The sequence below is a fragment of the Pseudophryne corroboree genome, chromosome 8 (genome assembly GCF_028390025.1).
Source record: "Pseudophryne corroboree isolate aPseCor3 chromosome 8, aPseCor3.hap2, whole genome shotgun sequence".
Lineage (NCBI taxonomy): Eukaryota > Metazoa > Chordata > Amphibia > Anura > Myobatrachidae > Pseudophryne > Pseudophryne corroboree.
The window spans coordinates 453,290,075-453,578,432 of NC_086451.1; the positions used below are offsets into that span (position 1 = coordinate 453,290,075).

The 288,358-nt window shown below is 48.6% G+C and overlaps 2 protein-coding genes across 4 annotated transcripts; one reads left to right on the plus strand and one right to left on the minus strand.

Annotated features, from left to right (window-relative positions):
• The first annotated feature begins 2,860 nt into the window (after positions 1-2,860).
• Positions 2,861-239,254, plus strand: GABBR1 (gamma-aminobutyric acid type B receptor subunit 1). 3 transcript variants are annotated; one of them, XM_063938299.1, is made up of 24 exons: positions 2,861-3,130; positions 52,444-52,555; positions 55,983-56,058; positions 79,601-79,804; positions 123,956-124,144; positions 135,275-135,295; positions 162,392-162,552; positions 163,502-163,636; positions 167,741-167,911; positions 169,311-169,412; positions 169,775-169,840; positions 170,260-170,451; positions 170,702-170,944; positions 171,703-171,766; positions 172,374-172,451; positions 172,788-172,938; positions 175,322-175,454; positions 176,734-176,850; positions 202,881-202,997; positions 219,608-219,701; positions 220,683-220,810; positions 221,276-221,404; positions 237,308-237,451; positions 238,633-239,254. In XM_063938299.1, the coding sequence occupies exons 3-24, from the start codon at positions 55,983-55,985 to the stop codon at positions 238,858-238,860; spliced, it is 2,943 nt and encodes a 980-aa protein (XP_063794369.1). In that variant the 5' UTR covers positions 2,861-3,130; positions 52,444-52,555; the 3' UTR covers positions 238,861-239,254. The 3 variants fall into 3 exon arrangements, with proteins under 3 accessions (XP_063794369.1, XP_063794370.1, XP_063794371.1); XM_063938300.1 differs by having other exon boundaries at positions 202,884-202,997; XM_063938301.1 differs by lacking the exon at positions 123,956-124,144.
• A 21,995-nt stretch (positions 239,255-261,249) lies between these two features.
• LOC134949610 (RING finger protein 225-like) lies at positions 261,250-267,181 on the minus strand. Its single transcript, XM_063938303.1, has 2 exons — positions 266,749-267,181; positions 261,250-262,583 (listed from the first exon to the last, which is right to left on the minus strand). The coding sequence occupies exon 2, from the start codon at positions 262,558-262,560 to the stop codon at positions 261,928-261,930; it is 633 nt and encodes a 210-aa protein (XP_063794373.1). The 5' UTR covers positions 262,561-262,583; positions 266,749-267,181; the 3' UTR covers positions 261,250-261,927.
• Positions 267,182-288,358: the final 21,177 nt, after the last annotated feature.

Genomic DNA, 288,358 nt, shown 5'->3' on the forward strand with positions numbered 1-288,358 from the left:
GTCCATCTCTCTGCCATCTCCATTCTCAGCCGCCACACACACGCCTATCTCTACCTCTCTGACTGTCACGTCTCCGTCCAACTCTCTGCCATCTCCACTCTCATCCGGCACACACCCGCCTATCTCTACCTCTCTAACTGTCTCTCTGTCACGTCTCCGTCCATCTCTCTGCCATCTCCATTCTCAGCCGCCACACACGCGCCTATCTCTACCTCTCTGACTGTCACGTCTCCGTCCAACTCTCTGCCATCTCCACTCTCAGCCGGCACACACCCGCCTATCTCTACCTCTCTGTCTTTCCGACTGTCACGTCTCCGTCCATCTCTCTGCCATCTCCACTCTCAGCCGGCACACACCCGCCTATCTCTACCTCTCTGACTGTCTCTCTGTCACGTCTCCGTCCATCTCTCTGCCATCTCCATTCTCAGCCGACACACACCCGCCTATCTCTACCTCTCTGTCTTTCCGACTGTCACGTCTCCGTCCATCTCTCTGCCATCTCCACTCTCAGCCGGCACACACCCGCCTATCTCTACCTCTCTGACTGTCTCTCTGACTGTCACGTCTCCGTCCATCTCTCTGCCATCTCCACTCTCAGCCGGCACACACCGCCTATCTCTTCCTCTCTGACTGTCACGTCTCCGTCCATCTCTCTGCCATCTCCACTCTCAGCCGGCACACACCCGCCTATCTCTTCCTCTCTGACTGTCCCGTCTCCGTCCATCTCTCTGCCATCTCCACTCTCAGCCGGCACACACCCGCTTGTCTCTTGTACTAACAAATCAGCTCCCGATTACATTATTCAAACACAGCCTATAACATGGCAGATAGGAGCTGATTGGTTGGTACTTTATCTCTCTCCAATCTTTGATCCATCTACCTCTGAGTGTCTGCCTGACCATATCTGCCAGTCTCTCCCTCTCTGCCTGTCTGAGTGCTTACCTCTACCTCTCTGCCTGTCTCCCTGAGTGTCTGTCTCTCTCTCTGACTGTCCCCCTGAGTGTGTCTCTACCCCTCTCTGCCTGTCTCTCCTCTCTGCCTCTCTCTCTCTCTGCCTCCCTCTCTCTCTGCCTCTCTCTCTGCCTGCCTCTCCCTTTCTCCCTGAGTGACTGCTTCTTCCTTTCTGTCTGTCTCTCTGAGTGCCTGCCTCTCTCTCTCTGCCTATCTCTCTAAGGGTATGGGTTGTTGGGTCGACAGAACTTAGGTCGACAGTCAGTAGGACCACTGAAGGTCGACGTGTGCATTAGGTTGACATGTACTAGGTCTACAGGTGAAAAGGTCGAAATGAGTTTTTGGACTTTTTTTTGGTGTTGTTTTCTTTGTAAATTCGTGCACTGTGTCCCCTTGCCATACTTCGGGCCAGGTTACCGTTCCCAGTTGTAGTCCACGTGGATCGTAAAGTATGAAAAAGTCCCAAAAATTAAGAAAAAAAAAGTGAAAAACTCATGTCGACCTTTTGACCTGTCGACCTAATGCCTATGTAGCCCTTCGGTGGTCGACCTAATGACTGTCGACCTAAGCTGTATTGACCTATCAACCGTATCCCCTCTCTGAGTTCCTGCCTCTCGCTCTGCCTGTCTCTCTGAGTGCCTGCCTCTCTCTCTCTCTGCCTGTCTCTCTGAGTGCCTGCCTCTCTCTCTCTCTGCCTGTCTCTACTTCTCTCTCTGCCTGTCTCCCTGAGTGCCTGCCTCTCTCTCTGCCTGTCTCCCTGAGTGCCTGCTTCTCTCTCTCTCTGCCTGTCTCCCTGAGTGCCTGCCTCTGCTTCTCTGTCTGTCTCTGAGTGCCCATCTCTCTCTCTCTCTCTGCCCCTCTCTCTTCCTGTCTCCCTAAGTGCCTGCCTCTCCCTCTCTGTCTGTCTCCCTGAGTGCCTGTTTCTCTCTGCCTGTCTCCCTGAGTGCCTGTCTCTCTGAATGCCTACCTCTCCACCTCTCTCTGCCTGTCTCTCCCCCTCTCTCTGTCTGTCTCTCAGAGTGCCTGCCTCTCCCTCTGTCTCTGCCTGTCTCTCTGAATGCCTGCCTCTCTGTCTCTCAGAGTGCCTGCCTCTCCCTCTCTCTCCCTCTGTCTCTTTGAGTGCCTTCCTCTCCCTCTGTCTCTGCCTGTCTCTCTGAGTGCCTGCCTCCCTCTCTCTGCCAGTCTGAGTGCTGCCTGCCTGTCCCTCTGCCTCTCTGAGTGCATGCAACTCTCTCTTTGCCTGTCTCTCTGAGTGCATGCAACTCTCTCTCTCTCAGAGTGCCTGCCTCTCCCTCTGTCTCTGCCTGTCTCTCAGAGTGCCTGCCTCTCCCTCTGTCTCTGAGTGTTGCCTGCCTCTCCCTCTGCCTATCTCTCAGAGTGCCTGTCTCTCTCTCCCTCAGTCTCTGCCTGTCTTTCTGAGTGCCTGCCTCTCCCTCTGTCTGTCTCTGAGTGCCTGCCTCCCTCTCTCTGCCAGTCTATCTGAGTGCTGCCTGCCTGTTCCTCTGTCTCTGCCTATCTCCCTGCGTGCCTGTAGCTCTCTCTCTCTCTCTCTGTCTGTCTATCACAGTGCCTGCCTCTCCGAGTGTTGCCTACCTCTCTCTTTGCCTGTCTCTCAGAGTGCCTGCCTCTCCCTCTCTCTCCCTCTGTCTCTGCCTGTCTTTCTGAGTGCCTGCCTCTCCCTCTCTCTCCCTCTGTCTGTGCCTGTCTTTCTGAGTGCCTGCCTCTCCCTCTGTCTCTGCCTGTCTCTGAGTGCCTATCTCCCTCTCTCTGCCAGTCTATCTGAGTGTTGCCTGTCCCTCTGTCTCTGCCTATCTCCCTGGGTGCCTGCATCTCTCGCTCTCTGTCTCTCAGAGAGGGGAGGGGGAGAGGGAGGAGAGAAGGGAGGAGAGAGACAGACAGCTATAGAGAAAGGGGAGGAGGGGGAAACATGAGACAGCTGGGAAGCGTGAGACAGCCTGTCTGCTGCTGCTGAGCCATTGCATGGAGGCCTGAGACACGGGCTGCAGAGGACAGTCACCGGGTGAGCCCTCGCCTGACGTGAGACACTCTCACAGGGTGTTTGCATAGAGAGGCTGTGAGAGAGAGCGGGTGCCCGGCCCGGGAGCTGAGACTGCAACTTCCCCAGGCCAAGCAGCAGAGACAGCATCCTCCGGAGAGAGAGCATCCACACCCAGAGCAGGTATCTATATCATTACCTATATCCTCTATATACATTACACACCCAGAGCAGGTATCTATATCATTACCTATATCCTCTATATACATTACACACCCAGAGCAGGTATCTATATCATTACCTATATCCTCTATATACATCACACACCCAGAGCAGGTACCTATATCCTCTATATACATTACACACCCAGAGCAGGTATCTATATCATTGCCTATATCCTCTATATACATCACACACCCAGAGCAGGTATCTATATCATTACCTATATCCTCTATATACATTACACACCCAGAGCAGGTATCTATATCATTACCTATATCCTCTATATACATCACACACCCAGAGCAGGTATCTATATCATTACCTATATCCTCTATATACATCACACACCCAGAGCAGGTATCTATATCATTGCCTATATCCTCTATATACATCACACACCCAGAGCAGGTATCTATATCATTACCTATATCCTCTATATACATCACACACCCAGAGCAGGTATCTATATCATTACCTATATCCTCTATATACATTACACACCCAGAGCAGGTATCTATATCATTACCTATATCCTCTATATACATTACACACCCAGAGCAGGTATCTATATCATTACCTATATCCTCTATATACATCCACTGTATGCTCCCTATATGCATTACACACCCGGAGCAGGTATCTATATCATTACCTATATCCTTTATATACATCCACTGTATGCTCCCTATATACATTACACACCCGGAGCAGGTATCTATATCATTACCTATATCCTTTATATACATCCACTGTATGCTCCCTATATGCATTACACACCCGGAGCAGGTATCTATATCATTACCTATATCCTTTATATACATCCACTGTATGCTCCCTATATACATTACACACCCAGAGCAGGTATCTATATCAATACCTATATCCTCTATATACATCACACACCCAGAGCAGGTATCTATATCACTACCTATATCCTCTATATACATTACACACCCAGAGCAGGTACCTATATCATTACCTATATCCTCTATATATATCACACACCCAGAGCAGGTATCTATATCATTACCTATATCCTCTATATACATCACACACCCAGAGCAGGTATCTCTATTATTACCTATATCCTCTATATACATTACACACCCAGAGCAGGTACCTATATCATTACCTATATCCTCTATATACATCACACACCCAGAGCAGGTACCTATATCATTACCTATATCCTCTATATACATCCACTGTATGCTCCCTATATACATCACACACCCAGAGCAGGTATCCATATCATTACCTATATCCTCTATATACATCCACTGTATGCTCCCTATATACATCACACACCCAGAGCAGGTACCTATATCCTCTATATACATCCACTGTATGCTCCCTATATACATCACACACCCGGAGCAGGTATCTATATCATTACCTATATCCTCTATATACATCCACTGTATGCTCCCTATATACATTACACACCCGGAGCAGGTATCTATATCATTACCTATATCCTCTATATACATTACACACCCAGAGCAGGTATCTATATCATTACCTATATCCTCTATATACATCCACTGTATGCTGCCTATATACATTACACACCCGGAGCAGGTATCTATATCATTACCTATATCCTTTATATACATCCACTGTATGCTCCCTATATGCATTACACACCCAGAGCAGGTATCTATATCATTACCTATATCCTCTATATACATTACACACCCAGAGCAGGTATCTATATCATTACCTATATCCTCTATATACATCCACTGTATGCTGCCTATATACATTACACACCCGGAGCAGGTATCTATATCATTACCTATATCCTTTATATACATCCACTGTATGCTCCCTATATGCATTACACACCCAGAGCAGGTATCTATATCATTACCTATATCCTCTATATACATTACACACCCAGAGCAGGTATCTATATCATTACCTATATCCTCTATATACATCCACTGTATGCTGCCTATATACATTACACACCCGGAGCAGGTATCTATATCATTACCTATATCCTCTATATACATTACACACCCAGAGCAGGTATCTATATCCTCTATAGACATCCACTGTGTGCACCCTATATACATTACACACCAAGAGCAGGTATCTATATCATATATTATATATCTATATTATATATATTTTATATATATATATATATATATATATATATATATATATATATATATATACCGGTAATCTATCTATCTCCACTGTGTGCGCCCTATATACATCACACACCCAGAGCAGGTATCTGTATCATTACCTATATCCTCTATATACATCCACTGTGTGCTCCCTATATACATCACACACCCGGAGCAGGTGCATTGTGTATCTATACTATTATTACCTATGTCCTCTATAAACACACTACACAGTATACATTACACACCCAGAGCAGGTATCTATATCCTCTGTATACATCCACTGTATGCTCCGTATATACATTAAACACCCAGAGCAGGTGTCTATATAATTTCCTATATCCTCTATATACATCCACTGTATGCACCCTATATACATTACACACCCAGAGCAGGTACCTAAATCCTCTATATACATCCACTGTATGCTCCCTATATACATTACACACCCGGAGCAGGTATCTATATCATTACCTATATCCTCTATATACATCCACTGTATGCTCCCTATATGCATTACACACCCAGAGCAGGTATCTATATCATTACCTATATCCTCTATTTATGTACATCCTCTATATACATCCACTGTGTGCACCATATATATATATATATATATATATATATATATATATATATATATATATATATTACACACCCAGAGCAGGTAATCATTACCTATATCCTCTATATGCATCCACTGTATGCTCCCTATATACATTACACACCCAGAGCAGGTACATATATATATATATATATATATATATTACTTATATCCTCTATGTACATCCACTGTATGCTCCTTATATACATCACACACCCATAGCAGGTACCTATATCCTCTATAGACATCCACTGTGTGCACCCTATATACATTACACACCAAGAGCAGGTATCTATATCATATATATATATATATATATATATATATATATATATATATATATATATATATATATATATATATATACCGGTAATCTATCTATCTCCACTGTGTGCGCCCTATATACATCACACACCCAGAGCAGGTATCTGTATCATTACCTATATCCTCTATATACATCCACTGTGTGCTCCCTATATACATCACACACCCGGAGCAGGTACAGTGTGTATCTATACTATTATTGCCCATGTCCTCTATATACATAGACTAGACTATATCCTCTATATACATCCACTGTATGCTCCCTATATACATCACACACCCAGAGCAGGTGCATTGTGTATCTATACTATTATTACCTATGTCCTCTATAAACACACTACACAGTATACATTACACACCCAGAGCAGGTATCTATATCCTCTGTATACATCCACTGTATGCTCCCTATATACATTAAACACCCAGAGCAGGTGTCTATATAATTTCCTATATCCTCTATATACATCCACTGTATGCACCCTATATACATTACACACCCAGAGCAGGTAATAATTACCTATATCCTCTATATACATCCACTGTGTGCACCCTATATACATTACACACCAAGAGCAGATATCTATATCATTACCTATATCCTCTATATACATACACTGTGTGCACCCTATATACATTACACACCCAGAGCAGGTATCTATATCATTACCTATATCCGCTATATACATCCACTGTATGCTCCCTATATACATTACACACCCAGAGCAGGTATCTATATCATTACCTATATCCTCTATATACATTACACACCCAGAGCAGGTATCTATATCCTCTATAGACATCCACTGTGTGCACCCTATATACATTACACACCAAGAGCAGGTATCTATATCATATATTATATATCTATATTATATATATTTTATATATATATATATATATATATATATATATATATATATATATATATATATATACCGGTAATCTATCTATCTCCACTGTGTGCGCCCTATATACATCACACACCCAGAGCAGGTATCTGTATCATTACCTATATCCTCTATATACATCCACTGTGTGCTCCCTATATACATCACACACCCGGAGCAGGTGCATTGTGTATCTATACTATTATTACCTATGTCCTCTATAAACACACTACACAGTATACATTACACACCCAGAGCAGGTATCTATATCCTCTGTATACATCCACTGTATGCTCCGTATATACATTAAACACCCAGAGCAGGTGTCTATATAATTTCCTATATCCTCTATATACATCCACTGTATGCACCCTATATACATTACACACCCAGAGCAGGTACCTAAATCCTCTATATACATCCACTGTATGCTCCCTATATACATTACACACCCGGAGCAGGTATCTATATCATTACCTATATCCTCTATATACATCCACTGTATGCTCCCTATATGCATTACACACCCAGAGCAGGTATCTATATCATTACCTATATCCTCTATCTATGTACATCCTCTATATACATCCACTGTGTGCACCATATATATATATATATATATATATATATATTACACACCCAGAGCAGGTAATCATTACCTATATCCTCTATATGCATCCACTGTATGCTCCCTATATACATTACACACCCAGAGCAGGTACATATATATATATATATATATATATATATATATATATATATATATATATATATATATATATATATATTACTTATATCCTCTATGTACATCCACTGTATGCTCCTTATATACATCACACACCCATAGCAGGTACCTATATCCTCTATAGACATCCACTGTGTGCACCCTATATACATTACACACCAAGAGCAGGTATCTATATCATATATTATATATATATTATATATATATATATATATATATATATATATATATACCGGTAATCTATCTATCTCCACTGTGTGCGCCCTATATACATCACACACCCAGAGCAGGTATCTGTATCATTACCTATATCCTCTATATACATCCACTGTGTGCTCCCTATATACATCACACACCCGGAGCAGGTACAGTGTGTATCTATACTATTATTGCCCATGTCCTCTATATACATAGACTAGACTATATCCTCTATATACATCCACTGTATGCTCCCTATATACATCACACACCCAGAGCAGGTGCATTGTGTATCTATACTATTATTACCTATGTCCTCTATAAACACACTACACAGTATACATTACACACCCAGAGCAGGTATCTATATCCTCTGTATACATCCACTGTATGCTCCCTATATACATTAAACACCCAGAGCAGGTGTCTATATAATTTCCTATATCCTCTATATACATCCACTGTATGCACCCTATATACATTACACACCCAGAGCAGGTAATAATTACCTATATCCTCTATATACATCCACTGTGTGCACCCTATATACATTACACACCAAGAGCAGATATCTATATCATTACCTATATCCTCTATATACATCCACTGTGTGCTCCCTATATACATCACACACCCAGAGCAGGTATCTGTATCATTACCTATATCCTCTATATACATCCACTGTGTGCTCCCTATATACATCACACACCCGGAGCAGGTACAGTGTGTATCTATACTATTATTGCCCATGTCCTCTATATACATAGACTAGACTATATCCTCTATATACATCCACTGTATGCTCCCTATATACATCACACACCCAGAGCAGGTGCATTGTGTATCTATACTATTATTACCTATGTCCTCTATAAACACACTACACAGTATACATTACACACCCAGAGCAGGTATCTATATCCTCTGTATACATCCACTGTATGCTCCCTATATACATTAAACACCCAGAGCAGGTGTCTATATAATTTCCTATATCCTCTATATACATCCACTGTATGCACCCTATATACATTACACACCCAGAGCAGGTAATAATTACCTATATCCTCTATATACATCCACTGTGTGCACCCTATATACATTACACACCAAGAGCAGATATCTATATCATTACCTATATCCTCTATATACATACACTGTGTGCACCCTATATACATTACACACCCAGAGCAGGTATCTATATCATTACCTATATCCGCTATATACATCCACTGTATGCTCCCTATATACATTACACACCCAGAGCAGGCATCTATATCATTACCTATATCCTCTATATACATTACACACCCAGAGCAGGTATCTCTATCATTACCTATATCCTCTATATACATCCACTGTATGCTGCCTATATACATTACACACCCAGAGCAGGTATCTATATCATTACCTATATCCTCTATATACATCACACACCCAGAGCAGGTATCTCTATTATTACCTATATCCTCTATATACATCCACTGTATGCTCCCTATATACATCACACACCCAGAGCAGGTACCTAAATCCTCTATATACATCCACTGTATGCTCCCTATATACATTACACACCCGGAGCAGGTATCTATATCATTACCTATATCCTCTATATACATCCACTGTATGCTCCCTATATGCATTACACACCCAGAGCAGGTATCTATATCATTACCTATATCCTCTATCTATGTACATCCTCTATATACATCCACTGTGTGCACTATATATATATATATATATATATATATATATATATATATATATATATATATATTACACACCCAGAGCAGGTAATCATTACCTATATCCTCTATATGCATCCACTGTATGCTCCCTATATACATTACACACCCAGAGCAGGTACCTATATATATATATATATATTTCTCTAACGTCCTAGTGGATGCTGGGGACTCCGTCAGGACCATGGGGAATAGCGGCTCCGCAGGAGACAGGGCACAAAAGCAAGCTTTTAGGATCACATGGTGTGTACTGGCTCCTCCCCCTATGACCCTCCTCCAAGCCTCAGTTAGGTTTTTGTGCCCGGCCGAGAAGGGTGCAATCTAGGTGGCTCTCTTAAAGAGTTACTTAGAAAAAGTTTTTAGGTTCTTTATTTTCAGTGAGTCCTGCTGGCAACAGGCTCACTGCATCGAGGGACTTAGGGGAGAGATTTTCAACTCACCTGCGTGCAGGATGGATTGGATTCTTAGGCTACTGGACATAGCTGCAGAGGGAGTCGGAACACAGGGCTCGCCCTGGGGTTCGTCCCGGAGCCGCGCCGCCGACCCCCCTTGCAGACGCTGAAGATGAAGAGGTCCGGAACCAGGCGGCAGAAGACTCTCAGTCTTCATCAGGTAGCGCACAGCACTGCAGCTGTGCGCCATTGTTGTCAGCACACTTCACACAGCGGTCACGGAGGGTGCAGGGCGCTGGAGGGGGGCGCCCTGGGCAGCAATGTATAATACCTGTATGGCGAAAAATACATCACATATAGCCCTTGAGGCTATATGGATGTATTTAACCCCTGCCAGATATCTAAAACTCCGGAGAAGAAGCCCGCCGAAAAGGGGGCGGGGCCTATTCTCCTCAGCACACAGCGCCATTTTCCCTCACAGAAAGGCTGGTGGGAAGGCTCCCATGCTCTCCCCTGCACTGCACTACAGAAACAGGGTTAAAACAGAGAGGGGGGGCACTGATTTGGCGATATGTATATATATATTAAAATGCTATAAGGGAGGAACACTTATATAAAGGTTGTCCCTGGATAATTATAGCGTTTTGGTGTGTGCTGGCAAACTCTCCCTCTGTCTCCCCAAAGGGCTAGTGGGTCCTGTCCTCTATCAGAGCATTCCCTATGTGTGTGCTGTATGTCGGTACGTGTGTGTCGACATGTATGAGGAAAATATTGGTGAGGAGGCGGAGCAAATTGCCTGTAATGGTGATGTCACTCTCTAGGGAGTCGACACCGGAATGGATGGCTTATTTATGGAAATTACGTGACAATGTCAACACGCTGCAAGCCGGTTGACGACATGAGAGGGCCGGCGAACAAATTAGTATCTGTCCAGGCGTCTCAAACACCGTCAGGGGCTGTAAAATGCCCATTTACCTCAGTCGGTCGACACAGACCCAGACACGGACACTGATTTCAGTGTCGACGGTGAAGAAACAAACGTATTTTCTTTTAGGGCCACACGTTAAGGGCAATGAAGGAGGTGTTACATATTTCTGATACTCCAAGTACCACAAAAAAGGGTATTATGTGTGAGGTGAAAAAACTACCTGTAGTTTTTCCTGAATCAGATAAATTAATGAAGTGTGTGATGATGCGTGGGTTTCCCCCGATAGAAAATTATTGGCGGTATACCCTTTCCCGCCAGAAGTTAAGGCGCGGTGGGAAACACCCCTCAGGGTGGATAAGGCGCTCACGCGCTTATCAGAACAAGTGGCGGTACCATCTACGGATAGGGCCGTACTTAAGGAACCAGCTGATAGGAGGCTGAAAAATATCCTAAAAAGTATACACACACATGCTGGTGTTATACTGCGACCAGCGATCGCCTCAGCCTGGATGTGCAGAGCTGAGGTGGCTTGGTCGGATTCCCTGACTAAAAATATTGATACCTTTGACAGGGACAGTATTTTATTGACTATAGAGCATTTAAAGGATGCATTTCTATATATGCGAGATGCGCAGAGGGATATTTGCACTCTGGCATCAAGAGTAAATGCGATGTCCATATCTGCAAGAAGATGTTTATGGACACGACAGTGGTCAGGTGATGCAGATTCCAAACGGCACAAAGATGTATTGCCGTATAAAGGGGAGGAGTTATTTGGGGTCGGTCCATGGGACCTGGTGGCCAGGGCAACTGCTGGAAAATCCACCGTTTTTTACCCTAAGTCACATCTCTGCAGAAAAAGACACCGTCTTTTCAGCCTCAGTCCTTTCGTCCCTATAAGAGTCATATCTGCCCAGGGATAGAGGAAAGGGAAGAAGACTGCAGCAGGCAGCCCATTCCCAGGAACAGAAGCCCTCCACCGCTTCTACCAAGTTCTCAGCATGACGCTGGGACCGTACAGGACCCCTGGATCCTACAAGTAGTATCCAAGGGGTACAGATTGGAATGTCGAGAGGTTTCCCCCCTCGCAGGTTCCTGTAGTCTGCTGTACCAATGTCTCCCTCCGACAGGGAGGCAGTATTGAAAACAATTCACAAGCTGTATTCCCAGCAGGTGATAATAAAATTACCCCTCCGACAACAAGGAAAGGGGTATTACTCCACACTATATGGTGGTACTGAAGGCTAGGTGAGACCTATTCTAAATCTGAAAAATTTGAACACTTACAAGGGTTCAAATCCAGATGGAGTCACTCAGAGCAGTGATAGCAAAGAACAAGGGGACTATATGGTGTCCCGGGACATCAGGGATGTTTACCTCCATGTCCCAAAATTTGTTTTTTTCTCACCAAGGGTACCTCAGGTTCGTGGTACAGAACTGTCACTATCAGTTTCAAGACGATGCCGTTGGATTGTCCAAGGCACCCCGGGTCCTTACCAAGGTAATGACCGAAAGGAGGATTCGTCTTCAAAGAAAATGGACGACCTCCTGATAAGAACAAGGTCCAGAGAACAGTTGGAGGTCGGAGTAGCACTATCTCAAGTAGTTCTACGACAGCACGGGTGGATTCTAAATATTCCAAAACCGCAGTTGTTCCGACGACACGTCTGCTGGTCCTAGGGATGATTCTGGACACAGTCCAGGAAAAGGTGTTTCTCCCAGAGGAGAAAGCCAGGGAGTTATCCGAGCTAATCGGGATCCTCCTAAAACCAGGAAAAGTGTCAGTGCATCATTGCACAAGAGTCCTGGTAAAAATGGTGGCTTATTACGAAGCGCTTCCATTCGACAGATTTCACGCAAGAACTCTTCAGTGGGATCTGCTGGACAAATGGTCCGGATCGCATCTTCAGATGCATCAGCGGATAACCCTATATCCAAGGACAAGGGTGTCTCTCCTGTGGTGATTACAGAGTGCTCATCTTCTAGAGGGCCGCAGATTCGGCATTCAGGATTGGATGCTCGTGACCACGGAGGCCAGCCTGAGAGGCTGGGGAGCAGTCACACAAGGAGTGTGATCAAGTCTGGAGAATTCTCTCCACATAAATATACTGGAGCTAAGAGCAAATTTATAATGCTCTAAGCTTAGCAAGACCTCTGCTTCAAGGTCAGCCGGTATTGATCCAGTGGGATAACATCACGGCAGTCGCCCACGTAAACAGAAAGGGCGGCACAAGAAGCAGGAGGGCAGTGGCAAAACTGCAAGGATTTTTCGCTAGGCGGAAAATCATGTGATAGCACTGTCAGCAGTGTTCATTCCGGGAGTGGACGACTGGGAAGCAGACTTCCTCAGCAGGCACGACCTCCACCCGGGAGAGTGGGAACTTCATCGGGAAGTTTTCCGCATGATTGTGAACCGTTGGGAAAGACCAAAGGTGGACATGATGGCGTCCCGCCCGAACAAAAAATGGGACAGGTATTGCGCCAGGTCACGAGACCTTCAGGCGATAGCTGTGGACGTCCTGGTAACACCGTGGGTGTAACAGTCGGTGTATGTGTTCCCTCCTCTGCTTCTCATAACCAAGGTATTGAGAATTATAAGACATAGAGGAGTAAGAACTATACTCGTGGCTCCGGATTGGCCAAGAGGGACTTGGTAACCGGAACTTCAAGAGATGCTCACAGAGGACTAATGGCCTCGGGAGCAAAGAAGGGATTTGCTTTCAGCAAGTACCATGTCTGTTCCAAGAGGAACCGTGGCATCGGCCTTTAAGAAAGGACCTGCTCCAGCAGGGACCTTGTCTGTTCCAAGACTTACCGCGACTGCGTTTGACGGCATGGCGGTTTGAACGCCGGATCCTAAGGGAAAAGGCATTCCGGAAGAGGTCATACCTACCCTGGTCAAAGCCAGGAAGGAGGTGACCGCACAACGTTATCACCACATGTGGTAAAAATATGTTGCGTGGGTGAGGCCAGGAAGGCCCCACGAAAAAATGTCAACTAGGTCGATTTCTGCACTTCCTGCAAACAGGAGTGTCTATGAGCCTCAAATTGGGGTCCATTAAGGTTCAAGTTTCGGCCCTATAGATTTTCTTCCAGAAAGAATTGGCTTCAGTTCCTGAAGTCCAGACGTTTGTCAAGGGAGTATTGCATATACAGCCCTTGTGTGCCTCCAGTGGCACCGTGGGATCTCGACGTAGTGTTGGGATTCCTCAAATCATATTGGTTTGAACCACTCAAATCTGTGGATTTGAAATATCTCACATGGAAAGTGACCATGCTGTTGGCCCTGGCCTCGGCCAGGCGATTGTCAAAATTGGCGGCTTTGTCTTACAAAAGCCCATATTTGATTTTCCATTCGGACAGGGCAGAACTGCGGACTCGTCCCCAGTTTCTTCCTAAGGTGGTGTCAGCGTTTCACCTGAAACAACCTATTGTGGTGCCTGCGGCTACTAGGGACTTGGAGGACTCCAAGTTGCTAGACGTTGTCAGGGCCCTGAAAATATATATATATATATATATATATATATATATATATATATATATATATATATATATATATATATATATATATATATATATATATATATATATATAATTCCAGGACGGCTGGAGTCAGAAAGTCTGACTTGCTGTTTATATTGTAAGCACCCAAAAAGCTGGGTGCTCCTGCTTCTAAGCAGACTATTGCTCGTTGGATTTGTAGTACAATTCAGCTTGCACATTCTGTGGCAGGCCTGCCACAGCCAAAATCTGTAAATGCCCATTCCACAAGGAAGGTGGGCTCATCTTGGGCGGCTGCCCGAGGGGTCTCGGCTTTACAACTTTGCCGAGCAGCTACTTGGTCAGGAGCAAACACGTTTGCTAAATTCTACAAATTTGATACCCTGGCTGAGGAGGACCTGGAGTTCTCTCATTCGGTGCTGCAGAGTCATCCGCACTCTCCCGCCCGTTTGGGAGCTTTGGTATAATCCCCATGGTCCTGACGGAGTCCCAAGCATCCACTAGGACGTTAGAGAAAATAAGATTTTACTTACCGATAAATCTATTTCTCATAGTCCGTAGTGGATGCTGGGCGCCCATCCCAAGTGCGGATTGTCTGCATTACTTGTACATAGTTATTGTTACAAAAAAATCGGGTTATTATTGTTGTGAGCCATCTTTTTTAGAGGCTACTTCATTGTTATCATACTGTTAACTGGGTTCAAATCACAAGTTGTACGGTGTGATTGGTGTGGCTGGTATGAGTCTTACCCGGGATTCAAGATCCTTCCTTATTGTGTACGCTCGTCCGGGCACAGTACCTAACTGAGGCTTGGAGGAGGGTCATAGGGGGAGGAGCCAGTACACACCATGTGATCCTAAAAGCTTGCTTTTGTGCCCTGTCTCCTGCGGAGCCGCTATTCCCCATGGTCCTGACGGAGTCCCCAGCATCCACTACGGACTATGAGAAATAGATTTATCGGTAAGTAAAATCTTATTATATATATATATATATATATATATATATATATATATATATATATATATATATATATATTACTTATATCCTCTATGTACATCCACTGTATGCTCCTTATATACATCACACACCCATAGCAGGTACCTATATCCTCTATAGACATCCACTGTGTGCACCCTATATACATTACACACCAAGAGCAGGTATCTATATCATATATTATATATCTATTTTATATATATATATATATATACCGGTAATCTATCTATCTCCACTGTGTGCGCCCTATATACATCACACACCCAGAGCAGGTATCTGTATCATTACCTATATCCTCTATATACATCCACTGTGTGCTCCCTATATACATCACACACCCGGAGCAGGTACAGTGTGTATCTATACTATTATTGCCCATGTCCTCTATATACATAGACTAGACTATATCCTCTATATACATCCACTGTATGCTCCCTATATACATCACACACCCAGAGCAGGTGCATTGTGTATCTATACTATTATTACCTATGTCCTCTATAAACACACTACACAGTATACATTACACACCCAGAGCAGGTATCTATATCCTCTGTATACATCCACTGTATGCTCCCTATATACATTAAACACCCAGAGCAGGTGTCTATATAATTTCCTATATCCTCTATATACATCCACTGTATGCACCCTATATACATTACACACCCAGAGCAGGTAATAATTACCTATATCCTCTATATACATCCACTGTGTGCACCCTATATACATTACACACCCAGAGCAGGTATCTATATCATTACCTATATCCGCTATATACATCCACGTTATGCACCCTATATACATTACACACCCAGAGCAGGTATCTATATAATCACCTATATCCTCTATATACATCCTCTATACATATACACTGTATGCACCCTATATACATTACACATTCAGAGCAGGTATCTATATCATTACCTATATCCTTCATATACATCTTATATATACATCCACTGTATGCACCCTATATATATTACACACCCAGAGCAGGTATCTATATCATTACCTATATCCTCTATATACAGCCTCTGTATGCACCCTATATACATTACACACCCAGAGCAGGTATCTACATCATTACCTATATCCGCTATATACATCCACGTTATGCACCCTATATACATTACACACCCAGAGCAGGTATCTATATAATCACCTATATCCTCTATATACATCCTCTATACATATACACTGTATGCACCCTATATACATTACACATTCAGAGCAGGTATCTATATCATTACCTATATCCTTCATATACATCTTATATATACATCCACTGTATGCACCCTATATATATTACACACCCAGAGCAGGTATCTATATCATTACCTATATCCTCTATATACAGCCTCTGTATGCACCCTATATACATTACACACCCAGAGCAGGTATCTACATCATTACCTATATCCTGTATATACTTCCTCTATATACATCCACTGTATGCTCCCTATATACATCACACACCTAGAAAAAGGTATCTATATCATTACCTATATCCTCTATATACATCCACTGTGTGGACCCTATGTACATTACACACCCAGAGCAGGTATCTATATCTTTACCTATATCCTGTATATACACAGTATGCCTGGAGCAGGTGCAGTGTATAGTTTTACTATTTTCTCTGACGTCCTAGTGGATGCTGGGGACTCCGTCAGGACCATGGGGAATAGCGGCTCCGCAGGAGACAGGGCACAAAATTTAAAAGTTTGACCACTAGGTGGTGTGTACTGGCTCCTCCCCCTATGACCCTCCTCCAAGCCTCAGTTAGGTTTTTGTGCCCGTCCGAGCAGGGTGCAATCTAGGTGGCTCTCATAAAGAGCTGCTTAGAGTAAAAGTTTTGATAGTTTTATTATTTTCAGTGAGTCCTGCTGGCAACAGGCTCACTGCAACGTGGGACCTAGGGGAGAAGAAGTGAACTCACCTGCGTGCAGGATGGATTTGCTTCTTAGGCTACTGGACACTAGCTCCAGAGGGACGATCACAGGTACAGCCTGGATGGGTCACCGGAGCCGCGCCGCCGACCCCCTTGCAGATGCCGAAGTAAGAAGAGGTCCAGAAACCGGCGGCTGAAGGCTTTTCAGTCTTCATGAGGTAGCGCACAGCACTGCAGCTGTGCGCCATTGCGCTCAGGCACACTTCACACCGGCGGTCACTGAGGGTGCAGGGCGCTGGGGGGGGCGCCCTGGGCAGCAATGTTAATACCTTTCTGGCTAAAAAGAATACATCACATATAGTCCATGAGGCTATATGGATGTATTTCACCCCTGCCAGGTCTCAGAAAAACCGGGAGAAGAGCCCGCCGGAATAGGGGGCGGGGCCTATCTCCTCAGCACACAGCGCCATTTTCCTACACAGCTCCGCTGCTAGGAAGGCTCCCAGGCTCTCCCCTGCACTGCACTACAGAAACAGGGTAAAAAACAGAGAGGGGGGGCATTTTTTGGCGATATTATATATATTTAAGCAGCTATAAGGAAACAACACTTATATAAGGTTGTTCCTATATAATTATAGCGCTTTGGTGTGTGCTGGCAAACTCTCCCTCTGTCTCCCCAAAGGGCTAGTGGGGTCCTGTCTTCTATCAGAGCATTCCCTGTGTGTCTGCTGTGTGTCGGTACGTGTGTGTCGACATGTATGAGGACGATGTTGGTGTGGAGGCGGAGCAATTGCCGGTAATGGTGATGTCACCCCCTAGGGAGTCGACACCGGAATGGATGGCTTTGTTTATGGAATTACGTGATAATGTCAGCACACTGCAAAAGTCGGTTGACGACATGAGACGACCGGCAAACCAGTTAGTACCTGTACAGGCGTCTCAAACACCGTCAGGGGCTGTAAAACGCCCTTTGCCTCAGTCGGTCGACACAGACCCAGACACGGACACCGAATCTAGTGTCGACGGTGAAGAAACGAACGTATTTTCCAGTAGGGCCACACGTTATATGATCACGGCAATGAAGGAGGCTTTGCATATCTCTGATACTGCAAGTACCACAAAAAGGGGTATTATGTGGGGTCTGAAAAAACTACCTGTAGTTTTTCCTGAATCAGAGGAATTGAATGACGTGTGTGATGAAGTGTGGGTTACCCCTGATAAAAAACTGCTAATTTCAAAGAAGTTATTGGCGTTATACCCTTTCCCGCCAGAGGTTAGGGCGCGCTGGGAAACACCCCCTAGGGTGGACAAGGCGCTCACACGTTTATCCAAACAAGTGGCGTTACCGTCTCCTGATACGGCCGCCCTCAAGGATCCAGCTGATAGGAGGCTGGAAAATACTCTAAAAAGTATATACACACATACTGGTGTTATACTGCGACCAGCAATCGCCTCAGCCTGGATGTGCAGTGCTGGGGTGGCTTGGTCGGATTCCCTGACTGAAAATATTGATACCCTGGATAGGGACAGTATTTTATTGACTATAGAGCAATTAAAGGATGCATTCCTTTATATGCGAGATGCACAGAGGGATATCTGCACTCTGGCATCAAGAGTAAGTGCGATGTCCATATCTGCCAGAAGAAGTCTATGGACACGACAGTGGTCAGGCGATGCGGATTCCAAACGGCATATGGAAGTATTGCCGTATAAAGGGGAGGAATTATTTGGGGTCGGTCTATCGGATTTGGTAGCCACGGCAACAGCCGGGAAGTCCACCTTTTTACCTCAAGTCCCCTCCCAGCAGAAAAAGACGCAGTCTTTTCAGCCGCAGTCCTTTCGTTCCTATAAGAACAAGCGAGCAAAAGGACATTCATATTTGCCCCGAGGCAAAGGAAAGGGTAAGAGACTGCAGCAAGCAGCCCCTTCCCAGGAGCAGAAGTCCTCCCCGGCTTCTGCAAAGGCCTCAGCATGACGCTGGGACCTTACAAGCGGACTCAGGGGCGGTGGGGGGTCGCCTCAAGAATTTCAGCGCACAGTGGGCTCACTCGCAGGTGGACCCCTGGATCCTGCAGGTAGTATCTCAGGGTTACAGGTTGGAATTCGAGAAGTCTCCCCCTCGCCGGTTCCTAAAATCTGCTTTGCCAACGTCTCCCTCAGACAGGGCGACGGTATTGGAAGCCATTCACAAGCTGTATTCTCAGCAGGTGATAATCAAGGTACCCCTTCTACAACAGGGAAAGGGGTATTACTCCACGCTATTTGTGGTACCGAAGCCGGACGGCTCGGTAAGACCTATTCTAAATCTGAAATCTCTGAACCTGTACATACAAAAATTCAAGTTCAAGATGGAGTCACTCAGAGCAGTGATAGCGAATCTGGAAGAAGGGGATTTTATGGTGTCCTTGGACATCAAGGATGCTTACCTTCATGTCCCAATTTGCCCTTCACACCAAGGGTACCTCAGGTTCGTGGTACAAAACTGTCATTATCAGTTTCAGACGCTGCCGTTTGGATTGTCCACGGCACCCAGGGTCTTTACCAAGGTAATGGCCGAAATGATGATCCTTCTTCGAAGAGAAGGCGTATTAATTATCCCTTACTTGGACGATCTCCTGATAAGGGCAAGATCCAGAGAACAGCTGGAGGTCGGAGTAGCACTAACTCAAGTAGTGCTCCAACAGCACGGGTGGATTCTGAATTTTCCAAAATCCCAACTGATCCCGACGACACGTCTGCTGTTCCTAGGGATGATTCTGGACACTGTTCAGAAAAAGGTATTTCTTCCGGAGGAGAAAGCCAGGGAGTTATCCGAACTCGTCAGGAACCTCCTAAAACCAGGAACAGTGTCTGTGCATCAATGCACAAGAGTCCTGGAAAAAAGGGTCTCTCTGCTATGGTGGTTGCAGAGTGCTCATCTGTTAGAGGGCCGCAGATTCGGCATACAGAACTGGGTCCTAGTGACCACGGATGCCAGCCTGAGAGGCTGGGGAGCGGTCACACAAGGAAGAAACTTCCAGGGCGTGTGGTCAAGCCTGGAAACGTCTCTTCACATAAATATACTGGAACTAAGAGCAATCTACAATGCTCTAAGCCTGGCAAACCCTCTGCTTCAGGGTCAGCCGGTGTTGATCCAGTCGGACAACATCACGGCAGTCGCCCACGTAAACAGACAGGGCGGCACAAGAAGCAGGAGGGCAATGGCAGAGGCTGCAAGGATTCTTCGCTGGGCGGAAAATCATGTGATAGCACTGTCAGCAGTGTTCATCCCGGGAGTGGACAACTGGGAAGCAGACTTCCTCAGCAGACACGATCTTCACCCGGGAGAGTGGGGACTTCATCCAGAAGTCTTCCACATGATTGTAGTCCATTGGGAAAGACCAATGGTGGACATGATGGCGTCCCGCCTCAACAAAAAACTGGACAGGTATTGCGCCAGGTCAAGAGACCCTCAGGCAATAGCTGTGGACGCTCTGGTAACACCATGGGTGTACCAGTCAGTGTATGTGTTTCCTCCTCTGCCTCTCATACCCAAGGTACTGAGAATTATACGGCAAAGGGGAGTAAGAACGATACTAGTGGCTCCGGACTGGCCAAGAAGGACTTGGTACCCGGAACTTCGGGAGATGCTCACGGAAGATCCGTGGCCTCTACCTCTAAGAAGGGATCTGCTTCAGCAGGGACCGTGTCTATTCCAAGACTTACCGCGGCTGCGTTTGACGGCATGGCGGTTGAACGCCGGATCCTAAGGGAAAAAAGCATTCCGGAAGAGGTCATCCCTACCCTGGTCAAAGCCAGGAAGGAGGTGACTGCACAACATTATCACCGCATTTGGAGAAAATATGTTGCATGGTGTGAGGCCAGGAAGGCCCCGACAGAGGAATTTCAACTGGGTCGATTCCTACATTTCCTGCAAACAGGATTATCTATGGGCCTCAAATTAGGGTCCATTAAGGTTCAAATTTCGGCCCTGTCGATTTTCTTCCAGAAAGAATTGGCTTCAGTTCCTGAAGTCCAGACTTTTGTAAAAGGAGTACTACATATACAGCCCCCGGTTGTGCCCCCAGTGGCACCGTGGGATCTCAATGTAGTTTTGGATTTTCTCAAATCCCATTGGTTTGAGCCACTCAAATCGGTAGATTTGAAATATCTTACATGGAAAGTAACCATGCTACTGGCCCTGGCTTCAGCCAGGAGAGTGTCGGAATTGGCGGCTTTATCGTATAAAAGCCCATATCTGATTTTCCATTCGGACAGGGCAGAATTGAGGACGCGTCCTCATTTTCTGCCTAAGGTGGTATCAGCGTTTCACCTGAACCAGCCTATTGTGGTGCCTGCGGCTACTAGCGATTTGGAGGATTCCAAGTTGCTGGACGTTGTCAGAGCATTGAAAATATATATTTCAAGGACGGCTGGAGTCAGAAAATCTGACTCGCTGTTTATACTGTATGCACCCAACAAGCTGGGTGCTCCTGCTTCTAAGCAGACGATTGCTCGTTGGATTTGTAGCACAATTCAACTGGCACATTCTGTGGCAGGCCTGCCACAGCCTAAATCTGTCAATGCCCACTCCACAAGGAAGGTGGGCTCATCTTGGGCGGCTGCCCGAGGGGTCTCGGCATTACAACTCTGCCGAGCAGCTACGTGGTCAGGGGAGAACACGTTTGTAAAATTCTACAAATTTGATACCCTGGCTAAGGAGGACCTGGAGTTCTCTCATTCGGTGCTGCAGAGTCATCCGCACTCTCCCGCCCGTTTGGGAGCTTTGGTATAATCCCCATGGTCCTGACGGAGTCCCCAGCATCCACTAGGACGTCAGAGAAAATAAGAATTTACTCACCGGTAATTCTATTTCTCGTAGTCCGTAGTGGATGCTGGGCGCCCATCCCAAGTGCGGATTGTCTGCAATACTTGTACATAGTTATTGTTACAAAAAAATCGGGTTGTTTATTGTTGTGAGCCATCTTTTCAGAGGCTCCTGCGTTATCATGCTGTTAACTGGGTTCAGATCACAAGTTGTACGGTGTGATTGGTGTGGCTGGTATGAGTCTTACCCGGGATTCAAAATCCTTCCTTATTGTGTACGCTTGTCCGGGCACAGTATCCTAACTGAGGCTTGGAGGAGGGTCATAGGGGGAGGAGCCAGTACACACCACCTAGTGGTCAAACTTTTAAATTTTGTGCCCTGTCTCCTGCGGAGCCGCTATTCCCCATGGTCCTGACGGAGTCCCCAGCATCCACTACGGACTACGAGAAATAGAATTACCGGTGAGTAAATTCTTATTATTACCTATATCCTCTATATACATACACTGTATACACACTATATACATTACACAGCCGGAGCAGATGCAGTGTGTATCTATACTATTATTACCTATAGCCTCTATACAGTGGCGTAAGTTCGCCCCAGTCGCCCGGAGGCATGATAAATGTTGGTGCCCCCCTACATGCTGTATACACACACACCCTTCATATGTAGCTATCCGGCACTCATGTTGAACAGTAGTAGCGTGCTCATGTGCCTTTCCCAATAGTAATATAGCTACACATACAAAGTGGACGACACTCCAAGTCAGTCATCACAATTAAATAGACACCAGCATACCTTTATAGCACACCTACAGTACTCCCTCACCCACCAGTGTGTCACAATGTAGATGCTTTGGTGCAGTGGTGTGCCGATATACAGTATATATATAAAAAAACACACAAACGCCTCTTTCACTTAAACACACACACGCCTCTCACTTACACTCACGCCTCTTACTTACACACGCCTCCTTAGCTTAAACACACACATGCCTCCTTCACTTAAACACACATGCCTCTCACTTACACATGCTTCCTTCACTTAAATTCACACACACACACACACACACACACACACACACACACACACACACACACACACACACACACGCCTCCCTCATTTAAACTCACAAACATGCCTCTTTCACTTACACACACACACACACACACACACACACACACGTCTCCCTTACATGCACACACGCCTCTTTCACTTAAAAACACACACACACAAAAAAAAACATGCTTCCTTCACTTACACACACACACACTTCACTTAAACATGCACACATAAAACGCAGTGCTGCCAACATTTATTAAAGACCCCCCCAGCACCCCTCCCCTTTCCAACTACACCCCCCCCCCCCCCCTCCCCACAGTGCAGCTTGAGGCAAGTGCTGCCAGTGCCTACCTGCTGCTATCAGCCCAACGGAAGAACAGAGAGCATCACTTGGCCAGCTCATCTGGAAGGGCCTGGCAGGAGCTGCGTTCTGGAGCTCTCCCTAGCTGTAGCCACAGCCAGCTCTCTGTATATATTAGGAGGCAGCTTCCGTGTCACTGACACGTAAGCTCCTCGCAGCGAACAATCTTCAGGGTCAGGCAGCGGGAGACAGTGGAGGAGATGTGCCCCCTTGAGGTCAGGAGCCCGGGTCAGCCGACTCCACTGCCTCCCAGAGTTCCGCCTCTGCCTCTATATACACACTATACATTACACACCTGGAGCAGGTGCAGTGTATATCTATACTATTATTACCTATATCCTCTATATACATACACTGTATACACCCTATATACATTACCCTGAGGAGGTAGAGTGTGTATCTATACTATTATTACCTATATCCTCTATATACACACTATACAGTATACATTACACACCCGGAGGAGGTACAGTGTGTATCTATACTATTATTACCTATATCCCCTATATACACACTATACAGTATACATTACACACCCGGAGCAGGTGTAGTGTGTATCTATACTATTATTACCTATATCCTCTATTTCTCCGGCAGGGTCCACAGGTTATCCACAGGATAACATTGGGATATGATGAAGCGACTGCGGATTTGCACCAGTCATGCTAATTTTTTTGGCCTCCAAGCATGCAATGGGCCCGTCCATATATCCCCGCCTCCTGGCTCAGGCATATCAGTTTTTTGTTTGGTGCGGCAGGAGCTGGACCATGGTCAGAGGGCGGCTGGTTTTTAGCAGCCCTAAACTTTCTTATTATATTTTTATAGTCTTACTATTTTTTCTTGAGTGATGTTTCTAAACAGCGTCTTATACGTACCTTAGAAAGAGTCGCTCCAACAACTCTCCACCGAGTCGCGACAACGCTTACCCACGAGTACAGTGCTGTTTCGGCGGGCGTCTGTGTCGGATATACTAGCAGGTCCAGCAGACGTTACCATGCTGTGGCCGGAGCACAGGGAGAAGGTAAGGCATTGGTTCCGCTTAGAAGGGGAATACAGACACAGCCGCACTGTTTTGGGAGGAGACTACCAAACAGTCGCTGACGCGGCTGCCACTTCGGGTGCATCAGCGCTAGGCCTTGGGGATCATAGGCTCCAGGAATAGTATGAGGCTGCAATCCCTAGGGTTGATGTCAGCAGTGGGGAGTCATACACCCTCCTGGTCACCGCTCCCCCCGGTTCATGACCAGTGTCCTCTGAGTCTCCAGCCATGAACTGTTTTCCTGCTTCCGTCTGAGACGCTGTATACGAAGGGGACCCAGTCGCAGCATAGGCGGCTGTGTGACTGGTGCGGCTGTGTTCACTATAGGTTCATGGAGCGGCAGTGTACACTAGTAGCGTCTGGATCCACTCAGCGTTCGCAAACGTTTTGATTGGTCCTGGAAGCAGGGTGAGTCTCCCTGTATCCCACTCTACTGAGTTTGGGTTATACAGCACTAAGTCTCTACCTAACTTTTGATTACAAATAGTTAAATAAGTGCCTATTGCATATGAGTCTGTATACTATTACTGTTCTTTATTTCGCTATATGTCTGAATACGGTAGATCTTTTTAAACATGATTCATTCATATGTTTTGCTGCATACTTGAAATATATAACATGTGACTGACTGCTAGTGTGATTGCTGACTTTACTATATATTCTGTCAGGTTTTTTTCTATTACGATCCTCAATGCTGGTGCATAGCAGGGTAGGGTCAGATTGTATGTCACTTTGAAAACCTTAAAGTGATTACAGTCACAAATTGTGTAGTACACTGTGTAAGGTGTTGATTATTTATCATGTCTAAGAGCGGCAAAGGTGAGGAAGATACACTCACAGCAACACCAACACTCATCATGTTTGTCTTGCAAAGCTGTGTTAACCGCTCAGGATCTGGTTCAGGATACTTTGTGTGCAAATTGTTTTAGCTTTCACCAGGGTCTCTTGAAAAATACAAGGCAGATTCAGGTGCAGGTTAATCCCCCTTGGGCTATGTTTGCACAAACATTATCCAGTATAGCTGAGCGGATAATTCCAACTCCTGTACCAGGGATAGGTTATGCGATTAACCCTTACATGCAGCTTCACACCTGCGGTTTATCATTTCCAGCAGCAGCCTCTCAAAAGAAACAGGCTGATAAGCCAGTGGTAAGTAAATCTTCATCCTCACAGGCTACATGTTTCAGATGAGGATTCATAGGAGGATGAAAGCTCAATAAACTCTGGTTCGGCATACGAAGAGGAGGAGGAAGGTCTCAGCTCAGTGAATATAGCTGAGTTAATTAAGGCAATAAAAGCCGTTCTGTCCTTAGAGGAATCAGCAGAGCCTGTGTTAAAAACCAAGGCACCTGTGTTTAAACGTCCCAAAACAGTTAAGACTGAGTTTCCAGGGTCAGATCAGCTGACGGAAATCATGGAAGAGGCTTGGGCTACGCCCAGAAAGAAGTTTAGAATTCCTAGGAAATGGAATTCCAATTATCCTCTTCCAGCTTGGGATTGTTTGGGGGCCAACTCCCTTTTTAAAGTAGATACGCATGTCATTCGATTAGTGTGAAAATCCACATTACCTCTGCCTTCAACATCATTAAATGATGTCACAGATAGGAGAGTGAATGGTTTTTAAAAAACAAACAAACATTTTTTCCCTGTCTGGGGCAGTCATTAGACCAGCCATGGCTTCAGCTTGGATGGCAAAGGCAGTGGCTGCCTGGGCTGATGCATTGGAAGGGGATCTTTCAATGGCATCTAGAGAGCAAAAATCCCATATAGCACATATAAAACAGGCTGCGATGTTCTTGGAAGAAGCAGCATTCGATATGGGTACTATTGCCCCCAGGGCATCAGCTCCAACAATAGCTGCTCGCAGAGTAGTTTGGCTACGTACATGGAAAGCGGATTCAGAATCTAAGAAGGTTTTGGAATCTCTGCCTTTTTCTGGAGGTATTCTTTTTGGTAAAGAATTGACAGATATTTTGGAGTCAGAAGCAGACTCCAAGAAGGTAAAGTTTCCTTCCACATACAAATTCAAACCTAAAGTTCCAGCTTGTTGGCCCTTTCGGTCTCAAGGAAAAGCTAAAGGAAAAAGTGATGGCAAGCAGTCCCCAAAACAACAAGTCTCGTAAGACTAACAAGCAGTGGGGTACCAGAGGACTGGTTGGTAAAACAGAAAATAAGCCATCAGCCTGATGGTGCGGGCCTCCACCTGGGGGATCTGACTTCTTCAGTTTGCACAGATCTGGCAGCAGTCTACAACGGATGCCTGGGTGCAGGAAGCGGTATCTCTAGGTTATGCTTTTGCCTTCAAGAAGCACCCTCCTCAAAGGTGTTTTTTTTTTTTTTTTTGTACCAGCCCATCTCAGGTAGAGATGAAGACCAGGGCTTTGCAAGAGGCAGTTCAGAAATTTCTTCAGCCAGGAGTAATCATTCCAGTTCCTCCTGCACAACGAGGACAGGGTTTTTACTCCAACCTGTTTCTAGTTCAGAAGGCAAATGGGTCATTCCGGCCCATTCTCAATCTCATGGTGCTGAACAAGTACATTTGGGTACCTCGTTTTCATATGGAGACTTTACGTTCCATAATTTTGGCCATAGAGCCAGGGGATTATATGATATCCAGGATGCTTACCTACATGTTCCTATAGCTCGGTCCCATTAGTGCCATCTCAGGTTCGCTATCCTCCAACAGCATTTTCAGTTCCAGGCCCTACCTTTTGGATTAGCCACAGCCCCCAGAGTATTTACCAAAATTATGGTGGTAATGGCCGCTTACCTCCGCCAGCAGGAGATAAGAATTTTTCCATACTTCAACAATCTTTTAATCCTGGCACAGTCGCAGGAATCGCTCCTGTGTCATCTGCAACAGATAATAATATGTCAGCAGAAGCACGGGTGGCTCATAAATTGGGCAAAATCGTCTCTGGTTCCGTCACAGCGGATGACTTACTTGGGGGCTGTACTGGATTCAAGTCTTCATAGAGTAATTTTACCTCTGAACAATGATATCCAAAGTTCAGTCAAGGATTCAGGAGTTGCTACAGTCAAAAGGTATCAATTCACGCAGCAATGCGTGTGATGGGATTGATGGTGTCGACATTCGACATGGAGTATGCACAGTTCCACTCGAGGCCTCTGCAGCATCTGTTCCTTGCCAAACGAAATGGGTTGCATCAGATGATAAAAACGCAGACTATAGTCCTTACTATGGAAGTAAGAAGGTCATTAGCCTGGTGGCTACAGACATCCCATCTAGACAAGGGGAGACCCTTTGGATATCAGATTGGGAAATTCTGACAACGGATGCCAGTCTCCAGGGCTGGGGAGCAGTGTCGGGAAGGTTTTGTTTCCAGGGGCAATGTACAAAGGAAGAAGGTTGCCTGCCAATAAATATATTGGAACTTTGGGCCATATACATGGCACTGATTCAGGCAAAGGACATCCTTCGGGGAAAACCATTTCAGATCCGCTCGGACAATGCGACGGCAGTAGCGTACCTCAACCATCAAGGAGGAACTCGCAGCCAAAAAGCTATGAAGGAGGTAAGTCACACACTAAGGTGGGCAGAACTTCATCATCCAGCCTTGTCCGCAGTTTTTGTTCCGGGAGTCCTAAACTGGGAAGTGGATTTTCTCAGTCAACATGCTATTCAGGCAAGCGAATGGGCTCTACATCCGGAGGTCTTCCAGACCCTAGTTGACAGGTGGGGGTTGCCATAGATAGATCTTATGGCATCCCATCAGAACAACAAAGTTCTCGCATACGGGTCAAGAACAAAGGGAACCCAGAGCGATCTTTGTGGATGCCCTGTCAGTGATATGCAATTTTCATCTGGCCTATGTGTTTCCTCCAATCACCTTATTACCAAGGGTGGTGAGAAAGATAAAGCAAGGAAAGGGTGCTGTGATACTAATAGCTCCGGCTTGGCCCAGAAGACATTGCTACACAGATCTGCAGAGCATGTCGATGGATGCTCAATTTCTGCTCCCTCAACGTCCAGATCTACTGACGCAGGGTCCTTGTTATCACAGACATCTGTATCGACTGTCTTTGACGGCGTGGCTTTTGAGACCTCTATCCTGAAGTCAAGAGGATTCTCACAACAGGTAATTCAAACAATGCTCAGAGCAAGGAAACCTTCCTCAGCTCGAATTTATCACAGAATATGTCAAACCTATATTCATTGGTGCAGTGAACGGAAAATGGACCCTAGGTCTTTCAGAATTTCCAGAGTCCTTCAGGCAGGAATGAATAAAGGTGAAGGTGAAGGTGGCTTCCTTGAGAGTGCAAGTGTCAGCATTGACTGTATGGTTCCAAAAGAATATTGCCAATTTACAGGATGTGCGTACTTTTTTCTTGGAAATGCTGCGCATTCAACCTCCTTTTGTTCCGCCTACAGTGCCTTGGGACTTAAATTTAGTCCTAAAAGCCCTGCAAATTGCCCCATTTGAACCACTTAATAAAGTGGATCTTAAATGGTTGACATCTAAAGTTCTTTCTACTAGCCATGGCGTCAGCTAGAAGAGTGTCAGATTTAGGGGCATTATCATCTCGTTCCCCATTTCTGATTTTTTTTCTTTCTTTTTTTTTTTAATCCAGATAAAGCAGTTCTCAGAACTAGTTCTGGGTATATTGCTAAGGTGGTGTCTAAATTCCACCTTAACGAAGAAATTGTAGTCCCGGCTTTCTAGGAACTGGGCCTTTCTGCGGGAGATGCATCGATGGATGTGGTCCGTGCCTTAAGGCTCTACGTGGATCATACCAGTGCCATCAGAAAGACAGATTCTCTCTTCATTCTCTACGGATTTCACAAGAGAGGATGGCCTGCTACTAAACAGACGCTGGCAAGGTGGCTTCGGATGACGATTTCAGAAGCATATTCTCAAGCTGATCTCCCTGTTCCGGCTAATGTCTCTGCTCACTCTACTGGTAAGGTAGGTCCCTCATGGGCAGCACAGCGTGGTGCTTCAGCAGAACAGATATGTAAGGCAGCCACATGGTCTTCTATTAACACATTCATTAGACATTATGTCATGGATACCTTTGCCTCAGGACGCTGAATTCGGGCAAAGGATTCTCCTGTCCAATCAGGAGCGTCCCCACCACTAAATTGCTTGGGGAAATCCCAATGTTATCTTGTGGATAACCTGTGGACCCTTCCGGAGAAATATACATTATGGTAAGAATTTACCTTTGGTATCGGTGTTTCTCCTAAGTCCACAGGATCCACAGGGATCCCACCCTGACGCACCTGATTTGAGGATCCTTTTACTCACTAACCTCTTTCTTCTTGTACGGAAGGGTGTGCATGTGTGTTCTTCTCGCCTGATTAGCGCTATCTATGGGGCTCCTGCCTTGAGCTTTGGGTATACAACTGATTTGCCTGAGCCAGGAAACGGGGGTATATGGACGGGCCCGTTGCATGCTGGGAGGCCAAAAAGCTTTGACCGACTGGTGCAAATCCGCTGTCGTGTCATCATATCCCAATTTTATCCTGTGGATCCTGTGGATTAAGGAGAAATACCACTATCAACTGTAAGTTCTTACCATAACGTGTATGTATGTGTGTGTATATGTGTGTGTGTGTGTGTGTGTGTGTGTGTATATATATATATATATATATATATATATATATATATATATATATATATATATATATATACACATACAGGCACGTGGAGTCCACACACACTACTGAGCCTCATTTTGACTTGTTTTAAATTACATCAAAGTTGGATCAGCCTGTAGTGTGTTTTTCCACTTTAATTTTGAGGGTGACTCCAAATCCAGACCTCCATGGGTTAATAAATTTGATTTCCATTGATAATTTTTGTGTGATTTTGGTTGTCAGCACATTCAACTATGTAAAGAACAAAGTATTTGATAAGAATATTTCATTCATTCAGATCTAGGATGTGTTATTTTAGTGTTCCCTTTATTTTTTTGAGCAGTGTGTGTGTGTGTGTGTGTGTATATATATATATATATATATATATATATATATATATATATATATATATATATATATATAAAAAAAATTTAATACTGTACATGCATAAATATACATTACACACACAGGACAGGTACATTGTATTTCTATATATACTATTATTACCTCTATATCCTGTGTACACACTATGGCCCTCATTCCGAGTTGTTCGCTCGTTAGCAGATTTTAGCAGCATTGCACACGCTAAGCCGCCGCACTCTGGGAGTGTATCTTAGCTTAGCAGAATAGCGAACGAAAGATAAGCAGAATTGCGAACAGAAATTTCTTAGCAGTTTCTGAGTAGCTCGAGACTTACTCCTACACTGCGATCAGTTCAGTCAGTTTCGTTCCTGGTTTGACGTCACAAACACACCCAGTGTTCGGCCAAACACTCCCCCGTTTCTCCAGCCACTCCCGCGTTTTTCCCTGAAACGCCTGCGTTTTTCCGCACACTCCCAGAAAATGTCCAGTTTCCGCCCAGAAACACCCACTTCCTGTCAATCACACTACGATCAGCAGAACGATGAAAAAAACGTTGTTACGCCGTGAGTAAAAAAACAAACTTTTTTGCTAATTTACTTGGCGCAGGCGCACTGCGTACATTGCGCAGTTTGCGACTAATCGCTCCGTAGCGGAAAAAAATAACGAGCGAACAACTCGGAATGACCCCCTATGTACATTACACACATATGACATGCACAGTGTATATCTACATAAACTATAATATACTATTATTAACTTATCTGCCATAGGGGGTCATTCCGAGTTGTTCGCTCACTAGCAGATTTTAGCAGCATTGCACACGCTAGGCCGCCGCCCTCTGGGAGTGTATCTTAGTTTAGCAGAATAGCGAACGAAAGATTAGCAGAATTGCGAATAGAAATTTCTTAGCAGTTTCTGAGTAGCTCCAGACCTACTCACAAATAGCGATCAGTTCAGTCAGTTTCGTTCCTGGTTTGACGTCACAAACACGCCCAGCGTTCGGCCAGCCACTCCCCCGTTTCTCCAGACACTCCCGCGTTTTTCCCTGACACGCCTGCTTTTTTCCGCACACTCCCAGAAAACGGCCAGTTTCCGCCCAGAAACACCCACTTCCTGTCAATCACACTCTGATCACTTCAACGATGAAAAATCTTCGTTCGGGCGTGAGTAATCTACTAAGTTTTGTGTTAAAATACTAACCGCATGCGCACTGCGAACCATGCGCATGCGCATTTTTGCCTCAAATCGCTCCGTTGCGGCAACGAGCGAACAACTCGGAATGACCCCCATTGTGTATAGACGCAATGTAAAATAGAAGTTAAAGGACTCATTTATCAATGAGTGATAAATCTCGTTGCGTTTGATAAATGGTGCCCCAGCCAATCATCTCCCAACTGTAGTGTTCAGCTTCTAACTGTCATGTGTTTGAAAAATGACAGTTGGGGGGGGCGTGGCCTAGCTGGCAATGGGAGAGGAGGCATTTTCTATGGGCTCCTGCTAACTGGCCGATATAAACCCTAAATATATCCCTTTTGGTGCCCTGGTGTCCCCTGCACTTACCCCACTGCCTCTGTTCATATCAACCCGGCCAGGGGAAACGTGCTGCGGAGTCGGAGGGTGGCCTTGGCTGCCCTTGCGGATTGCGGCCTTCCCCTTCCCGTGAAGCCGGGGCCTCGATTTCGGCACGTCGCGGGCCTGGGCTCCGGAGCCGTCCGCGGGACTTGGGACGCTCATCTCCCCCCTTCCGGACCGTTGGTAACGGCCTACGGTGGCCATATCCCCTCTGTGGATCCTCCGGTGGAGCCGTCCGGCAGCTGAAACGGGCCTGCGGCCCCCCTGCTATCTCCGGCCGCCGCGGCCTACCACGCGTCCTACAGCCGGGGCCTAGAGTTCGGGGACGACCCGGCCGTGAGCTCCGGGAGCGGAGCGCGGCCGCGACGGGCTCCCAGAGACCTCGGATCTTCACAATATGTGTGGCTGGACGCCCCACAACACCCTCTGTGCCACAGGCAGCCCCACAAGGGGTGAAAGTGAGGAGGGAAGCTGCTCTATAAATGCTGCGGCGGCCATCTTGGAATCCTGGAGCTTTAACTGGAAAAGGCTGTGCACACCTGCCGTCCTAGAAGTCTCTGCAGCACAGCCAAAAAGAAAAAGAAAAAAAAAGAAAAAGGGCCTGCAGCATCCAGCCAACCTGCAATATTGTGAGTACCCGCTGTCTCCACAGCACCTATTTCTTATCTGCACCCCTGCTCCATAGAAACCCACGACAGGAACCCAGAGTCGCCATTTTACTTTCTGGCCCCCAGCCAGAGTAAAGAAAAGCCGCACTATACCACACACTCCTCACCTCTGTAAGAGTCCAGATTCTGTTTACACCACCGCCGGCTCCGGCGACGGCTATGGAAGTGCTTTAATACCAACCATGAGTGACCGGGCCACTGAATAGGGGGTTGGACTGCGACCTGCCCCGACAGCGGAGCTGGCGCCTGGAAAAGACGCGGTCTCAGCGTTATGACACTCGGATCCATACATCCCAGACCTATCCTTAAGACGACTCGCAAGATGATTTAACGCAAAATAATAATATACTACATGTGCCATAGCTAAATGGTTGGACTCCATATATAACACTCTGGCACCCTACCCCCAGCCCCGCGGTTGGAGGATCAGACCTGACCAGATTACTTGCTCATTAAACGGACTCTGACCTGTGTCCTCCTATCAATAATTTTTCTTCCCTTTTTCATTTTTTACCACCACTCCTATCCTCCCTTTTTTTGATATATACCACTATGTCCAAAAACAAAAAAGCAACGCAAGCTCCGACTAACTTCTTTGGCTCAAAGACTAAAGGCCCACAGAACCCCACCATGGCCGCAAGCTCCCCCCCCTCCCCGTGTTTCTCAGAAGCGGGTATCGATCCCCAGATACAGGCGGTCATGTCGAGCCTACTGGAGGGAGTGCAGTCCGCGTTCAAACAGGAACTCTCGAACGCTATAGCTGAATTTAAATCGGATCTTACAGATCTCGGTAACCGGACGGACGCATTGGAAACAAAGACAGACGATCTCTGCCGCTCCCAACACCGCATTGACAGTGAACTCGCTAGATTGCACGAGGAAATGGAGACCCTCAAGGAGCGACAAGAGGACCAAGAAAATCGCTCGCGTAGAAATAATCTTCGCATACGCGGCGTTCCAGAATCGGTCCTCGGCCCATCGCTACCAACATTCTTGAGAGAATTCTTCACACACTTGGTACCGGACCTTACGGTCGAAGAATGTCTCTGCGACAGGGCACATAGAGCACTCCGGGCAAAACCGTCTCCCGCCCAACCACCCAGGGATGTTATTGTCCGTTTCCATTACTTCCGCTCGAAGGAAAAAATTTTGTCCTCAGTTCGAGATTCATCGGAGATCCTGTTCAAAGGCACGCAGTTGCAGATTTTTCAGGACCTGGCACCCTCCACCATCCAAAAACGGCGAGACCTCCAACCGGTCACCCGGATCCTACGACAACACCAGATCAGATATAGATGGGGATTCCCCTTCCATTTACACGTTTCGGTTAATAACTCTGTCCACTCGGTCAAGACCCTAACCCAAGGACAGGAATTGCTGGCAAAGCTAGATCTCCTCCCAACATCAGCTGAAGATGACATGGCGGCCTCAGCATCTAAACCGCCACACCCTCAGCCCCCTCTTCCTGACTGGACACGGGTGACCCGACAGCGCAATGTGGACAAGGATCCTCCCTGAACTGGGGAAACCCCCGCGACGTGTATAGTGCACGAACTGACGATGCAACGCCTCCACGACTCGAAACGAGTGGGAGCAGTGGAGAACTCGACCTCAGCTCAAATACCAGTATCGTAACTATCCTCGGTTAATGCTGTTATAATTAAGTTATGATTGTTTGCACCCCTGTGGTATTCCCCCCCCCCTCTCCTTCACCCCCCCTCCCCCTTTCCCTCCCCCCCCCTCTTTTTCTCTCTTTCTTCCCCCTTCCCTCTTGCCCAATCCCCCCCCCCTCCCCTCCCCCTCCCTATTTTTGTTTTTATGTTTGCATTTTTGTTGCTAGGACACAGTTCTCAGAGTCCTATATTATATTATGTCTGCCATAAATGTAAAATGGTTATAGCCACCCTCAGCCCTTGTGGCCCGGGAGACTCATTTCCTCCCACATGGTAGCTCAGTTACCCCCCCATAATCCCTTACTGTTGTTAATAATGTTACTTATTCGATGCTTTTCCCGTGCGGCCCCTGAATGGGACCCACAAACACAGGGATGTTTCCCCATTTGGGGTACTTCTTCTTCTTCTCTATGTTCTTCTTTCTCTCTCTTTTCTTGTGGCCTCTGCTCGACCTTCCCGCTCCTTCTCTCGCTTGGCCTGGAGGGGTGGCCTTCGCCTGGCATAAATTGTACCTTGCTGGACTATACCCGGCAAAACGCCATACTCCCCCACGTAAATAAACATGTCTCTTAAAATATTTTCGGTCAATGTAAATGGCCTGAACTCCCCTAGGAAGCGCACCGTGTTCCTGAGTGCTTGCAGACGTGAGAAAGTTGACGTAGCATTCCTACAGGAAACACACCTCACCGGTCCCCACACCCGGCTTCTGGGCAAATGGTTCTCCCAGTCCTATTTTGCCTCAGCAGACTGTAAAAAACGGGGTGTAGCCATCTTAGTTCATCGTAATATCCCGTTTATCCATTCCAGGACAGTGATAGACCCAGATGGACGGTTCCTTATGGTAATGGGTACCCTCCGTTCTAAGGCTCTCACGTTGGTCTCCGTCTACGCCCCCAATCAAGACCAATCTTTGTTTTTTGACTCTCTCTCTAAACGCCTATCACGAGAAGCACAGGGAAGCATTATCATGGGTGGCGACTTTAATACCATAATTGACCCCTTGCTAGATAGATCCAGTCCTCCGCCCCACGCTTCTATAACGACTCTCCCCCGGGCTTCCCGCACACTCACCGCCACCATGAAACTCCACGGCCTCTGTGACACTTGGCGTTCCCAAAACCCCCACATCAAAGATTTTACGCACTTCTCTGCTCCACATCAACACTACTCCAGGATTGACATGATCCACATATCCTCTGCCCTAGTGCCATTGATCTCGGATACGGGCATCACACCACTGACTTGGACGGACCACGCTGGGGTCTACCTCCTCATAGATATACACCGAGCGCCTCATAGGAAATACAAATGGCGCCTTAACGACTCGCTTCTACAACACCCTTCTGCACTAGAGGAAACTAGACTAGCGATCACATACTATTTCACCGAAAATATGTCCCCTGACATCCCACTTAATATCCTTTGGGAAGCTCACAAAGCCACGATCCGCGGCACCTTGTTAGCAAAATCGTCGGCAATTAGGAAAAAAGCTGCACAGGAGATAGCCTCCCTCGAATCAGAAATAGCCACCTTACTATCCAAACATAAAGTATCCCCCGATCCCTCTTTACTCACTCAGATAGACTCCCTCCGGGGACAGCTAAACACCCTCCTATCCAACCGTGCGGCACTAATACTACGGAAACTGCAACAACGCTTCTACGACAAAATGGATAAAATAGATACCCTACTAGCCAACAAACTCCGTCGTAAGCAGGCGCTGGGCGCAATAGATAAATTGTACTCGTCACAAAGGGGAACCTATACATATGACCCTGAACTGATGGCTGAAGATTTTCGCCTGTTTTATAGCTCCCTTTATAACCTACCTGACCCGCCCCTGCTGTCTCCTGACGGATCTGGGGGAGTGCGCTCATACTTATCTGATACCCCCCTCCCAACCCTATCTGACAATCAATTGGAAGCCCTTAACAGTCGAATCTCGGAGGAGGAGACAATAGCCGCCATACGATCTATGCGCTCGTCGGCTGCTCCAGGGCCGGACGGTTTCACAGCCCAATATTATAAACTCTTCGCGAAGGAACTGGCACCACACCTAGCCTCCTTATTTAACGGTATCCTCGAGGGAGCCTCCTTCCTGCCGGAGACAACCCGGGCCAACATAGTGGTAATCCCAAAGCCTGACAAAGACCCGACTAGTTGCTTAAACTACAGACCAATCTCATTACTGAATGTTGACTTGAAGATATACGCGAAAATACTAGCTAACCGTCTGGGTCCCTTGATGCCCGGCCTGGTCCACCCGGACCAGGTCGGCTTCATCCCTGGACGCCAGGCGTCTGACAACACCAGAAGGGCAATAGATCTAATATACTCAATCCAAAAACGGAAACTTCCCTCTCTCATTTTGGCTCTCGACGCGGAGAAGGCCTTTGACCGCATATCGTGGTCTTTTGCCTTTGCAGTCCTTGACAAAATGGGATTCTCCGGAAACTTTCTGGAGGGAATCAAAGCACTCTACCGCTCCCCGTCAGCCCAGGTCATGGTTAACGGTGTCTCCTCCTCCAGTTTCGGAATCACCAATGGTACCAGGCAGGGATGCCCCCTTTCCCCCTTAATTTTTGCACTAGTCATGGAGCCCCTAGCAGCAAGGATCCGTAATAACAGTGCAATCCATGGAATACCCACAGGCCTTTCCGAACACAAGATAGCGCTATATGCCGACGACGTCCTGATCTCTCTCACTGACCCAGCCCAATCTCTCCCTGCTCTTCTATCCGAGATCAATTCATACTCACAGCTCTCTGGCTATAAAATAAATGTGAACAAAACAGAGGCCCTCAACTTTTATATCCCGGCAGCTCTTAAACAGGACCTTCAAACTACCCTCCCCTGTAACTGGCATACCAAGAAAATTAAATACCTTGGTGTGTACTTGACTCACCATCACCACCAACTTTTCCAAGCAAATTATCCCCGTTTATTACAGATAATTAAGGAGGACTTGGTGGATTGGTCCAGTTATTTTATATCGTGGATAGGCAGAATCAACTCCGTTAAGATGAGCGTGCTCCCCCGACTCCTGTACTTATTTCAGACCCTCCCGATTTACGTCCCTACCTACGTCTTCAAGACCCTACAACGCCAATCCTCCCTTTTTATTTGGAACCACAAACGCCCACGAGTCAGACTTAAACTGCTCCAACGCCCCTCCAGAGGCGGCGGCCTGGGTATCCCGGACTTTAAGAAATACTTTTACGCCGCGCAACTCGCTCAATGTGCACAATGGTGCAACGAGGGCGGGACAAGGAAGGTCTGGGTGGGGATTGAGGCGGAGGAGACGGGCCTAGCCACGCTATCTTCTCTATTGTGGCTCCACCGGAACCGGCGTCCCCGTGCGGCCCTATCGCACCCTGTAGTAAGTCGCTCCCTAGCGACTTGGGACCTGACAAACAGACGGTTCAGCTTGGCCCCATACCCGTCCCCGCTAATCCCGTTGTTTCACAACCCAGCCTTTCCGCCAGGTATGAGTGGAGCCACGCATACATCTTGGCGCTCGAGTGGTATACTATATGTTAATGATATCACCTCCACAGCTACTTTCCCACAATTCACAGATATCCGTGAAGGAACAGTAATCCCCTCATCGGACTTCTTTCGCTATCTGCAAATTAGACATTTCCACTCCACCACCACCACTACTCTTCTCCACAGACATCTATCCCCCTTCGAATACATTAGCTGGAAACGCACCAACACTAAAGGCCTCATATCAGATATCTACGCCCTCCTGGACGACCTCCCCACAACATCCCGGGCCCCTCACGAATCAGCATGGGAAAAGGAACTGGGACTTACTATAGACAATGAAGACTGGGTAGATATATGGGACAATGCCGCTTCCAGCTCCATATGTGTGAGAATTAAAGAAAATATCTATAAATTACTCTACCGATGGTACTATGTCCCGTCCCGTCTGCATACTATGTTCCCCGGCACCCCAGATGGATGCTGGAGGGGCTGTACGGACAGTGGTTCATTCTTACACATATGGTGGGCTTGCCCCAAAATCTATAAAATATGGGGTGAACTCATCACTTTGCTTTCACGCCTATTTGACACCTCCATCTCCCCTGATCCCCAATACTTCTTGCTCCCCATGACCCTTCCCACCCTCAATAGACACCAAAACAAACTATTCCGACACATAGTTTCGGCAATGACTTGCCAAATTGCCACAGACTGGAAGAACCCGACCCCCTCACCAATGCCGGTGATAATTTCCCGGATATGGTATGTCCACAAAATGGAATACATGACCGCAGTCATTCGTAACACTTCGAAGCGATTTGATAAAGTATGGTCCCCGTGGCTAATCCTGCAACAGGCTCCGTCTCCATTTATAACCTGACACGACATGCCAAGGCCCTATTCACCTCCTGCCCCTGAAGGCTACCCCTCCACCCCATCACCCTTTCTCTACTCCCCCACCTCTTCTCTTCAACCGGAGGTGCCCAGCCTCCTATGCTTTCCTGTTCCCTCCTGCTCGCTATCTGAGCACTTTCCTCCTCTCATCTCTTCTGCTGACTCTCTATGACGGAAGGCCACTCCGTTGCCGAGAGTTCCCCATCTCTTATGCTCTGACTTGAATCTCTAAACATGGGAAAACACAAAAACAAAAATCGGATCTACTCTGTTGTTGTAACAATTCACCCTAATTATGTCTGTTCTTTAAGCACCCAAGATGTTCGGGTGTTCTGTTATGTTATCATTGTACTTATCTTATGATCCATCCAATAAAATGTGTTTAAAAAAAAAAAAAAAAAAAAATGACAGTTGGGAGCTGATTGGCTGAAGCACCATTCATCATACGGCGGTCAGCATGAGATCACAAGGATTGTACATTCTTTATTATTATTATCCTTTATTTATATGGCGCCACAAGGGTTCCGCAGCGCCCAATTACATAGTACATAAACAAATAATCAAACAGGAAAACAGCAACTTACAGTTGATGACAGTATAGGACAAGTACAGGGTAAATAAACATAGTTACATCAGCAGATGACACTGGAATAAGTATCAGGTGGCAGAAGACTGCTGGATGTGGTACAGTTGAAGATTATTAAAGTAAGAAAGGATAAGCACATGAGGGAAGAGGGCCCTGCTCGTGAGAGCTTACATTCTGCTACTTTGCAGACTGTGCAATCCTTACTGAATTAGCAATGGGGTACCAGCGCTAGGAGTTGTATCGCCAATTATTCAATAAGTCAATTACCACTGGATCAGTTGTAAATTTTAATAAACATAATTATCACATGAAGAAGCTGAGCGACCTGGCTCAGGGAAACGCGTTAAGGCACTGCTGTGGAATCCCAACCTTTGTCCAGTTTGATCCAGATAAGGACTCTTTTGCACACTTGGATTTCCAAGGACTTTACCTGCAAACCACTCCTTTTCAGCACAACCAGCAAGATTATGGAAACCCCTTGAATATCTGCACAGACGAGCAATCATCACCATCTTTACATGGAACTGTGTGAGAGGTACTATTAAGGGTATTACCAGCTGACTGCACAAATAATTCTAAGGAGGAGGAAATCTGCACTTTATTAAGTCCGGGATCACTAAAATACTGGTTGGGTCCTTTCCAGCAATTTGAATCAATATTACCTCAGAGCCAATTCTTACTTTTGATTTTATCTTATTTTATTTTATATTTTAATTGTATGGTTAATTCCTAAATACCTTTATCTTCACGTTTTTAATTCATGTGATAATTATGTTTATTAAAATTTACAACTGATCCAGTGGTAATTGACTTATTGAATAATTGGCGATAACTCCTAGCGCTGGTACCCCATTGCTTATTGTTTACTTTTTAGCGGGGTCTGACAAACCCCTTCCAGCTGCTGTTGTATTTCCAGTGGGTAATACAGGGTATCCCTTATCCAAAATGCTTGGGACCAGAGGAATTTTGGATATGAGATTTTTCCGTACTTTGGAATAATTGCATCCCATAATGAGATATCATGGTGATGGGACCTAAGTCTAAGCACAGAATGCATTTATGTTACATATACACCTTATACACACAGCCTGAAGGTCATTTAATATAATACTTTTAATAACTGTGTGTATTAAACAAAGTTTGTGTACATTGAGCCATCAAAAAACAAAGGTTTCACTATCTCACTCTCACTCAAAAAGTCCGTATTTCGGAATATTCCGTATTTCGGATGTTTGGATATGGGATACTCAACCTGTATATCTATTTCTTTTGTTTCCCTTACTGAATTAGGCCCGATATACTGGTCTCTGTTTATACATTATACATAGGCTTGCCATAATAGCCCTTTCATCCAGGACATCATTGATTTACACAGGTTCTGTGGCTGCTTAAAATCAGGTGAAATGCAGGCTTGAATGTAGCCAGCCACAGAACCTGTGTAAATGATAGGTGTCCCGGATGAAAGGAATATTATGGCAAGCCTAATTATACAGCTTACACTGTACGTTTGCACAAAATAAATGATGTAGGAGAAAAAAAACAATTAAGTGAATAGATCAAGGAGCACTTAGTGCACTTTCCAAGTGCAATCAACCTGAGCAGAGTACAGTAACACAATACATCATCAGTTCATCTCTCCCTTAGGGCGACCTGTATCAAGCCTTGCAAAGTGGAGAGAGATAAAGTACCAACCAATCAGCTCCTAACTGTCATGTTACATGCTGTGTATGAAAAATGACAGGAACTGATTCATTGGTAGTAATATGATGAATAATAGAGACGATATACAGTAAGTGACGATATATTAGGTTTTCTGATTTTATGAGGCTCAGATTCAGAAAATCCTCTACTGCAGTGATTCTCATATCCGGTCCTTAAGTACCACCAACAGGTCATGTTTTCTGGATTTTTTTAATCATGCACAGGTGAGTCCATCTATTTTGCTGGGTCAGTAATTATCGGGGGTCAATCAATGGATCGACCAGAATTAGGTCGATTAGTCAATAAGTTGACCCCATATTGTCGACATGCTATAGGTCAACATGTAAAAGGTAGACACTTGAAAAGCTCAGCAGTCAAAAGGTTGACGTGGAAATGGCCGACACAGAAAATGTCGACACAACTTTTTTTTTGGGGTGGCATTTTCTATGTTCAGACAATTGCGGCGAGCGAGGCGAGACAACGAGGGGACGCGGTACACACCAATTGGGGTCACACACCCCAATTGGTGTGTACCGCGTCCCCTCATGGGTCTCGTCTCGCTCGCCGCAATTCGGCAAGGTTACTCTTCCCAATAGTACTCCACGTGGATGAAAAAGTTGACCCCCCCCCCCAAAAAAAACAACAACTTGTGTTGACCATATGTGTGTCGACCATTGTCATGTCGACCATTGCACCTGTTGACCTTTTACATGTTGACCCTTTGCCTATGTTGACCTTTTGTTCCGGTTGACGTAATGCATGTCAACCACAAGGGCTTGACCTATTGACTGTCGACCTCTCACCTGGAAGCTGTAATTGTCCCACCTTCTTCCACAGGAAGATATACTGAGCACATGACCTGTGGGGAGAACGTGAGGGTGTGAACCCCCTGTTTTGTGGCGATTGTGTCTTTTTACAGGAAATATTCCAAGCACAATGGCGAGGACCCAGTTACCGCCTATATGCACATATACCATGGGTCTTCAACCTGCGGCCCTCCAGCTGCTGTGGAACTGCACATCCCAGCATGCCCTGCCACAGTTTTGCTATTAAGGCATGCAAAACCTGAGCAGGGCATGCTGGGATGTGTAGTTCTACAGCAGCTGGAGGGCCGCAGGTTGAAGACCCATGACAGATACCATAGTGTAATGCAGTGTGAAACAATCCTTTAGTAAAATAATAGTATGCATCGCACAAACATGTTTAGGCCCAGATTTATCAAGCCTGAATAGCACGGTGATAACGCACCAACCAACCGGCTCCTACCTGCCATGTTACAGGCTGTGTTTGAAATATGACAGTAATGGTGTATACACGGTGAGGTTTTGGCTATCTTCGATATTGACTGTGTGCTTGCAATATTGGCTATGGGGGTAATTCAGATCTAATCGCTGCTGTGCGTTTTCGCGCAACGGGCGATCAGATCAGAACTGCGTATGCACCGCAATGCGCAGACGCGTCGGACGGCTACGACGGGCATTGCCGGTCAGCAACGGGATGGTGCGAAGGATCCATTCGCACGGGCGTTTTCAAGGAGAGTGACAGGAGGAAGCTGTTTGTGGGTGGCAACTGACCATTTATTGGGAGTGTCCGGAAAAACACAGGCGTGCTGAAGCGTTTTTAGGGTGGGTGTCTGACGTCGGCTCCGATCAGCAGGATTCCATCGCAGCGGCAGAGTAAGTCCTGGGCTGCGCAGAGACTGCACAAACTGATTTTGTGCAGCTCTGCTACACATGCGTTCGCACACTTACACGGCGAAAATACATTCCCCCTGTAGGCGGCGACTTTCTGATCGCAGGGTAGCAAAAAAACGCAATCCAGCGAACAGATCTGAATTAGGCCCTGTGTGCGATTTTGACTATAGTACTAGATAGTCAAAATTTACTTGCCTGCATAGTTTATCTAGCCTTGCGAGACCGACCCCACGCGCATCGGGATCGCATTGGTTATCACAAGATGGCTAACACCTTGCGATTTGCACTAAATTTCCTTGCGGATTTGACTATATAGTCAAAATCTCCAGGACAAATGTCACTGTGTGTATTCACCTGTAGGAGCTGATTGGATGGTACTCTGTCACCGTGCAATGTATCACGATCCAGGGTTTGATAAATCTGGGCCTTAGTTAAAAAAAAAAAAAAAAACTTATCTGGATGAAGGGGAAACAGCTGGTTTAGGTGGATGTAGTCCAGATATCTCTCCTGCCTCACATGATGGCATTAGAACGTATATCTTTATTGTTACACAAAAGATAGAATAAATGATGAATAGTAATAAAAACAAAATGGCATAGACATACTTATTATTATACAGTTATATTACACTCTATACAGACATAGGACACTACACCCCCAACATGACCTGACCACTGGACATGACCATAATACATCTATTACACCCTATACAGACATAGGACACTGCACCCCCAACATGACCTGACCACTGGACATGACCATAATACATCTATTACACCCTATACAGACATAGGACACTACACCCCCAACATGACCTGACCACCGGACATGAACATAATACATCTATTACACCCTATACAGACATAGGACACTGCACCCCCAACATGACCTGACCACTGGACATGACCATAATACATCTATTACACCCTATACAGACATAGGACACTACACCCCCAACATGACCTGACCACTGGCCATGACCGTAATACATCTATTACACACTATACAGACACAGGACACTACACCCCCAACATGACCTGACCACTGGCCGTGACCATAATACATCTATTACACCCTATACAGACATAGGACACTACACCCCCACCATGACCTGACCACTGGCCGTGACCATAATATATCTATTACACCCTATACTGACATAGGACACTACACCCCCAACATGACCTGACCACTGGCCGTGACCATAATATATCTATTACACCCTATACTGACATAGGACACTACACCCCCAACATGACCTGACCACTAGCCATGACCATAATACATCTATTACACCCTATACAGACATAGGACACTACACCCCCAACATGACCTGACCACTGGACATGACCATAATACATCTATTATACCCTATACAGACATAGGACACTACACCCCCAACATGACCTGACCACTGGCCGTGACCATAATACATCTATTACACCCTATACTGACATAGGACACTACACCCCAACATGACCTGACCACTGGCCATGACCATAATACATCTATTACACCCTGTACAGACACAGGACGCTACACCCCCAACATGACCTGACCACTGGACATGACCATAATACATCTATTACATCCTATACAGACATAGGACACTACACCCCCAACATGACCTGACCACTGGACATGACCATAATACATCTATTACACCCTATACAGACATAGGACACTGCACCCCCAACATGACCTGACCACTGGACATGACCATAATACATCTATTACACCCTATACAGACATAGGACACTACACCCCCAACATGACCTGACCATGACCATAATACATCTATTACACCCTATACAGACATAGGACAGTACATCCCCCAACATGACCTGACCATGACCATAATACATCTATTACACCCTATACAGACATAGGACACTACACCCCCAACATGACCTGACCACTGGCCGTGACCATAATATATCTATTACACCCTATACTGACATAGGACACTACACCCCCAACATGACCTGACCACTAGCCATGACCATAATACATCTATTACACCCTATACAGACATAGGACACTACACCCCCAACATGACCTGACCATGACCATAATACATCTATTACACCCTATACAGACATAGGACAGTACATCCCCCAACATGACCTGACCATGACCATAATACATCTATTACACCCTATACAGACATAGGACACTACACCCCCAACATGACCTGACCACTGGCCGTGACCATAATATATCTATTACACCCTATACTGACATAGGACACTACACCCCCAACATGACCTGACCACTAGCCATGACCATAATACATCTATTACACCCTATACAGACATAGGACACTACACCCCCAACATGACCTGACCACTGGACATGACCATAATACATCTATTATACCCTATACTGACATAGGACACTACACCCCAACATGACCTGACCACTGGCCGTGACCATCATACATCTATTACACCCTATACTGACATAGGACACTACACCCCAACATGACCTGACCACTGGCCATGACCATAATACATCTATTACACCCTGTACAGACACAGGACGCTACACCCCCAACATGACCTGACCACTGGACATGACCATAATACATCTATTACACCCTATACAGACATAGGACACTACACCCCTAACATGACCTGACCACTGGACATGACCATAATACATCTATTACACCCTATACAGACATAGGACACTGCACCCCCAACATGACCTGACCACTGGACATGACCATAATACATCTATTACACCCTATACAGACATAGGACACTACACCCCCAACATGACCTGACCATGACCATAATACATCTATTACACCCTATACAGACATAGGACAGTACATCCCCCAACATGACCTGACCATGACCATAATACATCTATTACACCCTATACAGACATAGGACACTACACCCCCAACATGACCTGACCACTGGCCGTGACCATAATATATCTATTACACCCTATACTGACATAGGACACTACACCCCCAACATGACCTGACCACTAGCCATGACCATAATACATCTATTACACCATATACAGACATAGGACACTACACCCCCAACATGACCTGACCATGACCATAATACATCTATTACACCCTATACAGACATAGGACAGTACATCCCCCAACATGACCTGACCATGACCATAATACATCTATTACACCCTATACAGACATTGGACACTACACCCCCAACATGACCTGACCACTGGCCGTGACCATAATATATCTATTACACCCTATACTGACATAGGACACTACACCCCCAACATGACCTGACCACTAGCCATGACCATAATACATCTATTACACCCTATACAGACATAGGACACTACACCCCCAACATGACCTGACCACTGGCCATGACCATAATACATCTATTATACCCTATACAGACATAGGACACTACACCCCCAACATGACCTGACCACTTGCCGTGACCATAATACATCTATTACACCCTATACTGACATAGGACACTACACCCCCAACATGACCTGACCACTAGCCATGACCATAATACATCTATTACACCCTATACAGACATAGGACACTACACCCCCAACATGACCTGACCACTGGACATGACCATAATACATCTATTACACCCTATACAGACATAGGACACTACACCCCCAACATGACCTGACCACTGGACATGACCATAATACATCTATTACACCCTATACAGACATAGGACACTACACCCCCAACATGACCTGACCATGACCATAATACATCTATTACACCCTATACAGACATAGGACAGTACATCCCCCAACATGACCTGACCATGACCATAATACATCTATTACACCCTATACAGACATAGGACACTACACCCCCAACATGACCTGACCACTGGCCGTGACCATAATATATCTATTACACCCTATACTGACATAGGACACTACACCCCCAACATGACCTGACCACTAGCCATGACCATAATACATCTATTACACCCTATACAGACATAGGACACTACACCCCCAACATGACCTGACCACTGGACATGACCATAATACATCTATTACACCCTATACAGACATAGGACACTACACCCCCAACATGACCTGACCATGACCATAATATATCTATTACACCCTATACAGACATAGGACACTACACCCCCAACATGACCTGACCACTGGCCGTGACCATAATACATCTATTACACCCTATACTGACATAGGACACTACACCCCAACATGACCTGACCACTGTCCGTGACCATAATACATCTATTACACCCTATACTGACATAGGACACTACACCCCCAACATGACCTGACCACTGGCCATGACCATAATACAGGTTGAGTATCCCATATCCAAATATTCCGAAATACGGACTTTTTTGAGTGAGACTGAGATAGTGAAACCTTTGTTTTTTGATGGCCCAATGTACACAAACTTTGTTTAATACTCAAAGTTATTAAAAATATTGTATTAAATGACCTTCAGGCTGTGTGCATAAGGTGTATATGAAACATAAATGAATTGTGTGAATGTAGACACACTTTGTTTAATGCACAAAGTTATAAAAAATATTGGCTAACATTATCTTTAGGCTGTGTGTATAATGTGTATATGTAACATAAATGCATTCTGTGCTTAGATTTAGGTCCCATCACCATGATATCTCATTATGGTATGCAATTATTCCAAAATACGGAAAAATCCCATATCCAAAATACCTCTGGTCCCAAGCATTTTGGATAAGGGATACTCAACCTGTACATCTATTACACCCTATACAGACACAGGACGCTACACCCCAACATGACCTGACCACTGGCCATGACCATAATACATCTATCACACCCTATACAGAGATAGGACACTACACCCCAACATGACCTGACCACTGGTAATGACCATAATACACCCTATACAGACATAGGACACCACACCCCCAACATGACCTGACCACTGGTAATGACCATAATACACCCTATACAGACATAGGACACTGCACCCCCAACAAGACCTGACCACTGGCCGTGACCATAATACATCTATTACACCCTATACAGACACTACACCCCCAACATGACCTGACCACTGGCCATGACCATAATACATCTATTACACCCTATACAGACATAGGACACTACACCCCCAACATGACCTGAACACTGGTAATGACCATAATACTCCCGATACAGACATAGGACACTACACCCCCAACATGACCTGACCACTTGCCATGACCATAATACAATTCTATTACACCCTATACAGACATAAACCCCAAACACTATACCCCCAACATGACCTGACCACTGGTCATGACCATAATACACCTATTACACCCTATACAGACAGGACACTGCACCCCCAACATGACCTGACCACTGGCCATGACCATAATACATCTATTACACCCTATACAGACATAGGACACTACACCCCCAACATGACCTGACCACTGGCCGTGACCATAATACATCTATTACACCCTATACAGACACTACACCCCCAACATGACCTGACCACTGGCCATGACCATAATACATCTATTACACCCTATACAGAGATAGGACACTACACCCCCAACATGACCTGACCACTGGTCAACCTTGATTTGGACCAACTATTGAGGATTTAACAAATTCCCCCGACTTGCAAAAGGGTTTAAATTGGACAAAAAAATGAAATTGAATGCATTTGCTGATGATGTCTCCTTTATGTAGTCAGTACAGAAACTTCTTCTCTTGCATCTATACTTAATAAAATGAAACTATTATGGGGTATATTCAATTAGGGTCGGATCCATTCTGACATGCATTTGTCGGAATGGATCCGACAACCCCTATTCAATCCCATCTCAATTCGACTTTAAAAAGTCGAATTGAGATGAGGGACCGGAGAGGGGGGAAAGGGGGGAGACCAGCGGGGACAGCTGCGGGCAGACGGAGGAGAGCAGCGCTACAGCAGCGCTACAGAAGGATGTCTCACAGCCGCCAGACCTCACGGCAGTGTCCATCCGGCTCCAGCAAGCGTGACCTCACTTGCTGGAGCTGGGTGGACGCTGCCGTGAGCGGCGCGGCTGTGAGACATCCTGCTGCAGCGCTGTGCTGTAACGCTGCTCTCCCCTGTCTGTCCACGGCTCTCCCCGGTCTCCCCGCGGCCCCCCCCCCTCCTCCTCTGGGTCCCACATCTCAGTCCGACATTTTTTTATGTCGGACTGAGATGGTCGGAAACGGGGCTAAATCCTGTCGAATTTGGCCCCGTTTCACTCAATTTTAGGCCTGTTTCCCTCAAAAATACGTGAATCGGCAGCTATACCGTCAATTCACGTACTATTTGACAAGTCGAATTCCCCGACTTGTCGAATAAAAACTGCAGGGATTGAATAGGTCGAATCACGATTCGACCTTAAAAAGTCGAAAACTGCCGTCTTTTCGACAGACGGCAATTTTCGACCCTAATTGAATACCCCTATATGACTCCACTTTGGGTCTTCATTATTTATAACTGACAAATCAACAGCCATGCTGGACAATGGACAACACTGACCCATAGCATCCAACGTGGGGGAGGTCTGTATGCTTAGTATGAGCTAAGATTAGCTTTACTCATTTAGCCATTCATTGCATTCATCTGCCCTCCAAATCCCGCAGATGTATACGGATTTAGTATTACCACTGTAATCAAATACTTGGCTGTGGACCTGAAAGGTTGGCAATAACTTCTCTCTTACCTGGGTTAGAACTTTTTGGAGCACCTACATGTCCTCAGTCTCCACCGCCAGATCTCTGTTGACTAATTCAAATCTCAAAGGGCCACTAACCTGTGCGAGAGCCTTGGACACATTTGAAGCGGTGAGACCGTACCGTGTGTCATCAATCAGGTTGATCTGATGGTTCTTCATTGTCTCCGGTGTGGTTGGGGGTTACCGGTCATTTCATTAGGAGCTGCTGAAAATAATGGGGTGAATTATGTCCCACTTGGTCCTGAACGCGCAGTGTTTGGAGCCTTCTCTGACGGGGAGATGTAGCAAACCATTGAGAGAGCTAAAGTAGAGAGGTTGCCCATAGCAACCAATCTTCTGACATTTTATGGACTGTGCTAGATGAATGATAGCTAGAAGCTGGTTGCTATGGGCGTCTTCTCCACTTTATCTCTCTCATAGGTTTGTTCCGTCTCCCCCGTAATTAAGGAAGTAGGAGATTTGTTGTTGGCAAGCAGTGCAGCAGGGCGGAAAATATTAGGGGCTCATTTATCAACAAGTGATAACCACTGTCATGTGTTTGAAAAATGACAGTTGGGAGCTGATTGGCTGGAGCACCATTTATCATACACAATGAGTTTTATCACTCATTGATAAATGGGCCCCCTAGGTATCATCCCAGGATGTTATATGTTCTTCCACCTACTGTATGTAACCAGGGGGGCGATTTGTCAAAGCTTTGAGAGAGAGAGAGAGAAAGTGATAACCAATCAGCTCCCAACTGCCATGTTACAGTCTGTGTTTGAAAAATGACAGTTGAGAGCTGATTAACTGGCAGTCTGACCCTAACCCTCTACCCCCGCAGTCTGACCCTAACCCTCCCTGGTGGTGCCCAACCCTAATGCTTCTCCCTCCCTACAACTTAACTCTAACCCTCTCTGGGGGTGCCTAACGCTAATGCCCCTTCTTCACCGCAACCTAACCCTGTCCCTCCCCGGTGGTGCCGAACGCTAATGCCCCTCCCTCCCCGCAACCTAACCCTCCACCCACAGCTTAGACCTAACCCCCCTAGTGTCCTAGTGTTCGGGTTTCCAGGTCCGGCATTTGATCCCGGCATTGGTGTTCCAGTGTTGGGTCTCCAGCAATTGGTATTTTCCGACTACAGGGATCCCGGATGATGGGACCCTGACCGGATCCCGCTTGGTTGCTTGCGCCCCCTCCTGGGCAGGCATTATGATGGTATTGGCATGGGCGTTGTCACTTGTTGTATACCACTTGATTGTAGTTGCCTCGTACTGGTCGCTCTGGGGTATCTATGTTATAGTGCCCCCCTGTGATTATACACGTTGAGTTGTTACTTGTACTTTCATGATGGTTTGGACTTCAAAAAATAAATATATTTAAAAAGGGAAAAAAAAAACTACCTGGCATTTGCTGCATGATCCGCAGACATATGCACATACTAGTGTCTATATAAACCGTATATCGGCCTATGAAATGATGTGGTGCAAAGATCAGTGATGTGGATGTAACTTGCAGCAACTGGATATAAACTATAAGCAGTCTAGTGCAGGCGTGTGTTGCTATGGGTTACAGTGCGTCTTTACCTTGCACCATTGTATGAAATACGCCTTATAGCGTCCTGACGTACAGTGAGTAGATTCCTTGTTTGTTTGTCTGTACATGAAATGTCATTCGTCTTTGGATGGGTCACCTTAGGCATTTAATACTGCAGCTTCAGGTTGAAATACCTATTTATGCAGCTCTGAAGATCGAACGCACAATGGACCTGATTCGTGTTAGTAAGTAAAGCAAAAAACGCAAGTCACTTTGTGGGTCATTCTGAGTTGATCGCACGTAGCAACGTTTTGCTGCTGGTGCGATCAACTAGACGCCACCTATGGGGGAGTGTATTTCTGCATAGCAGGGCTGCGATCACTTGTGCAGCCCTGCTATGCTAAAAAAAGTTTCCTGCAAAACAAGACCAGGGTCAGACCTACTTACCCTGTGCGACGGATCCAGCGACGAAGGTCCCGGGATTGACATCAGACATCCGCCCTCCAAACGCCTGGACACGCCTGCGTTCGGATCTCCATGCCCGGAAAACAGTGAGTATCCGCCCCGGAACGCCTCCCCGGTGTCAATCTTCTTGCGATCGCGCTAGCGATCACTTTCTTCTGGTCGTTGCCCGGCAACAGCTGTCGCTGGCCAACGACGCGCGTGCGCATTGCGGCCGCCACGCATGCGCAGTTCTGACCCGTTTGCACCGCAGCAAAGAACCGCTGCGTGCGAACGGGTCGGGATGGCCCCCTTTGTGTCTGGAACAAATCATGTTGCCGTGCAAGAGGAGCAAATACCTTTTATATTGTTTCTGTGCAGGGTAAATACCGGCTGCTTTATTTTTACACTGCAATTTAGATTTCAGTTTGAACACACCCCACCCAAATCTAACTCTCGCTATATACAGATGCGTCCTCGTACATCCAGCCTCAATACACCACGCTGTGCACCAGGAGACTGCGCTGAGTAATATGATATATGACCCTTGTATATCTCACCTTGAGTTACGTTCTATAAGACCTGACATTACTGTAGACACTGAGACTGCTGACCTGTACGTCTCTTTACTGTCACAATTTCTATTCATCTGCCAATATTTTGCAGTTTCATTTTTTACAATACATTATGAGTTTGTGACGCTGTTTCTGTCCTTGTTGCCAGGTTATGTGGTGTCTCCTCTGCAGCAAGATTGGGTGACACTCCTTATGTGACGCCGACGAGCTGAGTATGTGGTAAAGGCTGAGAACAGCGTCCTTACAGAAAAAGATAAAAGGTGAGTGAGACACGAGTAATAATCACAGGAGGGAACTTCTGACCTGGAGAGTTTTCAGTGTATTGCCTTGGCGGAACCGGGTCTGGGGCTTCCACCTTGCTAAGCTGAGGGAGACGCACAGATTGGTCCAGAGTTAGTCCCGCAGAACTGTCACTGACGCGTTTCGTTGTGGAATAATGTCATTTGATGAAGTTGTGGGTTATTACACAACAAAATGCGTCTATTATGCTACTGTAGGACCAGGGCCGGATCTGGGGGGGAGGACAAGGGGGCGACCGCCGCCCTAACACAGTCATAGCCACGCCCACTTTTGAGCAGAAGAGAGCTCTCCAGGGGAAGAACGATGTGCTGCTGCTTATACCACAGCAGCACAGAGGAGCCAGGAGAGCAAGGGTTACAGAGCATTTGCCCCTCACTTGCTAGGGCTAATAAATACAATTACCCCATAGCACAGTCACATGTACATAGAACAATCACAAAGCTCTATCTTAGTCTCACTCAAAAAGTTCAGTCAGAATTGAGATGGAGGAGTTAGGATTGCAGATGGGAGGAGTTGGGACTGTAGAGGGAGGAGTCAAGATTAAACAGTAAACCGAGTTGTTCGCTCGCTAGCTGCTTTTCGCAGCATTGCACACGCTAAGCCGCCGCCTACTGGGAGTGAATCTTAGCATAGCAGAATTGCGAACGAAAGATTAGCAGAATTGCGAATAGAAATTTCTTAGCAGTTTCTGAGTAGCTCCAGACTTACTCCTACACTGCGATCACTTCAGTCAGTTTCGTTCCTGGTTTGACGTTACAAACACGCCCAGCGTTCGCCCAGACACTCCCCCGTTTCTCCAGCCACTCCCGCGTTTTTCCCTGAAACGCCTGCGTTTTTCCGCACACTCCCATAAAACGGCCATTTTCCTCCCAGAAACACCCACTTCCTGTCAATCTCACTACGATCACCAGAACGATGAAAAATCTCCGTTAGGCCGTGAGTAAAAAACCAAACTTTTGTGCTAATTTACTTGGCGCAGGCGCACTGCGTACATTGCGCATGCGCAGTTTGCGACTAATCGCTCCGTAGCGGAAAAAAATAACGAGCGAACAACTCGGAATGACCCCCTATATCCGCTGCTTAGTAATTGTGCAGCCCTACAAGTGTTTTCATTTAGTTTAATATTAATCTGCATTCAGCAAGTGTAATGCAGAGATCACGTCCTGTACCGGAAATTCTGGAACTCCCTTGTTATTGGGCTCCTTGTGCTATATGTGTAAGCTGGAGGATCCAGGATGTGCCCAAACCTCCCAACACTTTACACAATCATAGGGGTCTATTTACTAAGCCTTGGATGGAGATAAAGTACCAGCCAATCGGCTCCTTTCTGCCATGTTACAGGCTGGGTTTGAAAAATGACAGTTAGGAGCTGATTGGCTGGTAGTTTATTTCCGTCCACTTTATCTCCACCTGAGGTTTAGTAAATAGACCCCTAAATCTGGATACAGTTATACCTTCTCCAAAAGGGGTGTAACCATCTCACACAAGGGGGTGTGACCATAGGTCAGAGGGCGTAACCACACCACGGGGGCTTCCCTATTTCCTAAGTGCTAGGACTACCCTAATATGCCTTCCCTAAAACCACCCAATAATTGCCTTGGTCACCAGAGACTCCTCCTAACTTCCTGCATTGCCGACTTTAGGACAGTGCCTTCAACTTGCAATTGTCCCAGCGACATTGGGGAGATATGATACGGCGGAACCCTACGTTTTTTTTTTTTTTATAGGAACATTTAATGCACCCAAACTGCGAGGATGCTACAAAACCAAATCCTGATTCCTCGTGATTATGTTGCACGTGGCAGAGCACTATTGCTTCATGCACTAATACTGCAGATTCAGTTTAAGCCCATTTTCTTCATTTTTATAAGCAAATTGCAGTTCAGATATTTCTGTATAAATCCTTTATATAATGGTTCATTAGAATCCTACAATACGGTTCCGATGCATCTGAATATTGTAGTTTCCCTAGTGTATGTGTGATTTATCGCTCACCCCGGCCTATTAGACTCTCCCTGTTTCCAATACTGGAAATATATATTGCAGATGGACATATGGTCACTGTATTACTCGGCGCCGTACAGGGTATATACAGTAATACGTGGCAGATTAATGGCACAGTGAATGTACCGTGACAATATATATATATCATGGGACAATACAGGGCAATCAAATTGACATACTAGGTAGGATGTGGATTGGGGAATGAAGGTTGTGGACTCGTTGTTTCCAGGCAAGTGGAGGCGAGTCGTTGGGAGCGGGGAGTAGATCAGCATTCACTGAGCCTGTATCCAGCAAAGGGTAAGCACACAGGGGGAGATGAACCTTTGAGATAATGAGAAGTTGCCATGAGCAGTGTCTCTACTTTATCTCACTCCAAGGTTCGATAAATCTCCTCCAGAGTCACTGGAAGCAAGGCTAGTGCTGATGGGGGAGGAAGGCCCTGCTCGTTATAACGTACATGCTAAGGGGAGAACATTTGGAGGGTGAACTGGGGAGGAGCAAAGGACAGGGAGGAGAGAAGAGTGACCGTCTAGGAGGAGGGGTGGTAGGCTTTGATGACAAGGTGAGTTGAGTGAAGCTGGCAGGATTAGGGGAAGTCTGACTAGACAAGGGACGGAGTGAGTTCCAGAGGAGGAGTGAAACCGGAAAAATCTTGGAGGTGAGTGTGAGAGGAGGTAATCAGGGTGGAGCAGCGGAGGCAGTCGTAGGAAGAATGGAGGAATCGGGAGTGTGAACAGAGATGAGGTTGGAGCTGTAGGAGATGGCAGAGCAGTTGTGGGGGGAAGCCGACGTGTTGTATTGTAGTGGGGAAAGGGGAGGTCTTGGTAGAAGGTAAGGTCCGCGCCACGCCTCTGGACAGAGGTACTCAAGTACATTTTGCCGTCGCTGCAGTGGTGTATTTATAATGGGTTTTTCACGGTGTTTTGCGCACACACAGAACAGAAATCACCAGGAACATGGTGCGGCCGCCATGTTCCCGGAGACCTGCACATGCGCAATAGAGTCTAATTGCATCTGTGCCACGGAGAGAGGAGGGGGGTGGCATGGAGGCTGCACACGGGTTCCCTTCTTTGGGCCTAATGCCGATAAATAGGGAATGTGCCGTATACTATGTGGCTTAGACAGCGGACCTACAGTAGGGGAAGGGAAGAAATACAGGAGGGAGGGTCCTGCTCACCAGAGCTTACATTCTAAAAGGAAGGGAAAGAATGGCCGGTAATGGATGCGGGATAGTGGATATAGGTGGGTAATGGGTAAAATACATTTATGTCTGAATAGGTCATAGACGTCTCATAGAAGAACATTCTTCTGGATGTTATATGTTACAGGCTCCGTAGTCTTCCTTTCTTCTTTCCCTCCTAATGTCTGTCTCTTTGTTTCCAGATGTCTCACAGTGTGACTCTTCTGTGCGCTCTCTGGCTGTCTCGTGTCCATGGATCTGTGGATAACAGCACAACAGGTGAGAGGGGAGGATACCGGAGGGTCTACCAGTGTTCTGTGGGGTTCTGTACTCGCCTCTCACGCCAGATTTCCGCACGGCGTGCAGGGATGTTATCACAGTGATTGCAGCTCTGGCAGCGCAGGACGCATGGCAGCTACTGTATATTGCAGAACCTCTCCCAGTAAGAGAGCCGGGGGGTCAGTAATGGGATATGATAGCAGTGTGTGTACAGGATGGGACAAGCTATGGACAGTGTAAAGCATGGCTAAGATATGATAAACGTGTCTGGAAACCGAGCATATGATAACGGTGTAGAGATATGGGATTGGGATGTGATAGTGGTGTCAGGAGACGGGCTGGGATGTGACAGCGGTGTCAGGAGACGGGCTGGGATGCGATAGCGGTGTCAGGAGATGGGCTGGGATGTGATAGTGGTGTCAGGAGACGGGCTGGGATGTGATAGCGGTGTCAGGAGACGGGCTGGGATGTGAGAGCGGTGTCAGGAGACGGGCTGGGATGTGATAGAGGTGTCAGGAGACGGGCTGGGATGTGACAACGGTGTCAGGAGACGGGCTGGGATGTGATAGCGGTGTCAGGGCTGCGATGTGATAGCGGTGTCAGGAGACGGGCTGGGATGTGATAGCGGTGTCAGGAGACGGGCTGGGATGTGATAAAGGTGTCAGGAGACAGGCTGGGATGTGATAGAGGTGTCAGGAGACGGGCTGGGATGTGAGAGCGGTGTCAGGAGACGGGCTGGGATGTGATAGAGGTGTCAGGAGACGGGCTGGGATGTGACAACGGTGTCAGGAGACGGGCTGGGATGTGATAGCGGTGTCAGGAGACGGGCTGGGATGTGATAGCGGTGTCAGGAGACGGGCTGGGATGTGAGAGCGGTGTCAGGAGACGGGCTGGGATGTGATAGCGGTGTCAGGGCTGCGATGTGATAGCGGTGTCAGGAGACGGGCTGGGATGTGATAGCGGTGTCAGGAGACGGGCTGGGATGTGACAGCAGTGTCAGGAGACGGGCTGGGATGTGACAGCGGTGTCAGGAGACGGGCTGGGATGTGATAGCGGTGTCAGGAGACGGGCTGGGATGTGATAGCGGTGTCAGGAGACGGGCTGGGATGTGATAGCGGTGTCAGGAGACGGGCTGGGATGTGAGAGCGGTGTCAGGAGACGGGCTGGGATGTGATAGAGGTGTCAGGAGACGGGCTGGGATGTGACAACGGTGTCAGGAGACGGGCTGGGATGTGATAGCGGTGTCAGGAGACGGGCTGGGATGTGACAGCGGTGTCAGGAGACGGGCTGGGATGTGACAGCGGTGTCAGGAGACGGGCTGGGATGTGATAGAGGTGTCAGGAGACGGGCTGGGATGTGACGGCGGTGTCAGGAGACGGGCTGGGATGTGACGGCGGTGTCAGGAGACGGGCTGGGATGTGACAGTGGTGTCAGGAGACGGGCTGGGATGTGACAGTGGTGTCAGGAGACGGGCTGGGATGTGACAGCGGTGTCAGGAGACGGGCTGGGATGTGGATGTGACAGCAGTGTCAGGAGACGGGCTGGGATGTGACAGCGGTGTCAGGGCTGGGATGTGACGGCGGTGTCAGGAGACGGGCTGGGATGTGATAGAGGTGTCAGGGCTGGGATGTGATAGAGGTGTCAGGAGACGGGCTGGAATGTGACAGCGGTGTCAGGAGACGGTTTGGGATGTGACAGCAGAGTTAGGAGACTGGCTGGGATGTGACAGCGGTGTCAGGAGACGGTTTGGGATGTGATAGCGGTGTCAGGAGACGGGCTGGGATGTGACAGAGGTGTCAGGAGACGGTTTGGGATGTGACAGCGGTGTCAGGAGACGGGCTGGGATGTGATAGCGGTGTCAGGAGACGGGCTGGGATGTGACAGCGGTGTCAGGAGTCGGGCTGGGATGTGACAGCGGTGTCAGGAGACAGGCTGGGATGTGATAGCGGTGTCAGGGCTGGGATGTGATAGAGGTGTCAGGAGACGGGCTGGAATGTGATAGAGGTGTCGGGAGACGGGCTGGGATGTGACGGCAGTGTCAGGAGACGGGCTGGGATGTGATAGATGTGTCAGGAGATGGGCTGGGATGTGACAGCAGTGTCAGGAGACGGGCTGGGATGTGACAGAGGTGTCAGGAGACGATTTGGGATGTGACAGCGGTGTCAGGAGACGGGCTGGGATGTGACAGCGGTGTCAGGAGACGGTCTGGGATGTGATAGCGGTGTCAGGAGACGGGCTGGGATGTGACAGCGGTGTCAGGAGTCGGGCTGGGATGTGACAGCGGTGTCAGGAGACGGGCTGGGATGTGATAGCGGTGTCAGGAGACGGGCTGGGATGTGACAGCGGTGTCATGGCTGGGATGTGACGGCGGTGTCAGGAGACGGGCTGGGATGTGATAGAGGTGTCAGGGCTGGGATGTGATAGAGGTGTCAGGAGACGGGCTGGGATGTGACAGCGGTGTCAGGAGACGGGCTGGGATGTGACAGCGGTGTCAGGAGACGGGCTGGGATGTGACAACGGTGTCAGGAGACGGGCTGGGATGTGATAGCGGTGTCAGGGCTGGGATGTGATAGAGGTGTCAGGAGACGGGCTGGGATGTGACAGCGGTGTCAGGAGACGGGCTGGGATGTGATAGCGGTGTCAGGAGACGGGCTGGGATGTGACAGCGGTGTCAGGCGTTGGGCTGGGATGTGACAGCGGTGTCAGGAGACAGGCTGGGATGTGATAGCGGTGTCAGGGCTGGGATGTGATAGAGGTGTCAGGAGACGGGCTGGAATGTGATAGAGGTGTCAGGAGACGGGCTGGGATGTGACGGCAGTGTCAGGAGACGGGCTGGGATGTGATAGAGGTGTCAGGAGACAGGCTGGGATGTGACAGCAGTGTCAGGAGACGGGCTGGGATGTGACAGAGGTGTCAGGAGACGATTTGGGATGTGACAGCGGTGTCAGGAGACGGGCTGGGATGTGACAGCGGTGTCAGGAGACGGACTGGGATGTGATAGCGGTGTCAGGGCTGGGATGTGATAGAGGTGTCAGGAGACGGGCTGGGATGTGACAGCGGTGTCAGGAGACTGGCTGGGATGTGACAGCAGTGTCAGGAGACGGGCTGCGATGTGATAGCGGTGTCAGGAGACGGGCTGGGATGTGACAGCGGTGTCAGGAGACGGGCTGGGATGTGACAGCGGTGTCAGGAGACGGGCTGGGATGTGATAGCGGTGTCAGGGCTGGGATGTGATAGAGGTGTCAGGAGACGGGCTGGGATGTGACAGCGGTGTCAGGAGACTGGCTGGGATGTGACAGCAGTGTCAGGGCTGGGATGTGACGGCGGTGTCAGGAGACGGGCTGGGATGTGATAGAGGTGTTTGGAGACGGGCTGGGATGTGACGGCAGTGTCAGGAGACGGGCTGGGATGTGATAGAGGTATCAGGAGACGGGCTGGTATGTGACAGCGGTGTCAGGAGACGGGCTGGGATGTGATGGCGGTGTCAGGAGACAGGCTGGGATGTGACAGCGGTGTCAGGAGACGGGCTGGGATGTGATAGCGGTGTCAGGAGACGGGCTGGGATGTGATAGCGGTGTCAGGAGACGGGCTGGGATGTGATAGCGGTGTTAGGAGACGGGCTGGGATGTGAGAGCGGTGTCAGGAGACGGGCTGGGATGTGATAGAGGTGTCAGGAGACAGGCTGGGATGTGATAGAGGTGTCAGGAGACGGGCTGGGATGTGACAACGGTGTCAGGAGATGGGCTGCGATGTGATAGCGGTGTCAGGAGACGGGCTGGGATGTGATAGCGGTGTCAGGAGACGGGCTGGGATGTGACAGCGGTGTCAGGAGACGGGCTGGGATGTGACAGCGGTGTCAGGAGACGGGCTGGGATGTGATAGAGGTGTCAGGAGACAGGCTGGGATGTGACGGCGGTGTCAGGAGACGGGCTGGGATGTGACGGCGGTGTCAGGAGACGGGCTGGGATGTGACAGTGGTGTCAGGAGACGGGCTGGGATGTGACAGTGGTGTCAGGAGACGGGCTGGGATGTGATAGCGGTGTCAGGAGACGGGCTGGGATGTGACAGCGGTGTCAGGAGACGGGCTGGGATGTGACAGATGTGTCAGGGCTGGGATGTGACAGCAGTGTCAGGAGACGGGCTGGGATGTGACAGCGGTGTCAGGGCTGGGATGTGACGGCGGTGTCAGGAGACGGGCTGGGATGTGATAGAGGTGTCAGGGCTGGGATGTGATAGAGGTGTCAGGAGACGGGCTGGAATGTGACAGCGGTGTCAGGAGACGGTTTGGGATGTGACAGCAGAGTTAGGAGACTGGCTGGGATGTGACAGCGGTGTCAGGAGACGGTTTGGGATGTGACAGAGGTGTCAGGAGACGGGCTGGGATGTGACAGAGGTGTCAGGAGACGGTTTGGGATGTGACAGCGGTGTCAGGAGACGGGCTGGGATGTGATAGCGGTGTCAGGAGACGGGCTGGGATGTGACAGCGGTGTCAGGAGTCGGGCTGGGATGTGACAGCGGTGTCAGGAGACAGGCTGGGATGTGATAGCGGTGTCAGGGCTGGGATGTGATAGAGGTGTCAGGAGACGGGCTGGAATGTGATAGAGGTGTCGGGAGACGGGCTGGGATGTGACGGCAGTGTCAGGAGACGGGCTGGGATGTGATAGATGTGTCAGGAGATGGGCTGGGATGTGACAGCAGTGTCAGGAGACGGGCTGGGATGTGACAGAGGTGTCAGGAGACGATTTGGGATGTGACAGCGGTGTCAGGAGACGGGCTGGGATGTGACAGCGGTGTCAGGAGACGGTCTGGGATGTGATAGCGGTGTCAGGAGACGGGCTGGGATGTGACAGCGGTGTCAGGAGTCGGGCTGGGATGTGACAGCGGTGTCAGGAGACGGGCTGGGATGTGATAGCGGTGTCAGGAGACGGGCTGGGATGTGATAGCGGTGTCAGGAGACGGGCTGGGATGTGAGAGCGGTGTCAGGAGACGGGCTGGGATGTGATAGAGGTGTCAGGAGACAGGCTGGGATGTGATAGAGGTGTCAGGAGACGGGCTGGGATGTGACAGCGGTGTCAGGAGACGGGCTGGGATGTGACAGCGGTGTCAGGAGACGGGCTGGGATGTGACAACGGTGTCAGGAGACGGGCTGGGATGTGATAGCGGTGTCAGGGCTGGGATGTGATAGAGGTGTCAGGAGACGGGCTGGGATGTGACAGCGGTGTCAGGAGACTGGCTGGGATGTGACAGCGGTGTCAGGAGACGGGCTGGGATGTGATAGCGGTGTCAGGAGACGGGCTGGGATGTGACAGCGGTGTCAGGCGTTGGGCTGGGATGTGACAGCGGTGTCAGGAGACAGGCTGGGATGTGATAGCGGTGTCAGGGCTGGGATGTGATAGAGGTGTCAGGAGACGGGCTGGAATGTGATAGAGGTGTCAGGAGACGGGCTGGGATGTGACGGCAGTGTCAGGAGACGGGCTGGGATGTGATAGAGGTGTCAGGAGACGGGCTGGGATGTGACAGCAGTGTCAGGAGACGGGCTGGGATGTGACAGAGGTGTCAGGAGACGATTTGGGATGTGACAGCGGTGTCAGGAGACGGGCTGGGATGTGACAGCGGTGTCAGGAGACGGACTGGGATGTGATAGCGGTGTCAGGGCTGGGATGTGATAGAGGTGTCAGGAGACGGGCTGGGATGTGACAGCGGTGTCAGGAGACTGGCTGGGATGTGATAGAGGTGTCAGGAGACGGGATGGGATGTGATAGTGGTGTCAGGAGACGGGCTGGGATGTGACAGCGGTGTCAGGAGACGGGCTGGGATGTGATAGCGGTGTCAGGAGATGGGCTGGGATGTGATAGTGGTGTCAGGAGACGGGCTGGGATGTGATAGCGGTGTCAGGAGACGGGCTGGGATGTGATAGCGGTGTCAGGAGACGGGCTGGGATGTGAGAGCGGTGTCAGGAGACGGGCTGGGATGTGATAGAGGTGTCAGGAGACGGGCTGGGATGTGACAACGGTGTCAGGAGACGGGCTGGGATGTGATAGCGGTGTCAGGGCTGCGATGTGATAGCGGTGTCAGGAGACGGGCTGGGATGTGATAGCGGTGTCAGGAGACGGGCTGGGATGTGATAGAGGTGTCAGGAGACAGGCTGGGATGTGATAGAGGTGTCAGGAGACGGGCTGGGATGTGAGAGCGGTGTCAGGAGACGGGCTGGGATGTGATAGAGGTGTCAGGAGACGGGCTGGGATGTGACAACGGTGTCAGGAGACGGGCTGGGATGTGATAGCGGTGTCAGGGCTGCGATGTGATAGCGGTGTCAGGAGACGGGCTGGGATGTGATAGCGGTGTCAGGAGACGGGCTGGGATGTGAGAGCGGTGTCAGGAGACGGGCTGGGATGTGATAGAGGTGTCAGGAGACAGGCTGGGATGTGATAGAGGTGTCAGGAGACGGGCTGGGATGTGACAACGGTGTCAGGAGACGGGCTGGGATGTGATAGAGGTGTCAGGAGACGGGCTGGGATGTGACGGCGGTGTCAGGAGACGGGCTGGGATGTGATAGCGGTGTCAGGAGACGGGCTGGGATGTGACAGCGGTGTCAGGAGACGGGCTGGGATGTGACAGCGGTGTCAGGAGACGGGCTGGGATGTGATAGAGGTGTCAAGAGACGGGCTGGGATGTGACGGCGGTGTCAGGAGACGGGCTGGGATGTGACGGCGGTGTCAGGAGACGGGCTGGGATGTGACAGTGGTGTCAGGAGACGGGCTGGGATGTGACAGTGGTGTCAGGAGACGGGCTGGGATGTGACAGTGGTGTCAGGAGACGGGCTGGGATGTGACAGCGGTGTCAGGAGACGGGCTGGGATGTGACAGCAGTGTCAGGAGACGGGCTGGGATGTGACAGCGGTGTCAGGGCTGGGATGTGACGGCGGTGTCAGGAGACGGGCTGGGATGTGATAGAGGTGTCAGGGCTGGGATGTGATAGAGGTGTCAGGAGACGGGCTGGAATGTGACAGCGGTGTCAGGAGACGGTTTGGGATGTGACAGCAGAGTTAGGAGACTGGCTGGGATGTGACAGCGGTGTCAGGAGACGGTTTGGGATGTGATAGCGGTGTCAGGAGACGGGCTGGGATGTGACAGAGGTGTCAGGAGACGGTTTGGGATGTGACAGCGGTGTCAGGAGACGGGCTGGGATGTGATAGCGGTGTCAGGAGACGGGCTGGGATGTGACAGCGGTGTCAGGAGTCGGGCTGGGATGTGACAGCGGTGTCAGGAGACAGGCTGGGATGTGATAGCGGTGTCAGGGCTGGGATGTGATAGAGGTGTCAGGAGACGGGCTGGAATGTGATAGAGGTGTCGGGAGACGGGCTGGGATGTGACGGCAGTGTCAGGAGACGGGCTGGGATGTGATAGATGTGTCAGGAGATGGGCTGGGATGTGACAGCAGTGTCAGGAGACGGGCTGGGATGTGACAGAGGTGTCAGGAGACGATTTGGGATGTGACAGCGGTGTCAGGAGACGGGCTGGGATGTGACAGCGGTGTCAGGAGACGGTCTGGGATGTGATAGCGGTGTCAGGAGACGGGCTGGGATGTGACAGCGGTGTCAGGAGTCGGGCTGGGATGTGACAGCGGTGTCAGGAGACGGGCTGGGATGTGATAGCGGTGTCAGGAGACGGGCTGGGATGTGACAGCGGTGTCATGGCTGGGATGTGACGGCGGTGTCAGGAGACGGGCTGGGATGTGATAGAGGTGTCAGGGCTGGGATGTGATAGAGGTGTCAGGAGACGGGCTGGGATGTGACAGCGGTGTCAGGAGACGGGCTGGGATGTGACAGCGGTGTCAGGAGACGGGCTGGGATGTGACAACGGTGTCAGGAGACGGGCTGGGATGTGATAGAGGTGTCAGGAGACGGGCTTGGATGTGACAGCGGTGTCAGGAGACGGGCTGGGATGTGACAGCGGTGTCAGGAGACGGGCTGGGATGTGATAGCGGTGTCAGGAGACGGGCTGGGATGTGACAGCGGTGTCAGGCGTTGGGCTGGGATGTGACAGCGGTGTCAGGAGACAGGCTGGGATGTGATAGCGGTGTCAGGGCTGGGATGTGATAGAGGTGTCAGGAGACGGGCTGGAATGTGATAGAGGTGTCAGGAGACGGGCTGGGATGTGACGGCAGTGTCAGGAGACGGGCTGGGATGTGATAGAGGTGTCAGGAGACAGGCTGGGATGTGACAGCAGTGTCAGGAGACGGGCTGGGATGTGACAGAGGTGTCAGGAGACGATTTGGGATGTGACAGCGGTGTCAGGAGACGGGCTGGGATGTGACAGCGGTGTCAGGAGACGGACTGGGATGTGATAGCGGTGTCAGGGCTGGGATGTGATAGAGGTGTCAGGAGACGGGCTGGGATGTGACAGCGGTGTCAGGAGACTGGCTGGGATGTGACAGCAGTGTCAGGAGACGGGCTGCGATGTGATAGCGGTGTCAGGAGACGGGCTGGGATGTGACAGCGGTGTCAGGAGACGGGCTGGGATGTGACAGCGGTGTCAGGAGACGGGCTGGGATGTGACAACGGTGTCAGGAGACGGGCTGGGATGTGATAGCGGTGTCAGGGCTGGGATGTGATAGAGGTGTCAGGAGACGGGCTGGGATGTGACAGCGGTGTCAGGAGACTGGCTGGGATGTGACAGCAGTGTCAGGGCTGGGATGTGACGGCGGTGTCAGGAGACGGGCTGGGATGTGATAGAGGTGTCAGGAGACGGGCTGGGATGTGACGGCAGTGTCAGGAGACGGGCTGGGATGTGATAGAGGTATCAGGAGACGGGCTGGTATGTGACAGCGGTGTCAGGAGACGGGCTGGGATGTGATGGCGGTGTCAGGAGACAGGCTGGGATGTGACAGCGGTGTCAGGAGACGGGCTGGGATGTGATAGAGGTGTCAGGAGACAGGCTGGGATGAGATAGAGGTGTCAGGAGACGGGCTGGGATGTGACAACGGTGTCAGGAGATGGGCTGCGATGTGATAGCGGTGTCAGGAGACGGGCTGGGATGTGATAGCGGTGTCAGGAGACGGGCTGGGATGTGACAGCGGTGTCAGGAGACGGGCTGGGATGTGACAGCGGTGTCAGGAGACGGGCTGGGATGTGATAGAGGTGTCAGGAGACAGGCTGGGATGTGACGGCGGTGTCAGGAGACGGGCTGGGATGTGACGGCGGTGTCAGGAGACGGGCTGGGATGTGACAGTGGTGTCAGGAGACGGGCTGGGATGTGACAGTGGTGTCAGGAGACGGGCTGGGATGTGACAGCGGTGTCAGGAGACGGGCTGGGATGTGACAGCGGTGTCAGGAGACGGGCTGGGATGTGACAGATGTGTCAGGGCTGGGATGTGACAGCAGTGTCAGAAGACGGGCTGGGATGTGACAGCGGTGTCAGGGCTGGGATGTGACGGCGGTGTCAGGAGACGGGCTGGGATGTGATAGAGGTGTCAGGGCTGGGATGTGATAGAGGTGTCAGGAGACGGGCTGGAATGTGACAGCGGTGTCAGGAGACGGTTTGGGATGTGACAGCAGAGTTAGGAGACTGGCTGGGATGTGACAGCGGTGTCAGGAGACGGTTTGGGATGTGATAGCGGTGTCAGGAGACGGGCTGGGATGTGACAGAGGTGTCAGGAGACGGTTTGAGATGTGACAGCGGTGTCAGGAGACGGGCTGGGATGTGATAGCGGTGTCAGGAGACGGGCTGGGATGTGACAGCGGTGTCAGGAGTCGGGCTGGGATGTGACAGCGGTGTCAGGAGACAGGCTGGGATGTGATAGCGGTGTCAGGGCTGGGATGTGATAGAGGTGTCAGGAGACGGGCTGGAATGTGATAGAGGTGTCGGGAGACGGGCTGGGATGTGACGGCAGTGTCAGGAGACGGGCTGGGATGTGATAGATGTGTCAGGAGATGGGCTGGGATGTGACAGCAGTGTCAGGAGACGGGCTGGGATGTGACAGAGGTGTCAGGAGACGATTTGGGATGTGACAGCGGTGTCAGGAGACGGGCTGGGATGTGACAGCGGTGTCAGGAGACGGTCTGGGATGTGATAGCGGTGTCAGGAGACGGGCTGGGATGTGACAGCGGTGTCAGGAGTCGGGCTGGGATGTGATAGCGGTGTCAGGAGACGGGCTGGGATGTGACAGCGGTGTCATGGCTGGGATGTGACGGCGGTGTCAGGAGACGGGCTGGGATGTGATAGAGGTGTCAGGGCTGGGATGTGATAGAGGTGTCAGGAGACGGGCTGGGATGTGACAGCGGTGTCAGGAGATGGGCTGGGATGTGACAGCGGTGTCAGGAGACGGGCTGGGATGTGACAACGGTGTCAGGAGACGGGCTGGGATGTGATAGCGGTGTCAGGGCTGGGATGTGATAGAGGTGTCGGGAGACGGACTGGGATGTGACAGCGGTGTCAGGAGACTGGCTGGGATGTGACAGCGGTGTCAGGAGACGGGCTGGGATGTGATAGCGGTGTCAGGAGACGGGCTGGGATGTGACAGCGGTGTCAGGCGTTGGGCTGGGATGTGACAGCGGTGTCAGGAGACAGGCTGGGATGTGATAGCGGTGTCAGGGCTGGGATGTGATAGAGGTGTCAGGAGACGGGCTGGAATGTGATAGAGGTGTCAGGAGACGGGCTGGGATGTGACGGCAGTGTCAGGAGACGGGCTGGGATGTGATAGAGGTGTCAGGAGACGGGCTGGGATGTGACAGCAGTGTCAGGAGACGGGCTGGGATGTGACAGAGGTGTCAGGAGACGATTTGGGATGTGACAGCGGTGTCAGGAGACGGGCTGGGATGTGACAGCGGTGTCAGGGCTGGGATGTGATAGAGGTGTCAGGAGACGGGCTGGGATGTGACAGCGGTGTCAGGAGACGGGCTGGGATGTGACAGCGGTGTCAGGAGACGGGCTGGGATGTGACAACTGTGTCAGGAGACGGGCTGGGATGTGATAGCGGTGTCAGGGCTGGGATGTGATAGAGGTGTCAGGAGACGGGCTGGGATGTGACAGCGGTGTCAGGAGACTGGCTGGGATGTGACAGCAGTGTCAGGGCTGGGATGTGACGGCGGTGTCAGGAGACGGGCTGGGATGTGATAGAGGTGTCAGGAGACGGGCTGGGATGTGACGGCAGTGTCAGGAGACGGGCTGGGATGTGATAGAGGTATCAGGAGACGGGCTGGTATGTGACAGCGGTGTCAGGAGACGGGCTGGGATGTGACAGAGGTGTCAGGAGACGGTTTGGGATGTGACAGCGGTGTCAGGAGACGGTTTGGGATGTGACAGCGGTGTCAGGAGACGGGCTGGGATGTGACAGCGGTGTCAGGAGACGGGCTGGGATGTGATCGCGGTGTCAGGAGACGGGCTGGGATGTGACAGCGGTGTCAGGAGTCGGGCTGGGATGTGATAGTGGTGTCAGGAGACAGGCTGGTATGTGACAGCGGTGTCAGGAGACGGGCTGGGATGTGACAGCGGTGTCAGGAGACGGGCTGGGATGTGATTGCGGTGTCAGGAGACGGGCTGGGATGTGACAGCGGTGTCAGGAGTCGGGCTGGGATGTGATAGTGGTGTCAGGACTGGGATGTGATAGAGGTGTCAGGAGACGGGCTGAAATGTGATAGAGGTTGTGACAGGACGATACCGTACGGAAGCACTCGCAGTTTCCGCGTCCCGTTGACTGTGCACAGAATGGAAGGTCAAGCCGCACGAGGCCTGACCACATAGGGGATTCCCGCTTACCGTCAGTAACCGCCTGTTACTGACTCCACCCACTGCGCTGTGGGCGGGTTCTCGCTGCCACCACCAAACTCCTAACCTGCCGTGGCGTTTGGAACCACGGTTCTGCTCTGTATGTGCCGACGCACTGCTTTACCACAGCTGTGTGGTGCTGACGAATCCCCACTAGCCACTTGCTAGGCCTCTACCGGTAGCTGGCGGAAGGCGGAGCTTGGAGACGTCAGGTGCTTCCCTGGACAGCCGGAGAACGGGGCTAGGTTTGGCCTAACCCTGTTGGTCACAAGATGAAGCAGTCTTCTTGAGGCAAAGGTGTTTATTGCTCAAATAACCTTTAAAAAGGCTCCTCCCTATTGCTAGGGGCAACAGCATACAATCAAGATCTTTTCAGCAGAAGAAGATGTTACAATACACAATCCTATGGGCCAACTGCCCTTCTTTTATCCCTCTCCAAGACCCCTTACCACAGGGGGTAAGCCCGCCCTGTGGTGCACAACCAATCAATGTTTACCCATGAGCTGTGCATGCTCTGGTCTCATGCACACCCAACATTGGTCCCTATGGACAGTGGGGAGTGGTCGGTCTCCTTGGACTCTCCCATCTGGGAGAGCAGGGTACTCCCACGGTGCCGTTCAGTCTGGCTGGGGGGAGGTTTTCCCTCCTAAACTGACTTCCAGAAACCTGCCCGGGACCCCTCTCACTGCCTGCAGCCTGGATTTGGGCTCCAGAGCTGGGCAGCCTGGCTCCCCGGTCCAGGTTTCCTGGCCACTACGGCTGATCTCCATGGAGCTCCAAGAAACCACTCAGCTTGTTTTATAGCTAAGCTGCTTCTCTTTCTCCCTGTGCCCATTGGAACTGTGAGGCTGGATGGGAAAGCATTCCGTTTTTAGGGAAAAGGTCTGGGAGAATCCATCAGCCTGCACAGCCATGGATTCCCCCCTCCTGGGACACACAATCAAGTAAGTGCAATTTCTCTTTAAATACATTACATTTTAAATCACACTGTACATTTCCCTGTAACTATACACTGAGCCTGTGCCCTGCACAGACTCTACATACTCAGGCACTGCAGTGCCTTCCCTAGCCCTGCAGCCTGGCTGCTAGGGCTCTCTGTGTGCTGGAGGTATGGGGCTGGCTTCCCCCACCCTCCAGCCTGTCTGCCTGCCACTGGGGTCCAGGGAGCTGGCTTTCCCTGTCCCCCCAGTGTGGCACTACCTTTGTGGCCTCGCCGCACGCAGCGGCGCACCCCCCTGTACCTAAGCCCGGCGGCCCGGGACACTTGTCCCGGCCGCCGTGACTCTGGCTTTGTTTCAGCGCTGAGGCGCCGGGAGCGTAGCTCCCGGACCCCAGCGCTCACCATCCTGCTGGACAGCCTAATTTCAGCCACGCCGCTAGGGAGCCGGCTAGCCCGGTCCCCCATGCGCGGCGCTGACTGGTGGCCTCGCCGCACAGGAAGCCGGCTAACTCGGTCCTCGTGTGCGGCGCACCCCCCTTGCTGCCCGGCAGCCCGGGACGTCCGTCCCGGCTGCCGCGGCTGGCCACCTCCGACGGGCTGAGGCGCTGGGAGCAGAGCTCCCGGCCCCCAGCGGCGGCTCTCACATAGAGCACTACAGCGGGAGCCGAGCTCCCAGCCGCAGCGCTCACCCTTCTCCCCGGCGCGCACACTCCAGTGCGCCCGGGGCTACACTGACCGCTGCCGGGAGCGGAGCTCCCGGACTCCGGCGGTCAGCGGCTGCCTCCTCTCCCCCGGCGTGCACACTCTGCTGAGCGCGCCGGGGGCTGTCCTCCCTGCCGTGGTCTCCGGAGGGGTCCGGGACCACGGCACAGTTAAAAATACATTTTTTACACACTTTATACATCACGGCGCCTAGCGCCCAACATAATTCAAATATGGCGCCAAGCGCCCATTGTCCTTGCAAATGGCGCCGGGCACTAGGGATTAACCCCTTCAGTGCCAGGGCGGCCATTTGCCTCGTGGCTGGGGCTCTCCGGCCACACTCCTCCCCCCCCATTCAAGCGGGTCAACCAGGGACCCATGTCCCAACGATTTGGGTCCTGGTCCCGCAGTCCGTTGGGGTGAAGGGGACGCTACCTGGGGGGTGTAGGCTCTGGCCTAGACAGTTCATCCATAGTGTAGTGGGCCTCTCTTCGTGGGTGCACAATGTTCAAATAGTCCACCCGAAGTCCAAGTTCAAGGCTCCACCACAAAAGTCTGTCCAATTCCCCCAAGGTCGGTTGCAGCCACCTAACAGGTAGGTGGTAAGTCACCACGGTGGGGGGCCGGTTACAAACAAGTGCCACCCACGGTGTCCCAACTGTGGCATACCCCACCTCCCACAATAGCAGTTTTCTGCTTAAACAGGCCACAGGGTGCTCCTGCCCATATGGCTCTTTCTGGCTTGGTACTGCTCCCAGTCCGTGCAGTGGCGCAATAGTTCGTAACACACAGTCCTGGTCAAGAATGTGCGCCATCAGCACTGGAGCGGGTACCCGAGCCTCCTTCAATGACTGGAATGCCAACTCGCAAGCGGGTGCAAAGTCCACTGACTTGGGAATGCCCTTCCTAGCCATCTCTGTCAAGGGGTTCACTACAGGACTAAAGTTAATGACAACATGTCCGTAGGGCCTTACAGGTTCTAAGGTCAGTACCGGTCTGGGTGATGTGGGTCGGGGACAGCCTCTGGTTGCCTCCACCCCCTCTGGGTTGGGCCTACCCCTGTCTCCTCCCACATGGTGCCCCAGGCACTGCACCTCCGTCATACCTAACTGGCAACTGTCTGCCCTAACTGTCAGACTTGCCCTCCAATCCTCTTCTGTCGACCTATGACTCGGGAAACCTACCCTGTCACCTAGGCCTACTCCTTCCTCCTCATCCGCTACCTGTGCCACAGTGATGGCGGCCAGACCACCAGCCTCTGGATCCTGTGTGGCATCCACTACAGGGAGGCTGCGTGTCTTCCCCGATCTACTGCGCACAGGCAGGGGACCTGCTATGTCCACAGCAACTTGCTGCAACGGTTCTCCTATGGGCAGAGGCCCAGAGACAACACAAACGCTGGAGTGCCCCGGCTGCCAACGCATGGCACCAGCCTTACATGTGGTCTGGGCGTCATCCGACATTCCAGACCAGGGTAAGCTCTGTGTCAGGCACTTCAGGGTACGGCCTGTCTCCGGGTTGCTGTCCAAAGGGGTTTCGCTGGCAACCGACACCGGTTGCGCAGGAACGTTCCCTGAGGGGACCAGTTGGACACATTCCCTATCTGGTCTAACCCCTCCCACTTTCCTGGCTACCCTGTACCTTATCCCTTCCCGCCAGGTCAAACTTCCTGCCCCAACCCTGTCAAGGCCGCTGCCAGAGTGGCGCCTCATGCCTTTTGGGGATGGGTCAGAGAGTTGAGCCTCCCTAAACTCCTGCCTGTGGCCCTCAATCTCTCCTAAATTGGGACACTCTACAGGGGGATCTAGGTGGGGACTACTAGGGTCAGTCTGGTAGGGGTCAGTCATGGAAAAGTCAGTGTGGTTTCTCATACTCACCGCCGGAGTTGGCAAACCACTTGGGTCAGGAGCATCATTGGGCACCCCCACAGGATCAAACGAGCTGGAACCGACATCCTCTGCGTTGCTAGGGGACGTAGGCATACCAGAGGCAAAAGGCATGCGGGGTAAATGTGCTGATCTAGCCGCTGTAATCTTTTCCTCTGGGCTGGTTGATGCTGTGGTTGGCTGTGCTGGCAGTTGTCTAGCAGCTGTAGTCTTTTCCTCTGGGCTGGGCGGTGCTGGAGTAGCTGATGTCAATGGTGGTTTTGGAACTTGACTCCGGGGAATGGCGCCAACAAACATAGTGACGATCCCACCACCCAGATCATTTCCTAGGACCACATCAGTTGGGAGACCATCCATGACGGCAACTTCTCGCAACTCGGGTCCAGCTCCCCAGTCCAGGTAGACTCTTGCCATGGGAACCGCTTTTTCTGTTCCTTCTGCCAGGGTGATCGTGGCAGTGCGACCCTGCAATACTGCAGCAGGATCTATAAGGTGGGGGCTCACCACAGTGATTGAGGCCCCAGAGTCTCTTAGGCCTTCCCCCTGCAGGGGTCCCACGTGGACCGGCTGCAGGTGCCTCCACATGTTGTGTAGGGGCTGTTTGGCCATGCAGGTGACTCTCTCCGCAGAGTGCACCTGTCTCTCGCCACACTCCATCGGACTGACTGGAGGGGGAACAGTCTCTGTAGGCTCATCTCCTCTCGTCAAACAAGCGATCCGGGCTCCAGCACTCGGATTTGGGGCACGAGTCTGGGGTGCTTGGGATGCAGGACAGTTCATCCTCAGATGTCCGATTTTCCCACAGCCGTAGCACTTCTTCTCCAGTCGTGGCACCGATGATCTCTGATCAGTTGCAGGGACGCTGCGGTGCGGTTGCTGGCCAAGAGCACCCGGGTTGGAAGATGCTTGTCTTTGGGGGTGATGAGCTGAAGAGGGGGGTCCCCTTGGTGGTACAGTCTTTTGGAGCTGGCTGCTGGCTGGGCGCTTCTGCCCCTGTGGCCGAATTGCCACATACTTGTCGGCTAATTGGGCAGCCATCTTTAAGCTGGGTGGCTCCCGATCTAGCACCCACTCCTTCACTTCTTGGGCGCACCGGCGGTAGAACTGCTCCCTGCAGATCAGGTCGATCAGTGCGTCCCATGTAGTGGCTTCTGAATCCTTCACCCACTTCACCACGTACTGCCGCAGCTGGGTGGCGAACTGCTCATGGGTGCTGCTAGGATTCTTGGGCAAGTCTCTGAACTTCTTCCTGTAAGACTCTGGAGTGATGAAGAATCGCTGGAGGAGGGCCTTCGCGACTTCGTCGTAGTTCCCACAGTCCTCCGTCGCCACTCCTCGATAGGCCTCCAAGGCCTCTCCATGCAGAGTGGGCACAAGGTGTCTCACCCACTCCGACTTGGGTAGATCGTGTAGTTTGCAAGTCCTTTCAAAAACTTGTAAATGTCCATCAATGTCCCCATCACTGTCTGCAAACTTGGCAAACTGAATACGTCCTGATCTGTGTACAACAGCTGACAACTGCTCCCGGGGTACCACAGCCTGTGGTGCCCGCTCATCACGCCACATCTGGATGATGATCAAGCGCTCTTGCTCCGTTGCCCTTTCCCCCAATTCCGCTAGCCGATCTGCTAGGCTATCCGTACTGCCCCCCCTGGGACGTTGGGATCCTGGCCCTGCTAGGGATTGCTGGGAAACATTGCTGCTGTGAGAGAGGGCGGGGCTTGTGGTTCTCACCGGTTCTGTACGAAGGTCCACTGGTGGGCCGTCCTCTGCGATGCTGACGCCGTCAGTGCTTTCCACCTCCGCCCGATGAGACTCCTCCCAGCTCCTGAGCGCCGCCTTCATGACGCTTCTGGACGCGTTGGAAGGGATATCCACACCCTTCCCCTGGCATACGATCTCCAGATCCTCCTTGGACATTCCGCTGAATTCCGCCATCTTGTGCGTTCTCCTGCGCTGCAGTTACTCCTCTCCTGAGTAACTCGGCTTCTCCAATCGGGTGATGAAAAGCCGCCTGGGATTATCCCACCACTATGCCACCAATTTCTGTGACAGGACGATACCGTACGGAAGCACTCGCAGTTTCCGCGTCCCGTTGACTGTGCACAGAATGGAAGGTCAAGCCGCACGAGGCCTGACCACATAGGGGATTCCCGCTTACCGTCAGTAACCGCCTGTTACTGACTCCACCCACTGCGCTGTGGGCGGGTTCTCGCTGCCACCACCAAACTCCTAACCTGCCGTGGCGTTTGGAACCACGGTTCTGCTCTGTATGTGCCGACGCACTGCTTTACCACAGCTGTGTGGTGCTGACGAATCCCCACTAGCCACTTGCTAGGCCTCTACCGGTAGCTGGCGGAAGGCGGAGCTTGGAGACGTCAGGTGCTTCCCTGGACAGCCGGAGAACGGGGCTAGGTTTGGCCTAACCCTGTTGGTCACAAGATGAAGCAGTCTTCTTGAGGCAAAGGTGTTTATTGCTCAAATAACCTTTAAAAAGGCTCCTCCCTATTGCTAGGGGCAACAGCATACAATCAAGATCTTTTCAGCAGAAGAAGATGTTACAATACACAATCCTATGGGCCAACTGCCCTTCTTTTATCCCTCTCCAAGACCCCTTACCACAGGGGGTAAGCCCGCCCTGTGGTGCACAACCAATCAATGTTTACCCATGAGCTGTGCATGCTCTGGTCTCATGCACACCCAACATTGGTCCCTATGGACAGTGGGGAGTGGTCGGTCTCCTTGGACTCTCCCATCTGGGAGAGCAGGGTACTCCCACGGTGCCGTTCAGTCTGGCTGGGGGGAGGTTTTCCCTCCTAAACTGACTTCCAGAAACCTGCCCGGGACCCCTCTCACTGCCTGCAGCCTGGATTTGGGCTCCAGAGCTGGGCAGCCTGGCTCCCCGGTCCAGGTTTCCTGGCCACTACGGCTGATCTCCATGGAGCTCCAAGAAACCACTCAGCTTGTTTTATAGCTAAGCTGCTTCTCTTTCTCCCTGTGCCCATTGGAACTGTGAGGCTGGATGGGAAAGCATTCCGTTTTTAGGGAAAAGGTCTGGGAGAATCCATCAGCCTGCACAGCCATGGATTCCCCCCTCCTGGGACACACAATCAAGTAAGTGCAATTTCTCTTTAAATACATTACATTTTAAATCACACTGTACATTTCCCTGTAACTATACACTGAGCCTGTGCCCTGCACAGACTCTACATACTCAGGCACTGCAGTGCCTTCCCTAGCCCTGCAGCCTGGCTGCTAGGGCTCTCTGTGTGCTGGAGGTATGGGGCTGGCTTCCCCCACCCTCCAGCCTGTCTGCCTGCCACTGGGGTCCAGGGAGCTGGCTTTCCCTGTCCCCCCAGTGTGGCACTACCTTTGTGGCCTCGCCGCACGCAGCGGCGCACCCCCCTGTACCTAAGCCCGGCGGCCCGGGACACTTGTCCCGGCCGCCGTGACTCTGGCTTTGTTTCAGCGCTGAGGCGCCGGGAGCGTAGCTCCCGGACCCCAGCGCTCACCATCCTGCTGGACAGCCTAATTTCAGCCACGCCGCTAGGGAGCCGGCTAGCCCGGTCCCCCATGCGCGGCGCTGACTGGTGGCCTCGCCGCACAGGAAGCCGGCTAACTCGGTCCTCGTGTGCGGCGCACCCCCCTTGCTGCCCGGCAGCCCGGGACGTCCGTCCCGGCTGCCGCGGCTGGCCACCTCCGACGGGCTGAGGCGCTGGGAGCAGAGCTCCCGGCCCCCAGCGGCGGCTCTCACATAGAGCACTACAGCGGGAGCCGAGCTCCCAGCCGCAGCGCTCACCCTTCTCCCCGGCGCGCACACTCCAGTGCGCCCGGGGCTACACTGACCGCTGCCGGGAGCGGAGCTCCCGGACTCCGGCGGTCAGCGGCTGCCTCCTCTCCCCCGGCGTGCACACTCTGCTGAGCGCGCCGGGGGCTGTCCTCCCTGCCGTGGTCTCCGGAGGGGTCCGGGACCACGGCACAGTTAAAAATACATTTTTTACACACTTTATACATCACGGCGCCTAGCGCCCAACATAATTCAAATATGGCGCCAAGCGCCCATTGTCCTTGCAAATGGCGCCGGGCACTAGGGATTAACCCCTTCAGTGCCAGGGCGGCCATTTGCCTCGTGGCTGGGGCTCTCCGGCCACAGAGGTGTCAGGAGACGGGCTGGGATGTGATAGAGGTGTCAGGGCTGGGATGTGATAGAGGTGTCAGGAGACGGGCTGGGATGTGACAGATGTGTCAGGGCTGGGATGTGACAGCGGTGTCAGGAGACGGGCTGGGATGTGACAGCGGTGTCAGGGCTGGGATGTGAGAGCGGTGTCAGGAGACGGGCTGGGATGTGATAGAGGTGTCAGGAGACGGGCTGGGATGTGACAGATGTGTCAGGGCTGGGATGTGACGGCAGTGTCAGGAGACGGGATGGGATGTGATAGCGGTGTCAGGGCTGGGATGTCACGGCGGTGTCAGGAGACGGGCTGGGATGTGACAGCGGTGTCAGGAGACGGGCTGGGATGTGACAGCGGTGTCAGGAGACGGGCTGGGATGTGACAGCGGTGTCAGGAGACGGGCTGGGATGTGACAGCGGTGTCAGGAGACGGGCTGGGATGTGACAGCGGTGTCAGGAGACGGGCTGGGATGTGACAGCGGTGTCAGGAGGCGGGCTGGGATGTGACAGCGGTGTCAGGAGACGGGCTGGGATGTGACGGCGGTGTCAGGAGACGGGCTGGGATGTGACGGCGGTGTCAGGAGACGGGCTGGGATGTGACGGCGGTGTCAGGAGACGGGCTGGGATGTGACGGCGGTGTCAGGAGACGGGCTGGGATGTGACGGCGGTGTCAGGAGACGGGCTGGGATGTGACGGCGGTGTCAGGAGACGGGCTGGGATGGCGGTGTCAGGAGATGGGCTGGGATGTTACAGCGGTGTCAGGAGATGGGCTGGGATGTGATATCGGTGTCAGGAGACGGACTGGGATGTGACAGATGTGTCAGGAGACGGGCTGGGATGTGATATTGGTGTCAGGAAACGGGCTGGGATGTGATATCGGTGTCAGGAGACGGTCTGGGATGTGACAGCGGTGTCAGGAGACGGGCTGGGATGTGACAGCGGTGTCAGGAGACGGGCTGGGATGTGACAGATGTGTCAGGAGACGGGCTGGGATGTGATATCGGTGTCAGGAAACGGGCTGGGATGTGATAGTGGTGTCAGGAGACGGGCTGGGATGTGACAGCGGTGTCAGGAGACGGGCTGGGATGTGATAGTGGTGTCAGGAGACAGGCTGGGATGTGATAGCGGTGTCGGGAGACGGGCTGGGATATAATAGCGGTGTCAGGAGACGAGCTGGGATGTGACAGATGTGTCAGGAGATGGGCTGGGATGTGATATCGGTGTCAGGAAACGGGCTGGGATGTGATATCGGTGTCAGGAGACGGTCTGGGATGTGACGGCAGTGTCAGGAGACGGGCTGGGATGTGACAGCGGTGTCAGGAGACGGGCTGGGATGTGATAGCGGTGTCAGGAGACGGGCTGGGATGTGACGCGGTGTCAGGAGACGGGCTGGGATGTGATAGCGGTGTCAGGAGACGGGCTGGGATGCGATAGAGGTGTCAGGGCTGGGATGTGACAGTGGTGTCGGGAGACGGGCTGGGATGTGACAGCGTTGTCAGGAGACGGGCTGGGATGTGACGGCGGTGTCAGGAGACGGGCTGGGATGTGAGAGCGCTGTCAGGAGGCGGGCTGGGATTATGTGAGGATACCTGGAAAACATGAACTGTTTGGTGTCCTGAGGACAGAGTTTGACAACCACTGGATTATAATAACTATTATATATAGCAGGCGTTCCCAACCTCTGTCCTCAAGGCACTTCTACCCCTTTCACACTGCAGAGCCGGGTCACACCCGCTATTCGGTACACTGGTCCAACGCAGGTGCAACCCTGCAAAGAACTGTTCCATACTGGTGGCCTGACCCGACTTATTGTTAGCTATATAACTGTGTCGTCATCATCTCCAAGCGCCGGGTCTTCCTGTGCTGTGAATGGTTCCCGGATCGCATCGCCCCAGATCACCTGATCACAATACACCGGAAGCCAGGTTGAACCCATATTGAAATTCCAGGTCGCAGGACCCATGTTATTTCAAATTGCCCCTTTCACACTGAGCAATGTGGGTCATTCCGAGTTGATCGCTCGCTAGCACTTTTTAGCAGCCGTGCAAACGCATTGTCGCCGCCCACCGGGGAGTGTAATTTTGCTTTGCAGAAGTGCGAACGCCTGTGCGGCAGAGCGCCTGCAAAATCATTTGTGCAAAACAAGACCAGCCCTGTAGTTACTCTTCGTGTGCGTTGATTCTAACGTTGGAGGGACGGCTTTTGACGTCATACACCCGCCCAGCGTTCACCCAGCCACGCCTGCTCTTTCCCTGGCACGCCTGCGTTTTTCTAAGCACTCCCTGCAAACGGTCAGTTGACACCCACAAACGCCCCTTTCCTGACAATCTTCTTGCAGCCGCCAGTGCAAATGAAAACGTTGCTAGAACCTGTGCAAAACCACAAAGCTCTTTGTACCCGTACGTCGCGCGTGCGCATTGCGGTGCATACGCATTCGCAGATTAGCCGTTTTTTACACTGATCGCAGCGCTGCGAACAACGGCAGCTAGCGATCAACTCGGAATGACCCCCAATATCCCAGGTTGCTGCACATTCACGTGCAATAACCTGGCATATTGCTAGCCGTCTGACAGGGGTATAACTGTGCAGGTTTTAGGGATATCCAGGCTTCAGCAGAGATGGTTAAATCAAAATAACTGAGGTACTAATTAAGTCACATGGACAGCACTAAATCCTGGACTGGTGGACTGAGTTTGGGAATGCCTGATGTATAGCATCGGTTCTCAAACTCGGTCCTCAGGACCTCAAACAGCAGTTCATGTTTTCCAGGTCTCCTCACAGAATAACAAAGTGAAATAATGAGCTCCACCTGTTGATCTTTTAAAATGTGTCTGAGTAATGAGTACACCTGTGCAGCTGCTGGGTGACCTGGAAAACATGAACTGCGTGGGGTCCTGAGGACCCTATAAAGGGTCTTAACAAAGTTCAGGAGGGAAACATTCTTCAAAGGAAAAGAAGCATTAGAACTCGAGGGCATACATTGAGACTGGAGGGGGGGAGGTTCAGGGGAAATTTAAGGAAAAATTACTTCACAGAAAGGGTAGTGGATAAGTGGAATAGCCTCCCATCAGAGGTGGTAGAGGCTAAGACTGTAGGGCAATTTAAACATGCTTGGGACAGGCATATGAATATCCTTACAAAGAATCAAGGTTAAAAAAGGGTTGAGATTGCCTAAAGGATAAAATAAAAAAGGGGCAGACTAGATGGGCCAAGTGGTTCTTATCTGCCGTCAAATTCTATGTTTCTATGTTTCTATGACTGAGTTTGAGAACCACTGATGTATAGGATGCTGCCTGGGAGACGTGCGGGTTCCTGTAAATACTTTCCTGTGCCTGATTGTGCCTAGCACAGGGGACTGTGCATGGTAGACTACACACCACATCCGTGACGCACTGCATGACTGAACTTTCGAAGCATCCGATGAATTATTAATGCCAGCATCACGGTAGAATTACAGACCTGATGTGCGTGATTGAGCGTCTAGGAACAACTGAGGATTTCCCAATTAAATTCAGCAATAATCCGATTTTTATTATTTGTTGCAGTTCATTCTTTGTTTATACTTATATTAACAATATTGGACCTCCTGTGCAAGGCAGGAGCTCCGTCCTGATTTAGAGTTGCAGTCATATGACCTGAGGATGCGTCTCGGTGAAAGTGAATGCACTCTAAATAAAGACGTGTTGTGCTATTATGCTTTATATTGGCAGGGGGTTTCACCCACCATGCGGAGGTGGGGGTGCACAGCTGAGCAGTGTATGGAGACATCACTGAGGCATGAGGCACTGGGCCTGATTGGGAGGTGGGCACAGTGCGGATGTTTGTGCAGTTGAGCATATATTTTGGTGTCCCCCCTGCGTACACCCGGTGATTGCAGGGTTGTATTTGCAGAGTTTGTGGGAGGTGGTGGTGGGTGGCTTCAGAAATGCAGGGGACATTTCCAGGAACACAAATCTGGGACTGTCTGTAGCAATGTTGGGTAGTTAGTAAGCCTGGCTAGGTACACTGGTGGAGGGTTTCCTGTGCCAGGACACTTTCTTCCAATAGGTAACACATTTCCTCTCTCCTTTCTTTGCAGGCTGTCGGATCATACACCCACCACGGGACGGGGGAATACGTTACCGGGGTCTGACCCTCTCTCAGGTGAAGGCCGTGGAGACGCTCCCTGTGGATTATGAGATTGAATTTGTATGCAGAGGAGAGAGGGAGATTTCTGGCCCAAAAGTGCGCAAATGCCAGCGAGACGGGACCTGGACCGATATGGACAAGCCCAGCCGTTGTCGTGAGTGTCACCTGCCTTTTACTGCACTCTGATAACGCCACTTACCTGTTACTGCTTTCTATTATAACCACTCACTTGATAGTTACCGCACTCTATCGTGACAACCTGCACTCTGTTGCCACCACTCACCTTTAAATTATTGCACTCTATTCTTATCTTGCTATGTGACTGACTGCAATCATCTCCTTTTCTCTATCGTCCTAGTGGATGCTGGGGTTCCTGAAAGGACCATGGGGAATAGCGGCTCCGCAGGAGACAGGGCACAAAAAGTAAAGCTTTAGGATCAGGTGGTGTGCACTGGCTCCTCCCCCTATGACCCTCCTCCAAGCCAGTTAGATTTTTGTGCCCGGCCGAGAAGGGTGCAATCTAGGTGGCTCTCCTAAAGAGCTGCTTAGGAAAGTTTAGCTTAGGTTTTTTATTTTACAGTGAGTCCTGCTGGCAACAGGATCACTGCAACGAGGGACTTAGGGGAGAAGAAGTGAACTCACCTGCGTGCAGGATGGATTGGCTTCTTGGCTACTGGACATCAGCTCCAGAGGGACGATCACAGGTACAGCCTGGATGGTCACCGGAGCCTTGCCGCCGGCCCCCTTGCAGATGCTGAAGTAAGAAGAGGTCCAGAATCGGCGGCAGAAGACTCCTCAGTCTTCTAAAGGTAGCGCACAGCACTGCAGCTGTGCGCCATTTTCCTCTCAGCACACTTCACACGGCAGTCACTGAGGGTGCAGGGCGCTGGGAGGGGGGCGCCCTGGGAGGCAAATGAATACCTATTTTGGCTAAAAATACCTCACATATAGCCTCCGGAGGCTATATGGAGATATTTAACCCCTGCCAGAATCCGTTAAGAGCGGGAGACGAGGCCGCCGAAAAAGGGGCGGGGCCTATCTCCTCAGCACACAGCGCCATTTTCCCTCACAGAAAGGCTGGAGGGAAGGCTCCCAGGCTCTCCCCTGCACTGCACTACAGAAACAGGGTTAAAACAGAGAGGGGGGGCACTAATTTGGCGATATGCTTATATATATATTAAGATGCTATAAGGGAAAACACTTATATAAGGTTGTCCCTATATAATTATAGCGTTTTTGGTGTGTGCTGGCAAACTCTCCCTCTGTCTCTCCAAAGGGCTAGTGGGTCCTGTCCTCTATCAGAGCATTCCCTGTGTGTGTGCTGTGTGTCGGTACGTGTGTGTCGACAGGTAGGAGGACGATGTTGGTGAGGAGGCGGAGCAATTGCCTGTAATGGTGATGTCACTCTCTAGGGAGTCGACACCGGAATGGATGGCTTATTTAGGAAATTACGTGATAATGTCAACACGCTGCAAGGTCGGTTGACGACATGAGACGGCCGACAAACAATTAGTACGGTCCAGACGTCTCAAAAACACCGTCAAGGGTTTTAAAACGCCCGTTTACTTTAGTCGGTCGACACAGACACAGACAGGGACACTGAATCCAGTGTCGACGGTGAATAAACAAACGTATTCCTTATTAGGGCCACACGTTAAAGGCAATGAAGGAGGTGTTACGTATTTCTGATACTACAAGTACCACAAAGGAGGGTATTATGTGGGATGTGAAAAAACTACCATAGTTTTTCCTGAATCAGATAAATTAAATAAAGTGTGTGATGATGCGTGGGTTCCCCCCGATAGAAAATTATGGGCGGTATACCCTTTCCCGCCAGAAGTTAGGGCGCGTTGGGAAACACCCTTTAAGGTGGATAAGGCGCTCACACGCTTATCAAAACAAGTGGCGGTACCGTCTATAGATAGGGCCGTCCTCAAGGACCAGCTGACAAGGCTGGAAAATATAATAAAAAGTATATACACACATACTGGTGTTATACTGCGGCCAGCGATCGCCTCAGCCTGGATGTGCAGAGCTAGGGTGGCTTGGTCGGATTCCCTGACTAAAAATATTGATACCCTTGACAGGGACAGTATTTTATTGACTATAGAGCATTTCTATATATGCGAGATGCACAGAGGGATATTTGCACTCTGGCATCATGAATAAACGCGATGTCCATAACTGCCAGAAGATGTTATGGACACGACAGTGGTCAGGTGATGCAGATTCCAAACGGCACAGTATGGCCGTATACAGGAAGAGGACTTGTTTGGGGTCGGTCCATCGGACCTGGTGGTCACGGCAACTGCTGGAAAATCCACCGTTTTTTACCCTAAGTCACATCTCTGCAGAAAAAGACACCGTCTTTTCAGCCTCAGTCCTCTCGTCCCTATAAGATCATATCTGCCCAGGGATAGAGGAAAGGGAAGAAGACTGCAGCAGGCAGCCCATTCCCAGGAACAGAAGCGTTCCACCGCGTCTGACAAGTTCTCAGCATGGCGCTGAGACCGTACAGGACCCCTGGATCCTACAAGTAGTATCCCGGGGGTACAGAGGGGAATGTCGAGACGTTTCCCCTTCGCAGGCTCCTGAAGTCTGCTTTACCAAGTCTCCCTCCGACAAGGAGGTAGTATGGGAAAAAATTCACAAGCTGTATTCCCAGCAGGTGATAATTAAATTACCCCTCCTACTACAGAAAAGGGGTATTATTCCACACTATATTGTGGTACTGAAGCCAGAAGGCTAGGTGAGACTTATTCTAAAAATTTGTTTTTGAACACTTACAAAGGTTCAAATTAAGATGAAGTCACTCAGAGCAGTGATAACGAACCAGGAATAAGGGGACTATATAGTGTCCCGGGACATCAGGGATGCTTACCTCTATGTCCCAAATTTGCCCTTCTCACTAAGGGTACCTCAGGTTCGTGGTGCAGAACTGTCACTATCAGTTTCAGACGCTGCCGTTTGGATTGTCCACGGCACCCTGGGGTCTTTACCAAGGTAATGGCCGAATTGATGATTCTTCTTCGAAGAAAAGGCGTCTTAATTATCCCTTACTTGGACGATCTCCTGATAGGGGCATAGTCCAGGGAACAGTTGGAGGTCGGAGTAGCACTATCTCGGATACTGCTACAATCAGCACGGGTGGATTCTAAATATTCCAAAATCGCAGCTGATCCCGACGACACGTCTGCTGTGCCTAGGGATGATTCTGGACACAGTCCAGAAAAAGGTGTTTCTCCCGGAAGAGAAAGCCAGGGAGTTATCCGAGCAAGTCAGGAACCTCCTAAAAACAGTGCATCATTGCACAAGGGTCCTGGTAAAAATGGTGGCTTCCTACGAAGCAATTCCATTCGGCAGATTTCACGTAAGAACTTTTCAGTGGGATCTGCTGGACAAATGGTCCGGATCGCATCTTCAGATGCATCAGCGGATAACCCAATATCCAAGGACAAGGGTGTCTCTCCTGTGGTGGTTATAGAGTGCTCATCTTCTAGAGGGCAGCAGATTCGGCATTCAGGATTGGATGCTGGTAACCACGGAGCCCAGCCTGAGAGGCTGGGGAGCAGTCACACAAGGAAAAAATTTCCAGGGAGTGTGATCAAGTATGGAGACTTTTCTCCACATAAATATACTGGAGCTAAGGGTAAATTTATAATGCTCTAAGCTTAGCAAGACCTCTGCTTCAAGGTCAGCCGGTATTGATCCAGTGGGAAAAACATCACGGCAGTCGCCCACGTAAACAGACAGGGCGACACAAGAAGCAGGAGGGCAATGGCAGAAACTGCAAGGACTTTTCGCTGGGCGGAAAATCATGTGATAACACTGTCAGCAGTTTTTCATCCCGGGAATGGAAACTGGGAAGCAGACTTCCTCAGCACGACCTCCACCCGGGAGAGTGGAAACTTCATTGAGAAGTTTTTTCCACATGATTGTAAACCGTTGGGAAATACCAAAGGTGGACATGATGGCGTCCCGTCTGAACAAAAAACGGGACAGGTATTGCGCCAGGTCAAGAGACCCTCAGGCAATAGATGTGGACGTTCTGGTAACACCGTGGGTGTACCAGTCGGTGTATGTGTTCCCTCCTCTGCTTCTCATACCTAAGGTGCTGAGAATTATAAGACGTAGAGGAGTAAGAACTATACTCATGGCTCCGGATTGGCCAAGAAGGACTTGGTACCCGGAACTTCAAGAGATGCTTACAGAGGTCTTATGGCCTCTGCCGCTAAGAAGGGACTTGCTTCAGCAAGTACCATGTCTGTTCCAAGACTTACCGCAGCTGCGTTTGTCGGCATGGCGATGGAAAGCCGGATCCTAAGGGAAAAAAGGCATTCCGGAAGAGGTCATTCCTACCCTGGTCAAAGCCAGAAAGGAGGTGACCGCACAACATTATCACCACGTGTGGCGAAAATATGTTGCGTGGTGTGAGGCCAGGAAGGCCCCACAAAGAAATTTCAACTCGGTCGTTTCCTGCATTTCCTGCAAACAGGAGTGTCTATGGGCCTCAAATTGGGGTCCATTAAGGTTCAAATTCGGCCCTGTAAATTTTCTTCCAGAAAGAATTGGCTTCAGTTCCTGAAGTCCAGAAGTTTGTCAAGGGAGTATTGCATATACAAACCCCTTTTTTGTGCCTCCAGTGGCACTGTGGGATCTCAACGTAGTTCTGGGATTCCTCAAATCACATTGGTTTAAAACCAGTCAAATATGTGGATTTGAAGCATCTCACATAAAAAGTGACCATGCTCTTGGCCCTGGCCTGGACCAGGCGAGTGTCAAATTGGTGGTTTTTTCTCAAAAAAGCCCATATCTGTTTGTCCATTCGGACAGGGCAGAGCTGCGGACTCGTCCCCAGTTCTCTCCCTAAGGTGGTGTCAGTGTTTCACCTGAACCAGCTTATTGTGGTGCCTTGCACCTACTAGGGACTTGGAGGACTCCAAGTTGCTAGGAGTTGTCAGGGCCCTGAAAATATGTTCCAGGACAGCTGGAGTCAGAAAATCTGACTCGCTGTTTATACTGTATGCACCCAACAAGTTGGGTGCGCCTGCTTCTAAGCAGGCGATTGCTCGTTGGATTTGTAACACAATTCAACTTGCACATTCTGAGGCAGGCCTGCCACAGTCTAAATCGGTTAAGGCCCATTCCACAAGGAAGGTGGGCTCATCTTGGGCGGCTGCCCGAGAGGTCTCGGCATTACAACTCTGCCGAGCAGCTACGTGGTCAGGGGAGAACACGTTTGTAAAATTCTACAAATTTGATATCCTGGCAAAAGAGGACCTGGAGTTCTCTCATTCGGTGCTGCAGAGTCATCCGCACTCTCCCGCCCGTTTGGGAGCTTTGGTATAATCCCCATGGTCCTTTCAGGAACCCCAGCATCCACTAGGACGATAGAGAAAATAAGAATTTACTTACCGATAATTCTATTTCTCGGAGTCCGTAGTGGATGCTGGGCGCCCATCCCAAGTGCGGATTATCTGCAATACTTGTACATAGTTACAAAAATCGGGTTATTATTGTTGTGAGCCATCTTTTCAGAGGCTCCGCTGTTATCATACTGTTAACTGGGTTTAGATCACAAGTTGTACGGTGTGATTGGTGTGGCTGGTATGAGTCTTACCCGGGATTCATAATTCCTCCCTTATTGTGTACGCTCGTCCGGGCACAGTACCTAACTGGCTTGGAGGAGGGTCATAGGGGGAGGAGCCAGTGCACACCACCTGATCCTAAAGCTTTACTTTTTGTGCCCTGTCTCCTGCGGAGCCGCTATTCCCCATGGTCCTTTCAGGAACCCCAGCATCCACTACGGACTCCGAGAAATAGAATTATCGGTAAGTAAATTCTTATTTTTACTGCACTCTATTGTTACCCCATTGTAGTGTCACTGACTGTACACACCCAGCTGTTACTGCACTCTATTGTGACCTCATTGTAGTGTGACTGACAGAGGCGTAACTAGGGTAGGGCGAGTGGGGCACGTGCCCTGGGCGCCTTGCCAGGCCCAGCAGAGGGAGGCGCCAGCGGCGGCCAGGGCATCATGCCCCACTTGCCCCCTTCACGCCGCAATGTGAGGGGAGGAGAGCGCAGCGTCTCTCCCTCCCCTCACCGCCGCTGCCAGCACCTGAACACCAGCAGCGCTGCGTGTGTCCGGTCTCCGGCGGTGTTAGCCAATCAGAGCTTGCGGACCGGCTCCTGATTGGCTGCCGGTCCGCGAGCTCTGATTAGCTAGCGAACCGGTGCCACTTAGCCGCCGCCGGAGACCTGGAGCGGTGAGGGGAGGGGAGGCGCTGCGCTCTCCTCCCCTCACATAGCACAGCCACAATGAAGCGGTTAGTGACCGGGGGGAGCACAGTGGGGCATGTATCTGGCACGGCATAGTAACTGGCACTGTGGGGCATGTATCTGGCACTGTAGGGCATTTTCAGTGGCCACGCCCATTTTTCTCCCTTTCGTGGTTTTTTTTTTTTTGAGGGGGCGCGCGCCACTCTTTATTTTGCCCTTGGCTCCGAAAACCCTAGTTACGCCTCTGGTGACTGACTGCATTCACCCAACTGTTACTGCACTCTATTGTGACCTCATTATAGTGTGACTGACTGCACTCACCTACCTGTTACTGCACTCTATTGTGACCTCATTATAGTGTGACTGGCTGCACTCACCTGGCTGTTACTGCACTCTATTGTGATCTCATAGTAGTGTCACTAACTGCACTCACCCAGCTGTTACTGCGCTCTATTGTGACCTCATTGTATTGTGACTGACTGCACTCACCCAGCTGTTACTGCACTCTATTGTGACCTCATTGTATTGCGACTGACTGCACCCTATTGTACTGTTACTGCACTCTACCTCTTACTGCACTCTATTGTGACTTCATTGTAGTGTGACTGGCTGCACTCACCCAGCTGTTACTGCACTTTATTGTGAACTCATTGTGGTCTTGACTGACTGCACTCACCTACCTGTTACTGCATTCTATGGCGGCCTCGTTGTAATGTCACTGACTGCACTCACCCAGCTATTTCTGTACTCTTTTTTGTGATCTCACTGTAGAGTGACTAACAGCACTCTACAGTACTGTTACTGCACTCTATTGTGACCTCATTGTAGTGTGACTGACTGCACTCACCTACCTGTTACTGCACTCTATTGTGACCTCATTGTAGTGTGACTGACTGCACTCTATTGTGACCTCATTGTAGTGGGACTGACTGCACTCTATTGTACTGTTACTGAACTCTACGTGTTACTGCACTCTATTGTGAACTCATTGTAGTGTGAGTGACTGCGCTCGTCCAACTGTTACTGCATTCTAGTGTGACCTCATAGTAGTGTGACTGACTGCACTCACCCAGCTGTTACTGCACTCTATTGTGACCTCATAATAGTGTCACTGACTGCACTCACCCAGCTGTTACTGCACTCTATTGTGACCTCATTGTATTGTGACTGACTGCACTCACCCAGCTGTTACTGCACTCTATTGTGACCTCATTGTATTGCGACTGACTGCACCCTATTGTACTGTTACTGCACTCTACCTCTTACTTCACTCTATTGTGACTTCATTGTAGTGTGACTGGCTGCACTCACCCAGCTGTTACTGCACTCTATTGTGACCACATTGTAGTGTGACTGACTGCACTCACCTACTTGTTACTGCACTCTATTGTGACCTCATTGTAGTGTCACTGACTGCACTCGCCTACCTGTTACTGCATTTTATTGTGACCTCATTGTAGTGTGACTGACTGCACTCTCTTACCTATTACTGCACTCTATTGAAACATCATTTTAGTGTCACTGCACTCACCCAGCTGTTTCTGCACTCTTTTGTGATCTCATTGTAGAGTGACTGACTGCACTCACCCAGCTGTTACTGCGCTCTATAGTGACCTCATTGTAGTGTCACTGACTGCACTCACCTACCTGTTACTGCACTCTATTGTGACCTCATTGTATTGTGACTGACTGCACCCTATTGTACTGTTACTACACTCTTCCTTTTACTGCACTCTATTGTGACTTCATTGTAGTGTGACTGACAGCATTCACCTACCTGTTACTGCACTCTATTGTGACCTCATTGTAGTGTCACTGACTGCACTCGCCCAACTGTTACTTCACTCTATTGTGTCCTCATTGTAATGTGACTGACTGCACTCACCCGGCTATTACTGCACTTTATTGTGACCTCATTGTAGTGTGACTGACTGCACTCTCTTACCTATTACTGTACTCTATTGAAACATCATTTTAGTGTCACTGCACTCACCCAGATGTTTCTGCACTCTTTTGTGATCTCACTGTAGAGTGACTGACTGCACTCACCTACCTGATACTGCGCTCTATTGTGACCTCTTTGTAGTGTGACTGACTGCACTCACCAAGTGGTACTGCACTCTATTGTGACCTCATTGTAGTGGGACTGACTACACTCACCCAGCTGTTACTGCACTCTATTGTGACCTCATGGTAGTGTGACTGGCTGCACTCACCCAGCTGTTTCTGCACTCTATTGTGACATCATTGTAGTGTGACTTAATGCACTCTATTGTACGTGTTACTGCACTCTTTTGTGACCTCATTGTAGTGTGACTGACTGCACTCACCCAGCTGTTACTGCGCTCTATAGTGACCTCATTGTAGTGTCACTGACTGCACTCACCCAGCTGTTACTGCGCTCTGTTGTGACCTCGTTATAGTGTGACTGACTGCACTCACCTATCTGTTTCTGCACTCTTTTGTGATCTCACTGTAGAGTGACTGACTGCACTCGCCTACCTGATACTGCGCTCTATTGTGACCTCATTGTATTATCACTGACTGCACTCACCCAGCTGTGTTACTGCACTCTATTGTGATCTCATGGTACTATGACTGACTGCACTCACCCAGCTGTTACTGCACTCTATAGTGACCTCATTGTAGTGTGACTGACTGCTCTTACCCAGCTGTTACTGCACTCTGCTGTGGACCCCATTGTAGTTTTACTGACTGCACTCACCTACCTGTTACTGCACTCTATTGTTACCTCATGGTACTGTCAGTGACTGCACTCACCCAGCTGTTACTGCACTCTATTGTGGACCCCATTTTAGTTTTACTGACTGCACTTACCACGCTCGATTGTGACCTCATTGTAGTGTGACTGACTGCACTCATCCTGCTGTTACTGCACTCTATTGTGACCTCATTGTAGTGTGACTGACTACACTCACTTACCTGTTACTGCGCTCTATTGTGACCTGATTGTAGTGGGACTGACTGCACTCACCAAGTGGTACTGCACTCTATTGTGACCTCATTGTAGTGTGACTGACTGCACTCTATTGTGACCTCATTGTAGTGGGAGTGACTGCACTCTATTGTACTGTTACTGAACTCTACGTGTTACTGCACTCTATTGTGAACTCATTGTAGTGTGAGTGACTGCACTCGTCCAACTGTTACTGCACTCTATTGTGACCTCATGGTAGTGTCACTGACTGCACTCACCGAGCTGTTACTGCACTCGTTTGTGACCTCCTTGTAGTGTGACTGACTGCACTCACCTACTTGTTACTGCACTCTGTTGTGACCTCATTGTACTGTGAGTGACTGCACTCACCTACCTGTTACTGCTCTCTATTGTGACATCATTGTATTGTGACTGACTGCACTCACCCAGCTGGTACGGCACTCTATTGTGACCTCATTGTAGTGTCACTGACTGCACTCACCTACCTGTTACTGCACTCTATTGTGACCTCATTGTAGTGTCACTGACTGCACTCACCTACCTGTTACTGCACTCTATTGTGACCTCATTGTAGTGTGACTGGCTGCACTCACCCAGCTGTTACTGCACTCTATTGTGACCACATTGTAGTGTGACTGACTGCACTCACCTACCTGTTACTGCACTCTATTGTGACCTCATTGTAGTGTCACTGACTGCACTCACCTACCTGTTACTGCACTCTATTGTGACCTCATTGTAGTGTGACTGGCTGCACTCACCCAGCTGTTACTGCACTCTATTGTGACCACATTGTAGTGTGACTGACTGCACTCACCCAGCTGTTACTGCACTCTATTGTGACCTCATTGTAGTGTCACTGACTGCACTCACCTACCTATTACAGCACTCTATTGTGACCTCATTGTAGTGTGACTGCCTGCACTCTCTTACCTTTTACTGCACTCTTTTGAAACATCATTTTAGTGTCACTGCACTCACCCAGCTGTTTCTGCACTCTTTTGTGATCTCATTGTAGAGTGACTGACTGCACTCACCTACCTGATACTGCGCTCTATTGTGACCTCTTTGTAGTGTCACTGACTGTACTCACCCAGCTGTTACTGCACTCTGTTGTGATTTCATGATAGTATTGCTGACTGCACTATCTAGCTGTTACTGCACTCTATTGTAACCTCATTGTAGTGGGACTGACTGCACTCATCCAGCTGTTACTGCACTCTATTGTGACCTCATTGTAGTGGGACTGACTGCACTCATCCAGCTGTTACTGCACTCTATTGTGACCTCATTGTAGTGTGACTGGCTGCACTCACTCAGCTGTTACTGCACTCTATTATGACCTCATTATAGTGTGACTGACTGCACTCTATTGTGACCTCATTGTAGTGGTACTGACTGTCCTCACCCAGCTGTTACTGCACTCTATTGTGACCTCATTGTAATGTGACTGACTGCACTCACCCAGCTGTTACTGCACTCTATTGTGACCTCATTGTAGTGTGACTGACTGAAATCACCCAGCTGTTACTGCACTCTATTGTGACCTCATTGTAGTTTGACCGACTGAACTCACCCAGCTGTTACTGCACTCTATAGTGACCTCATTGTAGTGTGACTGACTGCACTCACCCAGCTGTTACTGCACTCTATTGTGACCTCATTGTAGTGTCACTGACTGCACTCAACTAGCTGTTACTGCGCTCTATTGTGACCCCATTGTGGTCTTGAGTGACTGCACTCACCCAGCTGTTACTGCACTCTGTTGTGATTTCATGATAGTATTGCTGACTGCACTCATCTAGCTGTTACTGCACTCTATTGTAACCTCATTGTAGTGTGAGTGACTGCACTCACCAAGTGGTACTGCACTCTGTTGTGACCTCATTGTAGTAGGACTGACTGCACTCACCCAGCTGTTACTGCACTCTATTGTGACCTCATTGTAGTGTGACTTGCTGCACTTACTCAGCTGTTACTGCACTCTATAGTGACCTCATTGTAGTGTGACTGACTGCACTCTATTGTGACCTCATTGTAGTGTCACTGACTGCACTCAACTAGCTGTTACTGCGCTCTATTGTGACCCCATTGTGGTCTTGAGTGACTGCACTCACCCAGCTGTTACTGCACTCTGTTGTGATTTCATGATAGTATTGCTGACTGCACTCATCTAGCTGTTACTGCACTCTATTGTGACCTCATTGTAGTGTGACTTGCTGCACTTACTCAGCTGTTACTGCACTCTATTATGACCTCATTATAGTGTGACTGACTGCACTCTATTGTGACCTCATTGTAGTGGTACTGACTGTCCTCACCCAGCTGTTACTGCACTCTATTGTGACCTCATTGTAATGTGACTGACTGCACTCACCCAGCTGTTACTGCACTCTATTGTGACCTCATTGTAGTGTGACTGACTGAAATCACCCAGCTGTTACTGCACTCTATTGTGACCTCATTGTAGTTTGACCGACTGAACTCACCCAGCTGTTACTGCACTCTATAGTGACCTCATTGTAGTGTGACTGACTGCACTCACCCAGCTGTTACTGCACTCTATTGTGACCTCATTGTAGTGTCACTGACTGCACTCAACTAGCTGTTACTGCGCTCTATTGTGACCCCATTGTGGTCTTGAGTGACTGCACTCACCCAGCTGTTACTGCACTCTGTTGTGATTTCATGATAGTATTGCTGACTGCACTCATCTAGCTGTTACTGCACTCTATTGTAACCTCATTGTAGTGTGAGTGACTGCACTCACCAAGTGGTACTGCACTCTGTTGTGACCTCATTTTAGTAGGACTGACTGCACTCACCCAGCTGTTACTGCACTCTATTGTGACCTCATTGTAGTGTGACTTGCTGCACTTACTCAGCTGTTACTGCACTCTATAGTGACCTCATTGTAGTGTGACTGACTGCACTCTATTGTGACCTCATTGTAGTGTCACTGACTGCACTCAACTAGCTGTTACTGCGCTCTATTGTGACCCCATTGTGGTCTTGAGTGACTGCACTCACCCAGCTGTTACTGCACTCTGTTGTGATTTCATGATAGTATTGCTGACTGCACTCATCTAGCTGTTACTGCACTCTATTGTAACCTCATTGTAGTGTGAGTGACTGCACTCACCAAGTGGTACTGCACTCTATTGTAACCTCATTGTAGTGTGAGTGACTGCACTCACCAAGTGGTACTGCACTCTGTTGTGACCTCATTGTAGTGGGACTGACTGCACTCACCCAGCTGTTACTGCACTCTATTGTGACCTCATTGTAGTGTGACTTGCTGCACTTACTCAGCTGTTACTGCACTCTATTATGACCTCATTATAGTGTGACTGACTGCACTCTATTGTGACCTCATTGTAGTGGGACTGACTGCACTCACCCTGCTGTTACTGCACTCTATTTTGCCCTCATTGTAGTGTGACTGGCTGCACTCACCCAGCTGTTACTGCGCTCTATAGTGACCTCATTGTAGTATGACTGACTGCACTCACCCAGCTGTTACTGCACTCTATTTTGCCCTCATTGTAGTCTGACTGGCTGCACTCACCCAGCTGTTACTGCGCTCTATAGTGACCTCATTGTAGTATGACTGACTGCACTCACCCAGATGTTACTGCACTCTATTGTGACCTCATTGTAGTGTGACTTAATGCACTCTATTGTACTGTTACTGCACTCTATTGTGACCGCATTGTAGTGTGACTTACTGCACTCTATTGTGACCTCATTGTAGTGGGACTGACTGCACTCACCCAGCCGTTACTGCACTCTATTGTGACCTCATTGTAGTGTGACTTAATGCACTCACCCAGTTGTTACTGCACTCTATTGTGACCTCATTGTAGTGTGACTGACTGCACTCACCTACCTGTTTCTGCACTCTTTTGTGATCTCACTGTAGAGTGACTGACTGCACTCGCCTACCTGATACTGCGCTCTATTGTGACATCATTGTATTGTCACTGACTGCTCTTACCCAGCTGTTACTGTACTCTATTGTGATCTCATGGTAGTTTGACTGACTGCACTCACCCAGCTGTGTTACTGCACTCTATAGTGACCTTATTGTAGTGTGACTGACTGCTCTTACCCAGCTGTTACTGCACTCTGTTGTGGACCCCATTGTAGTTTTTCTGACTGCACTCACCTAACTCTTGCTGCACTCTTTTTTTACCTCATTGTTGTGTGACTGACTGCACTCACCTACCTGTTACTGCACTCTATTGTGATCTTATGGTAGTGTGACTGACTGCACTCACTCAGCTGTTACTCCACTCTATTGTTACCTCATGGTACTGTCAGTGACTGCACTCACCTACCTGTTACTGCACTCTATTGTGATCTCATGGTAGTGTGACTGACTGCACTCACCCAGCTGTTACTTCACTCTATTGTGGACCCCTTTTTAGTTTTATTGACTGCACTTACCACGCTCGATTGTGACCACATTGTAGTGTGACTGACTGCACTCATCCTGCTGTTACTGCACTCTACTGTGACCTCATTGTAGTGTGACTGACAGCACTCACCTACCTGTTACTGCACTCTATTGTGACCTCATTGTAGTGTTACTGACTACACTCACCTACCTGTTACTGCACTCTATTGTGACCTCATTGTAGTGGGACTGACTGCACTCACCAAGTGGTACTGCACTCTATTGTGACCTCATTGTAGTGTGACTGACTGCACTCTATTGTGACCTCATTGTAGTGGAACTGACTGCACTCTATTGTACTGTTACTGAACTCTACGTGTTACTGCACTCTATTGTGAACTCATTGTAGTGTGAGTAACTGCACTCGTCCAACTGTTACTGTATTCTATTGTGACCTCATAGTAGTGTGACTGGCTGCACTCACCCAGCTGTTACTGCACTCTATTGTGACCTCATAGTAGTGTCACTGACTGCACTCACCGAGCTGTTACTGCACTCGTTTGTGACCTCCTTGTAGTGTGACTGACTGCACTCACCTACTTGTTACTGCACTCTGTTGTGACCTTATTGTACTGTGAGTGACTGCACTCACCTAGCTCTTACTGCACTCTATTGTGACCTCGTAGTGTGAATGACTGCACTCACCTACCTGTTACTGCTCTCTATTGTGACATCATTGTATTGTGACTGACTGCACTCACCCAGCTGGTACGGCACTCTATTGTGACCTCATTGTAGTGTCACTGACTGCGCTCACCTACCTGTTACTGCACTCTATTGTGACCTCATTGTAGTGTGACTGGCTGCACTCACCCAGCTGTTACTGCACTCTATTGTGACCACATTGTAGTGTGACTGACTGCACTCACCCAGCTGTTACTGCACTCTATTGTGACCTCATTGTAGTGTCACTGACTGCACTCTCTTACCTTTTACTGCACTCTATTGAAACATCATTTTAGTGTCACTGCACTCACCCAGCTGTTTCTGCACTCTTTTGTGAACTCATTGTAGAGTGACTGACTGCACTCACCTACCTGATACTGCGCTCTATTGTGACCTCTTTGTAGTGTCACTGACTGTACTCACCCAGCTGTTACTGCACTCTGTTGTGATTTCATGATAGTATTGCTGACTGCACTCATCTAGCTGTTACTGCACTCTATTGTAACCTCATTGTAGTGGGACTGACTGCACTCATCCAGCTGTTACTGCACTCTATTGTGACCTCATTGTAGTGTGACTGGCTGCACTCACTCAGCTGTTACTGCACTCTATTATGACCTCATTATAGTGTAACTGACTGCACTCTATTGTGACCTCATTGTAGTGGTACTGACTGTCCTCACTCAGCTGTTACTGCACTCTATTGTGACCTCATTGTAATGTGACTGACTGCACTCACCCAGCTGTTACTTCACTCTATTGTGACCTCATTGTAGTGTGACTGACTGTCCTCACCCAGCTGTTACTGCACTCTATTGTGACCTCATTGTAGTGGTACTGACTGTCCTCACCCAGCTGTTACTGCACTCTATTGTGACCTCATTGTAGTGTGACTGACTGCACTCACCCAGCTGTTACTGCACTCTATTGTGACCTCATTGTAGTGTCACTGACTGCACTCAACTAGCTGTTACTGCGCTCTATTGTGACCCCATTGTGGTCTTGAGTGACTGCACTCACCCAGCTGTTACTGCACTCTGTTGTGATTTCATGATAGTATTGCTGACTGCACTCATCTAGCTGTTACTGCACTCTATTGTAACCTCATTGTAGTGTAAGTGACTGCACTCACCAAGTGGTACTGCACTCTGTTGTGACCTCATTGTAGTGGGACTGACTGCACTCTATTGTACTGTTACTGAACTCTACGTGTTACTGCACTCTATTGTGAACTCATTGTAGTGTGAGTGACTGCACTCGTCCAACTGTTACTGCACTCTATTGTGACCTCATGGTAGTGTCACTGACTGCACTCACGAGCTGTTACTGCACTCGTTTGTGACCTCCTTGTAGTGTGACTGACTGCACTCACCTACTTGTTACTGCACTCTGTTGTGACCTTATTGTACTGTGAGTGACTGCACTCACCTAGCTCTTACTGCACTCTATTGTGACCTCGTTGTAATGTGACTGGCTGCACTTACTCAGCTGTTACTGCGCTCTATAGTGACCTCATTGTAGTATGACTGACTGCACTCACCCAGATGTTACTGCACTCTATTGTGACCTCATTGTAGTGTGACTTAATGCACTCTATTGTACTGTTACTGCACTCTATTGTGACCTCATTGTAGTGTGACTTACTGCACTCTATTGTGACCTCATTGTAGTGGGACTGACTGCACTCACCCAGCCATTACTGTACTCTATTTTGCCCTCATTGTAGTGTGACTGGCTGCACTCACCCAGCTGTTACTGCGCTCTATAGTGACCTCATTGTAGTATGACTGACTGCACTCACCCAGATGTTACTGCACTCTATTGTGACCTCATTGTAGTGTGACTTAATGCACTCTATTGTACTGTTACTGCACTCTATTGTGACCTCATTGTAGTGTGACTTACTGCACTCTATTGTGACCTCATTGTAGTGGGACTGACTGCACTCACCCAGCCGTTACTGCACTCTATTGTGACCTCATTGTAGTGTGACTTAATGCACTCACCCAGTTGTTACTGCACTCTATTGTGACCTCATTGTAGTGTGACTGACTACACTCACCTACCTGTTACTGCACTCTATTGTGACCTCAATGTAGTGTGACTGACAGCACTCACCTACCTGTTACTGCACTCTATTGTGACCTCATTGTAGTGTCACTGACTGCACTCACCTACCTATTACAGCACTCTATTGTGACCTCATTGTAGTGTGACTGCCTGCACTCTTACCTTTTACTGCACTCTATTGAAACATCATTTTAGTGTCACTGCACTCACCCAGCTGTTTCTGCACTCTTTTGTGATCTCATTGTAGAGTGACTGACTGCAATCACCTACCTGATACTGCGCTCTATTGTGACCTCATTGTAGTGTGACTGGCTGCACTTACTCAGCTGTTACTGCGCTCTATAGTGACCTCATTGTAGTATGACTGACTGCACTCACCCAGATGTTACTGCACTCTATTGTGACCTCATTGTAGTGTGACTTACTGCACTCTATTGTGACCTCATTGTAGTGGGACTGACTGCACTCACCCAGCCGTTACTGCACTCTATTTTGCCCTCATTGTAGTGTGACTGGCTGCACTCACCTACCTGTTACTGCACTCTATTGTGACCTCAATGTAGTGTGACTGACAGCACTCACCTACCTGTTACTGCACTCTATTGTGACCTCAATGTAGTGTGACTGACAGCACTCACCTACCTGTTACTGCACTCTATTGTGACCTCTTTGTAGTTTGACTGACTGCACTCACCCAGTTGTTACTGCACTCTATTGTGACCTCATTGTAGTGTGACTGACTACACTCACCTAAATTTTACTGCACTCTATTGGGAAATCATTGTAGTCTGGCTGACTGCACTCACCCAGCTGTTACTGCACTCTATTGTAATCTCATTGTAGTGTGACTGGCTGCACTCACCCAGCTGTTACTGCACTCTATTGTGACCTCATAGTAGTGTCACTGACTGCACTCACCGAGCTGTTACTGCACTCGTTTGTGACCTCCTTGTAGTGTGACTGACTGCACTCACCTACTTGTTACTGCACTCTGTTGTGACCTCATTGTACTGTGAGTGACTGCACTCACCTAGCTCTTACTGCACTCTATTGTGACCTCGTTGTAATGTGACTGACTGCACTCACCCAGCTGGTACGGCACTCTATTGTGACCTCATTGTAGTGTCACTGACTGAACTCACCTACCTGTTACTGCACTCTATTGTGACCTCATTGTAGTGTGACTGGCTGCACTCACCCAGCTGTTACTGCACTCTATTGTGACCACATTGTAGTGTGACTGACTGCACTCACCCAGCTGTTACTGCACTCTATTGTGACCTCATTGTAGTGTCACTGACTGCACTCACCTACCTATTACAGCACTCTATTGTGACCTCATTGTAGTGTGACTGCCTGCACTCTCTTACCTTTTACTGCACTCTATTGAAACATCATTTTAGTGTCACTGCACTCACCCAGCTGTTTCTGCACTCTTTTGTGATCTCATTGTAGAGTGACTGACTGCACTCACCTACCTGATACTGCGCTCTATTGTGACCTCTTTGTAGTGTCACTGACTGTACTCACCCAGCTGTTACTGCACTCTGTTGTGATTTCATGATAGTATTGCTGACTGCACTCATCTAGCTGTTACTGCACTCTATTGTAACCTCATTGTTGTGTGACTGACTGCACTCACCTACCTGTTACTGAACTCTATTGTGATCTCATGGTAGTGTGACTGACTGCACTCACTCAGCTGTTACTCCACTCTATTGTTACTGTGGCCGGAGAGACCAACCAGCCACACGTGTAATGGCGGCTGCGGCACTGAAGGTGTTAACCCTCGTGCCCGGCGCCATATTAAGGGACAATGGGCGCTGGGCGTCACTGTTAAACGTACTTACGGCGCTGGGCACGGACTGTTTAAAAGTTTGTTTAAAGATGTGATTTAACATGTCATATGTAGTGCTCTATGCACAATTGCAGGAATGCATGTTTAACTGTATTTATTTTATATTCAAGATGTGGTCATCTGTATATTTAAAGAGGAATATGCACTTACTCTTATAGATGTCTGAATCTTATCCTCTGGGAATAGGACAGGGCCCTTAGCATGCCACTTCCTATCAGAGAGGTGTGAAGGACAATACCTTTTGATGTGTAAGTTCCTTAGAGAGAGATGCTAATCACTGGGTCTATGGGCTTGGAACTTGTTTCATGTACCTGATTTAATTGACATACGAACGACCTATGCAGGAAGGAAGACTGTTTGTTTGTATTGTAGCCATTCCTGTTGTAATCTCACACACTGGGTTTGCCTGGAGATGTGACTGAGACAGAAACATTGTATTTTGAAGCTATGTGATAAATTTATCAATAGTGAATGTTAATCTGATTTAAAACGTTGTCTGGGTGACAGGAAGGAGGATATTGTTTTATTGCACTTATATCCTTGTAAAATGTGATTTATTGGTATTTTGTAAGATAACCTGATTGGTTGGAGAAGACAGGGAGGGCTTACCCCCCTGTGATACTGTGTGGAAAACTGACATAAAAAGGAGACCTGCGTGCCTCCAGAGAGTGTAGTTGTACCATCTTTATTCTGCTGAAACATCTGATTGTATGCTGTTGCCCCTAGCAATAGGGAAGGGTTCTCTTTAGAACTATTGAGCAAATAAACATCTTTGCCTCAAGACTGCTTCATCTTGTGACCAACAGGGTTAGGCCAAACCTAGCCCCGTCCTCCGGCTGTCCAGGGAAGCACCTAGCGTCTCCAAGCTCCGCCTTCCGCCAGCTACCGGTAGAGGCCTAGCAAGTGGCTAGTGGGATTCGTCAGCACCACACAGCTGTGGTAAGGCAGTGCGTCAGCACATACAGAGCAGAACCGTGGTTCCAAACGCCACGGCAGGTTAGGAGTTTGGTGGTGGCAGCAAGAACCCGCCCACAACGCAGTGGGTGGAGTCAGTAACAGGCGGTTACTGACGGTAAGCGGGAATCCCCTATGTGGTCAGGCCTCGTGCGGCTTGACTTTCCATTCTGTGCGCAGTCGACGGGACGCGGCAAGCGGCGAGTGCTTCCGTACGGTACCGTCCTGTCACAGAAATTGGTGGCATAGTGGTGGGATATTCCCAGGCGGCTTTTCATCACCCGATTGGAGAAGCCGAGTTACTCAGGAGAGGAGTAACTGCAGCGCAGGAGGACGCACAAGATGGCGGAATTCGGCGGAATGTCCAAGGAGGATCTGGAGATCGTATGCCAGGGGAAGGGTGTGGATATCCCTTTCAACGCGTCCAGGAGCGTCATGCAGGCGGCGCTCAGAAGCGTGGAGGAGTCTCATCGGGCGGAGGTGGAGAGCACTGACGGCGTCAGCATCGCAGAGGACGGCCCAACAGTGGACCTTCGTAAGGAACCGGTGAGAACCATAAGCCCCGCCCTCTCTCACAGCAGCAATGTTTCCCAGCAATCCCTGGCAGGGCCAGGATCCCAACGTCCCAGGGGGGGCGACCCGGATACCCTAGCAGATCGGCTAGCGGAATTGGGGGAAAGGGCAACGGAGCAAGAACGCATGCTTGTCATCCGGATGTGGCATGCGGAGCGGGCACCACAGGCCGTGGTACCCCGGGAGCCGTTGTCAGCTGTTGTACACAGATCGGGACGCATTCAGTTTGCCAAGTTTGCAGACAGTGATGGGGACATTGATGGACATTTACAAGTTTTTGAAAGGACTTGCAAACTACACGATCTACCCAAGTCGGAGTGGGTGAGACACCTTGTGCCCACTCTGCATGGAGAGGCCTTGGAGGCCTATCGAGGAGTGGCGACGGAGGACTGTGGGAACTACGACGAAGTCGCGAAGGCCCTCCTCCAGCGATTCTTCATCACTCCTGAGTCTTACAGGAAGAAGTTCAGAGACTTGCCCAAGAATCCTAGCAGCACCCATGAGCAGTTCGCCAACCAGCTGCGGCAGTACGTGGTGAAGTGGGTGAAGGATTCGGAAGCCACTACATGGGACGCACTGATCGACCTGATCTGCAGGGAGCAGTTCTACCGCAGGTGCGCCCAAGAAGTGAAGGAGTGGGTGCTAGATCGGGAGCCACCCAGCTTAAAAATGGCTGCCCAATTAGCCGCCAAATATGTGGCAATTCGGCCACGGGGGCAGAAGCGCCCCGCCAGCAGCCAGCTCCAACAGACTGTACCACCAAGGGGACCCCCCTCTTCAGCTCATCACCCCCAAAGACAAGCATCTTCCAACCCGGGTGCTCTTGGCCAGCAACCGCACCGCAGTGTCCCTGCAACTGATCAGAGATCATCGGTGCCACGACTGGGGAAGAAGTGCTACGGCTGTGGGAAAATCGGACATCTGAGGATGAACTGTCCTGCATCCCAAGCACCCCAGACTCGTGCCCCAAATCCGAGTGCTGGAGCCCGGCTCGCTTGTTTGACGAGAGGAGATGAGCCTACAGAGACTGTTCCCCCTCCAGTCAGTCCGATGGAGTGTGGCGAGAGACAGGTGCACTCTGCAGAGAGAGTCACCTGCATGGCCAAACAGCCCCTACACAACATGTGGAGGCACCTGCAGCCAGTCCACGTGGGACCCCTGCAGGGAGAAGGCCTAAGAGACTCTGGGGCCTCAATCACTGTGGTGAGCCCCCACCTTATAGATCCTGCTGCAGTATTGCAGGGTCGCACTGCCACGGTCACCCTGGCAGAAGGAACAGAAAAAGCGGTTCCCATGGCAAGAGTCTACCTGGACTGGGGAGCTGGACCAGAGTTGCGAGAAGTTGCCGTCATGGATGGTCTCCCAACTGATGTGGTCCTAGGAAATGATCTGGGTGGTGGGATCGTCACTATGTTTGTTGGCGCCATTCCCCGGAGTCAAGTTCCAAAACCACCGTTGACATCAGCTACTCCAGCACAGCCCAGCCCAGAGGAAAAGACTACAGCTGCTAGACAACTGCCAGCACAGCCAACCACAGCATCAACCAGCCCAGAGGAAAAGATCACAGCGGCTAGATCAGTACATCGACCCCGCATGCCTTTTGCCTCTGGTATGCCTACGTCCCCTAGCAACGCAGAGGATGTCGGTTCCAGCTTGTGTGATCCTGTGGGGGTGCCCAATGATGCTCCTGACCCAAGTGGTTTGCCAACTCCGGCGGTGAGTATGAGAAACCACACTGACTTTTCCATGACTGACCCCTACCAGACTGACCCTAGTAGTCCCCACCTAGATCCCCCTGTAGAGTGTCCCAATTTAGGAGAGATTGAGGGCCACAGGCAGGAGTTTAGGGAGGCTCAACTCTCTGACCCATCCCCAAAAGGCATGAGGCGCCACTCTGGCAGTGGCCTTGACAGGGTTGGGGCAGGAAGTTTGACCTGGCGGGAAGGGTTAAGGTACAGGGTAGCCAGAAAAGTGGGAGGGGATAGACCAGATAGGGAATGTGTCCAACTGGTCCCCTCAGGGAACGTTCCTGCGCAACCGGTGTCGGTTGCCAGCGAAACCCCTTTGGACAGCAACCCGGAGACAGACCGTACCCTGAAGTGCCTGACACAGAGCTTACCCTGGTCTGGAATGTCAGATGACGCCCAGACCAAATGTAAGGCTGGTGCCATGCGTTGGCAGCCGGGGCACTCCAGCGGTTGAGTTGTCTCTGGGCCTCTGCCCATAGGAGAACCCTTGCAGCAAGTTGCTGTGGACATAGCAGGTCCCCTGCCTGTGCACAGTAGATCGGGGAAGACACGCAGCCTCCCTGTAGTGGTTGCCACACAGGATCCAGAGGCTGGTGGTCTGGCCGCCATCACTGTGGCACAGGTAGCGGACGAGGAGGAAGGAGTAGGCCTAGGTGACAGGGTAGGTTTCCCGAGTCATAGGTCGACGGAGGAGGATTGGAGGGCAGGTCTGACAGTTAAGGCAGACAGTTGCCAGATAGGTATGACGGAGGTGCAGTGCCTGGGGCACCATGTGGGAGGAGACAGGGGTAGGCCCAACCCAGAGGGGGTGGAGGCAACCAGAGGCTGTCCCCGACCCACATCACCCAGACAGGTACTGACCTTAGAACCTGTAAGGCCCTACGGACATGTTGTCATTGACTTTAGTCCTGTAGTGAACCCCTTGACAGAGATGGCTAGGAAGGGCATTCCCAAGTCAGTGGACTTTGCACCCGCTTGCGAGTTGGCATTCCAGTCATTGAAGAAGACTCGGGTACCCGCTCCAGTGCTGATGGCGCACATTCTTGACCAGGACTGTGTGTTACGAACTATTGCGCCACTGCACGGACTGGGAGCAGTACCGAGACGGAAAGAGCCATATGGGCAGGAGCACCCTGTGGCCTGTTTGAGCCGGAAACTGCTATGGTGGGAGGTGGGGTATGCCACAATTGGGACACCTTGGGTGGCACTTGTTTGTAACCAGCCCCCCGCCGTGGTGAATTACCACCCACCTGTTAGGTGGCTGCAACCTACCTTGGGGAAATTTGACAGACTTTTGTGGTGGAGCCTTGAACTTGGACTTCAGGTGGCCTATTTGAACATTGTGCACCCACGAAGAGAGGCCCATTACACTATGGATGAACTGTCTAGGCCAGAGCCTACACATCCCAGGTAGCGTCCCCTTCACCCCAACGGACTGCGGGACCAGGACCCAAATCGTTGGGACATGGGTCCCTGGTTGACCCGCTTGAATGGGGGGGGGGGGGGGGGGGAGTGTGGCCGGAGAGACCAACCAGCCACACGTGTAATGGCGGCTGCGGCACTGAAGGTGTTAACCCTCGTGCCCGGCGCCATATTAAGGGACAATGGGCGCTGGGCGTCACTGTTAAACGTACTTACGGCGCTGGGCACGGACTGTTTAAAAGTTTGTTTAATGATGTGATTTAACATGTCATATGTAGTGCTCTATGCACAATTGCAGGAATGCATGTTTAACTGTATTTATTTTATATTCAAGATGTGGTCATCTGTATATTTAAAGAGGAAAATGCACTTACTCTTATAGATGTCTGAATCTTATCCTCTGGGAATAGGACAGGTCCCTTAGCATGCCACTTCCTATCAGAGAGGTGTGAAGGACAATACCTTTTGATGTGTAAGTTCCTTAGAGAGAGATGCTAATCACTGGGTCTATGGGCTTGGAACTTGTTTCATGTACCTGATTTAATTGACATACGAACGACCTATGCAGGAAGGAAGACTGTTTGTTTGTATTGTAGCCATTCCTGTTGTAATCTCACACACTGGGTTTGCCTGGAGATGTGACTGAGACAGAAACATTGTATTTTGAAGCTATGTGATAAATTTATCAATAGTGAATGTTAATCTGATTTAAAACGTTGTCTGGGTGACAGGAAGGAGGATATTGTTTTATTGCACTTATATCCTTGTAAAATGTGATTTATTGGTATTTTGTAAGATAACCTGATTGGTTGGAGAAGACAGGGAGGGCTTACCCCCCTGTGATACTGTGTGGAAAACTGACATAAAAAGGAGACCTGCGTGCCTCCAGAGAGTGTAGTTGTACCATCTTTATTCTGCTGAAACATCTGATTGTATGCTGTTGCCCCTAGCAATAGGGAAGGGTTCTCTTTAGAACTATTGAGCAAATAAACATCTTTGCCTCAAGACTGCTTCATCTTGTGACCAACAGGGTTAGGCCAAACCTAGCCCCGTCCTCCGGCTGTCCAGGGAAGCACCTAGCGTCTCCAAGCTCCGCCTTCCGCCAGCTACCGGTAGAGGCCTAGCAAGTGGCTAGTGGGGATTCGTCAGCACCACACAGCTGTGGCAAGGCAGTGCGTCAGCACATACAGAGCAGAACCGTGGTTCCAAACGCCACGGCAGGTTAGGAGTTTGGTGGTGGCAGCAAGAACCCGCCCACAACGCAGTGGGTGGAGTCAGTAACAGGCGGTTACTGACGGTAAGCGGGAATCCCCTATGTGGTCAGGCCTCGTGCGGCTTGACTTTCCATTCTGTGCGCAGTCGACGGGACGCGGCATGCGGCGAGTGCTTCCGTACGGTACCGTCCTGTCACAGTTACCTCATGGTACTGTCAGTGACTGCACTCACCTACCTGTTACTGCACTCTATTGTGATCTCATGGTAGTGTGACTGACTGCACTCACCCAGCTGTTACTGCACTCTATTGTGACCTCATTGTAGTGTGACTGACAGCACTCACCTACCTGTTACTGCACTCTATTGTGACCTCATTGTAGTGGGACTGACTGCACTCACCAAGTGGTACTGCACTCTATTGTGACCTCATTGTAGTGTGACTGACTGCACTCTATTGTGACCTCATTGTAGTGGGACTGACTGCACTCTATTGTACTGTTACTGAACTCTACGTGTTACTGCACTCTATTGTGAACTCATTGTAGTGTGAGTGACTGCACTCGTCCAACTGTTACTGCACTCTATTGTGACCTCATAGTAGTGTCACTGACTGCACTCACCGAGCTGTTACTGCACTCGTTCGTGACCTCCTTGTAGTGTGACTGACTGCACTCACCTACTTGTTACTGCACTCTGTTGTGACCTCATTGTACTGTGAGTGACTGCACTCACCTAGCTCTTACTGCACTCTATTGTGACCTCGTTGTAATGTGACTGACAGCACTCACCCAGCTGTTACTGCACTCTATTGTGACCACATTGTAGTGTGACTGACTGCACTCACCCAGCTGTTACTGCACTCTATTGTGACCTCATTGCAGTGTCACTGACTGCACTCACCTACCTATTACAGCACTCTATTGTGACCTCATTGTAGTGTGACTGCCTGCACTCTCTTACCTTTTACTGCACTCTATTGAAACATCATTTTAGTGTCACTGCACTCACCCAGCTGTTTCTGCACTCTATTGTGATCTCATTGTAGAGTGACTGACTGCACTCACCTACCTGATACTGCGCTCTATAGTGACCTCATTGTAGTATGACTGACTGCACTCACCCAGCTGTTACTGCACTCTATTGTGACCTCATTGTAGTGTGACTTAATGCACTCTATTGTACTGTTACTGCACTCTATTGTGACCTCATTGTAGTGTGACTTACTGCACTCTATTGTGACCTCATTGTAGTGGGACTGACTGCACTCACCCAGCCGTTACTGCACTCTATTGTGACCTCATTGTAGTGTGACTTAATGCACTCACCCAGTTGTTACTGCACTCTATTGTGACCTCATTTTAGAGTGACTGACTGCACTCACCTACCTGTTACTGCACTCTATTGTGACCTCTTTGTAGTGTCACTGACTGTACTCACCCAGCTGTTACTGCACTCTGTTGTGATTTCATGATAGTATTGCTGACTGCACTCATCTAGCTGTTACTGCACTCTATTGTAACCTCATTGTTGTGTGACTGACTGCACTCACCTACCTGTTACTGAACTCTATTGTGATCTCATGGTAGTGTGACTGACTGCACTCACTCAGCTGTTACTCCACTCTATTGTTACCTCATGGTACTGTCAGTGACTGCACTCACCTACCTGTTACTGCACTCTATTGTGATCTCATGGTAGTGTGACTGACTGCACTCACCCAGCTGTTACTGCACTCTATTGTGGACCCCTTTTTAGTTTTACTGACTGCACTTACCACGCTCGATTGTGACCTCATTGTAGTGTGACTGACTGCACTCATCCTGCTGTTACTGCACTCTATTGTGACCTCATTGTAGTGTGACTGACAGCACTCACCTACCTGTTACTGCACTCTATTGTGACCTCATTGTAGTGTTACTGACTACACTCACCTACCTGTTACTGCACTCTATTGTGACCTCATTGTAGTGGGACTGACTGCACTCACCAAGTGGTACTGCACTCTATTGTGACCTCATTGTAGTGTGACTGACTGCACTCTATTGTGACCTCATTGTAGTGGGACTGACTGCACTCTATTGTACTGTTACTGAACTCTACGTGTTACTGCACTCTATTGTGAACTCATTGTAGTGTGAGTGACTGCACTCGTCCAACTGTTACTGCACTCTATTGTGACCTCATTGTAGTGTCACTGACTGCACTCACCTACCTATTACAGCACTCTATTGTGACCTCATTGTAGTGTGACTGCCTGCACTCTCTTACCTTTTACTGCACTCTATTGAAACATCATTTTAGTGTCACTGCACTCACCCAGCTGTTTCTGCACTCTTTTGTGATCTCATTGTAGAGTGACTGACTGCACTCACCTACCTGATACTGCGCTCTATTGTGACCTCATTGTAGTATGACTGACTGCACTCACCCAGATGTTACTGCACTCTATTGTGACCTCATTGTAGTGTGACTTAATGCACTCTATTGTACTGTTACTGCACTCTATTGTGACCTCATTGTAGTGTGACTTACTGCACTCTATTGTGACCTCATTGTAGTGGAACTGACTGCACTCACCCAGCCGTTACTGCACTCTATTTTGCCCTCATTGTAGTGTGACTGGCTGCACTCACCCAGCTGTTACTGCGCTCTATAGTGACCTCATTGTAGTATGACTGACTGCACTCACCCAGATGTTACTGCACTCTATTGTGACCTCATTGTAGTGTGACTTAATGCACTCTATTGTACTGTTACTGCACTCTATTGTGACCTCATTGTAGTGTGACTTACTGCACTCTATTGTGACCTCATTGTAGTGGGACTGACTGCACTCACCCAGCCGTTACTGCACTCTATTGTGACCTCATTGTAGTGTGACTTAATGCACTCACCCAGTTGTTACTGCACTCTATTGTGACCTCATTGTAGTGTGACTGACTACACTCACCTACCTGTTACTGCACTCTATTGTGACCTCAATGTAGTGTGACTGACAGCACTCACCTACCTGTTACTGCACTCTATTGTGACCTCTTTGTAGTTTGACTGACTACACTCACCTAAATTTTACTGCACTCTATTGGGACATCATTGTAGTCTGGCTGACTGCACTCACCCAGTTGTTACTGCACTCTATTGTGACCTCATTGTAGTGTGACTGACTACACTCACCTAAATTTTACTGCACTCTATTGGGACATCATTGTAGTCTGGCTGACTGCACTCACCCAGCTGTTACTGCACTCTATTGTAATCTCATTGTAGTGTGACTGGCTGCACTCACCCAGCTGTTACTGCACTCTATTGTGACCTCATAGTAGTGTCACTGACTGCACTCACCGAGCTGTTACTGCACTCGTTTGTGACCTCCTTGTAGTGTGACTGACTGCACTCACCTACTTGTTACTGCACTCTGTTGTGACCTCATTGTACTGTGAGTGACTGCACTCACCTAGCTCTTACTGCACTCTATTGTGACCTCATTGTAGTGTCACTGACTGAACTCACCTACCTGTTACTGCACTCTATTGTGACCTCATTGTAGTGTGACTGGCTGCACTCACCCAGCTGTTACTGCACTCTATTGTGACCACATTGTAGTGTGACTGACTGCACTCACCCAGCTGTTACTGCACTCTATTGTGACCTCATTGTAGTGTCACTGACTGCACTCACCTACCTATTACAGCACTCTATTGTGACCTAATTGTAGTGTGACTGCCTGCACTCTCTTACCTTTTACTGCACTCTATTGAAACATCATTTTAGTGTCACTGCACTCACCCAGCTGTTTCTGCACTCTTTTGTGATCTCATTTTAGAGTGACTGACTGCACTCACCCAGCTGTTACTGCACTCTGTTGTGATTTCATGATAGTATTGCTGACTGCACTCATCTAGCTGTTACTGCACTCTATTGTGACCTCATTGTAGTGTGACTGGCTGCACTCACTCAGCTGTTACTGCACTCTATTATGACCTCATTATAGTGTGACTGACTGCACTCTATTGTGACCTCATTGTAGTGGTACTGACTGTCCTCACTCAGCTGTTACTGCACTCTATTGTGACCTCATTGTAATGTGACTGACTGCACTCACCCAGCTGTTACTTCACTCTATTGTGACCTCATTGTAGTGTGACTGACTGTACACACCCAGCTGTTACTGCACTCTATTGTGACCTCATTGTAGTGGTACTGACTGTCCTCACCCAGCTGTTACTGCACTCTATTGTGACCTCATTGTAGTGGTACTGACTGTCCTCACCCAGCTGTTACTGCACTCTATTGTGACCTCATTGTAGTGTGACTGACTGCACTCACCCAGCTGTTACTGCACTCTATTGTGACCTCATTGTAGTGTGACTGACTGCACTCACCCAGCTGTTACTGCACTCTATTGTGACCTCATTGTAGTGTCACTGACTGCACTCACCCAGCTGTTACTGCGCTCTATTGTGACCCCATTGTGGTCTTGAGTGACTGCACTCACCCAGCTGTTACTGCACTCTGTTGTGATTTCATGATAGTATTGCTGACTGCACTCATCTAGCTGTTACTGCACTCTATTGTAACCTCATTGTAGTGTAAGTGACTGCACTCACCAAGTGGTACTGCACTCTGTTGTGACCTCATTGTAGTGGGACTGACTGCACTCACCCAGCTGTTACTGCACTCTATTGTGACCTCATTGTAGTGTGACTTAATGCACTCACCGAGCTGTTACTGCACTCGTTTGTGACCTCCTTGTAGTATGACTAACTGCACTCACCCAGATGTTACTGCACTCTATTGTGACCTCATTGTAGTGTGACTTAATGCACTCTATTGTACTGTTACTGCACTCTACCTGTTACTACACTTTATTGTGACCTCATTATAGTGTGACTGACTGAACTCACCCAGCTTTTACTGCACTCTATAGTGACCTCATTGTAGTGTGACTGACTGCACTCACCTAGCTTTTACTGCACTCTATTGTGACCTCATTGTAGTGTCACTGACTGCGCTCACCCAGCTGTTACTCCACTCTATTGTGACCTCATTATAGTGTCACTGACTGCACTCAACTAGCTTTTACTGCACTCTATTGTGACCTCATTGTAGTGTGACTGACTACACTCACCTACCTGTTACTGCACTCTATTGTGACCTCATTGTAGTGTGACTGACTGCACTCACCCAGCTGTTACTGCACTCTATTGTGACCTCATTGTAGTGTGACTGACTGCACTCATCCAGCTGTTACTGCACTCTATTATGACCTCATGGCAGTGTCACTGACTGCACTCAACCAGTTGTTACTGCGCTCTATTGTGACCTCATTGTAGTGTCACTGACTGCACTCACCTACCTGTTACTACACTCTGTTGTTGCCTCATTGTAGTGTGACTGACTGCACTCTATTGTGGACCCCATTGTAGTTTTACTGACTGCACTCACCTAACTCTTGCTGCACTCTTTTTTTACCTCATTGTTGTGTGACTGACTGCACTCACCTACCTGTTACTGCACTCTATTGTGATCTCATGGTAGTGTGACTGACTGCACTCACCCAGCTGTTACTGCACTCTATTGTGGACCCCTTTTTAGTTTTACTGACTGCACTTACCACGCTCGATTGTGACCTCATTGTAGTGTGACTGACTGCACTCATCCTGCTGTTACTGCACTCTATTGTGACCTCATTATAGTGTCACTGACTGCACTCACCTACCTGTTACTGCACTCTATTGTGACCTCATTGTAGTGTGACTGACTACACTCACCTACCTGTTACTGCACTCTATTGTGACCACATTGTAGTGTGACTGACTGCACTCACCCAGCTGTTACTGCACTCTATTGTGACCTCATTGTAGTGTCACTGACTGCACTCACCTACCTATTACAGCACTCTATTGTGACCTCATTGTAGTGTGACTGCCTGCACTCTCTTACCTTTTACTGCACTCTATTGAAACATCATTTTAGTGTCACTGCACTCACCCAGCTGTTTCTGCACTCTTTTGTGATCTCATTGTAGAGTGACTGACTGCACTCACCTACCTGATACTGCGCTCTATTGTGACCTCTTTGTAGTGTCACTGACTGTACTCACCCAGCTGTTACTGCACTCTGTTGTGATTTCATGATAGTATTGCTGACTGCACTCATCTAGCTGTAACTGCACTCTATTGTAACCTCATTGTAGTGGGACTAACTGCACTCATCCAGCTGTTACTGCACTCTATTGTGACCTCATTGTAGTGTGACTGGCTGCACTCACTCAGCTGTTACTGCACTCTATTGTGACCTCATTATAGTGTGACTAACTGCACTCTATTGTGACCTCATTGTAGTGGTACTGACTGCACTCACCCAGCCGTTACTGCACTCTATTGTGACCTCATTGTAGTGGTACTGACTGTCCTCACCCAGCTGTTACTGCACTCTATTGTGACCTCATTGTAATGTGACTGACTGCACTCACCCAGCTGTTACTGCACTCTATTGTGACCTCATTGTAGTGGTACTGACTGTCCTCACCCAGCTGTTACTGCACTCTATTGTGACCTCATTGTAGTGTCACTGACTGCACTCAACTAGCTGTTACTGCGCTCTATTGTGACCTCATTGTCGTGTGAGTGACTGCACTCACCAAGTGGTACTGCACTCTGTTGTGACCTCATTGTAGTGGGACTGACTGCACTCACCCAGCTGTTACTGCACTCTATTGTGACCTCATTGTAGTGTGACTGGCTGCACTTACTCAGCTGTTACTGCACTGTATTATGACCTCATTATAGTGTGACTGACTGCATTCTATTGTGACCTCATTGTAGTGGGACTGACTGCACTCACCCAGCTGTTACTGCACTCTATTTTGCCCTCATTGTAGTGTGACTGGCTGCACTCACCCAGCTGTTACTGCGCTCTATAGTGACCTCATTGTAGTATGACTGACTGCACTCACCCAGCTGTTACTGCACTCTATTTTGCCCTCATTGTAGAGTGACTGACTGCACTCACCTACCTGATACTGCACTCTATTGTGACCTCTTTGTAGTGTCACTGACTGTACTCACCCAGCTGTTACTGCACTCTGTTGTGATTTCATGATAGTATTGCTGACTGCACTCATCTAGCTGTAACTGCACTCTATTGTAACCTCATTGTAGTGGGACTAACTGCACTCATCCAGCTGTTACTGCACTCTATTGTGACCTCATTGTAGTGTGACTGGCTGCACTCACTCAGCTGTTACTGCACTGTATTATGACCTCATTATAGTGTGACTGACTGCACTCTATTGTGACCTCATTGTAGTGGGACTGACTGCACTCACCCAGCTGTTACTGCACTCTATTTTGCCCTCATTGTAGTGTGACTGGCTGCACTCACCCAGCTGTTACTGCGCTCTATAGTGACCTCATTGTAGTATGACTGACTGCACTCACCCAGCTGTTACTGCACTCTATTGTGACCTCATTGTAGTGTGACTGGCTGCACTTACTCAGCTGTTACTGCACTCTATTTTGCCCTCATTGTAGAGTGACTGACTGCACTCACCTACCTGATACTGCGCTCTATTGTGACCTCTTTGTAGTGTCACTGACTGTACTCACCCAGCTGTTACTGCACTCTGTTGTGACCTCATTGTAGTGTCACTGACTGCACTCAACTAGCTGTTACTGCGCTCTATTGTGACCCCATTGTGGTCTTGAGTGACTGCACTCACCCAGCTGTTACTGCACTCTGTTGTGATTTCATGATAGTATTGCTGACTGCACTCATCTAGCTGTTACTGCACTCTATTGTAACCTCATTGTCGTGTGAGTGACTGCACTCACCAAGTGGTACTGCACTCTGTTGTGACCTCATTGTAGTGGGACTGACTGCACTCACCCAGCTGTTACTGCACTCTATTGTGACCTCATTGTAGTGTGACTGGCTGCACTCACTCAGCTGTTACTGCACTGTATTATGACCTCATTATAGTGTGACTGACTGCACTCTATTGTGACCTCATTGTAGTGGGACTGACTGCACTCACCCAGCTGTTACTGCACTCTATTTTGCCCTCATTGTAGTGTGACTGGCTGCACTCACCCAGCTGTTACTGCGCTCTATAGTGACCTCATTGTAGTATGACTGACTGCACTCACCCAGATGTTACTGCACTCTATTGTGACCTCATTGTAGTGTGACTTAGTGCACTCTATTGTACTGTTACTGCACTCTATTGTGACCTCATTGTAGTGTGACTTACTGCACTCTATTATGACCTCATTGTAGTGTGACTTAATGCACTCACCCAGTTGTTACTGCACTCTATTGTGACCTCATTGTAGTGTGACTGACTACACTCACCGAGCTGTTACTGCACTCTGTTGTGACCTCATTGTAGTGTGACTTACTGCACTCTATTGTGACCTCATTGTAGTGGGACTGACTGCACTCACCCTGCTGTTACTGCACTCTATTGTGACCTCTTTGTAGTTTGACTGACTGCACTCACCCAGTTGTTACTGCACTCTATTGTGACCTCATTGTAGTGTGACTGACTACACTCACCTAAATTTTACTGCACTCTAGTGGGACATCATTGTAGTCTGGCTGACTGCACTCACCCAGATGTTACTGCACTCTATTGTGACCTCATTGTAGTGTGACTTACTGCACTCTATTGTGACCTCATTGTAGTGGGACTGACTGCACTCACTCTGCTGTTACTGCACTCTATTGTGACCTCTTTGTAGTTTGACTGACTGCACTCACCCAGTTGTTACTGCACTCTATTGTGACCTCATTGTAGTGTGACTGACTACACTCACCTAAATTTTACTGCACTCTAGTGGGACATCATTGTAGTCTGGCTGACTGCACTCACCCAGATGTTACTGCACTCTATTGTGACCTCATTGTAGTGTGACTTAATGCACTCTATTGTACTGTTACTGCACTCTATTGTGACCTCATTGTAGTGTGAATTACTGCACTCTATTGTGACCTCATTGTAGTGGGACTGACTGCACTCACCCAGCCGTTACTGCACTCTATTGTGACCTCATTGTAGTGTGACTTAATGCACTCACCCAGTTGTTACTGCACTCTATTGTGACCTCATTGTAGTGTGACTGACTGCACTCACCTACCTGTTTCTGCACTCTTTTGTGATCTCACTGTAGAGTGACTGACTGCACTCGCCTACCTGATACTGCGCTCTATTGTGACATCATTGTATTGTCACTGACTGTGCTCACCCAGCTAATACTGCATTCTATTGTGATCTCATGGTAGTATGACTGACTGCACTCACCCAGCTGTGTTACTGCACTCTATAGTGACCTTATTGTAGTGTGACTGACTGCTCTTACCCAGCTGTTACTGCACTCTATTGTGATCTCATGGTAGTATACATCATTGTATTGTCACTGACTGCACTCACCCAGCTAATACTGCACTCTATTGTGATCTCATGGTAGTATGACTGACTGCACTCACCCAGCTGTGTTACTGCACTCTATAGTGACCTTATTGTAGTGTGACTGACTGCTCTTACCCAGCTGTTACTGCACTCTGTTGTGGACCCCATTGTAATTTTACTGACTGCACTCACCTAACTCTTGCTGCACTCTTTTTTTTACCTCATTGTTGTGTGACTGACTGCACTCACCTACCTGTTACTGCACTCTATTGTGATCTCATGGTAGTGTGACTGACTGCACTCACTCAGCTGTTACTCCACTCTATTGTTACCTCATGGTACTGTCAGTGACTGCACTCACCTACCTGTTACTGCACTCTATTGTGATCTCATGGTAGTGTGACTGACTGCACTCACCCAGCTGTTACTGCACTCTATTGTGGACCCCATTTTAGTTTTACTGACTGCACTTACCACGCTCGATTGTGACCTCATTGTAGTGTGACTGACTGCACTCATCCTGCTGTTACTGCACTCTATTGTGACCTCATTGTAGTGTGACTGACAGCACTCACCTACCTGTTACTGCACGCTATTGTGACCTCATTGTAGTGTTACTGACTACACTCACCTACCTGTTACTGCACTCTATTGTGACCTCATTGTAGTGGGACTGACTGCACTCACCAAGTGGTACTGCACTCTATTGTGACCTCATTGTAGTGTGACTGACTGCACTCTATTGTGAACTCATTGTAGTGGGACTGACTGCACTCTATTGTACTGTTACTGAACTCTACGTGTTACTGCACTCTATTGTGAACTCATTGTAGTGTGAGTGACTGCACTCGTCCAACTGTTACTGTATTCTATTGTGACCTCATAGTAGTGTGACTGGCTGCACTCACCCAGCTGTTACTGCACTCTATTGTGACCTCATGGTAGTGTCACTGACTGCACTCACCGAGCTGTTACTGCACTCGTTTGTGACCTCCTTGTAGTGTGACTGACTGCACTCACCTACTTGTTACTGCACTCTGTTGTGACCTCATTGTACTTTGAGTGACTGCACTCACCTAGCTCTTACTGCACTCTATTGTGACCTCGTTGTAATGTGACTGACAGCACTCACCCAGCTGTTACTGCACTCTATTGTGACCTCGTAATGTGAATGACTGCACTCACCTACCTGTTACTGCTCTCTATTGTGACATCATTGTAGTGTGACTGACTGCACTCACCCAGCTGGTACGGCACTCTATTGTGACCTCATTGTAGTGTCACTGACTGCACTCACCCAGCTGTTACTGCACTCTATTGTGACCTCATTGTAGTGTCACTGATTGCACTCACCTACCTATTACAGCACTCTATTGTGACCTCATTGTAGTGTGACTGCCTGCACTTTCTTACCTTTTACTGCACTCTATTGAAACATCATTTTAGTGTCACTGCACTCACCCAGCTGTTTCTGCACTCTATTGTGGACCCCATTGTAGTTTTACTGACTGCACTCACCTAACTCTTGCTGCACTCTTTTTTTGACCTCATTGTAGTGTGACTGACTGCACTCACCTACCTGTTACTGCACTCTATTGTTACCTCATGGTACTGTCAGTGACTGCACTCACCTACCTGTTACTGCACTCTATTGTGACCTCATTGTAGTGTGACTGACTGCACTCACCTACCTGTTACTGCACTCTATTGTGACCTCATTGTAGTGTGACTGACTGCACTCACCTACCTGTTACCGCACTCGATTCTGACCTCATTGTAGTGTGAATGACTGCACTCACTAATTTGTTTTTGCACTCTATTGTGACCTCATTGTAGTGTGTCTGACTGCACTCACCCAGCTATTACTGCACTCTATTGTGACGTCATTGTAGTGTGACTGACTGCACTCACCTACCTGTTACTGCACTCTATTGTGATCTCATGGTAGTGTGACTGACTGCACTCACCCAGCTGTTACTGCACTCTGTTGTGACCTCGTTGTAGTGTGACTGACTGCACTCACCTACCTGTTACTGCACTCTATTGTTACCTCACGGTACTGTCAGTGACTGCACTCACCCAGTTGTTTCTGCACTCTATTGTGATCTCATGATAGTGTCACTTACTGTATTCACCTACCTGTTACTGCACTCTGTTGTGATCTCATTGTAGTGTGACTGACTGCACTCACCCAGCTGTTGCTGCACTCTATTGTGACCTCATTGTAGTGTGACTGACTGCACTCGCCTACCTGTTACTGCACTCTATTGTGACCTCATTGTAGTGTGACTGACTACACTCACCCAGCTGTTACTGCACTCTATTGTGAACCCCATTGTAATGTGACTGACTGCACTCACCTACCTGTTATTTGCCTCTATTGTGACCTCATTGTAGTGTGACTGACTACACTCACCCAGCTGTTACTGCGCTCTATAGTGACCTCATTGTAGTGTGACTGACTACACTCACCTACCTGTTACTGCACTCTATTGTGACCTCATTGTAGTGTCACTGACAGCACTCACCCAGCTGTGTTACTGCACTCTATTGTGATCTCATTGTAGTCTGGCTGACTGCACTCACCCAGTTGTTTCTGCACTCTATTGTGATCTCATGATAGTGTCACTGACTGCACTCACCTACCTGTTACTGCACTCTATTATGACCAAATTGTATTGTGACTGACTGCACTCACCAACCTGTTACTTCACTCTATTGTTACCTCCTGGTAGTGTCACTGACTGCACTCACCTACCTGTTACTGCACTCTATTGTGATCTCATTGTAGTGTGACTGACTGCACTCACCCAGCTGTTACTGCACTCTGTTGTGACCTCGTTGTAGTGTGACTGACTGCACTCACCTACCTGTTACTGCACTCACCTAGCTTTTACTGTACTCTATTTTGGACCTCATTATAGTGTGACTGACTGCATTCACCTACTTGTTACTGCACTCTATTGTTACCTCATGGCAGTGTCACTGACTGCACTTACCCAGCTGTTACTGCACTCTATTGTGATCTCATTGTAGTGTGACTGACTGCACTCACCTACCTGTTACTGCACTCTGTTGTGACCTCATTGTAGTGTCACTGACTGCACTCACCCAGCTGTTACTGCACTCTATTGTGACCTTATTGCAGTGTGACTTACTACACTCGCCTTCTTGTTACTGCAATCTATTGTGACCTCATTGTAGTGTCACTGACTGCGGCCCTCATTCCGAGTTGTTCGCTCGGTAAAAATCTTCGCATCGCATCGATTTTCCGCTTAATGCGCATGCGCAATGTCCGCACTGCGACTGCGCCAAGTAAATTTGCTATGCAGTTAGGAATTATACTCACGGCTTTTTCATCGTTCTGGCGATCGTAATGTGATTGACAGGAAATGGGTGTTACTGGGCGGAAACAGGCCGTTTTATGGGCGTGTGGGGAAAAACGCTACCGTTTCCGGGAAAAACGCAGGAGTGGCCGGAGGAACGGAGGAGTGTCTGGGCGAACGCTGGGCGTGTTTGTGACGTCAAACCAGGAACGACAAGCACTGAACTGATCGCAGATGCCGAGTAAGTCTGGAGCTACTCAGAAACTGCTACGAGGTGTGTAATCGCAATATTGCGAATACATCGTTCGCAATTTTAAGATGCTAAGATTCACTCCCAGTAGGCGGCGGCTTAGCATGAGCAAATCTGCTAAAATCCGCTTGCGAGCGAACAACTCGGAATGAGGGCCTGCACTCACCTACCTGTTACTGCACTCTATTGTGATCTCATGATAGTGTCACTGACTGCACTCACCTACCTGTTACTGCACTCTGTTGTGACCTCATTGTAGTGTCACTGACTGCACTCACCCAGCTGTTACTGCACTCTATTGTGACCTCATTGTAGTGTGACTGACTGCACTCACCTACCTGTTACTGCAATCTATTGTTACCTCATGGTACTGTCAGTGACTGCACTCACCTACCTGTTACTGCACTCTGTTGTGACCTCAATGTAGTTTTACTGACTGCACTCACCTAACTCTTACTGCACTCTATTGTGACCTCATTGTAGCCTGGGTGACTGCACTCACCCAGCTGTTACTGCACTCTGTTGTGATCTCATTGTAGTGTGACTGACTGCACTCACCTAGCTGTTACTGCACTTTATTGTGACGTCATTGTGGTGTCACTGACTGCACTCACCTAGCTGTTACTGCACTCTATTGCATACTTAACGACATCTCAAATCTCCTCTCCGGGAGATGCCCGGAGAGGAGAAGCAGGTGGGCGGCGACGAGGGCGGGGCTGAGATAATTACATCATTAAGCCCCTCCTACTCACCAGGAAAAGCCCACAGTAGGTTAATCTTTGCATAGGGGGCGGAGCTAAATGACGTGATTAGCATATTATCGCGTCATTAGGCTCTGCCCCCTCCACCAGTCCGCGATTTTGCTGTATCTTTCTCCACATTCTGCCCACTTCACTAGGAAGTGGGCAGAATGCGGGAGGTGTGCCCACTCTTCCGGGGCTGCGGGGGACAACTCGAAAAACCGGGTGTCTCCTGCAGAATCCGGGAGAGTAGGTAAGTATGCTCTATTGTGACCTCATTGTGATGTCACTGACTGCTCTCATCCAGTTGTTACTGCACTCTGTTGTGACATCATTGTAGTGTGACTGACTGCACTCACCTACCTGTTACTGCACTCTATTTTGGACCTCATTGTAGTGTGACTGACTGCACTCACCTAGCTGTTACTGCACTCTTTCGTGACCTCATTGTTTTGTCACTGACTGCACTCATCCAGTTGTTACGGCACTCTGTTGTGACCTCATCGTAGTATGACTGACTGCACTCACCTACCTGTTACTGCACTCTATTTTGGACCTCATTGTAGTGTGACTGACTGCACTCACCTAGCTGTTACTGCACTCTTTCGTGACCTCATTGTTTTGTCACTGACTGCACTCATCCAGTTGTTACGGCACTCTATTGTGACCTCATTGTAGTATGAATGACTGCACTCACCCAGCTGTTGCTGCACTCCATTGTTACCTCATGGTAGTGTCACTGACTGCGCTCACCCAGCTGTTACTGCACTCTATTGTGACCTCATTGTAGTGTCACTGACTGTACTCACCCAGCTGTTGCTGCACTCTATTGTTACCTCATGGTAGTGTCACTGACTGCGCTCATCCAGCTGTTACTGCACTCTATAGTGACCTCATTGTAGTGTGACTGACTGCAGTCACCCAGCTGTTACTGCACTCTATAGTGACCTCATTGTAGTGTGACTGACTGCACTCACCCAGCTGTTACTGCACTCTATTGTGACCTCATTGTAGTGTGACTGACTGCGCTCACCCAGCTGTTACTGCACTCTATTGTTACCTCATGGTAGTGTCACTGACTGCGCTCACCCAGCTGTTACTGCACTCTATTGTGACCTCATGGTAGTGTCACTGACTGCACTCACCTACCTGTTACTACACTCTGTTGTTACCTCATTGTAGTGTGACTGACTGCACTCTATTGTGGACCCCATTGTAGTTTTACTGACTGCACTCACCTAACTCTAGCTGCACTCTTTTTTGACCTCATTGTAGTGTGACTGACTGCACTCACCTACCTGTTACTGCACTCTATTGTGACCTCATTGTAGTGTGACTGACTGCACTCACCTACCTGTTACTACACTCTATTGTGACCTCATTGTAGTGTGACTGACTGCACTCACCTAGCTGTTACTGCACTCTATTGTGACCTCATTGTAGTGTCACTGACTGCACTCAACCAGTTGTTACTGCACTCTATTGTGACCTCATGGTAGTGTCACTGACTGCACTCAACCAGTTGTTACTGCACTCTATTGTGACCTCATTGTAGTGTCACTGACTGCACTCACCTACCTGTTACTACACTCAGTTGTTACCTCATTGTAGTGTGACTGACTGCACTCACCCAGCTGTTACTGCACTCTATTGTGGACCCCATTGTAGTTTTACTGACTGCACTCACCTAACTCTTGCTGCACTCTTTTTTGACCTCATTGTAGTGTGACTGACTGCACTCACCTACCTGTTACTGCACTCTATTGTTACCTCATGGTACTGTCAGTGACTGCACTCACCTACCTGTTACTGCACTCTATTGTGACCTCATTGTAGTGTGACTGACTGCACTCACCTCCCTGTTACTGCACTGTATTGTGACCTCATTGTAGTCTGACTGACTGCACTCACCTACCTGTTACCGCACTCGATTCTGACCTCATTGAAGTGTGACTGACTGCACTCACTAATTTGTTTTTGCACTCTATTGAAAACTCATTGTAGTGTGACTGACTATACTCACCCAGCTGTTACTGCACTCTATTGTGACCTCATTGTAGTGTGACTGACTACACTCACCCAGCTGTTACTGCGCTCTATAGTGACCTCATTGTAGTGTGTCTGACTGCACTCACCTAGCTGTTACTGCACTCTATTGTGACCTCATTGTAGTGTGACTGACTGCACTCACCTACCTGTTACTGCACTCTATTGTGACCTCATTGTAGTGTGACTGGCCACACTCACCCAGCTGTTACTGCACTCTATTGTGACCTCATTGTAGTGTCACTGACTGCACTCACCTACCTGTTACTACACTCTGTTGTTACCTCATTGTAGTGTGACTGACTGCACTCTATTGTGGACCCCATTGTAGTTTTACTGACTGCACTCACCTAACTCTAGCTGCACTCTTTTTTGACCTCATTGTAGTGTGACTGACTGCACTCACCTGCCTGTTACTGCACTCTATTGTTACCTCATGGTACTGTCAGTGAATGCACTCACCTACCTGTTACTGCACTCTATTGTGACCTCATTGTAGTGTGACTGACTGCACTCACCTACCTGTTACTACACTCTATTGTGACCTCATTGTAGTGTGTCTGACTGCACTCACCCAGCTGTTACTGCACTCTATTGTGACCTCATTGTAGTGTGACTGACTACACTCACCCAGCTGTTACTGCGCTCTATAGTGACCTCATTGTAGTGTGTCTGACTGCACTCACCCAGCTGTTACTGCACTCTATTGTGACCTCATTGTAGTGTGACTGACTGCACTCACCTACCTGTTACTGCACTCTATTGTGACCTCATTGTAGTGTGACTGACTACACTCACCCAGCTGATACTGCGCTCTATAGTGACCTCATTGTAGTGTGTCTGACTGCACTCACCTAGCTGATACTGCGCTCTATTGTGATCTCATGGTAGTGTGACTGACTGCACTCACTTACCTGTTACTGCACTCTATTGTGATCTCACGGTAGTGTGACTGACTGCACTCACCCAGCTGTTACTGCACTCTGTTGTGGACCCCTTTGTAGTTTTACTGACTGCACTTACCGCACTCGATTGTGACCTCATTGTAGTGTGACTGACTGCCCTCACCTACCTGTTACTGCACTCTATTGTTACCTCATGGTACTGTCAGTGACTGCACTCACCTACCTGTTACTGCACTCTATTGTTACCTCACGGTACTGTCAGTGACTGCACTCACCCAGTTGTTTCTGCACTCTATTGTGATCTCATGATAGTGTCACTTACTGTATTCACCTACCTGTTACTGCACTCTGTTGTGACCTCATTGTAGTGTGACTGACTGCACTCACCCAGCTGTTACTGCACTCTATTGTGACCTCATTGTAGTGTGACTGACTGCACTCGCCTACCTGTTACTGCACTCTATTGTGACCTCATTGTAGTGTGACTGACTACACTCGCCTACCTGTTACTGTACTCTATTGTGACCTCATTGTAGTGTGACTGACTACACTCGCCTACCTGTTACTGTACTCTATTGTGACCTCATTGTAGTGTGACTGACTACACTCGCCTACCTGTTACTGCGCTCTATAGTGACCTCATTGTAGTGTGACTGACTGCACTCACCCAGCTGTTACTGCACTCTATTGTGACCTCATGGTAGTGTCACTGACTGCGCTCATCCAGTTGTTTCTGCACTCTATTGTGATCTCGTGATAGTGTCACTGACTGCACTCACCAACCTGTTACTTCACTCTATTGTTACCTCCTGGTAGTGTCACTGACTGCACTCACCTACCTGTTACTGCACTCTATTGTGACCTCATAGTTGTCTGGCTGACTGCACTCACCCAGCTATTACTGCACTCTGTTGTGACCTCATTGTAGTGTCACTGACTGCACTCACCTACCTGTTACTACACTCTATTGTTACCTCATGGCCGTGTCACTGACTGCACTCACCCAGCTGTTACTGTATTCTATTGTGACCTTATTGCAGTGTGACTTACTACACTCCCCTTCTTGTTTCTGCACTCTATTGTGACCTCATTGTAGTGTCACTGACTGCACTCACCTACCTGTTACTGCACTCTATTGTGATCTCATGATAGTGTCACTGACTACACTCACCTACCTGTTACTGCACTCTATTGTGATCTCATTGTAGTGTGACTGACTGCACTCACCTACCTGTTACTGCACTCTGTTGTGACCTCATTGTAGTGTCACTGACTGCACTCACCTACCTGTTACTGCAATCTATTGTTACCTCATGGTACTGTCAGTGACTGCACTCACCTACCTGTTACTGCACTCTGTTGTGACCTCAATGTAGTTTTACTGACTGCACTCACCTAACTCTTACTGCACTCTATTGTGACCTCATTGTAGTCTGGGTGACTGCACTCACCCAGCTATTACTGCACTCTATTGTGATCTCATTGTAGTGTGACTGACTGCACTCACCCAGCTGTTACTGCACTCTGTTGTGATCTCATTGTAGTGTGACTGACTGCACTCACCCAGCTGTTACTGCACTTTATTGTGACGTCATTGTGGTGTCACTGACTGCACTCACCTAGCTGTTACTGCACTCTATTGCATACTTAACGACATCTCAAATCTCCTCTCCGGGAGATGCCCGGAGAGGAGAAGCAGGTGGGCGGCGATGAGGGCGGGGCTGAGATAATTACATCATTAAGCCCCTCCTACTCACCAGGAAAAGCCCACAGTAGGTTAATCTTTGCATAGGGGGCGGAGCTAAATGACGTGATTAGCATATTATCGCTTCATTAGGCTCTGCCCCCTCCACCAGTCCGCGATTTTGCTGTATCTTTCTCCACATTCTGCCCACTTCACTAGGAAGTGGGCAGAATGCGGGAGGTGTGCCCACTCTTCCGGGGCTACGGGGGACTACTCGAAAAACCGGGTGTCTCCTGCAGAATCCGGGAGAGTAGGTAAGTATGCTCTATTGTGACCTCATTGTGATGTCACTGACTGCTCTCATCCAGTTGTTACTGCACTCTGTTGTGACATCATTGTAGTGTGACTGACTGCACTCAGCTACCTGTTACTGCACTCTATTTTGGACCTCATTGTAGTGTGACTGACTGCACTCACCTACCTGTTACTGCACTCTATTTTGGACCTCATTGTAGTGTGACTGACTGCACTCACCTAGCTGTTACTGCACTCTTTCGTGACCTCATTGTTTTGTCACTGACTGCACTCATCCAGTTGTTACGGCACTCTATTGTGACCTCATTGTAGTATGAATGACTGCACTGACCTACCTGTTACTGCTCTCTATTCTGACCTTATTGTAGTGTCACTGACTGCATTCACCCAGCTATTACTGCACTCTATTGTGACCTCATTGTAGTGTGACTGGCTGTCTCCTACCTTCTGCCGTTACTCCTTTAATAGCCGTTACCATCTTTCTGTATCATCGATGCCATAACACACGAGGGACAGGATTTGGATAATGACATGCTATGATGTGTGCATGGAAACACAACCCTGAAAGAGCCTGGTTCCACAGTGTGGAAATACGTGGCATGTAATAAGTTGCATATGGGCCCTCATTCCGAGTTGTTCGCTCGCTGCTAATTTTAGCAGAATTGCTAATAGGCTAAAATCCGGCAGTTCTGCGCATGCGTATGCATCTCAGGGCGCACGCGCTAAGCAAATTTACACAAAACTGCTATTTTACTCACAGGCGAACAAAGCTTTTCAATCGCTCTGCTGATTGACAGGAAGTGGGTGTTTCTGGGCGGAAACTGGCCGTTTTAAGGGAGTGTGCTAAAAAACGCAGGCGTGCCAGGTAAAAACGCAGTCGTGGCTGAAGAAACGGAGGAGTGGCTGGTCGGACGCTGGGCGTGTTTGTGACGTCAAACCAGGAGCTAAACGGACTGAGCTGATCGCAATCTAGGAGTAGGTCTGCAGCTACTCAGAAACTGCAAGGAAATTGCTTTCGTTAGCAATTGCTAATCTTTCATTAGCAATTTTGCTATGCTAAGATACACTCCCAGAGGGCGGCGGCTTTGTGTTTGCATTTCTGCTAAAAGTAGCTAGCGAGCGAACAACTCGGAATGAGAGCCATAATACACCCAGTGTGCTGCATGGTCTATGTGTTGCTGTTCCGTGGTCCCCAGTTCCCATACTGTACATTCCCCCAGTATATTTCCCCTCTCACCTTGTGCAATGTGAGGCCTTCCATGTACCACTCCTATCCTGACACGTCTCTGCGTCTCCTTAGGCTTAAAGCCTCCCTGGATATGAGGCACCACTGCCCTCAGATTTCCGTCCCTGTAGGGCACCTATGTCGTGGGCTTCCCCCTCGCGGTGGGTTACTCTAACCGGTCTCCTTTCTCTCACAGTTCCCACCTGTCCCCGCATGCACTTGAAGCTGGAGAATGGACAAGCGGATGTCAGCATGACTGGGCGTGTGCCGATGGAAGGGACAACTGTCCGGTTCAGGTGTGACCCGGGCTTCTTGCTGGTGGGCTCCAGCCATAGCATGTGTACCAAGTCGGGCAAGTGGGACCACCCCAAACCTACCTGTCAAGGTGAGGCCAGAAGGACTTGGGTGTGACTGTAAGAGGCAGATGTTGGAGTCACCACGTGGGCCGTGGCACCAGTGTAGATGTAATGTGGCATCGGGGTTATTCTATAACACTACAGCTATGGCCAAGAGTTTTGAGAATGACACAAATATTATTTTTCACAGTCTGCTGCCTCAGTGTTTATGATGGCAATTTGCACATACTCCAGAATGCCATGAAGAGTGATCAGATGAGTTGCAATTAATTGCGAAGTCTCTCTTTGCCATGACAATGAACTTAATTCCCAATACAACATTTCCCCTGCATTTCAGTCCTGCCACAAAAGTGCCAGCCGCATCGTGTTATACCACTTTCAGACAGGAAAGTCTGAAAGTCCCGGCAATTATCTGGCATTTCAGTGCCGGATAGTTTTGCCGGAACCTGCCTGACCCTCCCTTTCACACAGACAGCAAATTACCGGGTCGAGAATTCCGACCCGGTAATTTTCAGATCAACGCGGGTATTTTGTCTGTGTGAAAGGGTCAACCAGGGTCGAAATTCCTGTGTCTCCGACCCTGGTAAATTCCAGGGTCGAAGTCCCAGCAGGATTTTCAACCCTGGTTGACCCTTTCACACAGGAAAAGGACGTGTTTTTGTTTTTTTAGTGAAATTACCGGGTGGAACTGCTTCACCCGGTAATTTCAGTTTCTGTCTGAAAGGGGTATAAGTGATTCTCTCGTTAACACAGGGGAGAGTGTTGACGAGGACAAGGCTGGAGATCACTCTGTCATGCTGACTGAGTAAGAATAACAGACTGGAAGCTATGAAAGGAGGGGTGGTGCTTGAAATCATTGTTCTTCCTCTGTTAACCATGGTTACCTGCAAGAAAACACGTGCAGTCATCATTGCTTTGCACAAAAAGGGCTTCACAGGCAAGGATATTGCCGCTAGTAAGATTGCGCCTAAATCAATCATTTATCGGATCATCAAGAACTTCAGGGAAAGAGATTCTATAGTTGTGAAGAAGGCTTCAGGGCGTCCAAGAACGTCCAGCAAGCGCCAGGACCATCTCCTAAAGGTGATTCAGCTGCAGGATAGGGGCACCACCAGTGCAGAGCTTGCTCAGGAATGGCAGCAGGCAGGTGTGAGTGCATCTACATGGCACAGTTGGACAAAGACTTTTGGAGGATGGCCTGGTGTCGAGAAGGCCAGCAAAGAAGCCACTTCTCTGCAGGAAAAACATCAGGGACAGGCTGATATTCTGTAAAAGGTACAGGGATTGGACTGCTGAGGACCAGGGTAAAGTAATTTTCTCTGTTGAATCCCCTTTCAGATTGTTTGGGGCATCTGGGAAAAATGCTTGTCCGGAGAAGGAAAGGTGAGCGCTACTGTGGCTGGAGATCCCCCAGCCACAGCATCTTGTACATAGCAAGTCATATGGTAATTGTCCTAGCTCCAGACTTGCTATGTACAAGTAAGTGTCAATTAGCAGGCCTTTTGGTGGCCAAACATTTTCTTTGAAATACAAACTAAGGTTTGGAAGGAAGACTGTTTGTGTTTTCAAGCTTTCCTGTTGTAATCCCAAACACTGGGTTTGCATGGAGATGTGAATGAGACAGGAACATGTTAATCGGATTGTGTTTTATGAATGCAAACTAGTGGGTTTCGTTTAACAACAGTTTGATCTAAGATTTCTTAAATTACAAGAACTTTGGGGGTCATTCCGAGTTGATCGCACGTAGCAACTTCTTGCTGCTCGTGCGATCAACTGGACGCCGCCTATGGGGGAGTATATTTCTGCATAGCAGGGCTGCGATCACTTGTGCAGCCCTGCTATGCTAAAAAAGTTTAAAGCAAAACAAGACCAGCCCTATACCTACTTACCCTGTGCGACGGATCCAGCGATGCAGGTCCCGGACATCCGCCCTCAAAACGCGTGGACACGCCTGCGTTCGCTGGACCACTCCCTGAAAACGGTCAGTTGACGCCCCGACACGCCTTCCTCCTGTCGATCTTCTTGCGGTCGCCGCTGCGACCCCTTTCCTCATTCCCAGCGTCGTTGCCCGGCGACTCCCGTCGGGCAACGCTGCGCATGCACAGTTCCGACCCGATCGCACCATTGTGAGGAAGCGCAGCGTGCGATTGGGTCGGAAATTACCCCCTTTGTCTGTGTGTGACCGGAAGAAGGAAATTGCTTTTTTGCACTTATATCCTTTTAAAATGTAATTTATTTATTTATATTTTGTAAGATATCCTTATTGGATGGAAAGGACTCAGGGGGAACTACCCCCTGAGATGCATTGTCGTTTTACTGTATAAAAAGAGGAGGCCTGTGAGCTTCAGATTATGTTATTCCAACTACTTTCTGCTGTAACATCTTGCTGTATTGCTGTTGCCCCTAGCAATAGGGAAGAGTCTTTTTGAAGACTATTTGAGAAAATAAACATCATCTGCCTCAAGACGACCGCTTCATCTTGTGACCTGCAGGGCTAGGCGAAACCTAGCTCCGTTTTCCGGCTGTCTGGGGTGTACCTCGAGTCTCCAAGCCCCGCCTTCCGCTAGCTACCGGCAGAGGCCTAGTCAAGCGACTAGAGGGGTTTCATCAGCACCACACAGGTGTAGTAAGACGGCGTGTCAACGCATACAGAGCATAACCGTGGTTCCAGACGCCACGGTAGGTTAGGAGTTTGGTGGCAGCGTAGAACCTGCCCACTGCACAGTGGGTGGAGTCAGTAACAAGCGGTTACTGACGGTAAGTGGGAATCACCTGTGTGGCCAGGTCCCGTGTGACCTAAAACTCCATTCTGTGACTGGGGACGGGACGCGAAGCGGTGAGGGCTGTGTCGTACGGGACCGTCCGGTCATAGCTACCATCAGTCCTGTGTCATGCCAACAGTAAAGCATCCTGAGACCATTCATGTGTGGGGTTGCTTCTCAGCCAAGGGAATCTGCTCACTCACAATTTTGCCTTAGAACACAGCCATGAATAAAGAATGGTTCCAAAACATCCTTCAAGAGCAACTTCTCCCAACCATCCAAGAACAGTTTGCTGAGGAACAATGCTTTTTCCAGCATGATGAAGCACCTTGCCATAAGGCAAAAGTGATAATAAAGTGGCTCAGTGGGAACAAACATCGAAATTTTGAGTCCAAGGCCAGTAAACTCCCCAGACCTTAATCCCATTGAGAACTTGTGGTCAATCCTCAAGAGGCGGGTGGACAGACACAAACCCACAAATTCTGACAAACTCCCAGCATTGATTAGGCAAGAATGGGCAGTCTTGAAAAAGGAGGGTCGACACTGCAAATATTGACTCTTTGCATAAACTTAATGTCATTGTCAATGAAAGCCTTTGAAATGCTTGTAATTTTACTTCAGTATACCATAGTAACATCTGACAAATAGGCCTGAAAACACTGAAGCAGCAAACTTTGTGAAAAGTAAACCAATACTTCTGTCATTCGCAAAACTTTTGGCCATGGCTGTAGGTGCGGCCAGCTGGTGAGGAAGGGAAGAATTGAGCCCACTTATTAAACATGACTTCTAGGCTACAAATCAGTAAATGAATATAGTTTTTCTATGATATTTCCTCAAAAGTTTTGCTATGGCGGCAATAAAGGCTTTATACTGTATTATGAGACAAATGGAGGGACTGAAGTGTGAGACGATATAAGAGGACAGAGGAAGCACGGCCTCGTTTCTCTCCAGTTATCTCCAATGGTAGCTACCAGTTTCAGGTTTCATTTTTGCCTTGGCCAAGTTATAGCGCCCCCTAGTGGTGAAATGGAGGAGTACCTGCTTATACTTTGTATGAAATAACATATAATCAAACCTCTTGTAAAAATTTGGATTTTGTTCCGCTAGAAGGGAGATTATTGTTTAATGGTTTGTGAGAATTAATATATATCCGTGTAATGTACTGGATGCACCAGCTGTAGCGGCACTAGAACTCCCGCCATGTACCGTAGTCATATATGTATTACAAATAAAAAATAAATAAAAAAAAAGACAATAATGAATAACACGAGTATTTATGCCCCCACCCCTCTTATCGTACTTGGAATAAGCCCCCTGTAGCTGCAGCCATTTCAAAGTGCAGAGTGGATAGAATTTGCTGCTGCTCTAAAATGGTGGAGTACTGATTCAGGGTGCAGTTCCCTAGGCTTCCACTAAGGGGAAGCAGCGAGTAACTGAGCATGACATTGAGCTGTACACAATATATACAGGTCCTGCTCGGGGAACGCCAGCAGTTTTCACCCAGTGGTGCCAGTATAAGTGCCTGGTGCTTGTGCAATGATACAAAAGCTGTGCATTATTATCGGAATTTGATTGTGTAACTGTTCGCCATCCTGAGATGACGTTCAGTTCCCCGAATGTCTTCACAAGTTGCCGGGTGGAGTGTGCTGCCCTCTACTGGTAGAAAATGCATTCCAATAGAATAGAAAGACCTTACATACAGTACAGTACATCAGGAGGAGTAGAATTCAGTATACCGGTTGTTGGGATCCCAGCGCTCAGTATACCGGTGCTGGAATCCCGGAAACCGGCATACCGACACCTTTTCTACCTCTTGGAGGTCCACGACCCCCCTGGAGGGAGAATTGGTAGCGTGACGCGCGTAGCTCGCCACTGTGCCCACAGGCTCATTTGCGCTCACCCCGCTGTCTGCAAGCCGGCGGTCAGGTTCCCAGCGCCGGAATGCTGGCCGCCGGGGACCCGGTCGCCGGCAACTCATACTCGTACTACACCCATACTACATACTACACTCATACTACACCCATAATTATCACTGCCTGTACTCAGGTACCACCAACAGGCCATGTTTTGTGGATGTTTTAATCATGCACTAGTGAATCTATTTTGCTGGGTCAGCAGTTCTCCCAATCAGCTTCCACTGACGGATATCTTGAAAACATGTCATGTTGGAAAACCTTGAGGGTTGAAGTTGAGAAGTACTGGTTGGAGGGGTCACTGTATACATAGAAAGAACTGTGTATATGAGACATTAGACACAATGGGGATGCCAGATATCCCGCTTTGTGTCAGCACCGCAATCTTGTGAAGGAAATTTGCGGCTAATTGACTCTCCTACTCCTACTGTAATAAGCAGAGCTGAGAGTCTTCACCTACTGCCCCATCCTGCTGTATTGCTGGCATGTCCTTAGCTCTACTCTGTGCCCCCATCACTCACCACCCCAACTCTTACTCTCTACTCTGTGCCCCATCACTCACCACCCCAGCTCTTACTCTCTGCTCCGTGCCCCATCACCATCACTCACCACCCCAACTCTTACTCTCTACTCTGTGCCCCATCACTCACCACCCCAGCTCTTACTCTCTGCTCTGTGCCCCATCACTCACCACCCCAGCTCTTACTCTCTGCTCTGTGCCCCATCACTCACCACCCCTGCTCTTACTCTCTACTCTGTGCCCCATCACTCACCACCCCAACTCTTACTCTCTACTCTGTGCCCCATCACTCACCACCCCAGCTCTTACTCTCTGCTCTGTGCCCCATCACTCACCACCCCTGCTCTTACTCTCTGCTCTGTGCCCCATCACTCACCACCCCAGCTCTTACTCTCTACTCTGTGCCCCATCACTCACCACCCCAACTCTTACTCTCTACTCTGTGCCCCATCACTCACCACCCCAGCTCTTACTCTCTGCTCTGTGCCCCATCACTCACCACCCCAGCTCTTACTCTCTACTCTGTGCCCCATCACTCACCACCCCAACTCTTACTCTCTACTCTGTGCCCCATCACTCACCACCCCAGCTCTTACTCTCTGCTCTGTGCCCCATCACTCACCACCCCAGCTCTTACTCTCTGCTCTGTGCCCCATCACTCACCACCCCAGCTCTTACTCTCTGCTCCGTGCCCCATCACTCACCACCCCAGCTCTTATTCTCTGCTCTGTGCCCCATCACTCACCACCCCAGCTCTTACTCTCTGCCCCATCACTCACCACCCCAGCTCTTACTCTCTGCCCCATCACTCACCACCCCTGCTCTTACTCTCTGCTCTGTGCCCCATCACTCACCACCCCAGCTCTTACTCTCTGCTCTGTGCCCCATCACTCACCACCCCAACTCTTACTCTCTACTCTGTGCCCCATCACTCACCACCCCAGCTCTTACTCTCTGCTCTGTGCCCCATCACTCACCACCCCAGCTCTTACTCTCTGCTCTGTGCCCCATCACCATCACTCACCACCCCAGCTCTTACTCTCTGCTCTGTGCCCCATCACTCACCACCCCAGCTCTTACTCTCTGCTCTGTGCCCCATCACTCACCACCCCAGCTCTTACTCTCTGCTCTGTGCCCCATCACTCACCACCCCAGCTCTTACTCTCTACTCTGTGCCCCATCACTCACCACCCCAACTCTTACTCTCTACTCTGTGCCCCATCACTCACCACCCCAGCTCTTACTCTCTGCTCCGTGCCCCATCACTCACCACCCCAGCTCTTACTCTCTGCTCCGTGCCCCATCACTCACCACCCCAGCTCTTACTCTCTGCTCTGTGCCCCATCACTCACCACCCCAGCTCTTACTCTCTGCTCTGTGCCCCATCACTCACCACCCCAGCTCTTACTCTCTACTCTGTGCCCCATCACTCACCACCCCAACTCTTACTCTCTACTCTGTGCCCCATCACTCACCACCCCAGCTCTTACTCTCTGCTCCGTGCCCCATCACTCACCACCCCAGCTCTTACTCTCTGCTCCGTGCCCCATCACTCACCACCCCAGCTCTTACTCTCTGCTCTGTGCCCCATCACTCACCACCCCAGCTCTTACTCTCTGCTCTGTGCCCCATCACTCACCACCCCAACTCTTACTCTCTACTCTGTGCCCCATCACTCACCACCCCAGCTCTTACTCTCTGCTCTGTGCCCCATCACTCACCACCCCAGCTCTTACTCTCTGCTCTGTGCCCCATCACTCACCACCCCAGCTCTTACTCTCTGCTCTGTGCCCCATCACTCACCACCCCAGCTCTTACTCTCTGCTCCGTGCCCCATCACTCACCACCCCAGCTCTTATTCTCTGCTCTGTGCCCCATCACTCACCACCCCAGCTCTTACTCTCTGCCCCATCACTCACCACCCCTGCTCTTACTCTCTGCTCTGTGCCCCATCACTCACCACCCCAGCTCTTACTCTCTGCTCTGTGCCCCATCACCATCACTCACCACTCCAGCTCTTACTCTCTACTCTGTGCCCCATCACTCACCACCCCAGCTCTTACTCTCTACTCTGTGCCCCATCACTCACCACCCCAGCTCTTACTCTCTGCTCTGTGCCCCATCACTCACCACCCCAGCTCTTACTCTCTGCTCTGTGCCCCATCACCATCACTCACCACCCCAGCTCTTACTCTCTGCTCTGTGCCCCATCACTCACCACCCCAGCTCTTACTCTCTGCTCTGTGCCCCATCACTCACCACCCAGCTCTTACTCTCTACTCTGTGCCCCATCACTCACCACCCCAACTCTTACTCTCTACTCTGTGCCCCATCACTCACCACCCCAGCTGTTACTCTCTGCTCCGTGCCCCATCACCATCACTCACCACCCCAGCTCTTACTCTCTGCTCTGTGCCCCATCACCATCACTCACCACCCCAGCTCTTACTCTCTGCTCTGTGCCCCATCACCATCACTCACCACCCCAGCTCTTACTCTCTGCTCTGTGCCCCATCACCATCACTCACCACTCCAGCTCTTACTCTCTACTCTGTGCCCCATCACTCACCACCCCAACTCTTACTCTCTACTCTGTGCCCCATCACTCACCACCCCAGCTCTTACTCTCTGCTCCGTGCCCCATCACTCACCACCCCAGCTCTTACTCTCTGCTCTGTGCCCCATCACTCACCACCCCAGCTCTTACTCTCTGCTCTGTGCCCCATCACTCACCACCCCAGCTCTTACTCTCTGCTCTGTGCCCCATCACTCACCACCCCAGCTCTTACTCTCTGCCCCATCACTCACCACCCCAGCTCTTACTCTCTGCCCCATCACTCACCACCCCAGCTCTTACTCTCTACTCTGTGCCCCATCACTCACCACCCCAGCTCTTACTCTCTGCTCCGTGCCCCATCACCATCACTCACCACCCCAGCTCTTACTCTCTGCTCTGTGCCCCATCACCATCACTCACCACCCCAGCTCTTACTCTCTGCTCTGTGCCCCATCACCATCACTCACCACCCCAGCTCTTACTCTCTGCTCCGTGCCCCATCACCATCACTCACCACCCCAGCTCTTACTCTCTGCTCTGTGCCCTATCACTCACCACCCCAGCTCTTACTCTCTGCTCCGTGCCCCATCACCATCACTCACCACCCCAGCTCTTACTCTCTGCTCTGTGCCCCATCACTCACCACCCCAGCTCTTACTCTCTGCTCCGTGCCCCATCACCATCACTCACCACCCCAGCTCTTACTCTCTGCTCTGTGCCCCATCACCATCACTCACCACCCCAGCTCTTACTCTCTGCTCTGTGCCCCATCACCATCACTCACCACCCCAGCTCTTACTCTCTGCTCTGTGCCCCATCACCATCACTCACCACCCCAGCTCTTACTCTCTGCTCTGTGCCCCATCACTCACCACCCCAGCTCTTACTCTGCTCTGTGCCCCATCACTCACCACCCCAGCTCTTACTCTCTGCTCCGTGCCCCATCCCCATCACTCACCACCCCAGCTCTTACTCTCTGCTCCGTGCCCCATCACCATCACTCACCACCCCAGCTCTTACTCTCTGCTCCGTGCCCCATCTATACTGATGGCTCTTTGGTTCTCGTCAACTCAAATAACAAAATATTATTATTGCTAAAATTACTGGTGATGTGTGGCCCCTTTGAAGGCTAGAGGACCACACAAAGCCTTTGGGATGTATTATTTCCCCATCACTCGCTTAGAGATACAAATAAAACATGTAAGAACTTTTAGGGTTTCAGGTCCTGTAGGGGAGTAAGCATTGAATACGTTAAATGATGGATTTAACAATAAAGTAGTTAAAAACTAATAAAAAGTAAACCTTGGTTATTCAGTGGGAATATACCCAGCAATGGAAGGAGGATGCACTATGAGCACCCGAAAAAATGAACCCCCTTGGAATCATCCGCCAGATGGCAATAAAAGACCTAGGAGTAAATTTACTAAAGAGTGTGGTTTCAAAGCGGCTGATAGTGATAAAACGGTAATAGGAACAAATACTAAATCGGGCTCTTAGCATTGATCACAGCTGCCGTTACTTCCATCGCTCAAATCTTCTGATCATTGGCCGCTTTGATAACCCAACGGTTAGTAAATCTAACCCATAATTTATAACCTTCAACTAATAAAACATAATCAAAGTACCAACTCTGGGCAACTTGTACTGGCACCAGGTAATCACCTTATCCAATGAGAGGCCAAGAACTGAATACATGTTTGGGGGCTCTAGACAAGTGTTATCCCTGAAATCGATCACATTGATCGGATCATTATTGGACAAGAAAGGGCATATCGCTCTCTGCATGATAATACTGCAGTAGCACAGGTAGAATAGTGCATTAATGCAGCATTCTGTGTAGTCACCACTAGGGGTCACCCTTGTATAACGTTTGTGTCCCACATGTAATCGTTCAATGCTGAAAATGTCTGTAATTCTATTGTGTGATTGCAGCAATAAAAATGATTTCCGACATGCTTTGTAGTCTGTATATTGTATTTCTTCACACTGTTACGTAATTTCCAATGTCGGGTTTGTGAAAACTGCACATGTGTCTGCTACAGGTGTTTAGGATCTGATTCTCATTTGGAAGTAAAGCAGAAAAAGCAAATAACTGCACTTGTGCAAAACCATGCTGCACTGCAGGTGGGGCCGATGTAACATGTGCAGAGAGAGTTAGATTTGGGTGGGGTGTGTCCAAACAGATCTAAATTGCAGTGTAAAAATATAGCTGTCTAACATGTGTGAGCTACAGTACATGCAAAAGCAGGCAGTATTAACTCTGCACAGAAACAATATTAATGTATTTGCCACCCTCGCATGGCAACATGGTTTGTGCCCGATACAAAATTACTTGCTCTTTCTGCTTTACTTACAAATCTGCTTTACTTGCAAATCTGATTCAGGCCTAGTCCACAATTTTTATTCCATGTAGGTCAGGCATGTCCAAACTGTGGCCCTCCAGCTGTTGAGAAACTACACATCCCAGCATGCCCTGACACAGCTTTAGCATTTTCTGACAGCAAAACTCTGTCAGGGCATGCTGGGATATGTAGTTTCACAACTGCTGGAGGGCCGCAGTTGGGACATGCCTGATTTAGGCTATTTCTGTACATTTTTTCAGGACATTAAAATAACTTTTCCGACTCATACCCGGCTCAGTGAATAGAGTCATTGACGTAAAGCAATTTACACTTCTTACTCAACAGCGTTAAAATACATGATTTTGTAATTAGCAACGTAAGTGAGACGGGAGGGGGAGTCGTTAACGAGGTCTCCATGTAAATTAAAAATAGAACAATGGACCCATTCTCCCGGCCGCTGTGGCGCAGTCTCCTCGTCATGACTGGCAGGTACCATTGTTACTGTGCGGCTGCCTCAGTGCCTTCCATTGATTTAATCTGAGCTGGGCGGTCAGATGCGTGCAGTGAGCTTGTGTGCTGACTATACCAAGTGTAACCAATAATCATACATGTAAATGTCTTCGGAGTGCTTGTGAGAACGGATCGCACACATGACATCCGTGTAACCAGGATCTGTGCTGCAATGCTTTCCACGTGGCTGCAGAAACTGATCGCTTATCACAGTCTGGAGTTATGTTGTTGTATGTATTGTATGCAGCCTAGAAGCTGTGACAGAGTTCTTAAATGACCCATGAAATCACCCTCCTAATAGCAGAAACACACTCTGTGGTTGGAGCCCCACGTTCTGCAGCAGCCCCTTACTGCAGCCTTACAGTGGATTTGAGCTGTGGTACTGTAGCTCTAAGTGATCGTTCTTCCTGCACAGGCATCCGCCTGGGCTAATGTCTCCTTGTCTGTCTTTGCAGCAGTATAGCATTCACTCACCTTCTCTAGCATGCTGCTCTCTGATAACACACTCTAACCTGTCTCTTGCCTTTCTTGCTAACACTTGCTGTGTCCCTGCAGTCAGACGGACGGACTCTTCACGTAAGTCTGTATGTCTGTAGCCGTGCTGTCTCTGTGTGCCTGTCTGTGCTGTAGCCATGTTGTCTCTGTGTGTCTGCCTGTGCTGTAGCCATGTTGTCTCTGTGTGCCTGCCTGCCCTGTAGACGTGTTGTCTCTGTGTGCCTGCCTGCCCTGTAGCCGTGTTGTCTCTGTGTGCCTGTCTGTGCTATAGCCGTGCTGTCTCTGTGTGCCTGCCTGCCCTGTAGCCGTGTTGTCTCTGTGTGCCTGCCTGCCCTGTAGACGTGTTGTCTCTGTGTGCCTGCCTGCCCTGTAGCCGTGTTGTCTCTGTGTGCCTGCCTGCCTGCGCTGTAGCCATTTTGTATCTGTATGTCTGCCTGAACTGTAGCCGCGTTGTCTCTGTGTCTGCCTGCCCTGTAGCCATGCTGTCTCTTTGTGTCTGCCTGTGCTGTCTCTGTGTGTCTGTCTGTGCTGTAGCCACGCTGTCTGTGTGTCTGTGCTGTCTCTGTGTCTGCCTGCCCTGTAGCCGTGCTGTCTCTGTGAGTCTGCCTGTGCTGTAGCCATGTTGTCTCTGTGTGTCTGCCTGCCCTGTAGCCGTGCTGCCTGTGCTGTAGCCATGTTGTCTCTCTGTGTCTGCCTGCCCTGTAGCCGTGCTGTCTCTGTGAGTCTGCCTGTGTTGTAGCCATGTTGTCTCTGTGTGTCTGCCTGTGCGGTCTCTGTGTGTCTGCCTGTGTTGTAGCCATGTTGTCTCTGTGTGTCTGCCTGTTATGTCTCTGTGTGTCTGCCTGTGCTGTAGCCATGTTCTCTGTGTCTGCCTGTTCTGTCTCTGTGTGTCTGCCTGTGCTGTAGCCATGTTGTCTCTGTGTGTCTGCCTGCCCTGTAGCCGTGCTGTCTGTGTCTGCCTGTGCTGTAGCCATGTTGTCTCTGTGTGTCTGCCTGTGCTGTCTGTGTGTCTGCCTGTGCTGTAGCCATGTTGTCTCTGTGTGTCTGCCTGCCCTGTAGCCATGTTGTCTCTGTGTGTCTGCCTGCCCTGTAGCCATGTTGTCTCTGTGTGTCTGCCTGTGCTGTCTCTGTGTGTCTGCCTGCCCTGTAGCCATGTTGTCTCTGTGTGTCTGCCTGCCCTGTAGCCATGTTGCCTCTGTGTGTCTGCCTGTGCTGTCTCTGTGTATCTGCCTGTGGTGTAGCCATGTTGTGTCTGTGTATCTGTCTGTACTGTAGCCATGTTGTCTCTGTGTTTATGTGACTTTGTGTGTACCTTCCTCTCCGAATTACTAAGATCTGCTGTCTCCCCTCTGACTTATCCTGTTACTTTCAGTTTTATCCATTGTCATCTCTTTCTGACGCCATATTTACCCTCTTTTGTGAACCATTCTTTGTCAAGTGCAGGAATGCTATGCATATTTGTTTTATATTCACCCCACATTGATCACTTGTCTCTTGTGCATTGGCTGCTCCCTGTCAGTCCCTTGTGTCCAGTCAGCCCTATGACTGTCGCTATACTATGGCTGAACCCTGTCATGTTAGCAGGGAGGGTGGCAGCACTTCCCAAAAGTGTAGATGTGTGTTATTCAGACTCTGGGTCTGTAGCTGTAGTTGGGACTAAAGTCTCCACTTGCCCTGTTAGCCAGAGGCCTGGTTCTGGGGGAGATGGCTCAAACCTTGGAGACAGATAAGTACCAACCAATCAACTTCTGCCATTTTTCAGATACAGCCTGTAGCTGATTGGTTGGTACTTTATCTCTCACTAAGATTTGATACGTCTCCCCCTGTCTTGCAAACTAGAAGTCGAATTGGGGGTTAGGAATCCCCCTGTCCTAGTAGGCCCAACTTCCCCTATCGGCCCTGCTCATCCCTAGGCACTTTGGCATAGATTGTCCGCATGCCCTTAGACATCAGTCCAGTGCACAAAATGGCTGCCACTTGCTACTGTACACATGCACACCAGTGATTTTAGCTCTGGAATATACAAGCTATATAGTTGTGACAATGGGGATGGCCATTAAATACTGCCAACCTGTTCACTAGGAGCTGCTTGTCAGTGTATCGTCTAGGCAACAAAATGGCTGCTTCCACCGTGCAGGAAATGGGCGCTCATTAGTAAACCCTCTAGTTATTGCACCTCAGGCATCAAAGCTTGTGATTTAATATTTATATGCTTTAGCTAGGTTTATTTTCTCTCCTGCAGATATAGGAAACTCATTAACGAGCAGCTATACTATACGATCCTGCGTATAGGCGCTTCGTGTCCGTATATGTGATTTATTTGCCTCTGTCTCGGGCCTGAGCTACAGCATTACTGTAACAGCATGACCACAGGGGATGTAAACACTTGTAGGCCCAATGCTCTCTCCTGTTTAATTGGATGATTTGATTCCCGACTGTAACCTGAATCCAATGTAAATGTGTCTGAAGCAGGTTTACAGAGCGGTGTCACGCACACCGAGAAATCATTGTGCAATTCCCACCTGCTGTACCACTGCAGAGGCTGTCGGCCCTCATCCCTCTAAGTGCCCATAATCCAGTAGTGATTGACTCATAGATCTACATGCATTAATTATCATTTCACCTACGGCCTGAGAAACCCGTGCTGCCCGGTGTCTCGGAGCACAGGGCTAAGATCTCCTGTCCTAATGTCATTACTCTCTGCTATAATGCAGTATATGCTACTTGTAATTCCTCTGCTGCAGTATCAGATGCCTCACAGGGAAACCAGCGGTATCGAGCTGCATATTATGCTCTGAATCCTGCAGCTAGAAAACTCATATGGTTTATATACTGTATAACGCATTATATACACCTTTCCAGAAAACGTATATTAGTGGTCATTCCGAGTTCGCTCGCTAGCAGTTTTTAGCAGCCGTGCAAACGCTATGCCGCCGCCCACTGGGAGTGTATTTTAGCTTAGCAGAGGTGCGAACGAAAGGATCGCAGAGCGGCTACAAATATTTTTTTGTGCAGTTTCTGAGTAGCTCTAAACCTACTCAGCGCTTGCGATCACTTCAGACTGTTTGGTTCCTGTTTTGACGTCACAAACACGCCCTACGTTCGCCCAGCCACGCCTGCGTTTTTCCGAACACTCCCTGAAAACGGTCAGTTGACACCCAGAAATGCCCACTTCATGTCAATCACTCTGCGGCCAGCAGTGCGACTGAAAAACTTTGCAAGACCCTGTGTGAAACTACCTTGTTCGTTGTAATAGTACGTCGCGCGTGCGCATTGCGCTGCATACGCATGCGCGGAAGTGCAGTTTTTTTGCCTCATTGCTGCACAGCGAACGAATGCAGCTAGCGATCAACTCGGAATGACCACCATAATACGGGTGTATGAGACACTGAAAACCGGCCCGCCTCAAGCCCATGGCGCAAATGTTGTTGGCCGGTGCATTCTCTCATGGGGGGCAGATTTATCAAGGCTTTGAGAGAGATAAACGACCATCCAATCAGCTCCTAACTGTCATGTTTGAAGCACAGCCTGTTATATATATATATATGGCTACGAGCTGATTGGTTGGTATTTCTCTAACGTCCTAAGTGGATGCTGGGGACTCCGTAAGGACCATGGGGATTAGCGGCTCCGCAGGAGACTGGGCACAACTATAAAGAAAGCTTTTAGACTACTGGTGTGCACTGGCTCCTCCCACTAAGACCCTCCTCCAGACCTCAGTTAGATTCTCGTGCCCGGCTGAGCTGGATGCACACTAGGGGCTCTCCTGAGCACCTAGAAAGAAAGTATATTTAGGTTTTTCATTTTCAGTGAGATCTGCTGGCAACAGACTCACTGCAGCGAGGGACTAAGGGGAGAAGAAGCGAACCTACCTAACAGGTGGTAGTTTGGGCTTCTTAGGCTACTGGACACCATTATCTCCAGAGGGATCGACCGCAGGACCCGACCTTGGTGTTCGTTCCCGGAGCCGCGCCGCCGTCCCCCTTACAGAGCCAGAAGCACGAAGCAGGTCCGTAAAATCGGCGGCAGAAGACTTCGGTCTTCACCAAGGTAGCGCACAGCACTGCAGCTGTGCGCCATTGCTCCTCATGTACACCTCCCACTTCGGTCACTGATGGGTGCAGGGCGCTGGGGGGGGGGGGGGGGCGCCCTGAGGGCAATAAATAACACCTTGGCTGGCAAAATATACATCATTCATAGTCCTAGAGGCTATATAGATGTAAAATTACCCCTGCCAGTATTACAGAAAAAGCGGGAGAAAGTCAGCCGAAAAGGGGGCGGGGCTTCTCCCTCAGCACACTGGCGCCATTTTTCCCTCACAGTTCCGCTGGAAGGAAGCTCCCTCGCTCTCCCCTGCAGTCTGAATACTACAGAAGGGTAAAAAGAGAGGGGGGGGCACTAAATTTAGGCGCAGTATAAATATTATATAAAAAAGCAGCTATAGGGAAAACACTCATTGATAGTGGGATCCCAGTGTTATATAGCGCTCTGGTGTGTGCTCGTATACTCTCTTTGTCTCCCCAAAGGGCTTTGTGGGGGCCTGTCCTCTGTCAGAGCATTCCCTGTGTGTTTGCGGTGTGTCGGTACGGCTGTGTCGACATGTTTGATGAGGAGGCTTATGTGGAGGCGGAGCAGATGCCTGTAAATGTGATGTCACCCCCTGCGGGGTCGACACCTGAGTGGATGGTGCTGTGGAAGGAAGTACGTGATAGTGTCGACTCCTTACATAAAAGGTTCGACGACATACCAAATGTGGGACAGCCGGCTTCTCCGCCTGTGCCTGCCCAGGCGTCTCAAAAACCATCAGGGGCTCTGAAACGCACGCTACCTCAGATGGTTGACACAGATGTCGACACGGATACTGACTCCAGTGTCGACGACGATGAGACTAATGTAACTTCCAGTAGGGCCACACGTTACATGATTGAGGCAATTAAAAATGTGTTGCACATTTCTGATATTACCCCCGGTACCACAAAAAAGGGTATAATGTTTGGAGAGAAAAAACTACCAGTAGCTTTTCCTCCATCTGAAGAATTAAATGAAGTGTGTGAAGAAGCGTGGGCTTCCCCTGATAAAAAGCTGGTAATTTCTAAGAGGTTACTAATGGCGTACCCTTTCCCGCCAGAGGATAGGTCACGCTGGGAAATATCCCCTAGGGTGGATAAAGCGCTCACACGCTTGTCATAGAAGGTGGCACTACCGTCTCCGGATACGGCCGCCCTGAAGGAATCTGCTGATAGAAAACAGGAGGCTATCCTGAAATCTATATATACACACACAGGTGTTATACTGAGACCGGCTATAGCTTCAGCCTGGATGTGCAGTGCTGCTGCTGCGTGGTCAGATTCCCTGTCAGAAAATATAGATACCCTAGACAGGGACACTATTTTGCTAAACGTAGAGCATATAAAAGACGCACTTTTATACATGAGGGATGCACAGAGGGATATTTGCCGGCTGGCATCCAAAATTAGTGCAATGTCCATTTCTGCCAGGAGAGGGTTATGGACTCGGCAGTGGACAGGTGATGCAGATTCCAAACGACACATGGAAGTTCTGCCTTATAAGGGTGAGGAATTGTTCGGGGATGGTCTCTCGGACCTCGTTTCCACAGCAACAGCTGGGAAGTCTACATTTTTACCCCATGTTCCCTCACAACCAAAGAAAGCACCGTATTATCAGGTACAGTCCTTTCGGCCCAATAGGGGCAAGCGGGTTAAAGGCGCGTCCTTTCTGCCCAGAGGCAGAGGTAGAGGGAAAAAGCTGCAGCATACAGCCAGTTCCCAGGAGCAAAAGTCCTCCCCCGCTTCCTCTAAGTCCACAGCATGACGCTGGGGCTCCACAGGCGGAGCCAGGTGCGGTGGGGGCCCGTCTCAAACATTTCAGCAATCAGTGGGCTCGCTCACGGGTGGATCCCTGGATCCTTCAAGTAGTATCTCAGGGGTACAAACTGGAATTCGAGACGTCTCCCCCCCGCCGTTTCCTCAAATCTGCCTTGCCAACCACTCCCTCAGGCAGGGAGGCAGTGTTACAGGCAATTCAAAAGCTGTATTCACAACAAGTGATAGTAAAGGTGCCCCTACTTCAACAAGGAAGGGGTTACTATTCCACAATGTTTGTGGTACCGAAACCGGACGGTTCGGTGAGACCCATTTTAAATTTGAAATCCTTGAACACATATATAAAAAAATTCAAGTTCAAGATGGAATCGCTCAGGGCGGTTATTGCAAGCCTGGACGAGGGAGATTACATGGTATCGCTGGACATCAAGGATGCTTACCTACATGTCCCCATTTACCATCCTCACCAGGAGTACCTCAGGTTTGTGGTACAAGATTGTCATTGCCAATTCCAGACGTTGCCGTTCGGTCTCTCCACGGCACTGAGGGTCTTTACCAAAGTAATGGCGGAAATGATGATACTCCTTCGAAGGAAGGGAGTTTTAATTATCCCGTACTTGGACAATCTCCTGATAAAGGCGAGGTCCAGAGAGCAGTTGTTGGTAGGGGTAGCACTATCTCGGGAAGTGCTACAACAGCACGGCTGGATTCTAAACATTCCAAAGTCACAGCTGGTCCCTACGACACGCCTGCAGTTCCTAGGGATAGTTCTGGACACAGAACAGAGAAAAGTGTTTCTCCCGGAGGAAAAGGCCAAGGAGCTGGCATCTCTAGTCAGAGGCCTCCTAAAACCAAAACAGGTGTCGGTGCATCATTGCACGCGGATCCTGGGAAAAATGGTAGCTTCCTACGAAGCGATTCCATTCGGCAGGTTTCATGCAAGAACTTTTCAGTGGGACCTGTTGGACAAGTGGTCCGGATCGCATCTTCAGATGCATCGTCTGATAACCCTGTCTCCGAGGACAAGGGTGTCTCTGCTGTGGTGGCTGCAGAGTGCTCATCTTCAGGAGGGCCGCAGATTCGGCATACAGGACTGGGTCCTGGTGACCACGGATGCCAGCCTTCGAGGCTGGGTAGCAGTCACACAGGGAAGAAACTTCCAAGGACTATGGTCAAGTCAGGAGACTTCCCTGCACATAAATATTCTGGAACTAAGGGACATTTACAATGCCCTAAGTCAGGCAAAACCCCTGCTTCAAAACCAGCCGATACTGATCCAGTCAGACAACATCACGGCGGTCGCCCATGTAAATCGACAGGGCGGCACGAGAAGCAGGATGGCGATGGCAGAAGCCACAAGGATTCTCCGATGGGCGGAAAATCACGTGTTAGCACTGTCAGCAGTGTTCATTCCGGGAGTGGACAACTGGGAAGCAGACTTCCTCAGCAGGCACGACCTCCACCCGGGAGAGTGGGGACTTCATCCAGAAGTCTTTCAAATGATTGTAAACCAGTGGGAAAAACCACAGGTGGACATGATGGCGTTCCGCCTAAACAAAAAGCTAGAAAACTATTGCGCCAGGTCGAGAGACCCGCAGGCGATAGCTGTGGACGCTCTGGTAACACCGTGGGTGTACCGATCGGTTTATGTGTTCCCTCCTCTTCCTCTCATACCAAAGGTACTGAGGATAATAAGGAGAAGAGGAGTAAGAACTATACTCATTGTTCCGGATTGGCCAAGAAGAGCGTGGTATCCGGAACTTCAAGAAATGATGTCAGAGGACCCATGGCCTCTTCCGCTCAGACAGGACCTGCTGCAGCAGGGGCCCTGTCTGTTCCAAGACTTACCGCGGCTGCGTTTGACGGCATGGCGGTTGAACACCGGATCCTGAAGGAAAAGGGCATTCCGGAGAAAAGTCATTCCTACGCTGATAAAAGCTAGGAAAGAAGTAACTGCAAACCATTATCACCGCATATGGCGAAAATATGTTGCGTGGTGTGAGGCCAGGAAGGCTCCAACGGAAGAATTTCAGCTGGGCCGATTCCTGCACTTCCTACAGTCAGGCCTTAAATTGGGTTCCATTAAGGTCCAGATTTCGGCTCTATCGATTTTCTTCCAGAGAGAATTGGCTTCACTACCTGAAGTTCAGACTTTTGTTAAGGGAGTGCTGCATATTCAGCCCCCTTTTGTGCCTCCAGTGGCACCTTGGGATCTCAACGTGGTGTTGGATTTCCTAAAGTCACATTGGTTTGAGCCACTGAAAACCGTGGATTTGAAATATCTCACGTGGAAAGTGGTCATGTTGTTGGCCTTGGCTTCAGCCAGGCGTGTATCAGAATTGGCGGCTTTGTCATGTAAAAGCCCTTATCTGATTTTCCATATGGATAGGGCAGAATTGAGGACTCGTCCCCAGTTTCTCCCCAAAGTGGTATCAGCTTTTCATCTGAACCAACCTATCGTGGTGCCTGCGGCTACAAATGACTTGGAGGCTTCCAAGTTGTTGGATGTAGTCAGGGCCCTGAAAATCTATGTTTCCAGGACAGCTGGAGTCAGGAAGACTGACTCGCTCTATATCCTGTATGCGCCCAACAAGTTGGGTGTACCTGCTTCTAAGCAGACTATTGCTCGCTGGATCTGTAGTACGATTCAGCTTGCACATTCTGCGGCTGGACTGCCGCATCCTAAATCAGTGAAAGCCCATTCCACGAGGAAAGTGGGCTCTTCTTGGGCGGCTGCCCGAGGGGTCTCGGCTCTTCAACTTTGCCGAGCTGCAACTTGGTCAGGGGCAAACACGTTTGCAAAATTCTACAAATTTGATACCCTGGCTGAGGAGGACCTTGAGTTCTCTCATTCGGTGCTGCAGAGTCATCCGCACTCTCCCGCCCGTTTGGGAGCTTTGGTATAATCCCCATGGTCCTTACGGAGTCCCCAGCATCCACTTAGGACGTTAGAGAAAATAAGAATTTACTCACCGGTAATTCTATTTCTCATAGTCCGTAGTGGATGCTGGGCGCCCGTCCCAAGTGCGGATTGTCTGCAATACTTGTATATAGTTATTACTTAACTAAAGGGTTATTGTTGAGCTATCTGTTGAGAGGCTCAGTTGTTATCATGCTGTTAACGGGGTATTGTATCACGAGTTATACGGTGTGATTGGTGTGGCTGGTATGAGTCTTACCCAGGATTCAAGATCCTTTCTAATTGTGTCAGCTCTTCCGGGCACAGTATCCTAACTGAGGTCTGGAGGAAGGTCTTAGTGGGAGGAGCCAGTGCACACCAGTAGTCTAAAAGCTTTCTTTATAGTTGTGCCCAGTCTCCTGCGGAGCCGCTAATCCCCATGGTCCTTACGGAGTCCCCAGCATCCACTACGGACTATGAGAAATAGAATTACCGGTGAGTAAATTCTTATTTTTTTCTGTCACCAAGCTTTGGTAAATCTCCCCCACTGCGTGTCTTCAAGGCCAGAACCAAGTATTTAATATTATGAAAATAAAATACTACAGTAGTTTTTTTGGTTTTGTTTCCTTGCCATATTAATGGTGCATTAATTAATGCTTGAGGCGGGCTGCTTTTAAGTGCCTCAGCCTGTATAATCTATTATTTAGCACATGGAAGCAATCTGCTCCAACTCTTACCTCAGTCTAAGATGATGGGGTGTGCTAAGCCCGGCAGCCATTTTGCCTGGGTGCTAGTTGTTGGGATCAGCTAGCTATAGCAAGGAACAGGGAATTATTGTCAGGAAACAAATCTTTACCTCCAAGTGGTTGAAAATAACAAAGGGGGTATTTATCAAAAATCACATTTCAATTGCGATCTGGGTGCAGTGTTAGCGATCACGATTGAATTCCAGGATGCGATTTTACTGGCGCCATGTATTAAGCAGCACTCACATGGACAGGTGCGAACTCCGGGATACATTTGGGGGATACTAAATTTTTCCATTAACCCCCGAAAACAGGTGTTTTGTGGGATTTAGTTGCAATTGTTTATTGACAAATGGGCCCCCTACGAGTGAAAAGAATTTAAAACAGGTCAGAACTGGTTTATGTTTATAGGGGACTGGTTTGTGTAAAAGCCCCCCTAATAGCTTGTGGCGGGATTCCTGAAATGTTAATTCCCTTAGTTTTGCTTATAGTACAAATCTAAAAATGGCGGCGTTAGAGCCAGATTAATACTTCCTGGGGCTCAAGGCAACATACTGATTTAGCCCCCCCCCCTGAACACATAATATCTGTTTACAGTAATCGGAGGCCCCTCATTTTCACTGGTACCTAGACAAGAGCCTTGGCGCCTAATTCAGGCCTGATCACTCCTCTGTGAATTAGTATAGTATCCTGCTAACACAGTTTTAGTATTGGTTTTAAAGTGGACAAAAAGTCAAAACAACATATATATTCATATGTCATAGAGGTGGGTGAACTGGACATGTTGTACAGTATTACCCCTAAAATGATTCGGTTACTCACTGCACACTACTATATTCCTTTAATCATCCATTCCATAACTTTAATCACTGACTTGGATCAATTGATGACAGATCACCCTGTCATTTTTGCTATGATAACCCTGCATAGTAATGAGGAAGGATTATCTCATGTTAAAGCGTTGTTACCCTGTTTACTGATCCGTTTTATTGGAAGATTCTCCCCTGTAGACGCAATGAATTATCATGGCCATTTAAAAGGGTAACTGTAAGAACACAAATACCCATCACTTGCATTTGCATCCTATTTATGAAGAGAGAATAAATGCTTCTCACAGTACATGGAGATTTAACCTGAAGTATTATAGCAGTCCCTGCCACAGCGGAGCTTACAATCTAAATTCTCTAATATACAAGCACACACACCAGTGTTAATTTGTCAGACGCCAAATAACCTACCAGTGTGCTTTCGAATGGGGGGAGGAAACTTGTGCAAGTATGAGGAGAACATACAAACACCACACAGATAGACCATGTCTGGGAATTGAACGCATGGCCTTGGTGCTCGGAGGCAGTAATGCTAATCGCTGTGCCACCGTACTTTTATTAACGCTTTCAGTGGCCGAGTTAGGTGCAAAGACGGCACGTCTAGTCACCATGCAGCGGTCCGCCATGTTACTGATTTGGATGAGTCTTCAGGCAGCTGTAATAATAAATACAGATGCGAGACACTGTAACATGCTGTCTTTGAGAGAGCATTATAGTGGAGGCGAGATGTGTGATATGAAATACAGGACTGTGCGTTGTAGTGCCAGCGATGCATGGTGCCGGGGGAATACATTATCATGCAGGAAGGGGCAGGGAGAGTGAGAGAGTGGGGATAGGTAAGTGTACATATAAAATACAAGTCTATTATGCAGGAAGATTTCTATGTGCTTGGAAAACCCATTTAAATTAGTTGTGCAATTTCAGCCTCACCACAGTGGGTGCTATTACAGAATGTGGAGCGTCTATTCCTTATATACTCAGAACAAATCCAGTTGTATGAAAATGGAAATACCTCGCTGTGTGTTTGTGTATCTGTATATATACTGTATCCAATTACCTGCATTAGTGCCGCAGGCATGAAAGACGAGTGCTTTTTGCATTTTTTTTTAAAATCGTTGTACCCAATTAGGTCTTGTGAAAAACACCTTTTTTTCACGCAAAAATGCATAGGTCCCGCGAAAAAGCCGTGGGTCTAGGGGGGCATTAATTGCGGATTATGCTCAGACATGCAAAGCATAGTAAGTGATAAGTGCTGGCAAATTGGATAGCCCATGGGGAACCAATTAGTTGCAGTAAATCAATGCGGCCAATTGGATACCCCCCTATATGTATGTATGTGTGTGTGCGTATATATGTATATATATATATATATATATATATATATAAAATATATCTATAATTGAAATTATAATTTGCTATGGCTTGTGACCACCGCACAATATTTACAAGTATTATTTATATGGCGCCACAAGGGGTCCCCAGCGCCTTGCAAAATACAGAAACAGAATAACAGTGTGAGCAAAACCAGGAATCAGTGACTTACAGCACGAAACGTTGCCGGCGGACATGGTGTATAAACATTGCTGCGTCAGCAGTCTGAATACCCAAATAAGCATCAGGGCGGCAGAACCCAAGGCTAGGCGCCGTTGCAGGTAGAGGGGGAGGAGGTGATGGTGTAATGGGGGAAGGAAAAGCACGGGTGCAGAGGACCCTGCTCGTGAGAGCTTACAGTCTGAAGAGGATGGATAGGCAGACGGGGGTGACACAGGGGAGAGACAGTGAGCCAGGAGTATATGAGAGCTGAATCAGCGTTGAACAAGAGCAAGGGACTATGGTCAGAGAATGTCTACACATGTCAGTAGGCTCTATTTTTTTTTTGTTAATAAGCCTACAGTATGCCAATGTTCTTTCATCGTGCAGTGTTCTTGCTGACATTATTGAAATGTTAACATAGGGCCTAATTCAGACCTGATTGCAAAAGCAAAATCTTTCTCTAATGGGCAAAACCATGTGCACTGCAAGGGGGGGGGGGGGGGGGGGGGGCAGATGTAACATGTGCAGAGAGAGTTAGATTTGGGTGGGTTATATTGTTTCTGTACAGGGTAAATACTGGCTGCTTTATTTTTAAACTGCAATTTAGATTTCAGTTTGAACACACCCCACCCAAGTCTAACTCTCTCTGCACATGTTACATCTGCCCCCCCTGCACTGCACATGGTTTTGCCCATTAGAGAAAAAGTGTGCTGTTGCGATTAGGTTTGAGTTAGGCCCATAGTCTTTTTACTGTTCACCGTAACGCTGACCCTTATGGTAACCCTAAGCCTATGACAATGTTGACATTTTTGCAGGTGTCAACATTAATGATGTCAACATTTTAACCATATCGACATCATCAGTGTCCAAAATTGTGGACACAGCCATTCTGACTGCACAGTTTTTTCTGTTTCACAGGGTTTTAATTTAAAAATGCCCCATGTTGCTGCTTCTGCTTCCTGTGCAGCGGACTTTGGGCCTAATTCAGACCTGATCGCAGCAGCAACATTTCCTCTAATTGGCAAAACCATGGGGGGTAATTCCAAGTTGATCGCAGCAGGACATTTCTTAGCAGTTGGGCAAAACCATGGCCCTCATTCCGAGTTGTTCGCTCGTTGCCGAATTTTGCTATATTGCGATTAGTCGCTTACTGCGCATGCGCAATGTTCGCAGAGCGCATGCGCTTAGTTATTTTACTCAAAAGTTAGGTATTTTACTCACGGCATTACAAGGATTTTTCTTCGTTCAGGTGATCGGAGTGTGATTGACAGGAAGTGGGTGTTTCTGGGCGGAAACTGGCCGTTTTCTGGGCGTGTGCGGAAAAACGCTGCCATTTCAGGGAAAAACGCGGGAGTGGCTGGAGAAACGGGGGAGTTTCTGGGCGAACGCTGGGTGTGTTTGTGACGTCAAACCAGGAACGAAACTGACTTAACTGATCGCAGTGGCAGAGTAAGTCCCGAGCTACTCAGAAACTGCTAAGAAATTTCTGTTCGCAATTTTGCGAATCTTTCGTTCGCAATTCTGCTATGCTAAGATACACTCCCAGAGGGCGGCGGCTTAGCGTGTGCAATGCTGCTAAAAGCAGCTAGTGAGCGAACAACTCGGAATGAGGGCCCATGTGCACTGCAGGGGGGGGCAGATATAACATGTGCAGAGAGAGAGAGATTTGGGTGGGGTGAGTTCAATCTGCAATCTAAATTGCAGTGCAAAAATAAAGCAGGCAGTATTTACCCTGCACAGAAACAATATAACCCACCCAAATCTAACTCTCTCTGCACATGTTACATCTGCCCCTGCAGTGGATATAGTTTTACCCATTAGAGAAAGATTTTGCTGCTGCAATCAGGTCTGAATTAGGTCCTTTGTACAGTGCACCGCGTTGCTGCTTCCTGTGCAGCGGACTTTGGCCCTCATTTCGAGTTGTTCGCTCGCTAGCTGCTTTTAGCAGCTTTGCACACGCTAAGCCGCCGCCCTCTGGGAGTGTATCTTAGCATAGCAGAATTGCGAACGAAAGATTCGCATAATTGCGAATAGAAATTTCTTAGCAGTTTCTGAGTAGCTCGAGACTTACTCCTACATTGCGATCAGTTCAGTCAGTTTCGTACCTGGTTTGACGTCACAAACACACCCAGCGTTCGCCCAGGCACTCCCCCGTTTCTCCAGCCACTCCGCGTTTTTCCCAGAAACGGCAGCGTTTTTCCGCACACACCCATAAAACGGACAGTTTCCGCCCAGAAACACCCACTTCCTGTCAATCACACTCCGATCACCAGAACGAAGAAATTTCTTCGTTAAGCCGTGAGTAAAATACCTAACTTTTTGGCAAATTTACTTGGCGCAGACGCACTGCGAACATTGCGCATGCGCAGTTTGCGACAAATCGCTCCGTTGTGAAAACCACTAACGAGCAAACAACTCGGAATGAGGGCCTTTGTACAGAGCACTAGGGATGGTCAGTGCAGATGGTTTCCCTCCATCGATGGCAAGGCATAATCAGACATAGTTCCACCTCCTGCCACACGCAAAGCCAGTCAGTGAAAGAAAAGGGATGACCATCGGTTGTGGAAACCATTGATGGTCATTCACTGCATAGTTGGCAGCTATCGATGGTTACTTGCCTTATCATCATCAATGATAACCATTGATGGGAACCACACCGATGATTATCCCTACACTGCATTCCTGCTTCCTGTGCAGTGGACCTTGCAGAAACACACATTAGCACACAGCAGCATGCAGTGAGCAACTTCTGAATAATACCCAGAAATCAACTGACATTATTATTGATGTTGGTTTATATAGTGCCAGTGTACTCCGTAGGTCTTCCCAGTTAGGGACAAGCATAGTAATAAAATCTACATGATATGTAAGGAGACGCAAAACGAAAACATTTTACAGTCATCTACAAGTTCCAAAGTTGTCTCCGTTAAACAGAAAAAGCGCACTTTGGGCCTGTTGGTCGGCGGCAGCGCAGGACGCATTCTGCTCATGTGTAGAACAGGTCCTGCGTCATCGCACGCAGAGTCCCCAAGCCGCGGCCTGATTCACAGGCTGCTCGCATTTGTGGTCGAGAGAAGGCTGAGCTGGACAGTGTCCCCGAAAAATGGGGGTGTACGGCCCCCGCCCAGGCCTCACATTTAGAAGCTCTTTTTGGTTCCTTCAACGTTTTGACCATATGTTGTGGAAGTGCCAGTGTGACATGCATGCTGGGTGCTGTAGTCCTACAGCAGCTAGGGAAGCCCAGCTAGCCCGTCTCTTGCGTATTTGTGCCTCCGTGTTACGTGTCGCTAACTCTGTCCACTTCTCGCTGTGTATAGAGATTGTGAAAGATTCTGTAAAAATCCTTTTGACCTAAATACAACTTGAATGAAGGAGAACGGGGGGGGGGGGGGGGGGCTGGTGCATGGGGAGCATAAATAAATACAGGTCCCCCCGCTCCTCTGCCATCTATTTATTCTTCACACCGCTCCCCAATTCTGCATCCCTTCTGTCTCCGTTCCCCTCCTGCGCCTCTGCCCTCTGCTGTGTGATACCGAAATGTGTGCCTCCACCTCCCGTGCTGTGGCCTCGTACCTCCCTCCATCTCTCTGTCTGCCTTCCCATCCTGTATCCGAGCTGCTAACTCTAATGCAGATTTCCGAAACATTTACTGACATCTAGCAGTTGTTACTGACACAGTATTTCATTGTGGAGAAGATTGTGTGAGCGTGGCTCTGCATTATTGGGAAGAGAAAGGGTCTAGTCTACAGTAAGACGTTCTCATCTGTATTGCGGATCTGTTGTTTGGCGCCGTTCTAGAGTGATGCAACGAGGACAGACTTTCCCTGAGCCGTGGTCCCATCTGATTGATAGATGTCAGTAAATTGAACACTGTGTGTGCGCTCAGCCCTGTATGCTTGCTCTGTCTGTAAAGTCCCCATTGTCTCCGTTACTGTCTTCCCACCCCCCTTTGGGTGTCTCTTTCAGTGTCTGTCCTGGGCAATCTTTTGTCTTTTATGTCTGACATTAATCTCAGCAGGTCTCACTGCAGTTACCGTATATGGGCCATCCTCTGCCATCACTGTCTTCCTAGGGCCTTTAGCTGTTTATGTCTGTCCCTATTACTGTCGCTCCATCCATCTGCTCTGACCCGTGTCTTCTTCCCGCACCCCCTCCTGTCATCCTCTGCCCCTGTCCTGTACCCCTGTGCATCTGCCCCGTACTCCTGTGTCTGCCCCGTACCCCTGTGCATCTGCCCCGCACTCCTGTGTATCTACTCTGTACCACTGTGCATCTGCCCGCACTCCTGTGTCTCTGCTCTGTACCACTGTGCATCTGCCCCGCACTCCTGTGTATCTACTCTGTACCACTGTGCATCTGCTCTGTACCACTGTGCATCTGCCCCGTACTCCTGTGTCTCTGCTCTGTACCACTGTGCATCTGCCCCGTACTCCTGTGTCTCTGCTCTGTACCACTGTGCATCTGCCCCGTACCCCTGTGCATCTGCCCCGCACTCCTGTGTCTCTGCTCTGTACCCCTGTGTATCTACTCTGTACCACTGTGCATCTGCCTCGTACTCCTGTGTCTCTGCTCTGTACCCCTGTGCATCTGCCCCGTACTCCTGTGTCTCTGCTCTGTACCACTGTGCATCTGCCCCGTACCCCTGTACATCTGCCCCGTACTCCTGTGTCTCTGCTCTGTACCACCGTGCACCTGCCCCGTAATCCTGTGTCTCTGCTCTGTACCACTGTGCATCTGCCCCGTACTCCTGTGTCTCTGCTCTGTACCACTGTGCATCTGCCCCGTACTCCTGTGTCTCTGCTCTGTACCACTGTGCATCTGCCCCGTACTCCTGTGTCTCTGCTCTGTACCACTGTGCATCTGCCCCGTACTCCTGTGTCTCTGCTCTGTACCCCTGTGCATCTGCCCCGTACTCCTGTGTCTCTGCTCTGTACCACTGTGCATCTGCCCCGTACTCCTGTGTCTCTGCTCTGTACCACTGTGCATCTGCCCCGTACTCCTGTGTCTCTGCTCTGTACCACTGTGCATCTGCCCCGTACTCCTGTGTCTCTGCTCTGTACCACTGTGCATCTGCCCCGTACTCCTGTGTCTCTGCTCTGTACCACTGTGCATCTGCCCCGTACTCCTGTGTCTCTGCTCTGTACCACTGTGCATCTGCCCCGTACTCCTGTGTCTCTGCTCTGTACCACTGTGCATCTGCCCCGTACTCCTGTGTCTCTGCTCTGTACCACTGTGCATCTGCCCCGTACTCCTGTGTCTCTGCTCTGTACCCCTGTGCATTTGCCTCGTACTCCTGTGTCTCTGCTCTGTACCACCGTGCATCTGCCCCGTACTCCTGTGTCTCTGCTCTGTACCCCTGTGCATCTGCCCCGTACTCCTGTGTCTCTGCTCTGTACCCCTGTGCATCTGCCCCGTATTCCTGTGTCTCTGCTCTGTACCCCTGTGCATCTGCCCCGTACTCCTGTGTCTCTGCTCTGTACCACCGTGCATCTGCCCCGTACCCCTGTGCACCTGCCCCGTACTCCTGTGTATCTACTCTGTACCACTGTGCATCTGCCCCGTACTCCTGTGTCTCTACTCTGTACCACTGTGCATCTGCCCGTACTCCTGTGTCTCTGTTCTGTACCCCTGTGCATCTGCCCCGTACTCCTGTGTCTCTGCTCTGTACCCCTGTGCATCTGCCCCGTACCCCTGTGCATCTGCCCCGTACTCCTGTGTCTCTGCTCTGTACCACCGTGCATCTGTCCCGTACCCCTGTGCACCTGCCCCGTACTCCTGTGTATCTACTCTGTACCACTGTGCATCTGCCCCGTACTCCTGTGTCTCTGCTCTGTACCCCTGTGCATCTGCCCCGTACTCCTGTGTCTCTACTCTGTACCACTGTGCATCTGCCCCGTACTCCTGTGTCTCTGCTCTGTACCCATGTGCATCTGCCCCGTACTCCTGTGTCTCTGCTCTGTACCACCGTGCATCTGCCCCGTACCCCTGTGCATCTGCCCCGTACCCCTGTGCCTCTGCTCTGTACCACTGTGCATCTGCCCCGTACTCCTGTGTCTCTGCTCTGTACGCCTGTGCATCTGCCCCGTACTCCTGTGTCTCTGCTCTGTACCACCGTGCATCTGCCCCGTACCCCTGTGCATCTGCCCCGTACTCCTGTGTCTCTGCTCTGTACCCCTGTGCATCTGCCCCGTACTCCTGTGTCTCTGCTCTGTACCCCTGTGCATCTGCCCCGTACACCTGTGTCTCTGCTCTGTACCCCTGTGCATCTGCCCCGTACTCCTGTGTCTCTGCTCTGTACCCCTGTGTTTCTGCTCTGTACCCCTGTGCATCTGCCCCGTACTTCTGTGTCTCTGCTCTCTACTCCTGTGCATCTGCCCCGTACTCCTGTGTCTCTGCTCTGTACCCCTGTGTATCTACTCTGTACCACTGTGCATCTGCCCCGTACTCCTGTGTCTCTGCTGTGTACCACTGTGCATCTGCCCCGTACTCCTGTGTCTCTACTCTGTACCACTGTGCATCTGCCTCGTACTCCTGTGTCTCTACTCTCTACCCCTGTGCATCTGCCCCGTACTCCTGTGTCTCTGCTCTGTACCACTGTGCATCTGCCCCGTACTCCTGTGTCTCTGCTCTGTACCACTGTGCATCTGCCCCGTACTCCTGTGTCTCTGCTCTGTACCCCTGTGCATCTTCCCCGTACTCCTGTGTCTCTGCTCTGTACCCCTGTGCATCTTCCTTGTTTTCCTGAGTCTCTCTTCTGTACCCCTGTTCCGTACCCGTGTCTCTGTTCCGCAGCCGCTGTGTGTCCGCCCCGTACCCCTGTGTCTCTGCTCTGTACCTCTGTGCCTCTTCCTAGTTTTCCTGTGTCCCTGTACTGTACCCCTATGTGTCCGCCACTTACCCCTGTGTCTCTGCTCTGTACCTCTGCGCCTCTTTCTTCTTTTCCTGAGTCTCTGTTTCATACCCCTGTGTTACTAGTCCGTACCCCTGTGTTTCCATCCGCTACCCCGTGTCTCTGTTCTGTACCCCTATGCTTTCACCCAGTACCCCGTGTCTCCGTTCCGTACCCCTATGCTTTCACCCAGTACCCCGTGTCTCTGTTCTGTACCCATATGCTTTCACCCAGTACCCCGTGTCTCTGTTCCGTACCCCTATGCTTTCACCCAGTACCCCGTGTCTCTGTTCTGTACCCCTATGCTTTCACCCAGTACCCCGTCTCTCTGTTCTGTGCCCCTATGCTTTCACTCAGTACCCCTGTGTCTCTGTTCCGTGCCCCTATGCTTTCACCCAGTACCCTGTGTCTCTGTTCCGTACCCCTATGCTTTCACCCAGTACCCCGTGTCTCTGTTCCGTACCCCTGTGCTTTCACTCAGTACCCCTGTGTCTCTGTTTCGTACCCCTATGCTTTCACCCAGTACCCCGTGTCTCTGTTCTGTACCCCTATGCTTTCACCCAGTACCCCGTGTCTCTGTTCCGTACCCCTGTGCTTTCACCCAGTACCCCTGTGTCTCTGTTCCGTACCCCTATGCTTTCACCCAGTACCCCTGTGTTTCTGTTCCGTACCCCTATGCTTTCACCCAGTACCCCGTGTCTCTGTTCCGTACCCCTATGCTTTCACCCAGTACCCCTGTGTCTCTGTTCCGTACCCCTATGCTTTCACCCAGTACCCCGTGTCTCTGTTCTGTACCCCTGTGCTTTCACCCAGTACCCCTGTGTCTCTGTTCCGTACCCCTGTGCTTTCACCCAGTACCCCGTGTCTCTGTTCCGTACCCGTATGCTTTCACCCAGTACCCCTGTGTCTCTGTTCCGTACCCCTGTGCTTTCACCCAGTACCCCGTGTCTCTGTTCCGTACCCCTATGCTTTCACCCAGTACCCCTGTGTCTCTGTTCCGTACCCCTATGCTTTCACCCAGTACCCCGTGTCTCTGTTACGTGCCCCTATGCTTTCACCCAGTACCCCTGTGTCTCTGTTCCATACCCCTGTGCTTTCACCCAGTACCCTGTGTCTCTGTTCTGTACCCATATGCTTTCACCCAGTACCCCGTGTCTCTGTTCCGTACCCCTATGCTTTCACCCAGTACCCTGTGTCTCTGTTCCGTACCCCTATGCTTTCACCCAGTACCCTGTGTCTCTGTTCTGTACCCATATGCTTTCACCCAGTACCCCGTGTCTCTGTTCCGTACCCCTATGCTTTCACCCAGTACCCCGTGTCTCTGTTCTGTGCCCCTATGCTTTCACCCAGTACCCCTGTGTCTCTGTTCCGTACCCCTGTGCTTTCACCCAGTACCCCGTGTCTCTGTTCTGTGCCCCTATGCTTTCACTCAGTACCCCGTGTCTCTGTTCTGGACCCCTATGCTTTCACCCAGTACCCCGTGTCTCTGTTCTGTACCCCTATGCTTTCACCCAGTACCCCGTGTCTCTGTTCTGTACCCCTATGCTTTCACCCAGTACCCCCGTGTCTCTGTTCTGTGCCCCTATGCTTTCACCCAGTACCCCCGTGTCTCTGTTCTTTACCCCTGTGTTTTCACCAGCACCCCGTGTCTCTGTTCTGTGGCCCTGTGCTTTCACCCAGTACCCCGTGTCTGTTCTGTACCCCTACGCTTTCACCCAGTACCCCGTGTCTCTGTTCTGTACCCCTATGCTTTCACCCAGTACCCTGTGTCTCTGTTCTGTACCCCTATGCTTTCACCCAGTACCCCGTGTCTCTGTTCTGTACCCCTATGCTTTCACCCAGTACCCCTGTGTCTCTGTTCTGTACCCCTATGCTTTCACCCAGTACCCCCGTGTCTCTGTTCTGTGCCCCTATGCTTTCACCCAGTACCCTATGTCTCTGTTCTGTACCCATATGCTTTCACCCAGTACCCGCGTGTCTCTGTTCTGTACCCATATGCTTTCACCCAGTACCCCCGTGTCTCTGTACTGTACCCCTGTGTTTTCACCAGCACCCCGTGTCTCTGTTCTGTGGCCCTGTGCTTTCACCCAGTACCCCGTGTCTCTGTTCTGTACCCCTATGCTTTCACCCAGTACCCCGTGTCTCTGTTCCGTACCCCTATGCTTTCACCCAGTACCCCGTGTCTCTGTTCCGTACCCCTATGCTTTCATCCAGTACCCCGTGTCTCTGTTCTGTACCCCTATGCTTTCACCCAGTACCCCTGTGTCTCTGTTCTGTACACCTGTGTTTTCACCAGTACCCCGTGTCTCTGTTCTGTGCCCCTATGCTTTCACCCAGTACCCCGTGTCTCTGTTCTGTGCCCCTATGCTTTCACCCAGTACCCCGTGTCTCTGTTCCGTACCCCTATGCTTTCACCCAGTACCCCGTGTCTCTGTTCTGTACCCCTGTGTTTTCACCCAGTACCCCGTGTCTCTGTTCTGTGCCCCTATGCTTTCACCCAGTACCCCGTGTCTCTGTTCTGTACCCCTATGCTTTCACCCAGTACCCCGTGTCTCTGTTCTGTGCCCCTATGCTTTCACCCAGTACCCCTGTGTCTCTGTTCTGTGCCCCTATGCTTTCACCCAGTACCCCGTGTCTCTGTTCTGTACCCCTATGCTTTCACCCAGTACCCCGTGTCTCTGTTCTGTGCCCCTATGCTTTCACCCAGTACCCCCGTGTCTCTGTTCTGTGCCCCTATGCTTTCACCCAGTACCCTATGTCTCTGTTCTGTACCCATATGCTTTCACCCAGTACCCGCGTGTCTCTGTTCTGTACCCATATGCTTTCACCCAGTACCCCCGTGTCTCTGTACTGTACCCCTGTGTTTTCACCAGCACCCCGTGTCTCTGTTCTGTGGCCCTGTGCTTTCACCCAGTACCCCGTGTCTCTGTTCTGTACCCCTATGCTTTCACCCAGTACCCCGTGTCTCTGTTCCGTACCCCTATGCTTTCACCCAGTACCCCGTGTCTCTGTTCCGTACCCCTATGCTTTCACCCAGTACCCCGTGTCTCTGTTCTGTACCCCTATGCTTTCACCCAGTACCCCTGTGTCTCTGTTCTGTACACCTGTGTTTTCACCAGTACCCCGTGTCTCTGTTCTGTGCCCCTATGCTTTCACCCAGTACCCCGTGTCTCTGTTCTGTGCCCCTATGCTTTCACCCAGTACCCCGTGTCTCTGTTCCGTACCCCTATGCTTTCACCCAGTACCCCGTGTCTCTGTTCTGTACCCCTGTGTTTTCACCCAGTACCCCGTGTCTCTGTTCTGTGCCCCTATGCTTTCACCCAGTACCCCGTGTCTCTGTTCTGTACCCCTGTGTTTTCACCAGTACCCCTGTGTCTCTATTCCGTACCCCTATGCTTTCACCCAGTGCCCCTGTGTCTCTGTTCCGTACCCCTATGCTTTCACCCAGTACCCTGTGTCTCTGTTCTGTACCCCTATGCTTTCACCCAGTACCCCGTGTCTCTGTTCCCTACCCCTATGCTTTCACCCAGTACCCCTGTGTCTCTGTTCTGTACCCCTATGCTTTCACCCAGTACCCCGTGTCTCTGTTCTGTACCCCTGTGTTTCCACCAGTACTCCGTGTCTCTGTTCTGTACCCCTGTGTTTTCACCAGTACCCCGTGTCTCTGTTCTGTACCCCTATGCTTTCACCCAGTACCCTGTGTCTTTGTTCCGTTCCCCTATGCTTTCACCCAGTACCCAGTGTCTCTGTTCCGTACCCCTGTGCTTTCACCCAGTACCCCGTGTCTCTGTTCCGTACCCCTATGCTTTCACCCAGTACCCCGTGTCTCTGTTCTGTACCCCTATGCTTTCACCCAGTACCCCGTGTCTCTGTTCTGTACCCCTGTGTTTTCACCAGTACCCCGTGTCTCTGTTCTGTGCCCCTATGCTTTCACCCAGTACCCTGTGTCTTTGTTCCGTACCCCTATGCTTTCACCCAGTACCCCGTGTCTCTGTTCCGTACCTCTATGCTTTCACCCAGTACCCCTGTGTCTCTGTTCCGTACCCCTATGCTTTCACCCAGTATCCCGTGTCTCTGTTCTGTACCCCTGTGTTTTCACCAGTACTCCGTGTCTCTGTTCTGTACCCCTGTGTTTTCACCAGTACCCCGTGTCTGTTCTGTACCCCATGTCTCTGTTCTGTACCCCTGTGTTTTCACCAGTACCCCGTGTCTCTGTTCTGTGCCCCTATGCTTTCACCCAGTACCCCGTGTCTCTGTTCTGTACCCCTATGCTTTCACCCAGTACCCCGTGTCTCTATTCTGTACCCCTATGCTTTCACCCAGTACCCCCGTGTCTCTGTTCTGTGCCCCTATGCTTTCACCAGTACCCCGTGTCTCTGTTCTGTACCCCTATGCTTTCACCCAGTACCCCGTGTCTCTGTTCTGTACCCCTATGCTTTCACCAGTACCCCGTGTCTCTGTTCTGTACCCCTATGCTTTCACCCAGTACCCCGTGTCTCTTTTCTGTGCCCCTATGCTTTCACCCAGGGTTCCGGTATGAATGGTCGACAATGTTAAGGTCAACAGTCAACAGTCTTTAGGTCGACCACTATTGGTCGACAATGACATGGTCAACATGGACAAATGGTTAACACATGAAAAGGTTGACATGGATTTTTTTACTGTTTTTGGTGTACTTTTTCCCGCCACATGACCAGGAACCCCAGTTAGTGTACTGCGTCCCCTTGCATGTACTGCGTCCCCTTGCATGGCTCGCTCCGCTCGCCATACTGTGGGCAAGGTGCCTCGCCCCGCTACCGCTGCGCTCTGCACAGGTTACCGTTCCCAATTGTAGTCAAGTATGAAAAAGTTACAAATCTATTTTTTTTATTTATTAAAAAAGCCATGTCGACCTTTTTATGCGGCGACCTTTCACGTGTCAACCATTTTCATGTGTCGACCATGTCAATGTCGACCAATAGTGGTCGACCTAATGAGTGTCGACCTTAACATTGTCGACAATCTGAACGGATACTTCACCCAGTACCCCGTGTCTCTGTTCCGTACCCCTATGCTTTCACTCAGTACCCCTGTGTCTCTGTTCTGTACCCCTATGCTTTCACTCAGTACCCCTGTGTCTCTGTTCTGTACCCCTATGCTTTCACTCAGTACCCCTGTGTCTCTGTTCTGTACCCCTGTGCTTTCACTCAGTACCCCTGTGTCTCTGTTCTGTACCCCTATGCTTTCACTCAGTACCCCTGTGTCTCTGTTCCGTACCCCTATGCTTTCACCCAGTACCCCATGTCTCTGTTCCGTACCCCTATGCTTTCACTCAGTACCCCGTGTCTGTTCCGTACCCCTATGCTTTCACCCAGCACCCCGTGTCTGTTCTGTACCCCTGTGCTTTCACCCAGTACCCCGTGTCTCTGTTCTGTACCCCTATGCTTTCACCCAGTACCCCTGTGTGTCTGTTCCGTACCCCTATGCTTTCACCCAGCACCCCGTGTCTCTGTTCCGTACCCCTGTGCTTTCACTCAGTACCCCTGTGTCTCTGTTCCGTACCCCTATGCTTTCACCCGGTACCCCTGTGTCTCTGTTCCGTACCCCTGTGCTTTCACTCAGTACCCCTGTGTCTCTGTTCCGTACCCCTATGCTTTCACCCGGTACCCCTGTGTTTCTGTTCCCTACCCCTGTGCTTTCACCCAGTACCCCGTGTCTCTGTTCCGTACCCCTATGCTTTCACCCAGTACCCCGTGTCTCTGTTCCGTACCCCTATGCTTTCACCCAGTACCCCGTGTCTCTGTTCTGTACCCCTATGCTTTCACCCAGTACCCCGTGTCTCTGTTCCGTACCCCTATGCTTTCACCCAGTACCCCGTGTCTCTGTTCCGTACCCCTGTGCTTTCACCCAGTACCCCGTGTCTCTGTTCCGTACCCCTGTGCTTTCACCGAGTACCCCTGTGTCTCTGTTCCGTACCCCTGTGCTTTCACCCAGTACCCCTGTGTGTCTGTTCCGTACCCCTATGCTTTCACCCAGTACCCCGTGTCTCTGTTCCGTACCCCTATGCTTTCACCCAGTACCCCGTGTCTCTGTTCTGTGCCCCTATGCTTTCACCCAGTACCCTGTGTCTTTGTTCCGTACCCCTGTGCTTTCACCCAGTACCCCGTGTCTCTGTTCTGTGCCCCTATGCTTTCACCCAGTACCCTGTGTCTTTGTTCCGTACCCCTGAGCTTTCACACAGTACCCCGTGTCTCTGTTCCGTACCCCTATGCTTTCACCCAGTACCCCGTGTCTCTGTTCTGTACCCCTGTGCTTTCACCCAGTACCCCGTGTCTCTGTTCTGTACCCCTATGCTTTCACCCAGTACCCTGTGTTACTGTTCCGTACCCCTGTGCTTTCACCCAGTACCCCGTGTCTCTGTTCTATGCCCCTATGCTTTCACCCAGTACCCCGTGTCTCTGTTCCGTACCCCTATGCTTTCACCCAGTACCCCGTGTCTCTGTTCCATACCCCTATGCTTTCACTCAGTACCCCCATGTCTCTGTTCCGTACCCCTATGCTTTCACCCAGTACCCCGTGTCTCTGTTCTGTACCCCTATGCTTTCACCCAGTACGCTGTGTCTCTGTTCCGTACCCCTATGCTTTCACCCAGTACCCTGTGTCTCTGTTCTGTACCCATATGCTTTCACCCAGTACCCTGTGTCTCTGTTCCGTACCCCTGTGCTTTTACCCAGTACACCGTGTCTCTGTTCTGTGCCCCTATGCTTTCACCCAGTACCCCCTGTGTCTCTGTTCCGTGCCCCTATGCTTTCACCCAGTACCCCGTGTCTCTGTTCTGTACCCCTATGCTTTCACCCAGTACCCCTGTGTCTTTGTTCCGTGCCCCTATGCTTTCACCCAGTACCCCTGTGTCTCTGTTCCGTACCCCTATGCTTTCACCCAGTACCCCTGTGTCTCTGTTCCGTACCCCTATGCTTTCACCCAGTACCCCTGTGTCTCTGTTCCGTACCCGTATGCTTTCACCCAGTACCCCGTGTCTCTGTTCCGTGCCCCTATGCTTTCACCCAGTACCCCTGTGTCTCTGTTCCGTGCCCCTATGCTTTCACCCAGTACCCCTCTGTCTCTGTTCCGTACCCCTATGCTTTCACCCAGTACCCCTGTGTCTCTGTTCCGTGCCCCTATGCTTTCACCCAGTACCCCTGTGTCTCTGTTCCGTACCCCTATGCTTTCACCCAGTACCCCGTGTCTCTGTTCTGTACCCCTATGCTTTCACCCAGTACCCTATATCTCTGTTCCGTACCCCTATGCTTTCACCCGGTATCCTTGTGTTCCTGTGATTCTTTTCCATACCCTTGTGTCTCTTTCCTATACCCCTGTACCTCATTCCCATACCTCTGTGCCTCCTTCCTACACCCCTGTCTCTGTCCTGTACCCCTGTGCCTACATCTTATACCCCCATGTCTCTTTTCCCTACAATGTGTCCCTGCGCTGTGCCCCCATATCACCATTCCAAGTCTTTCTGCCCTGTGCCCCCATATCACCATTCCGCGTCTCTCTGCCCTGTGCCCCCATATCACCATTCCGAGTCTTTCTGCCCTGTTCCCCCATATCACCATTCCGCGTCTCTGCCCTGTGCCCCCATATCACCATTCCGAGTCTTTTTGCCCTGTTCCCCCATATCACCATTCCGCGTCTCTCTGCCCTGTGCCCCCATATCACCATTCCGTGTCTCTCTGCCCTGTGCCCCCTTGTCCTGCGTGTTATCACCCTGTATCCCTTCTCTGCTCGTCACCTGTCCATGCCACCCTGTGAGCTGTGCCCCCTGTATCCATTCCCCTCACATCCCCCTCTCACTTCTCGTTCTCTTTGTAATCCCTCGCTCCCTTCGGCGTGGGTGACATCAGTGTGTCTCCTCCCTCCTGCTCCTTCTCTCGCTCCCTCTCTCCATCTCTCTATCGCTCTCTAGACTGCAGAATAAAATCAGGAATGATGCGGATGCTGCGGCTCTCTCCTGCCACATCCATGGGCTGTCTCGCTGCCCTGCCTCTGCCTGCCTGATCTGGCTGTCTCCCTGTACAGCATCCCCTCTCCCCTCCGTCACTCTCTGAGCCGCTCTCTTGTGTTGCTTATCACACACAGTATTTGCTTTTTCCCTGCCAGTCTCATCATTCCACCTGTTCTCCCTCTCGCTCCCCCCTGTTGATCGCTCTCTGCGCTCTGCCTCGCGGTCTCTCCCATCTGTGGAACATTTTCTGGTGTCTGCGCTGGAAGCTCCCCGCTCTCTCGCACCTTTTAACCCTCTCCGTCTCCTGCGTGTACAATGACTCCCTCAATCCCTACTCTTTCAGGCCTCCTCATCCTCCTCTTCACCCCTCTCCCCCAGTGATGTCTCCCCCCCTGGTCATGTTTATCGCTCTTTGTCTATCTGTCTTGACCCTCTTGCTGTGTGATGCGGTCTCAGGTAAGAAATTCCTGCACGTGGGTGCTCTCTTCCCCATGAGTGGCGGGTGGCCCGGAGGACAGGCCTGCCACCCAGCCGCCCAGATGGCTCTAGAGGATGTCAACAACAGGAGGGACATCTTGCCGGAATATGAACTTAAGCTCATACACCATGACAGCCAGGTGAGCGTCAGGACTGGGGTGGTATGTGGGGCACCTTTGATGTTGGGGTACCTGTGATGTGGGTGGGGGGCACAGCCGAGACCTGAGACTGTGAAAGCCGGGATGATACGGCGTTTGGGTGTTGCTAGGTAACAGGGAAGAAGTTACCTGTCTCACCTATATGTGACACCTGTATGGTCAGCTTGTAGTGACAGTGAGTGCTGCTCGGTGACAGGAGAGAGACGGGAACTCTCTGCTGACTAGTTCCGAGACAGCATGCAGGTGACAATAAAAGCGGAACTCAGTAATTGATTCATTAGTCAGTGACTATGGATAAAAACAGGGACAATTATAGGAGGTGTATTGGGAGCGAGGAGATGTTGAATGGCCGTGGCAGATAGGAAAGTGAGAGGGTTAGCGTATGAAGTAGAAGCCGACAGAAAGTGAGGGGGAGGTAGAGATCTTGTGTGAAAGTGACAGCAGACAGAAAGAGACAGCAGGGGAGGTGAGAGACAGCAATTCCAGCAGAGGGGACGTGAGACCACCGCAGGGGGGGGCCCGGAGACGGTGTGAGTGACCTTTACTGAGACTATGAGAGGGGGGGAGAGCGCAGGGGGTGCAGCCAGTCTCTCTCGCAGGATTACCCCCTGCGCTCTCATTATTCCACTTAGCTCTCACTGTTACCACGGCAACAGAGGAAAGGGTAAAATATTCTGGAGAAGGGAGATAGACGGGGAGAGAGGAATGGGCAGAAGGAAAGGGGGGGGGAGAGAGAAAGAGACAGATGGAGAGAGAGAGAGAGACAGATACACGAGGTAGAAAGAGAGGATGAGGAGGGAGAACCAGCGGTCTCGTTATCTACCTGCTCTCACTGTAACCCACACGGTCTCAGTCACAGTACACAGATGAAATATGCATGTCTGTCTTCCTATGACTTATTCTTCTCCTCTATCTGTCCTGCGCTGATCAGTGTGACCCCGGCCAGGCTACACGCCACCTGTACGAGTTGCTCTATAATGACCCAATCAAGATTATGCTGATGCCAGGGTGTAGTAGTGTGTCCACTCTTGTGGCAGAAGCAGCCCGCATGTGGCATCTCATTGTGGTAAGAGACTGTCTCGCTGCTGAGATCTGCAGTTACCTGTTCTCTCCCCCTAATGTTCAGTCCCAACCTTCATCAGCTTCTAGTTACAGTAATCCTGATCTCTATAGTCCTCTGTCCTCCTATCACTCTCACTGCCCCTCTCATCCTCCGATCTGTCACTCTCACTGCCCCTCTCATCCCTAGATCTGTCACTCTCACTTCTTCCTCTCATCCGCCGTTCTGTCACTCTCACTGCCCCTCTCATCCTCCGTTCTGTCACTCTCACTGCCCCTCTCATCCTCCTGCTCTTTCACTCTCACTTCTTCCTCTCATCCTCCGTTCTGTCACTCTCACTGCCTCTCTCATCCTCCTGCTCTTTCACTCTCACTTCTTCCTCTCATCCGCCGTTCTGTCACTCTCACGGCCCCTCTCATCCTCCGTTCTGTCACTCTCACTGCCCCTCTCATCCTCCTGCTCTTTCACTCTCACTTCTTCCTCTCATCCGTCGTTCTGTCACTCTCACTTCTCTCTCTCATCCTCCCTCTGTCATTCTCACTTCTTCCTCTCATCCTCCGTTCTGTCACTCTCACTGCCCCTCTCATCCTCCTGCTCTTTCACTCTCACTTCTTCCTCTCATCCGTCGTTCTGTCACTCTCACTTCTCTCTCTCATCCTCCCTCTGTCATTCTCACTTCTTCCTCTCATCCTCCGTTCTGTCACTCTCACTGCCCCTCTCATCCTCCTGCTCTTTCACTCTCACTTCTTCCTCTCATCCTCCTGCTCTTTCACTCTCACTTCTTCCTCTCATCCGTCGTTCTGTCACTCTCACTTCTCTCTCTCATCCTCCCTCTGTCATTCTCACTTCTTCCTCTCATCTTCTGTTCTGTCACTCTCACTTCTCACTCTCATCCTCCATTCTGTCATTCTCACTTCTTCCTCTCATCCACCGTTCTGTCACTCTCACTGCCTCTCTCCTCCACCGTTCTGTCACTTTCACTTCTCCCTCTCATCCTCCGTTCTGTCACTCTGACTTCTCCCTCTCATCCTCCGTTCTGTCACTCTCACTTCCCCTCTCATCCTCCGTTCTGTCACTCTGACTTCTCCCTCTCATCCTCCGTTCTGTCACTCTCACTTCCCCTCTCATCCTCCGTTCTGTCACTCTCACTTCCCCTCTCATCCTCCGGTCTGTCACTCTGACTTCTTCCTCTCATCCTCCGTTCTGTCACTCTCACTTCCCCTCTCATCCTCCCTTCTGTCACTCTCACTTCCCCTCTCATCCTCCCTTCTGTCATTCTCACTTCCCCTCTCATCCTCCGTTCTGTCACTCTGACTTCTCCCTCTCATCCTCCGTTCTGTCACTCTGACTTCTCCCTCTCATCCTCCGTTCTGTCACTCTGACTTCTCCCTCTCATCCTCCGTTCTGTCACTCTGACTTCTCCCTCTCATCCTCCGTTCTGTCACTCTGACTTCTCCCTCTCATCCTCCGTTCTGTCACTCTGACTTCTCCCTCTCATCCTCCGTTCTGTCACTCTGACTTCTCCCTCTCATCCTCCGTTCTGTCACTCTCACTTCCCCTCTAATCCTCTGTTCTGTCACTTTCTCTTCTCCCTCTAATCCTCTGGTCTGTCACTCTCACTTCCCCTCTCATCCTCCGTTCTGTCACTCTCACTTCCCCTCTAATCCTCCGTACTATCACTTTTACTTCTCCCTCTCATCCTCCGTTCTGTCACTCTCACTTCCCCTCTCATCCTCCGTTCTGTCACTCTGACTTCTCCCTCTCATCCTCCGTTCTGTCACTCTGACTTCTCCCTCTCATCCTCCGGTCTGTCACTCTCACTTCTCCCTCTCATCCTCCGGTCTGTCACTCTCACTTCTTCCTCTCATCCTCCGGTCTGTCACTCTCACTTCTCCCTCTCATCCTCTGTTCTGTCACTCTCACTTCTCCCTCTCATCCTCTGTTCTGTCACTTTCTCTTCTCCCTCTAATCCTCCGTTCTGTCACTCTCACTTCTCCCTCTCATCCTCTGTTCTGTCACTTTCTCTTCTCCCTCTAATCCTCTGGTCTGTCACTCTCACTTCCCCTCTCATCCTCCCTTCTGTCACTCTCACTTCCCCTCTCATCCTCCGTTCTGTCACTCTCACTTCTCCCTCTCATCCTCCGTTCTGTCACTCTCACTTCCCCTCTCATCCTCCGTTCTGTCACTTTTACTTCTCCCTCTCATCCTCCGTTCTGTCACTCTCACTTCCCCTCTCATCCTCCGTTCTGTCACTCTCACTTCTCCCTCTCATCCTCCGGTCTGTCACTCTCACTTCTCCCTCTCATCCTCCGTTCTGTCACTCTCACTTCCCCTCTAATCCTCCGTACTATCACTTTTACTTCTCCCTCTCATCCTCCGTTCTGTCACTCTCACTTCCCCTCTCATCCTCCGGTCTGTCACTCTCACTTCCCCTCTCATCCTCCGTTCTGTCACTCTCACTTCCCCTCTCATCCTCCGGTCTGTCACTCTCACTTCTCCCTCTCATCCTCCGGTCTGTCACTCTCACTTCTCCCTCTCATCCTCCGTTCTGTCACTCTCACTTCTCCTCTCATCCTCCGTTCTGTCACTCTCACTTCTCCCTCTCATCCTCCGTTCTGTCACTCTCACTTCCCCTCTCATCCTCCGTTTACTTCCCCCTCTCATCCTCCGTTCTGTCACTCTCACTTCCCCTCTCATCCTCCGTTCTGTCACTCTCACTTCTCCCTCTCATCCTCCGGTCTGTCACTCTCACTTCTCCCTCTCATCCTCCGTTCTGTCACTCTCACTTCCCCTCTAATCCTCCGTACTATCACTTTTACTTCTCCCTCTCATCCTCCGTTCTGTCACTCTCACTTCCCCTCTCATCCTCCGGTCTGTCACTCTCACTTCCCCTCTCATCCTCCGTTCTGTCACTCTCACTTCCCCTCTCATCCTCCGTTCTGTCACTCTCACTTCCCCTCTCATCCTCCGGTCTGTCACTCTCACTTCTCCCTCTCATCCTCCGTTCTGTCACTCTCACTTCCCCTCTAATCTTCCGTACTATCACTTTTACTTCTCCCTCTCATCCTCCGTTCTGTCACTCTCACTTCTCCCTCTCATCCTCCGGTCTGTCACTCTCACTTCTCCCTCTCATCCTCTGTTCTGTCACTCTCACTTCTCCCTCTCATCCTCTGTTCTGTCACTTTCTCTTCTCCCTCTAATCCTCCGTTCTGTCACTCTCACTTCCCCTCTCATCCTCCGTTCTGTCACTCTCACTTCTCCCTCTCATCCTCCCTTCTGTCACTCTCACTTCCCCTCTCATCCTCCGTTCTGTCACTCTCACTTCCCCTCTCATCCTCCGTTCTGTCACTCTGACTTCTCCCTCTCATCCTCCGTTCTGTCACTCTCACTTCCCCTCTCATCCTCCGTTCTGTCACTCTGACTTCTCCCTCTCATCCTCCGTACTATCACTTTTACTTCTCCCTCTTATCCTCCGTTCTGTCACTTTCTCTTGTCCCCCTCTCTCTCTCTCTCTTCACCTCTCTGACTCTCTCTATTCTTATCTTCTTTCTTCACCTCTGTATCTCCCTCTATTCCGGTCTTCCTCTTTCTTCACCTCTTAACCTCTCTTTGTCTCCCTCTCTATTCCCCTTTCCCTCTCTCTTCACCTTCCTATCTCTCTATATTCCTCTCCCACCTTTATAGAGCTCTCTGTTCCACTCTCTTTGTTTCCCTGTCCCTCTCTTCACTTCTCTCTCCTCTCTTCACCTCTCTCTTCCTCTCTCCCCTCTCATCTCTCTTCCTCTCTCCCTTCTCATCTCTTCCTCTCTCTATGCCTCTCCCAACTCTCATCTCTGTTTCTCTCTCCCTACCTCTCTCTCTAATCCCCCTTCATTATCTCTCTATTCTTCTCTCCCTCTCTCTTTGCCTCTCTATCTCTCGCTTTACCTCTCTATCTCTCTCTATCCCTGTCGTTTTTATTTACTTTATGTTGAAATAATCAAAATTTGCAAAACTATTTTATGTTTATTCCTCCTTGTTTGTAGATGGTCCTTTGGCCAGTAAAGACGTTATTTTTTTTTTAATCCTGTTTGATTATTCTTAGTCTCTGTTGCTCTCTCGACCCTGCAGCTATCTTATGGCTCCAGCTCTCCAGCGCTATCCAACCGTCTAAGATTTCCAACCTTCTTCCGCACACACCCGTCGGCAACCTTGCACAATCCTACCAGGGTCCAACTCTTCAAAAAGTGGGGATGGACGAAGATTGCGACCATACAGCAGACTACTGAGGTCTTCACCTCTGTAAGTGTCTGCCAAGACATGATGGGTCAGACCAAAAGTAATATTGAAGTCGCCAGCAATGGGCTCATGTTTTTAGGTATCTCTAAAACAAAAGTACCAAACGGGTAAACTCGTACATTCTTTCTATAGTAGCAGGCCCTATAATACTCCCAGGTAGCCCCATACTACTCCCAGCAGTCTTCATATTACTCCCAGCAGGCCTAATACTACTCCCAGCAGGCCGCATACTACTACCAACAGGTACCATAATACTCCCAACAGGCCCTATCCAGCTAGCTCAATTATACTCCTGCCAAGCCCCATTCTAGTCCCTGCAGTCACCATCCAGCACGCCCTATTCTACTCCTGGCATGCCCCATTCTACTCCCAGCAGGCCCCACACTATTGCCATCAGACCTCATACTACTCCCTGCAGGCCTAGTAGGCACCTTTCGTGAGGCACCATTCTACTCCCTGCATTCCCCATTCTTCTTCCGGAAGGCCCCACATTATTTCCAGCAGGCCCTATCCTACTCCCTGCAGGCCTCACAGTAGGTTCCATTGTACTCCCAGCAGGCTTCACTGTAGGCCCCATATGACTCCCAACAGTTCCCATAAGACTCCCCCCAGGCCTCATTCTACTCTCAGCAGACCCCATATTATTCACAGTAGTCACCATACTACTCCTCATAGTCCCCATCCAGCAGGCCCCATACTACTTCCAGTAGACCCAATACTATCTCCCAGAAGTCCCCATGCAACCGACCTCATACTACTCCTGGCAGGCCCCATCCTACTCTCAGCTAGCAACACCAAATGGTCTTATGACTGCTTAGGTTCATATCTTTGTCACCTAAGAAAAATATATTACAAAATGGTTGAAAACAATTCTGAGGGATTCAGTTAAATTATGAAAACCTTGTTGGGAGTATTGATATTTTGTGTTTATTTTATTTTTTTAAATCCGTTTTTGATTATTGGGATATACTGATGACCTCACAGCTATTATCACTGAACTCTGTATAGCAAATAGTTGGCCCTCATTGTACTCATAAAGCCATACTAGGCCCAAGGGATCTCTAAATGAGATTATATCTTATGAAGGTCTATGAATATGACATTAAAAATCATTAAACCTGGCTCATTGGGCCATTAAAGTATTTATTACTTGCTTCAGTATTACTATGATGATTATTATTATTATTATTATTATTATTATTATATTTGAATAAAATCTCCACAAAGCTCATAGGCTTTTAAAAGAAGGGAGATGATATCGTAAGACCTGTCTGCAGTATCACACAACTTATTGTCTTAATAACTGGGCCTCCTTCCCCATAGAAATCCCGCAGGTCCTTCTAATTATAAGACCTGTCATACCTTTTCAGAGGCTTCACTGATTAATTCCTTCCCTTTTTAGACTCTGGACGACCTGGAGGAGCGAGTGAAAGAAGCTGGCATTGAAATCACGTTCCGACAGAGCTTCTTTTCTGACCCAACTGTTCCGGTGAAAAATCTCAAGGTACAGACTCGTGTCCTAGTCGCCTCTTGGGAGATGGCTGCTGGCTGGAATTAGAATTCATCCAGTGCAGCTTCCTTCCCGCGAGACTGAGTTTTAGTCGATGGTTAGGACTGTACTGCAACGAGTGACTCTGTGCCTGGTCAATAAAGCTCATTAATTGACTTTTCTCAACCACATTCCATCTTCTGCCTCCTCCTATTCTTTCCCTCGGCTTTCTTCTTTTGTCCATGACCTGGCGTCCCTTCTGTCACTTCTACCTTCACTTCTCCTTCAATACTCCAAAGTCTTGATCTACTCTCTATCTTCTGTGCCGGTCTCTCCTTATTGTATTGTTATTACTGCTCTTTATCTCTTCCCTTCAGCGGCAAGATGCTAGAATAATAGTCGGATTATTCTATGAAACTGAAGCACGGAAAGTCTTTTGTGAGGTAAAATGAGACGTTTCTTACTTGTTCCTCTGAGGTATATGTCGCTACTGTTGTTAGAAATGCTGCTTCTGCTTCTTCTTCTTCTTCTTCTTCTCCTCAAAATGGTGTCAACTCCAAGTTTTTGTCAGCCCTAAGTACAATGATCTTCAAATCCTGATTTTGGTTCCTATGTGTCTCTTGAACTTTTCTTTTTAAGGTCTCTTTAAAAGTCTATGGGGGATATTTTGTCAAATCTCAGAGAGAGATAAAGTGGAGTAGTTGATTGTAAGGGTAGGTCTACTAAAGCTTCTAAAAATGCAAACAACATCCATGTCATCGCTCTCCAAGATTTGATACCTCTCCCCCATATATTTGTCTGTTATTAGCCTCTATCTGCATGAAAACTCTCGAAACCCCTTCATGACTTCTTTTTCCATAAGGTCTACAAGGAACGTCTCTTTGGTAAGAAGTACGTTTGGTTCCTGATTGGTTGGTATGCCGACAACTGGTTCAAGACGCCCGACCCATCCATTAACTGCACCGTGGAGGAGATGACTCGAGCCGTGGAGGGTCACGTGACCACAGAGATAGTAATGCTGAACCCAGAAAATACGCGCGGCATCTCCAACATGGTATTTATTTATTATTTATTAACAGTTTCTTATATAGCGCAGCATATTCCGTTGCGCTTTACAATTAGAACAACAGTAATAGAACAAAACTGGGTAAAAACAGACAGACATAGAGGTAGGAAGGCCCTGCTCGCAAGCTTACAATCTATTGATGATGGTACATTTTTACCACTGCACCTCTGACTGTGCCGCGCTTGTCCTTCTTCTTTATATTGCCCCATTATGACGCATCTCTTTCACTCTCTCCCAGACATCTCAGGAGTTCATGGAGAAGCTTCAGAAGCGTCTCGGTAAGGACCCAGAAGGGGTAGGAGGTCTACAGGAGGCACCCCTTGCCTATGATGCTATTTGGGCCCTTGCTCTCGCCCTCAATAAGACCGCCTATGAACTGTCCAAGAAGGGACTGTGGCTGGAAGACTTCAACTACAACAATGACAACATCAGTCGGGAGATCTATAAGGCCATGAATTCGTCTTCCTTCGACGGCGTTTCAGTGAGTTTCCCACCATTCATCATCAGCTTGATTTATTTTGTGGTGTCATTTTCCCATCACCAGCGTTCCCCGTCGATGCGTATCATTTGTGTTCCATCATGTCATTCCTGCTGCCCTTCTCTCAGGGAGCAAGCGGATGATTCATTTCCTCATCTTTAATACATACCGTGACTTTTTCAGCATATTAAAATACAAAAATAAGGATATCGTGAAGGATTATTTCTGTAATACGTGTGCCTTTTATTTCATTGCAATTTACAATATGAAGGTTTCTTGTTTGTTTGTTTTTAAAAAGTACTTTCAAAAAATTTTTTTTAGAGAATGGTGCATCAATTTTATTATTGGTGATCGTGTATATAAATGTGATCGCTGGCGTCGTCGTTTTCAGCACCATCCACAACGTGCACGGTTTCTTTTCAGTTTGGGGATAGTTTCAAAAATCTCTCCCTGTTTATTTTATTTTTCTTCTGGCAAACTAAAGAGAGCGTGTTGCGTGGCTCTGCCGTGTTTTACAACGTTCTGGAATACTTTCCTCATTTTCAAGCCTGTTGGACCACACATCACACCAGGTTGTTGATAGTTTATCTCCATAGCACCGCACGTACACCTTCATTCATCTCTAGTGGCTGGGGTACCTGTGTCTTTTTGTCTTGCTCTTACCTACCTGAATTTCCTAACATTATCATCACCTGATTTCATTCCCACTTCATGTTTATGTCATTACGACCTTTGACATGTATCCCTACTTTAATCCCCAGGGTCACGTGGTCTTTGACGCAAGTGGTTCTCGTATGGCCTGGACACTAATAGAGCAGCTACAAGGTGGGTGATCTAAGGGCAGCAGGTTGCATCACATGTCCCAGCCGCAGAGTTGCATAGAGGACAGGGCGAGTAGTCGGGATATTTAGATGGCGATCTCTACACCCCAAATATCTACACCATCTTTAGAAGCTCACTCCGAATGACCGCTCTCCAATACAGACCACCTCCACTAAACTGATTAACAGTTAAGAATGAAAGCTGGCGCTCAGCTGGCGCTCAGGGAAAAGGAGGGTGTCCCTCAAAGCAAACTTTTTGGATATAATGGCCCAGTTGCGCATCTATCACAGGTGTCAGGTGTTTGTATTCAGTAATCTGATGCTAGAGGAACGCAGTAAGGTCTAAGCTACCTACTTCTCCGTCCTAGGTTGCCGGGTGACTTTGCAGCTGTACCAGTAACACATTATTCTACCAGATCTTTCTGTTCTGCCCAATGGTTTTAGTGGACTAGTCATATATTGGGCCATACCTGGCCATTTTTCTTATCTTTATGAACACGAGGGAAACCAGGGAAACTTGCGCTGATATCTAAATAATTAGCTGATATTGGATCAGCTGCTATTGGGTACATGGAATTTGTGCTGTAGACTGGCCCACTCTTGTTCTGCAGGTGGCATCTACAAGAAGATTGGGTACTATGACAGCACGAAAGACAACCTCTCCTGGTATAACAACGACAAATGGATCGGTGAGTGCGATATAAGATGGAACATTTGTGCACATGATCCTCACCCCCAACCAGCTTGGACAAGTCTATAAATCACTTCTGTCTGCTAATCATCAGTCCTCCATTATTTAATTCCATCTGTATTTATTTCTCGTTTCCTGTCGTCATCCTCCCTTTTGTTCTCAAACAAATGTTCTCATCAGTGCCTCTTCTTATCACTCTATATTTATCTCTGATGGCTGCATCCTCGCCTTCTCCCTCTGCTGGTTTCACTGTCTGACTCACTCTATCTATCTATCTATCTATCTATCTATCTATCTATCTATCTCTCTATCTATCTATCTATCTCATATTTAGGGGGGTCTCCTCCTGCGGACCACACCAAGGTGATCATCACTTTCCGATATGTTTCTCAGAAGCTCTTCATTTCAGTTTCGGTTCTTGCTGGACTTGGTATACTCCTGGGCTTTGTCTGTCTGTCGTTCAACATCTACAATAGTCACGTGCGGTGAGTACCAGGAATATTGAGCCCTGTACAATATCTGAAAGTGAGCAGAAGCGTGATTGGCTCACAGGGGAGAGTAGGAAACCAGTGCGAATGGCGAGGAGATGAGAGAATTGGGATGAGGGTGACTGGTTAGCAGAAGTAAGAGTGAGGATGAGTGGTGAGCAGAGGAGAGAGTGGGGATGAGGGTGAGTGGTGAACAGAGGAAAGAGTGGGGATGAGGGTGAGTTGTGGGCAGAGGAGAGAGTGGAGATGAGGGTGAGTGGTGGGCAGAGGAGAGTGGAGATGAGGGTGAGTAGTGAAGAGAGGAGAGAGTTTGGATGAGGATGAGTGGCTCACAGAGGAGAGTAGGAAACCAGTAAGAGTGGCGAGCCGAGAAGATGAGAGAGTGGGGATGAGGGTGAGTGGTGAGCAGAGGAGAGAGTGGGGATGAGGGTGAGGAGAGATTGGAGATGAAGGTAAGTGGTGAGCAGAGGAGAGAATGGGGAGGACGGTGAGTGGTGAGGAGAAAGGTGGTAAATGGTGAGTTGTGAGCAGAGGAGGAGAGAGTGGAGATGAGGGTGAGTGGTGAGGAGAGAGTGGAGATGAGGGTGAGTGGTGAGCAGAGGAGAGATGGGGGAGAGGGGATGAGAGTGAGTGGTGATCAGAGTAGAGAGTGGGGAGGAGGGTGTGTAGTGAAGAGAGGAGGGAGAGGGGATGAGAGTGAGTGGTGAGCAGAGGAGAGAGTGAGGATGAGTATTGAGTAGAAGCGAGAGTGGAGATGAGGGTGAGTGGTGAGCAGAGGAGAGAGTGGGGATGAGAGTGAGTGGTGATTAGAGGTGAAAGTGAGTGGTGAGCAGAGGAGAGAGGGGATGAGGGTGAGTTGTGAGCAGAGGAGAGAGTGAGGATGAGTGGTGAGCAGAGGCGAGAGTGGAGATGAGTGAGTGGGGATTAGGATGAGTGGTGAGTAGAGGCGAGAGTGCAGATGAGGGTGAGTGGTGAGCAGAGGATAGAGTGTGGAGGGGGGGTGTAATGAAGAGAGGGGATGAGGGTGAATGGTGAGGAGAGAGAGGGGATAAGAGTGAGTTGTGAGGGTGAGTGGAGATGAGGATGAGTGGTGAGCAGTGGAGATGAGAGTGAGTGTATAGCAGAGGAGAGAGTGAGGATGAGTGGTGAGTAGAGGGGAGAATGGAGATGAGGGAGTAGTGAGGAGGAGGGTTAGTGGGGAGGTGGCTGAATGGTGAGAAGAGAGTGCAGATGAGGGTGAATGGTGAGCAGAGGCGAGAGTGGAGATGAGAGTGAGTGGTGAGGAGAGAGTAGGGAGGGGGGGTGTAGTGAAGAGAGGGGATGAGGGTGAGTTGTAAGCAGAGGAGAGAGTGAGGGTGAGTGGTGAGCAGTGGAGAGTGAGTGTATAGCAGAGGAGAGTGTGAGGATGAGTGGTGAGTAGAGGTGAGAGTGAGTGGTGAGCAGAGGAGGGAGTAGTGAGGAGGAGGATTAGTGGGGAGTTGGGTGAGTGGTGAGCAGAGAAGAGAGTGAGGGTGAGTGGTGAGCAGAGGCGAGAGTGGAGATGAGAGTGAGTGGTGAGCAGAGGAGGGAGTAGTGAGGAGGGTGGGTGGTGAGGAGGAGGGTTAGTGGGGAGGTGGGTGAGTGGTGAGCAGAGAAGAGAGTGGGGAAGAGGGTTAGTGGGGAGGAGGGAGAGTGGTGGGCACAGTACTCCAGCAATGAGCACTCAGAAATTTCATTTGCAAAGTACAATCACTTTAAATATACAGATGTGCCCTCATACATCTTTGCTGCAGTCACGCCAAACATTTCCTCCTGCATTGTGACTAGGACGCACAAGGAGACTGAGCTGGGTAATGTGACATATGACACTTGTATATCTGTGTGCAACTGAGTCTCTGAATCTGTACATGAAGTGCCACAGTGTATCAACCGCAGCTTCTTTCCAACACAAGTTCTGTTCGGCTCCCTGTACAGACTCTACCACACGCAATATACAAGTGTCATATATCACATTACTCAGTGCAGTTTCCTCGTGCTTTCTAGTCACATCAGTTGTCGTAGTCCTCAGCTGGAGGAGATCAGCCAGGTGCAACATGCTGCCGGCTTCTTACCAGTATACCCGTGAGGTCATTAAGATTGTAAAATCCACGTGTGTATTCTATAATAGAATTTCCCCCTTGGGAGTGACAAGCATGGAGTACCTCCATCTGTAGTTCTGGACTTGGTGGACGGACAGCTGCTCCTTAATGATTGCAGTCACTGGCCTTAGCCATCAGATGGCAGCCATACAGTGGCCAGTTATATCACAGCTCTAGGAGTACCACCGTTATACACCAGGCGGGCGGGTGTATGATACATAAAGTAAGAGGGTGAGCGTCATGTTGCTTTTTCTGTATTGCAGATACATCCAGAACTCCCAACCCCACCTGAATGATGTGACGGCGGCTGGCTGCATCCTGGCTCTCGCCGCCGTGTTCCCTCTCGGCCTGGATGGGTATCACATTGAGACGTGGCACTTCCCGCTGGTGTGCCAGGTGAGAGACAGCCGCGCATGACGCAACAACAGTAGCTACAGTAGATAAGGACCTGGTGGACAGGCAGTAAGATAAGGCCCATGTATGGCCAGGCTCTCCAAGGGACACGGACTGTGTTGTTATAGGAAGGGATAGAAGGCAGGGAGATTTACCTATAGTAACGTGTAGCGTCAGTCACGCCTTGGGCCTGATTCAGAAGTGAACGCAGGGACGGCATTTTGTTCTCAGTCTGTGTGCGCGTCCGAGCCACACCTCACATGTGTCCCTATGGTTACCGCAGAAATACGCAGATCGCATTTACACCAAGGTCCCAATTTCAATGGGCGTATCTGGGTGGTAATTGGGGGAGTGGCTCACCAGATGTGGGCGGGATTAGCATAAACACTCAGTAGCAGCTGCAACAATGCCCACCTCTAACTGGGGCCCATTACTATCTATCCTGCTCTAGCTCATTGCTGGTTAGGGATGGCCATCGGTGGGCTGTCCATCGATGGTTGCCATTGATGTCACCATTGGTGATAACCATCGATGGCTCTTAAACCATCTATGGCAAACCATTGATTGTTTACACCACTCGATGCCCCCTGCTGAAAGGTTCTGGCTGGGCAGCTGGCCAATAAAAAAAAATGGGGGCAGTGCTTAGCGGGTGTCGGGGGCGGAGCTATGCCCTGTGTCCCATCACCTTGCCAAAACATAAAAAAATTTGTTTAGGCTTTACCATCGATGGAGGGAAACCACCTGGTTCTCTCCCATCGATGGCAAAAACATTCGACATCGACCATAAACCCTATTGCTGGTTGCATGTTGTTAGTAAATAGGTTCCAGTGAATAGATGGAGGCACTGGACTGACCTGGATAATAACAATACAGTGGCATGGCAGATGGAGGCTGGTTGTTACTTTATCACAGTGCAATTTATCACTCTCCAAGGCTTGATAAATCTGGGCCTTTATCTCTCTCCACAGTTTAGTCAATAGACTCTTTCATATCTATACTCCACTAGGACACATCGCCGCCTGCCTCACCGATGAGTGGTTCCCAGTGGCTGCATTCTCATTAATGTTTCTTCACCCACAAGATGGCTGCCACCACAGTATAGGGGATGGGGGTGATTTAATGATACAGTGAGATGAGGGTGATGGCGGGAGGTGGTAAGGTCACCTGTACTATATCTGTAGACTCTGTGTCCGTCCGTCCCTCTTACACTTTGTATTCTCTACCCTTCTGTGTTGTCGGATGACCCCGTCCTCCGCTGTTGGCTTCCCGCCGTGTCACACAGGCCCGACTCTGGCTCCTGGGACTGGGCTTCAGCCTGGCGTACGGCAGCATGTTTACCAAGATCTGGTGGATCCACACAGCATTCACTAAGAAGGACGACAAGAAGGAGAGGAGGAAGGTAAGGCTGTGATCCTGCGCCATCATTGGCAAGTAATGGGGGTGGGTTACTGTGGGGACCCCTGAGGGTAAGTTTACTAAACCTTCTAAAACAGAGAATTGGTGATGTTGCCCATAGCAACCAATCACATGCTGCGTAGCATTTCTATATTGCCTTTTAGAAAGTGATAAACAATTATTGGTTGCTATGGGCAACATCACCAATTCTCTGTTTTAGAAGCTGTAATACATTGGAGGAGTCTGTTCTTGAAAACAAAATGGCTGCCAGAGTATGGCTCCTAGATATTGGTGATAACAGTAATGTCTCAGAATGCTTCCATGGAGTTATTGTTAGGAAGTAATTGTAGATACTGTATTGTGCGAGCATTCTTCAGCGTTTCATCGGAGTTTAGGCCAGTAGGTGGCACTACTCTATTGGTATCTGTTGTTGCTTCATTATAGCTGAGCATGTGGTGTATTTGTATGGTAAATGGCCAAGGGCCGATGATTTCCATAAAGCAGAGTCCAGGCCCTGATGGAACGTAAAACAGAGGAGCGGAGCTGTGTCTTACCCTGAGCTATTCACCCTTACATGTATGCTGTTTTGGGGTCTACTCATGAAGCAGTGAAAAGAGTGGAGAAGTGAGCCAGTGGAGAAGTTGCCCATTGCAACCAATCAGCATTGAAGTAACATTTATAATTTGCATACTATACAATTGTACGGAGCAGCTGATTGGTTGCCATGGGCAACTTCTCCACTGGCTCACTTCTCCACACTTTTCACTGCATCATGAATAGACACCTTGGTCTGATATGGTGAAAAATGGGTGCCGAGAACTACTAGGTAATGTGGGTTTATCTGTTTGGGTGTCATTTACGAGGTTTAGATCTGCAACGTGGACACCGGTGTGGGGGCTCATGTGCAGAATGATGTATGCGTGTCCCTGTGGTGCCCATGCTAGCGTCTGTATGTCGACGGGAGAGCGGCGGGAAGGGGTGGGCAAGTGTGCAGTGATTACAGTGCTCGGGCTGTGGTGCATCATATGCGGTGATGACGACTGGCAGCCGCGTCGGTTTGGATGATTGCACCTGGACCCCTCTTACTGATATAAGTCATTGGTGTGGCCGCTATGGGTGTGGATCATTGGTCAACCTGTATCAGGTCAACTCCATATGGTCGACGTGCATGCAACTGGCTTAACAGGGTCATTAGGTCGACACTTGAAATGGTCGACAGGTACAAAAGGTCGACACAGTGAAAAAGCCAACATGGAAATGGTCAACACAAAAAAAAAAAGTTGTTTTGGGTGTCATTTTCAACTTTAAACCACGTGGAACCCCAAATTAGTGTACCGCTTCGCCCGCCACGCTTCAGGCAGGGTTCCTATTCCCAGTCACAGTCCACGTGGAACCCCAATTAGTGTGCCGCTTCGCCGGCCACATTTCAGGCAGGGTTCCTATTCCCAGTCCCAGTCCACGTGGAACCCCAATTAGTGTACCGCTTCGCCCGCCACGCTTCAGGCAGGGTTCCTATTCCCAGTCACAGTCCACGTGGAACTCCAATTAGTGTACCGCTTCGCCCGCCACGCTTCAGGCAGGGTTCCTATTCCCAGTCACAGTCCACGTAGAACCCCAATTAGTGTACCGCTTCGCCCGCCACGCTTCAGGCAATGTTCCTATTCCCAGTCACAGTCCACGTAGAACCCCAATTAGTGTACCGCTTCGCCCGCCACGTTTCAGGCAGGGTTCCTATTCCCAGTCACAGTCCATGTGGAACCCCAATTAGTGTACCGCTTCGCCCGCCACGTTTCAGGCAGGGTTCCTATTCCCAATCACAGTCCACGTGGAACCCTAATTAGTGTACCGCTTTGCTCGCCACGCTTCAGGCAATGTTCCTATTCCCAGTCACAGTCCACGTGGAACCCCAATAAGTGTACCGCTTCACCCGCCACGCTTCAGGCAGGGTTCCTATTCCCAATCACAGTCCACGTGGATGGTAAAGGATGAAAAAGTGGAAAATAAAAAACCTTGTGTAGACCATATGTGTGTCAACCTTTTGTCATGTCGACCATTTGAACCTCTCAACCTAAAGCAATGTCGAAATTTTTACCATGTTGACCTTTTGTACCTGTTGCATGTCGATCGTATGGGGTTGACCTACTGACTGTCGACCTCTTATCCGGATAGCGGGCGCTGTGTTATGTGACGCTGCTGAATTATGCAGCGGGAGGAAAATGTGTACAGTGTTTATTTCAATTAGTACTTTTTATTTTGTATAGAATTGTATTTCACGTTGTAAATGGGACTTTTTCAGTGATTAATTACTCTGTCCAGACACTGTTGTTATCTTGTGTATATGACTCTTCATTACCGTATTATGTTGTACAGGTTGGGTAATGAGACTTCTAGCATTCGCTACTAACATTCTCTCTGGTGTAACCCAGGCGCACGCTTACTGTTCTCTCTGGTGTAACCCAGGCGCACGCTTACTGTTCTCTCTGGTGTAACCCAGGCGCACGCTTACTGCACTCTGGTGTAACCCAGGCGCACGCTTACTGTTCTCTCTGGTGTAACCCAGGCGCACGCTTACAGCACTCTGGTGTAACCCAGGCACACGTTTAGTGCTCTCTCTGGTGTAACCCAGGCGCACGCTTACTGTTCTCTCTGGTGTAACCCAGGCGCACGCTTACTGCACTCTGGTGTAACCCAGGCGCACGCTTACTGCTCTCTCTGGTGTAACCCAGGTGCACGCTTACTGCTCTCTCTGGTGTAACCCAGGCGCACGCTTACTGCTCTCTCTGGTGTAACTCAGGCGCACGCTTACTGCACTCTGGTGTAACCCAGGTGCACGCTTACTGCACTCTCTGGTGTAACCCAGGTGCACGCTTACTGCACTCTCTGGTGTAACCCAGATGCACGCTTACTGTTCTCTGGTGTAACCCAGTTGCACACTTACTGCTCTCTCTGGTGTAACTCAGGCGCATGCTTACTGTTCTCTCTGGTGTAACCCAGATGCACGCTTACTGTTCTCTGGTGTTACCCAGTAGCACACTTACTGCTCTCTCTGGTGTAACTCAGGTGCACGCTTACCGTTCTCTCTGGTGTAACCCAGATGCACGCTTACTGTTCTCTGGTGTAACCCAGTTGCACACTTACTGTTCTCTCTGGTGTAACCCAGATGCACGCTTACTGTTCTCTCTGGTGTAATCCAGGCGCACGCTTACTGCTCTCTCTGGTGTAACCCAGGCGCACGCTTACTGCTCTCTGGTGTAACTCAGGCGCATGCTTACTGCACTCTCTGGTGTAACTCAGGCGAATGCTTACTGTTCTCTCTGGTGTAACCCAGATGCACGCTTACTGTTCTCTGGTGTAACCCAGTTGCACACTTACTGTTCTCTCTGGTGTAACACAGATGCACGCTTACTGTTCTCTCTGGTGTAATCCAGGTACACACTTGCTGCTCTCTCTGGTGTAACCCAGGCGCACGCTTACTGCTCTCTCTGGTGTAACCCAGGCGCACGCTTACTGTTCTCTCTGGTGTAACCCAGGTACACACTTACTGTTCTGTCTGGTGTAACCCAGGTGCACGCTTACTGTTCTGTCTGATGTAACCCAGGTCCACACTTACTGTTCTCTCTGGTGTAACCCAGGCGCACGCTTACTGTTCTGTCTGATGTAACCCAGGTGCATGTACTATTCTCTCCTGGTGTAACCCAGGTACATGTACTATTCTCTCCTGGTGTAACCCAGGCACATGTACTATTCTCTCCTGGTGTAACCCAGGCACATGTACTATTCTCTCCTGGTGTAACCCAGGCACATGTACTATTCTCTCCTGGTTTAACCCAGGCACATGTACTATTCTCTCCTGGTTTAACCCAGGCACATGTACTATTCTCTCCTGGTGTAACCCAGGCACATGTATTATTCTCTCCTGGTGTAACCCAGGCACATGTACTATTCTCTCCTGGTTTAACCCAGGCACATGTACTATTCTCTCCTGGTGTAACCCAGGCACATGTACTATTCTCTCCTGGTGTAACCCAGGCACATGTACTATTCTCTCCTGGTGTAACCCAGGCACATGTACTATTCTCTCCTGGTGTAACCCAGGCACATGTACTATTCTCTCCTGGTGTAACCCAGGTGCATGTACTATTCTCTCCTGGTGTAACCCAGGCACATGTACTATTCTCTCCTGGTGTAACCCAGGCACATGTACTATTCTCTCCTGGTGTAACCCAGGCACATGTACTATTCTCTCCTGGTGTAACCCAGGCACATGTACTATTCTCTCCTAGCAGGGAGTGGCACCAAAATGCTGGCTCCTCCGCACTGACTGGGAGCTAGGTGCTGCTTCCCGCGAGGTCACGCCTCCGTTTGCAGAACGCAGGGAGTGTTATTTGGCGCACTGGTTGTCACCGGCCGCAGTGCCGCCACTGGGCACATGTACTACTGTTCTCTCCTGGTGTAAACCTTTGCTGGAGAGAGACATTCATTTTATCCTTGCGCTTTTCAAGGTAAAATGCCTTTAACGCCTCGTGATCCGCATACACTCTACAGGGCACCGCCCTGTGCACGCTCCGGAATTTTAATCGTGTTATAACCTATGTGTTAAAATGACATCTGCTGATCTGATGCTTACATTAATGTATTAAGTTCCTTGAGGTCAGCGTAGGTACGTCTGTGGGGAATTGCTCTAATTTGATTGCTGGATACCACAAAGGCTGTACAGAGATTATTATGTGTGTAATTATAATTCTACGTACAGTTAATATGCAGGTTTAGTGTTTTGTACAGTGTGTGTGTGTGTGTGTGTGTGTGTGTGTGTGTGTGTGTGTGTGCGTCTGCCGATCTGCTAATTTTATATCTGCTTCACTTGTGTTCAGCGTATATAGTTTTACCTGTCCCTCCCTACCTGCTGTGTGTTAGGGAGTACATGTGTCTCTTCCTCCTGCTCTCTGATTGGCTGATTGCTTGCAGTTCGGGGCAGACGAGTACATCCCGTTCCATCACAAAGATTAATATATTTGCCCTGTATTAATATAGATGCTGTTCTTCAATAATACTGCAGTCGTCATATATGAGTAAAGCTGTAGTATTTATTAAACTAGGTAAAGTATCACCTACTGAGGGCCAGTTATCAAGTGGTCGGATGGGACTACAGCTCCAGGCCTCCACATGAAAATAGGCCCATCATTGTGACACTTTGGGGCTGACAGTGTAGGGAGTGGCCACACCCACACAGCGCTGGCCACACCTACACATCACTGGCCACACCCACACAGCTCCTCTGCTTCTCACAATAGGCAATTGATCATTTTCAGCCCCAGGCCCATGTGGCCTTAATTCCAGCCTTGCACTTACTATTTAATATTGGCCCTCATTCCGAGTTGATCGCTCGCTAGCTACTTTTTGCAGCCGTGCAAACGTATAGTCGCCGCCCACGGGGGAGTGTATTTTCGCTTTGCAAGTGTGCGATCGCGTGTGCAGCCGAGCGGGACGAAAACGTATTTTTACAGTTTCTGAGTAGCTCTGAACTTACTCAGCCCTTGCGATCACTTCATCCTGTCTGGTTCCGGAAACTGACGTCAGACACCCGCCCTGCAAACGCCCGGACACGCCTGCGTTTTCCCTACCACTCCCAGAAAACGGTCAGTTGACACCCACAAACGCCTTCTTCTTCCTGTCAATCTCCTTGCGATCGGCTGTGCGAATGGAATCTTCGCTAGAAGCGTTGCACAGCAACAATGCTGTTTGTACCCGTACGACGCGCGTGCGCATTGTGGTGCATACGCATGCGCAGTAGTAACCTGATCGCTGCACTGTGAAAATCGGCAGCGTGCGATCAACTCGGAATGAGGGCCTTTGTGCTATCACATGTGTCTGGGGCCTTCTGTCACCGTGTGATATCTTTAGCACAGACCCAGAGCTTTTGTAAATGTTATATGACAGTTAATACTCCAGGAATTTATATTAATCCTCATTTTTCCGTGTGTTATCTGCTGACAGGAGTATAGCTGTCTTCTACTAATGAGCTGTCATATAGTAATGTCGCATACCAGAGATAATACCAATATAATGTACACATTATGAGGATGATGCAGAAGCACCAAAAAAAGCTTTGCTGCGGCGTTGTCACTCAGAATGCGGCAGTAATGACAGTATTTACAGATGCTAACACTAATCATTTAAGGGATTACAATTCCCTTAGGGCTCATCCACATCATAGATTAATGTTCACATGTCTGTACACTACCGTATGTTTAGCCAAAATATGTTTCTTGTTGACACACGCTAAAAGCCGATCAAACACATGAACATTTCTCCAAGTCTTTTTTTTTTTTTTTTTCCTTTACTTTGTCGCAGGTGGGCGGTCATGATGTGGGTTTTACTTAAGATGCCAACATGAAGAGTATTGGAATAGCGCTCTTGCGATCCCCAGCCCCTTACAGCACACTTTAATCCACAGTTATTACACATATGTGACATGGGCCTCTCAAGGCACGTGAATTCATAGAGCATAGACATATCGCTGATAAACTTTTAGGATTTATTGAGAAAATATCTCCAGGGTTAAATTTCAAAGAAAAACTTGCAAATAAACCAGACATAGTGTTATGATGTGCACAGATTGGCTTCAAGTTAATAAAAAGGAATAAAAGACAGAACCCCAGGTTATCTGACTCTGAGGTTTAGGTGAATTGTGTGGGGGAGTCCACATGAGGCAGAAGATTGGACTACTCCTAGCATGCAGCTACTCCCTTGTAGAGTGCACACTGAGTAGTGTGGTCTTCTGATCCTTATAGTCCCACAACCACTCTTTCCCCAGCAGCCCCCACCCTTTTCCAGGCTGAAAAAGACTGCTTTCTTTGTTCTTACAAGATCTGTGAAGATACAAATTAGGTTGTCTAGGAACTCTTCCAGCCTGCTTGTCTGTGTCCAAGGGCTTGAATAAGGGCCACCTACTGTACAAAGCAAACACTATTTCCAGAAAAGTTTAGCCTACAAAAGATTCTCAGTTAACACCTTGCCACTTGGTTCAGCGAGTTATTACTCATTGTATCTTGAGCACAGTGTACCCAGGGCACACAGAATGCATATAGTCATGATCCGTGACTTTGAGGAATCACCGTAACTCCTGACGACAGCGGCAAACTCTATGTATTTTTCCAACACATAAAGGGATGAGTTGAGTAGCACACAAAGTGAGTGTTGTGCTGACGGCTGAGGAACCCAGATTTACCGCTATATGCTAATACAAGAATCCGTAGGGCTAATACCAGGTCTGCATTCGGGAAGCTGTGCCTAAAGACTTAGACATTCACATTGGTGCCAATAAGCCCAAAATCTGATGGAAGATTGGCAGACTCTTCATTAGTTGTAAAGCGTTTCCAAACTAGTCCTAATATAGAATCACTTGGCCCATCTACATACACACACTTACACGCTAGGGCTAATTTTATGGCGGGAGCCAATTAACCTACCAGTTTACTGTATTATTGGATTGTGGGAGGAAACTGGAGTACCTGGAAGAAACCCATGCAAGCACAGGGAGGATATACAAACTCCACACAGTTAGGGCCATGATATATAATATATACCACGACCTAAATGCTGTGAGACAGTAATGGTAACTATTACACCATCCGTACTGGATGGACAAGCATGAGAAGAGAAGAGAAGGATGAGAAGAGAAGAGAAGAGAAGAGAAGAGAAGGATGAGAAGATAAGAGAATGACAAGGATGAAAAGAAAATGGATCACCATTACAAAATTAGACATAAAGGAATATCACATGCCAGGAATAATGCATAGACATAAGTATGTTTTATATATATATATATATATATATATATATATAAATAGTATTTGCATTCGGCACTCATGAAATAAACATCACAGTCAGCTTGCCCAGTGCCCTCTAAATCAACTTTGCAGGTTGAAGATATAAGCACAATGAAGCGGCACTCCAGGACTTAATTCAAATAAACGGGTCCAGTCTCCCGATTTTGATGTGCAACGTTTCGGTTTTAATCACAAACCTTCGTCAGGCATATACATTCATGTATATGCCTGACGAAGGTTTGTGATTAAAACCGAAACGTTGCACATCAAAATCGGGAGACTGGACCCGCTTATTTGAATTAAGTCCTGGAGTGCTGCATCATTGTGCTTATATATATATATATATATATATATATATATATATATATATATATATATATATATATAGTCCCATTGATCTGGCTCTCCTTTAAGCTCATTACTGCACCGGGTGCCTCTGTAATTCTTTAGATAGACAGGCAGCAGGTGCGGCACTCCTGGTGACTTTACCAATAAAAGCTCTGAGACAGGCAGAATATAAAATATGACGTTTCAATGCCGCTTTTATTCTGGCATTTTCCTCATTTTACTTGAGGAAAATGCCCAAATAAAAGCGGCATTGAAACGTCGTATTTCATATTCTGCCTGTCTGAGAGCTTTTATTGGTAAAGTCACCAGGAGTGCCGCATATATACATATACAGTGCAAATTTCCAGACACACTTCATGTTGAATGAAACCACTTTTTGTAACAAACATATTGAAAGAAATAATTTAAATTAAATATAAACTAATAAATGGGGATATTTATATGATTGCACCATTAATTCCTTTAAATTAAGAGTGTAAGGAAGCTGTGAGCATTGTGTTCCCCAGAAGTCAGCTGTGGTCGGTGCAGCAGCCGCCCCCCTGTAGAGACGCCAGTGGAGCGGAGCGGGGAGTCAGAGAGAGAGAGGAGGGGGGAGAGAAATAACATTTATGGGGTGAGGGTTAGAGATCAGAAGAGACATAAGAGGCAGAAAATTGTGCCATAGTCACAGAGTCCATTAATTTCATCCCTCTGTAAATAGTAATTGTGTTGATCCACTACAGGGGGTAAAAACTTCCCAGCGGGAGCAGCTGCTGAGTGAACCTGACTAGGAGAAGGGGTATTGTGCTGGCTGTCATTATTAGACAGAGGAATGCAGGGGACAGTGTAAGGCTGGGCAGTCCTGGGCAGCTTGTTGTGGCACTACAAGCCCCAGCAAGCAGGGCATTTGGCTGATCTCTGTGGTGATCCCTTCTGCCTTTCTCACTATCGTGATTAGGGAGAACATAACAGATCAGAGATCCTGCACAGAATTATCTGCAGGAAGAGAGTTCTCTGAAAGTCCTGATTTGCCAGGGAAAAATTTATCTGGTTTTGGGCTATAACTAGTTTGCAAAGTAAATGTCTCAGCCAATGAGCTGTCTTCATAATAATAATAATCATACTTATAATAATACGCTGCAATGTACACAAGGGGACTGTCACTATGGCAACCATTCTAGTTTTGTTTAAAAAAAAATCCTCAGGTTGTTGCTATGGGTCACAGAACTCTTTTGTACGCCACTTCCCTTTTGTAAAGCTTTAACATATGAAGTATCTGGTGGCATAAAAACGAACTGTAGACATTTCACAACCTCCCATTTGAAGCACCCCCATTGCTCTCATAGGGATGGACATCGGAAACCGATGGTTTGCAACCTTCGATGTTCCCAATCTGATGATTTCCATCTCGCATCTCATCTCATGGCCGTCCATATGTTCTTGGTAGTCAAACCAGACCAAGGGGGAGATTTATCAAAGCTTGGAGACCGATAACATGGACGGAGATAAAAGTACCAGCCAGTCAGCTCCTAATGCTGGGTATACACTGATCGATATATCTGCAGATCAATGGATCTGCACATTGGCGTTTCTATAATGGGTGCGGTGCACACGGGCCCTTGAGTCCCGGGGCGGCCCACACCGCACACACTGCACCCATTTCTCCTATATTTACCTTTCCGGAGTCCATCACTGACCGTGTGTGGGCCCCCTCTTCTCCCGTAGCCGTCGCGCCGCTGCTAGTGTACTGACCACTAGATACTCTGGCACAGTGCCAGAGTCTACAGCGCATGCGCAGGACTCTGGAAAAATGGCACGGCGGCCTTTTACGGAGTCCTGGCATGCGCTGTAGACTCTGGCACTGTGCCAGAGTCTAGAGCACTGAGGGCGCTAGCAGCGGCGTGACGGCTACGGGAGAGGAGGGGGCCCACACACAGAGTCTGCACACGGGTCCCCTCCTCTCTAGGGACGCCCCTGGATCTGCAGCTATATCTATAGCCGGATCGGGCAGTAGGTTGTATACACACTGCCCGATCATTCGTGACTGACGTCACAGACTGGGCGTGCATTTACATGCGGCCGCCCTGTACAGCCGTCAATCACCGGCAACTGGTGCAGTATGTGTACGAGCGGTCGGCTGACCGCCCGTACACACACAACGATGCACCAGTATATCTGTAGATATATTGGTCATCCTGTGTGCTGCAGGGCCGACGTGATATATCTGTGAACGACGGCGTTCACAGACATCGTTGGTACACACTGGCCGACGGGCCAGCGATATATCGGCCGTTCAATAGAACGGGCGATATATCGGCCAGTGTGTACCCCGCTTAACTGTGATTTTTCAAACAGAACCTGTAACATGGCAGTTGGAGGCTGATTGGTTGGTACTTTATCTCTCTCCTCGCTATGATAAATCTCCCCCCAGGCCTTCCCCTGCTAAAAGCTCTGGCCCTGCCTACGTCTCCTCCACTCCCATTACAGACAGGAGTACTTTACTCTCCCATTAGGCGGGCTACCTGTTTAGGAGAGGGAGCGGAAGGGACCTCTGAGGAGCCGCCTGTAAAAAAAAAACACTTAGACAAGAGAGAATAAGAAATGAGCTTAGTGCCCCTTTAAATAACCCTCCCAGTCTTTTCCCCAGACGTGCTGCAGGATGAAGCTTTCCCCTTGGATTTAGGTGGCACTGACAGGCGTAGCGAGATGACGGCGACTGGGGAATCGGGCTACTGAGGGGGGCTGGTGGGCAGCAAGCTCATTTTTTATTTTCCTTTTGCTTCGTGTTTCCGTGGCAACAGACAGCGACGCAATGCAGGAGCCTCACACTTGTGCCCCCTCCACCTCATCTGTACAGAGGCAGAATCACACCTCATCATGAGGAGAGATTACAGAGGAAATAGCGCCAATCAGACTTAATATAGAAGATGGAGTATGACAAATAACAGCAGACGGCAGTACACAGAGTCTGGTGCCTTATCTGAGCAGATCCTGTGCTGTTCCCCCTGCAAACCCCCCCCGGTCATATCCCACATCCATCGCCCCTTCTCCTGTCATCCGTCTCCCGTGTCCTCCATCTATACACTATGGGGGTTATCCGGAGTTGATCGCTAGCTGCCGTTGTTCGCAGCGCAGCGATCAGGCAAAAAAAATTTGCATTTCTGCGCATGCGTATGGTGCGCACGCGCGTCGTACTTTCACAAAAGCCGACGTAGTTTCACACAAGGTCTAGCGACGCTTTGCAATTGCACTGCTCGCCGCAGAGTGATTGACGGGAAGTGGGTGTTTCTGAGTGTGCTGAAAAACGCAGGCGTGCCAGATAAAAACGCAGGAGTGGTGGGGGAAACGGAGGCGTGGTTGGCCGAACGCAGGGCGTGTTTGTGACGTCAAAACAGGAACTAAACAGTCTGAAGTGATCGCTAGCTAGGAGTAAGTTTCGAGCTACTCTGAAACTGCACAATTTTTTTTTTTGTAGCAGCGCTGCAATCCTTTCGTTCACACTTCTGCTAAGCTAAGATACACTCCCTGAGGGCGGCGGCCTAGCGTGTGCACTGCTGCTAAAAGCAGCTAGCGAGCGAACAACTCGGAATGAGGGCCTACACCCAGCTGCAGTAATGATCTGGTGCTCCCACCCTCTGTGAGGAAGGGGTGGGGGCTTGTCGGCCTTGCAAGTGGTTATTACCCATCTGACCTGTTGCTTTCTTGGTGAAAGCTGCGCTGCGCGTCATGTTGTCTGATGTTATTGCACTGGAATTACTGGGTTTGTATAGTGGGAGAGGCCCACTGCGCCGTCATGCCGCTTGCACTTCTCCTTTCTACCTTGAAACAGCCGCCTGGCTCTTGATGGCAACTTTGGTTCCCTTGTTGCAGCAACTTGGCTGCAGTTTGTAACTCTGAACCATGAAAGCCGTTGGAATTTTACTTCCCCCGTACATGCGTTGCTCACATTGTGTCGGCTTTGATATATTGGTATACCTGGGCCATCCTGCAGCTTTTACTAATTACATTGTATTACGCGTCAGGCTTCCATGTCAGATTTTCTGACAGCTCTTTTTTTTTTTTATTATCCAGTGATCTGTGTATTTTTTGTGTGTTTTTTTCGTTGGATATAGCATAGATCTGCTTTACTTTCTGCACTGGATACAGTTGTATCTGCTGTACAGCTCTGTGCCATATCCAAAGGTAATGCAAATGAATAACTGTCTTTTGGGGAGATGCATCAGCCCTTCTAAAGAGGAAATTCAGCTTCTGTCAACTTATAGAAGGTGCTAGATAAATGATAGCTAGACACTGTTTTTAGTTGCTACGGGCAACTTCTCAATTTCTTCTCTTAGTTAGATGGTATTATGTATAAAGGGGGCTCGTTAAAACCTAAGAAGTTAAAGTTGCCTGACGGTGGAAACCTCCCTTTGAATAATAAGCAGCTGGTGCTATGTGATGTATGGGTCCTAATAAAACGTTCTGTGCCGTCCCGTAACGCCATATACCGCAGTCTCACAGGGATTGGCTGAGAACATTGCGCCGGCGGCCCAAGTTTACTGCACGATTTGATACATACATCATCATAGTACATAAGCCATGGTACACACCACGGTTCTATATCCTAATCTGCGGACGGTAATACTCTGAGCCGTGCCTGCAGGCCTGCACTTAGTACCATAGTTATTACCATGCCGGTGATTTATAATAGCTTATCACTGTAATGGCCTCGTTTCTGCCGCCTGGGTTACTTTGTCTCGGCGCGTTATTAATGGATCTCCGTGCCCCGTTCCCGCCGTCTTGTCAGTTTGTGACATTTCATCCCGGTCTCCGCTCTGGATTATAGGGTTATAAATCTCTTGTTTGCCTCTTTTTTTCATTACACTGTACTTGTCACCTTAAGATAATGTCTCCGGCTGTTGGATAAATCTTTGGGTGGAATATAATCAGCGCCGCACATCTGTGAGCTATACCCAATAAAATATGTCCTGTCTCCCGCTCCCGGAATTGGGGTCTGCGCACCCCGCTCAGGAAATGCATTGTTCCTGATTTGTGTTAGGAATGCAGCTCGCGACGTTAAAGTGGCCTTTGTTAAAGCGAGGTTCTCCGCTGACTATAAAACACCGACGACCAATAGATGGGCGCGCATTATCTCCTTATAAACGGTGTTCTCGGCTATAATTGGTGCTTAGTTACAGCTTTCAGCACTCCATTGTTTATTAGGACTGCGATGCGTTGCAATCATTTGGAAGTGGGGACCCCCTGCAGGGCTGTGTACACAGTTCTGCATTTAAGATGTTTCTACATCAGGCTAATTACACGTAACGAGGTGTGAGAATAACTACCATTGTCTATATTTGCTCTTTGTAATGCCTCTGAATTGCCCTGCGCCGCAGTGTGTTATTATTAACCCTTCGTGGCTTGCGCAGAGTGTAACGTACTCTGGTTTGTGTGGCGTATCATGCGTGGATTCACACTGCGTATATTCACAAAATAAGCGCGTTCGAGAACGCACGGCCGAGGCATTCACTGCCTGATTCATCTTTGTAAGTAAAGCAAAAAAAGCAAGCAACAGGGCAACACCGTACCGTACTGCACTGCAGGTGGGGCAGATGTAACACGTGCAGAGAGAGTTAGGTTTGGGTAGGATGTGTCCAAACTGAAATCTAATTGCAGGGTAAAAATAAAGCGGTCTGACATCTGTGGGCTACATGCAAAAGCAGCCGGTGTTTACCCTGCACAGAAAAAAATCTAAATGTATTTACTCCCCTTGCATGGCAGCATGGTCTGGTCCGGACACAAAGTTACTTGCTTTTTTTTTGCTTTACTTACCAACACGAATCAGGCCCTCAGATGGCGACTACAGCTGGGGCGAGGGGTGTTCTCACGAAGGGTGTTCCCATGCTAATGCATCTCATGCAACCCAGTGCGCACAGTATATGCCTGGTAGGGTGTGAGTGATTTGCACATACAGTAGCGTAGGGGGGGGGTGGAAGTACACACTGACGGCGATGGTGACTTGTAGTAAACCACGGGCCGACCCTGCTTCGGCCCCTTCTTGTTCCATTTCAGTGCGTCTGACACCCTCCATCCCAGCTGAGTACTTACCTTCATCCCAGTGGCAGCATCAGAGCATGGCCCCGCCCTGTCACAGGCACTTGTCCAAGAAATGTAGATTGTTGATGCATGGAGATGGTTATACAGCTTAAACATAGCGCAGTAGGGTGTGAAGTTTGTATGTTCTCCACTGACATACACTGTGATAAGAGCTGTCAGCATCATTCTCCGTCCACATCTGAATGAGTCTGTTGGGGGGTCACTGGCTGGTCTGCACCCCATCAGCGTGTCCCCATACACCCCAGTGTAGGGTGGTGCAGGTGGAGAAGTTGTCCTTCCTGTTACCACCGTTGGCTTCCAATGCAATTATCTTATGCTGATTTCTTTCCATCTTTCTCAGCATCTGCCCCTCTGCTGAGTGTGTTTAAACACCACGCATTGGGCCTAATTCAGACCTGATCGCAGCAGCAAATTTGTTAGCTAATGGGCAAAACCATGAGCACTGCAGGTGGGGCAGATGTAACATGTGCAGAGAGAGTTAGATTTGGGTGGGTTATATTGTTTCTGTGCAGGGTAAATACCGGCTGCTTTATTTTTACACTGCAATTTAAATTTCAGTTTGAACACACCCCACCCAAATCTCTCTCTGCACATGTTTCATCTGCCCCACCTGCAGTGCACATGGTTTTGCCCATTAGTTAACAAATTTGCTGCTGCGATCAGGTCTGAATTAGGCCCAATGTTCCGTCAGAACCTGTGCACAGTGCTCCCAGTCGGTACCCTGGTAAGGATTGCCATAGACATGTCCGCCATTGATGGTTATCATTGGTGGCGATGGTCGTACAAACCATTGATGGTAGATAACTATTCTATGTAGTTCCATCAATGGTTTCACCATTGGTCTTTATGCACGTTTGCAGCAAAGCACTGTGGGTGTGCAGCACGGACAGCTGCTAGACGGGCTGAACTGTGGTGTTAGACACACGTCTGGTAGCCCCAGGTTCATTGTGACGGTGAGCTGCTCCACTGTAGCTGTGTCGGTCGGCCCTCACGCATCTTCGTAGACGACGTTCACCTCTCACATCAATGGCACGTGGCGCTCCGCAGTTTCCACGTTGGTTATTGGCAATGGTGCCATTTGTCCAGTCACGATACACCTTCACCGCAGCAGCACGCCAACAGTCCACAAACTGCGCTGTGTCAGAGATACCGCCACCCTTGGCCCAGAAGCCGATAATTATCCCTTTTTGCAACTCTGATAAATCACCCCTTTTACCCATGACAGCAACGAGTGATATGGTGGGGATGGCCTATCACACACCTTATATACCCACCAAGCAAGCGCACAACACGTGACGTACTTCATGGGCTGCCATTGTCAAACATAGGAAGTGATCATAATAATGTGACTCGACTGTCTGTTAGCTGGTATCTTCAGTGTGTATAATAACCCCTATTAATAATTGATTTTCTGGTTTGAAAACCAGTGCACACATCAGTCCTGTGCAGAATCTTCTCCTGTCTTGACCCCTATAGACGCAGACCACTTGGGAGGCGGTGTGCGTCAGGTGCGGCCGTCATAGGTGTGCTAAGCCCACGCTGATCGCCCACGCAGTGCACGGCATTCCACCCTGAATGACCCTTACCGCAGAGTATATTAAACCTCCCTTTGGCGTTGCACGACACTTTAATCTAGACCACAGGGCTGCGTGTTTGTTCTAACTTGGGGGTCTATTCATGAAGCAGTGAAAAGTGTGGAGAAGGGAGCCAGTGGAGAAGTTGCCCATGGCAACCAATCAGCATTGAAGTAACATTTATAATTTGCATACTATACAATTGTACGGGGCAGCTGATTGGTTGCCATGGGCAACTTCTCCACAGGCTCACTTCTCCACTCTTATCACTGCTTCATGAATAGACCCCTTATTGCGAAACAACCAGAAGTCTTGATGGGCCTGTTGCTGAGCCGTACCGGTGATGTGACCCCGGCCGTGATATCCGTTTACTGGTGTGGTCAGAGCACCAGATGTGACCGCACCCCTGGAATCAGCGCTCCTCTCCCCGACACGTCTCTGTCTTACGTCTGTCTGCAGAGATTTCTACGCAGCTGTCCTGGTTCATCGCACAGTGCGGCTCATATAACCCCATTCTGTCACCGCGCCGTGCGCACAGCAAGAGACTGCGATAGCCCAGCCCGTGCCAGGTCCTCCGAGGTGATCACTACAGTGATATCTATTAACAGACGGCCTGCAGCTCATCGCCCCAGATGGAACCAGCAGTAATACAGAGTAATATCGCCCTCGGGGGCTGCAATCGCCACTCGGGAAATCATTATTATTGCGTTTGTTTTTTTTAAATCTTGAAAGATGAAAATAATTGCAGATTTCTCCGCACGCCCGGAACAGCGGTCAGGTAATCTCCTTGTGCTTGGAGTCATTCCACTAATGGATTCTAGTGATTACTGAGAGAAGTTCCAAAGCCGTGGGAGGTGTGCGAGCCCTGGGCTTCCAGGGCGTGTATTTCGGCGGTCCAAGTGAATTGCAGCCACTTGTACACTAACCCATGGAGGCATGAGCCTAGAACTGCAGTAACATGTATAGAATGGCCACCAGAGGGCGACGCGTGAGAGAGCAGCTGCTCAGGACTATTGCTGGGTATTTTGTACGGGCGGGAATCGTAGTGTCGACAGTCATTAGGGCGACCACTGTTGGTCGACAGTGACCAGGTCAACATCTGAAATAGAGTGACATGGAAAAAAAAGGTCGACATGAGTTTATTTTTTTAAATGGTGTAGTTTTCTTTGTAAAGTCACTGGGAACCCCAATTAGTGTATTCCCTCGCCTCGCAATCTTAGTCCACGTGGATCGTAAGTGTGAAAGAGTTTTAAAAAAATTTAAAAAAGGGAAAAACTCAGGTCGACCTTTGCCATGTCGACCTAATGCATGTCGACCAATAGTGTTTGACCTAATGAGTGTCGACCTAAGTGCTGTCGACCTAAAGACCGGATCTTGTACCCTGTGCATTTTCCCATGGGGCAGTTATTATATATATATATATATATATATATATATATATATATTGCAGGATTATGTATATTGTATATTGGAAGTGACTGTAGGTTATGTTATTATACATATTGCAGGATTACGTATATTGGAAGTGACTGTAGGTTATGTTATTATATATATTGCAGGATTATGTATATTGTATATTGGAAGTGACTGTAGGTTATGTTATTATATATATTGCAGGATTATGTATATTGTATATTGGTAGTGACTGTAGGTTATGTTATTATATATATTGCAGGATTATGTATATTGGAAGTGACTAGGTTATGTTATTATATATATATTGCAGGATTATGTATATTGGAAGTGACTGTAGGTTATGTTATTATATATATTGCAGGATTATGTATATTGTATATTGGAAGTGACTGTAGGTTATGTTATTATATATATATTGCAGGATTATGTATATTGTATATTGGAAGTGACTGTAGGTTATGTTATTATACATATTGCAGGATTACGTATATTGGAAGTGACTGTAGGTTATGTTATTATATATATTGCAGGATTATGTATATTGTATATTGGAAGTGACTGTAGGTTATGTTATTATGTATATTGCAGGATTATGTATATTGGAAGTGACTGTAGGTTATGTTATTATGTATATTGCAGGATTATGTATATTGGAAGTGACTGTAGGTTATGTTATTATATATATTGCAGGATTATGTATATTGGAAGTGACTGTAGGTTATGTTATTATGTATATTGCAGGATTATGTATATTGGAAGTGACTATAGGTTATGTTATTATATATATTGCAGGACTATATATATTGGAAGTGACTAGGTTATGTTATTATATATATTGCAGGATTATGTATATTGGAAGTGACTGTAGGTTATGTTATTATATATATTGCAGGATTATGTATATTGGAAGTGACTGTAGGTTATGTTATTATGTATATTGCAGGATTATGTATATTGGAAGTGACTGTAGGTTATGTTATTATGTATATTGCAGGATTATGTATATTGGAAGTGACTGTAGGTTATGTTATTATATATATTGCAGGATTTTATATATATATATTGGAAGTGACTGTAGGTTATGTCATTATAGATAGTAACATAGTAACATAGTATCTGAGGTTGAAAAAAGACAATTGTCCATCGAGTTCAACCTATTTGTGGTCTCCTATGCATGATGATTTGACTAAAATTTCTAAATAATGCTGCTGTCAGCCGTTGCATTTTATCCCTATTTATAGTAACTATAATGCATGACTATGCACCATACCCCTGGATATCCTTATCCATTAGGAATTTATCTAACCCATTCTTAAAGGTGTTGACAGATTCCGCCATTACAACTCCCTCGGGCAGGGAATTCCAAACACGTATTGTTCTTACCGTGAAAAAGCCTTTACGCCGTATTGTGCGGAATCTCCTCTCCTCTAACCTGAGCAAGTGTCCACGAGTCCTCTGTGTTGATCTAACCAAAAACAGGTCCCGCGCAAGCTCTGTGTATTGTCCCCTTTTATATTTGTAGATGTTGATCATATCCCCTCTTAGTCTCCGCTTTTCCAATGTAAACATGCTTAGTCTTTCAAGCCTTTCCTTGTATTCCATCGTCTCCATGCCCTTAATTAGTTTGGTCGCCCTCCTCTGTACCTTTTCAAGCTCCAGGATATCCTTTTTGTAGTACGGTGCCCAGAATTGTACACAGTATTCAAGGTGTGGCCTCACTAGTGATTTATATAACGGGAGTATAATACTCTCGTCCCTAGCATCAATACCCCGTTTTATGCATGCTAATATCTTATTAGCCTTCTTTGCTGCAGTCCTACTGCTTAGCTTGCTATCTATGAGGACACCTAAGTCCTTTTCCAGTACAGAATCCTCTAATTTTACCCCATTTAGTAGGTAGGTGTAATTTTTGTTCTTGTTACCACAGTGCATTACCTTACACTTGTCTGTGTTGAAGCGCATTCTCCATTTGGCTGCCCATGCTTCTAATTTAACTAAGTCATTCTGAAGAGACTCGGCATCCTCCTCTGTATTTATAGCCTTACACAATTTGGTATCATCTGCAAAAATTGACACCATGCTCTCTAGACCTACTGTTAGGTCGTTAATGAAAATATTGAACAATAGCGGTCCTAATACTGAGCCTTGCGGCACACCACTTAGCACTTCAGTCCAAGTTGAAAAAGATCCATTAACCACAACGCGCTGCTCCCTGTTATCTAACCAGTTTTTGACCCAAGTGCATATTGTGCTTCCTAGCCCTGATTCTTGTAGGTTGTAGATAAGTCTCATGTGTGGTACAGTATCGAACGCTTTGGCAAAGTCTAAAAAGATTACATCCACGTCTTTACCCTGATCTAGGTTTGCGCTTACTGTTTTATAAAAGCCAAGTAAGTTGGTTTGACAGGATCTGTCCTTCATAAACCCGTGTTGATTCCTTTTAATGACCTTATTGACTTCAAGGAACTTCTGAATACTATCTCTTAGAATACCTTCCAATACTTTCCCCACTATAGATGTAAGACTAACTGGTCTATAATTACCTGGTTCTGCTTTAATTCCCTTTTTGAATATAGGCACTACTTCCGCTATACGCCAGTCTTTGGGAACCATACCTGATATAACTGAATCCTTAAAGATCAAAGATAGCGGTTTTGCCAGTTCAGAGTGAAGCTCCATTAGAACCCTTGGGTGAATACCATCGGGCCCTGGTGATTTATTATACTTTAAATGTTTTAATCGGTCACAGACTACTTCCTCGCTTAAATAAGTACCTATCAGTGGGATATTCTCATTTTGAGATTGTGTGTCAGTCCCTGAAATGGGTCCTCTCTAGTGAATACTGTTGAAAAAAACTAATTTAGTGTGTCCGCTATGTCATTATCATTTTTGCTTAAGACTCCCAACTTGTCTTTTAAAGGGCCTATACTCTCCTTCTTTAATCTCTTGCTATTAATGTATTTAAATAATTTTTTTGGATTCGCTTTGCTTTCCTTTGCTACTAGTTTTTCAGTTTCTACTTTAGCCGCTCTTATTTCCTTTTTGCAAATTTTGTTACATTCCTTATAGTGCTGAAATGACTCTGCTTCCCCGTCAGATTTGTATTTTTTAAATGCTCGCCTTTTCTTGCCCATAAGTTCCTTAATCTTTTTGTTAAGCCACATCGGTTTATGATTTTTATTCCTTTTTTTGCTACTCATAGGAATAAATTTGAGTGTATTTTTAGCTAGCAGGAATTTTAGTACCTCCCATTTCTCCGTAGTATTTTTTCCTAAAAACAAACCTTCCCATTCAATATCCCTGAAAAATACCCTCATCTTTTCAAAATTTGCTTTGCTAAAGTTTAGAGTCCTAGTTGAGCCAGTATAGGGCTGTTTATGGAAACTGATATTGAATGTGACCATATTGTGGTCGCTGTTTCCTATGGGTTCCCCTACTATAATACCTGATACCAAATCCCCATTGTTTGTTAATACCAGGTCTAAGATTGCATTGTACCTAGTTGGTTCCTCAATTAGTTGGACTAAGTAGTTATCATTAAGTGTGTTTAAAAACATATTACCCCTAGCAGTATCACATTAATCGTTTTTCCAGTTTATCTCTGGATAGTTACAATCTCCCATCACTACTATGTCTCCTACTCCTGCTGCTCTTTCAATTTGCTTTAGTAACAATTCCTCATCAGATGCGTTGATACCAGGCGGCCTATAGCATACACCCAATACTAACTTTTTTATTCCTTTTTCCCCGCATGCAATTTCTACCCATAATGTCTCAACAGTGTCTACAGTCCGCTCCTGAATATCTTCCCGTATATCAGGTTTTAAAAACGGCTTTACGTAAAGACACACCCCTCCACCCTTTTTATTTAGTCTGTCTCTCCTAAACAGTGTATAGCCCTCTAGATTGACTGTCCAATTATGAGATTCATCCCACCAAGTTTCAGTAATGCCTATAATATCATACTGTTTGCTTGCTGCAAGTATTTCTAGTTCACCCTTTTTACCAGTAATGCTTCTGGCGTTTACATACATACAACTAAGATAAGTATTTTCCCTTGCGTTAGGGACATCTTTCACCTTATGTAGCAATGATGACCTGTAATCGTCATTGGTTAGTACTTTGGTAAAATCCCTTTTAGTACCCATGTTAGTAACCTTACCGCCTGCTCTTACCCTCCCCCCAACTTCTCCCCTATTTCGTTTACTACCGCCATCCCCACTATTCTCACTGCATGACCCGTAGTTTCTAGCTAAACCCTCCCCCCAGGCTCCTAGTTTAAAATCTCCTCCAACCTTCTAACCATCCTTCCCCCCAGCACCGCTGCCCCCTCCTCAGTCAGGTGCAATCCGTCACGACAAAAGAGATGGCGCCTGACTGAGAAGTCCGCCCAGTGTTCCATGAACACAAACCCCTCTTTCCTGCACCAATCCCTAAACCACACATTTACCTCCCTAATCTCCCTCTGCCTCCCTGGACTAGCGCGTGGCACGGGTAATAATTCCGAGAATATTACCTTAGATGTCCTTGCCTTCAGTTTCTTTCCTAAGTCCCTATAGTCTTTCTTAAGGACATCCCACCTTCCGCTAACTTTGTCATTGGTGCCAACGTGCACCAAGACCGCCGGGTCTTTCCCAGCCCCTCCCAACAATCTATCTACCCGGTCCGCGATGTGCCGTACCCGAGCACCCGGGAGACAACAGACTGTACGGCGATCACGGTCCCGGTAGCAGATTGCCCTATCTGCCTTCCTGATGATAGAATCCCCTACCACCACCATCTGACTAGGTACCTCTCTATCTTTTATCCCAACCGCGCCAGAGGGACCATTCCTCTGGATGCTAGAGGGAGCAGTCTCCTCCGGCACCGTCATTTCTTCACTATCATCCTCCGATTCCTCGTCCAATCGGGCAAATTTGTTCGGGTTTGATAGTTCGGAGATGTCGAGCCTCCCACTCTTTTTCTTCCTTCTAACTGTGACCCAACTGGCTACCTGATCATCATCCTCTTCTACCAGTGACCCCTCCCGAAACTCCTCCACCGTTCTGTCTAAACTACGCTCGAGATTGTGAATCTCCCTCAGTCGCGTAACGGTTTGCTTTAGATCAGTTACCTGGGCTTCCAGGGCAACAGTTCGCACACACCTCGTACAGATGTAATCACACTGGGCCGGTAGCTCCAGGTGTGCATACATCTTGCACGACATGCACTGAGTGAGGTCCCCAATCACAGCCCCTCCCATATTGTTTGTTTGTAAGGTCTAACTCTCTGTTACTCTCAAAGAAAAAGCAGCAAAAATAAAAAGTAGAAGACAAGCAATCTCACTTATACAATAATTAAGCTGGCTTATACTTATCTATCTTTGTGCGGGTCTTGGTCCTTCACTTTTATGCAGCCGTAGTACTCTCTCCTGCGGCACCTATACTCCACTTAGCAGTTGCAGTTGTTCCAGCTCACAGCACCTCCTTTTCACTCGGCTTCCAGCTCCTGACTTAGAAATCCAAGCAGCACTTAAAAGAGACAAGCCTTTCCACAGATATTGCAGGATTATGTATATTGTATATTGGAAGTGACTGTAGGTTATGTTATTATATATATTGCAGGATTATGTATATTGTATATTGGAAGTGACTGTAAATTATGTTATTATATATATTGCAGGATTATGTATATTGGAAGTGACTGTAGGTTATGTTATTATATATATTGCAGGATTATGTATATTGGAAGTGACTGTAGGTTATGTTATTATGTATATTGCAGGATTACGTATATTGTATATTGGAAGTGACTGTAGGTTATGTTATTATATATATTGCAGGATTATGTATATTGTATATTGGAAGTGACTGTAGGTTATGTTATTATATATATTGCAGGATTATGTATATTGTAAATTGGAAGTGACTGTAGGTTATGTTATTATATATATTGCAGGATTATGTATATTGGAAGTGACTGTAGGTTATGTTATTATATATATTGCAGGATTATGTATATTGGAAGTGACTGTATGTTATGTTATTATGTATATTGCAGGATTATGTATATTGGAAGTGACTGTAGGTTATGTTATTATATATATTGCAGGATTATGTATATTGGAAGCGACTATAGGTTATGTTATTATGTATATTGCAGGATTATGTATATTGGAAGTGACTGTAGGTTATGTTATTATATATATTGCAGGATTATATATTTTGGAAGTGACTGTAGGTTATGTTATTATACATATTGCAGGATTACGTATATTGGATGTGACTGTAGGTTATGTTATTATATATATTGTAGGATTATGTATATTGGAAGTGACTGCAGGTTATGTTATTATACATATTGCAGGATTACGTATATTGGAAGTGACTGTAGGTTATGTTATTATGTATATTGCAGGATTATGTATATTGGAAGTGACTGTAGGTTATGTTATTATATATATTGCAGGACTATATATATTGGAAGTGACTGTAGGTTATGTTATTATACATATTGCAGGATTACGTATATTGGAAGTGACTGTAGGTTATGTTATTATGTATATTGCAGGATTATGTATATTGTATATTGGAAGTGACTGTAGGTTATGTTATTATATATATTGCAGGATTATGTATATTGGAAGTGACTGTAGGTTATGTTACTATGTATATTGCAGGATTATGTATATTGGAAGTGACTGTAGGTTATGTTATTATATACATTGCAGGATTATATATTTTGGAAGTGACTGTAGGTTATGTTATTATATATATTGCAGGATTATGTATATTGGAAGTGACTGTAGGTTATGTTATTATATATATTGCAGGATTATGTATATTGTATATTGGAAGTGACTGCAGGTTATGTTATTATATATATTGCAGGATTATGTATATTGGAAGTGACTGTAGGTTATGTTATGATATATATTGCAGGATTATGTATATTGGAAGTGACTGTAGGTTATGTTATTATATATATTGCAGGATTATGTATATTGGAAGTGACTGTAGGTTATGTTATTATATATATTGCAGGATTATGTATTTTGGAAGTGACTGTAGGTTATGTTATTATGTATATTGCAGGATTATGTATATTGGAAGTGACTGTAGGTTATGTTATTATATATATTGCAGGATTATATATTTTGGAAGTGACTAGGTTATGTTATTATACATATTGCAGGATTACGTATATTGGAAGTAACTGTAGGTTATGTTATTATATATATTGTAGGATTATGTATATTGGAAGTGACTGCAGGTTATGTTATTATGTATATTGCAGGATTATGTATATTGTATATTGGAAGTGACTGTAGGTTATGTTATAATATATATTGCAGGATTATGTATATTGTATATTGGAAGTGACTGTAGGTTATGTTATTATATTGCAGGATTATGTATATTGTATATTGGAAGTGACTGTAGGTTATGTTATTATATATATTGTAGGATTATGTATATTGGAAGTGACTGCAGGTTATGTTATTATGTATATTGCAGGATTATGTATATTGGAAGTGACTGTAGGTTATGTTATTATATATATTGCAGGATTATGTATATTGAAAGTGACTGTAGGTTATGTTATTATGTATATTGCAGGATTATGTATATTGGAAGTGACTGTAGGTTATGTTATTATATATATTGCAGGACTATATATATTGGAAGTGACTGTAGGTTATGGTATTATACATATTGCAGGATTACGTATATTGGAAGTGACTGTAGGTTATGTTATTATGTATATTGCAGGATTATGTATATTGTATATTGGAAGTGACTGTAGGTTATGTTATTATATATATTGCAGGATTATGTATATTGGAAGTGACTGTGGGTTATGTTATTATGTATATTGCAGGATTATGTATATTGGAAGTGACTGTAGGTTATGTTATTATATATATTGCAGGATTATGTATATTGAAAGTGACTGTAGGTTATGTTATTATGTATATTGCAGGATTATGTATATTGGAAGTGACTGTAGGTTATGTTATTATATATATTGCAGGATTATATATTCTGGAAGTGACTGGAGGTTATGTTATTATACATATTGTAGGATTATGTATATTGGAAGTGACTGCAGGTTATGTTATTATGTATATTGCAGGATTATGTATATTGTATATTGGAAGTGACTGTAGGTTATGTTATATATATTGCAGGATTATGTATATTGTATATTGGAAGTGACTGTAGGTTATGTTATTATATATATTGCAGGATTATGTATATTGTATATTGGAAGTGACTGTAGGTTATGTTATTATATATATTGTAGGATTATGTATATTGGAAGTGACTGCAGGTTATGTTATTATGTATATTGCAGGATTATGTATATTGTATATTGGAAGTGACTGCAGGTTATGTTATTATATATATTGCAGGATTATGTATATTGTTATATTGGAAGTGGCTGTAGGTTATGTTATTATATATATTGCAGGATTATGTATATTGTATATTGGAAGTGACTGTAGGTTATGTTATTATGTATATTGCAGGATTATGTATATTGTATATTGGAAGTGACTGTAGGTTATGTTATTATGTATATTGCAGGATTATGTATATTGTATATTGGAAGTGACTGTAGGTTATGTTATTATATATATATTGCAGGATTATGTATATTGGAAGTGACTGCAGGTTATGTTATTATGTATATTGCAGGATTATGTATATTGTATATTGGAAGTGACTGCAGGTTATGTTATTATGTATATTGCAGGATTATGTATATTGTATATTGGACTGTAATGTTGTGCCGCTTTGTGTCTCCAGCAGTCTCAGACGGTGGAGCCCTGGAAGCTGTACAGCACGGTGGGGCTGTTGCTGGGCCTGGATGTGGTCGTGCTGGGCATCTGGCAGATAGTGGATCCTCTGCAGCGCTCTATAGAGGTGAGAGGTGGGGGGAGGAGGAGAGGGCAGATGGAGCTATATAAATGTACCGTGTTCTCACCCCAATTAGTGTCGGCTGTAGCATGGCTGCTGTGAGATAAAGCTAAGCTTTTATTGTGGCTTTCTAAATTGCTGCGTGCGTCAAAGAGTATATTGTTATATCATTAGTGAGGCTACAGAAGGCACTGGTCCCTCCAGGTAATTCATCCATAAATACTAATTGTAGAGGAAGGAAAACAGACCGCCCCCCCCCCCCTCTCATCCTGACCCCCCACCCCTACCAGTCACTAGAGCCGAGTGCAAACATGAAACACTTTAGATGCTTCGTGTTGTCACGGTGCGTCCGGGTGCATAGCATTCATAGTGTTGTCACTGTGCATGCAGGTGTGTGATGACATCGTTGTGTGTGTAGGTGCGGGGTGACGTTGCTGTGTGTGCAGGTGTGTGATGACATCGTTGTGCGTGCAGGTGCGGGGTGACGTCGCTGTGTGTGCAGGTGCGGGGTGACGTCGCTGTGTGTGCAGGTGCGGGGTGATGTCGCTGTGTGTGCGGGTGCGTGGTGACGTCGCTGTGTGTGCGGGTGCGTGGTGACGTCGCTGTGTGTGCGGGTGCAGGGTGACGTCGCTGTGCGTGCAGGTGCGGGGTGACGTCGCTGTGTGTGCAGGTGCGGGGTGACGTCGCTGTGTGTGCAGGTGTGGGGTGACGTCGCTGTGTGTGCGGGTGCGTGGTGACGTCGCTGTGTGTGCGGGTGCGTGGTGACGTCGCTGTGTGTGCGGGTGCGGGGTGACGTCGCTGTGTGTACAGGTGTGGGGTGATGTCACTGTGCGTGCAGGTGCGGGGTGATGTCACTGTGCGTGCAGGTGCGGGGTGATGTCACTTTGTGTGCAGGTGCGGGGTGACGTTGCTGTGTGTGCAGGTGTGGGGTGACGTTGCTGTGTGTGCAGGTGTGGGGTGATGTCACTGTGCGTGCAGGTGCGGGGTGATGTCGCTTTGTGTGCAGGTGCGGGGTGACGTTGCTGTGTGTGCAGGTGTGGGGTGACGTTGCTGTGTGTGCAGGTGCGGGGTGACGTTGCTGTGTGTGCAGGTGTGGGGTGACGTCGCTGTGTGTGCAGGTGCGTGGTGACGTCGCTGTGTGTGTAGGTGCGTGGTGACGTTGCTGTGTGTGCAGGCGCATGGTGATGTCATGAACACGGAATGCAGTGGTGTAGGGTGATGTCATGTCACAGAATGCAGTGGTGCAGGGTGCTGTCATGTCACAGAATGCAGTGGTGCAGGGTGCTGTCATGTCACAGAATGCAGTGGTGCAGGGTGCTGTCATGTCACAGAATGCATTGGTGCAGGGTGATGTCATGTCACAGAATGCAGTGGTGCAGGGTGCTGTCATGTCACAGAATGCATTGGTGCAGGGTGATGTCATGTCACAGAATGCAGGGTGCTGTTACAGAGTACACCGGTGCTAGGTGATCTCAGAAATTGGGCAGATCCAGTCCAAGATAATATATGTCCCAATGTCCGTGGAGCCTGCACCAGTAGTGCTGGAAGTCAGGGTATGGATATTACCACTACGCAGGCCAGACACACACACATAACAACAGAACGGCACCGCCTGAGAAGAGGTAGATGTAAATTAGTAGGGGACATGGATAATGTTCCCAAATAAATCTGTAATCGCAGTATATACGGTGAGTGGTAACGGTACCCCATAGCCCCCCGGGGTCTGATTGCCATCTGGGTATTTTGTTTAAGTGATGCCACTTGTATCAAAGTGTTTACTTCATACATACTGTAGCTGTACGTGTTTGCAGAATGTATATGACTATTGTCTGCTGATACTGTTTTTTTATACATGTAGTACCTATATGAGTATAATTTGTAAATGTAGCTACTGTACATGAGTATTATTTGTAAGTGTAGTAATTATATGAGTACTGGGCCTAATTCAGACCTGATCGCAGCAGCAAAATTGTTCTCTAATGGGCAAAACCATGTGCACTGCAGGGGAGGCAGATGTAACATGTGCAGAGAGAGTTAGATTTGGGTGGGGCGTGTTGAAACTGAAATCTAAATTGCAGTGTAAAAATAAAGCAGCCAGTATTTACCCTGCACAGAAACAAAATAACCCACCCAAATCTAACTCTCTCTGCACATGTTACATCTGCCCCACCTGCAGTGCACATGGTTTTGACCATTAGAGAACAATTTTGCTGCTGCGATCAGGTCTGAATTAGGCCCACTGTTTGTACATGTAGTGCCTATATGAGTATTGTTTGTACATCTAATGCCTATGGGGGTCATTCCGACCCGTTCGCTCGCTGCGTTTTAACGCAGCAGAGCGAACGGGTCCCTGCAGCGCATGCGCCGGCACCACAGTGCGCCGGCGCATGCCGGACGGCCGAAGGCCGTAGCAGGACAGCGATCGCCTCTGCCTGATTGACAGGCAGAGGCGATCGATGGGCGAAACGGCGGCGTTTGGCCGCCGTTTCGTAGGCGCGGTCAGGCCAACACAGGCGTGGCCGGACCGAACGGGGGGCAGGCTGCAGCAGCTGCGTGACGTCATACGCAGCCGCTGCAAGCCGGGGAGCGAGGAGTAACTCCTGGCCAGCGCGCTAAAGCTGCGCTGGTCGGGAGCTACTCCTGAAGTGCAAAGGCATTGCCGCTGTGCGATGCCTTTGCACTACTGCGGGGGGCCGACACGGACATGCGGGGCGGGCTAGCCCTGTGCAGGGCGTCCCCCGCATGTCAGGAAAGATGATCGTAGCTGTGCTAAATTTAGCACAGCTACGATCAACTCGGAATGAACCCCTATGAGTATTGTTTGTACATGTATTCGTTATGAGTATTGTTTGTACATGTATTAGTTATATGAGTGTTGTTTGTACATGTATTAGTTATATGAGTATTGTTTGTACATGTGTTAGTTATATGAGTATTGTTTGTACATGTATTAGTTATATGAGTATTGTTTGTACATGTATTAGTTATATGAGTATTGTTTGTACATGTATTAGTTATATGAGTATTGTTTGTACATGTGTTAGTTATATGAGTATTGTTTGTACATGTATTAGTTATGAGTATTGTTTGTACATGTATTAGTTATATGAGTATTGTTTGTACATGTATTAGTTATATGAGTATTGTTTGTACATGTGTTAGTTTTATGAGTATTGTTTGTACCTGTAGTAGTGATATGAGCATTGCTAGTATCTGTAGTAGCTACATGAGTATTGTTTGTACATGCAGTATTTATGAGTATTGTTTGTAAATGTATTAGTTATATGAGTATTGTTTGTACATGTGTTAGATATATGAGTATTGTTTGTAAATGTAAAAGCTATTTCAGAATTGTTTGTACCTGTAGTAGCTATATGAGCAGAGCCGGCCCTAACCAATATGATGCCCTAGGCAAGATTTTGCCTGGTGCCCTCTAGCACCGCCGCTAGTTCCACCTAAGACCCTGCACCCCTTTCCCATCACCCTCACCCATAGCGGTCCTCATTTTTGGTGCTCCTGGCCCCTATATTTTTAATAGGAACAGGGTGCACCTTCAGCGCACAACCCAAAAAGGGGCGTGTTCTTGCTGAGAGGGGCGTGGCCACACAATAGCACCCCCAATTCAAATTACGCCACACAGTAGTGCAACTTTATTCACATTTTATCATGCGATAGTGACCATTATTCACGTTACATCACACAGTAGTACCACTGTACCTTATAGATGTTACTCCTAACAGTAGTGCCCCTTATTCACATTAGTTACATCACACAGTATTGCTCCTTATTCACATTACACCACACCATATTGCTCATTATTCACATTAGACCACACAGTAGTGCCCTTTCTATGCGTACACAGTAGAGCACCTTATACACATAATGCCACACATTAGTAATGCATTTATACACATAATACCAGACAGCAATGCCCCTTACACACATGACACACATTATTGATGTCCTTATAAACAAACACTGTGGCTGTATCTGCATACGAAATGCTACGTTACAGTGATTTCCAGAAATATACTGTAACGTAACATTTCGTATGCAGATAGAGCCACATTCACACACAGAATATAGGCATACTGCATATCATTTTAATAAGCAGAAGCTGCTTGTGCCCCTAGGCATGCCAAATGCCCTAGGCTTTTGCCTAGTTTGCATATGCCTAGGGCCGGCTCTGTATCTGAGCACGGTTTCTACATTTAGTACCTATATGAGTAATGTTTGTAAATGTAGTAGGTATATAAGTACTGTTTGTACATGTAGTAGTTATATAATAATAATAATAATTTTATTTATGTAGCGCTCTTTCTCCAATAAGACTCAAGGCGCTTAACAACTACATAGCATAATATAGTACAGAAAATAATGAAGTACAGAACAGATTTTCATAGAATACAGAAGTATGAAGATACTAAAGGGACATTATGGAAATGCTGAGTAAACAGGAAAGTCTTGAGTCTACTTTTGAAGGATTCTATATTTGGGGCCACTCGCACTGTGCGGGGAAGTGAGTTCCATAGAGTCGGAACCGCATGACTAAAAGCTCCACCCCCAGATGAATGATGGGAGATTCTAGGTACTGCTAAAAGTCCTTCATCTATAGATCGCAGTAATCGAGTGGAGCAGTATGGGGTCAGGAGCTGCTTCAGTTACCTTGGGCCCTGGTCATGTAGAGCTTTGAAACTCAGTAAGCCGATTCACCATCTTTACAGGAAGCCAGTGAAGGAAGTAGAGAATTGGTGTTATGTGGATAGAGCAGGGCTGGTTGGTTAACAGCCTGGCAGCTGTGTTTTGCACCAGCTATAAGTGGTGCAATTCTTTTGCTGGGAGACCTAAGTTGAGGGCATTGCAGTAGTCTAATCGAGATGATACAAATGCATGTATGACTTTTGGCAGATCATCTGAGGGAATTAAGTTCTTGATTCTGGATATGTTCCTCGGGTGAAAGAATGAGGATTTGATTGTGGTTGATATCTGATGTTTAAGTGTCAAGCCACCATCCATGACGACGCCAAGATTCCGCACACGATCAGTGGTTTATAATTCTGAATACCAGAGTGTAAGTCCAGTTGGTTGGCTATGCTGAGTCGCGTCCTTTAATGTTGCGGTCCTATCATAAGGACCTCTGTTTTATCCGGGTTCAGTCACAGCCAACTGGCACTCATCCACTCCTGTAGCTCGGCTAGACAGCCATTTAGGGTTGCTATTGGGTTATCAGTGCCCGGATCAAAGGACAAGTACAGTTGTGTATCATCTGCATAGCAGTGGTAGACCAGGCCATGGCACCTGATTATTTCACCCAATGGGAGCATGTATACGGCAAAAAGCATGGGGAATAGTATAGAACACCACATGGCAATGGCACTGATGGTGATGAGTATACTCCAGACGATACTCTCTGTGACCTGCCTGTGAGAAATGATTTGAACCAGCTTAGGACTGTGCCATCCAGACTACAGAAATTTATCAGTCGCTCAATCAGAAGCCCATGGTCCATGGTATCACATGCTGCAGAGAGATCCAGAAGGATTAATATTGAACAGTCACCTCTGTCTCTTGCCATCAGAAGATCATTTAACACACACACCAGGGCTGTTTCACTGCTATGTCTTCTCCTGAATCCTGATTGGAATGGATCATAGATATCATGGGTTGTCAGGCGGGTTTCCAGTTGATTTGCAACCACTTTCTCAATAACCTTTCCTAGGAAAGGAAGGTTTGATACCGGTCTATAGTTGGTCATGCAGTCAGGATCTAAATTAGATTTTTTAAGAAGAGGTCTAACAATTGCTTCCTTTAGGGATCCAGGAAAAATGCCTGTCTGCCAAGAGCATTGAACAATTTTTGCAAAGACAGGACCAATTATATCCACACAACCTATTAGAAGCTTGGTTGAGGCAGGGTCCAGATCACAGGTGGTGGGATGCAAAATTCGAGCAATTTCAGCAGTGTCCTTTACATCCACTGGATCAAAGCTGGTCCATGAAGGCAGGTGGCTTGTATTGGCAGAGTTTGTAGTTTGGCACTCCTTTGATGGCACTGTGGAGATTCCAGCCTGGATGGTGGATATTTTGGGGTATATGCAATTGCGGTCGAATTCCGGCTGGAATTTGACCGTTTTTGGATTCGACACAATTCGACAGGCGAAACCCTCCCGCCGGGACCCGAATTCGACATATTCAATAAATAACGGATTCGACAGTCCCGCTGTCGAAAAACGGACCAATTGACGAATAGTGGGCGGCCTGGATTCGACTTCATAGATGGCACAAAAGTGTTCAATAAATCCTGAAAAAAAATGCGTGGGGTCCCCCCTCCTAAGCATAACCAGCCTCGGGCTCTTTGAGCCGGTCCTGGTTGTAAAAATACGGGGGGGGGGAATGACAGGGGTTCCCCCGTATTTTAACAACCACCACCGTGCTCTGCGCCTGGTCCTGGTGCCAAAAATACAGGGGACAAAAGACATAGGGGTCCCCCGTATTATGCCACAGCCGGGGGACACTTTTATATAGGTCCCTGCGGCCGTGGCATTAAATCCCCAACTAGTCACCCCTGGCCGGGGTACCCTGGAGGAGTGGGGACCCCTTAAATCAAGGGGTCCCCCCCTCCAGCCACCCAAGGGCCAGGGTTGAAACCCGAGGCTGTCCCACCCCACCCCCATCCAAGGGCGGCGGATGGGGGGCTGATAGCCTTTTGTGTCAAAAAGAAGAATATTGTTTTCTCTAACGTCCTAAGTGGATGCTGGGGACTCCGTAAGGACCATGGGGAATAGCGGCTCCGCAGGAGACTGGGCACAAAAGTAAAGCTTTAGAACTACCTGGTGTGCACTGGCTCCTCCCCCTATGACCCTCCTCCAAGCCTCAGTTAGAATTTTGTGCCCGAACGAGAAGGGTGCACACTAGGTGGCTCTCCTGAGCTGCTTAGTGAAAAGTTTAGTTTTAGGTTTTTTATTTTCAGTGAGACCTGCTGGCAACAGGCTCACTGCATCGAGGGACTAAGGGGAGAAGAAGCGAACTCACCTGCGTGCAGAGTGGATTGGGCTTCTTAGGCTACTGGACATTAGCTCCAGAGGGACGATCACAGGCCCAGCCATGGATGGGTCCCAGAGCCGCGCCGCCGGCCCCCTTACAGAGCCAGAAGACAGAAGAGGTCCGGAAAATCGGCGGCATTGCTCTCAGCACACTTCACACTCCGGTCACTGAGGGTGCAGGGCGCTGGGGGGGGGGCGCCCTGAGACGCAATAAAAACACCTTGGATGGCAAAAAATGCATCACCTATAGCTCCTGGGCTATATGGATGCATTTAACCCCTGCCAGAATACATAGAAAAACGGGAGATAAGGCCGCCGATAAGGGGGCGGAGCCTATCTCCTCAGCACACTGGCGCCATTTTCCCTCACAGCTTCGTTCCCTGGCTCTCCCCTGCAGTCACTACACTACAGAAAGGGTTAAAAAAGAGAGGGGGGGCACTAATTACGCGCAGTATTAAATAAAACAGCAGCTATAAGGGGAAAAACACTTATATAAGGTTATCCCTGTATATATATGGCGCTCTGGTGTGTGCTGGCAAACTCTCCCTCTGTCTCCCCAAAGGGCTAGTGGGGTCCTGTCCTCTATCAGAGCATTCCCTGTGTGTGTGCTGTATGTCGGTACGTTTGTGTCGACATGTATGAGGAGAAAAATGATGTGGAGACGGAGCAGATTGCCTGTAATAGTGATGTCACCCCCTAGGGGGTCGACACCTGAGTGGATGAACTGTTGGAAGGAATTACGTGACAGTGTCAGCTCTGTATAAAAGACAGTGGTTGACATGAGACAGCCGGCTACTCAGCTTGTGCCTGTCCAGACGTCTCATAGGCCGTCAGGGGCTCTAAAGCGCCCGTTACCTCAGATGGCAGATATAGACGCCGACACGGATACTGACTCCAGTGTCGACGGTGAAGAGACAAATGTGACTTCCAGTAGGGCCACACGTTACATGATTGAGGCAATGAAAAATGTTTTACACATTTCTGATAATTCGAGTACCACCAAAAAGGGGTATTATGTTCGGTGAGGAAAAACTACCTGTAGTTTTCCTGAATCTGAGAAATTAAATGAGGTGTGTGATGATGCGTGGGTTTCCCCCGATAACAACTGATAATTTCTAAAATGTTATTGGCATTATATCCTTTCCCGCCAGAGGTTAGGGTGCGTTGGGAAACACCCCCTAGGGTGGATAAAGCGCTCACACGCTTGTAAGGGCTCTACCCTCTCCTGAGATGGCCGCCCTTAAGGATCCTGCTGATAGAAAGCAGGAGGGTATCCTAAAATGTATTTACACACATACTGGTGTTATACTGCGACCAGCAATCGCCTCAGCCTGGATGTGCAGTGCTGGGTTGGCGTGGTCGGATTCCCTGACTGAAAATATTGATACCCTAGATAGGGACAGTATATTTTTGCCTATAGAGCATTTAAAAGATGCATTTCTATATATGCGTGATGCACAGCGGAATATTTGCCGACTGGCATCAAGTCTAAGTGCGTTGTCCATTTCTACCAGTAGAGGGTTATGGACACGACAGTGGTCAGGTGATGCGGATTTCAAACGGCATTTGGAAGTATTGCCTTATTAAGGGGAGGAGTTATTTGGGGTCGGTCTTTCAGACCTGGTGGCCACGGCAACAGCTGGGAAATCCACGTTTGTACCCCAGGTCGCCTCTCAACATGAGAAGACGCCGTATTATCAGGCGCAGTCTTTTCGTGGACAAGCGGGCAAAAGGTTCCTCATTTCTGCCCCGTGACAGAGGGAGAGGAAAAAAGGCTGCAGAAATCAGCCAGTTCCCAGGAACAGAAACCCTCTCCCGCCTCTGCCAAGCCCTCAGTATGACGCTGGGGCTTTACAAGCAGAATCAGGCACGGTGGGGGGCCCGTCTCAATGAATTTCAGCGCTCAGTGGGCTCACTCGCAAGTAGACCCCTGGATCCTTCAGGTGATATCTCAGGGGTACAAATTGGAATTCGAGACGTCTCCCCCTCGCCGTTTCCTAAAGTCGGCTTTACCGATGTCTCCTTCTGACAGGGAGACAGTTTTGGAAGCCATTCACAAGCTGTATTCCCAGCAGGTGATAATCAAGGTACCCCTCCTGCAACAGGGAACGGGGTATTATTCCACACTGTTGTGGTACCGAAGCCGGACGGCTCGGTGAGACCGATTCTAAATCTAAAATCTTTGAACACTTACATACAGAGGTTCAAATTCAAGATTGAGTCACTCAGAGCAGTGATTGCGAACCTGGAAGAAGGGGACTACATGATGTCTCGGGACATCAAGGATGCTTACCTACATGTCCAAATTTACCCTTCTCACCAAGGGTACCTCAGGTTTATGGTACAGAACTGTCACTATCAGTTCAGACGCTGCCGTATGGATGGTCCACGGCACCCCGGGTCTTTACCAAAGTAATGGCCGAAATGATGATATTCCTTCGAAGGAAGGGAATTTTAGTTATCCCTTACTTGGACGATTCCCTGATAAGGGTAAGATCCAGGGAACAGTTGGAGGTCGGTGTAGCACTATCTCAGGTAGTGTTGCGGCAGCACGATTGGATTCTCAATATTCCAAAATCGCAGCTGGTTCCGACGACTCGTCTTCTGTTCCTAGGGATGATCCTGGACACAGTCCAGAAAAAGGTGTTTCTCCCGGAGGAGAAAGCCAGGGAGTTATCCGAGCTAGTCAGGAACCTCCTAAAACCGAGCCAAGTCTCAGTGCATCAATGCACAAGGGTTCTGGGTAAAATGGTGGCTTCCTACGAAGCAATCCCATTCGGCAGATTCCACGCAAGAACTTTCCAGTGGGACCTGCTGGACAAATGGTCCGGGTCGCATCTTCAGATGCATCAGCGGATAACCCTGTCACCAAGAACAAGGGTGTCCCTCCTGTGGTGGTTGCAGAGTGCTCATCTTCTAGAGGGCCGCAGATTCGGCATTCAGGACTGGGTCCTGGTGACCACGGATGCCAGCCTGCGAGGCTGGGGAGCAGTCACACAGGGAAGGAATTTCCAGGGCTTATGGTCAAGCCTGGAGACATCACTTCACATAAATATCCTGAAGCTAAGGGCCATTTACAATGCTCTAAGCTTAGCAAGACCTCTGCTTCAAGGTCAGCCGGTGTTGATCCAGTCGGACAACATCACGGCAGTCACCCACGTAAACAGACAGGGTGGCACAAGAAGCAGGAGGGCAATGGCAGAAGCTGCAAGGATTCTTCGCTGGGCGGAAAATCATGTGATAGCACTGTCAGCAATTCCGGGAGTGGACAACTGGGAAGCAGACTTCCTCAGCAGACACGACCTCCACCCGGGAGAGTGGGGACTTCACCCAGAAGTCTTCCACATGATTATAAACCGTTGGGAAAAACTCGACAGGTATTGCGCCAGGTCAAGGGACCCTCAGGCAATAGCTGTAGACGCTCTGGTAACACCGTGGGTGTACCAGTCAGTGTATGTGTTCCCTCATCTGCCTCTCATACCCAAGGTACTGAGATTGATAAGATGGAGAGGAGTAAGCACTATATTCGTGGCTCCGGATTGGCCAAGAAGGACTTGGTAACCGGAACTTCAAGAGATGCTCATGGAGGATCCGTGGCCTCTACCTCTAAGAAGGGACCTGCTCCAGCAAGGACCCTGTCTGTTCCAAGACTTACCGTGACTGCGTTTGACGGCATGGCGGTTGAACGCCGGATCCTGAAGGAAAAAAGGCATTCCGGATGAAGTCATCCCTATCCTGATCAAAGCCAGGAAGGATGTAACCGCAAAACATTATCACCGCATTTGTCAAAAATATGTTGCGTGGTGCGAGGCCAGTAAGGCCCGACGGAGGAAATTCAACTGGGTCGATTCCTACATTTCCTGCAAACAGGAGTGTCTATGGGCCTGAAATTGGGGTCCATTAAGGTTCAAATTTCGGCCCTGTCAATTTTCTTCCAAAAAGAACTAGCTTCAGTCCCTGAAGTTCAGACGTTGTAAAAGGGGTACTGCATATACAGCCTCCTTTTGTGCCTCCAGTGGCACCTTGGGATCTCAATGTAGTTTTTGGGTTCCAAAAAAGTCACATTGGTTTGAACCACTTAAATCTGTGGAGTTAAAATATCTCACATGGAAAGTGGTCATGCTGTTGGCCCTGGCCTGGGCCAGGCGCGTGTCAGAATTGGCGGCTTTATCCTGTAAAAGCCCTTATCTGATTTTCCATTCGGACAGGGCGGAATTGAGGACTCGTCCTCAGTTTCTCCCTAAGGTGGTTTCAGCGTTTCACCTGAACCAACCTATTGTGGTGCCTGCGGCTACTAGGGACTTGGAGGACTCCAAGTTGCTAGACGTTGTCAGGGCCCTGAAAATATATGTTTCCAGGACGGCTGGAGTCAGAAAATCTGACTCGCTGTTTATCCTGTATGCACCCAACAAGCTGGGTGCTCCTGCTTCTAAGCAGACTATTGCTCGTTGGATTTGTAGTACAATTCAGCTTGCACATTCTGTGGCAGGCCTGCCACAGCCAAAAATCTGTAAATGCCCACTCCACAAGGAAGATGGGCTCATCTTGGGCGGCTGCCCGAGGGGTCTCGGCTTTACAACTTTGCCGAGCAGCTACTTGGTCAGGAGCAAATACGTTTGTAAAATTCTACAAAATTGATACCCTGGCTGAGGAGGACCTGGAGTTCTCTCATTTGGTGCTGCAGAGTCATCCGCACTCTCCCGCCCGTTTGGGAGCTTTGGTATAATCCCCATGGTCCTTACGGAGTCCCCAGCATCCACTTAGGACGTTAGAGAAAATAAGAATTTACTTACCGATAATTCTATTTCTCGTAGTCCGTAGTGGATGCTGGGCGCCCATCCCAAGTGCGGATTGTCTGCAATACTGGTACATAGTTATTGTTACCAAAAAATCGGGTTATTGCTGTAGTGAGCCATCTTTTCTAGACGCTCCTCTGTTATCATGCTGTTAACTGGGTTTAGATCACGAGTTGTACGGTGTGATTGGTGTGGCTGGTATGAGTCTTACCCGGGATTCAAAATCCTTCCTTATTGTGTACGCTCGTCCGGGCACAGTATCCTAACTGAGGCTTGGAGGAGGGTCATAGGGGGAGGAGCCAGTGCACACCAGGTAGTTCTAAAGCTTTACTTTTGTGCCCAGTCTCCTGCGGAGCCGCTATTCCCCATGGTCCTTACGGAGTCCCCAGCATCCACTACGGACGACGAGAAATAGAATTATCGGTAAGTAAATTCTTATTTTTTGTAGCAGAACTACAAGTCCCAGCAAGCCTCCCCCGCAAGCTGGTACTTGGGGAACCACAAGTACCAGCATGCGGGGGGGAAACGGGCCCGCTGGTACCTGTACTTCTACTACAAAAAAAATACACAAATAAAAACAATACACAGACACCGTGACAGTATAACTTTATTACATACATGCACACCAACATAAACACATACTTACCTATGTTGACACGAAGAGTCGGTCCCCTTCTCCACGTAGAATCCACGGGGTACCTGTTAATAGAATTATACTCACAACAATCCAGTGTAGATCGGTCCTCTTCTTTGTTTGTAATCCACGTACATGGTAAAAAAAAAAAACGAAGAACCCGAATCCACGCACTGAAAGGGGTCCCATGTTTACACATGGGACCCTTTCCCTGACTGGTGGGACCCCCCGTGACTGCTGTCAAAGAGGGTCCCTTCAGCCAATCAGGGAGCGCCTTCATCAGTCTGCAGGCATGCTGGCTTGCAAAGCATCTCCACTGTGCGGAAAAGTTGAGCTGGCCTATTGTTTGCTGCCGTGATCTCATTTGACAGGAACTGTGATTTCTCTTACGGGTGATTGTCGATTGATATTCTTTGTTATGCTTTATTAGTTTTCTTTTGTCATCCACTAGGTTAGTCTTCCTCCATATTGTTGTTTGGACATATACAGTAGTAGCTCTATGAGTACTGTTTGTACATATAGTACCTATATGAGGATTGGCTGTACCTGTAGTAGCTACATGAGTATTGTTTGTACCTATAGTAACTTTATGAGTACTGTTTGTACATGCAGTAGGTATATGAGTATTGTTTTTACATAATGTTGTTATATGGGTATTGTATGTACATGTAGTAGCTATGTGACTATTGTTTGTACTGTACATATTGTCGTTATGGTATGCATTTAACTTACCGCCCGTCAGGATCCCAGCGGTCGAAATCCCGACGACAAAATCCCAGCGGGTACAATACTGCTACTGCCCATCGTTATATGAGTATTGTGTGTGTGTGTGTGTATATATATATATATATATATATACAGGTTGAGTATCCCATATCCAAATATTCCGAAATACGGAATATTCCGAAATACGGACTTTTTTGAGTGAGACTGAGATAGTGAAACCTTTGTTTTTTGATGGCATAATGTACACAAAACTTTGTTTAATACACAAAGTTATTAAAACTATTGTATTAAATGACCTTCAGGCTGTGTGTATAAGGTGTATATGAAACATAAATTAATTGTGTGAATGTACACACACTTTGTTCAATGCACAAAGTTACCAAAAATATTGGCTAAAATTACCTTCCGGCTATGTGTATAAGGTGTATATGTAACATAAATGCATTCTGTGCTTAGATTTAGGTCCTATCACCATGATATCTCATTATGGTATGCAATTATTCCAAAATACGGAAAAATCCCATATCCAAAATACCTCTGGTCCCAAGCATTTTGGATAAGGGAGACTCAACCTGTATATATATATATATATATACTAGGTGCTTCATCGCGCCCTACGGGCGCTCTTCACACCGTCGCAAGGGGCTACGCCCCCTTAACCCTTGCATGCCTTTCTGGGGTTTAATATTTGTATTATATGGAGTATTACCTGCATTCCTTTGTTAGTGGTTAAATATTGCACAATGAAAGGGCGTGCGATGGTGAAGGAGGCGCAGCCCCTTGCGACGGCGTGAACAGCACCTGCAGGGCACGATGTACAGAATGTAGCGGGTGCGGGGGGGACTGCGGATGGTGTCTGTAGATGCTGCGGGTGGAGGGGAGGCAGAAGTGGGGGTGGGGCCCGGATGGGGAAGGTTCGGGAGGTGCTGCGCGTGGGGGAGGGGCAGAGGAGTGGGGGATGCAGATGGGGGAGGGGTCCGGAGGCACTGAAGGTGGGGGAGGGGCAGGGGTGCCACGGGTGGGAGAGGGGCAGGTGTGGGGATGTTGTGGATGGATGAAGGGTTCCGGAGGTGCTGTGGGATGGGAAGGGACGGGAGTGCCGGGGGTGGGGTAGGGGACCGCAGGCACCATGGGTAGGGTAGGGGCAGGTACGGGTGTTGCGGCGGATGGGAAAGGAGGTCCGGAGGTGCTGCAGGTGCGGGGGTGCCATTGGTGGGGGAGGGGTGGGTGAGGGGGGGACCGCTGATGGAGGAGGGTGTCTGCAGATGCTGCGGGTGGAGGGGGGCAGGTGTGGGGGGAGACATATAAGGGGGGTGAATGGTGGAAGGGGCCTGGAGGTGCTGTGGGTAGTGAAGGGGTGGAGGAGTGGGAGCCACGGGTGGTGTAGGGGGTCTGGAGGCACAGTATGTGGGGGAGGGGTGGAGTGCTGCATGTGGTGGAGGGGAAGGTGCGGAGGTGTGGTGCATTGGGGAGAGGTCTGGAGGCGCTGCGGGTACTGTATATGCCATAAAAGGTAGTTGGAGGGTATGCAGTAACAGGGCCAGGACAGGGGTGACAGGGTCAGTACAGGGTTGACGGGGCCAGGACAGGGGTGACAGGGTCAGAACAGGGATGACGGTGCCAGGACAGGGGTGACGGGGCCAGGACAGGGGTGACGGGGCCAGGACAGAAATGATAGGGACAGAATAAGGGTGACAGGGCCAGGATAAGGGTGAAAGGGCCAGGATAAGGGTGGCAGGGCAAGGCCAGGGGTGACAGGGACATGACAGAACACAGGGCACGGGAGAGATTGGTATTAGGGACAAAACAGTGGTGACAGACAGATGTGTCTTACCGGAGTCACTGCTGCTGGCTGCTGCTGTTCCACTCCAACCTGTTGGGATCTGCTGCTGCTGGAGACTTGGCATGGCTGACTCTCTCAGGCTGGATTCCTGCTTCCTCTGCCCGTCCGCATCCCTCCCCCCCTCCTCAGTCACACACCGCAGACCTCGCGCAGCTGCCGGGCACTGTGGTAAGGTGAGACTGGAAATGACTGGTTAGCCCCCAGGAGATGCTGCGGCTGAAGGGAGGAGGGGGTCATAGCATGCACGTGGCGCGGACCTCACGGCTTCCGGGCACTGTGGTAAGGGGAGACTGGGAGTGACTGGTTAGCTCCCAGGAGACGCTGCGGCTGGAGGGAGGAGTGGGTCAGAGCCTGCAAGCAGCTCGGATTTCTGTAGCGCTACCCGCCAGCTAAAGTGTGTGAAGGAGCTGGGTGCACCTCACTGCGGGTGGCAGTGCTGCAGCTAGCGGTGGGGTTGCTGGGGCTGGAGATAACAGAGGCAGTACGGAACCTGCACAGCGGCAGGTGCCCCACTAAACTGCAGCTTAGAAGCGTGGAGTGTGCCAGAAAGTGACGCTCCTCCGCACCAGAGAGACCCTGCTGAGTATGCTGATGTGGGGGGTCAAGCACACAGTGAGCCGGTGCCCGTCTGTCTGTATGACATACCCCTCACACACCCCCATACCTCCCAAATGTCCCGATTTTCGCGGGACAGTCCCATTTTATGGGGGCTGTCCCACTGTCCCACCCGCGGGTCGCAGGGGGGGTGGGGGCAGGGGATACGTACCGTTGGCCCCATAGTTTTAGGGGGCCCCCCGGCTGGAGTAGCTCTGTTCCAGCTCAGAAGCCCCCCCCCCCCCGTCCTGCCAGCAACAGCGGCAGCATTTGTGCTACAGTCAGCACACGCTGCTGCATATTGGCAGGTCTGTGGTGTTGCAGGGAGGCAGCAGCCTCCCTGCTTTCTTCTCCCTGTGCGGGTGTGTAGGGGGGAGCGACCACCTCCTCTGGATTTAGCCCTAGCTGAGGGGCCAAAATCCCATCATAAAAATAAAAATCGAAATTTGCATAAGGGGGCGTGGCCACGCGAGCCGCGATTAGGCCACGCCCCTAACCCACAGCAGGCACAGCAATGAGATAGGGCTCCCCTGTCACAAGTGCCCTGGGCCCCCCGGACTCATAATCAGCCCCTGGGAGCATGCCAGCAGCTCACAGAGCGCTGGGCATGCTCCCTCACTGACGAAAACGGGGCCCTCCCGTGAAGCCACGCCCCCTTTTCGCCGAGTGTGTTTCCCTCCTTCTGCCTGGATAAAGCTCCTGCAGAAAGCTGGGAGGTCTGCACCCCTGCCTGTGCCATGCCCAATGCCCATGCTATCTGCTTCTGCTCCTAGTCTCCTGTAGATCTGGCCAGATCTCTGTGACTCATTTGACTAACTCCGCCCAGTGTTGTAACTCCGCCCAGCGTTAGCAAATGAATCACAAGGTCACAGAATAGGGCTATTATATAGGAGATATATATATATATGTAGTAGCTTAGTCTTTAGTCTTCCTTAGTTTCCGTGACATAAATTTGAACATTTGTTTTACTCTCCATTCCAGGAGTTTACTAAGGAAGAACCTCGTGGCGACCTGGATGTCCTCATCCTTCCCCAGCTGGAGCATTGCAGTTCTGTGAAGATGAACACATGGCTTGGTGAATTTATTGCAGTTCTTGATCTCTTCTTCCTCCAAAGTTTTCGTTCATACAGTGACTGTAATATTTTTCCTGAATCCCTGCCCAGTCTTCCCCTTACTCTCCTTTCTCCTTGTGCCTCCCACCACTCCACATCTATCAGTCTCTCCTTTCTCCTTGTGCCTCCCTCCTTCTCCACATCTTATCAGTCTATTCCCTGCCCAGTCTTCCCCTTACTCTCCTTTCTCCTTGTGCCTCCCTCCTTCACATCTTTCAGTCTCTTCCCTGCCCAGTCTTCCCCTTACTCTCCTTCTCCTTGTGCCTCCCTCCTTCTCCACATCTATCAGTCTCTTCCCTGCCCAGTCTTCCCCTTACTCTCCTTTCTCCTTGTGCCTCCCTCCTTCTCCACATCTATCAGTCTCTTCCCTGCCCAGTCTTCCCATTACTCTCCTTTCTCCTTGTTCCTCCCACCGTCTCCACATCTTATCAGTCTCTTCCCTGCCCAGTCTTCCCCTTAGTCTCCTTCTCCTTGTGCCTCCCTCCTTCTCCACATCTATCAGTCTCTTCCCTGCCCAGTCTTCCCATTACTCTCCTTTCTCCTTGTGCCTCCCTTCTTCCTCACATCTATCAGTCTCTCCTTTCTCCTTGTGCCTCCCTCCTTCTCCACATCTATCAGTCTCTTCCCTGCCCAGTCTTCCCCTTACTCTCCTTTCTCCTTGTTCCTCCCTCCTTCCCCACATCTTATCAGTCTCTTCTCTGCCCAGTCTTCTCCTTACCCTCCTTTCTCCTTGTGCCTCCCTCCTTCTCTACATCTATCAGTCTCTTTCCTGCCCAGTCTTCTCCTTACTCTCCTTTCTCCTTGTGCCTCCCTCTTTCTCCACATCTGTCAATCTCTTCCCTGCCCAGTCTTCCCTTTACTCTCCTTTTCTCCTTGTGCCTCCCGCGTCTCAGTCTTTTCTTCTTCTCTGTCTTCTGACACTCTCCTCTATGTCTAATATATAGGTATTGTGTACTGCTCTAAGGGTCTCCTTCTCCTGCTCGGTATTTTCCTGGCCTACGAGACAAAGAGCGTCTCCACTGAGAAGATTAACGACCATCGTGCAGTGGGGATGGCCATATACAATGTTGCTGTGAGTATTCAGAGTTAGGAGAGAGAGATAAATCCTGAGATGCCAGTGGACCTCTGTTTACATATACAATCATCTTGCACCGTATTGTAAGAAGGTGGCTCCAAAGGGAACCAGAGAGCACGAATACCCAACACTATACAAGAGATGTAAAGAGATGGTAAACTGGTTGGCTGATGGGAAATGGAGAGATGATACACACAGAGAGACCTCTAATTCCAACTAGCACAATGGTCACCTGACCTCACCCGTTTGTTAATGCTGACCATCCGGTGACCCCTTAGCTGCTCCTGCGTTATATTCATGAATTTCAGATTCTTCATCACCATCATGATTTGTGTTGAGAGTACTGATTGCATGACAACAAGGAACCTACTGGATGTATATTATATATAATATCAGGTCTTTTTTTAGGTAGTGTTTCCCCGAGGTTGCCTGATCCCTGTTCTTATCCCCATTTTTGTCTAGGTCCTGTGTCTGATCACTGCACCTGTCACCATGATCCTCAGCAGTCAGCAAGATGCCTCCTTTGCCTTCTCCTCTCTCGCCATTGTCTTCTCAGCCTATATCACACTGGTCGTGCTGTTTGTACCTAAGGTGAGAACCTTGTGGAACCAATCAGGTGTTTGCATTTGTTTTCTATAGAAAGATGCCAGCTAGAACTTGTTTGGTGGCTAAAGACCACAGTTGTCCTGGAAACTAATTATCATAACGTGCCCCACCCATACCCCATCCATGTTGCTGACATTTGACAGACGGGTTGTGACAGTTCTGTAACCATGGAAATAGCATATTTGACTGTTTGTTTTCACGGGGCAGCAACAACGGCGTAATGGTTAGTAGAGGTCATGGGTTCGATTCCCACCTGGTAGGGGTTATAGGGGTCTATTTACTAAGCCTTAGACAGAAATAAAGTACCAGCCAATCAGCTCGTAACTGCCATGTCAGAGGCTGTGTTTGAAAATGGCAGTTAGGAGCTGATTGGCTGGTACTTTATCTCTGCACTTTATCTCCATGCAAGGCTTAGTAAATAGATATGAATAGCTAGTAATAAATAAATAATAATGGTTACAATGGCAGATGGGCAGTAATTATCTGTTATATGGCATTGTGTCTTGCCGGTGAACCTGTGTAAGTTAGATACTAATTGATCAAGAGTGCAACTTTGACTTGCCGGTAGACTGCCCTCCATTCTCTGTCTGTTCCTTTAGAAATCTTCTCCAACTTCTGTCTTTTGAATATACAAAATTTGCTGATGTACTCTGAGACTTCGACCATTAAATTTTAAATTGATTGGGCAAGGAATGTAAGACCTAGAAGATCATGTCTACCATCACTGTACTGGAGTGCAGGGGCATTTATCAAGGGTTGGGTATGGGTGACCTGCGGTTGGGATACTGCCGGTCACCATACCAATGCCGGGATCCCACAGTGGGAATAGTCCCTGTCAGTTGGCATGCCGACTGTCGGGATTTCACCCGGGTGGGATTCCGGCATAACCGCATCCCTTTATCAATAAGTATTCGGTCCATTGTATAAAGCCCTGTATTGACTGTGGAAGGCTGGACAAAAAAAAAACACCAAAATATGCTACTGTTTTCCACTCATTTGCACTTGTTTGATTGGAGGAGCCTCGATATTCCCAAGACACATTGACCAATCTCATCCCCTTAGAAGAGGTGTTTGTAACAGTGGACTATTTGCCAAGGTTGAGAAACGGGTCTTTGAATAAAAGCAGATTTCATTCTATGGACACATTATCTGGCCTTCAAATAGATCCTGAAGTAGTCCCTGGAGTACTTAGCTGGCCACAAACCAGAATCTGCACAATACTTTCTAGCTTTTTCCAATTACTGCTAGAAGCCATCACAGTTCTCAGCAGAAACGAGGCTAGATGTTGTGTTTGGCCTCCAGAATCAGCGTCTCCTTCCAGCTCACTAAGTAAGTCTTTTATTTAGCTCTGGTGCTGAGACACCCTAAAGCTATTCTACCATTTTATCTTAAGCTATCTTCGATCAGTCCTATGTCTGCGCAGCAATCTAGGCCGACACCAACCATGTGGAAATTTTCATCTACCAGGAAGAACTACTCTATTAGTGACAGAAAATAAATGTTTAGCTGTTACACTTGCCTTAAAGGAATGGAAATATAAAATAAGCATTTAGCATTAACCATTACAATGTACGGTATTATTACTCTAAACAGCCCATAGATTCAATCATAGGCCTGTCAGATGGCTATTATTTTCTAACCCTTTCCTTTTCTTTCTTCCTTTTTCTTCTTCTTTTTCTTCTTCTTCTTTTTCTTCTTCTTCTGCTTCTTCTTCTTCTTCTTTTCCCTTACCTTCTCTTCTGTTACCGTACATTCTCTTCCCTTTCCTTCCTTCCCTTCTCTTCTGTTACCTTACCTTCCCTTTCCTTCCTTCCCTTCTTTTCCCTTTTTTTCTTTTTCTTCCTCTTCTTTTCCCTTTCCTTTTTATTTCCCTTTAATTCTTTTATCTTACCTTTCCTTCTCTTCCATTCTTCCATTTCCTTTCATTATCTACTCTTCACTTTGTCTTCTCCTTTCCTTTTCTTTCTTCCCTCTTGTTCTCTTCTTCACTTTTCTTCCCTTTCCCTCTATGGTCTATTCTTCTCATTCTTCCTCTTCTTTTCCCTTTCCTTCTCTTAACCTACCTTTCTTTTTCTTCCTTGTACTTGCCTTCCATTTCCTTCCTACCCTTTACTTCTCTTTCATATTCTTCCTTCCCTTTACTTCTTTTCCATTTCCTTCCTTTCCTTTCCTTCCATTATCTTCCCTTTCCTTATCTTCCACTTCCTTTCATTTTGTCTCATATCTTTCATCCTTTTCTTTCTTTCCCTCACTTTTTTTCCTTCCTCCTATTTTCCTTCCCTTTTCTTCACAAATTATACATAATTTTTTTTACTTTTATTGAAAAGACATTGAAGAAAATGTACTTCTCGGTGATGTCCAAGGACATTCTACTCTCCCATCTTTCAAATAAATGTACTCCTGACTTTATTGAAGATGGTGAGATTGTCCTTCATCCCTGGACTTCTTAATGATTTCTGCAGTGTAGGTATAACTCTGTGGTGATGACACATGAAGATCAAAGAATTGCTTCGCAGAGGCCAAATCTTTTGAAATACTGTATGGGACTTGAGTCTGTGCTGCAGCTCAGTTAAAAAATCAAATAGGGGGCCACACCAACTGCCAGTGAGTCAGTTTGAAATGACAGTTGGTGACAGTTGGTGTGGCTCCCGTATTTGAAATTTGAACTGACCTGCAGCCCCTCCTCTTGAGCCACTACTGGAGGTGTCTAGGCTCAGTGACATCATTGACCCCTGACACATTAATGTAATTAAGCCCATCGCCTCACTAATTCCCACCAACAAAAACTAGCAGTGAGGTGGGGAGGTTAAGCTTTTTTCCTTCTCTGAAATCCTACATTGATGAAGATGTGTCCCAGTCGCGCGTAGTAGTTTGGAAGTAAAAGCTGAGGACGAGTCCCACTCTTCCTAAGCATCGAAGAAGGGTGTAGACGATTTTGTCTCAGCCTATGCTCTCTGGTCTTCCTCTAACTGTTGCAGGTAAAAAATGGGTCATATATCTGTGGACATGATCAGGCATCCTCCACCCTATAGCAATATCACAATTGGTGGACTTCCGGTTCCGGGTTGATGGCGTGAGGCAGCACTCCCTGGAGCTCCGCCACGACCCACCAACAAACACCTTCTAAAGGCTCGTAATAGCCTCTATTTGCCCAGCCTGGCACTCGCCCTCACACCCGCAGCCCCATGGATCGTTTTGTGACCCCGGTGACCACATCGGGCGCGCAGTCACAGCGCCTGGAAAAACGGCGCGCTGCGGGGACAATGACTCCGGAGGCCGGCCCTGATCCTGTTTCCCCAGCACCAAAGAAGGTGGCAGCAGTGGTGGTGCCTTTGTCGGAACGTGATGCAGACGCGCCGGTATCGTATGCCGACGTGGTCGACGCTATCCGGTCCACCATGACCCCTCTCCTCACTCAGGCAGTAGCTGATATCACCCAGCAACTGCAGCAGCTGCAAAGCAGAGTGACTCGCACTGAAAATCAATTAGGAGCTGCCATGCATAATGTTGATGAAATACAGCAGGCTGTGAAATCTTTAACTTCTGACAACTATCACATTTGGAATAAGCTCGATGATATCGAGAACAGATCGAGGAGAAATAACATCAGGCTTGTGGGCCTACCTGAATCTGTAAAAGGCCCGGCACTTGCACACTTTGTCCGAACCACGCTTCCCACCCTCCTAGGAATTGAACAGGAATGTCGGGACCTGGTGATTGAGAGAGCGCATCGAGTGGGCCCGGCTCCCACCCCAAATAAGCCTCGCCCGAGGGTCACGTTATTCCGATGCCTTAATTTCCTACACAAGTCAGCCTTTTGGTCGGCATCGCGACGCATCAAAGATCTGCAATGGGAGGGTCATAAACTTTTTATTTTCCAGGACTATTCTGTGGAGCTGACGAGGGCCCGGAAAGCCTTTTCGCCCATTTGCTCTCAACTCGTAGCGGAGGGCCGCAAATTTGGCTTGCTCTATCCAGCCCGTTTACGCATATATGATGGATCCTCCTATAAGGACTTCCTTTCCCCAGCAGATGCTCATGCCTTCCTAGGCGAACTTTCTCGTCCCCAGGAAACAGACATCAGCGATCTCCCAGCCGCTGCGTCAAATTGAAGGTTATATTCCTCTATCACACGTGTGAGCCACTGTAGCTTGACTCTGAATGGCCCCACACACCATGGTTATCCCAAATTCTGTTGCGTTATGCCTCCGCCACAAGTTCATGCCGTACCGGCATGTTTTCTATTGCATATTTTACTGCTCGAGTGATAGTATTACTATACTTACCACTGATGATTTAATGTGTTGAAATATGCTGCCTTTAGGTTGGATTTATTAATATGCCTGTCACATTGGTTTGCAGCTATGATATAGTTTAGTAATTCTCTGCACTTCCCTAATTCTGCAGAGCAGCACCACATTTATAGCTTGTTTATCGTATTTTGTTCTAGTGTAACTTAAAGCCACCTTCATCCCTTATTTATAATAGTATTCGGATATGACCTCTGTATATGCAGGGCAAAAGCACAGTTTCCCCATTTTTGATTAGAGATGGTGAGGTAGGCGGAGCTCCTACCTTATGTTCCACTACCGGTTGCTAGGTTAATGTGGTTTATCTCTCTCTTTCTACACATTTCTTTAATGGGAAGTCTCGAGTCTTATTGCTGTGTAGAACATTTAACACCCATACCATTGTCTCTTAAGACTCGCTATTCAGGACTACTCTGTTGTTTCTTATGTTTGTCTCCCATCTCCCTTCCCTCCCCCTCCTTCCTCATAACTCTCCCCTCCCCCTCCACAATGTCAGATCATATTTACCCGACTTACTTAGATGAGGACAGTGGTGACAGTATATTGACCCTCCTCCTCAAACCATGCCTACCTTGACTATTGGCTCATGGAATGTGGGTGGGTTCAATTCACCAGCAAAGCGGAGAAAGATTCTTATTTATCCGAGCAAACAAAATGTTGATTTAGCATTCCTACAAGAATCACACTTAATTCCCGAGGAAGTCGCAAAACTAAACACCTTAGGCTGGTCTGTTCTAGGTTTCAGCTCCTACAATTCAAAAGCTAGAGGAGTAATCATTCTGATCAAAAAACATATTCCCTATGAAGAATTAACAATCAGCTCTGACGAATCTGGTAGGACAGTACTGCTGACCCTCAAGATCCACGGTCATCCCTTGACACTATGTAATGTTTATGCACCATCTACCTACACCAAAAAATTCCTCCAATCTCTGATTGCCTTGCTGACCCCACACCTTTCCTCCTCCATCATATTATGCGGAGACTTTAACCTGGTGACATCTCTTCTGCTAGATAGATCCTCCCCACCTCCTAAAAGCCTGTCCCTCCCGAAACTAGGCATGCTTTCACTTGCCGAGAAACTCTCCTTAGTGGACGTTTGGAGGGCTCTCCATCCCACTGACAGAGAGTATACCTGCCTATCCTCTGCCCATCAAACCCTATCCCGAATTGACTATATATTCACATCTCACACCCTTTTTCCCTCCATAGTGGACACATTGATAGCCCCGATATCCCTCTCTGATCACGCCCTTGTAACGGCTTCAATACAAATCCCGGAGATGCAGGATTCCCCCAGACTTTGGAAATTCCCTTCCTATCTGTCTAAGTCAATAAAATTTAGGAATAGACTCGAAGCGGCCTGGGAAACATATGCCTCTGACAATGCACTACATGCAGATTCAGATCCCATGCTATTTTGGTTGACAGCCAAATCTGTACTAAGGGGAGAAATAATGTCTTATGTAGCTGGCATACGCAAACAACACACGGAACACTATTTGAAGTTCCAATCAGCCCTGACCTCAGCCTTTCAGCAGTTCAAATCCACGCCAAACGACTCCACCAAACATAATTACCTCTTGACAAAAACACATTTTGAGGAATTCATGACGACGCTTGGGGACAAATACATGTTCAATGTCAGCTTTAGATTCCACAAATTTGGAAACAAAACGGGTAAACTACTTTCCAACCTCCTACGTGGTTCTCACCCCCCCCTGACCACACGTCCCCTGATGACAAAGATGGGTACACTGACTACCACCAACGCGGAAATCTCAGCAGTCATGCGTTCTTTCTACACTGATCTCTACTCCCCCACAGTTCCCCGCCCATCCCCTCCAGACCTGACTACGGACTCTATGCCTCCCAATAACTGGGAATCCCTGCCGGTGCCAGAATTGCCTCCGGAATTAAGCCAATCTCTAACATCCCCGATTACACTGGAGGAAATTCGCCAGACTATAGGTCAATTTAAACGTGACAAAGCCCCGGGTCCGGACGGCTTCTCAGCTGACTTTTACAAATTACTTTTGCCGAAGCTAGAGTCCCCGTTACTACATGCGCTTAACAGTATGCTCTCATCTCAAACGCTCCCGCCACACTTCAATTCAGCCATCCTTAAAGTCTTGCCCAAGCCGGGCAGGGATCTCACCCTCCCGGGATCCTACCGCCCCATTTCCTTATTAAACCTTGACTATAAATTGCTAACCAAAATTCTGGCTGAACGTTTAAAAATACTCCTTCCTCACATCATTCATCCAGATCAAACGGGCTTCATATGGGGCAGACACTCGGAAATCAATGTCAGACGTGTGTTAGCAGCGATACAGGCATCCCATACCCTACAACCTATAACCCCTGTTCCTGCTTATATCCTCTCCCTCGACGCGGAGAAGGCGTTTGATCTGGTTGAATGGCCCCACTTATATCACTCCCTAACAAGATTTGGCTTCCCGATGGCATTCATAGACTGGATTAAACTCCTTTATAACAAGCTTTAAGACTCAGGTTTCTTGCAATGGAGTCTTATCAGCACCTTTCCCAATAGGTAGGGGCACACGGCAGGGATGCCCATTGTCCCCCTTATTGTTTGACATAGCTCTGGAACCTCTGGCAATAGCCTTGCGAGCTTCTAGGAAATTCCAGGGGATTCAGATCCGGGATGTGGAATTGAAGGTGGCACTGTTTGCAGACGACATGTTGCTTTTCATTTCAAGACCTGAAGTCTCCATTCCTGAGATTCTCCACCTTATTTCCTCCTTTGGGAAAATCTCAGGTTATCGTATTTATGTATCAAAATCGGAATTAATGCCCTTGGGGACCCCTCACACACCCGACACACAATCTGCCCCTAACACGACATTACCGTTTAAAATGGTCCTAGACAAAATCACATACTTGGGGATTCAAATTCCATCTGACATAACCACCTTATATAACGTCAACTTTACACCTATGCTACATAAGCTCACCACCACCCTCGACGCTTGGAAACTTTTGCCCCTCTCACTCTTGGGCCGAGTGGCCGTCTTACAAAGTGTATTCTTCCCACGTCTATATTATCTGATGCAGATGTTACCCATACGACTTTCAATGAAAGATTTGGCCCACATTCGCAAAACCCTCACTAAATTCCTCTGGAAGGGCAAGAGACCCCTCATAGCCTTCAAAAAACTGACCGCCCCCCGCAAAGCGGGAGGGGTAGGCTTACCTGACTTTCTTTCATACTCCCTATCTGCCCTTTTTCGTTGGGCTGCTGATTGGCTGATAGAAGGACATGCTTATACAGACCCAGCCTTGGATGAGGCCATGTTTTTCCCCTTTTCTCCCAGTGCACTCCTACACTCTACTCCGAAGTCAATTCCTCCTCATATCCTTAGCTCCCCGCTATTTCATGATATATATTATGCCTGGATTAAAATAAATAAGTTATTCCACAGGAATCATATGTCTACGCGACAAATCCCTCTCTGGGGTAATCCTGCATTTCCTCCATCTCTCACAAACTCAATCTTTAATCACTGGAAGATCAAGGGACTATCAAATTCCTCCAAAGTGTATGACCCAGGAGGGCATTTTATTACATTCTCTTCCCTCCAAGAGAAATACAACATCCCACACTCACAATTTTACATGTATTTACAGGCTCGCCACTACCTCACCTCCACGCCACACTCCAATCAACTCCCCTCATCCCTCGCCAGCCCCCCAGACCCACTGCAATCAATAATCACCTTGTGTGAACGGATACCCTTTCGCACAAGGATGCTATACACTCTTCTCACTGACATAGAAACACCTCACAGATGGTCTCGGTTACTATCACAGTGGCAGAAAGATATTCCCTCCCTATCCGACACTGCATCTCTAAGCACTTATTATTGCTCAACCATGAAAATCCTCTCCTCCGCTTACTTACAAGAAGTCCACCTCCGAACCCTACAGAGGGCGTATGTCGCTCAAACTCACCATGCCAGATTTAACCCCCTGATTTCGGGAAAATGCCCCAAATGTGGATATCACTCAGCAACTTTCTATCATAATTTTTGGGAATGTGGACACATTAGAACATTTTGGGGCAAGGTACTCAACTGCATTAACTCTCTGCTACATACCCGAGTCTCTCCTGATCCCTTAGCTTGCCTATGTGCTAACTTTACTCAGTGGGATCTGGGCACTCAGGGAAAAAAACACATACCGTTACTGACCATCCTAATCACGGTGTCAAAAAAAGTAATTCTCACCCACTGGATTTCTAGATCTAAACCTACATTAGCGGAAGTGCACAGGAAGATGCTGCAGATATTATATTTCGATCGCAGATCCGCACTGACTCATATAGAAACAGATGTTGTTAAATTCTATGCTAGGTGGGGAACATACATTGCCTCACTTCCTTGTCCCACGCAAACCCACATATCCATGGTCTTTGAATCAACTGAATGGTTCTTACTCCGACAAATTTCAGTACAGTCTCCACCGCCATGACTGACCACAGGACATTATATCTCCTCCCCCCTCATTTCCCCTTTTTCTTCTCTACCCTATATGTGTGTCACCCCCCCCCCCCCCACCCCCCCCACCCCACAAGACGTGTTTAGCTACATTTGTCTGAAATACCAGGTATACTGTCAACTGGAATAACTCTGGCAGACCCAATGTCGACAACCAGAGGTGGCCACATTCCAGGTTCAAATTATTTTGATAAGCCAAATATCTGATTTGATGGTCTCCACACTGTATACAATATTACAAGAACATGGTTTGTTGTTACCACCCCTATTACACCTCCAGAATGTATGACATCTGCCCTTCACTTCTGATATATCATTTGTACCTGATGATTCTTCATTTTGTTGTATTGCAAAACCTCAATAAAACAGATTTATAAAAAAAAAAAAACAATATCACAATTATCTGGTTCTTTGGGCATAATTTGTCTAACTAGTATCACTGTGTGCCCCTCGGGGATGTTTCCACTCCATCTAATCTTGACAGACTCTGTATTAAAGACATTTTCAAATAACATGGACTCGCTCTTCGTATTCTGTGTGATTAGGGAAGGCAGTTTGATTTAAAAATTTGGAGAACCTTCTAAACGCAACTGGATGTAAATTTTTGGACTTTTATTCTGTGTACCAGAAGAAAAGGGTTATTAATGTCCTCCTGCGTTACCTACAGACTCCTCACAGCAAGTCAGACTCACAGCCAAGCTTGTGCTCGGAGCATAGGCTATGGTTCCCCCACTCACACCAAGACCCTGGTGTGGAATCATCTAATGGGTCTTCCAGTTCTGATACATTAGGCCTTTGCGTCACTATGTAATAAGGATATTATGTAAAAGTACTTACTAGTGTGATAAATGTTGAGCATATTAATTTGGGGCTACAGCAGGTCCACCTTGTGTTTCTCATGTGTGTTTCGATATTTTGCTGAACAAAAAATGTATCTCTGCGGCATGTCCCGGTATTCTACTTCGGGCGTCTATACCAGGCTGAAGCTGCCACGAATAGCATGCCTGAACATGCCGCAGGCGCTCCTCGATGGTAACCAGGTTATCTCTCAGCTGTGAGACTCGCCACGGTGAATAGGGAGATAATATATAATTTTTTAGTTTTATCCATCTGATCCCACATTTTAAATAATAATATATATTTCTCTGACGTCCTAGTGGATGCTGGGAACTCTGTAAGGACCATGGGGAATAGACGGGCTCCGCAGTAGACTGGGCACTCTAAAAGAAAGATTAGGTACTATCTGGTGTGCACTGGCTCCTCCCACTATGACCCTCCTCCAGACCTCAGTTAGATTTCTGTGCCCGGCCGAGCTGGATGCACACTAGGGGCTCTCCTGAGCTCCTAGAAAGAAAGTTTATTTTAGGTTTTTTATTTTACAGTGAGACCTGCTGGCAACAGGCTCACTGCATCGAGGGACTAAGGGGAGAAGAAGCGAACCTACCTGCTTGCAGCTAGCTTGGGCTTCTTAGGCTACTGGACACCATTAGCTCCAGAGGGATCGACCGCAGGACCCGTCCTTGGTGTTCGTTCCCGGAGCCGCGCCGCCGTCCCCCTTACAGAGCCAGAAGCACGAAGATGGTCCGGAAAATCGGCGGCAGAAGACTTCAGTCTTCACCAAGGTAGCGCACAGCACTGCAGCTGTGCGCCATTGCTCCTCATGTACACCTCACACTCCGGTCACTGATGGGTGCAGGGCGCTGGGGGGGGGCGCCCTGAGCAGCAATAAAAACACCTTGGCTGGCAAAATAATCACAATATATAGCCCCAGAGGCTATATATGTGATAAATACCCCTGCCAGAATCCATAAAAAAGCGGGAGAAAAGTCAGCGAAAAAGGGGCGGAGCTATCTCCCTCAGCACACTGGCGCCATTTTCTCTTCACAGTGCAGCTGGAAGACAGCTCCCCAGGCTCTCCCCTGTAGTTTGCAGGCTCAAAGGGTTAAAAAGAGAGGGGGGGCACTAAATTTAGGCGCAATATTGTATATACAAGCAGCTATTGGGAAAAATTCACTCAATATAGTGTTAATCCCTAAATTATATAGCGCTCTGGTGTGTGCTGGCATACTCTCTCTCTGTCTCCCCAAAGGGCTGTGTGGGGTCCTGTCCTCAGTCAGAGCATTCCCTGTGTGTGTGCGGTGTGTCGGTACGGCTGTGTCGACACGTTTGATGAGGAGGCTTATGTGGTGGCAGAGCAGATGCCGATAAATGTGATGTCGCCCCCTGTGGGGCCGACACCAGAGTGGATGGATAGGTGGAAGGTATAAACCGACAGTGTCAACTCCTTACATAAAAGGCTGGATGACGTAACAGCTGTGGGACAGCCGGCTTCTCAGCCCGCGCCTGCCCAGGCGTCTCAAAGGCCATCAGGGGCTCAAAAACGCCCGCTCCCTCAGATGGCAGACACAGATGTCGACACGGAGTCTGACTCCAGTGTCGACGAGGTTGAGACATATACACAATCCACTAGGAACATCCGTTACATGATCCCGGCAATAAAAGATGTGTTACACATTTCTGACATTAACCCAAGTACCACTAAAAAAGGGTTTTATGTTTGGGGAGAAAAAGCAGGCAGTGTTTTGTTCCCCCATCAAATGAGTGAATGAAGTGTGAAAAAGCGTGGGTTCCCCCGATAAGAAACTGGTAATTTCTAAAAAGTTACTGATGGCGTACCCTTTCCCGCCAGAGGATAAGTTACGCTGGGAGATATCCCCTAGGGTGGATAAGGCGCTCACACGTTTGTCAAAAAAGGTGGCACTGCCGTCTTAGGATACGGCCACTTTGAAGGTACCTGCTGATAAAAAGCAGGAGGCTATCCTGAAGTCTGTATTTACACACTCAGGTACTAGACTGAGACCTGCAGATAGTGCTGCTGCAGCGTGGTCTGTGACCCTGTCAAACAGGGATACTATTTTGCGAACATAAGACGTCATCTTATATATGAGGGATGCACAGAGGGATATTTTGCCGGCTGGCATCCAGAATTAATGCAATGTCCATTCTGTCAGGAGGGTATTAGAGACCCGACACTGGACAGGTGATGCTGACTTTAAAAGGCACATAGAGCCTTATAAGGGTGAGGAATTGTTTGGGGATGGTCTCTGGGACCTCGTATCCACAGCAACAGCTGGGAAGGAAAAAAAATTACCTCAGGTTTCCTCACAGCCTAAGAAAGCACTGTATTATCAGGTACAGTTCTTTCGGCTTCAGAAAAGCAAGCGGGTCAAAGGCGCTTCCTTTTTGCACAGAGACGAGGGAAGAGGGAAAAAGCTGCACCAGTCAGCCAGTTCCCAGAATCAAAATTCTTCCCCCGCTTCCTCTGAGTCCACCGCATGACGCGGGGGCTCCACAGGCGTAGCCAGGTACGGTGGGGGGCCGCCTCAAAAATTTCAGCGATCAGTGGGCTCGCTCACAGGTGGATCCCTGGATCCTTCAAGTAGTATCTCAGGGGTACAAGCTGGAATTCGAGGCGTCTCCCCCCCCCGCCGTTTCCTCAAATCTGCCTTGCCGACAACTCCCTCAGGCAGGGAGGCTGTGCTAGAGGCAATTCACAAGCTGTATTCCCAGCAGGTGATAGTCAAGGTGCCCCTACTTCAACAAGGACGGGGTTACTATTCCACACTGTTTGTGGTACCGAAACCGGACGGTTCGGTGAGACCCATTTTAAATTTGAAATCCTTGAACACATACATAAAAAAATTCAAGTTCAAGATGGAATCGCTCAGGGCGGTTATTGCAAGCCTGGAGGAGGGGGATTACATGGTATCCCTGGACATCAAGGATGCTTACCTACATGTCCCCATTTACCATCCTCACCAGGAGTACCTCAGATTTGTGGTACAGGATTGCCATTACCAATTCCAAACACTGCCGTTTGGACTGTCCACGGCACCGAGGGTCTTTACCAAGGTAATGGCAGAAATGATGATACTCCTTCGAAAAAAGGGAGTTTTAATTATCCCGTACTTGGACGATCTCCTTATAAAGGCGAGGTCCAAGGAGCAGTTGTTGGTCGGAGTAGCACTATCTCGGGAAGTGCTACAACAGCACGGATGGATTCTAAACATTCCAAAGTCACAGCTGGTTCCTACCACACGCCTACTGTTCCTGGGGATGGTTCTGGACACAGAACAGAAAAAAAGTGTTTCTCCCGCAGGAGAAAGCCAAGGAGCTGTCATCTCTAGTCAGAGACCTCCTGAAACCAAAACAGGTATCGGTGCATCACTGCACACGAGTCCTGGGAAAAATGGTAGCTTCTTACAAAGCAAATTCCATTCGGCAGGTTCCATGCAAGAACCTTTCAGTGGGACCTCTTGGACAAGTGGTCGGGATCGCATCTTCAGATGCATCGGCTGATAACCCTATCTCCAAGGACCAGGGTATCTCTACTGTGGTGGCTGCAGAGTGCTCATCTTCAAGAGGGCCGCAGATTCGGCATACAGGACTTGGTCCTGGTAACCACGGATGCCAGCCTTCGAGGCTGGGGGGCAGTCACACAGGGAAGAAATTTCCAAGGACTTTGGTCAAGTCAGGAGTCGTCCCTACACATAAATATTCTGGAACTGAGGGCCATTAACAATGCCCTAAGTCTGGCAAGGCCTCTGCTTCAAAACCAGCCGGTACTGATCCAATCAGACAACATCACGGCAGTCGCCCATGTAAACCGACAGGGCGGCACAAGAAGCAGGATGGCGATGGCAGAAGCCACAAGGATTCTCCGATGGGCGGAAAATCACGTCTTAGCACTGTCAGCAGTGTTCATTCCGGGAGTGGACAACTGGGAAGCAGACTTCCTCAGCAGACACGACCTACACCCGGGAGAGAGGGGACTTCATCCAGAAGTCTTCCAACTGTTGGTAAACCGTTGGGAAAGGCCACAGGTGGACATGATGGCGTCCCGCCTAAACAAAAAACTAGATATTGCGCCAGGTCAAGGGACCCTCAGGCAATAGCTGTGGACGCTCTAGTGACACCGTGGGTGTACCAGTCGGTTTATGTATTCCCTCCTCTGCCTCTCATACCAAAGGTACTGAGAATAATAAGAAAACGAGGAGTAAGAACGATACTCGTGGTTCCGGATTGGCCAAGTAGAGCTTGGTACCCAGAACTTCAAGAAATGATATCAGAGGACCCATGGCCTCTACCGCTCAGACAGGATCTGCTACAGCAGGGGCCCTGTCTGTTCCAAAACTTACCGCGGCTGCGTTTGACGGCATGGCGGTTGAATTCCGGATCCTAAAGGAAAAGGGCATTCCGGAGGAAGTCATTCCTACGCTGATAAAAGCCAGGAAAGAAGTAACCGCAAACCATTATCACCGTATTTGGCGAAAATATGTTGCGTGGTGTGAGGCCAGGAAGGCCCCAACAGAGGCATTTCATCTGGGTCGTTTTCTGCACTTCCTACAGTCAGGAGTGACTATGGGCCTAAACTTGGGTTCCATTAAGGTCCAGATTTCGGCTCTGTCGATTTTCTTCCAGAAAGAACTGGCTTCACTGCCTGGAGTTCAGACATTTGTAAAGGGAGTTCTACATATTCAGCCCCCTTTTGTGCCTCCTGTGGCACCTTGGGATCTCAACGTGGTGTTGAGTTTCCTAAAATCACATTGGTTTGAGCCACTTAAAACTGTGGATTTGAAATATCTCACGTGGAAAGTGGTCATGTTATTGGCCTTGGCTTCGGCCAGGCGTGTGTCAGAATTGGCGGCTTTGTCATGTAAAAGCCCTTATCTGATTTTCCATATGGATAGGGCAGAATTGAGGACTCGTCCCCAGTTTCTCCCTAAGGTGGTATCAGCTTTTCACTTGAACCAACCTATTGTAGTGCCTGCGGCTACTATGGACTTGGAAGATTCCAAGTTACTGGACGTAGTCAGGGCCTTAAAAATTTATATTTCCAGGACGGCTGGAGTCAGGAAAACTGACTCGCTTTTTATCCTGTAGGCACCCAACAAAATAGGTGCTCCTGCTTCTAAGCAGACTATTGCTCGCTGAATTTGTAGCACAATTCAGCTGGAGCATTCTGCGGCTGGATTGCCGCATCCTAAATCAGTAAAAGCCCATTCCACGAGGAAAGTGGTCTCATCTTGGGCGGCTGCCCGAGGGATCTCGGCTTTATAACTTTGCCGAGCTGCAACTTGGTCAGGGGCAAACACGTTTGCTAAATTCTACAAATTTGATACCCTGGCTGAGGAGGACCTTGAGTTCTCTCATTCGGTGCTGCAGAGTCATCCGCACTCTCCCGCCCGTTTGGGAGCTTTGGTATAATCCCCATGGTCCTTACGGAGTTCCCAGCATCCACTAGGACGTCAGAGAAAATAAGATTTTACTCACCGGTAAATCTATTTCTCGTAGTCCGTAGTGGATGCTGGGCGCCCATCCCAAGTGCGGATTGTCTGCAATACTTGTATGTAGTTATTGCCTAACTAAGGGTTATTGTTGAGCCATCTGTTGAGAGGCTCAGTTATATTTCATACTGTTAACTGGGTATAGTATCACGAGTTATACGGTGTGATTGGTGTGGCTGGTATGAGTCTTATCCGGGATTCAAAATCCTTCCTTATTGTGTCAGCTCTTCCGGGCACAGTATCCTAACTGAGGTCTGGAGGAGGGTCATAGTGGGAGGAGCCAGTGCACACCAGATAGTACCTAATCTTTCTTTTAGAGTGCCCAGTCTCCTGCGGAGCCCGTCTATTCCCCATGGTCCTTACGGAGTTCCCAGCATCCACTACGGACTACGAGAAATAGATTTACCGGTGAGTAAGCATTGCTTATTCCACCCTCCCTTTTCCCCCCTTTGTCAGTGAAGCCCCCAGTCAAGTCAATCACTGTAGCATCTGCACCCCTGCAGTGACATCAGTCAGCCACTGGGTGGAGACATTTCAGCAGCAGTGATCAGAATGAGTGAAAACTTGCTGCTTTCTTCTCCCCTACTTAATGTATATGTAAGTTATGCTGAATGGTGGGATGGATGCCCAGATAGGGGTTCTCCATTTTGCAGGAAGGTGCAGAGACAATGAGACATTGCTTCAGCCTTTTTACCCCTTGGTTGCTTACAGATGAGACGGTTGATTACCAGAGGAGAGTGGCAGTCTGAACAGCAAGACACTCTGAAGACCGGGTCATCCACCAACAACAACGAAGAGGAAAAGTCTCGGCTGCTGGAGCGGGAGAACCAGGAGCTGGGCCGGATCATTGCTGAGGTGATATTCTGCGCAATAACGATATTTATGTAATTTGCAGCTATGCATGCACAAAAAATTCTGGAAATTTCTATGGTGCATGCATTCCCTAGATGGACACACAATGGCGCTGGTGTGATCGTGGTCATCAAGGTGATGGGCGTCCCTGGTGGTGACTGGAAGGCCATCGGTTTTTGTAAATAAGACGCACAAGCAGACTCTGCTGATTAAAATGATAAGCGGCATGTGTATATTCTGTGTGGCTGTATCTGCATATGGAATGGGGATCCGGTCTGAAGATCGACAGTGTCTAGGTCGACAATGTTTAGGTCGACCACTATGGGTCGACAGTCACTAGGTCGACATGGATGGAAGGTCGACAGGTCTAAAGGTCGACAGGTCTAAAGGTCGACATGAGTTTTTCACATTTTTTTTCTTTTTTTTCTTTTTTTCATACTTAACGATCCACGTGGACTACGATTGGAACGGTAAAGTGTGCCGAGCGAAGCGGTAGCGGAGCAAAGCACCATGCCCGAAGCATGGCGAGCGAAGCGAGCCATGCGAGGGGACACGGTGCACTAATTTGGGATCCCGGTCACTCTACGAAGAAAACGACACCAAAAAAAAAAAAAAAACCTCATGTCGACCTTTAGACCTGTCGACCTAGCACATGTCGACCTAGAAACCCTGTCGACCTTCCATCCATGTCGACCTAGTGACTGTCGACCTATAGTGGTCGACCTAAACATTGTCGACCTAGACACTGTCGATTTGATGAACCACACCCGAATGGAATGCTATGTTACAGTGTTTTCCAGGAAAACAGCCACTGTCACTGTGACGTAGCATTCCGTATGCAGATATAGCCGCAGTCGCACACAGAATATAGGCATGCCGCATATCATTGTAATCAGCAGAGCCTGCTTGTGCGTCGTATTCACATAATTATATCATAAGACGCATTTTCATGGAGGAAATGCACAGAAAGACGCTAGGCGTTAGTAAATGCTCTCACGACTAGGTGCAACTAACGGGATTGCAGCAATGATAAGGGAGGACACATCTGTATGTGATACGTTCGCTTTTTAAAGCGTCATGTGGCGGAAGCACCACGTTCTGTGGCGGACCACTGTTAGTGTCTATGATGACCTTAGTAAATCTGTTATTCTTTCCCTCCTCCTATGTACTCATTTCCTCTCTAGAAAGAAGAACGGGTCCTGGAGTTGCGTCAGCAGTTGCGCTCCCGCAGGAAACAGTCCGTCACGCCCCGTGAAAACTGCTCCGACAATCACTACCCTAATTCCTCCGGGGCGGTCTCCTCTCTGTACCAGCCCGGCTTCCCTCTTGCTAGGTGCCTGGTAGCGGAGGGGGGCGACAAGCTGGGGAGGAACAGCTGCGACGGGAGCAGAGTACATCTCCTCTACAAGTAGAGATGTCATGGCACAATGCGGGCAGCCGCCTATTTTACATACCTGTCCGTACACTGTGTGGCCTCTCTCCCGGGATGTGTCTTCTCTGTCTCGCCCTACGTCTGTCTCCCTCCCGTCTGACCACCCTTCTGTGTCTCCGCACTCTCTTCTATGTCTCTTTGTAGCCTGGATGTCTCATCTAATACGGCACTTTATACAAATCAGCCTACACTAGACACAGATTCCTGTCCCTGTGGAAGCCACACTTGTAAAGCCCCCAAATAATCCCCCCACCCGAACCCCAGCCTCTCCCCCTCAGGGAAAATTCATTATCAAGTCATCTGCACCCACTGCACTTACAACATGTTTTCTAAACTGTGATTGGCTATTGCAATAAATAAATAAGGAGAAGATTTTTCGTTGTTTGGTTATTAATTCTTATTAATTTAGTTAATGAGTAACTTGCCAATTATTACAATCAGATGGCACTCTGCAGACAACTGTTGGTATGCACACTGCAGGGCCGCACGGGGCAGAGGCACAGAGTGCAGGGCCGCACGGGGCAGAGGCACGCACTGCAGGGCCGCAGGGGGCAGAGGCACACACTGCAGGGCCGCACGGGGCAGAGGCACGCACTGCAGGGTTGCACATGGCAGAGGCACGCACTGCAGGGCTGCACGGGGCAGAGGCACACACTGCAGGGCTGCACGGGGCAGAGGCACGCACTGCAGGGCCGCACGGGGCAGAGACACACACTGCAGGGCTGCACGGGGCTGAGGCACACACTGCAGGGCAGCACGGGGCAGAGGCACACACTGCAGGGATGCACTGGCAGGGTCTCCCGATACTGCCGGGGGTAATGTTCTTCCCTTGCAGCGCTTGATTGGTCTTATTGGGTGCATACAGAACTATTGTGCAGATGGGATTATTTAATAACTCAAAGATTGTTCGGTAGTTCATGGTGATTTGGGATCTAGGCCACCTCAGGATGAAGAATGTACAATATTTTCAATGACCAACGGATTAGCAGATCAAAAAAGCAAACTAATGGGCAAAACCATGTGCACTGCAGGGGGCAGATGTAACATGTGCAGAGAGAGTTAGATTTGGGTGGGGTGTGTTCAAACTGAAATCTAAATTGCAGTGTAAAAATAAAGCAGCCGGTATTTACCCTGCACAGAAACAAAATAACCCACCCACATCTAACTCTCTGCACATGTTATATCTGCCACACCTGCAGTGCACATGACTTTGCCCAACTGCTAACTTGTTTGGTCTGCTAACAACTCTGAATTACCCCCCAAGTGCGATGGCTGTCACTGTCACGACTCCTATTTTGTAATGGTAATATGTGTGGAAATATGCGTCTGTTTACTATACCTCGCTGTATTTATAATGAACAGATAATAGTGATCTGCACCGGTGTGACATCACACCTTTCCGCGTCCATGTGAGTGTCCAGTCTGCTGTCACTAATGTTTAGTGATGTCACCAACACTCATCGGCTATGAGTGATAACTGCGGCCGCACTTTGCACAAATGGCCTGCACAATACACTACACCACTGACACATCACTGGGACTCCAGCCACCAGTCGCTGACTAATCTGTATACAATCTGATGTCCAATTTGCAAACGCTCAAAGCTTTTCCTGCCCTGCAGAGGATCAAGGTTGTGTTAATTACAGATCATTTGTATAATAACTTAGTGAGCAATTACAGATATATTTTTTTTTAGGATTGTTGGAATAGGAAATAGTTGGAAACGTTAGTTACAGTGGATAAAGATTCCCACGTTGTGACTCATGTGTGTCTCACAATTTCCCGGACGCCGGATTCCAGCACGTGCCAGAGCTAAGTCATCAGGCCTGTCTGCAGCACTGAATGCAGGATAAGTAACCCTATTTATTTTAAAACATCCCCATATATTTGTATGATGGCATTCTGTTACCGTCTACAAACTGCAGACACACACACACACACACACACACACACACACACACACTTCCCTGCTGCAGGTATAGGTACTCTACTGTCTTTGTCTTTTTTGTTTTTAAAGGGAAGCAGGGAGAGGGGGGACCAGAAGGATCCTCCAAGGCCCACTCATTGCTCTATCCTCAGAGAGAGATCAGACAGTATATTTACATTTACTTTCCTGCGTTCATCACAAAAAGAGAAAAATTAGGTTAGTGTCCCTTTAATAGACATAACGCTGATCCCATATAGGTTATGTTATGGCTGAAAGTTGCTGCGTCAGTAGCCCTAATTCAAGCACTGAAGTTCTATCGAACCCAACACTTTGCATTGATTTATCCTTACCCTCTGTCCCCGCGGTTTGCGCTTTCTGTTCCGTGTGTTCATTAGTTGCTCCACATCAGCTATCACACTTCTCTGATTTGGCAGAGGATACAATTTTCCTGGTCTGCTCCTTGTGCCTCATCCTTTTTTCTCTGACGTCCTAGTGGATGCTGGGAACTCCGTAAGGACCATGGGGAATAGACGGGCTTCGCAGGAGTCTGGGCACTCTAAAAGAAAGATTAGGTACTATATCTGGTGTGCACTGGCTCCTCCCTCTATGCCCCTCCTCCAGACCTCAGTTAGAATCTGTGCCCGGCCAGAGCTGGATGCACCTAGTGGGCTCTCCTGAGCTTACTAGTAAAGAAAGTATTTATTAGGTTTTTTATTTTCAGTGAGCTACTGCTGGCAACAGACTCACTGCTACGTGGGACTAAGGGGAGAGAAGCGAACCTACCTGCTTGCAGCTAGCTTGTGCTTCTTAGGCTACTGGACACCATTAGCTCCAGAGGGATCGAACACAGGCACCTGTCCTCGATCGTCCGTTCCCGTAGCCGCGCCGCCGTCCCCCTCGCAGAGCCAGAAGAACAGAAGCTTGAAGACGACGAAATCGGCGGCAGAAGACTCCTGTCTTCATTTAAGGTAGCGCACAGCACCGCAGCTGTGCGCCATTGCTCCCAGCACACTTACACACTCCGGTCACTGTAGGGTGCAGAGCGCTGGGGGGGGGGGGGGCGCCCTGGGCAGCAATTGAAGTACCTTTTGGCAATAAAAATACATATATACAGTCTGGCACTGTATATATGTAAAAACCCCCACCATATTTTTACACAGAAAGCGGGACAGAAGCCCGCCACTGAGGGGGCGGGGCCTTCTTCCTCAGCACACCAGCGCCATTTTCTCTTCACAGCTCTGCTGGAAGCAGCTCCCCAGGCTCTCCCCTGCAGTATCCAGGTACAAGAAGGGTAAAAAAGAGAGGGGGGGCACATAAATTTAGGCGCAAATAAAACATATAAGGCAGCTATTGGGTAATCACTTATAAGTGAAAATCCCTGTGTTATATAGCGCTGTGGTGTGTGCTGGCATGCTCTCTCTCTGTCTCCCCAAAGGACTTTGTGCGGTCCTGTACTCAGTCTGAGCATTCCCTGTGTATGTGCGGTGTGTCGGTACGGCTGTGTCGACATGTTTGATGAGGAGGGTTACGTGGAGGCGGAGCAAGGGCAGATAAGTGTGGTGTCGCCCTTGTCGGGGCCGACACCTGATTGGATGGATATGTGGAAGGTCTTAAACGACAATGTAAGCTCCTTACATAAAAGGTTTGATGACGCTGCAGCCTTGGGACAGCCGGGGTCTCAGCCCGCGCCTGCCCAGGCGACTCAGAAACCGTCAGGGGCTCATAAACGCCCTCTATCTCAGATGGTTGACACAGATGTCGACACGGAGTCCGACTCAAGTGTCGACGATGATGAGGCACATTTACAGTCTAAAATGACCAAGGCCATCCGATACATGATTATTGCAATGAAAGATGTTTCTCTATCGTCCTAGTGGATGCTGGGGTTCCTGAAAGGACCATGGGGAATAGCGGCTCCGCAGGAGACAGGGCACAAAAAGTAAAGCTTTAGGATCAGGTGGTGTGCACTGGCTCCTCCCCCTATGACCCTCCTCCAAGCCTCAGTTAGATTTTTGTGCCCGGCCGAGAAGGGTGCAATCTAGGTGGCTCTCCTAAAGAGCTGCTTAGAAAAGTTTAGCTTAGGTTTTTTATTTTACAGTGAGTCCTGCTGGCAACAGGATCACTGCAACGAGGGACTTAGGGGAGAAGAAGTGAACTCACCTGCGTGCAGGATGGATTGGCTTCTTGGCTACTGGACATTAGCTCCAGAGGGACGATCACAGGTACAGCCTGGATGGTCACCGGAGCCTCGCCGCCGGCCCCCTTGCAGATGCTGAAACGAGAAGAGGTCCAGAATCGGCGGCAGAAGACTCCTCAGTCTTCTTAAGGTAGCGCACAGCACTGCAGCTGTGCGCCATTTTCCTCTCAGCACACTTCACACGGCAGTCACTGAGGGTGCAGGGCGCTGGGAGGGGGGCGCCCTGGGAGGCAAATGAAAACCTTTTTTGGCTAAAAATACCTCACATATAGCCTCCGGGGGCTATATGGAGATATTTAACCCCTGCCAGAATCCGTTAAGAGCGGGAGACGAGGCCGCCGAAAAAGGGGCGGGGCCTATCTCCTCAGCACACAGCGCCATTTTCCCTCACAGAAAGGCTGGAGGGAAGGCTCCCAGGCTCTCCCCTGCACTGCACTACAGAAACAGGGTTAAAACAGAGAGGGGGGGCACTAATTTGGCGTTAGAAATATATAAAAAAAAGATGCTATAAGGGAAAACACTTATATAAGGTTGTCCCTATATAATTATAGCGTTTTTGGTGTGTGCTGGCAAACTCTCCCTCTGTCTCTCCAAAGGGCTAGTGGGTCCTGTCCTCTATCAGAGCATTCCCTGTGTGTGTGCTGTGTGTCGGTACGTGTGTGTCGACATGTATGAGGACGATGTTGGTGAGGAGGCAGAGCAATTGCCTGTAATGGTGATGTCACTCTCTAGGGAGTCGACACCGGAATGGATGGCTTATTTAGGGAATTACGTGATAATGTCAACACGCGCCAAGGTCGGTTGACGACATGAGACGGCCGACAAACAATTAGTACCGGTCCAGACGTCTCAAAAACACCGTCAGGGGTTTTAAAACGCCCGTTTACTTTAGTCGGTCGACACAGACACAGACAGGGACACTGAATCCAGTGTCGACGGTGAATAAACAAACGTATTCCTTATTAGGGCCACACGTTAAGGGCAATGAAGGAGGTGTTACATATTTCTGATACTACAAGTACCACAAAAGAGGGTATTATGTGGGATGTGAAAAAACTACCGTAGTTTTTCCTGAATCAGATAAATTAAATGAAGTGTGTGATGATGCGTGGGTTCCCCCCGATAGAAAATATGGGCGGTATACCCTTTCCCGCCAGAAGTTAGGGCGCGTTGGGAAACACCCCTTAGGGTGGATAAGGCGCTCACACGCTTATCAGAACAAGTGGCGGTACCGTCTATAGATAGGGCCGTCCTCAAGGAGCCAGCTGACAGGAGGCTGGAAAAATATCATAAAAAGTATATACACACATACTGGTGTTATACTGCGACCAGCGATCGCCTCAGCCTGGATGTGCAGAGCTGGGGTGGCTTGGTCGGATTCCCTGACTAAAAATATTGATACCCTTGACAGGGACAGTATTTTATTGACTATAGAGCATTTAAAGGATGTATTTCTATATATGCGAGATGCACAGAGGGATATTTGCACTCTGGCATCAAGAGTAAGTGCGATGTCCATATCTGCCAGAAGATGTTTATGGACACGACAGTGGTCAGGTGATGCAGATTCCAAACGGCACAAAGGTGTATTGCCGTATAAAGGAAGAGGAGTTATTTGGGGTCGGTCCATCGGACCTGGTGGCCACGGCAACTGCTGGAAAATCCACCGTTTTTACCCTAAGTCACATCTCTGCAGAAAAAGACACCGTCTTTTCAGCTTCAGTCCTTTCGTCCCTATAAGAGTCATATCTGCCCAGGGATAGAGGAAAGGGAAGAAGACTGCAGCAGGCAGCCCATTCCCAGGAACAGAAGCGTTCCACCGCTTCTGACAAGCTCTCAGCATGACGCTGAGACCGTACAGGACCCCTGGATCCTACAAGTAGTATCCCAGGGGTACAGTTTGGAATGTCGAGACGTTTCCCCTGCGCAGGCTCCTGAAGTCTGCTTTACCAAGGTCTCCCTCCGACAAGGAGGCAGTATGGGAAAAAAATTCACGAGCTGTATTCCCAGCAGGTGATAATTAAATTACCCCTCCTACAACAAGAAAAGGGGGTATTATTCCACACTATATTGTGGTACTGAAGCCAGAAGGCTAGGTGAGACCTATTCTAAATCTAAAAAAATTTGAACACTTACAAAGGTTCAAATCAAGATGGAGTCACTCAGAGCAGTGATAACGAACCGGGAAGAAGGGGACTATCTGGTGTCCCGAGACATCAGGGATGCTTACCTCCATGTCCCAAATTTGCCCTTATCACTAAGGGTACCTCAGGTTCGTGGTACAGAACTGTCACTATCAGTTTCAGACGCTGCCGTTTGGATTGTCTACGGCACCCCGGGTCTTTACCAAGGTAATGGCCGAAATGATGGTTCTTCTTCGAAGAAAAGGCGTCTTAATTATCCCTTACTTGGACGATCTCCTGATAAGGGCAAAGTCCAGGGAACAGTTGGAGGTCGGAGTAGCACTATCTCGGATACTGTTACAACAGCAGGGGTGGATTCTAAATATTCCAAAATCGCAGCTGATCCCGACAACAAGTCTCCTGTGCTTAGGGATGATTCTGGACACAGTCCAGAAAAAGGTGTTTCTCCCGGAAGAGAAAGCCAGGGAGTTATCCGAGCTAGTCAGGAACCTCCTAAAATCAGTGCATCATTGCACAAGGGCCATGGTAAAAAAATGGTGACTTCCTTCGAAGCAATTCCAGTCGGCAGATTTCATGCAAGAACTTTTCAGTGGGATCTGCTGGACAAATGGTCCGGATCGCATCTTCAGATGCATCAGCGGATAACCCTATATCCAAGGACAAGGGTGTCTCTCCTGTGGTGGTTACAGAGTGCTCATCTTCTAGAGGGCCGCAGATTCGGCATTCAGTTTTGGATGTTGGTGACCACGGAGGCCAGCCCGAGAGGCTGGGGAGCAGTCACACAAGGAAAAAATTTCCAGGGAGTGTGATCAAGTCTGGAGATTTTTCTCCACATAAATATAGCTAAGGGTAAATTTATAATGCTCTAAGCTTAGCAAGACCTCTGCTTCAAGGTCAGCCGGTATTGATCCAGTGGGATAAAACATCACGGCAGTCGCCCACGTAAATAGACAGGGCGGCACAAGAAGCAGGAGGGCAGTGGCAAAAACTGCAAGGACTTTTCGCTGGGCGGAAAATCATGTGATAGCACTGTCAGCAGTGTTTCATTCCGGGAATGGAAACTGGGAAGCAGACTTCCTCAGTAGGCACGACCTCCACCCGGCAGAGTGGGAACTTCATGGGGAAGTTTTCCACATAATTGTAAACCGTTGGGAATTACCAAAGGTGGACATGATGGCGTCCCGTCTGAACAAAAAACGGGACAGGTATTGCGCCAGGTTAAGAGACCCTCAGGCAATAGCTGTGGACGTTCTGGTAACACCGTGGGTGTACCAGTCGGTGTATGTGTTCCATCCTCTGCTTTTCATACCTAAGGTACTGAGAATTATAAGACGTAGAGGAGTAAGAACTATACTCATGGCTCCGGATTGGCCAAGAAGGACTTGGTACCCGGAACTTCAAGAGATGCTCACAGAGGACTTCTGGCCTCTGCCGCTAAGAAGGGACTTGTTTCAGCAAGTACCATGTCTGTTCCAAGACTTACCGCAGCTGCGTTTGACGGCATGGCGGTGGAACGCCGGATCCTAAGGAAAAAGGCATTCAGGAAGAGGTCATTCCTACCCTGGTCAAAGCCAGAAAGGAGGTGACCGCACAACATTATCACCACATGTGGCGAAAATATGTTGCGTGGTGTGAGGCCAGGAAGGCCCCACGAAGAAATTTCAACTCGGTCGATTCCTGCATTTCTTGCAAACAGGAGTGTCTATGGGCCTCAAATTGGGGTCTATTAAGGTTCAAATTTCGGCCCTGTCGATTTTTCTTCCAGAAAGAATTGGCTTCAGTTCCTGAAGTCCAGAAGTTTGTCAAGGGAGTATTGCATATACAACCCCCTTTTGTGTCTCCAGTGGCACTGTGGGATCTCAACGTAGTTCTGGGATTCCTCAAAACACATTGGTTTAAAACCAGTCAAATCTGTGGATTTGAAGCATCTCACATGAAAGTGAACATGCTCTTGGACCTGGCCTGGACCAGGCGAGTGTCAAATTGGTGGTTTTTTTCTCAAAAAAGCCCATATCTGTTTGTCCATTCGGACAGGGCAGAGCTGCGGACTCGTCCCCAGTTCTCTCCCTAAGGTGGTGTCAGTGTTTCACCTGAACCAGCTTATTGTGGTGTCTTGCGCCTACTAGGGACTTGGAGGACTCCAAGTTGCTAGATGTGGTCAGGGCCCTGAAAATATAGGTTCCAGGACGGCTGGAGTCAGGAAAACTGACTTGCTGTTATCCTGTATGCACCCAACAAACTGGGTGCTCTTGCTTTTAAGCAGACTTTTGCTAGTTGGATGTGTAATACAATTCAGCTTGCACATTCTGTGGCAGGCCTGCCACAGCCAAAATATGTAAATGCCCATTCCACAAGGAAGGTGGGCTCATCTTGGGCGGCTGCCCGAGGGGTCTCGGCTTTACAACTTTGCCGAGCGGCTATTTAGTCAGGGGCAAACACGTTTGTAAAATCCTACAAATTTGATACCCTGGCTAAGGAGGACCTGGAGTTCTCTCATTCGGTGCTGCAGAGTCATCCGCACTCTCCCGCCCGTTTGGGAGCTTTGGTATAATCCCCATGGTCCTTTCAGGAACCCCAGCATCCACTAGGACGATAGAGAAAATAAGAATTTACTTACCGATAATTCTATTTCTCAGAGTCCGTAGTGGATGCTGGGCGCCCATCCCAAGTGCGGATTATCTGCATTACTTGTACATAGTTACAAAAATCGGGTTATTATTGTTGTGTGCCATCTTTTCAGAGGCTCCGCTGTTATCATACTGTTAACTGGGTTCAGATCACAGGTTGTACAGTGTGATTGGTGTGGCTGGTATGAGTCTTACCCGGGATTCATAAATCCTTCCTTATTGTGTACGCTCGTCCGGGCACAGTACCTAACTGAGGCTTGGAGGAGGGTCATAGGGGGAGGAGCCAGTGCACACCACCTGATCCTAAAGCTTTACTTTTTGTGCCCTGTCTCCTGCGGAGCCGCTATTCCCCATGGTCCTTTCAGGAACCCCAGCATCCACTACGGACTCCGAGAAATAGAATTATCGGTAAGTAAATTCTTATTATTACACATTTCTGAGATTAACCCTGCTAATACCAAGAGGGTTTATATGTTTGGGGAGAAAAAGCAGCCAGTGACTTTTCCCCCTTCTGATGAATTAAATGAATTATGTGAAGAAGCGTGGAGTTCCCCTGATAAGAAACTAGTGATTTCTAAGAGGTTACTGATGGCGTACCCTTTCCCGCCAACGGACAGGTTACGTTGGGAAACATCCCCTAGGGTGGACAAGGCGCGACACGCTTATCTAAAAGGGTGGCCCTGCCGTCTCAGGATACGGCCGCCCTAAAGGAGCCTGCGGATAGAAAGCAGGAAGCTATCCTGAAGTCAGTGTATACACACTCTGGTACTCTACTGAGACCTGCTATTGCTTCAGCCTGGATGTGTAGTTCTGTAGCAGCATGGACAGATACTCTGTCAGACGACATAGATTCCCTCGACAGGGATACTGTTTTGCTAACCCTGGGCCATATAAAAGACGTCGTGTTATATATGCGGGATGCTCAGAGGGACATTTGCCTGCTGGGCTCTAGAATTAATGCTATGTCCATTTCTGCCAGGAGGGTCTTATGGACTCTGCAATGGACAGGAGATGCTGATTCTAAAAAACACATGGAGGTTTGCCTTATAAGGGTGAGGAATTGTTTGGGGACGGTCTATCGGACCTCGTGTCCACAGCGACAGCTGGAAAGTCGACTTTCTTGCCTCAGGTTTCCTCACAGCCTAAGAAAGCACCGTATTATCAAATGCAGTCCTTTCGTTCTCAAAAAGGCAAGAGGGTCCGGGGCGCATCCTTTCTTGCCAGAGGCAGGGGTAGAGGTAAGAAGCTGCACCATGCAGCCAGTTCCCAGGAACAAAAGTCCTCCCCTGCTTCCACTAAGTCCACCGCATGACGTTGGGGCTCCACAGGCGGAGCCAGGTGCGGTGGGGGCGCGTCTCCGAAACTTCAGCAACCAGTGGGTTCGCTCACAGGTGGATCTCTGGGCTGTACAAATTGTATCTCAGGGATACAAGCTGGAATTCGAAGCGACTCCCCCCCCCGCCGTTACCTCAAATCAGCCTTGCCAGCTTCCCCCATGGAAAGGGAGGTAGTACTGGCGGCAATTCACAAGCTGTACCTCCAGCAAGTGATTATCAGGGTCCCCCTCCTTCAACAGGGAAGGGGTTACTATTCCACAATGTTTGTGGTACCGAAACCGGACGGTTCGGTGAGACCCATTCTGAATTTAAAATCCTTGAACACTTATATAAAGAAATTCAAGTTCAAAATGGAATCGCTCAGAGCGGTTATTGCAAGCCTGGAAGAGGGGGATTTTATGGTGTCGCTGGACATCAAGGATGCTTACTTGCATGTCCCCATTTACCCACTTCACCAGGAGTACCTCAGGTTTGTGGTACAGGACTGTCATTACCAGTTCCAGATGTTGCCGTTTGGCCTGTCCACGGCACCGAGGATATTTACCAAGGTAATGGCCGAAATGATGATACTCCTTCGGAAGAAGGGAGTTATAGTTATCCCGTACTTGGACGATCCCCTCATAAAGGCGAGGTCCAGAGAGCAGTTGTTGATCAGCGTAGCACTCTCTAAGGAAGTGTTGCAACAGCACGGCTGGATTCTGAATGTTCCAAAGTCGCAGCTGATTCCTACGACGCGTCTGCTTTTCCTGGGCATGATTCTGGACACAGAACAGAAGAAGGTATTTCTCCCGGTGGAGAAGGCCCAGGAATTAGCATCTCTGGTCAGGGACCTCCTGAAACCAAAACAGGTATCGGTGCATCACTGCACGCGAGTCCTGGGAAAGATGGTGGCTTCATACGAAGCCATTCCCTTCGGCAGGTTCCATGCAAGGATCTTTCAGTGGGATCTGTTGGACAAGTGGTCCGGATCGCATCTTCAGATGCATCGGCTGATCACCCTGTCCCCAAGGGCCAGGGTGTCTCTTATGTGGTGGCTGCAGAGTGCTCACCTTCTCGAGGGCCGCAGGTTCGGCATACAGGACTGGGTCCTGGTGACCACGGATGCAAGCCTCCGAGGATGGGGGGCAGTCACTCAGGGAAGAAACTTCCAAGGGCTGTGGTCAAGTCTGGAGACTTCTCTACACTTAAATATATTAGAACTAAGGGCCATTTACAACGCCCTGAGTCAAGCAGAGTCCCTGCTTCGAAACCGACCAGTGCTGATTCAGTCAGACAACATCACGGCGGTCGCCCATGTAAACCGCCAGGGCGGCACAAGAAGCAGGATGGCAATGGCGGAAGCCACAAAGATTCTTCGGTGGGCGGAGAATCACGTGCAAGCACTGTCAGCAGTGTTCATTCCGGGAGTGGACAACTGGGAAGCAGACTTCCTCAGCAGACACGACCTCCACCCGGGAGAGTGGGGACTTCATCAAGAAGTCTTCACACAGATTGCAAAGCGATGGGAACTGCCACAGGTGGACATGATGGCGTCCCGCCTCAACAAAAAGCTAAAAAGATATTGCGCCAGGTCAAGGGACCCTCAGGCGATAGCTGTGGACGCCCTAGTGACACTGTGGGTGTACCAGTCGGTATATGTGTTTCCTCCTCTTCCTCTCATACCCAAGGTACTGAGAATAGTAAGAAAGAGAGGAATAAGAACAATACTCATTGTTCCGGATTGGACAAGAAGGACTTGGTACCCAGAACTGCAAGAAATGCGCACAGAGGACCCATGGCCTCTGCCTCTCAGACAGGACCTGCTGCAACAAGGGCCCTGTCTGTTCCAAGACTTACCGCGGCTGCGTTTGACGGCATGGCGGTTGAACGCCGGATCCTAGCGGAAAAAGGCATTCCGGATGAAGTTATTCCTACGCTGATAAAGGCTAGGAAGGACGTGACAGCAAAGCATTATCACCGTATATGGCGAAAATATGTTGCTTGGTGTGAGGCCAGGACGGCCCCTACAGAGGAATTCCAGCTGGGTCGATTCCTGCACTTCCTACAGTCAGTGGTGACTATGGGCCTAAAATTGGGGTCCATAAAGGTCCAGATTTCGGCCCTATCCATTTTCTTTCAAAAAGAACTGGCTTCACTGCCTGAGGTTCAGACGTTTGTTAAGAGAGTGCTGCATATTCAACCCCCTTTTGTGCCACGAGTGGCACCCTGGGATCTTAACGTTGTGTTGGATTTCCTGGAATCCCACTGGTTTGAGCCACTTAAGACCGTGGAACTAAAGTATCTCACGTGGAAAGTGGTCATGCTGTTGGCCTTAGCATCGGCTAGGCGTGTGTCGGAATTGGCGGCTTTGTCATGTAAAAGCCCATATCTGATCTTCCATATGGACAGGGTAGAATTGAGGACTCGTCCCCAATTTCTCCCAAAGGTGGTATCATCGTTTCATTTGAACCAACCTATTGTGGGGCCTGCGGCTACTCGGGACTTGGAGGACTCCAAGTTGCTGGACGTAGTCAGGGCTTTGAAAATATATGTTTCCAGAACGGCTGGAGTCAGGAAGACTGACTCGCTGTTTATCCTGCATGCACCCAACAAGCTGGGTGCTCCTGCTTCAAAGCAAACTATTGCTCGCTGGATCTGTAGCACGATTCAGCTGGCTCGTTCTGCGGCTGGATTGCCGCATCCAAAATCAGTAAAAGCCCATTCCACAAGGAAGGTGGGCTTTTCTTGGGCGGCTGCCCGAGGGGTCTCGGCTTTACAGCTTTGCCGAGCAGCTACTTGGTCGGGTTCAAACACCTTTGCAAAGTTCTACAAGTTTGATACCCTGGCTGAGGAGGACCTTGTGTTTGCTCATTCGGTGCTGCAGAGTCATCCGCACTCTCCCGCCCGTTTGGGAGCTTTGGTATAATCCCCATGGTCCTTACGGAGTTCCCAGCATCCACTAGGACGTCAGAGAAAATAAGAATTTACTCACCGGTAATTCTATTTCTCGTAGTCCGTAGTGGATGCTGGGCGCTCGTCCCAAGTGCGGATTTTCTGCAGTACGTGTATATAGTTATTGCTTAAATAAGGGTTATTGTTATGAGCCATCCGTTGAGTGAGGCTCAGTTGTTGTTCATACTGTTAACTGGGTAAGGTTATCACAAGTTATACGGTGTGGCTGGTATGAGTCTTACCCTGGATTCCAAAAATCCTTTCCTTGTTGTGTCAGCTCTTCCGGGCACAGTTTCCCTAACTGAGGTCTGGAGGAGGGGCATAGAGGGAGGAGCAAGTGCACACCAGATAGTACCTAATCTTTTCTTTAGAGTGCCCAGTCTCCTGCGGAGCCCGTCTATTCCCCATGGTCCTTACGGAGTTCCCAGCATCCACTACGGACTACGAGAAATAGAATTACCGGTGAGTAAATTCTTATTTTTAGCGTGTGTAAGTTATACACACAGGGCCGGTACTAGACATGGTGGAACCCGGGGCGAAAGTTTCCTTTGGCGCCCCCTCCAAAAAATATATATATATAGGGAAGGTGCACAAAAATATAGGGGTGGGGCCCCAGAATAGTACCAATTCACATTACACCGCACGGTAGTGTCTGTCAGTTACATTGCACCACACAGTATGCCTGTTAGAGACCCTTACACACATTATACCACAGTAGAGCAGAGCCCCTTAAACACATCACGCCAGGTAGAGTCCCTTTTATACACGTTATGCCAGGTAGAACCCCTTACACATATTACACCATAGTAGAGCAGAACCCCTTATATACATTATACCAGGTAGAGCCTCTTTTATGCATATAACACCAGGTAGTTCCCCTTATACACAGTACACCTGGTAGAGCCCCTTATACACAATATGCCAGGTAGAGCCCCTTATGTACGTTACGCCAGGTAGAGCCCCTTATGCACATTACTCCAGGTAGAGCCCCTTATACATATTATGCCAGGTAGAGCCCATTGTACACGTTATGCCAAGTAGAGCTCCTTATGCATGTTACGCCAGGTACAGCCCCTTTTATACACGTTACGCCAGGTAGAGCTATTGGAAATGGGGGTTTGGGTGATAAATGGCTGCATTTTTCTGTCATTCGGGCTGCTTTCTATTTGGGTTTTGTGACGGGTTACATGCTGCAGGCTTTTCCTGGTGTCCCACACCCCTGACGGGTTAGCAAGGACAGAGCAGGAATGTCCACACTCCTGTGCTGTGTCAGCACCTTGGGGGTAATTCAGAGTTGATCGCAGCAGCACATTTGTTAGCGGTTGGGCAAAACCATGTGCACTGAAGGGGGGGCAGATGTAACATGTGCAGAGAGAGTTAGATTTGGGTGGGTTATATTGTTTCTATGCAGGGTAAAAACTGGCTGCTTTATTTGTACACTGCAATTTAGATTTCAGTTTGAACACACCCCACCAAATCTAACTCTCTCTACACATGTTACATCTGCCTCCCCTGCAGTGCACATGGTTTTGCCCAACTGCTAACAAATTTCCTGCTGCGATCAACTCTGAATTACCCCCTTTGTGTCTTGGCCTTGCAGGAATTACTAGCTCTAAAGGAAACTGCTGCTGAAAGTACAACAGCAAATCTACATGATTGTATGTCCCCCAAAGCTGTTAGATGTCAGTCATGCATGGCAGAAAATGCAGCTGGCAATGACTCTGATCTTGGCAACGTTTGTACTAGCATCTAATGTCCCCAATCCTGTAGGCCTGTCTGTGTTTGTATAGATGTAGTTTAACTGTTTTATAGGATTTTACTGCGGCTGTGCCCTGAGGTCACAGTGCCCCGGACGGTAGGCCTGCTTGCCCGCACCTAGAACCACCACTGTATACACACAAGGGCGTAGCTACCATAGGTGCAGGTAGTGCAGCTGCTATGGGGCCCAGAGCTGAGAGGGGCCACCTTCCCTGTCACAGTTACATGTGTTATATACAGGGGTGTAGCTACCATAGGTGCAGGGAGTGCAGCTGCTACGGGGTCCAGAGCTGAGAGGAGCCACCTTCCCTGTCACCGTTACATGTGTTATATACAGGGTGTAGCTACCATAGGTGCAGGGAGTGCAGCTGCTATGGGGCCAGAGTTGAGAGGGGCCACCTTCCCTGACACAGTTACATGTGTTATATACAGGGTGTAGCTACCATAGGTGCAGGGAGTGCAGCTGTTATGGGGCTCAGAGCTGAGAGGGGCCCACCTTCCCTGTCACCGTTACATGTGTTATATACACGGTGTAGCTACCATAGGTGCAGGGAGTGCAGCTGCTATGGGGCCCAGAGCTGAGAGGTGCCACCTTCCCTGTCAATGTTACATGTGTTATATACAGGGTATAGCTACCATAGGTGCAGGGAGTGCAGTTGCTAAGGAGCCCAGAGCTGAGAGGGGCCACCTTCCCTGTCACAGTTACATGTGCTATATACAGGTGTGTAGCTACCATAGGTGCAGGGAGTGCTGCTGCTATGGGGCCGAGAGCTGAGAGGGGCCACCTTCCCTGTCATAGTTACATGTGTTATATACAGGGTGTAGCTACCATAGGTGCAGGGAGTGCAGCTGCTATGGGACCCAGAGCTGAGAGGGGCCACCTTCCCTGTCACAGTTACATGTGTTATATACAGGGTGTAGCTACCATAGGTGCAGGGAGTGCAGCTGCTATGGGGCCAGAGCTGAGAGGGGCCACCTTCCCTGTCACAGTTACATGTGTTATATACAGGGTGTAGCTACCATAGGTGCAGGGGGTGCAGCTGCTATGGGGCCCAGAGCTGAGAGGGGCCACCTTCCCTGTCACAGTTACACGTGTTATATACAGGGTGTAGCTACCATAGGTGCAGGGAGTGCAGCTGCTATGGGGCCCAGAGCTGAGAGGGGCCACCTTCCCTGTCACAGTTACATGTGGTATATACAGGGTGTAGCTACCATAGGTGCAGGTAGTGCAGCTGCTATGGGGCCCAGAGCTGAGAGGGGCCCACCTACCCTGTCACAGTTACATGTGTTATATACAGGGTGTAACTACCATAGGTGCAGGTAGTGCAGCTGCTATGGGGCCAGAGCTGAGAGGGGCCACCTTCCCTGTCACAGTTACAGGTGGTATATACAGGGTGTAGCTGCCATAGGTGCAGGGAGTGCAGCTGCTATGGGGCCCAGAGCTGAGAGGGGCCACCTTCCCTGTCACAGTTACATGTGTTATATACAGGGTGTAGCTACCATAGTTGCAGGCAGTACAGCTGCTATGGGGCCCAGAGCTGAGAGGGGCCACCTTCCCTGTCACAGTTACATGTGTTATATAGTATATATACAGGGTGTAGCTACCATAGGTGTAGGCAGTGCAGCTGCTATGGTACCAGAGCTGAGAGGGGCCACCTTCCCTGTCACAGTTACATGTGTTATATACAGGGTGTAGCTACCATAGGTGCAGGGAGTGCAGCTGCTATGGGGCCAGAGCTGAGAGGGGCCACCTTCCCTATCACAGTTACATGTGTTATATACAGGGTGTAGCTACCATAGGTGCAGGTAGTGCAGCTGCTATGGGGCCCAGAGCTGAGAGGGGCCCACCTTCCCTGTCACAGTTACATGTGTTATATACAGGATGTAACTACCATAGGTGCAGGGAGTGCAGCTGCTATGGGGTTAGAGCTGAGAGGGGCCACCTTCCCTGTCACGGTTACATGTGTTAGAGACAGGGTATAGCTACCATAGGTGTAGGCAGTGCAGCTGCTATGGTGCCAGAGCTGAGAGGGGCCACCTTCCCTGTTACAGTTACATGTGTTATATACAGGGTGTAGCTACCATAGGTGCAGGGAGTGCAGCTGCTATGGGGCCAGAGCTGAGAGGGGCCACCTTCCCTATCACAGTTACATGTGTTATATACAGGGTGTTGCTACCATAGGTGCAGGGAGGGCAGCTGCTATGGGGCTGAGAGGGGCCACCTTCCCTGTCACAGTTACATGTGTTATATACATTTTTCACCATTGGGTGGTACATAGGGGTCCTTTCAAACGTATTCCTTGGGGCCTGCAATATATCTAGGTATGGCACTGGACCTGCTCATTGTAGTGTGGTATAAAATAAACTGGAGGGCATTATAATGTTATATAATACAGAGGCGTATCTAGCACAGGGCGAGCAGGGCACGTGCCCTGGGCGCCGTGGCAGACCCAGCAGAGGGGGGCGCCACCGGCACCTGTACGGCCCGCTCGCCCCGTGCGACAGGGATTCCGCCGGCGCTACCCGCAGGGCTCTCCCTGTCGCCCCGGCTGCTGTGCCTGTCACACAGTACAGGCAGCGGCAGCCATGAGCCTCGTCTCCCCCCCCTCCGCAAAATTTACATTGCGCGTGCACGCGTGCGCGACCATGGCGCACATACGAAGGGAAGAAAGGTCACCACATGAAGCACATGTGGGGAGCCGCGAGTGCGTGCAGAGAGTGGGGGCGGGCTCTAGCAGTGTACACTGCTGCCTGTCCCCTCTCTTTCTCCTCAACGCAGCAGGTAAACTTAAAAAAACACTGGCACTGTGGGGCAATGTATCTGGCACTGTGGGGCATGTATCTGGCACTGTGGGGCATTGCAACTGGCACTGCGGGGCATGTATCTGGCAATGCGGGGCATGTATCTGGCACTGCGGGGCATGTATCTGGCACTGTGGGGCATTGCAACTGGCACTGTGGGGCAAGAGGGCTGAACTGACACCAGAAAGACAACTCCTGCTGCAGCTGGACGAGCCTTGATGTCAGCACACCTAAGGAACTATACACGCTAGTTTCCACCTTGTTCTGGTAATTACCCACTACCTGTATCCGTGTCGGGTTTTCCACTACTTTGAATGCCTATACAGCGCAAGCTGTCATTTTACTCTTAGTATCGCTATCCAGGATATTTTATGTTCATGTGTATTGTATGTCATTACATTTTTAACCAGAGATACTGCACTATGTTCTATGTTTCTCTTTTCTTTTCCGGTCTAATGGACTGAAGAAAAAGAGATTATATGAATGTGATTTGATTCCTGATCTTCGCACAGCGCTTAATCAGTGGTATCCTAAATGTTTGTCAATGTCTATGTAATTTGAGGGTGGAGAAACCTCGTTAGGAATACCCGTATTAGCAGCTGTAGACAGCGCACAGATATCCAACCAATTTGTGGTTTTACTGTGGGGCATGTATCTGGCACTGTGGGGCAATGTAATTGGCACTGTGGGGCATTGTATCTTGCACTGTGGGGCATGTATCTGGCACTGTGGGGCATGTATCTGGCACTGTGGGGCATTGTAACTGGCACTGTGGGGCATTGTATCTTGCACTGTGGGGCATGTATCTGGCACTGTGGGGCATGTATCTGGCACTGTGGGGCAATGTAACTGGCACTGTGGGGCATGTATCTGGCCCTGTGGGGCATGTATCTGGAACTGTGGGGCATTGCAACTGGCACTGTGGGGCATGTATCTGGCACTGTGGGGCAATGTAACTGGTACTGTGGGGCATTTTCAGTGGCCACACCCCTTCTGGTGTGTGGCCACGCCCATTTTTCGCCGCACGTGCGCACATACTCCTTTTTTTTTTCTGGGCTGGGGGGGGGGGGCGCCGCCACTCTTCATCTTGCCCTGTGCTCCGAAAACCCTAGTTACGCCTCTGATATAATATGAACCAGGGCACTGTAATGAGGCACAATATGAATGGGGAGCACTATATATAGTAATGTGAATTGGGGGTACTGTGCGGCATAATGTGAATTGGGGGTACTGTGCGGCATAATGTGAATTGGGGGTACTGTGCGGCATTATGTGTACTGGCAGCTCTGAAATGTGACATAGGGTGAGCTTAAGCACTACTGCGATTCATAAAAGAAACTAGGGCACTACTATGGGGCATAACATTAAATAAGGCTCTACTATGGTTCAGAAAATGAACTAGGGCACTATTAGAGGGCATAGAATTACCAACTGCTGTAGAGAGGTGTCTCTCTAGAAGCATTGGGACGGGAGCCCCTTCAAAATGTTGCTATGGGGCCCACAAAGTTCTGGCTACGCCCCTGTATACACATCTAGTTTTACCATTAATAAAACACCATAATTGAGCAGTAAGGACACCTGCAGGGAAGTTTATTTATTGCACAATTTTTATTAATTTGTTGGGTTTTTTTAAACAGAGATTGCATAGAACAACATTGGAAAGGAAGGTGATTACAAAGTGTGTGCCACTGAGTTCTCTTCCTTGGTTCTCTTTCTCTCTAATTGCCGTTCCTGCAGACAGACAACAACCCGCAATGCTGCCATTTCTCTCCAAGAAATACTCTAAACAATTAACTAGTCAGGCGCCTCCTCTTTGTCCTCTTCCTTTATTGCAGCTCCGAAAACTTCATTTAAAACACTGTACAGTTTTTTTTTTCCCACAGACCCATTCAGCTTGTCTGCAGAGCTGACATTCTATATACAGATGTAGCTGTGTTCAGCTTTGCCGCGCCGCAGCTTGCTGCATGGTGCGGCAGGCTGTAACTATTCACAACCGGCGATCGCTCCATTCATTCCTACGGACGTAAGCATACGCGCGTCCTAGTCGCGGGGCACACTGGTCACGCCAGCTGAGGGCGGCTACATCTGTACCAATGTTTCCCAACCTCTGTCCTCGTGGAACTTTAACAGTCCAGGGTTTAAGGAAAGCCGTACTTGAGCACAGGTGACTAAGCATCTGTGCTCAAGCATGTATATCTGTAAAACCTGGACCGTTCCTGTGCATTGAGGACCAATATTGGGAACCACTGTTCTATACTGTAGTATAGCATGGACCCTGACATGCAGTAGAATTCTCAGGGGCTGACTCTAAGGGGTATATTTACTAAGGTGTGAGGTTTTTTTTTTAAAGTGGAGATGTTACCCGTAGCAACCATTCAGATTCCACTTAACATTTATCTAGCACCTTCTAGAGGATAATAGTTTGAATCAGAAGCTAAAAGACTCACACCTTAGTAAATATAAGTTGGGAGCAAAGCAATAATAAAAAAAAAAAAAACAGCAAAAACTTTGCGCCCTGACAAACCATGTTGCGCCGTAGGCGGGGGAGGGGAGAGTTAAAAATTACCGTAATAAAAATACGGTGCCCTGTGTGACCTAACGGACAATTGACAGTAGGTCCTATTGATGTACAATACTGCCTGAGACCGATAAGCGGGAGACGGGAGGACGCTATATGCGGCGGCTTGAAGACGGGAGCGGAATCATCTAATCAGCGCCTGCAGTGCGCAAAGCTCCGGGAGCCGGATACGACCTCCATCCCCTAATGCGAAGTAAGGTGTGTGTGTGTGATAACCTGACACAGCAGAAGACGGAGTACACCATCCACGGACAGTGGTAACCGGGAGTTTCATATAGGTGCTTGCTGTGCACCAAACCCCAGGTGACATTTATCCTCTCCGTGCCGTTTGGAGATTTTCTCCATGTACAAAAGGACCATTTACAACTGATATAGTGGTTCGATTTACCTACTTGGTACACACCTAAACTCATTTCTACGAGCACAATTAATGGGATTGTTCCATGTTGAAAATACCAACTAAAGGACACTGTCAACGTATGAATATTGATTAGTCATATATGGTCACAATTAATGATATGATCCACCTCTTATGCTCAGTAGTAAAAGTTTAGTATTTATCTTTTTATGTGTATGCGCATACTTAACTATTCATTTTTATGTTTATAATTTATTTATGGATATTAAATCTATTTCAATCATTAATTAAGTGTCTTCAAGTCATGTTACCTTTAATTCAATAGCGCAAGAGGTTAACTAGAATTATTTTTGCTACACCTGGTTTTAATCAGGTGTGATTGTGTTGGCCATTTCCACAGGCCATTTCACCTTGTTTGCGGCTATTTAAATTGTATGAGCTGTAAGAGAATTATCTATTTATTTATACACTATTTATAACTGTTGATAGCGCCTGACATCAGTACTCGTAATAAAAATAAAGCTGTCTAGAATGTGTGGGCTGCATGCAGAAGCAGTCAGTATTTACTCTGCATACAAAATAATAACTGTATTTGCCCCCCCTCCCCCTTGCTGTGCAGCGTGGTTTGTCCTGTACCAAAGATACCGTCTTGTTTGCTTTTCTCCCAATTCAGCCCCTCAGTGTCTGTCTTATCCAGACATGTAATAGGGATAATAGACACAGCCGGATCCTATACAGTACACGGTAACTTACGGTATTGCTGTATTGTGACCTTTTATTGACAGTACAAGGTGTGAATGTGGCTGTTATCGACCTTCAGATACAAAGGAAAGGATAATGCTGACATTAGACAAAGACCAACTGCACTGATCTGTGTAACTGGCTCGCCTGGTTGCTGGGTCATTATTACACTAAAAACAGGTTTATCCCCTTCACGGTTAAACTTCCTTACAGTGCATAATATACAGTACATTCGCTGGAGGACTCACCCAAGCAACTACTACTCCTTCACTAACCTCGTCTTCCTCCCCTTATAAAGACTAATAACACCCCGCAACCCCACAAGTGGTCTCCCCCCCCCCCCCATCCCCCCGCCCTATTCTCCTGCTACGTATATATATATTACATAGACAGCCAGCGCACCAGAGAGAGGGAAGGCTTCCTGCTCCGTGAGGTAGAGCGTTGCATTTTGAAATGCACAAATGTCTCATTCATTCTATGGACCTCATTTGAAAGGTGTGCTCCCATTTTCCAGGCGCCCCTAGAAAACCAGAAGAACGCTGACGCTTGGGAGGAGGCATAAAATCTGAAATCCACCGTGGGACCACTTCCCAAACACCGTCTCCATGAAATAAGAAAGCACTTTGCACTGCGCTTTGCAAATGAGGCCCCATGCGTTTTTCTCTGTAGGTTTTGCTGCGGGATAACAAATACAAAATGTCTCTGAACTATAGTAACCCGTGATAGTCCGTTATTTTGAGGCTTATAGGTGTAGTAGGAAGTCAGGTAGTCAAGACACAGCCCTGGAACCACAGGTCCTAATAGGTAACCAGTACTTACTTCATGGACGGTTCCATTAATAATTCCTGCAAGCTCCTAAATCTTGTTCAGTTGCACATATTGGTCACCAATAATAATCACAAGGTCCCCTTTCTCTCAATGAAAAATAGGGACAGCATGTCCAACCCCCCCCCCCCCCCCCCCCCAGGTAACCAGAAGTGGCTATCGCCAGACGTAGCTCCTTCTTCAAAAGCAACAAAGGAACCGGTTCTTCTCACTCCGCATTGGAGAACTATAGTCCGTAAATTGTTTACAGATTTAGATGCTAAATAAAACCTTGTTTAGAATCATTTACAGCTTTAATTCCTCATTACAGAAGCAGCAAGTTAATAACGAGAGCCTGCAAAGAGTTCTCTCTGTTGAAGACTTATTGGCTCATTCATGGCTTTGTGCCTCATTACAGCAGTGCTTAGATGAGGCAGCATTCATTAGAACACATTGGAATAACTGTGAACTTGCACATCAGCATTAAATACTGATTATAGGTTCCAGACGTCTCAGTCAGCAGTGCAAGGATGAAGGAAACCTAACTCCACGGAGATGGCCACAGACCTAATGTGTGAAGAAGACATTCCGTTAGGAAGACCTTTACCCAGATGCATGATTCTAATGTCCACCAACATTCCACCCATCGAGTCAGATTTCACAGTGAGGTTCTGCCTGGTAAAGTGTCCCCATCATTATGGACTGGTACAGTTATTGAATGAGTTCAATGTAGGACACCACATGCTGAACTGTTTTTGGAGAGTCCAATGAGTGAAAGTTGTATTTCCGTTCAATACAAAGCTCTTTAATGGGTGGAGTGGTGAAAACTTTGTTCCAAGCGGCTCAGTGATGGTCAGGTTCTATGGTGGCATTATTTGTTGAGAGTGTATTATTGCCATTCCCTGACCCAGGAGGTGAATTCCCTGCATTAGAGTAATGCCAAGGAAGCAGGTAAAAAATATAGACTCCGGCCAGGACAAGTGCCACAGTTAGTGCCACGATTAAAACAATGGAACCGTAGAAGATACAGCCTCCTGACCTGAAAAGTAGACAGAGTCTTCGGGGGGAATGAGGTTCTGGTGGTGGACGCCCAAGGTCTACGCTGAGACTGACCGAGCTAACGTTTAAGGAGTTAGTTTGTGGCACATACAAGAGGCCACGTTTTCTGTTGAACCTCAAAGAGGGTACTGGACAAGTGAGTGACTTGTTAAGCCTACTCAACAAGTGTTTGTCAGTGGACAGTGCAGGGGGTCCCTTATTTTTTGGAAGCGAGGTCGGTTCTCGACAGACTGGGCAAGGGAGAGATTCCGGTGCTGTTGAGCCCACGGTGATCCGGGAGAGACATTCCAGGCAGAAAACATGGCCACAGGAGAGGACTTTGGGAAGGTGGAAGAGTGTGTCGTATGGGGTGAAGCAGATCACGCACTCGGAGAGTCCATCTCCGTCCAAGGAGGATGCTGGCTGCTCATCTGCCATGATAAAGTGGGCACATAACAGGTCTGTGGAGATAAGGGAGAAGAGTAAAGGACAAGAATAAACAGATCACAGCGAAAGATTTAGGTTTGTTTTTGGTTTTTTTGTCTTTTTTGTTTTCTTTAAACTGTCTGAAACTTTTTTCTTCTGGTTTTTAGAAAGTTTTGAAGTGACAATGTCTTCAGCAGCAGCGACTGCACACGTATGCACGTGCCCACAGCCCAGGCTCTAGTGTTTGCCCTTATATAATCTCCAAAGTACATTATAAAAGCATGGTTCAATAGCCCTCGTTCCAGGTAACGGTTGCACTTTTTTTTTTTTTTTTTTTTGTATACAAAACTAATAAATCTAGAAATGATGAAACAGTAAATACGCAGCTATGAGTTACAGAGGGATATTTAAAGGCATTTTGCCCATGTTGAGATAAAGTATAAACTCTTAGAAAAACAGAGCACAGATTCACACTAGTCGAGCCCTATATAGAAAGTACCGTACCTAGCAAGCCATCTATTTAGGATTTCTCCTTTTATGCTAGCGGAATAATTCTGAATGCTCAGAATATAGAGAATTTCTGTGAACCTTATTTCTATTAAAGCACAAATGAACAAATGATATACAGTATCACACCACCAACTGCAACTCGTGTACCAAAATCAAATCCCTAGTCTTATGAGCTGACACTCTAATCTACTGAGCTATAGCAAATATAGGGGCTGACCCTAGGCAGAACTAGACTTCTCTTTAGAGCTAAGTATACACTGGAGCGATGTGTACCCGGACTATATGGCGGCGGATTTGCCGACATGTCGTTACCGTGTTACACATCAGAGCGATGTAATGAAGGACGGAACGATCCTTCGTTTATTCCTTCATCACACAGCATGTCGGCGCATGCAATATCATCCGGTCGGCCACGCAGCACACCTGACCGGACAATATCGCATGCGTGTGCGCTCTGACTGGCTGTACACACGGAACGATCTGACTGATAAGCCGCTCCGATTTGCCCGGAAACAACATATCGGGCCGAGCTTGCTCCAGTGTGTACCCCGCTTAAGAAGCAGTTTAACAATAAATCCCGAAGACCCTCTAGTCCTGATTCCTCCTCTTTCCAGTCCCAACTCGATAGGCCTCGCATGTTATGTATCACATGAATGAATTGTGTCACCAGCTCTTGTTTAGTCCCTCATCACCTTTAATAATCTGCTGTACGTCTGTGGTTCCTGACATTTGTTAAAATGGACCTGTTGCCTACAGACCTAGGAGGCGGCCATTTTCTGGGCTGAACCATGATTATGAATTCACTAGGGGCTAGTGGCCTCACCTCATGCCTTCTGCCCCAGTGGTCACGTTAGGTCCAATAAGCTGGATTTTAGATCAGACCTCAAAATGGCTATGATGGGTTTTAGCTGATAAAATTAAACATATGATGCAATTCATATATATGCCCACATTTACATAATTTTCAGGCATTAAAAGGTTTAACCATGTCCTCGCCTGACAGCGCAGTGTAGTGTGGCAGCCAGGGTTAATTTAGTCAGCATTAAGGGGGACATTTACTAAGCAGTGATAAGAGCAGAGAAGTGAGCCAGTGGAGAAGTTGCCCATGGCAACCAATCAGCACTGAAGTAACATCTATAATTTGCATACTATAAAATGATACAGAACTGCTGATTGGCTGGTGGGGCCACTTCTCCACTGGCTCACTACTCCGCTCTTATCACTGATTAGTAAATGTCCCCCTAAGTCTGGCCATTTGAATAGTCTGCTGGCCGGTGCTAAACTGACAATAGGCTAATTCAGACCTGATCACAGCTGTGCGTTTTCACACAGCAGCGATCAGGTTTGAACTGGGCCGGCGCGTGCCAGACAGCCGACGGCTGTCTTAGCCCTGCGATCGCCTGGCCACCGTTTAGGGGGTGCGGTCCGTGCAGCGCAGGCGTGTGACCCAGGCAGCGGCGAGTAGCTCCCTGCCAGCGCGCAGGAGCTGCGCTTGTTAGGAGCTACTATTCAAGTACAAAAGCATCGCCGCAGTGCGCTGTTTTGTACCTGTGCGGCGTGGGGCCTGACATGCGGACTAGTCCTGTGCTGGGCGTCCCCCCGCACGTCAGGGAAGCTGATCGTAGATGTGCTAAATTTAGCACATCTACGATCAGATCTGAATCACCCCCAATACAAGGGGGTAAATTTACTAAGATGAGAGTTCTATTTAAAATGGGATGTTGCCCATAGCAACCAATCAGATTCTACTTCTTATTTATCTAGCACCTTCCAGAAGATAATACCTGGAATCTGATTGGTTGCTATGGGCAACATCCCATCTTAAATAGAACTCCCATCTTAGTAAATTTACCCCAAGGAGTAAAGCCATTTGCAATTCCTCACTAGATGGGACTGTTAATAGTACATATGTGTGTATAACTATGTATTGCGCCCAGAGCTCCCTCATGAAGTGTAACATGAATAAGCACGCTACAATTTGGCACTTTAGTACGTTTGTTAAGACCCAGCTTGTGACAAAATGAAAGAAAATAAATTCTGTATACGCAGAGAATTGTGTCTACGGGCTAGATGCATCATCACTTGGAAAATGATAAAATTGAGAGAGATAAAGTACCAACCAATCAGCTCCTATTATGTCACATGCCCTGTTTGAAAAATGACAGGAGCTGATTGGCTGGTCGTTTATCACTTTCCATTTTATCACTCTCCGAGTGATGATGCATCTAGCCCACTGTTTTTACGTTTTCATTTTCTTTACACTGAAACTTGAATATTAACATACTGTACCCTTCAAGCCAAAAGTTGGGGTTATGGGATTTCTACAGGTTAAAGAACAGTATTTTAAAATATAATCTTAAAAGATGCCTTTAATTAAAGCCAGGTCACAGCTGAGCAATGCAGACGAGGAAGGGGAGAAGCTGCTTAGTTGCAGATATTTATGGTCTGTGGGGATCTATGGAGAGTGATAAACTACCAACCAATCAGCTCCTGTCATGTTTAAAACACAGCCTGCAACATGGCAGTGAGGAGCTGATTGGCTGATACTTTATCTCTCTCTCCAAGACTAGTACGTCTCCCGTTATGTTTGATAAATGACAGTCAGGAGCTGATTGGCTGGTAGTTTATCTCCTAATTTATCTCTTTCCAAGGTGTAATTTTGCGCCTCGTCCTGATTGTTGTTTTATCTATGTAATGTGTGGGGGGAATGGTTCTCATCACTGCGATAGTGGCCGCAGGGGAGTTTGGTGGGAGGTTCCCCCTAATCGCCCCACTATGGATTCTCCACTCTGGCTGGTGCAGGGTTGTGCAGAAATCACTGTATGCTGCTTCCAACAGTGTGCCCGGGAAATAAACTGTACATTTCTCCGTATGCAGGTATGCATCTTATCTGCATGCTTGGTTTTCATCATCATCATCATACACTTCTATTTTCGGTATGACCAGCCCTGCATAGCCCCCATTTGCGTAAAACAGCCCCCACTAAACTTTAGGTACATGCGAGAACCCCATTATAAACCAGTTCCACCTCTGCTGTCATAAGTGTCGATTGTATAGAACTGCCTATGACACTATTCCCCCTGTTCCGTGCACTGGCTTCCTAGGTGTGCATAGTGCAAAACTGCGCAGGATCCGCTCCGCCAGCTGGTGTAATGTCACCCCCCCCCCCAGAATATAGATATTAATTCCAGCACCAACCGGTTGGAAAATCTAGATTTTTCTTTGTCAAGTGCTACACCGCCAGTACCGAGGGACAAAACGGGGGTCATCCCACAAATCCGGCATTTACGGAAGGATGGCAGACGTGCCCGTAGCCTAGCTATCACCTTATCGTGTAAACGGGATTATTTTATATAAATTCAAATTCTGGAAAAATGTGACTTTACAGTCGTCAGTCACCTGCGTGCGGTCTCACCTGCGTCACAGCCTGCGTGAGTGTGTACAGGATACTGTATGTGTCAGGCGGGAGAGATGTCACTTTCTGTACTCCAGCTGTCTCACCGATATTTGCCGCCCCTCACCCTGTCACTGCACCAGCTCCCGGGCTTGCCACCTCTCTGCCAGTCTCTTATCTCCAGGTGCCGGCACTGCCCGTACTGCACATTCTCCTATTTGTCTTTCCACTCCTGTGGTTGCCCTATGTTTTTCTTTCTTTTGTATTTAATAGGACTCTATATATATCTCTCTTACCTCCTCTTATGATTCAGTCTCTCTGCTCACAGCAGTCCCTTGGTACTCCCATGCCTCGCTCTGTTGTGCCTCCAACCTCTCATCCCCGAGAGTGTCTCCTTCTGATTGCCAGTTGCCCAGTGCTTACGGACAGTTTTCCAGGCTGTCTAATCTGGGCCAGTGCAGCTCGGGGAATCTCACTCGACCTGTCTATCTGGAAGTCTCACCTACTGCGAATTCCGTCTTCTCACCTGTTCACTCCCTCCTGGCAGGTGCAATGATAAGGGACCTGTCACCTATAGCAATTGTCCCACTGACGCACATAGACAGCAGGTACACAACATGGTACCTCCCCTGCTAGGGTGACAGGAACCACCATTCTGGCCCTCCCATAAGAAGGTGGCAAAGGAACGAGTCACGATAATCATTTTCCTTATGCAACGCTGACAATGCATTCATTCTGTGTAACAGCCATAGCCTAATGCAGAGAGTGAGGGTATTGTGTCTCACCAGCTGTTGTAGAACTACACGTGTCCCGCCTCTTACAGTCCAGGCCTAACCCAAAGGTAGACAACCTGCAGCTCGCCAGCTGTTGTGGAACTACAAGTCACAGCATGCCACATTCTATTTTCAACCTAGCCCGACTGGTATTACAAACTCTGCCTGATTCAGAGGTATGACTTGGCAGCTGCTGTGGAAATACAAGCAGCAGCAGGCATGCTGGTGCTTGTAGTCCTACAGCGGCAGGAGAGGTACAGGTGGCCTACCACTGATCTATATGTTGGTGACTAGGCCAAGTTGGTGTCAAGCTTTCCGGGCATACAGAAACCCACTGGACTTTCTGGGACTTGTAGTCCACCATTAGCTGTTTATGGGGGTCATTCTGACCCGATCGCACTCTGTAGTGTATCGCAGCGGTGCGATCGGGTCAGAACTGCGCATGCACCGACGCCGCAGTGTGCCGGCGCATGCCACACAGCCGAAAGCCGTCGTGCCGCTACAATCGCCTCTGCCTGATTGACAGGCAGAGGCAGGGCGGGGGGGGGCGGAACGGGCGTATCGTGTGCGCGGTCCGGCCAACGCAGGCGTGGCCGGACCGAACGGGGGGCGGGCCGCAGCCGCTGCGTGACGTCACACGCAGCCGCTGCGGGCCGGGGAGCGATGAGTAGCTCCCGGCCAGCACGCTAAAGCTGCGCTGGTCGGGAGCTACTCCTGAAGTGCAAAGGCATCGCCGCCTTTGCACTTCTGCGGGGGGGGGGGGGGGGGGGGGAGCACCAGTGACATGCGGGGCGGACTAGCCCTGTGCTGGGCGTCCCCCCGCATGTCAGTGTGAATGATCGTAGCTGTGCTATCATTTTCGGAATGACCACCTATGCCTCTTCTAGAGTTGTGCAAATAGGTGATGCAGGATCAAAATCCCCAACAAGTCTCTCAGCGACTTTCTGTGAAAGACAAACTCTCAATATTTCACTGTCACTGAGGGACAATAAAATGGAAATATTTCCATGAACTATGAAAACAAAACCTGAGCTGAGGCTGACAGGAGAGAAATACAGGTTCTGCAGCCTTCTGCTGTGTACCGAAATATACTGTACCGTCATCGTACAAGCGGGAAATATTTTTAACTGGTTTGTTTTCCAGTTTGCTCAGGCGGGCTTGTCTGTATGAGCAGTAAGCCATGTCAATATCATGAATGCAGTATACACGGCCGGTGCAGTCACCGTGGGCAACAAGGTTGGGGGGGCACCTGTAATGCTGAATAGTTATACACTTCTCCATGGTTACCCCAAAACTAGCATCGGCCACTGACATGGAGTGGGCAGTCTGGGAACGTGGCATGGGGCTGTGATGACATTGGCCATAGTAACATCCCTAGGTGGATAGAAGCAGATGTGTCACCTGATAGGGTAACAAGCAGGGGGGCCAAATGGCAAAGTGACCATGAAATTGGTAAGAAGGGTGCGCAAAGAGCTTCAGACAGTCCCATGTTTGTATCATCAGGATCTGGGACAAGATAAAGACAGAAGAGATATCTGTATGTAACACTAGTGCAGGTCCACAGAGCCGGCCCTAGGCATAGGCAAACTATGCCTAGGGGCACAAGCAGCTTCTGCTGATTAAAATGATATGTGGTATGCCTATATTCTGTGTGTAGCATTTCGTATGCAGATACAGCCACAGTCGCACACAGTATATAGGCATGCTGTATATCAGTTTAATCAGCAGAAGCTGCTTGTGCATCCTAGCCACATAGCCATGCAAATGAGATGCATTTTCATAAAAAAATAGGCACCCAACGTTAGCAGTGCTGCCAGTTGACTCACGCCAGGAACTATATGTGTCATTATGTGTATAAGGGCATTAATAATGTGTAACATATGTGTAAGGGGCACTATGTGTGTCATTATGTGTATAAGGGCATTAATAATGTGTAACATATGTGTAAGGGGCACTATGTGTGTCATTATGTGTATAAGGGCATTAATAATGTGTAACATATGTGTAAGGGGCACTATGTGTGTCATTATGTGTATAAGGACATTAATAATGTGCAGCATATGTGTAAGGGAAATTATGTGTATAAGGGCATTTATAAAGGTTGGCATAATGTGTAAGGCGCATTATGTTTATAAGGACATTAATAATGCGTGTCATATGTGTAAGGGGCATTACTGTGTGGTATTATGTGTATAAATGCATTACCAATGTGTGGTATTATGTGTATAAGGTGTTCTACTGTGTGGCGTAACGTATAGAAAAGGCACTACTGTGTGGTCTAATATGAATAAAGAGCAATATGGTGTGGTGTAATGTGAATAAGGAGCAATTCAGTATGATGTTATGTGAAATAGGGGCACTACTGTGAGGAGTAACGTATATAAGGTAAAGTGGTACTACTGTGTGATGTAATGTGAAGGAACACTATCGCATTATAAATTGGGAATAAAGATGCACTACAGTGAGACATAAGTTGAATTGGGGGTACTATTGTGTGGCCATGCCCCTTGCCAGCAAAAACACACCTCTTTTTGGGCTGTGCACTGAATGTGCACACTGTTCTTATTTAAATTACAGGGGGTAGGAAAACAAAAAAAGGACTGCTATGGGTGAGGGGTGATGGTGCTGGGAAAGGGGTGCAGGGTCAGAGGCGGAACTAGCGGTGGTGCTAGGGGGCACCATCCAAAATCTTGCCTAGGGCATCATATTGGTTAGAGCCGGCTCTGCAGGTCCAACATGGTGCTACTCCTCAAGGGAAGCTTAATTCCCTGTACCAAGATGGCCACCAAGGCTACTACGAAGTATGCGTGGGAGCCATCTTGAGACTGTGTGAGACTTTGTGAGTGTCACAGTGGAAGACAGGAGCCTTCCCCTTAGTTCCAGAGAGACTTGTATTTACCTGCCGTTACCGAAGCGTTTCCAGCATCCTGCAGCACTACCCGGTAGCTACATACACTCACCGGCTGGTGAGCTGTATGATCCTCCACTTCACTCCATGTACCAGTGTCTGTAACAGTGAGTACAGCTGTACCTCCTTCATCTTTAAAAAAAATCAACTCCACTAGTTACGTTACTGAGCTGGTTGTTCTTGTAAGGCATGGTGTGTACAGAGACTCTACTACATCCCCAGGCCTGTACACACATATTTCCAGCACTATGAACATATTCCGATGTTGTGTTGTTTCAGATCAGCACAATAATACTGTCAGGTTTTCACTGAAGTCAGTGTAGGTCATTTATGTAAAACGTCCTGAAAAATGGCCAAATTCCACCAAAGAGCAAAGAATTGTGGATCAGTGGCTCCGTTTGCACAGTAGCCGGCACCTGGGTGGTATTGGGCAACATACTGGGTATTGGGTGGGGTAAGAGATGTTCTTGCACAATACAGACCAGGCCGACCGGTCACATATTTTTATGGAGAGGTAAAAAAAAATGATCCTGTAGAACAAGATTATTAAAATAGCATAGAGAGTGATTTGGATGTTTCTCACTATCACTTTGACTACTTAAGTTAAAAGTGCTTCAGTTTGCTTCCAAATTTCACCTATGTTTGTACAAGTGCTACTTCTATATTGCAGAGCTGACTGCGGACAGCAGAAGGTAAGCCGGCCCCTCCTTGTGCGCTGGGTGGGCAATCTAGGCTCACTGGTGCAACACCAAGATGTTCTTTACTGTGCATCGGACAGCCTCCTCACGATCCGGGCAATTAGTCACCACTTCTTACCTTCCAAGTGTCTCCTGAGACTGGCCCAGCGTTCCAAGCCTGGATTCCACCTGCGCTGTCTGCGTGCAGCGCACTGTACAACATTGCCTCAGTCTCCCCTCCGTGATCCCGGCAGCGCTGTCATGGCAACTATACAGTTAATCCCTTCTGTCATAGTGAATGGCGTCTCCTGTCTCCTGCGGCCTCCGACGCCATCACCACTGATTTCCTCATGCTAAAGTTCAAACAGACTTTCCCTCCAGATTCAAACATGGGCACAGCCATGTTTGATTTCATCACATGTCACTCTACAGCCTATCCGCTGCACTCTGGACTCTGCCTGATTGCTCAGCCAATACCTGCTTCCCAGCTGGTATAAATATCCTGCATCCAGGCTGCCTAGTTGTCAGTGCTTTGGTTGTCTATCCTAGTGATACATGTCTCTCCTGTCTGTGGATGTCCCAGCTTGTGCTTCCAGGTATTCCAGCTCCTGAGACCTTGCTCCACTTAAAGAGACCCTGCACCAGTTACCATCCTGTGGTGCTGCCTGACTCCAGCTGTGTTCCTGCATTGCGTCCTGTGATCTGCAGTGATCCATCTTCAGCTTTCAGCGTTGTTCCAGAATCGCTTCCAATGGTGTTCCAGTATCACTCCTAGCTCTCGCTGCCTGCCAACATCGCTCTCCGTGATCCACAGTGACTTCATCACCGGCTTCCAGCGTTGTTCCAGTCTCGCTTCCAGCTTCCAGCAGTGTTCCTGTGTCACTACCATCTCCACAGTGACTTCATCACCGGCTTACAGCCGTGTTCCAGTCTCGCTTCCAGCGTTGCTCCAGTCTCACTTCCAGCTTCCAGCAGTGTTCCTGTGTCACTCCCAGCTCCACAGTGACTTCATCACCGGCTTCCAGCTTCCAGCGTTGCTCCAGTCTCACTTCCAGCTTCTAGCGCTGTTCCTGTGTCACTACCAGCTCCACAGTGACTTCATCACCGGCTTCCAGCGTTGTTCCAGTCTCGCTTCCAGCAGTGTTCCTGTGTCACTCCCAGCTCCACAGTGACTTCATCACCGGCTTCCAGCTTCCAGCGTTGCTCCAGTCTCACTTCCAGCTTCCAGCGGTGTTCCTGTGTCACTACCAGCTCCACAGTGACTTCATCACCGGCTTCCAGCGTTGTTCCAGTCTCGCTTCCAGCGTTGCTCCAGTCTCACTTCCAGCTTCCAGCAGTGTTCCTGTGTCACTACCAGCTCCACAGTGACTTCATCACCGGCTTCCAGCTTCCAGCGTTGCTCCAGTCTCACTTCCAGCTTCCAGCGGTGTTCCTGTGTTACTACCAGCTCCACAGTGACTTCATCACCTGCTTCCAGCGTTGTTCCTGTCTCGCTTCCAGCGGTGTTCCTGTGTCACTACCAGCTCTCAGCGGTGTCCTGTATTATTTTCAGTATCGCTCTCCATCTCCAACGGTGTTCCAGCATCGATCTGTTCATCATCTACCACACAACATCGAACCACACTTCACCATCGATACTCACCATCGGACTCTATCTTCTGCGGTGAGTTCAATACACCTTCTGTCTGCACCGGTTCCATCCGGCAATTCTCCCAATTTCCTTTCAACCTCTGTGCACTTGTGCCAAACCAGGCCTCTGGTCTTGGAAGTTATTTTCAGTTGCTATTCTAAAATATTGCAGAGAGCTGCCAGGAGTCAGTGATGAGCTGCCAGGAGTCAGTGATGAGCTGCCAGGAGTCAGTGATGAGCTGCCAGGAGTCAGTGATGAGCTGCCAGGATTCAGTGATGAGCTGCCAGGATTCAGTGATGAGCTGCCAGGAGTCAGTGATGAGCTGCCAGGATTCAGTGATGAGCTGCCAGGATTCAGTGATGAGCTGCCAGGAGTCAGTGATGAGCTGCCAGGAGTCAGTGATTTCGCCAGGTTGGTTTTGCCTTTAATTAATTGTTGCTTTAAGTCTAGCTGCTAAACGAACGCCATCTCGCAGCGCCCTGCTGCTCACATGCGATTACATATATAACCCTAAGACTCCAATTAATAATACGGGATTGATGTGTAGAAACTGTTATTTCAGAGAAACTATTGTGTTTATTCTCCACCGTACTTACTGTACCTAGTCTTCTGGAAGATCGCTGGGAAGGGGGAGGTAAATGGGAGGTTAGGGGTGCTGCAAATGGTGTCATCATGGCCCCTCCCTCTTCCCCAGAGAGTGGGCGGGATCTACTCACCCAATAGGCTGGGTGAACAGTCCCAAAGTCTTCCAGATATTCCGGGAGAGTATGCAGCTCTTCATGCAGGGGAAATAAAGAGGGGCAGGAGATGAAGTGGGATTCAATAAGCTGTAACCAATCAGAGTACTGAAGGTTTAACAGAACAGAGTATTTCAGCTTAGCCTTCTCTTGCGTGTCCATGTATGGGCCAGTCTTTATTGGGAGGCTACAATCCGATCCTGTTACCCTTGGCGATGGCATGGAGTAGTGACGTGCGGCTCCTGATCAGCTGATGCAAGAGGGTAATGTTTTTTTTTTAAGAGGTTTGTCTTTAAGTGGTGTGCTTTGGTCATTACGTGCCAGAGCCTTGTGGGTTGTTTTCTTTAATGTTTCTGCTGCTGGGCGGTCCCTTCTGGTGGGTGGGAGCTGAAATGCCAGCACCGGCAGATGATTGTGCCCAAATGGAGCTACAATTAAATAGCTCCATTAAGCACCATCTGCTGGCTGCAGGCAAAAGAAAAAAACAATTGAATTCCACCCTTGAAGTTGTTGGTGATGGGCTGACAGTTGGATCCCATCTAGGTCTTGATGATTGATGCCATGGGCTGGCAAATATAGCCTATGCTGCCACCTGTAATAGACGGACCACCTAATCCTCAATAGAAACATAATATCAATATATACAACAGGTCTAGCGCTCTGCTGTATCAGTCCAGGGGTGCTCTGTCAGCTCTGCTGTATCAGTCCAGGGGTGCTCTGTCAGCTCTGCTGTATCAGTCCAGGGGTGCTCTGTCAGCTCTGCTGTATCAGTCCAGGGGTGCTCTGTCAGCTCTGCTGTATCAGTCCAGGGGTGCTCTGTCAGCTCTGCTGTATCAGTCCAGGGGTGCTCTGTCAGCTCTGCTGTATCAGTCCAGGGGTGCTCTGTCAGCTCTGCTGTATCAGTCCAGGGGTGCTCTGTCAGCTCTGCTGTATCAGTCCAGGAGGAGCTCTGTCAGCTCTGCTGTATCAGTCCAGGGGTGCTCTGTCAGCTCTGCTGTATCAGTCCAGGAGGAGCTCTGTCAGCTCTGCTGTATCAGTCCAGGAGGAGCTCTGTCAGCTCTGCTGTATCAGTCCAGGGGTGCTCTGTCAGCTCTGCTGTATCAGTCCAGGGGTGCTCTGTCAACTCTGCTGTATCAGTCCAGGGGTGCTCTGTCAGCTCTGCTGTGTCAGTCCAGGGATGCTCTGTCAGCTCTGCTGTATCAGTCCAGGGGTGCTCTGTCAGCTCTGCTGTATCAGTCCAGGGGTGCGCTGTCAGCTCTGCTGTATCAGTCCAGGAGGAGCTCTGTCAGCTCTGCTGTATCAGTCCAGGAGGAGCTCTGTCAGCTCTGCTGTATCAGTCCAGGGGTGCTCTGTCAGCTCTGCTGTATCAGTCCAGGGGTGCTCTGTCAGCTCTGCTGTATCAGTCCAGGAAGAGCTCTGTGAGCTCTGCTGTATCAGTCCAGGGGTGCTCTGTCAGCTCTGCTGTATCAGTCCAGGGGTGCTCTGTCAGCTCTGCTGTATCAGTCCGGGGGTGCTCTGTCAGCTCTGCTGTATCAGTCCAGGGGTGCTCTGTCAGCTCTGCTGTATCAGTCCAGGGGTGCTCTGTCAGCTCTGCTGTATCAGTCCAGGGGTGCTCTGTCAGCTCTGCTGTATCAGTCCAGGGGTGCTCTGTCAGCTCTGCTGTATCAGTCCAGAGGAGCTCTGTCAGCTCTGCTGTATCAGTCCAGGGGTGCTCTGTCAGCTCTGCTGTATCAGTCCAGGGGTGCTCTGTCAGCTCTGCTGTATCAGTCCAGGAGGAGCTCTGTCAGCTCTGCTGTATCAGTCCAGGGGTGCTCTGTCAGCTCTGCTGTATCAGTCCAGGGGTGCTCTGTCAGCTCTGCTGTATCAGTCCAGGGGTGCTCTGTCAGCTCTGCTGTATCAGTCCAGGGGTGCTCTGTCAGCTCTGCTGTATCAGTCCAGGAGGAGCTCTGTCAGCTCTGCTGTATCAGTCCAGGGGTGCTCTGTCAGCTCTGCTGTATCAGTCCAGGGGTGCTCTGTCAGCTCTGCTGTATCAGTCCAGGGGTGCTCTGTCAGCTCTGCTGTATCAGTCCAGGGGTGCTCTGTCAGCTCTGCTGTATCAGTCCAGGGGTGCTCTGTCAGCTCTGCTGTATCAGTCCAGGAGGAGCTCTGTCAGCTCTGCTGTATCAGTCCAGGAGGAGCTCTGTCAGCTCTGCTGTATCAGTCCAGGGGTGCTCTGTCAGCTCTGCTGTATCAGTCCAGGGGTGCTCTGTCAGCTCTGCTGTATCAGTCCAGGGGTGCTCTGTCAGCTCTGCTGTATCAGTCCAGGGGTGCTCTGTCAGCTCTGCTGTATCAGTCCAGGAGGAGCTCTGTCAGCTCTGCTGTATCAGTCCAGGAGGAGCTCTGTCAGCTCTGCTGTATCAGTCCAGGGGTGCTCTGTCAGCTCTGCTGTATCAGTCCAGGGGTGCTCTGTCAGCTCTGCTGTATCAGTCCAGGGGTGCTCTGTCAGCTCTGCTGTATCAGTCCAGGAGGAGCTCTGTCAGCTCTGCTGTATCAGTCCAGGGGTGCTCTGTCAGCTCTGCTGTATCAGTCCAGGGGTGCTCTGTCAGCTCTGCTGTGTCAGTCCAGGGGTGCTCTGTCAGCTCTGCTGTGTCAGTCCAGGGGTGCTCTGTCAGCTCTGCTGTATTAGTCCAGGGGTGCTCTGTCAGCTCTGCTGTATCAGTCCAGGGGTGCTCTGTCAGCTCTGCTGTATCAGTCCAGGAGGAGCTCTGTCAGCTCTGCTGTATCAGTCCAGGGGTGCTCTGTCAGCTCTGCTGTATCAGTCCAGGAAGAGCTCTGTGAGCTCTGCTGTATCAGTCCAGGGGTGCTCTGTGAGCTCTGCTGTATCAGTCCAGGGGTGCTCTGTCAGCTCTGCTGTATCAGTCCAGGGGTGCTCTGTCAGCTCTGCTGTATCAGTCCAGGGGTGCTCTGTCAGCTCTGCTGTATCAGTCCAGGGGTGCTCTGTCAGCTCTGCTGTATCAGTCCAGGGGTGCTCTGTCAGCTCTGCTGTATCAGTCCAGGGGTGCTCTGTCAGCTCTGCTGTATCAGTCCAGGGGTGCTCTGTCAGCTCTGCTGTATCAGTCCAGGGGTGCTCTGTCAGCTCTGCTGTGTCAGTCCAGGGGTGCTCTGTCAGCTCTGCTGTATCAGTCCAGGAGGAGCTCTGTCAGCTCTGCTGTATCAGTCCAGGAGGAGCTCTGTCAGCTCTGCTGTATCAGTCCAGGGGTGCTCTGTCAGCTCTGCTGTATCAGTCCAGGGGTGCTCTGTCAGCTCTGCTGTATCAGTCCAGGGGTGCTCTGTCAGCTCTGCTGTATCAGTCCAGGAGGAGCTCTGTCAGCTCTGCTGTATCAGTCCAGGAGGAGCTCTGTCAGCTCTGCTGTATCAGTCCAGGGGTGCTCTGTCAGCTCTGCTGTATCAGTCCAGGGGTGCTCTGTCAGCTCTGCTGTATCAGTCCAGGGGTGCTCTGTCAGCTCTGCTGTATCAGTCCAGGGGTGCTCTGTCAGCTCTGCTGTATCAGTCCAGGAGGAGCTCTGTCAGCTCTGCTGTATCAGTCCAGGAGGAGCTCTGTCAGCTCTGCTGTATCAGTCCAGGGGTGCTCTGTCAGCTCTGCTGTATCAGTCCAGGGGTGCTCTGTCAGCTCTGCTGTATCAGTCCAGGAGGAGCTCTGTCAGCTCTGCTGTATCAGTCCAGGAGGAGCTCTGTCAGCTCTGCTGTATCAGTCCAGGAGGAGCTCTGTCAGCTCTGCTGTATCAGTCCAGGAGGAGCTCTGTCAGCTCTGCTGTATCAGTCCAGGAGGAGCTCTGTCAGCTCTGCTGTATCAGTCCAGGGGTGCTCTGTCAGCTCTGCTGTATCAGTCCAGGGGTGCTCTGTCAGCTCTGCTGTATCAGTCCAGGGGTGCTCTGTCAGCTCTGCTGTATCAGTCCAGGAGGAGCTCTGTCAGCTCTGCTGTATCAGTCCAGGAGGAGCTCTGTCAGCTCTGCTGTATCAGTCCAGGAGGAGCTCTGTCAGCTCTGCTGTATCAGTCCAGGAGGAGCTCTGTCAGCTCTGCTGTATCAGTCCAGGGGTGCTCTGTCAGCTCTACTGTATCAGTCCAGGAGGAGCTCTGTCAGCTCTGCTGTATCAGTCCAGGGGTGCTCTGTCAGCTCTCATACACGTATTTTGAGACGCTGTGGGTGAAGGTGGTACCCAGGGCTTAAAGTGGTCTTGAAGAGGTGGGGGAACTCACCTCACCTGCAATGCCAGAGAAAGGGTGTGGCCTCACAAGGAAGGGGCGTGGCCACACAAAAGTACCACCAATTCAAAATAATGCTTCACAGTAGCACAATCTTATTCACATTGCCCGCCCCACATACTAGTGCCCTTTACACACAATGCCCACAATTTTCAGAGTCCCCCCTTTTACACAGTACGGCAGACAGCGTCCCCTTTTACACAGTACGACAGGTAGAGCCCCTTCCAGGGGCAAACGCAGGATTTTATGAGGGGGTTTTATATATATATATATATATATATATATATATATATACACACACACACATATACACACACACTCAGAGTCTTGAAAGTGCAAAAACAGACAAAAAGAGTGACATGGCAAGAGAGGGTGAGAGAGACATGGAGATAGAGACATTGCAAGAGAGAGAGAGAGACATGGCAAAAGAGAGAGATGAAGAGGAGACATGGCAAAATAGAGTGACATGGAGAGAGAGAGAGGGACATGGAGAGAGAGAGAATATCAGCAGCAGAAAGACTGGGCACCCAGAGCTGTGAATTGTGGCAGCAGTTACCTGGAGGTCTTCATGAGGAGGGAGAGTTGACTCTCCTACCAGACGCCCAGGCAGGGGCAAACGCAGGATTTTCTTGGGGGGGGTTCCGTTCACGTATGCATGTACATATGTTGTGATAGATAGATATATATATATATACACACACACACATACATACACTTCTGTACATATACATACATACTTACACACAGCATACATACATACATTCATGGCGTACTTTCAAAAACATATATACAATACATAACTACTCGGATCAAACATACACACTGCAGACACACACACGGAGCATACATGCATGCATACACACAGAGCATGCATACATATACACACAGAGCATACATACACACAGCATATACACATACACACATAGCATGCATACACACACACACACACAGCACATACACACACATAGGATACATACACACGGCACATGATACACATAGGATACATACACACAGCACATGATACACACACAGGATACATACACACAGACACATGATACACACACAGGATACATGCACACAGCACATGATACACACACAGGATACATGCACACAGCACATGATACACACACAGGATACATGAACACAGCACATGATACACACACAGGATACATGAACACAGCACATGATACACACACAGGATACATGAACACAGCACATGATACACACACAGGATACATGAACACAGCACATGATACACACACAGGATACATGAACACAGCACATGATACACACACAGGATACATGAACACAGCACATGATACACACACAGGATACATGAACACAGCACATGATACACACACAGGATACATGAACACAGCACATGATACACACACAGGATACATGAACACAGCACATGATACACACAGGATACATGAACACAGCACATGATACACACACAGGATACATGAACACAGCACATGATACACACACAGGATACATGAACACAGCACATGATACACACACAGGATACATGAACACAGCACATGATACACACACAGGATACATGAACACAGCACATGATACACACACAGGATACATGAACACAGCACATGATACACACACAGGATACATGAACACAGCACATGATACACACACAGGATACATGAACACAGCACATGATACACACACAGGATACATGAACACAGCACATGATACACACACAGGATACATGAACACAGCACATGATACACACACAGGATACATGAACACAGCACATGATACACACAGGATACATGAGCAAAGGCCATGATACACACACAGGATACATGAACACAGGCCATGATACACACACAGGATACATGAACGCAGCACATGATACACACACAGGATACATGAACGCAGCACATGATACACACATAGGATACATGAACACAGCACATGATACACACACAGGATACATACACACAGCACATGATACACACAGGATACATACACACAGCACATGATACACACACAGGATACATACACACAGCACATGATACACACACAGGATACATACACACAGCACATGATACACACACAGGATACATACACACAGCACATGATACACACACAGGATACATGCACACAGCACATGATACACACTGGATACATGCACACAGCACATGATACACACATAGGATACATGCACACAGCACATGATACACACATAGGATACATGCACACAGCACATGATACACACATAGGATACATGCACACAGCACATGATACACACGTGACGTAGCTTATAAACACATAGCACCCCCCCCCCCCCCCCCCCTCTTCCTTCCAAACACCAGGGCAGTGGGTTCCTCACCCGGCCAACTAAGCCCCCCCCTACACTTAAAACAAATACCTGTGCTCAACTGCAGTACAGTTCACTGTAAACATTTCCGTCCTGCCTCACCCGGCCGGCCAGCTCTGTCACATGGGAGGTCTGCCTGGGAGGAGCTGCAACTTTCTCTGCAGCTACTGTTGCTCCCCGTACATTCAGCCAGCCTGCCTCCGTCCTCTCCTCAGTTAGTGGAGGCAGCTGCCGGCAGCCGCACCGCACAGTCTATTTGCGGGGGGGGGGAGAGGGGGGGGGGAGAGGAGGGGGGGAGAGGGGGGGGGAATCGGGCGTTACAGCCGCGGCTCAGTCACACTCCGGCGGCTGTGGCTGCGGCAGAGGGGGGGAGTGAGGGCACTTTGAACCTGGCGCCGGCTGAGCGCCATTCACGGCTCCTGGACCGTCAGCTAATGAGAAGCTGCCACTTGGCAGCTTTTCATTGGCTGGCGGTCTGCGAGCCGTGATTGGCTCACGCCAGATTTTGAAAAAGCGTCATCTACTTCTAATTGGTGCTGCAGCCGGTCCGCGAGCCGTGATTGGCTGGCGGCCGCTGCCACCTTTATAATGGAACAGGGACATGATGCTGTGGCCGGGCGGAGGCGGAACTGGTTCCGCCTGCAATTAGAGGTGACGGAACGCAGTTCCGTCCCGTTCCGGCCCACTTTAACCACTGGTGGTACCACAGTAATATATTGTATTTCCTACTCATACACGTAATGTGGGATGCTGTTGGTGAAGGTCAACCGCAGTGTTCAACTGCCATTTCGGACTCATACACGTATTGTGCTATGCTGTTGGTAAAGGTCAACCGCAGTGTTCAACTACCACTTCTGATTCATACACGTATTGTTTGACACTGTGGGTGAGATGGTAACACAGTAATATATTTTATTTCTTACTCGTACACGTATTGTGCGACACTGTGGGTGAAATTAAACCGCAGTGTTTAATTACTATTCCTAGTGGGAGGGAGAGCCCAAAGACAACTCCATCTTGCACCTCTTTTATTTGTGTTATGCGCTGTTTTGCGCATTGCTGACTGGATGTTTTTTGCATAGTTTATTAAACTGCCGCCCTGTCTGCCGCTGCAGCGCCATTCTCTTTCCTAGATGCGCCATGTTGGAAGTTAAAGCACCACATGTTTGTGCCGCCCACTGCTGGCGCTTAGCTTAGTCATCCAGCTACCTCGCTGCAACCTTTAGGCCTAAAGTGGATAAAAACAATATTGTGAGGTGAAAATTGACTGGAAATGAGTGGACATGAATGCTATTGAGGTTAATAATACTGTAGGAACAAAAACATCCCCAAATTCTGTGATTTTAGCTGTTTTTATGATTAAAATAAAAAAATTACAGATCCAAAACACGAAGGAGATAGAGAACCAGAACACAAAACCTGAGAAAAGGCCGGCGCACAGCTACTTGTGTATGAATGTGGGCTGAATAGAGAGTTTCGTGCCTTTTCTGAACTTCGGCAATGTTACACCCACCTGCTGAATAGCACATTAGGATCCAAGCTTTGTACATGGGGCGCCGGCAGGCGTGCAGCCAGGAGGTCCCTATTGTCCCGCTGTCACCCGGATAAGCCGCAATCTCACTTTTTACATTGTTTGAGGTTTTTATCTTTGCGATACTAAATCTTTATTGAATACTTCCCTATGAGGTGGTGATTTCACTATTTGTAGACTGATTACTACACTACCGACCACACTCACCATTCCTTCAGATAAGCTTCAAGTTCTTACCCATTTATCCTATTTCAGCACATCGTTCACTGTGGACACATCCGACATGCTGTACTACAGAGCCGTAAGGAGACACTTTGGTGCCCTGTGCCAGGAAGATAATTGACGACCCCCCCCCCCCTACTTTTTTAAATAGGGACATAAGGTTCATGCCTTGCGGGAAAGGGGCATGTCAAAAACTGACCCCAGAGAAAGCCACATTGCCCGTTCCCACAGTATAGTCTTGAGCAGCACACCTTGAAAAAAAATGCCCTGCGCGGCTTTGAAATGTTGGGGTCTGCACTTTGATATTATGAATTGAGCGCCTATTATTTTTATATATATATATATATATATATATATATATATATGCAAAAAGATAGTACAGCGCCACTTGTGAGGTGAAAATCTCAGTAAAACTATGTGAATGAATTGTCAAATTTAGATAAAACACTAAAAGCCCACGTAACCTTATAAAATGGTGTCAGCCCAACCCTAAAAATGCAACACTGGTATAGTATTGTTAAAAAGTATAAGAAATGGGGGGATAGGGGTACCGGCGACAAGTGCGGCTAAAAACAATGTTTTATATGCTTTATAATTAAAAGCCGAAAGATGTTATAAAATTATAAAAATAAGTTTTAATATATACGAGAGTAAAAACAGTTTTAAAAATGGTTTTAAAATACAAGAAAAAAATTTTTCTATATAAAACTATACGAGAAAAAAATAAAAGGATAGGAATTCAAACTTAACTTGAAAACAGTGGGTGGTCAGTACAGGCCCAACGCGTTTCGTCTCAGCAGACTTCTTCAAGGGTACAGGCCACAACGCCCGTTCCCACAGTATAGTCTTGAGCAGCACACCTTGAACAAAAAATGCCCTGCGCGGCTTTGAAACGTTGGGGTCTGCACTTTGATATTATGAATTGAGCGCCTATATATATATATATATATATATATATATACTAGCTTCACACCGTGGTAAGGGGCTGCGCCCCCGTAACCTCCAGAGAAATGTCCAGGTGTAGAATAGTAGGGCGTCTGTGAGTATGTGGCTGCGTTAGGTGTATAGAATCTGGAATGTGCGCTCGTGTGCCTTGTCCTGCGGTGTGGTTGTCTGGTGCTGACTTGGAACATACATGTCTCCCGTGGGGCTGGGGGCAGGAGCGGCCATACACCTAACGGAGGTAGAGTGAGGTGCGAGGTGCTTGCAGTGTGATGCAGTGGTGCATGTGCAGCAACGGGCAGTGTTAACATGGTGTGTGCTGGTCCGTTGCGCGGACGGTGGCTCCCGGCCTGCATGTCCCCTCAGTACAGATGTAGCCACCTTTATCTTGACTGTTTCTCCGCCGAGACGGGCGTTTAGTCACGCTAATGCGATAGCTGAGTTTAATCACAGGCAGGCGCGTTGAGGCGATCTAGATACTCATCATGCATTACACATCTCCACCACTGTGTGGCTAATGCTCCACTAATCCAGTACTTTCGATCGTACAGTATAGCGGCGGATTGATCTACAGCTCTGGCAATACTGTAGGCGTAACGGGAGGCGGTGGAAAAAGTATGGAGTACTGTACAGTACTGTATGTGTATGGAGACGCAACTACAGTAATTGTGTAAAAGGAAGAATGTACAGTACAATGTATAAACACCGTGCTTTTAAAATATATGAGCGTCTGAGTTCGCTAATGCATAATGGGAATGGAGGACTAGCAGAAGGCGGAGGAAAACACCGTGCTTTACAAATGCGAGCGTCCGAGTCCTCTAAGGCATAAACCAACAGCAATGGGGCGGGGGCCGGGCGCTGTTTGCAGTACTTTCACACATGAAATTGGAAATCTCTCATGAGGCGTCGTGGGCTAGGGGTGAAGGCTCCCACCTCCCTCGCTGGGGGTCCAGGGTTCGAGACCTGATGTGCTTTCTTTCTTTTTTTTTTTTTTTTTTTTTCTGTAATAATGCACTGTATTATTTTATTTACATTGTAAGACAGTCAATGGAAGGATGCACACAGGTTTCACATAAATCAAAGTACATCTGCAGGAGCGATTCTTTACGCTAAATGCACCTAAACAGCGGGAATGAAATGAGTGTATTCTGACGCTACCAACTGAGCAAAACAGTACTGTAGATCTTCAGCGTTTGTGTATTGCACAGGACCTGAATTTCCTCCCTGTGCAGGCCCCCAGGGGGGAAGGGCGATGGGGGTAGGGGGGAGACGATGGAAAATACTGTGCCTTTGAAATGCAATTACATGAGCGTCCGAGTACACTACGGCATACTGTAAACCAACACCAATGGGAAGGAAGTGCCAACCTTATTTTTAATGTGTTCCCGTGACATTCACTTTAACATTTTTTTTTTTCTCTCCAATACAGTACATCCAATGGAAGGATGCACACAGGTTTCACATAAATCAAAGTACATCTGCAGGAGCGATTCTTTACGCTAAATGCAACCTACAGTACAGTACTGTAAGTGAGCAAAACAGTACTACAGTGGGCGTTTGTGTATTGCACATGACCTGCATTCCCTCCCTGTCTACTGCATGATCTGTGCAGGCTCCCATGGGGGAAGGGCAACAGGCCAGCAGGAGGCGGAGGAAAACACCGTGCTTTACAAATGCGAGCGTCCGAGTCCTCTAAGGCATAAACCAACAGCAATGGGGCGGGGGCCGGGCGCTGTTTGCAGTACTTTCACACATGAAATTGGAAATCTCTCATGAGGCGTCGTGGGCTAGGGGTGAAGGCTCCCACCTCCCTCGCTGGGGGTCCAGGGTTCGAGACCTGATGTGCTTTCTTTCTTTTTTTTTTTTTTTCTGTAATAATGCACTGTATTATTTTATTTACATTGTAAGACAGTCAATGGAAGGATGCACACAGGTTTCACATAAATCAAAGTACATCTGCAGGAGCGATTCTTTACGCTAAATGCAACCTACAGTACAGTACTGTAAGTGAGCAAAACAGTACTACAGTGGGCGTTTGTGTATTGCACATGACCTGCATTCCCTCCCTGTCTACTGCATGATCTGTGCAGGCTCCCATGGGGGAAGGGCAACAGGCTAGCAGGAGGCGGAGGAAAACACCGTGCTTTACAAATGCGAGCGTCCGAGTATTCTCATTACATCATATCATAGTACCACATTACTCCTAACAGTATTGCCCCTTATTCACATTACACCCCACCACATTCATCTTTATTTACATTAGACCACAGGTTCTCAAACTCAGTCCTCAGGACCCCACACAGTGCAGGTTTTTTTCTCACAGAATCACAAGTGAAAAAATTAGCTCCACCTACTGTATGGACCTTCTAAAATGTGTCAGTTAGTAACTAATACACCTGTGCACTTGCTGGTTTACCTGCAAAACATGCACTGTGTGGGGTCCCGAGGACCGAGTTTGAGAACCACTGCATTAGACCATGCAGTAGTGCCCTTTCCTTATGTTACACCAGAAAATATTGTAGTACACCTTATACACATACAGTACAGTAATGCCACACATTAGTAATGCATTTCATATTTACATTTTCTGATTTAATTTCATAGAGCCGCAGTCACTCACAGAATATAGGCATGTACTGTAGCATCTCATTTTATTCAGCAGAAGCTGATTATTCACGTTTGGCTAGTTTGCCGTCTCTGTACAGTACAAAAAAGTTATAGTGTCAGTGAAAAAAGCACCTCATGACATATACTGTACACAAGCGCATGTCTAAATACTGTATACTGTAAGCAGTGACATTAAGGGGTACAGTATATGCAATTGCGGTCGAATTCCGTCAGGAATACGAAAAAATGGACACGGGATCCCCCATCTTTTTAGAACCAGCACAGGGCTCTGCGCCTGGTCCTGGTGCAAAAACTAAGGGGGACAAAAAAGCGTAGGGGTTCCCCGTATTTTTGGAACCAGCACTGGGCTCCACTAGCTGGACAGATAATGCACAGCCAGGGGACACTTTTATACCGGTCCCTGCGGCCATGGAATTAAATACCCAACTAGTCACACCTGACCGGGGTACCCTGGAGGAGTGGGGACCCCTTAAATGAAGGGGACCCCCCCTCCAGCCACTCGATTATCTCTATCGCCCCTGTGTATTGTAGCTAGGGGATTGTGACGTTCCTTCAGCATTGCCCCATAGCCTGCAAAATCTGTGCTGTTATTTGCTCCATACTGTAGCTGAGTGCTTCCTAGGAGCTACAGTACAGTAGGAGTCACAGGCGGTAACCATTTCAATTGAGTCTGCCCTGCTATAGAATTGTATGTGTACCGTACGGTGCATAGAACCTTTACAGTAGAAACTCTCCTGCAGCTTGGGGGACAAAAAGCATAGGGGTTCCACCTATTTTTTTTAACCAGCACCGGGCTCCACTAGCTGGACAGATAATGCACAGCCGGGGGACACTTTTATACCGGTCCCTGCGGCCATGGAATTAAATACCCAACTAGTCACACCTGACCGGGGTACCCTGGAGGAGTGGGGACCCCTTAAATGAAGGGGACCCCCCCTCCAGCCACTCGATTATCCCTATCGCCCCTGTGTATTGTAGCTAGGGGATTGTGACGTTCCTTCAGCATTGCCCCATAGCCTGCAAAATCTGTGCTGTTATTTGCTCCATACTGTAGCTGAGTGCTTCCTACAGTAGGAGCTACAGTACAGTAGGAGTCACAGGCGGTAACCATTTCAATTGAGTCTGCCCTGCTATAGAATTGTATGTGTACCGTACAGTGCATAGAACCTTTACAGTAGAAACTCTCCTGCAGCTTGGGGGACAAAAAGCATAGGGGTTCCACCTATTTTTTGTAACCAACACCGGGCTCCACTAGCTGGACAGATAATGCACAGCCGGGGGACACTTTTATACCGGTCCCTGCGGCCATGGAATTAAATACCCAACTAGTCACACCTGACCGGGGTACCCTGGAGGAGTGGGGACCCCTTAAATGAAGGGGACCCCCCTCCAGCCACTCGATTATCCCTATCGCCCCTGTGTATTGTAGCTAGGGGATTGTGACGTTCCTTCAGCATTGCCCCATAGCCTGCAAAATCTGTGCTGTTATTTGCTCCATACTGTAGCTGAGTGCTTCCTACAGTAGGAGCTACAGTACAGTAGGAGTCACAGGCGGTAACCATTTCAATTGAGTCTGCCCTGCTATAGAATTGTATGTGTACCGTACGGTGCATAGAACCTTTACAGTAGAAACTCTCCTGCAACTTTGGCCTGCTTTATGTAAAACTTGTGGTTTGTCAGCTTGCTATGCGATCGATTCCGGTGTAACGTACTGTAATGTGCATAGACCTTGCTTACAGTATCTGTGTTTGCTAGGGGATTGTGACGCTCCTTCAGCATCGCCCCGTAGCCTGCACAACTTATGCCATTTCTCATTCCATACCCGACTGCTGCCTGCCACGAGGTGGGGGTTCAGGGGTAGTGGTCACTTTGACAGTGTGCTACAGTATGCGATTGAGTCCGGTGTACCGTAATATGCAATCCTACAGAATAGTAACTTATCCCCATCGCCCCTGTGTATTGTAGCTAGGGGATTGTGACGCTCCTTCAGCATTGCCCCATAGCCTGCAAAAGGGTTCAGGGGCGGCGGCCATTTTGCCAGTGTGCTATGCGATCGAGTCCGGTGTACTGTACCATAATGTGCATACTGCTGTATGTATTTTAGCTAGGGGATTGTGACGCTCCTTCAGCATTGCCCCATAGTCTGTACAATTTGGACTATTACTTGCTCCGTACCCTAGGGCCTCTGTGGGGCAAGGAGTCATACTGTAGGTGGTAGCCATTTCTATTGAGTCTGCCCAGCTACAGAATTGTATGTGTACTGTACGGAGCATACTGTAGAACCTTAACATTAGAACCACTCATGCAGCTTTGCCCTGGTTTACTGTATGTGAATAAAAAAAATAATAAAGTGTATGAAAAAAAACTAACATGCATTCGTACTGTACTGTACTTAAGGAATCGAACCCGGGACTCTGAGTATAGCAAGCGAAACACTTCACCACTTCGCCGCAGACAAATGTATAAATCCATTGGTTTTGATTATGCTGTAATGGCTACAGGATTTGGACGATAACATACAGTACTGTACAAAATTCCGAATCTTGAGAGGCAATAGTGAACTTCTAGCACACATCCATTTGCGACAGTGTACACTACTGGTTTTATGTTTTGCCTGCGGGACTTGGACGCTCACATACAGTATTCATAAAGTATTGTAGATGGATCATATACTGTATGCTGTACTACAGTATTTGCGTCTGTGTCGTATATACAGTACTGTATTAAATAATGCAGCGTAATAATGAGTATTTACTGTATGCAGCGTAATGAGACGCCTTAGTAAAGTAGTCCTTATTATGTATTTCAGTATTGTATTTTACGGGAGACCACACGCATGCGCAGTGGTGATTGTAAAAAGCGACATCTGGTGGCTGATCGCAGGTAGTACACGTAAAGGTAACGCCAAACGCCATGTCTGCCTCCGTGCGATTAGGCGCGCCTCCCTACGCTGCATACGCTCTATCGGGACAAACGCCTCAGCCACTCAAGATAAAGGTGGCTACATCTGTAGCTAGATTTGGTAGCTGGTGACGGGGTTTGGCGGAGGGAGGGTTCCGTGGTGTGGGGTGCGGGTGTCAGTCGGGGTTTGGGTGACTGTGTGTTGCCGGGAAAGGAGGCTGTCGTTTCCACAGGCCTGCAATGTGTGTGAGAGCTGGCAGCTGTGTGCGGAGCGGAGCATGGTGCGTGCAGTGGGAGTGTTGTGTGAGCAGGGATAGGTCGGTCGTGTGGCGTTGTGCAAATGGCGCGTGTTGGTCTGCATGCCCCCCTG

Excerpts from the sequence above, each read along its gene's own strand:
- LOC134949610 (XM_063938303.1), bottom strand. The coding sequence starts at position 262,560 with ATGGCAGATGAGCAGCCAGCATCCTCCTTGGACGGAGATGGACTCTCC.
- GABBR1 (XM_063938299.1), top strand. The coding sequence starts at position 55,983 with ATGTCTCACAGTGTGACTCTTCTGTGCGCTCTCTGGCTGTCTCGTGTC. Across the intron at positions 79,805-123,955 it reads GGACAAGCCCAGCCGTTGTC|TTCCCACCTGTCCCCGCATG; the intron begins GTGAGTGTCACC and ends TTTCTCTCACAG. Across the intron at positions 237,452-238,632 it reads TGGGCCGGATCATTGCTGAG|AAAGAAGAACGGGTCCTGGA; the intron begins GTGATATTCTGC and ends TTTCCTCTCTAG.